Source organism: Vulpes lagopus, chromosome 3 (genome assembly GCF_018345385.1).
Source record: "Vulpes lagopus strain Blue_001 chromosome 3, ASM1834538v1, whole genome shotgun sequence".
Classification (NCBI taxonomy): Eukaryota; Metazoa; Chordata; class Mammalia; order Carnivora; family Canidae; genus Vulpes; species Vulpes lagopus.
Window position 1 is genome coordinate 24044487 of NC_054826.1, and position 288358 is coordinate 24332844.

General features: G+C 36.7%; 1 protein-coding gene across 2 annotated transcripts; it reads left to right on the top strand.

The window, feature by feature from the left end:
- Positions 1-48199: 48199 nt before the first annotated feature.
- PARP8 (poly(ADP-ribose) polymerase family member 8) lies at positions 48200-226267 on the top strand. 2 transcript variants are annotated; one of them, XM_041747011.1, is made up of 27 exons: positions 48200-48217; positions 48799-48900; positions 49841-49895; positions 137825-137862; positions 145245-145334; positions 146167-146237; positions 147738-147815; positions 149285-149379; positions 158997-159057; positions 159491-159581; positions 165141-165207; positions 170819-170944; positions 171419-171983; positions 173655-173705; positions 173803-173898; positions 183647-183739; positions 191373-191498; positions 192765-192830; positions 195328-195395; positions 197112-197160; positions 198265-198377; positions 198585-198657; positions 199871-199940; positions 202210-202283; positions 203415-203484; positions 204370-204454; positions 214675-226267. In XM_041747011.1, exons 2-27 carry the CDS (start codon positions 48810-48812, stop codon positions 214775-214777), a joined length of 2565 nt encoding a protein of 854 aa, XP_041602945.1. In that variant the 5' UTR covers positions 48200-48217; positions 48799-48809; the 3' UTR covers positions 214778-226267. The 2 variants fall into 2 exon arrangements, with proteins under 2 accessions (XP_041602945.1, XP_041602944.1); XM_041747010.1 differs by lacking the exon at positions 48200-48217 and adding an exon at positions 48285-48710.
- The last annotated feature ends 62091 nt before the right edge of the window (positions 226268-288358 follow it).

Consider the following 288358-nt stretch of genomic DNA (forward strand, 5'->3'; position numbering starts at 1 on the left):
CTTTCTTTAATATACATGATAGATTAGGTGTAAAGGTAAGGTACAAAAACTAGGGTGATGACCTCTTATTTTTATAAAAATAATGTATATATATATATATATATATATATATATATATATATAATAGTTTTATACACCAAGGTCCTCATCTAAATACCATTTTGCAAAAAAAATGTAAATGAAAGAGGAACAGAGTAAGTCAAGTGACCCTACAGGGAAGCAATCAACCAAATTCAGAATGTGGGAGATTGTTCAGAAGAATAGATCTAATTTCTTCAACAATAAATGTCATAAAAATTGGTGAAGGGAGAAGCAATTGATTATAAACTTAAAAATTTGGTTTGTGCCAAATTCCTCAGAGGTATCCTCATTTGGAAAAAAACAATAACAATTAAAACACATTTTTGAGAAAATCAAGGAAATCATATTAAGAAATAAATGTTATATTTGTTGTGTGTGATAATGGCATTGTGGTTGTATTTTTGGTGGTTTTTTTTTGAGTATTTTAATTCTAGTATAGTTAACATATAGTGTTACATGAGTTTCAGGTGTACAGTTTAGTGACATTTCCATACATCACCTGTGCTCATCACATCAGTACGTTCCTTCATCCTCATCATGTGTTTCATTCATCCCCCCCACCCACCTCCACTCTGATAACCATCAATTTGTTCTCTTTAATTAGAGTCTATTCCTTGATTTGTCTCTTTCTTGATCTTTCTCTCTTTTTACACTTAGCTCATTTGTTTTGTTTCTTAAATTCCACATGCATGAAATCATATGGTATTTGTCTTTCTCTGACTGACTTATTTCACTTAGCATAATATTCTCTAGCTCCATCCATGTCAATGCAAATGCCAAGATTTCATTCTTTTTATGGCTGAATAATATACCATCAGCTATAAATATCTATATACTATATATAGATTAATATATATATATATATCACATCTTCTTTATCCTTTCATCAATCAATGGACACTTGGGCTCCTTCTGTAACTTGGCTATTGTAAATAATGCTGCCATAAATATAAAGGGTTCGTGTATTCTTTTGAAATATATATTTTTTTGTTCTCTGGGTAAAAATCCCGTAGGGCAATTGCTGGATCATTGGGTTCTTCTAGTTTTAATATTTTGAGGAACCTACGTGCTGTTTTCCAGGGTGGTTGCACCAGTTTGCATTCCCACCAACAGTGCAAGAGGGTTCCTCCTTTCCTTCACATCCTTACCAACACCTGTCATTTCTTGTATTTTTTTATTTTAGCCATTTTGACAGGTATGAGGTAATTTCTTTTTTTTTTTAAGATTTTATTTATTTATTCATGAGAAAAAGAAAGAGAGAGAGAATGAGAGAGAGAGAAGCAGAGATACAGGCAGAGGGAGAAGCAGACTCCATGCAGGAAGCCTGATGCAGCACTCTTGCTGGACTCCAGGATCACGCCCTGGGCCAAAGGCAGGTGCTAAACTGCTGAGCCATCCAGGGATCCCCTGAAGTGATTCTTATTGCATTTTTTAAGGCCTGTCTGTTAGAGATGCATACTGAAATATTTTCTGATAAAATGTTATTATGGGTGGAATTTGATTTAAAATATTCCAATAATGCTTGTCAAAACTGTGTATTGGGATGGGGAAGGGCCATTGATGGCACGACTGACAGAAGGTTGATGACTATTGCACATGGATGATGAGGACAAGGAGATACACTGATGCTCTCTCTGTACTTTTGCAAACGTTGAAAATTTCCATAGTAAGGGTGGTGAGGTTATAAGTGATTTATCGTTCCTTTTCAGTATTTTTCTAATTTTTTAATATGTTAGTCATACAAGAAAATTTTGAAATATTTTAAAAGTATGTCTTATAATTTAAATGTATTCCTATTTCTAATGCAATTTGTTCATGCTTTATGTGCTACTGCCAATTTTTCCAGTTTTGAGAAATGAATTTTGACATTTTGAGGAAAAGTGCCATCTTCCATCACAAGTGCAGTTTTGAAGTTCAATTGAGATCACATTTCTGAAAATACAGTGTAGCTATCATAGTATTATCCAAATGTACTGTAATTTGTTGTTGACTTGCTTTTTCCTTTCCGTTTTTTGTTATTATAATCCAGACTGTTAGCACACATATACAAGTGCATGGACTTTTGTCTTATATTCCAGCATATTATTTACTATTACTTGACTTCAGCAGTTGTTTTATTTACTTCTGGTTCTATTCTCTTTTCCCAAGATTCACCTTAAATCTTATTTATTTATTTATTTATTTATTTATTTATTTATTTATTTTTAAAATTGTATTTATTTATTCATGAGAGATAGGCAGAGACAGGCAGAGGAAGAATCAGGCTCCCTGCTGGGAGCCCCATGTGGGACTTGATCTCACAACCCTAGGATCATGCTCTGACCCAAAGGCAGATGCTCAACCACTGGCCACACAAGCATCCTGATAATTGTCTTTCTCTGATTGACTTATTTCGCTTAGCATAATACTGTCTAGTTAAATCTCTTTTAAATAACTACTATATGCAGAGTGATTATCTTTGGATGACTTTTCATATTCATCTTAAGAGTATGCCCATTAGACTGGTGCCCAGATGGCTCAATCGGTTAGGCTTCTGACTCTTGGTTTCCACTGAGGTCATGATCTTTGAGTCAAGGGATCCAAAGCCCCGGCGTCAGGCTTGAGCTTAGTATGGAGTCTGCTTGGGATTCTCTCTCTCTACCTCTGCCCCTCCCCTCAGTAGCTTGCAGACATTCTCTATCCCTAAATAAAATAAATAAAATCTTAAAAAATAAAAAATAGTATACTCATTAGGAATTCTCACATTCCCCTCTCAAAATAAACTACCACATTCTCAAGAGGTAAATGTAAAATGTCTTGGAGCATGGAAAATATTGAGGTAATGCTAATAATAATGATAGTAGTAATTTCCTCTCCCCTCAATTTCTCTCCTTCTGCTTCTTCTGCCTGTGTCGGACCCTCCTGTTATTGTCCTGTGCCCATGCACCTGCTGCTTCCAGGCCTCATCGTCCATTTCATTGGGACTATTCATCTTATTTCTTAGATCCTTTTCCTCTGTTGATTTATCCATATACTCTTTTCCTGTCTCTACCTTTCTACTATTGGTATTATCCCAAACTCCTCTCTTAAGAAAAGGCTGTCATTTCGACTCTTTGCTTTATGTGTACTGTTTTGTTTGCAGCCGTGCTGTCTTCCTTCACATCAGCTCTATCACCAGAAATCCATTGTCTTTGCTTTCTGTCTCATTTCTAAGCCTTGCTTCATTGCACTACAGCCTCATGTGGCCTTCATTTAAAAATAAAACAAAAAACAAAACAAAAAAACAAAACAAAACAAAACACTCATTGGAGCAGGAGTAGTCAATTTATTTCTTTAGATTCACATTTTATTTATTGGCTTGAGTCTGACCTGGTTGTGTCCCTCTCAATTTTGTTATGACCAGCTGCTCAGAACCCATCGAGCCCACAAAGGGACTCTTGGGGATTGTGAATCCAACTCCTTCATTTAAAATGATGAGAAAGCCACAAGCCCATGCTTCCTGATTGCTAGTCCAGTACTGGAACTCTTTTCCCAACACCTCAATTCTTTAAACACTTTAAAAGCCATATTTTATATTTGCATAATCCTATTGCCCTTGCAAAGGGCTTTCACATCTATCTTCTCATTTGCATGTAGTCTAAAAGCCATCCCTGACCACTAACTCCTAATCACAGCAACCACAACTTTGGGATACTCCTGCCCTGTGACTGTCCTTCCCTGTTCTGGGCACTTGGCTAATAGCACAGAATCCTGCGCTGTGTTTTCTCTAATGCTTTCCCACTCTCTGGAGAACAAATTTTGTCATATGTTCTGTTACCATGGTTAACACTTGCCTTCAGTCCTATCTGGAATCATTAAAAATGTGCATAACATATGTGTGTGTGTGTGTGTGTGTGTATCCTTATAAATATTATGTTAATAAAAATCACTTGTGGTGGAGGGGAAGTAGAAGAGTAAAAGAAGGGTATACTTCTTCTTACACAAACCCACTAAGAACCTCCTGAAAAGAGCTAAGCCGAAGGAGGTTCACTTCAACACCAAAAGCAAAACAGCCAAGCTACCCCTCGAGAGAACCTTTCTGTCCCACTCGCGTCTTAGAAATCTTTTCGCTGCTTTCTCTCTTTTGTTTATCTTTTTTCCTTCTCTGGGATGTCCCATTCTAGCGTGCACATAATTCTTTTTTTCTAGAGTTTAGTTATGTCCTTTTCTTCCAAATATGCTGTACTTTTTGTTTTTGTTTTTTGCCTGACGGCATATGCCAAAAGGGATGGGAAGAAAATCAGCCTCTCCCATTCTGCTCCCCAGCCTGCAAAGACAACATAGGCAGGAACAGTGTTTTTCACCCGGGGTGTCCTTAATACCTTGTAGAGCCCCCTACCATGTGCAGGCCCTTAGCCTGTGCAGATCAATGAAGAAATGGAAGATCTTAATGGGATTTCCGTGGCATGCCCACTTTGCCCAATTTCTCAAGCAGCCTCTCTATCTCTAGAATTTACTCTACCTATTTAAGAACATTGCCAGCTGCTGTTAGACACGTTTACCATTGAGACCATGATACCTTCATCTCACCATGCATTGATCCTCAATACAGCCCCTTGAGGAAAGCAGGGAACTTTACAAAGAAAGTGGTTTAAAAAGAGAGAAATCAAGCCACTTGTTAAAAATCAGTTACCAAGCTGGTGACAAACCCTGAATGAGCTTGAACTCGAGTCTCCGGCCGGCCGAGAGTTCAGTGCTCTTTATATTTAAGCCACATAGTTTCTTCAGAGTAGATGAACTGGAATAAAAAACAATTTGCCTAAGTGCTGGGTGCCCTATAAGAGCGTATGGAAAGTGACTGATACATGGCACTGGCAGCATTTGGCCATGGGTCCTCCTGGTCCCTCTCGTATCTTTTGTTTATGTACCAACTTGACTTGGGCAGCAGGCAGGTAGCACAACAGCTGTCAGGATGAATTGAGGCCACAGTTTTATGTTGCTGAATGTGTTGAGTCATTTCCCTGAGTTCACACTTCTGCCTCACTCTGTCTTCTAAGTTATTTTCACGACTTTAATCTCTCCTTTATTTTGACAGTTGAGATTTTTTTTGAGACATTATCCAAATGAAATATTGATTCTCACTTATGAGCCCCTAATCCTTCCTCAGGAGAAATGGCTATTTCTTTGATACAATAGTTAAAGCAGTAGGATTAAAAGTGCTTTTACGAAGACATTAAAAAGTTGTTTACAAAAAGGATGGTTAATTTAAAGAAAATAGAAACTGAAACTAGAAATGACTGCCATCAGCTTTCTCTAATATCTTTCTCTAATCTTTTCCCCCCTGCGATGTAAATTGAAAGCCTTTTTTAAAAAGACTATTACATTCAGGTGAGGAAAACAAAAACAAAAAAACAACTAGCCAAAACACTGAATTAGTTGGTAGACAGAATTTCTAGCCACCAACTATTTTTATATTCTTTTGTAATATAGTTATTTCTTCAGCCCTCTCTGATACTGTGTTTAACTCATCTCCAGGTAGGGAAACTCTCATTTCTCTATCATTTATCATTCTCTGATTTTAATCTTTTATTTGATAAAAACTCAGCTTCTTTTTATATATAAATATTATTAGTAATCTAAAAGTATCATTTGTCAATGAAGAGGATAAACCAACTTGGGAAATAGAGAATCAGGTAATCACCATGGGAGAAATGAGCAAAGAGAGGAGTCCCCCCAGCCGGGGGAAAGTCAGTCAGGGCTGCAGCATGAAAATATTGGAGAAGCTTGTTGGAAGGGCAAGACCTGATATAGTTTATTTTTACATTTTTAAAAGATTTTACTTCTTGACTCTGCTTGAATGCCCTCTGTCATTTATTATAACTGGATTTATTGTTTCAATAGTGTTGTACCTAGAGTCTTGACCACAGTCAAAACAAACAAATCACTGGATCTAGCTGAAGCCATGGATAAATGACATGGTAGGGATTCATGCACAGATTTGCTCTATCGCCTTCTCACATTCTCTTACCATCAATCCATCTAGCTCATGCTCTCTGAAGGTCATCAAAGGTCAATATAATTTCAATAAGGATTTTTTTTTTTTAATTTCAGTAAGGTTTTAACTGAAGGATGGCCCTAACGCTGAGTGAACATCCTGCATGTTTATAACCAAAAAGCCACTCCCCCTCTGCTGAATGCTCACCTTCTACAGAAGTCCCTAGCTTGTGTCACATTTCCCAACAGTGCTCATACTGTGATGCATTGGCCATTGATTCCCATAAGCCCAGATGCCCCAACATTGATGATCCACATAATCTCAGTTATTTGCCTGGCCTTGTCAAAGCCATTTCATTTCTTGTCTTTTTTGCTCACATTGTTTCTACCTGGAATGTCCATATGCACCTACTTCATTTTCCACTTCATCATTCCACCATCCATATGCTCTAGAGACTATCCATCATCAGAACTGCATTTATCTGACTCTCCATCAAAAAGCTTCCCCTGAACTCATCCTGAAATAACATTTTTCTCTGCTAAATTACCACTTGTCATAGATTAGTGCATGGCTTTTCTAACTATCATGAAATGGAATAGATGAGAGAAGATGGAACTTGAAAGGAAATCTGTTCTTTGAAGGTAGGCCCTAGGGAATAGGCCCTGGCTGGAGGTGATGTACGGTCTAAATAGTATTTTCAGGATCTGAAGATGGTAACAACTAAAAACCGGTGTGAGCCCAGACAAGCTGTCAGTGCTGGTCCTAAAACTAGGTACTTGAATGAATGGACAAATCAACTTGGGGAATTGTATCACCAAATGGAAGAAGGGCAGGAAGGAGTTCAGTACAAAACTATTGAGGAAAAATGGCTAAGAGATAGGAAGACTAATGTGTAGCCTAAATTGCTAAGAACTTAAGACTATTACTAAGGCACTAAATCAATTATAGGGGCATCGGACAACATAAAGACATAGGTTAGGTCAAGATGAGCAGTAAGGTGAAATAATATTGAGTCTGGCAACACCGAGCTAGAAATATTTAAATCCTTCTTGCCAAAGATAAATGTAAAGGACATTTGTTGGTTCAGGGTGAATTTCAGGTCTTTTGTAAAGAAGGCTAGAACAAAAATATTCTCTTCCACTGAAAGGGAACAGTGAAGCATAAAACCCCAAATTTAGCTGCAGGTTCCATCACCTGCTGATTTGTGTGTATGGAGCATGAAAGGAAGGCGCAGAAACAAAAGCATATAGAAAAAAATAGAAGGCAGCATTTACTTGCAAAGAAATGTGAGGAAGTCAGACTTCAGAAGAACTGGCCCAACAAATTAAAAAATAGGACAAGTATTTTTAAACAAACAACATTATGAATTCTTAAGCTCACATCAATCTGTTCATGGTGGAAAGCAGCAATTTTATTGTGGTTACCATACTCACAAAGTTCACAACTATTTTCAGACAACAGCATTGCAAAAGTCAAGGGCAAAGTCATTTCCATTTAGGAGTTTGCAACTTGCAGGGAATACTCCAGGTTTTATTTGGAGGACAGAATGAGACAGAGAAATCCTTTTATTTTTTTATTTATATCACAGCAGCATATGAGGGGTTTTTTCTTTCTTCCCTGGTGAGATATGATGCACATGCTTACAGTGGTGGCAGTGCCAGGTGTCACTTTCTGTTTGTACAGCCCTTTTTATGGTCATGATTCCCTGCCCCCCATAGAACACAGTTGTCTCCCTATATTTGCTTAACAATGTTCTCAAATGAATATTATTGATTTTATATTTTAATTTGACTCATTTTATTTGCATAAGTATAACAAGAAATGTTGATTAATATATCATCACCTCCTCGTAGGTTTTGTTTTAATAAAACAATATGATAATAAGACCCAAGACTTTACTTCTAGTTGTAGGTTTGTAAAGCCTTTATGGCTTTAATTTATTTTCATGTGTTTATTAGTTCAAGTGAGAGCAGACTACACCACCCAGTTCACCTCTATCTGATTTCATCTGTGGTATTTTAATTTTAAGAGTGTCCTTTTCCCAAAAGATATCCAAATCTCTCGGTATCCATACCCTACCAGAAAGTGACATTCTTTCCCACCTACAGGGCAGAGAGTCCCCTGTCCATTAGGGCAAGTACCAGATGAGTTTCTTGAAGGATGCTGTAGGCATCGCTTCTGTATGCAAAACACAGAGCCTGTTTTTATTACTGAATTTGTCTTATCTACTTAAATGTAATTTATAGCCTGCTTATGTTAAAATTTGATTTTTCCCATCACATGGTGGTAGAAAAGAGGACAGATTCTTATTGAAGCAATACGAATAACCACACTCTCATGGAAAGTAAAGGTTTTTATTAACAGTAAATTCATAACCATTATAATGAATTTTATACCTATGGTGTATTAAATCTCAACGTTTTTTAAAAAGTTAATTTCCAAAGCAATTATAAACAGAAATCTAAAAAATAGCCTTTGCTGATGTCTTTCAGAACCCAGGACATAATAGTCTGACATTAAAATTTTTATTTTCTAGTTAATGTTGGAAAATAATCTATCTTATGCCAAGCCAATCTGAAAATTAGTAGTTATTTACATAGCAGATACAGAAAAATTTTGCCATATTTATGTTAAATGCAACACTCTATTCATCTATAAGTAAGGCTTTCTCAACTCCTTTTTAGAATAACCAAAAATGATGTTAGAGGAGAATGCTCATGTTGAAATTCAAAGCTGATTCGCCATTCTGTACCTTACTCCTATATGGAAATTTGACCATTTTACCACAAAAATAAATGTTTAACATTTAGCATTTCTTGAAAGGATTTTTTTTAATTATTTATTTTTGATAGCCATACAGAGAGAGATAGATAGAGGCAGAGACACAGGCAGAGGGAGAAGCAGGCTCCATGCACCGGGAGCCCGACGTGGGATTCAATCCCAGGTCTCCAGGATCGCGCCCTCGGCCAAAGGCAGGCGCCAAACCGCTGCGCCACCCAGGGATCCCTCTTGAAAGGATTTTTGAGGAGAATCCCTATTCCCTCAGAAAGCAATGTTGCTATGGGTATGAAAGGATGGGCTCCAGAAGGACTATTTCTAATCTGGTAGGACACTAAAAAACACTACAAAGCAAAGAGGATACTGAACCCTGATCATTAGATTTAATGAGACAAAATGATTATTAAAAGTGAGAAGGTTTTTTAAAGAATTATTCAAACTTATAGTAAGATTAAAAATGTTGTCTTCACTAAATGAAAATCCTTTGCTATCTGGAAGAGGATAACTTTTTACGGTTTTTACTAAGAGCAGGCCAGTATACAAAGATTGATTTATCAATTTATCAAAAAAGTAAACCCAAATACTATTGCTTCTTTTAGGTCATCTGTATAAGAAATTGCAGCAAAAAACCTCAAAAACCCTTTTATGTTTTATATTTAAACTCATTAATATTGAGTCAACTTAGTGGAAAAATTGTAAATATTTTATTGCTCATTTAAACTCATTTTTGCACTTATTATAAATTATGATAAATAAAATGTATTTCCCTCAGCTATTCTACAATTATTATACAACCTCAAATTTGTATTTTAAAGCCTAATTTCACATTCTGGCACAACTACAGCAATTTTACTTTTAGAGAAAATTACTCCCAACCTGCCTTGATAAACAAAAACACATTAATATCTTGTGTGCACTTTCCCTGCATCCACACTGACTTAAATTCTTAAAGTAACAATGAACATGTGCACTAGTGGGTCCTAAAGGTGTTTGTACATGCTGTTCATTTTCTTATCTGACAGTCATTCTATAATGTATAAAAATAAGGGACATGGTTTTACTTGAGTAGGCAGAGATTATTATCTTAGCATAATATTAGTCCAAGTTCTCAAAGTTAACTAGTATATTAAAATTCCATTTAAGTTGACACGTTACATAGGAACAAAAATTTATACTAAAGTTCTGTCAGATATGAAATTTGAAGTTTTTTCCAAACAAGGTAAGTGTGATTTACCAAGGCAGTATAATGATTTGTAGCCCTATCTCAAGTTACAGGAACAAAACCTCTTAAAAGACAATAGTTACTATAATTCAATTTAATTGAATCATACAGCCAGCATAGGCCATTTTGAGAGCTCTGATTAATTAAGGTATTTTATAAATTAGAAAAAAATATGTGTACATTAATTCCAACATTGTGATAAAGTCAGGAAGAATACTTATAATTCATTTAACCCCAAATTATCAAACATACACATTTACCCAAGGATTTCCCATTATTAGAAGAATTACTGAACTTTATTTAAGTGAAATAGAAAAACTTTTCAACTTTTGTTGTAAAGTAACAAAGTCCTTAGCATTTTGTGCTCTTCTTATGCACCTGCCTTCTTTTGCTTCTATCCTCTCACAAAGCAACCAAGTTCATTAATTCAACTGAGAACTAAACCTCAGAGTTTTTGTTCCTCAGAACTACAGTTCTGCAAATCACCTGTGTTTATGTAAATAAGCAAATGAAAGCAGCTCCATTACATTTAAGACTTGTTTACCCTAATTCATTCATTTTCCTCAGAGATAGTAAAATATAACAGAACTTGTTCAAGATATATTTACATCATACAACAAGAGGTCCTTATTAAATTCTGGGCCAGCCATGATTTTTCTCCCTATTTTATTAGATGCATTTTTGTGCCATTTATTTGTAGTCCTCATCCAGCCAGATTGTTGGTCAAGTTAGGGACATAATTATTGAGGTTAAGTAATTCTTATAGTTGGTATATAGAACATTTCTTGCATCTTCTTGTGACTCATTTTTCTGCATACCTGTGAGATTCTCCTAGTTCTGTTTTTTGTTTTGTTTTGCTTTTGGGGTATTTGTTTGGTTGGTTGGTTGGTTTTGGTTTTTGAGAGAAAAGAGAGAGGAATGAGTTTCCAGAAGACTCAACTGGAGTCTGAGTCAAACGCAGAAATTTCCACTACAAAATGTACTGGGGCTCACTAATGTTTGGTTTCTGCAAGCCATGCAAAACTCTCTTAAAAGTTAGAACTTTCCATTTTACAAACCATGTGAAATTGCCTTCCTTAGCTATTGCTACAGTAGTGACTCAACTTACATGAGCATAAGAATCACTTGGAAGGCTTATTAAAATATATGTTTCTTGGCTTTCACTGGGCAATATGTGCTTCAGCAGGTAAGGTCCAAGAACTTAACAAGTTCCCAGGTAATGCTGGTACACTGGACGACGGACCATTTTTGAGAACTCGTGTCCTAGAATGTTCGATAACTGACCAATTTCTGTACCAAATTAATCTGCCAAAATTTCATGAGAGAGAGAGAAAAAATGAAACAGTAGTTACACTTAAAAACAGACCACTTTATTTTATTTTTTTTTTAATTTTTATTCATTTATGATAGTCACACAGAGAGCGAGAGAGAGGCAGAGACACAGGCTGAGGGAGAAGCAGGCTCCATGCACCGGGAGCCTGACGTGGGATTCGATCCTGCGTCTCCAGTATCGCGCCCTGGGCCAAAGGCAGGCGCCAAACCGCTGCGCCACCCAGGGATCCCAAAAACAGACCACTTTAAAGGCTAAGTAAACTTTCTTCATAAGAATGAAGGGAAAACTTATTTCGCACCCACAGAAAGCTTTAAAATCTAATTCATATGCCAGAAAGAAGCATAGAATGCCAAAATTTACTGACCCAGATCTCAAAGGGAGATGAGAGTCTCAGAAGTTCTCTCCATTCCAATGGGCACAAAAATTTTGAGCTTCTGTTATTTTGCAAAAATTAAAAACACAGAGGATGCTAGAAGTTATCATCAAAGTCTTCAATACAAAAAGACCAAAAAAGAAAAAGGAAAAAAAATATTAAGGACTATCTGCTAGATTCCCCAACACTTTCACCCAAGAGAAGATGTCTCCTTAATATTACCCAACAAAATCAAAGAATAAATTAATATGGTAAAAATTTGTTATTCTTGCTTCCTTGAAATTTTATTAAGAATTTCAGGGTAAAGGGATCCCTGGGTGGCGCAGCGGTTTGGCGCCTGCCTTTGGCCCAGGGCGCGATCCTGGAGACCCGGGATCGAATCCCACGTCGGGCTCCCGGTGCATGGAGCCTGCTTCTCCCTCTGCCTGTGTCTCTGCCTCTCTCTCTCTGTCTTTGACTATCATAAATAAATAAAAAATTAAAAAAAATTAAAAAAAAAAGAATTTCAGGGTAAAATAAACAGAGGGTTGCTGGAGGGGAGGTGGGCAGGGAGATGAGTTAAATGCGAGATGGGTATTAAGAAGGGCACTTGTGATAAGCACTGGGTGTTGCATGGAGATGATGAATCACTAAATTCTACACCTGAAATTATTTATTTATTCATGAGAGACACAGAGAGAGGCAGAGACATAGGCAGAGGAAGAAGTAGGCTCTTCACAGGGAGCCTGAAGTGGGACTCGATCCCCGAATTGGGATCACGCCCTGAGCCAAAGGCAGATAGATGCTCAACCACTGAGCCACCTAGGGTTCCCTCTACACCTGAAATTAATATTACACTGTATGTTAACTAACTGATATTTAAATTAAAACTTGAAGAAAAGAAAAAGAATTCCAGAGTAAAAAAAATCATCATTTTCCAACCTTGTTTTCCTAGGTGCAAAAATAAGGATGAATGGTCATGAGTTCTTCAATTGCCTCAATGGAAGCTGACCCTTTTAGTGATATAATGGAGGATAAATTGGAACCAATGCCCCCAGGGTCACAAAAATAGGCTGTGCAAAGTGGTTCACTAAGCTTTCTTAACAATTTTCAAGGAATTTATACTTAAATGTTTGCCCTTCATAAAAACTATAATAAATTCTATAAATGTAATTTGACTTTGCCACTTCAACTCATATAAACAAATTGCTTTACTTACTTATTATACCATGAGAAAATTCCCTCAAGTCAACAAACAAAAATTAAAACTGTTGCAAAACTGTGTAATTTTTACATATAGATATAAATAATATATATGTGTGTGTATTTTTGTGTAGGTGTGTGAACGTATATATGTGCATATAACTAAATTCTACAAGTCATTTATTTAATTTCTCCTACTGATGGAAATTTACCAAGGTCCCAAATCTTTTCCTACAATAAACAAAGTGGCAATAAATATTCTAATTTTCTGGAATATGTCTACTTTCACACTGGTGTTTTAATCTCCATAGGCTCAAGTCCCCAAAATGAAACTGCTAAGTCAAGGGGTTTTTTGTCTTTAAAAATAATAGCAATAATTATTGCCATATTACTTCACAAGAAGGTTCCAATTCAGATTTCCACCAACAACATATAATATTGGTATCCCTGAATCCTCACCAGCACTGAATTTTTAAAATATAGTCTAATGGAATAGAAAAAATTAGTTTCCTTTTCAATTTCAAATTCCCTGATACTACTGAAATTAAAAATCAACATTACTCCTTTAAAACACAAATACTGAAAATATGTGTAATTATAATAAATGTCAAGGCTCTAGCAGCCAAGAGCCCTGGTAAATTAAATATCAGAATTCCCAAGCGAACACAGCACTAGCTGTGGAGCTGGGAAATTCTTATATAAATCCTAGCTCTTTCACCTACTAGTTTGTAAATGTGGGCAAGTTGCTTAACTTTTCTGTTTTAGTCCCTATGATATTTAGTTGGACTAAATCATCATCCCTATTTTTTGAGGTAGTATGATAATGTCAAGGAACAACCTCTGTTGAAGTGGTTAACACAGATCCTGGCACTCGGAGAGCAATAATAAACATTGGCTAGGATTATGAGGATGCTTACCATCTTCTGATATGCTTTCACTGCTTTTCTCCCTAGGATCTTGAGTGAAACGTGGTTATAGAACAAAGCACAGAATGAAGTCAATCTGATGACCTCAATGCATTCACATTTGAAATACCTTAAAATATTTTGCTGGCAAAACAAAAGATACCTCCTATCCTAAGAGGCACGATCCTTTCTTTAAGCTGTATAGGCAAACAATATTATAAAGTGAAAACAGCAGCACCAAAAACAAAAATAAAAACAACTAAATGAAACTAGACGCAAGAAAACACATCCACATAAGCCTTCCTAGTGAGTTCATGAAATTCCTAATGGTGAGATGGTAATGTTTTAAGGATTACAATTTCTTCACAAGTGACTAGGTGGCCCCTGTGAAACCATGTTATCAGTTCACCCACTCACCTCACTGTTCCTCTTTCCAGTATTTTTACATCTTTATTGTTTCTGTAAATTCACTAATTCTTTCTGACATTATATTCTTATACTTTGAGCCATTTTTGTCAGTTTTCTTTTTTAAGATTTATTAATTTATTTGGAGGGACGATAGAGGGAGGGAGAAACTTTGCAGACTTAGTGCTAAGTGCAGACCTGTTGGGGGGCTCGATCTCACAACCCCGAGTTCAGGACCTGAGCAAAACCAAGAGTTAGAGGCTTAACCGACTGCGCCACCCAGTCACCTCCATTTTTATCAGTTTATTATAAACTTTCTCAAATGGTAGTTTGTCTTTGTTTATTCTTGGCTGATTCAAAGCACTTGGTATAATTTCCTTTAAGTGGTCTCCTCCCATTTCACAACACTGCATTATTTTCAATTAATTCCCAATAAACTCTTAATTGTCCATGCTCTGTTAGAGTTAACAGTTAATCCCTGTTTGAGCTAATGGTTTCAACTTCTTCAACAAACAAATCTTTCATGAAAGCTGCTGACAACCCAGAGTATTAACTGAGTCTAGTTTCATTATTTCTCACGTTCCTTAATCTTTCTCTCTCTTATTCTTTGGGAAATAGTCATAGCGTCTGGTGCTAGTATATGACCTGTTAAAACCTAGAGAACTCACTTCAAGGAGTCAAACTACTCTCCTTAAAACTGATATGATCTGCTTGTATACCAAGCTTCAGATGACAAGACCATAACTTGGGTAGTGGTACTCTCCAACCCATTCTCAACATAAGGCAGAAAACAAATACATCTGACAATATGTGATTTCCCTTGTATCTTTCATGAGCACCAAGAATAAGAAGCCACTGTTGTATCAGATACAATGACATAACCTTTTTCAATTGGGATTAATTTTTCAAAATAGAAAAACTTAATGGTTATTTTTATTATAAAAGTAAATGCACTTAATCATTTGTAAAAAGCACAAAAAAGTCTAAAAGGAAAACAGAAAAAATTACCAGAGGTCCTATATCCCAGAGACAATCACTGTTAACACTTAGAAGTAAAATATCCAAATATTTGGATAAAATTATTTCCCCTCCCAAAATACTAGACATTTTATTTTGAATAACCTGTGTTTCACTAATTATACGTAGCATGAAATAATGCCATCCCTTGGCAATATAAACCAATCCATTCTTTTACCTTGCTAGCAAGATAAATTTCATTGCATTATATACATAATATACCATGAAATATTTACTGAGGCCTCTGGATGGGAATTTAAGTTGCTCATAATATTCTGATTATAGTTATAAACATTATAAATGTAATCTTTGCAAAAATATTTTTTCTGTGTTATTTGTGTAGGAAAATTACTAGAGGGATAATTGCTAGATCAAAGATTTATAACAATTTAAATTTCAAGATATTGGGACTAATTGTCCTTCAAATTATTGTACAGAATTGTATTTGAGTTTTTCTCCCTTTCATTAGAGCCAATCATTTCAATTTTTGCCAATCTCTGAGATAAAAAAGAAAAAAAATCCAAACAATAATATACAAGGAGATTAATAGGTATAAAAAGAAACACACAAATGACCAAGAGATGATCAATATCAGTCCAATCAGATTAGCGAAACTTTAAAGAATGCAATAATATTCAGTGTTAGCAAGTGTATATTAGACATTCTCAAATGATGCTGGTAGGAATATAAACTAGGGCCTTGTTTTGGAGGTTTATTTGGTCACAGCATTAAAGAATATTATATTCCACAGCACTCTCACTGAAGAATTTATCACAGAGATAATCTTGAAAAAATACATAAACCAAAATGTGTTATTGATGTTAGTGGCAGCAGATTATTTAAATAAAGCATAACATATTCATACAATGCAGTTGTAAAGGTAGTAATATCTTGGATATCAATTATTTAAAGAACCACCAAGCTTTCATGATATATATGCCCATCAAATTATTATGTAATGTTATTTGTCAATTATATTTCAATAAAGCTGGGGAAAAATATAAAGCCTAGGTTTTGAACATCCTTTTGTATAATTCTAAAAGATATAGCTATATTTTCTCTAAACTTGTTTAAGATTTAGATTCTGTATAGGGGATATATCTTAAAGTAATTTTTAGAAAGATGTTCAAGAAACCATCAACTGTCAATGAACCAATAATGTGGTTTCATAGGAGATATCTATTCATCTAGAACCTTCGGAGGAAGTTCTAGATGTCTGGTGGTGCAAGACTACAGGAGGAAAATTTTAATTTTATTCTTAATCCATGACTTCTAAAAAGTTCCCTGTTACCTTCCTACATCCTTCCACAAGGACTGTTTATGTTCTACAGTAACTATTTTCTCCAGAAAAACCTTATAAAGTAGATACAAAAAGTGGCGTACAACTTTTGGGTCAAACTAATTTCATGTAATGAACAAAATTGTGTAATATCATTTTTTTCAGACCTTTTTGTGATCTATCAATCCACTGAGTTAAATAGCTGAAATCACTCCCAAAACAAATCCTTTTGCAGTCAGCAAAATGAAGCAATTACATGAATAAGTTTTTCCACTTGGCCTATTTTTCTGCCCATGGTTATTAATCAGTCTCACTGACTACATTTTCCATTTTACATCCACTTTGAGGCACTACTCCAGGTGGCCAAACATTTCACATTACGTAAATAAAATAAAACAAAACCTTTGCCCATTGAGCAAATGGATGTACTTCATATCTAACTCTTCCAGCCTCTCTCAAATCATTCAGAAAACACAATATGGTTTCTATAAAAGGATACTCAATATTTTCATTTTATTTGGCTAACTGGAATTTCTTTAAGTGAAATATTACTCCAGCCAATCTTCCTCAGATAGCTGAATTAATTTAAGTTGATGCCCTGTTTTATCTAATGGCTCCTTGAGATCTTTGTCTTGATTGTTTGTTCTTGCTTTGTCTCTTCTGAATTCAAAGTCTGGAGAATGCCCCTTCTGAAACTGCTGTTTTGCATAATGTGACTTTCAGATGATGATTCTTAACCCTTGCTACACATCATAACCACTATTTCTTTATACTAATACTCTAGACACAATCATGTAGAGATTCAGATTTAACTGGGACAAAGTGGGGCCAGGGTAATTTTTTAAAGCTCCAAGTGTGATTCTGTTGGGCCCATACATGTTGGCCCTCAAGCAGGGCCAAATTTTACTCTATGTTAATGATATTTCTCTTAAATTTAATCCAGGTCCTTACAACTGATAGATTTCTGTAGGTTAATCTGCCCTGAGTGATAACATGGCTATAACAAATCTACTCACAACATCTATGCCCTTCACAGGAATTCCAGTGTTATAAAGATTAATGGTTCTTAGGCCTGAGATCTTTAAATAATAGTAATGTTTGTACTGCTCCCAAAGTCTGACGTGTGAACTGGGCATTGAAATACTTTAAATTTTTCCCAAATGATACCAATGTGCAGCCAAGGTTGAGAACCACCATATAGGGCCAAGATACTTAAGACAATCCAATTCCTGTCCTGTCAAATGCAGTATCCCTCTTTCCCAAAGAGATCCCCAGGGATAACGACCACAGGAAATAATCCACAACTATTATATGTACATACTCTTCTGTTTGTTAAACTTTGGCTTGAAAATATTTGTGTTAGAGTTTATTTCTAGAATTCTGCACAGGGGCAGTCTTAGGAAAAATACTGAGACTAGAAAATATTTTCGATGGCCTTCTCTAAGCTTCTTTTATCAACTTTCCTCATTTCTCTACCTGGGACCCTCTCATATGTCACAATCTCTGAGGGCTTTGCTCTCAGCTAATCAGCTAAGACATTAGATTTCGAAGGCATGAGATGTTTACTCACAAACATGTAGAGTATTTCTATTTAATAGGACAACCTATGGAAAGATTTTAATTCTTTCCAGGAACACTCTATCTTCTCACCCAATTCATTAGAATAATCAGGTTTCTAGACCAAGACTGAAATCCACAGTTAAAAAGTAAATTCCTGTAATGACTTTTCTACAGTCCTAGTGTGCCCAGGATTTGATTTTAGCAACAAAAATTCCTGAGCAAATGGGGATATTGACCACCTTTCCTCCTGTGTCTCCCTTTCATGACTGGCTCATAACCATGGTGGTTATGTTCTGAATGTTTGTATCCCCTGAAATTTATACACTGGAATATTAACTCCCAAAGGTGATGGTATAAGGAGGTAAGGCATTGGGAGGGGATTAGGTCATGAGGACCAAGCCCTCAGGATTGGAATCAGTGGCCTTGTGAAAGAGACCCCAGAGATCCTTCACCTTTTCTGCCATGTAAGGACATGGGGGAAAGACAGTAATCTGTGAACCAGGAAGTAGGCTCTCTCCAGACACTGCATCTACCATCACCTTGGTCTTGGACTTCCCAGCCTCCAGAACTGTGAGAGATAAATTTCTGTTGTTTATAGCTTATACAATTTGTAGTGATTTGTTATAGCAGCCTGAGCAGACTAAGACAATGATGAAGGTCACAGTGTTGTGTTTTCTTTAAATTTTATTTTAGTGCATTACTCATTGCTGTTTCTGCATTTTAAAAATAATATAAACTTATTAGGAAACATTGGATTTAGAAAATAATAAAGAATAATACAAAAACCATTGACAGAGTCACTATTAAAACCTTAACATACTCCCTTTCAATTTTTTTCTCTGATAATTGGAACCTATTAATGTCAAAAGGAAAAATCAGAGATTCACTCTTGTGAGCTGGCTGTCACTTGCATATAGACAATGTAGGACAAACATGAAGCTCAATTCTAGCCAGACTTCCGTTAAGATATTATTTCTTGAGATTGAATAAATATACTTACCAACATACAAGCTTTCTCAGTTAAACTACAATCAGTTATGCTTCCCTAACCTTGACTTCGTAGCATTTGGATTGCGAATGATCCAGAACATTTCTTGAATAATTCTAAAGATGGTTGATTATTCCTTTTGCAACTTACTGCTTTCCTTTCAAAGTCAGTTCTTGGAACATAACTATGATTTGGTGGTACTTTTTTGTTTCATATTCATATTCTCTCCCAAAGTTTATGTATATTTCCATATTTGAATATTGTATGTAAAAATGTGTAGAACAATAATGAGATGAATGTAGTACATGCAAATTTGTATACTGTTGTTTTAAAAAGTAAATACTGAATATATAAAATAATATTTATAAAATATGTATAATACATCCACTGTAGTAATAAAACAACAGTATATCCATCTGTAAGTTTTAAGACTAGAACATTGAAATACCTTTGAAGCCTGCTTTGATGGCCCCTCCATTCCCTGCTCTTCTGTTACTTATTGGATCCCAAACTAGTTTTTCTCAGACCACCTCCAATCTACTCTTCTAGTCTATTCTATATTTCAGGAAAATACATTTGCAAGTATCTTTAACCTCCAATTTTTCATTAGGCTAGCCAGTGGGAGGCCCTGGGAAAAGACAAGCTATTATATCCCCATCGCCTATGATATCTCCAGCAAAACTTGTCCCTTCTCTGAGGATCTAATTCCCAACAGATAGCCTCTCCTTCCATGAAGCCCACTTTCCTAGACAATGTTGATCTTAGTTCTAGCAGCTGCCTGAGAATCCAGTCTCTTGACTCTAATAACACCTCATCCCACTTCCTTCTAGCCCCAGGTGTATGACTGGTTTTCTGCTCTTGAGTAGCTGACTCAAAATGCCTGGTTTGGCTTTCATAATCTGAGTAATCAATAACCTGTCTTAAATCACCTCTGCTTGAAAGACCAAGAAGTTTCTGATGTATAGGTGGGCACTAAAAGCTCTTCTATCTTTAGTTTGCAAATAATAATAATAATTTATTAAACTTAATTATTTAATTTTATTGAATTCACTTTCTGCAGCTCCTGAGATGATAATTTGCTTTTCCTCCTTTAACTTGTTAATGTGATAAATTACATTTATAGATTTTTTTCTATTGTTAAAAATCCTGCCAAAACCTAGTTTTCATTTTATAGATCACTGTATAAAAGATAATTTGCTAACTTCTAATGTAGAATTTTTGCCATTAGGTTCATGAAGGAGATTGGTTATAATTTTTCTTTATTGTACATTTCTTGTATAATGTTTTTATCAAGATTATAGTGACTCCATAAAATGAACTAAAAAGTGTTACTTCTTTTCCCATTGTGGGATAGTTTTTGTATGACAAAAATAATACATTCCTTGAAAACATTTGTAGAACTCATCAGTAAAATTGTCTGGGTCTGATTGTTCTCTTTTTGTGAGGAGAATTTTTAACTTCTAATTAAGTGTCTTTACGAGTAGGAAAAATTTGCAAGTGCTTTATTTCATTTTGAACATTAATAAATTTGAACTATGAAAAGTCTTCAGATATTATTTCCTTGAGTATAACCTTTCCTAATTCTCTTTATTTTTCTTTGGTATGTCTTATCAGATATTGCCTCTGTGTCTTCATCCTACTTCATATATCCATCTTCCTGTCCTCCTTGTGCTGTATTCAGTATAATTTCTTCATATCTAACTTCCAGTTCCTTATTTTATCTTTGACCCTGTCCAATCTAGCACTTAATCTGCCCATTGAGTTTTTAATGTTCATTATATTTTTTATTTCTAGAAGTTCTCTTAAATTCAGTTCGAAATCTGCTTAATACATTATATATATATATACGTATATATATATATATATATATATCAGTGAAGTGTGCCAGTAACATAAGTTAGCAACAGTATATATGTTACAGTAACTTATGTTACTGGCACACTTCACTGATTTCTTTAAGCATATTAAATTTAGTTTTTATTGTTACATAATTCTAATATCTGAAATATTCATGAGTATAGTTCTATTTGTATGTTTCTGCTCATGATGCCTATCTCCTCGTTAGTTTTGTGATTTACATTTAATCTCACGTTTAATGGAATTTTGTCTGTAATTCTCTGAGACCTGGAATACACAGATTTCTCTAAAGATGCTTTGCTTTTGTTTGGGCTAGGTTCTTAGAGATAACACCAAACTGGGAAAATTATAAAATAAATTTCAGCTAGGTTTTCTCTTACTTATAGAGAGTGTGAGAATTTAAACTACAAAATCATGTGAAGATGCACTTATTATTTTTTTCCTCCTCAACCTATCACCAAGTTTGGGGCAGAAAAATGTCCTAATTGCCCCTCTAAGGGGAAGTTATTTTTCCTATGTTATCCTTTCACTGAAATTATAGTCCTTTAGATTTCTGGCTTTAAACAGGTTTCTCTAGAAAATGACTACACTGGGAAGCTCTAGGCTCTGTGTCCCACTCTCCCATAACTTGGATAGTCATAAAAATTGAAAGGGTTCAGGGACAGCATTGTTTTGTGGAAGTATCTGGTTACAGTGCTTTAATAGTTCTCTGTATTCATATATTCTCCACATGGTCTTCTTGTGGGTATACCTTAATTCCTTGGTGAGTCAGCAATACACTTTAATAAATGGCATATATATTTTATCTGGTCTTTGTGGATATTATACAGTGTTATGGTGGTCCAGCAAATTAGTCTACCATATTGTTAGTAGGAAAAAAACCCAGCTTTTTGAGAATACTATGTCAAATCATTTTTATTGCCATTAATATTTTTTTAGAACTCTGCTTTTATTTTATTTTATTTTATTTTATTTTATTTTATTTTATTATTTATTAATGAGAGACACAGAGAGAGAGGCAGAGACATAGGCAGAGGGAAAAGCAGGTTCTCTGTGGGGAGTTTGATGTGGGACCCATCCCAGGACCCCAGTGTCATGATCTGAGCCAAAGGCCAACACTCAACCACTGAGCTACCCAGGTGCCCCTAGAACTTTGCTTTTAAATATCTGCACAGCATTTTGTTACATCTTTTTGTTATATTTAACTAATCTGCCCTCCTTCCCTTTGTTTTTTGGAAGTGAAGGTTGTACTCAGCTCTTCATTTTAAATAACATTGCAATAAATATCACTCTACATATGGATTTATGGTTATTTCCTATGGAATAATTAGTGAATCATGGTAAATGTATAGTCCTGATGCTTGAGATACATATTTTCAAATTGTATCCCAGAAATAATGGTACCAATTTATACTCCAATCAAGCTGCATTTGAAAGTGCCCATTTCACTGCATTCCTACCAAGAAAAACTATCACCATTTTTATACCTATAAATCTGACAAAGACTTTAGAAGGCATCTTATTATTTCAATTTGTACTTGTTAGATTATTAAATTACTCAGCATTTTATCATCTGTTTTTGGACACAATTTAAACATTTTTTTCTTATTGTTTTTTATATTAATGCAAACCGTATATCACTACTTTCTTGGTCCAAAATGGTTTCCCAAGCAAAATTATATACGCCTTATTTGTATGTTTTACACTGGATTATTCTTATATTTACATCTTGCAAAATCTGTTAAAATATATATTAATTATGAATGATTGATCATACATAATATCTTTATTAGTAAATTTTCTCTGTAAACCGGGGATCCCTGGGTGGCTCAGCGGTTTCGCGCCTTTGGCCCAGGGCGCGATCCTGGAGTCCCGGGATCGAGTCCCGGGATCGAGTCCCGCGTCAGGCTCCCGGCATGGAGCCTGCTTTTCCCTCTGCCTGCGTCTCTGCCTCTCTCTCTCTCTCTCTCTATGTCTATCATAAATAAATAAATAAATAAAAATAAATCTTTAAAAAAAAAAGAAAAGGAAATTTTCTCTGTAAACCTAAATTTCATAAATCATCCTTTAAATAGGTCTATGGAATTTCCCCTAGTTTTAATAATTGCAGATAAACCTTTCTTCCATTTCCTATTGCTTCTGGTCTGTTGCTCTCCCCTTTTTCTTCCAGAAGATAAATAAAAATTCTAGTATCAGATTCTATGATATATTATTTCTTACTCACAACCTCCCACAACATTTTAAGGATTCAAATTGACCTTTTCTCCCATTCTTCTTATTTCAAGTTACCAGTATGTCAATACCTGTGAAATCTCATCAAGAATTTAATAGTCCATACCCTACTGACTCATTCTTTATTTCAATTTAATCTTCCTTATTCTCATTCAATTTTTTTTAGTAATATAACTTCTTCAAGCATTTTACCCTCTAACTCATTTCTCCAGATAGCAGCTGTAACCCATACTTGCCCTCATTCAGCAAAAAAATAAATTGCACTAACTTTCTTTAAACGAATAATTATATCAATTTGATGATACCAAATCTGATGTCTTCATAAACAAATGAGGCCTTACAATCATGCTCCTTACAAGTGGAGCAAAGTTGGGAATCAGAGGGGCCCTCCTGTGCTTTATTCTGAACAAGCCAAACGTGTTTGTTTGTTTTTTTCTACTATTAAGGGATGTTTTCCCCCATAGTTTTTACTTTTTGTTTAGATTTTGCCCATGTTTCCACTTTTCCAACTTTTAGATCTCTATACTTCGCTGCTCAAAAGGGGTAGCATCAGTTTCACTTGGGGGCTTGAGAAGACAGAATTTCAGGTTCCCTTCCAGAGCCATTAAATCAGAATCCACAACTCCTCGGGCTCCCAGGGTATTAGTATGTGCAATCCACTTCAGCAGCACTGTTCTGGCAAACTAGAAGACTATTCTATCTCCTTCATATAAGTTGTATGTGACAAAATTAATCAGGCAAAAAAGATCACATTTCTTAATGAGAAGGAGCAGACACTGGCTATTATTTTTAGTGGTGAAATGGGTTTTTCAGTCCCAATTAAAAATAGAGATGGCAGAGACTGAAACCAACATTTTTAATTCAAGACGTGCTTGTGATGCAATTACATTTCCTGAATGACGCTGCTTGAAAAATCAAATGTAGGTTTCTTCTTTCTTCTCCTTGAAGAGAAGGGAAAAAACAGTAGGTTTACAGAACTCAAAAAGTTGCTACCGACTTCCTTCACCCCACCATATTGTTTTCTTGTAACATTGCACAGAGCCAGTTAGCGTTCAAAAAGTGAAGTCTCCCAATTCGAAAACAAGTTAAAAGAACTGCTGTGATTTTATTTCAGAAGTTTTATTGAATACTATTTACAATTCTTTTCTTTTTGCTTCATTAAAATCTGACTGACAATATTTTAAAACTTCCACTTTATTCCCAATCGGTAGCCTCTCTTCTTCTGATCAGCTTTTTTTTTTTTTTTTTCTTTTCTTTTTTTTTTTTCTATTAACTTGAGAAAATGAGATTCTGGAAAGTATACTCAAACTTTGTGATCCTGAGATTTTATATTTTCAAAGTGAAGTTACTCTCCTCTTGCACCACAAAAAGTACTCAAGACAGCTTAGACTACATTTAAATGTTCCTGGATGAAATATGTTTAGTGACTGAAGGTGATTGTTATACAAACCATGTGTTTTTCCATTCCGAATTAAAAGTAATGAAATAAGATGACAGTTTTAACTAGTATTCCTGTTTCAATATTACACAAATTAGGAACATCCATCTTCTATTATATTTACAAGTTCCAAGGCTTCTCTTTAATTAGAAATAAAATAATTGATGAGTAAATAAAAGGTGTGTGTGTGATAATGAAAGAATAGATAGATGTAGAAACCCAAATTGCCTGATAGCTAGCTAAGTACTTCAAATAGCACACTTTTATTTCAATGACTTTGTATTAAGCTTCAGTGATAAATAAGTAGAGTACATGGAACATAATAGATACTTGATGATTCAGGGTTAACACTACACAATAACAGTATGATAAAGAGTTTACATTTAAAAAGTGACTGCTCCTGAGACCTATGAGATATTTGGAGGATGTAAATAGCATATAAAGAGAACAACACACCAGTAGAATTTACTCTGTTACCTCCAGGAATAGTATCTGAATTGTAAGGATTCCTTTAGCTTTTGAATAACCTCCACTTGTGTTTGGATAAACCCTATAATCATGGAGCTTGGTAGGCTCTACCTATCCAGTTCACATTACTGAATGAACATCTGTATTTGGGTCTAGTTTTTCCTAATCTGACCCATTTTGATTTCTTTAACCCTGACTCTTATTTTTATTTTACAGTAAAACATACATTAACAGATATGCCAACAAATAGAGTGGAGAATGCCAAAGAACTGTTTTTTTTTTTTTTATTGTTGTTTTCACAAACCAGACACTGTAACACAGAAAACAAATTTAAGAATGTGTGTATGGGAGGGTGCCTGGGTGGCTCAGTCAGTTAAGCAACTGCTTTTAGCTCAGGTCATGATCCCAGGGTCCTGGGATTGAGCCCGGCGTTAGCCTCCCTGCTTAGTGGGGAGCCTGCTTATCCCTCTCCCTCTGCTGTGCCCCCTGCTTGTGCTCTCGTTCTTTCTGTCAAATAAATAAATGAAATCTTAATTTAGAATCTGTGTATGTTCACTAGCCTTCAGTGCAATTACACAGTTTGTGAGAATCAATTTTTTTTGAAGGTTTACCAGGTCTGTGATGGTTAATTTCATGTGTCAACTTGATGGGATTCCCGGATGCCCAAATATTTGATCAGACATTGCTCTGGGTGTTTCTATAAGGGTTTTTTTTTTTTTTTTAGATGAGATCAGGTTTAAGTTGGTAGACCAAGTAAAGCCAATCATCTTCCCCAATGGTGAATTAGCCTCATCTAATCAGTTAAAGGCCTGAGTGAAACAAAAAAACTGACCCTCCTCCAAATAAGAGAGGATTCGTTTTTATTCTGTCTTCAAACTTGAACTGAAACATCAGCTCTTCTTCATTCTTGAGGTTGCTGGGTTTCTAACTGTAACTACACCATTGAGTCTCCTGAGTTTCTGGTTCGTGGACTCACCCTGCAGACTTTGGGACTTGCCAGCTTTCATAATGATATGAGCCAAGATATATGTGTTTTTTATATATCTTATTGGTTCTATTTCTCTAGAGAATCCTGACTAGTTCAAGGTCACTCACATAATTTTACCATTTTGACTGGGAAATAAGAGTGAAAATGTATGTCTTACAGTGTTCTATAATCTACTATTTCCTCTTCATGCGGTATCCTGGTTTGTGTGTGTGGTTATTGTTATAAGATCAGAGGTGAACAGAGGTGTTTGCTATGACCTTTTAGTTTTTCTTGTATACTCAATTTCCTGATCAGTTCATACTTCCTTCTTGCCCATCTCCACAAGATATGAGGACAAGTAATAGATTACCTCCTGGTACCTATATTAAAGATGAATTTAATCAGTCCCATTTTTTTAAAAAGACACTAGTGAAATTATTTCATATTATAACATCAAAATCGTTAAACAGATTACAGAGCTAGAAAACAGAATTGATCCTCTCCATTCTCAGATGGTTATAAGGAAAGCTATATCCACAAAAAATATAATTAAGTCAAAATCTCTTGCTACATATCCAATCTTTTGCTGCCATTACTCTTTTCTCCTTGATAACAGATCCTATTATTGTTTAGGACCCTGGTCTCAAATGATGAATCATGAAGGATATTGAGTCAGTATGTAGTATCATTTCTCCTTTGCTTGAGATTGTTTTAGAGGCAGGTCTTTGATCCATTTCTGACCTCTGGTATATGAGAAGAAATATTTGGAGGATTCTTGGAAAGATTTCACCCCAATGAAAAAAAAAAAAAGGAAAAAAATCTTTTATCCTCTTTCTCTTCTCTTTACTTTGGAAACTTTCAAATAAATATGGGCTATCTAGAGCTGCAGCCACTATTGACAACTATGAAGTAACAAGCCTCATAATGAAATTCAATACTCTGAAGAAGTCAGAGTTAAAGGATAAAAAAAATTAAAAAATTAAAAAAAAAGCTAGTTTTTTAAGATCCCACTGAGCCACCAAACCAACCCTGGGAACCAGCTACTAAGGTTTTCTGTTGGTTTCAACCAAGCACAACCTAACTGGCATGATCTAACATAATTAGTTACATGTGATAATGTATGGATTTGTCTTTATTTTTCAATAGTTCTTTCTTGTTATGTTAGCTTCATACTGCATAGCCTATCTTTTTTGCATTATTGATTGCATTGTGTTAACTTTTATTATTATATTTTTATTGACATTCCCATTGATTTAATACCCCATGGTTGCCTTTGCTTGCATAGTGTGATCTTCTTAACATACTTTATTAGAAATATATATAAAATATTTTCTGTATGCTAATGGTCTAGAGTACCCCTCAGAAGTTCACAAAAATTTATAGCAAAATGCTTCTCCTTTTTTTGGCAAAATGAGAATTTTTGTTTTTTAAGAGACAACTCTTGATTTGATCCTGGGGCCATTGTGGAGATTGGAGTCCTGTCAGTGGAACAAAACACAACAACATGAACTGTTTATCATGAAATTAGTGCTACCCAATTAACAGGTGTATCCCATCAGCAGGCAAGAATAATATATAGGGACTAGAGCCACAGTAGATCCTGAAGACACAGAAAGCTTCCTGAGCTTACTCTCTGCACTGCTGCCCCTTCTTGATCTTCATCTGTATCTTCATGGGAAATTCCCTATGGCCAGTTGATTAATGAGGGAAAAATTGAGCCTGTTTTTAGAAGTCACTGCACAATATATCAGTGCCAGCTAAAAGTAGATTGCTTAGACATTATAGCCCACTTAAGTATAAACTTAAGAGATACTTCAAACCATTTCTTTGGCTGTTCACTATTCTTGCAAGATGAGATATTATTGAGTTATGCATGGTAGCTAATAATTTAGTTAAATGATTAAGGACTTGGAAGGAACAAGATTGGAGGATTGGTAGTTATGAGTTTTGGGAAAGAAATATGTGGATGAATCACTGAGAATGAACTGGAGTATGAGAACATCTATGCTTAATATGAATGCTTACCAAACTACTGTCAAGATTATCAATCAGATATGTAGGTATGAAACAATCTCTCTCATTAGGCACTACATTGCTCGTTCAGAAGGCTAACGAACAAAGCAACCTTCATGGTAGTGTATAGAACATGCATAGGCTCAACTTCATACCTTGTCCCACACGAAAGCCAATTTATCTGCCAGGACTATTAGTGTCCAACATGCAAGCAACAGTGACGAAGGCTAAGCATTCAAAGATATATATCAGGAGAACAAACTACTTACCTTTTGGCAGGTTCATTGACAATATTTTAATTCCTCTGTCACTGCGGCAACAGAGAGTTTCATAACTGTAATAGATATCTATTCTGAGATTACATTGTCTTTATCTGAACACCATGTTTCTCTGATCACCAGTCTCCGTGGCCATATTGAAAGCCTTATAGGCTGCACAGTATCTGATTTTACACTGCTTGTATGCAAGGAACTCTCATTATAACGAAATAGTATGTATGCATTGAACTTGCCTGTCTCATTATTTACCCTATCACCCAAAAATTACTCTTATCACTGAATGGTGAGAGACAATGGCTTGTGAGGATGGGCTGATGTTAGAGGATGACCGGTGTGTGTTCTGAGCTAGTAATCAAGTATAAGCTTGTGTGGGTCCCCCATAGAGCAAATACAAGAAGTTTTTTATTATAGATATTGGAGTGGTATCTTTGATCTGTGATAGATGTCAGAGTGACACCTTTCACCATTACAGTTACTGATCCTTTTCAAAACCTGAGATTCTAGGCTTTACTGATTTAGTACCCAAGGAAGATCCACAGCAATATCCATTTGAATATGAATATGATAGACTGCTATGTGGCCTTTTAGGGTTCTGACAAACAAATCAAAAATTTAAGAGATGGTTACATTGTTGGCTGGAGAATTGGCTCTAGAGGGGAATTAAAATTGCAATTTCTGAGAAAAATAATAAAGAACACAGGGGATCCCCTTGGATGGCTTATAATTCTGCCAAGTTCTGTGGTAAAAATTAATGAAGACTAATGGCTAAAACTTGGAAGCAACCAAGATATCCCTTAATAAGTGAATGGATAAATAAACAGTGGTTCATCCACACAACAGAATATTATTCAGTGATTTTTATTTTAAAAAAATCAAGCCACAAAAAGTCATGGAGGAAACAAATGAATTTTATTAAGTGAAAGAAGCCGGTCTGAAAAGCCCATATACTGAGATATTCCAAATATATGATATTCTGGAAACTATAGAGACAATAAGAAACATACAGAGCATTAGCAATTGCCAGGAGTTGGGGGAAGGGGGATAGATAAGTGGAACAGAGTAGATTTTAGGACTTTAAAACCATTCTTGAATGATGCTGTAATTGTACATACATGACATTATATATTTGGCAAAACTCAGATTTATACAACACAAAGAGTGAGGCTAATGTAAAGGAGGAACTTTAGTTAATAATAACATCAATATTGGTTCATCAATTTTAACCAATGAACCGTACCAGCACAAGGTGCTAAAAATTAGAGACTAGGGGCTGGAGGGAAATGAACAAAAAGGGCATACATAGAAACTCTATCCTTTCTTTTCAACTTTTCTGTAAACCTAAAACTGCTGTAAAGAATAAAGTCTATTGATTTTGTTAAAATAAAATAAATGGCCACGGCAAGCTCATGCAAGTAGATTATGAAGGACCTTTCTGTCAAGAATGAAGAGTTGGTCACTGTAACAACAGAAAGCTCTGACTAGCAGAGATGTCAGCAGAGGGCACATTGGTCATAGCTGCCAACAATAACCTGCTGATCATTTACAGAAACGAAGTCCTTAACTTCTACCCTCATATATTTTCTTGCACTGCTTGGTATATTTTTTTAAAGATTTATTTATTTATGATAGACATAGAGAGAGAGAGAGAGAGAGAGAGAGAGAGGCAGAGACACAGGCAGAGGGAGAAGCAGGCTCCATGCAGGGAGCCCGACACGGAACTCGATCCCGGGACTCCAGGATCACACCCTGGGCCAAAGGCAGGCGCGAAACCACTGAGCCACCCAGAGATCCCCAGTATATCTATATTTTTATGTCTATCTTATATTTATGTATCTTAACAAATTTCCCCTCTTCTTTCCTCTTTGTTTTCCCCTCTTTTTGTGTAGGATATACTGGGAGTGGTTAGCTTAATTTTAAAACCATACATGACAAAATATCAAAATAGTATAGTGATGGGTTTAGAAGAGGAATGGACCTCACCCAGAATCTTGGACTTGGGGTAGTTACTGTGACTGATGAGATTTTGTGGAAGAGAGTGTAGAAAAGTGTTTGGCCATTGAAAAAATAGGGGCATCTCTTAGGAGGAAGGATGAGTCTTTGTTTTTAAAATAAAGAAGAGTTTATGTTGATAATGAACAAATCAAAGTATGGATTTTGTTTTTACTATTATTGAAGTATAACTGACACACAATGTTATATTAGTTTTAGGTGTACAACATTTTAATGAAACAGTTCTATATATTACTCAATGTTCGTCATGTTAGGTGAACACCATACAATGTTATTGGAATATTATTGACTTTATTCCCTATGTTGTACTTCTTATCTCCATGGCTTATTTATTTTATAACTGGAAGTTTGTACCTCTTAATCCCCTTTACCTATTTCATCCATCCCCCCACATCTACTTCTCTGACAACCCCCAGTTTGGTCTTTGTATTTAAGAGTCTTTTTTTCTGTTTGTCCATTTCTTGTTGTTGTCTTTTAGAGTCCACGTATAAATGAAATTATATAGTATTTGTCTTTGTGTGAATCACTTAGCATAATACCGTGTAGGCCTATCAATATTGTCACAAATGACAGGATCTCATTTTTTTTTTAAGATTTTATTTATTTATTCATGAGAGACACACAGAGAGAGAGGCAGAGACATAGACAGAGGGAGAAGCAGGCTTCCTGCAGGGGAGCCACCTAGGTGCCCCAAGATCTCTATTTTTTAATGACTGAGTAATACTCCATTGAATATACTGCATCTTCTTTATCCATTCATCTAGCAATGGACACTTGGTTGAAAGCATGGATATTTATTATTATTTGAAGTCTGTTGCTTTTGGAGAAACACCTTAGCCTGTCAGTCTTGATGGGAGCAAGAGACCATCTCTTTAGCCTGAGAAGCTAAAATGCCAAATGCTTGCTTTTTCAGCCTCCTTTGCAGCTAGGGTACCAGCGTACGATTTAAATTCTGCCAATCTGTTTGCCTTTGCTGAATTTTGACTCAAGAATTCATAAAAAAGAAACAGCTTTAGTTAAGCTTTCTCTGTTTCTAGTGGAAGCAATGCAGCAGCTGCTAAAGCATCTGCTGTAGAGCGCACAGTGGGAGCGGTAGAGTGGTTAAACAGGTGGCCTGGGATTGAGCAACAGGTACAATTGTGACGTCTGCAAACTGCAGCATTAATTCTTAGAGGTGGTGCCAATAGAACTCTGGACAAGTTCTATAGCATGGTTTGGGGCATATATCATGGCTGTTTAGCTTTGAGTCTGGTTGTCCAGCCTTTCAATAATACCACAAATTCCCCAATATCTCTGATAAACTTATTTACTGTTGAAGTCAGAAATGGTAGGCAACTCTGGTTTATATTTTTAAAAGTCCAGATTATACAAATATAACAGATGCTCAGCAAACATTTTTCTTTTTAAGTTGAAATACACTCTGTCACAGAAGGTAGAATGAACAAAAGTCAACAAGTTGAATTGAGAATGAAAAGATATCTTAAGCCTGGTTGGTCTTGAAAACATAACTGGGTAGAACTTAAGCTTTTAAGTAAGTAGAAAATACTTTAGGTAAAATTCAAATAATAAATTAACATTCTAATTATGGATTTTTATTCTAAAATTTTTACTTTAGACTTTTGTTGCTTGTTAAAATATTTACCGTGTTGCAAATCCTTGAAAGTGTGAAATATAATCCTCAGGATTTTCCAAATGTATTTCAACATGGACTATTTTATGTACTAAGCTAGCAAGCAAGTGCTCTGCTAAACTCTGGCAAATACTAGAATATATTCTAGTATTCTAACATTTTAGTGCTTATGTTATTCTGATAATTTTGGTAACAAAAGCATAATTCAGACTGGCTCATATGTTAAAGAGAATTTGGATAATAGTTTAATGCAGAGGTTTAGTGATGACACAAAACAAATGCTTCTTATCCTCTCTGTATCTCCACTCTCCCTTATCAGGTTTCTGTTTTATTTTAGCGATTGAAATTCCATGTCATCACCAGATAACTACTTAACACTTCCTCTGCTATGCTTAGAGAGAAGCTATTTCCCCCTCAATCACTGAATGAAAAAAAAATTGTGCTCTTTTCTGATTCGATTAACTGAAGGCTCGTGCTCCTTCTTGCACCAAAAGTCCTGTGCCAAGAATTCAACATGGGTATCATCCCACTCAAACTTTGCTGTGGATGGGCAATTACTTTTCTGGCTAGGAGTGTGTGTGGGGGAAAGGGGGCAGATGTTGAATGCACGGAGGCCACTGCATACATTTCCAACAATGCCCACCACATGGATTTCTATTTCAGTAAACTTTGCCATTAAGATATTGCTTCAAGGGGCAGCCCAGGTGGCTCAGCGGTTTAGCGCCGCCTTCAGCCCAGGGCCTGATCCTGGAGACCTGGGATTAAGTCCCAAGTCAGGCTTCCTGCATGGAGCCTGCTTCTCCCTCTGCCTGTATCTCTGTCTCTCTGTCTCTCTGTCTCTCTGTCTCTGTGTCTCTCATGAATGAATAATAAATAAAATCTTTAAAAAAAAGATATTGCTTCGAGAGAAATCAGAGGAGCAGAGCCTGGAGCCCCCAACTTTTGTTGACCTCACAAAATGAGATTGTTTCCAATTGGATCCTTTTGGATCGCACATGTGCCTTTAGGTCTCAGTCAGTCCAAATTTACATTAAATAATTTTCAAACCCTTTTGTTTAGCACATTCCATTTGTTTCTCTATACATGTGTAAATTGTATATTATATATAAGATATATATATTTATTTAACAAATGCATGCACACATATGCACATATACATTCCTACATGTAGTTTGGAGGTCTTCACATTAACTTGTTTTCCTTAAAGAGTGAGGAGAAATGATGGGTATAGGAGTTGAAAAGAAACACTTTTACTTTATTTACACTTGTAGTATATGCATCTAAATATTTTAGATTATGTATTAATATTTTCATAAGTTTATTCATTTTTTCACAATTTTATGCATTTGTTTATTTACTTACCTTACTTACCGATTAAAACAATAGAAATTTATTTTCTCATAGCTCTGGAGGATAGGAGTCTGAAGTCAAGGTGCTGGCAGGGCCATGCTCTCTCTGATACCTCTGGGGGAGAATCCTCATTTCTTCTACCTTCTGGGATTTGCTGCCAATCCTTTAAGTTTCTTAACTTAAAGATACACCCCTCTCATCTCTGTCCCCATCATCACATGGCCTTCTTCTCCCTTTGGGTGTCTGTGTCTTACATGGTCATCTTCCATAATTTTAAACACTACTTTAAAAGAAGCAGACGATTTCCCTTAAATTTGGTCAACTACAAGATATCAGAGTATATTCTACTTGTAATTTGTTTCTCAGGATCCTGTATAGAAATTTGAAAGGCCTCTATGTTTCAGAATGTACCTAACATGGGTAATTCCACACATGCACAATGTTCTCCAACTGTCGACCAAATACTGATAGAGCAACAGGGTGCTACAGAGAGATGATAGCACCTGTGTTTGCATTTGCTTCTCCTCCTTCTTTCCTCTGTATCTGACATGTTTCATGTCATTGCTATTTAGCTGCTGAGTTAATGTACTTGTATCTATAAGGGGTCTCATGTGAACCAGTAAATGATTAAAGACACATTAGCTCCCTGGAGAGCCAACATGACTCCCTGAACAAGCGAGGATACCTAGGGACCTAATCATGCAATTTCCCTAAACCACCTAGCTTTGAGGAAGAAGTCACATCACTCAGCAATGAGTATTATAATTATTCACAGCGGTTTGCCTGGTGCAATATAACATTCAATTTACAGAATTAGAGGTAATGTGATTCAAAAGAAAAAGCTGGTTTGAAGAAATGAATGGCCACATCAACTACTAGAAGTATCTTTGGGTTAGAGCCTCTATATTAAGCTTTCAGAAGGCTTATATTTTTAACTAATATCCTATTCAGCCTGATAAAACTTCCATTGAGCTTCCCAAAGACAAAACAACTCAGAAACTGATCTTTGATTATAAGCCAAATAGCAAAGAGCCAAGAATTGAGACAAATTTTGAAGAAAGAGGTCTATCAGGACTAACCATCTCAAAAGAATAAAGACTAATCAGACAAAAAAGAACCAAGTATTGTATACAAACCCTATGAAATACAGTGAGAAAAAATAATTTAACTTTTTTAAGAGAGAAGGTATAAACTTCCAGAGAAGAGTTAGTAGTTTTGGTAGTAAAAGAGCCAAATAAAATACCAAAGAATTACTGAAGTCTAGAAGATCAAGCTCTAAATGTTCTCAAAAAGAAATGGGATGCTAAAAGATATGGTTTAGTTAACAGGAACAGGCAATAAAAGAATAATATCTTCCACATTGTGAGGGAAAATAACTATCAACCTCGAGTTTTACAACCAAGTAAACTGTCATTGGATAGACAGAGATTAAAGACATTACCAGATGGATATGGAAAGATTTAACTCACCAATGCCACTGTAATTTGATTGTTGAGATGTGCTAAATGGATACCCAATAAACTTATTAGGAATTAGTTACAAGCTCTTCAAAGCTTAGGTCATGTGTCCTCATTGAACACTTTGCACTTGATATATGAAGGACTACTGCTTCATCTCCAAAGAAATCTCTGCAACTTCACCCCCGCAAGTGGAAATGGCAGAGGAAGAAGTGAAAGGCTCTAATCTTGGTTTCTATCCCCTGCTTATGTGTATGCATATTTGTACGCATAGGCTTCTCTTTTAGTTACAAGTCCAGAGACCATCTTTCAAAACTCTTTATATTCTCACCCCCCCATGGAGAGCTGTGCTAAGTTAACTTGGTTAACTATATTGACTGTGTGGCAGTTAGCTGGTTGGTGCATTTCTTTGTAAAATATTGTATGCTTAGATGGAGAGCACTAGATAATTTCCAACTATAGAATATTTTCTTTGGCAGTTCCTGGACAATTAGACACAATGACTGTTAACCCCTCCTTCAGCAAACAAACAAGCCAAAAAAAAAAGTGATCATAAATGTAACTATTTTGATCATGCTTTCAGATGGTATATGAGGTAGTCCACAAAAGGCAAATAATATTCAGGAAAAAAATAATTATCTCTTAAAAATTGGTGCTGAGAAAGAGAAGTGTGCAGCTTTGAGGAATGTGAGAAAAGTTTGAGTGAGTGTAGATAAATCTTACATTTTTGTTGAAGTTTGTCTGCTAAGAATTTCTGATTGCGTAATGAACAGGACAGCATGAGATGCTCTTCTTCCTCAGGGTCTGGCACACAGCAATAACTTCATGCAAAAAGTGAAAGTTACATTATATGAAAAGACAGAACGAGTCGAAGAAACTGGACTTTCTAGAGGAGCGTGGAACCATGTGGATCTGAGAGTGGCAGGGAAAGGGAAAGGATTTGGGTCCCGAGTGTGGGGAAATAGGAGGTGCTGCAGAAGCCTTGTGGTGACTTTCCAGGAAAGCTGGGTTAAAGAAACGGAAAAGGAAGGGATTCTGAATGGAGAAACAAAACAGAGCAGGGTTTCTTTATTTTCTTTCTTTTTTTTTTTTTAAGATTTAATTTATTTATTCATGGGAGACACACAGTGAGAGGCAGAGACACTGGCAGAGGGAGAAGCAGGCTCCTGTGGTAAGCCTGATGCGGTACTCGATCCCAGGACCCCGGGACCATGACCTGCGTTGAAGGCAGACACTCAACCACTGAGCCACCCACGCGTCCTCAGAGCAGGAATTCTTCATCATTGACAGGGAGTAGAAGGGCTGCTGAGACCACTTGCTGGAGAAAGGAGAGCTGCTGTAGGAGGAAGGATGTGGGAAGAAAACCAGTGAGTCAGAAAGAACCGCTAGTACACAGGAGGGTGGAGACTCTGATCAGTTAAGGCTGCTGTGAGAGGCAAGGGTGTGAAGCTTGATGGAATTTGTTGGCTGACGTTTTCCAAAATAGGTAATTCCAACAGTCCCTTCTTTGGCCCTTGGCAGCTGAGGAAATAGCAGACTAGTGGATGGAAGACCTTTCTAGAAGAAAAAAGCAAAATGCTGTCTTTTAAAAACTTGTACAGAAAAATAGTAGTTATATGGTGATGACAGGTCCACTAATTTATTCAGCATATATCTCTATCTACTTCACTATCTCTATCACCATTATTTCCATTTTACTTTTTTTTTTTTCCTCTCGTTCCCACTCAACCCTTCCAAGTACTTTTTAGACCACTATGCACGCATTGCCTCTGGGGAGGGATGTGAAAGGTAAAGCAGAGAAAAATGTTTTTCTGGCTTTGGTTCCTAAAGCTAGGAGCTCTTGGGCTAACTTCCTGATAGAGAAAGATTCTGGATAGAGAGAATTCTAGATTTGACAAGGTAATCAGGAACAGAGCAGAACTTCCTCCAACTTCTCATTAAAACAAAAATAAAATCCAAAATACTTTGGGTTCAAATTGGAAAAAAAGAGAAAGGAAGATAATGCAAGTGGAAAGAAGTGTTATGACCTAAAAAGGAAAAGCCATGCCTAAAAGGTTACCCTGATAGGAAAGAGGAATGCTGCAGCAAAACCCTGCAGCAGGGTGTGGGGGATGTTGGGAGGGGTGCTGGGGACCCAGGAAGCTGAAGCTGAGTGAGCAGGCTCGGACTTCACTTGCATAAGCAGAATCGTTGCCTAACCACAGGGTGATGCTCCCTGAACTTGCCCCTTTGTGACCTGTGGTGCAGCTTCCCCTCGGTAGCATTGTGCCTGACATCACAGGTGTCCCCCATCAGTGCCCGTGGATGAATAATCACATCCCTAAGATGCCACTGGAGGGAAGGATGTGGGAGTTTTATATGGAAGAGAAAGTCCTATTCCTGAACCTGATAAGATACACTTCTATTATACAGACCTTCTACTGAAATCAGACAAACAATATCTAAATGCATCCCTAGAAATTGGGGTTTACTGAAGAAACTTTGTTTTAAGAAGAAATATTTCCTTTAGGGGCACCTGGCTGGCTAAGGCAGTGAAGCACCCAGATGCCCCTCAAACATTTTATTTATGCCCCAATCTTTTAAATTCTCTTTAAATGCTTGAATTTTTGTGGAAGTACATTTCCAGTATTCCATTAATATAATCCAATCTTGGCTCTTTGAGGTCACATCCAAGGCCACTATTTTTGTCAGGCAATATTGATGGTGTAATAGAACTCCAACTCAAACTAGCAAAGGCAAGGCGCCTAGGTGGCTCAGTCGGCTAAGCATCTATCTGCCCTCGGCCCAGGTCATGGTCCCAGGGTCCTGGGATTGAGCTCCACATGGGCTCTGTGCTCAGCGGGGAGTTTGCTTTCCCCTCTCCTCCTCACCCCCCACTCCTGCTTGCTCTCTCTCTCTCTCTGAAATAAATAAATAAAATCTTAAAAAAAAAAAAAAAAACACTAGCAAAGATTTGGTTTGTTGGCTCAAATAACTGGAAAAGGTACTTGGTTGGCTTACCAAACCAAAGCAAGAGTTGGAAGAACTAGGGATTTAGGGAGTCAAACGGGACTCGATTCAACCTAAATTTTCTCTCTCTTTCCATTTCCATTTCTGCCTGGCATTTTCTTACTTTCAAATAACAAGGAAAATGATCTTGTGGTAATCCCAAATCTATAATGTGCCAGCTTAGTAAGCCCAGTGGGAGAAGGATAACTTCCTTCCTCCAGGACCAATATATCAAGCTCATAATAAAAGTAATATAATTATCCTGCCAGCTTGGATCAAGGCTCTACCTTTCATACAGCCACGTTGCCAAGTGGATGAAGTACTGTGACCTGTGAGGCCAGGTCGAGTACCAACTCCATGTTTGGGGGCAGTACTTAGGGACGCATGGAAGCAGTATCCCTACAAGTCTCTTCCACTCTGATAAAAAATCCTTTATTGCATCAGTTCACTGCATTTCTCTGGACTGGATCTATGGTGCTCACTCATCTTTTGGGGGTGAATTAGATCAAGAAATGGATGATTTTACTCCTCACAATTTGGATTTCTTCTCATATTATTCTCACAGTGTAATCATGAGAATCACAGGCTATGCTTTCTAGCACTGCTTACCCCAGTGATAGTACTTAGTGACTTATTGTTTGTCTTCCTTTTTTTAAGAGGCTAAGCAAACACACTCAGAACCTGAGTAAATTGCTATGCTCAAGTATTTATCTTATATCTAAGCTAATGTGTGAAACACAGAAAACACTCAATAAATACTCGTTAAAAGGAAGGACGGTATCCTTCCATGGTGCAAAATAGAAACACAGCAAGAGGGCATCTAACTCAATTGAACTGGGGAAAGCAGTGGGTAGGTGGATGCTGCATATTGAAAATAATAGGAGTAAAGGAAGTGAAGAGGGACAATCTAAGCAGTGGGGAGGCCCCTGGAGTCTGTGATGTGCTGAACTGGATCACATAAGCTTGCAAGGCCGATTGTACACCTCTCTTCCTCACTCCACGGGCATTAATTGTATATTAGTAGCTTGCAACGATCTATAGTGCAGAGTATTTACCCCAGAAACCAGAAATCTTAGACACCGAAAGATTTTGAAAGGGAAAGCGCATGACACGACTTGCTCAATACTCGCTGGCTCGAATTCTTCCACAGTGGCTTTGCATAGCAAACTTGGCAGAGGGTGGCATGAAGAGCCACCCTCTATTAAATATGTGCAGTTCTAGGGAAGTTATTGCCTGTCCTGTCAAGTCAATCATAGCCAGCTGCTTGGACTAGAACTATGCCAGGCCCAACCCAAGTTTGAGTCCATCCAGACCAGGTCTGGCCCTCATAGCTGCATCACTTTAAATCTATCCCAGGTGTTCATTTGTCCCATAGAATACAAGTCTGTTTCCTCCAGCCACCTGGCACAACAGCCTCCTGAAATGTTGACATTAGCAAGCTTCCAACAAAAAAGGTTTCCAACTCTAGCCATATTTTTTTTGTCTAGGTTATTTTAGGTATGGTTCTGTCTAATAGTAGAGACATGAACTAAGTGGGTTTTCACAGTTCTTTGAAATCTAGGAATATATATGTATATTTTAAAGAAACATTTGTTCTTAAACTCATTACAGAGGAATCAAATAAAGTTTTTTTTTAAAAAAGATTTTTATTTATTTATTTGAGAGAGAGAGAAAGAGAGAGAACAAGTGGAGGGAGAAGCAGACTCCCCACGGAGCAGGGAGTCTCACTTGGGACTCAATCCCAGTACCCTGGGATCATGACCTGACCAAAGGCAGCCGTGTAACCAAGTGAGCCACCCAGGAGCCCAAAACCTAGGAATATATATATAGAGAGACAAGTTTATTTAAGAAAGACAGACATACAGAGATTCGAAGGAAAAAGTGTTCTTTTGAGGTGACTGAGATGGACACGTGTAAAAGTGTGACAGCGGCAGTGCATGCCAGTTGGATGAAATGAGCAAGTATACCAGAGCATTCTTTTCAAAGTCACTTGGCTGTTTCTCATTTAAAACTTTGCTTTTATGAAAGCATCTAAGTGTTCTCAGTGGACAGACTCTTACAAACTTCTTTCCTGACATCATGGCAGAAAGCCCTCCTTTACCCCTAGCTTCTGATCCCTGAAGTCAGTTCACAGAGTCTTCGCTCCCTGACTCTGACCCTCTCTTCCCTTGGGGTCTTTGGCCTTTCTGCTGTCCCGTGTAGGAAATGCTGTGTGTTTACGATGATTGTTCTACCTGCTCAAACTTCTTACAGTTTACAGAGAAAATGTATAATAGAACCAGGAGTTAGAATTCATATTGCTATCCCTAGTTACTGCCATGGAAAAGCGGCTACAGAAAAACCTAGTGAGGATAATTTCTAAAAATGTATTTTTCTTCTCGCATCTCATGAAAGTGAGTCATCTGTGAAAAAGTTGTCATAGGGCAAATTTCTGTAAATCAGAATGTAAGTATCATTCACATTAACAGTATGCAACTACTACAAAAATTAACAAAGCAATTTTATAAATTCCAATGTTTATATTGAAGTTTAAGGGAATAGATTCCATTCTTACTCAAAAATCCTTCTGCCCTCCAACTAATGGGAGAAGTCTACTTCTTGCTGTTGCTTGTGTGACTCTCCTTGGCCTCACGCCAAGTGGGGTCTACACTGCTTTCCTTGCCTTTGGGCTTGTCTGTTGACATGTTTGGTCCATAGATTATTCACAGGTATGAAATCAGCAGAAGCCAGAAACATGCTCGTGTGTTTGGACTTGCTCTCTTGCACTTCTGCCATGACCATGAGAAGATAAAAACTAGGTAACTTGTTGGTTCCCAGAAGGATGAGAGACATGTAGGGTAGACCTGGATTCATCTTGCAATTTGGAGCCAAGCCCAGTCTACCAAGCTCAGGCACAGACACATGAATGAGAACACATGACTGTTGCTTTAAACCACAGAGTTTGGAGTGCATTTGTTACTCAGCAGTAGTGTGTTAATTGTTGATTTACACAAACAGTAAAGACAAATAAATCAATAAAATTGAGGCAAAGAGTCTACCAGACTATTGCTAGGATAACCGAGACTGTAGGTTTCTTGAAAAGAAAACCTGTACAATAATCACTGATTTTAAGGGGTGCTTTGGTGGCTCAGTTGGTTAAGTGGCTGCCTTTGGCTCAGGTCATGATCCTAGGGTCCTGGGATCTTGCCCTGGTGTTGAGCTCCCTGCTCAGCAGGAAAATCTGCTTCTCCCTCCCGTACTTCCCTTCAGCCCTGGGTGCTCTCTCACTTGCGCTCCTTCTCGCAAATAAATCAATAAAATCTTAAAAATAAAATGTTTGAGAATAACAAGAAGAGAATGGGGCTTCCCCATGCTGTCCCACCCAATATTAGCAACATGTACCTTTCAATGGAATGAAGAGTAAAACAAATGGAGAAAGTCTGCATGGGACTTACCTCCCAAGTAGGGTTCAAAAGCAACAGAGGGAGCCAGGTGGTTCCTAAAACAGCAATTCAGCAGTGTTCTCTCAGTTGGGAGAGGCTTTGTGGACGGAGACAAGGGCTTCCAGCATTGACTTGAGTGGTTCACTGTCCAAGGAACACATTGGCCTTCCATGAATACCTTCACACAATGTAAGCTCTCTCTTAAATTTCAGTACAACCCCAGGAGAATTGGAGTAGAATTCACAAAAACTAAAGATAAATTTTCTGTCTGCTAGACATGATAGGATTAGAAATAGAAATCTATTTAAGCCATCAAAAGTAAAATATAGCTCCACCTCCTCCTCCTCCTCCTCCTCTTCCCTTCCTCTCTCACTACAGTCTCGGGCTCCGTGGTCACATTGCTTCCTCTTCTGTCTGTGCTTCTCTCGCTTCTCTAATCTCTGCTTCTTGCTTATAAGGACATTTGTGAAGGCCTTTGGAGCCCAATAATCTAGGATAATCTCTTCATCTCAAAATCCTTAACTTAATTACATACATAAAGAGCCTTTTTTCTTTACAGGTTCCAGAGATTAAGACCTGATACCTTGAAGGCCATTAGTTGAATTGCCGACCATACTCACTACTCACTAAAGTATTTGGGGGCTAATGGGGCAGCAGGTCGGCAAAGTCCTCTTAAATATTTCAGACAAAAAAAGTTGTTTGTTCTGTATTTCCAACTTTTTTTATAACTTTGTTTCAAAACAAATAAATACAGATATCTTCAACAGTTGACAGAGAAAGAAAACAAATGTACCTCCAGGGAGGACTTTGTTCTAGAATTCCTCTAGCTCCTTCTTCTACCTCAAATCTGCTTGCATTCCCAGTTGGCATCAAGCAAATGGGACTTACAAATATGAGTAAGAGGAAGGCCCTGCACAGGTAACAAATGCATCCCAACGATATGACAGAAAATTACCAGATAAATTGGGGTTAGAGGGGAGAAATTAATTATATATACAAGTGAGGGAGAAAATTTTTAAAAAGTGGCTCCTTAAGAATAATGATTTCTTACTAAGTAAATTCTTCATTTGTCTTTTCATGTGCTTATTTCATTTAATCATTTTCTTCATCCATACAGAGACAGGGATTGTTCCATTGGGGAGCCGTTGTTCTCCCCATTTTTCAGATGAGAATATTGAGATTTTATGTAATAACACACTGTGATTGTGTACCTTGCTCAAATTTACATCAGGAGGAAATTGGAGAGTCAGAATTTGACCCTGTTTTACTTCAAAACTTCAAAATCACTAGCTTTTCCTGGGATGAGTGTTAAAAATGCTTCACAACTGATAACACAAAGAAGAAAATGAATATATTCACAATTCACTGCCAAAAAAACCCAAAAACCAAAAACCAACTAACCAACAAAAACCCCACGTGTTTAGTCACCTAAAACTTTTTGGAAATTCCATAAATCCCTCCTAGTTAGGCACAGTGCAGCTGCAAATTAATTAGAGAGAAACCTAATCCATTTTCCCCAAATTTACTTGAATCTGGAGCAATTTTGGAAGGAAATATCATTGTATAATATGAAACAGGGATTGTTCCATTGGGGAGCCGTTGTTCTCCCCATTTTTCAGATGAGAATATTGAGATTTTATGTAATAACACACTGTGATTGTGTACCTTGCTCAAATTTACATCAGGAGGAAATTGGAGAGTCAGAATTTGACCCTGTTTTACTTCAAAACTTCAAAATCACTAGCTTTTCCTGGGATGAGTGTTAAAAATGCTTCACAACTGATAACACAAAGAAGAAAATGAATATATTCACAATTCACTGCCAAAAAAACCCAAAAACCAAAAACCAACTAACCAACAAAAACCCCACGTGTTTAGTCACCTAAAACTTTTTGGAAATTCCATAAATCCCTCCTAGTTAGGCACAGTGCAGCTGCAAATTAATTAGAGAGAAACCTAATCCATTTTCCCCAAATTTACTTGAATCTGGAGCAATTTTGGAAGGAAATATCATTGTATAATATGAAATTGATATCCAATGGAACACTCTTGGGGAAATGCTTCTCTCTGTGAAGATAGCATGAACTGTTGAAGATCATAACAAGATGAAATCAACTAATCACTGTGTGTACTGAGTACCACCAGTATACTCAGCACTGTGCCAAAGGTCATTTAGGAGCAGTGGAAACAAAGTATAACAGGAGCAGCATGCAAAATTTCAAGGAATTTAAAACAACAGCAATAAGAAGTAGGAATCAAGATTTCTTGTCAAGCCAACAATTGCTCATCAAACTACTTACTGTGTATCATATTAAAATAGCTTCCGTTGTGTATACTAAGATGAGCAAAACCAGTTCCTATCCTCAAGGAACTTATATAGTCTAGAAATGGGAGATTCAGTGAAGAAGAAATATTAGTAAACTGGAGAAACCAGGAAAGATATATTTTTTAAGATTTTATTTATTTATTCATGAGAGACACAGAGAGAGAGAGGCAGAGACACAGGCAGAGGGAGAGGCGAGCTTCCTGCAGGGATCCCGATGTGGGACTAAATCCCAGGACTCAGGGATCATGCCCTGAGCCAAAGACAGACACTCAACCACTAAGCCCCCCAGGCATCTCTATAGCACCTATTATTGAGAATGATGCAGAGAATTAGGTATTTTCAACAACAGTTAGTAGAATATAAAATAATTTTGAAAGCAATTTTCTTATACCTATTAAATTTTTAAATTGTCAGCTCCTTGTGATCAGGTCAGTCCACTTCTACCAATCTATCCCAGAGTAACTGCTGAAAATTGTGCATAAAGATGTGCATTTATTCAAAATTGTCTTAATCATAAAACATTTGGAAAAACTCATCATGACTGCAGAGGCATGGTTAAAGTATATAGTGCCATGTCCATTCAAAAAAATTCTCTGCGATAGTTAAAAGGAACGAGCTAGATCTCTTTGCACTGATACAGAAAGTTCTCCAAGACAGTGGAAAAAATCAAGTTGCAAAACAACATATATTATATGGTTCCTTTTAAATTAAAATGTGTGTAATTAAAATACGTGTAAATCTATAAAAATACAGATAGATATGGCTATGTAAACGCCAGAATGGAAGGATTCTCTTATAACGATGCTATTTATCTTTGGGATCAGCAGTGGATTTAGGGGTTAAGATGGGTGGGAATTTTCAGATTTTACACTCCTTATTAATATACGCCTTAAATAGTTTGCACTGAGATTGTATTCATGCAGTATTTATGCACTTCCAAAAATAAACAAAAGGAGAGGTATTCCAAATGAAATATAATTAATATGTGTGAGAACAAGCCGAGAAGTATCAGTCTGTTTGCATGGGATGGTGAGCATCTAATAAGGGCCAAGGATGCTTCTCGGTAGAAATGAGAATTAAAAGTCTATTGAGAGACAAATGCGACTATAATTAAAGAGAAGCCTGGAACTAAGAAAAGCAGTTCAGGTTTCATGTTATAGCTCTGGTGTTAGTTAAGTGTCTTAAGGTTGCTAGAAAGGTCCGTAAAACCTCAATATGACCTATGTGCTGCTCTATTTGACTTTAGGTTAGGGGATATGCTACGGACCAAATTGGGACGAATTTCACATCAAACCACCTCAAATTCTCTTCCATTTTGTCAAGTTTATTCAACGGTGACTTTGCTTTGCTCATACTTTGATTGTTAGACCTAACAAATGAAGTCAGGATAACAGGATTAGTTTCTCCCAAAGCAATACTACCAGCAGAAAGAATTGCCCAAATCCACCTTATTGAGGAGGGCCCAGTTGGGCCTACCAGGCATTTTGAACTCTATGGAATTCTTTCCATTACAGAATCACTGAAAGAAGTTCTTATACATCTAATCGTTGAAAAGTGTTTTGAGATCACCTTCCTTCCAGTAGCTTCCCATTTCTCTCAGATAAAATCCCACATCCTCATCCTGGCTAAAAGTCTCTTGGTGATCTCTTCCCATGGTAATCCCTCAGGCTCTCTGTCCTTCTTTCACTCTGATTCTACCTCAAGAGCAAATTGTCACAGTGCTGTTTCCACAGCTGACCAAGGCTGCTGGGTGTTCCCATGGGGATTTGCTACTGATGACACCACCATGCATTTGGCAAAGGGACTGCTTTCTTTGCAAATCCTGCCTCCCATCTTCTTTTCTTAATTCCCAAGAAATAAGAGAGGTCAGGCTTTTCCTAAGACTTTACTGAGGACTGAGATTCATTTGGGAAAAGAAGTTCAATGCAGGGAAGGGAAAGATAGCTGTCACCAGGAGAGGCTATTTTGAGAGCCCATAGACTCCAGGCCTGCTTCAGAATCCATTATAGGGCTTCTTGTTGGCTTAACTCCTGGCCGGCTGCCATCGGTGAGGCCAGTCTACTCAGAAGTGAGACTTCTGAACATTTCTTTTCCTCAAAGTTCAGTTCAACTGCTGGAAGTTTTGGAGAGAGGAAAAAGTTAATTGCAGTCTATGTCCCACTTTAGGTAAGTTAATTAACCCCTTTGTGCCTCAGTTTCCTCTTCTGTGAAATGTGAAGAATTATAGTAACGGCTACCATAGAGGATTATTATGAATATGAAATGAGTTAATATATGTAAAGCATTTAGAGCATTATCAGGCTGCTCTAATAATCTCTGGACACGTGTGAGTTATTAATAACTACAGCACACCCATTGCACTTAATGCCACATTTCCATTGCCTTATAGTTCTGCAGCTGGGTCTTTCAGCATAGGCGAAGAATTTACATTTTTTCCCCTAATAAATTTTATTTTTCTGCCTGGGATCATTTTTCTAAACTGCTGGGACTTTTTGACTAGACCCAGTCATCCAATGTGTTGATTACTCACTATCTTGAATTTCCTGTAGCATACTTAACCAGAGGTCTCTCCCCGTCGTGAATGATTTTTGTTTCTTTAACAAACTGATTAAAGGCCTGTTATGCGCTGTGTTCCTGAATCATGTGAGTATTCGTGTGCACATAGGAGTGGTTAAGGCAGGGATATAACCTCCTCATCTCAAAACATGCATATAGTTTTTAATCACTGCAAAATCATCTATAAATGTTTAAGTGAGAGTCTGAATGAGGTAGGGTAAATGAGATACCGATTGTGGGCCAAGTTGGAAAGAATCATGCCATAAGGATCTAGCATGGAACACTGACGCCTTGGTATAGCTTCTTTGGAGAAACTTATCTTGCAAAAATGCATACTAGATAGAAAGGGATTTTTTAAGATCTTATCCCTTAACATTTAAAAATATTTAAATACATCACACCTTAAGGGCATGAATGAGTGAGGTCAGTTTTGTTTAACAAAAACAGGGCGCCTGTGAAGCTTAAAAAAACAATCAGATATAGGACAAATCACAAGAAGGCCTATTTTCTGAAGGGAGTAGTAAACCAAGAGGTGATCCGGCTGAAACACATCAGGTAGGTTTAAGACTATTTCAAATTCATTTGTAGTAAGGGTTTTACTTTGAGAATCTGGGTTTCCTGGATAAGAGAGACAACCATCGAACAAATTATTGGCAGTTGATAGATTTTAAGCCTTTTAGAGAAGTTAGAGCACAGAATGTGAGGTAAACACACATGATGCTAGGCGTGGAGAGAGGGAAGTGCTTTTGGTTGCCAAGGGGAGACACACCCAAGAGCTACATGAACCTCCCCTCCCACCACCTCAGGCGGGGAGTTTCAGGAAAGATCTGAGCAGAAAATGTAGCCTATGGTGACTCTGACATCAAAGGGGGCAGTGGTCTTCTTAATGCAGAGGAGCGTTTCCTCTTATTATTCACAATGAATGTGCTGTGTCCAAGGCTGGACGACAAATCATTTCATGTTTTTCTTTTCTGCAAGATAGAGCGGTTAGGACATACATGATTTCTCATTGCACTGATCTCTAAGGAATCCTAAGAGCCCTCAGGGATGATGACAGCCATTTCTAATTCTCCTACACACCATGTTGTCCATATCAGAATCCAGGCTGGACTGTTGCAGTGTCTGAGCCAGTCTGCCAGCGCTTGGGAACTTCTGCTGATAAGGAAGTTGGTCAAGACTGTGGTAGGTTAGGCATCCCGAAAGGAGGCTGCAAGGCACCACCCTTCGTGCATTCAGCCAACACTCAGGCCTGCCTGCTATTTTTCAGGCACTGCACCAGGCACTGGGAATGCAGAACCAGATGAGACCCGGACTGCTCAGGGAAGCCTTCTCAGTGGAGGAAGAAACAAAGGAGGAAAGTGCCATTGGAGGCCTGTCCTAGGGCATCTGGCAATACAGAGGCAGGACGGCTACCTCGGCCCTGAGGTGTCCTCAGGCAGAACAGGAAGTGAGGATCAGAGCCCTGTCTCACTTTCAAACAAGACGGCAGGATTGTAGGAGTTTTCCCCTCCACTGCCTGGCAAAGGGGCGGCTTTTTAAAACAAGCCAAACAGATATCCATCTTCCAGGGAGACCCTGGCACGTGCTCATTGATTCTGCCAATTTTTTTTTTTTTTTTTTTTTTTTATGGACGGAAGTACCTAGGAGGGGAGAACTGGTGAGTCCCTGCAAAGCAGAGGAAGTCCCTGGGAAGGGGCTGCATTTCCTAGGGGGGGGGGGGGGTCACAGAGGGACTGAACTACTTGCATCTGCCAGAAGAAGACTCCGCCAGGGAGGGCACGGGAGGGTGTCTGTCTGGAGTCATTTCGAGGCTTTTTTCCATCTTGCCTCCTGTGGCAACAAGGAAAGATCTGTTCGTTTTATTTATTTATTTTCAATTTTTTTCTCCCTCCTCCCCCCCCCCCCCCCCCCCCCCCCCCCGCGCCCCAGCCGCTCCGGGTTGGGTTTTCCATATGACTCATAATCCCTTCCGAAAGTGGAGTCGAATTCATAAAAGTGGTGGAAGGGCGGGGGCGGGCTGGGAGCCCCGGGGAGTCTTCACTACCTGCCTTCCCTCTCGGCCCCCCGCGCGCGAGCGGGGCCGGGGCGGGGACACCCAGCCTGCGCCCGGGAGGGCGGCTACTATGCACACCCCGGCGGCCGGGCCCCGGTGACTGGGCGCGGGAGGGTCTGCGGCGGGCGGCGCTGCAGCAGCCTGGGCACGGCCGCCGCCGCCCGCGGGCGCGAGTGTGCGCGGGTGTGGAAGGCCGGCGAGCGGGCCGCGGGGGGTGTGCGCGCGCGAGGCGGAGCGGGGCTCGCCCCTGGCCGGCGCCCGCCGCCCGCCGCCCGCCGCCCGCCGCCCGCCGCCCGCCGCCCCGCCGGTGGTCGCCCTCCGGCCGGCCGCCTCCAGCACCCCGGGCGCCCACGGCCGTTGGTCCGGGCGGGGGAGGGAGAAAGTGAGACTCGGTGTCATCACCATCCATTGTCAGGAGGGGAGGAAACTGGAATCCAGCCGTGGCGAGCAGCAGCTGGGCGGTCACATCTGGGAATGCAAAGCCGACCTCCCCCTCCTCCCCCTCCTCCCCCTCCTCCTCCTCCTCCTCCTCTCTCACCCGGGATCACTTCCGAAACCACTTCGCCTTCGGCCCCTGCCTCGGCCAGAGGTTTCATTTTTAACTGAATATTTACGAAAGCTGGAAGCGTGCGAGGGGGGTGGGGTGGGGGTGGAAATAGCGGCTGCTTCTTTTCCAGGGATTTATTTAATGGGGATGTGTTCAAGGCAAGAGCGAATTCAGAAGGATATCGACGTCGTGATCCAGAAGTCCAGAGCCGACAAGGACTGCCTGTTTGCAGGTGAGTTCTCGCGTTCCGGAGCCTCGGACCCAGCGCCGGCCTCCCTTGACCGCCCGCCGCCCCCCTTCCCAGTTTTCTGCCCGCGACGTGTGTGGCTCGGGCTGGGGCCGGGCTGCACGTCCCCATTCCGGGGTTCATTTGGCAACAGCTGCTGCAGCGGGAGCGCGAGCCAAAAGGGGGAGGGGGCGCCAGCCTCTTCCCGACTCCCCTCCCCCCGCCCCCTGTCTGGGGCGGCCGCCAGCCCGGGGGGCAGAGCCCCGGGGCCCCGAGCGGGGTCTCGGCAGCGGAGCCGTGCGCGGTGTTCCCAGCCCCCCGAGGATGCCCGGGGCGCCCCAGCCCGCCTCCGGGCTTCAGCGGCCGCGGCCGAGCCGCGCGGGGAGGACCCGCGGGTTTGCGCCATGGGCTGAGCGGCGGCGGCCGGGAATGGAGCCCGCTGCGCTGCGCTGCGCTCCGCTCCGCCGCGCTGGCCGCCTGCGCTGGGCGCCGGGGCCCCCGGGGGGCAGCGCCGCCGGACCTCGGCGCCCCGCGGCTCCCGCTGCTCCCCTCCGCCCGGCGGCGCGTGGCCGCGGAGCGAGCGGGGCTTCCCGGGCTTCCCGCGGCGCCCTGCTCCCCCGCCCGGGGGTCGCCTTTCGTCCATTTTGCTCCCCCGGGAGAGGGATCGGATTTTGCTTTCTCAGCCGCGAGCCCGGCGGGGGCCGCTTCCGGCCGCCCCGACCGGGAAATTCCCGCCGTTGCCATGGCGCCCGGCACTTGTTGCGGGGGGCGGCCTCCCGCGGCGCCCGGCCCGGGGTGCGCAGCATCCCCTGCTCCGCGGCCCCGCTGCCCGCGCCTCCCGCCCCGCCGGGCCTGCCCTCGGCCTCGCTGAGTGGGGGGCCCGGGTCGCGAGCCAGGTTAGAGACCCGCTGGAGGGGTGGCTTTTAACAGGACTTTTCCGTTTCAGATTTCAGATACTCAGACTCCACCTTTACTTTCACCTACGTTGGCGGCCCCAAAAGGTATTTGTGTGTCTAGAGTTGCTTCATTTCCTGTTCACAGGCTTGTGTTTCCTTTGTTCTTAGCATGTTCCGTGTTTGGGTTTATTTATTTATTTATTTATTTATTTTTGTCTCTCTTGTCGCTGTCCTTCAGCCGCATCCCGGGCTCGAGGTCCCTCCGTTTTCAGATAGCAGAGGGGAGGGAAATAAATCTGCGATTCAGGTGTTTCTAAGATCACGCCACAGGCAGCGAGCAAAACTCTTGCACTGTTCATGTTCGAGCTGTTACACCGTAGTAGCTCGCTCTTGACACGTTTGGGGGGTGGACACGTATTCCAGCGGGTGCAGAACCGGAATCCTGGGTATGAAGTGAAATGCATGCATGAAAGATGGAAGATGCCACAAAGTAGTTTGAACACAAGTAATGGTTTTCCTGGTGAGTTGGGGCTGCATGTTTCCGTGTTTTCTGAAGGTTGACATAAATATGCAGTCTGCCAATTCTCCATACTTTTTTTTTTTTTTTTTTTTTTTTAAGCAGTGGCATTTTGGTTTTCACATTCAGTTTTGGAAAGAATTTGGAAGTCCTGTGTAGCTGGAGTGTATAACTTCTCTCTTGAGGGGGAGTTATGACAGATGCATATATTAATACCGAATTGTTAACAGTGCGAAAGAAGTCCAAATCCAATTTTGTATTTAGGAAGCAGAGTTAAAATGAAAGGTAGCTTTTAAAACATGCCTTGCTGTCTTCATTTGTTAAGTTACGATTTTCTCCCTTTTAGCCCTTTGGGGACACTGGTTTAAAAGAGCAGTGGCCACATGACAACTGTCAGAGATTGAGCCCTGCTGTTCCGACTTGACATTCAATATCACTTGATCACATTCCAAAATGTCTCTTAGCTAATGGAAACATTTATGAACATATAAATTGCAAAAGAAGCTTTCCTGTGTAAATGCATTTTTTAAAAAGGTTGTAATTAATGTGAATCTTTAAAATCCTTAGGATCTGTGCTGCAATCTGTATCTCAAAAAAAGCTTTAATTAAAATAGTTAAGGCAGTTATCACGTTTCGCGTATGTAGAGCGTAAACCTCAGGATTGGCGTGTTGATTTGATTTACTAGTTGAAGATATAACATGTACTTTTTGGGAGAGAATGAAATTAGAGTGCTGCTTAATTTCCTTTGGTACTATCGTCTTTGTAATAATGAATAAAAAGAATAACTCTTAGAAGAGATTCAGCTAAATTAATGCTGCTCCTACACTTACTATCCAAAGAAGGTTGGTGTATGACTAATATCCGTTTGGATTATTTTAACAGTTAAAATATGCTCCGCGGCCCATTGAAAACATTCTCCATGCAATCAGGTAGATGGCTGCTCCAGGGGTCAGTTTCACAGTTAACTGTTGTCCACCTAGTGAGAGGTGTGGCCCGAGGAATGCTCCCGCTAGCTTTTTCAACAAACTAGCTTATTTTCAATAAGATACTTGAGTTCTTTTGTGCTCAGTTCACTTACCTGTACAGTGAGGGAGAGAGCTATACACTTAATCTCTAAAATGTGTTAGATGCTGCAGTTAGATTATCAGCAAATGATTGAATTGGTGTTAACACAGCAGGAGGTGGAGAAGGTATAAATTCCTCCAGGAGCAAGGCCAGAGGCGTTGGGATGAATAATTAACTAATTAAGATAACATCAGTTTTCACTGTAGGAACTAGCACCTTGGTTGCTCTTAAAGAGATGTTTCCTTTTCTTTGTAATCCTATTAAGGGATAGTATTTTCTTTTGTCTCTGATTTAAATACCTGGGACTTGTGTATACACTAAAGAAGACTTTAACAGACTGTTCCGTGTGATTGCTTTGTCTCCCCAAAAGCTTGTTCTACAAAACGATATATAAATGTTGTTTTAGTATAATAACGAGGATCATAATCCCTTTAATGATAGTCCCTTTATGGATTTATAGCTAATGGTAGAGAAGACATTTCTTTCCTGAAGATAGAAATGCACTGTTTACATTAACTACATTAGAATTTGTTATTTATTATTCTATTTCTAATTGTGACATGCCAGTTGGGCATTTAAAAATTTTAAAATCCTGCAGTTTTTATTTCAAGTGCTTATCGACTCTAACAGTCTATTAGTACTGTCATTTTAGGTAAACTAGAACTTATTTCACCATTAAAGGAGGTGGGAATCTTAATGGAGACATAGTACGTGATTATCTTGAATTATATTTAACTATCGTTTCATCTAAACCACTGAGAACATATTTAGAGAATAATTTTCAATTCAGGTTGTGGATAAAACTTAATAAACCACTTTCTCTTTCTCACACTTGCTAAGAACACGTTACACTTTATTCTAAAGGCCAAGGTTGACCGTACATACTGCAATTCAAAAAAAGGAATAGTATTGAGAATTTTTTTTTTTTTTACATGTGCATTTTTTATGTTTCTGTGGATAAGAGGAAATGCCAAGAGGCGACTGTGTCCGGGCTGGCCAGGCCTTTCATTTGGTGGTTGAAGTGCTTGTTAGCATTTGCTGTTTTGCTGCCTAGGTGTACTTGAGGTGAGCAACAGGATGTGTTGGGGGAGATGGTCAGCTGGGAGACTGAGTTCAGTTAGTTTTGCCTGAAGAGAAGGCTCAATTATATCCTCACTTTTGGATGTACAAACAGGCTTGAGAGTTTGAGAAACATGCTGAAATTTACTCCCTTCCTCGAAGAAGCTACCATGTACACCCTGTTCTGTTATATTCTTGAGACCTGTGCTCATCCCTCTGCACTAGTGCTTTCAGCCTCTTTAAACATGGAGACACTTTAACGTCAAAGGATTATGCAGATATTTATTCGAGAGTGATAGTTTTAGTGTCTTTTGATGGAGAAATAGTGAGAAAGAGGTGTTAAGTGTTATGAATTTGATTAATACCATTTATATATGCTTGAAAATGTATGGTATACATACAGCTAGATTAATTTATTTTAGCAATGGTCTTTGTAACACCTCCGACTCCTGGACTTCTTGGAATAACCTCACAGCCATCAGTGGTTCAGGGCCTGCCATGGACACCTACCCAGGGTTGCTTCCAATTTCAGGGGTGTGCTGACATCTGACCTCTTCTGTAGATAGACAGTGTGGAAGTCAGTGAAAGTCATTCCTTCCTTGTACTTGTCATGCTTGTGATCTTCTGCCTCTTTCTTTCTCCCTTGTTGATTGATAGTAAAATCCTTAAGACCACAAAGGTTTGGGGTTCTGATCCTTCATCTCACTTGCAGTCAGTCTTGCAGTTAGTGGTAGAAGAAGCAGAAGGGATAAAGTGAGTGGTGACAGCTACTAGGGATGGGAGAGCAGCCTGAGTCTCAGGTGCCAGTGGTCAGCAAAGACAAGCACTGAGCAAGGGGAGCCCGTTGGGCCTGGCCGTAGACCCCTGTGGGACACCTCATTGTGAGCTTCAAGCAAGAAAAGTATTTGTGAGAATACAGCAGAGGTTTAAAAATATACAAATAAGAAGTGTTTATGGTAAAACAAAATTGTGCAAAAGAGATAACCCCCCAAAAATAAGAATTACATGTTTTTTTCATTTTCTATTAATGTGTTAGAGTTTATTCTTTCAGAATTTTTATGTGCTTATATGCATATAAAATATACACATCCAGAGAATGTATTATACTCTTTTGAGACCTTAATGTTTTTTCACCCCAGAACCTAAAAATGTCTTCACTTTAGAAAGGATATGATAATAAAGAAATGTTTATTAAGTTGAGAGGTTTTCAATCAAGGACTGTGACTGCACGATAAAAATCCAAATTTATATTAGAAATTATTAATACATTAGAAGCTTAATATTTGGCAGAATGTTCAGAGTTGCCTACACGTGTATACCTTTTATTGTAAGAATGGACACTCACGTGGTGATGGGTAGAGTGGCATCTTTTATAAGTGTAACATACCACACCCCCCCCGTTTCTAGGATTTTCTGTTCACATAAATGGTTTGGAGCATCACATGTAACACTAACAATAATGTCTGCAATCCCTTGAGTCACGTGTTACCTCTTCTTTTCCCTGGGCCTTTGCACATGCTGCAGAACTCCCACCTACACCCTGTCCTCCCAGCCCTCCCTGCTGTCACCCTGGTAGGCCTTCATTGTTGGATCTTTGCTAAGCCAAATTACCCTCCGAGAAGCCTTTCCTGGCATCCCCTTCTCTGTATTATTCTTCTAGGTGTTTCTAAAACCATGTTGTCACATTGTATTGTTAGCACCTGTTCACTTGATTATCTGTTTGACCTTGAGCTTCTTCAAGGCAGGATCTGTCCTCTTCATTGAAGTTTCTCCAGCCCCTAGCTCACTGCTTGCTATAATATGTTTTCTGAATAAGTAGATGTTGAATCAGTTATTAAGCGAATGCTAAAAGATCTTCTGGCAGCAATTTCCTAACTAAATGACCAGGTATAGAGATAGTCAGATACTTCAAAAAGCCCCAAATCTGGTAATGTCACTTGTAATACAATTTCTTAAGAATCCAGAAGTTGCCTAGCCAAGTTGTAAACCTGGTGGCATGCCCAAATGCTTTTAGAGCACAGAAAGATAATGCAGTTGCTTGACATTATGAGAGAGGTAATGGGGACTAATGACACTCTAGAGAGTTTGGACTTCTAACGTATTAATTCAGTTAAAAAAAATCAATAGCACTCTGGTGATCAAGCAGATTTTCTGGGGGCCCTAATCCACCTGGGCTCCTAGTGGTTAATTCCTTACTCATGGGATGCCATGGAGAGAGGTAATCTACTTGATTGCTAAAGTGCATTTGTTTTTACTTTCTTCGAAAGGAGAAGTGTATGTGTGTGCAGGAATGGGGGCATTGGGACGGTGGTGAAATAGCAGAAGATGATCTCAAAAAGATTAGTCAGTCTTCATTATGAAAGAATTTCACACTCATTTTAGAAATCTTGAAATATGCAAGTATTTTGAAACCATCAAGTGCTTCTTAAGATGTCATAATGAAAAGAATGAACATTTTTAAAAATTGAAATTAGCATGTTCCTCTTGGCGATGGGGACTTGCTTCCCATAATTTTATACTATATCAGTTATTACCCAAAATAATGATTTTTTTTTAAAAAGAGGCTGTTCTTTGGAGCCCTGGGAACCTATGTTGGAAGCTGGGGTCCCTGGTGGAAGGAAGTGTGAAGGAAGGTGTGAGTGAGAGAGATCTGGGCTTTCATATCCCTTTGTAAATTACAGCTGCTCTGGCTCTTTTCTGTACAAAATTTTTTTGAAAAAGATTTCACTGTTAAATGAATTTAAAAACCACTGACCTAAATAACCTCCAATTTGACATAAATATAACTTTATTGAAACTCACATATTAAGATGCTTAAACTCCATTTATTTAATGAATTAAGATAAAACTCTTAATCATATTAATTGGGCATAGTCTCGGCTATGTCTTTTGCCTACTTTACATCCAATGCTTGCAACAAAGATAGGTAGTTTTTTGTCACTCTTTTGCATTTTATAGCTAAAGAAACTGAGAGTTGATGTTTATGGAAGGTTTAAGGGGCATTGGTTGTACTGGCATGACTAGGATAGTTGGGAATGTTTGGGGTTGGGGAGGGATTGCTTAGTGGGATGTCTGCCAGGGGCAGTTCTGAAAATTCCACTGGTTGGCAAGGGAAATGCCTGAGCCCAGTGCTAAGCATTAATAGGGAGAAAATTATGTACATTGGCTGTGGAATTCTTATGCAAATATTGGGCCAGCCCATTTAAATTCCCCATCATTTCTCTCGGCAGCATTTTGAAAAATATATGTAAGTGAACATTTATCAGTCCTAAAAATATTTTGTAATTCTCTGCACAGATTTGCTGTTGGATAGATTGTGCTGTAGTAGATAAATCTTGTTTTAAGACAGCTGCCACTGACTTAGTATGAATTGTTAAGTTATTGGCATGTCATCTTTCTCTTTTTCGTTCTCTAAATTTTTGAAATCCCATTTTCCGTGTACCCCCAGGGAAGACTAATAAGAAATATGCTTTTGTTAATCAGGCTTGTCACTCCTATTTTATTGGGACATAATTTAGGTTTCCTGTCCAGTTGCCTCCCTTAAATGCTGGAAACTTCAACCCAGCATATCAGAACAACCCCATGGCTTCCTCATTAAAAGCTTGTCTTCCCAGCCTTTCCCTCCTTATCACAGTATTTGAGCCACTCAGAGGGAGTCAGTCTCCTTTTGTTTATCCCCATCTCTTCATTTCTTTTGAAGCTTCATTGGCTCTTCTTTGAAATCATTGTGGGCATCTTCATCCCTCTCAATGTCAACATTTGGTCTGAGCCTTGATCCCCCCAGCTCAGGTTGATCACTTTAACCTAATGTTTTAAAATTCTTGATTAACAGCTCCTCAGCCATCCAGGTCCTTGATACCTGAAACTCTTTTAAGTTTGCATTTCACCAAAGCATTGTTTCTGCTCAGAAGCCTTCAAATGTGACCATGGTTTCCTCCATCTAAGATTTAAACCACCATCCTTGGCTTTCTAGAGCCACCTTCCCCATCCAGTCATATGTACTTCTCAGGCTTCCCGCTGTTTGTTTATTGACTTGGCCTCTCCATTCAACAGCAGTTTGTGTTTGGTGCATTAAGCATACACAGCTGTTCATGGTTTATTGATTGATAGTTTCTGTGTCACATAATGTGCTTGGTTTGGATATCGAGATCATGATTTTTATTATCACAAATGCCAGTTCATTTAATCTTTTCTTTGACCACAAGTGGCATCTCTGTGAAAATTTATGATATGTTTATGCTCAAGAAGAGGATTGAGTAAGATCACGAGTAGGACAAACGCAGAAGACAGTGAAATCTGAAGAGGATGGGATGAGAATATAAATAGACTGTTGACAATCCATTACAGAATAACAACAACAACGTTTTGGGTGTAGTTCATTTGCATGTCAGTGACATCTCAGTTTATGGCTGATACCTTCTTGGTATTAACAGAAGATGTCAAAGCATAATGTTAAATTTAAAAGGGGATCATCCACGTAAACCTTTGTGCAGTCAGATCAGTTTTCCTTGTACAGAAATTAGCAGAAGGCTAGCTGCTAACTGACTTTCCCCAAGATGGCTTCTTTCTGAATGTTTTGAAGTAGATTGAAAAGATCTTACTGATGGCCTGCCTGACAGTGTTCTTAGGATGTCTCAACCAACTCAGAAGTATTGTAATTCTTTGGATTTTCACCATTATTTTGTTTAAAAAAAAAACATGAACAGGTTGTTATCCAAGAATCCCTTTTATCATATACTATATACAAAGTATAGAGTGGAGCCAGAGACTAATATAATCACTTTGCATTTGTTAGGCTTTTGCATCTATGAAGAAAAAAATTAAGACAAAATTGGAAAACAAAAATGCTATTAAGGACACAGCTGTGTAAAAGAGAAGATAGAAGTCAAATAAAAAAAAAAGTCACCAAAAAATCAATATTCTGTTTAAAGACTAGAATTCTAGTTTCTTGCAGAGTGACTAGAATATTATAAATATTTTCTACTATTTTTAAAACGAGAGTAATATTTTTCTTACATTATGTGTTAGCATTTCCCAAACTCTTTAATTAGGTGTTAGATATGTGGCCAAATGTGTCTGGGAAATGTTTAGTTAAACAATATTAAACATTTCTAATGTTTGGCTTTTTAGAGCTTTTTATGTATTAGCGTACATTATGCATATCCAAGAGGTGAATGAAGCATTCAGGGTTTCTCAGACTTATTTGACTACGGATTTGGAACATCTTGAGAAAGTTGTTTTGTAGAAAACACTTTGGCAAACTCTGAGTCTTACTCATTAAAAATAGTTTTTGAGTAAACAGCAGTATAGTAGAAGTAGAAATTGCCGATTCACTTTGAGCCCTAAAGAATTTACTTTCAGTAATTTTTATAGAACTTGCTTAATGACCAGGAAAGCTTTGGTTAAAGGTGGTTGGCATTTCATGCCACCAATTTTTCTATGTGAGGACTTCTTTCTTTGGGTCTCTCACTTTGTCATCAGTTGTGTTGAATCCATTTATAATAAGAGCTTTCAACTATTCTTCATCAAAGCCCTGAAGTTAGCAGGGCGCGCTGTGGTACAGGATTAGAAGTCAGCCTCATAAGGAAGTGTTAGAGATAGATAATGATTTTGTGTAGCAGAAGTACTCATTATGTCCTCTAAAATTCTGTTGCTTCACAGTAGAGCTTCTTAGTGGAGCAATCTTTGATGGAGTACATACTTTTGGGAGAAATTCTTGGTAAGGGAAATACGGAATTTATTTAAGTGTTTCATTTTTTTGATAAATTACATCTAGAAATCAATGAGGGTAGATATTTTATTTTCTTCCCAGTGACCAAATGAGAAATTTGCTGGAGGAGTTTTAAGATATTTCTCAGAATTTTTTCAACACAAGTCAGGCAGCAAACTCTGTCTTTCTCTTAGGCAGTGTCAGTCAAGGCAGTGTTAGTCATTAAACTTTAGGAAGCCACATGCTACTTTTGGTAACACACAAATGGAGAATGAAGCTTGTGCTTGAAAGTGCGTCCTTGTGGACACGGGGTTATATATATATATATATATGTGTATATATATATATACATATATCTATATGTATATATATATTTAAAATGATTCATGTTGACAGTAGACCTGTTCCTATATGAACACTCCATAGCTTTTGTGATTCAGGGAAGCCAGTGGAACCTCATACGTACTGAGAATCTAGTAAATCCTAGGCTTTTAACTTTGAAGTCAGTGTGCAAATCTTAACTGAGTGAATTCATGATTGTAGTGATATGTTTGTCAGTCTGTGTGTATCTATGTCAGTGATCTTCGTAAGAACAAAGTCTTAGATACTGGTATGTGGAAGACCTAAGCAGAATGTAAAGATCTGCTTTATGGGTAAAAGCTGATGCAATCATCATTTCTTATTAAAATGCACCACAGCTAGAAATGCACCACACACACACACACACACACACACACACACACACAAAAAGGCCTTCCAGCTGCAAAGTAGTCATTAGTTTATTATCACCACAGAATTTGATATGATTTCTCTAATTAATGGTCAAATTCACTTTTAGTTAACTAAGAAAAAGTTTGAATAATTCACTGTGAGCCAGATTCTTTCCAGTTTCTTTTTGGAGCAGTCCATCCTCACGGGAAAACCAGCCTAGAAATGGTGATTTAAATGAGTTTCAATTAATATGAGAATTGCATATCCTTGGCCGAATTTGATGCCCAACTGATAAAATTTGGAGCGAGAAAGATTTTAAACTTAGTTTTTTAAAACTCATACTAGTTTGGGGTTGGTCAGTTAACTGTCTGACTCTTGATTTCAGCTCAGGTCATGATCTCATGGGTCAATCAAGCCCCACATGGGGCTCCTCTCTCAGCAGAGAGTCTGCTTGAAGGTTCTCTCCTCCTGGCCCACCCCTCAATTGCAGGTGTGGACATGTGTGCACATGCATGCATGTCTCTCTCTTTCTCTCTCTCTTTGTCAAATAAATAAATCTTTAAAAAAATAAAATCACACTAGTTTGATTTTCTTTTTAAAATGAGGTATAATTGACTTATAACATCATGTTAGTTTCAGGTGTACAATATAGTGATTTGATGTTTGTATATATTGTGAAATGATCACCACAATAAGTCTTAATTAAGATCTGTCACCGCACATAGTTACAACATTTTTTTCTTGTGATGAAGACTTTGAAGATCTAGCCTCTTAGCAACTTTCAGATATGCAGTTGAATATTATTAACTATGATCACCATGTATATTATATCACTGTGACTTAATTATAACTGAAAGTTTGTACTTTTTGATCCCTTTCACCCATTCTTTTTCCCCTACCCTCAGTTTGACTTAATGTGAGCTTTCTGTGTTGATTTCCTATGTTATTAAAGTCTCCAGTGCCCCCAGTTCTTGATGCCCAACATCCTTTCCAGCTGTAGGTAATTGGCAGGGAAAAATCTCCTTCGGGCAGTAGTTCACCAAAGGTTTTTTAAAACAGAAATGTGACCTTTCCAATCTTTGGTGTACATTCCGTGAAATGTTGCATTTCAGATGCACTTTTAAATGAAAGTACAGGTGCTTACTTACTACTACATACCTATTAGAATGGCCAAAATCCAGAACATTGAGAACACCAGATGTTGGTGAAGATGTGGAGCAACAGGAGCTCTGATTCATTGCTGGTGGGAGTGCAAAATGGTATAGCCACTGAGAAGACAGTTTGGCAGTTTCTTGCAAAACTAAATGCTCTTGCCGTACCGTATAGCAGTCACACTCCTCTGTATTCACCCAAAGGAGTTGAAAACTTATGTTTACACAAAACCTGCACATGGGTGTTTATAGCAGCTTTACTCAAAACTGCCAAAACCTGGAAGTAACCAAGCTGTCTTTCAGAGGGTGAGTGGATAAATCAACTGTGGTACAGAGAGACAATGGAGTATTATTCAGCACTAAAAAGGATGGCACAGCAGTTTAGCGCCTCCTGCAGCCCAGGGTATGATCCTGGAGATCTGGGATTGAGTCCCACGTCGGGCTCCCTGCATGGAGCCTACTTCTCCCTCTGCCTGTGTCTCTGCCTCTCTATCTCTGTGTATCTCTCATGAAAAAATAAAATAATAAAATAAATAAAATAAAATAAAATAATAAAATAAAATAAAATAAAATAAAATAAAATGAATTAGCTACCAAGGCTTGAAAAGACACGGAGAAAAGAATTTCTGTGACTAAGTGAACAAGACCAATCTCAAAGGCTGTATACTGTATGATTCCAACTATATGATACTCTGGAAAAGGCAAAAGTATGGAGACAGTGAAAAGATCAGTGGTTGCCAGGGGTTACAGGAGAGGAAGGAATGAATAGGTGGAACAGAGGATTTTTAGGGCAGTGAAGCTATTCTGTATGGTACTGTAAGGGTGCATAGGTGTTGTTATACATTTTTACAAATTCCTAGAACGTACAACACCAAGAGTGAGCCCTAGGGTAAACTATGGACTCTTGGTAATAATGATGTGTCACTGTGGATTCAGATGTAACAAATATACCACGCTGATGGGGAATGTTGATAATGTGGCCAGCTCTGCATATGTAGAATAGAGGGAAATAGAATATGGGAGATCTCTGTACATTCTGCTAAATTTTGCTGTGATCTCCAAACTACTCTAAAAATTAAAATCTATTAAACAAATAGCCAAGAAAAAAAGGCATGTGTTTGCCAAGGCTTTTTCAACTTCTAAATAAAGAACCTGATCTATAGAAGTTTAAGAATTTTTTACATTACACAGGCATATAAATTTGAATTAGGAAAATAGAAAATTAGCTTTTCATTTTTATTAAATAAAAGTGGCTTGGCACAAAACTAAGATGAATAGCCTATATTACAGATTTAGTATGTAGCTAATTACATAGAAGCAAATCACCATTTTAAATTAGATTTTCTATCAGTGTTTTCCAAATATAGATTATAAAACTGTACTATTCTAAGAAATACTAAATAATTATTATAAATAGTATTCTAATAGTATTCTAAGAAATACTAATAATTATTATAGAAATCCTATGCCTGTTAATTTTTTTGTCACCATAGAAATACATAATGCCAGTGCATTTCTCAAATAAAATTGAATAGGAGTTGGTGCTCTCAGATATTTCTGTGACTGAATACTGAGCTTAAACACAAAACCTATTTGAAATGTGTATGTTGTCTGTGTTGCACATCATGTGATGCATGCATGCACACACAGGCATTTATATGCACATGGCTGCAGAACACCAAAATTGCAGTGGATTTTAAGTTTTCCTCCTACACCTTCTAAACTACATTTGCAGACATGAAGAAAATACTGATATACCTACTTCTCTCTCCCTAAACACCTCGTCCCTAACACACACACACACACACACACACACAGATACATAGTTCTCAAAGACAGGAAGTATTGGGAATTGAATTACACTGGAAATTTTTTGTGAGCAGAAGGAATAGGCAGACGAGGGACACTTTGTAGGTTAAAAAACATCTGATTATGGCTTTTAGAACCACCACAAACCAAAAATTATAAGTCCAACTTTAAGTTGGATTGTGTTTATAGATTAATTGTAGTCTAAATATTTTTCAGAGTTTATGAATTGTATTTTATATTTTCCAAAGGAAAGTTTTCCAGTGCTGGTTGAGTTCTAAGATTATTTTAAAAATTCTTTGTGACCCTTAACATAGTATTACATAATACTATGGTGTAATATTAACAGAAAGGACAGAGTGATTTGGTTTCGTCTTAAACAACCAAATGACTTTTCCTCTTGGAAAAGTCTTGACTTTATCATCTGAGAAATGGCAGTGATATTGCAAGATTTTTAGGATTGAACTTGATAATGTGCTTGGAGGGGGTCCTGAAGACTGTTCTTAGGCTCAGTGGTTTGCTAGAAGGAATCACAGGACTCAGAAAGCTATTATATTCATTGTTTATTATAGCAAAATAATAAAGAATAGAATCAGCAAAGAGCACAGGCTCATTGGGCAAAGTCCAAGAGAAATCAGGCACGAGTTTGCAAGTGTCTTGTCAGTAGAGTCATAGGGACACACTTAATTTTCCCAGCAGTGATGTGTGACAACAAAGGACAACCAGGGAATCTCATCTGAGCCTCAGTGTCCAGGGTTTTTATTAAGGATCAGTCACAAAGGCATGCTGTACCTTTACAACTGACCTCAGTTATTCAGACTCCAGCCTCCCAGAGCAAAAACATGTGTTCACCATACATCACATTTGTTAGTATAAACTGTCTGAGCAAACTGGTATTGCATGGCCCAAGACTTAGGGCATACAAAAACATTCTTATCGGGGAGTCTATTCCAAGGGCTCAGAGCTCATTTCCTGGGAACTGGCCCAGGGCCAGTCTTGAGGACAGGCCTTTCTTGGGAATGTGCAGGATTTGAGCAACCAAGGCCTGCATTAACCCTTCCCTCTTCATATACTGATGGTGTCCAGCTCAAGACCTGACAGACAAGGCAGCACTTGATGTCATTATTTAAAGCACTAGCCCAGTTCCAATTCCTGGAATCGGGACCTCATAAGAAGGCAAAATTAAAGGGGAAAAAATCGTCCCCCTTTTTGGTAGGACAACTGCTCTATCTGGTTTGGAAATAAAAGAAATTTCTCCATTTCTCCAGTAACAATTTCTAATGAAAACTATATTAAATGTACATAGAAGTAAAAAAAAATGGCAATAGCATGTTTATTCAAGTAATTGTATGCCACCCCCCCCCCCCAATAGCAAAGCATATGTTCACTCATGATTGTATGCTGGTGTTTTTTCCATGTTGTTGTTGTTTTTTTTTTTTCAGTGACACAAAGTTCAAGTTTAAACTTTTATCAGTTTTATTTATTTATTTATTTTTAAATATTTTATTTATTTATTCATGAGTGACAGAGAGAGAGAGAGAGAGAGAGAGAGAGAGAGAGAGGAAGAGACACAGGCAGAGGGAGAAGCAGGCTCCATGCAGGGGGCCCGACGTGGGACTTAATCTGGGTCAGGCCCTGGGCTGAAGGTGGCGCTAAACCGCTGAGCCCTATCAGTTTTAGAATGTAAAGTTTCTCCAGACTCACTTTTGGCCATCATCAGGTCACCACAGCATTCAGTGATAATGCTTTTTCTCTCCATTGGTCTGGATTCCTGATCTTCACCCAGAAGTTTAGAATAATTCGAATTTTTTAATTTAATTTGAAATAGTCTATGTTTTTGTTTCTGTTCCTTATTTGCTTACCCTTGTATTATTTCCCCTTTCTTTAACCGAGTTGTTTAATATTAAATTAAGTAGTTTCTTTGGGAAGGCAGTGAAAGTGTGTTTTAGGGCCACCACAAGATCCTCCGATCCAAAAGAAGTCTGGGTATATTCTGGTACACGTGGCAGTGTCTGCTGACTTTTCTTGCATTGTCTGACACATAATAACCTTCTTTGTAGGGAAAAAAGTTTTTTTTGTTGTTGTTGTTTTTAAGATCCTATTTATTTATTTGAGAGAGACAGAGAACGAGAGCATGAGCAGAGAGAGGGAGAAGCAAGCTGCCCATGGGGCAGGGAGCCTCACCTGGGGCTCAATCCCAGGATCCTGAGATCATGCCCTGAGCCAAAGGCAGATGTTTAGCAGACTGAGCCCCCCAGGTGCCCCTGCTGTTGTTTTTATAGGGAAAAAACTGTAACTTCAGGGCTGCATCAGAACTTCACCCAATAGGCAAATGGTGGCTCCAGGGCAAGTACCATAGGGAACCCATGAAACCCAAGTGAAATGGTCTCTTGATGGCCGAGCTCTCACTTTTGCTGACCCTGGTGGATAAATGTCACAACTTCCTCCTGCATAGCAGTTAGCTAAGATATGCATATGTATGTATATTTAAGTAAGAAACATGAATTTTGTAATAAATAATGAAACAAAGGCTCACCAAACAACTTACTATGAGATAGGCAGGTGCCAGTTCTTGCTTCTAACTTACCCTCACATTTTTGTCCCATTCAGATTTCTCATTTACTCCGTGGAAAGGTTCTAGGAGGAGCTATGGGAAGGAGAGGGTGTCTGGAACAACCTTATGCACACAAATAGCCTGGATTGCCTCAACATTTACATTTGTAATTAAAGTATCTGGTTGATACTTTCATTTTCAGCAGCACTGTGAAGGGAAAACTCTTCAGACTCTGTGGGAGAAGGTATTTTGGGACTGGATACGTACCATAGACTTGCCACTTCTGTCCTCCTTCCTCACCCTGGATCCGTGCCCTTTCCTCCTACTTTTGATAGCTCCCTGCCCTCTACTTCTCACACCCTGCGTGGTCTCTGTAAGCTTCCGGTGTTTTATCTGGTTTCACAGCAACTCTCAGGGCTGTTGGGAGTTGCTACATCAAGCGAAGTGGGAAACACAAGGGTGGATGAGCATAGAGGTCACCTGTAAACCATCTGTGTTCATATTGTTCCTCCCTTCACTATGTCTGCCTGTCTGTGTGCAAGTCTGTTTATGATTTTTGTGGAGCAGCTATTACTACAATTAAAACCTGGGAGTGGGAAATCTATTATTTTTAAGAAAATACCACCTGGCAAATAAATGAATTGACTTCCGCTAAGACCCCCTAAAAATTGCTTAAGTGCGTTGTTGACTCCATACACTGGGTAAAGAAAAACAGCACTGTCTCATAAAGTATGCTTCGCTCAGGACCCTGCGTGGCAAAGTCTGTTAAGGGTCCGACTCTTGGTTCTGGCTCACGTCCTGATCTCAGAGTCCTGAGATCGAGCCCTGCCTCAGCTCCACACTCAGCGGGTAGTCTGCTTGGGATTCTCTTTCCGTCACCCTCTGGGCCTTCCCCCACTGCACAGGCTCTCGAGAGTGTGTGCCCTCTCTGGTTTTCTCTCTCAAATAAATAAATCATTAAAGAAAAAAAAAAAAGTATGCTTTACTTTCACGTGCCTTCCCTATGGCAGAAACTCAGGCTGCTCTGCGTTAAGGGTTAGCCTCCCAATAACGTTGGAAGCCTTGTGGTAAGAGGACAGAATTATAAAATCAGACTTAAATAAAAAAACTAAAGTCTTGGTATATTTGGCAAAGGTCCATTAGCCCTGTATATGTTATGACCTAAGGGCATGCCTGGTTTACATAAACACAGTGTACTGCCATTCAAGCAAACAAGCAAACATTATTTTTGATACCCTAACTTGAAAAGGTGTGTGAATACCTTAAGAGTATTAAAAATTTTGCAGATGGTTGAAATTTTATAAAATGCTGAGTTTTACCTTTTTTCACGAATTCAAAAGATAGGCCTTATTTTCTTAATAATAATCTACATAGATAATTTCCCTAGTAGGACATAAGTGAGTTTTAGTTCCAACTAAAATATCTATTACCATATAGAAGAATCATAAATATTTCTGAACCTTTTAGAAAATATTACTTTAGAAGTAATATTTTTAGAAGATAAGAATTTAATATCTCTTGACTATGTCTTGTTATATTTTTAAAAATTGTTTCAGTAAAAAACAATTGAGCAACTGAAGTTTGTTTTCCCAATAAGTACAGGCTTTTTTTTTTTTTTTTTTTTAATTAAGTGTGTTTGGCTTTGAATCCAGTTTTTCCATTGCTGAAGGTCTGTTGGGTCTGATCTCTAAAACAAAAGTCATTTAATCATCCTACATGTGGATGGTGACTCTTGAGCATCTTTTATTTCTTGTCTACTTAAAATGAGAGGGATTAGCTTTGGGAAGCTAGAAAAAAGTGATGGTGAGCATTCCTCTTTGATAATCTCCAGTAGGAAGTTTACAGGTTCATTTTTCTTGCAGCTTTAAATTGTCTAAGAGCATCGTATAAAATTTAATGCCACTTTCAACTAGTTGTGAAGCACTTCACCCAAAATAAAAGTCTTTGATTTTAAGTTGTAGGGGAGACTCAAGAATGAGAACAGAAGTTTCTTTCAACCTAAAGTTCTTTGGCATCTGTAAGGAGAAGGCCTGAGTAAAAAAGCAAACTATTTAGTTTGGTCATTAAGGGGGAACTAATTAACTAATTCAGCAGTTACAATGCCCTGTTAAGGAACATTCCGGTTTTGAATCCCTCACTCTCTGACCTGTCTCTCCACACCCCATTCTTCTTTCCACTCTACTTATAATATGATGTGATTGGAAACCAGATAACCAAGCCTGTTAGAATCCTGTCTAAAATGGCAGACTTCGTTCATGGACTCCAGAGGGAATGTAGGGACATGGCCTTGTGACATTATTTCGGTGGTTTAAAACCTTTTTGTATGTTTTGTTTTCTTCTCTGCTTAATTTTATGGTTATTATTATTTCTCATAATCTGCTTAGGTGCTTTAGCTACAAAGCAGTATAAATGTTGCTCATAGTACCATTTGTCATATTGGCAAATGGCAGTGTGTTGATGGTGGGATACTGCTGTGTGGTCAAGGCTATGCCTTTAGAAACTCATTCTCCCAAATACCAGTGCCTCCTCCACTTCTGCTTAAGTGGAGAAACCCAGATCTGAGGTGAGCCCACCGGGGTGGGTCTAGCGGTTGGTCGTTGCCACTTCTTTTGCTTCTAAATTGTTCCTTGCCTTTGAATATGAATAAAAAGGGTTACCACCAAGAATATGAAAGTAACATTTGCTAAGCTAAATTTTAATGAAATCATTTCAGCTTATTTATAGTCACTTAACATTTTCAGTTCGTGTGTTAATATTCTACTTACTGGAGAGAAATTACAGAAAATGTTATTCAATGTGATAACCACCTTGTTACTGCAGAAATGTAGAAGTTTGGCATTTTAAATATCACATGTTTTAAGTTAAAAAAAATTACCAGTGCCCCATGCACAGAGAGATAAATCTGTGCTTGCTGGTGTCCCTTTAATTTTCCTTTTATAAAATTAAGCCTGAAGGCTTTATACTATTTTAAATTTTCAAAATTAGGTCACACAAATGTTGTGTCAGACTTCCAATTCATAAATAGTATCTTCATGAATAGGAAGATAGGATATATTTATATCCTAATTGCTTAACTGTGGATCAGAGGTGAACGTAGATGATAATGGTGTTTTCAAATGTTAGTAAACTGTTTTTTTGTGATCTCTACAAGTATGATGGCTTTCCCCCCTCCCTGAGCTAATATTAGAACATATGGTCTGATAAGTGTGAGTACATTTGAGGAAGGCAGGATAGAAATCAGGATTGACCTGGAAAAGACATGGTCATAGTATTTGTGGATTAGTAGAGGGAGGGACTGAGGAGGAACCAGAACAGCAGTGACCAGTGGAAAGGATTAGCAGCAGAATTTGAGGGGTCCTAGGATTTTCCTGAAGAGATTGAGGAGAGTTCTTATGGTCACTGCAGCAGGGGCTCAAACTGAAAGCCAGCCACAGAGGGAATGATTCAGATACCCTGTTCCCAGCTGGAGGGTGAATGCTTTATTTACTTTGAGAAAGATTTTCAACCGGACCCCTCTGTATAGATTCCATCAATTTCAGATGTAATGTAAATACATTTTCCCTTTGGCTATTTTACAAGGATATTGAGGATTAATTATATTTGAAAGAAAATAGCTCTTGAACTCTGCAGTGAACTCTCAGGAGAGGAGGAGGAGCTGTTTATCATTTTCTCATCATTCATTGTTTATTCATTCATTTAACAAATATTTGTTGAATACCGATTATACTGAAGACACTATACCAGGTGTTCTAAATGGAAACACAAGATGAATGATTAGGGTGACTTCTGCTCTCATTATATTATGTATTCATATTTTATATTAAAAATTCCCATTATAATATGAATAATTGTGCAGGGACATAATATTGCCAATCTCAGCAATAGCTGATCTTTGACTAACATCACTGACACATATTTTTACTTTGTAAGTTCATTTTTCCTTTCTAATTTTAGGACTACTCTTTAAATTCTAATGTAAAAGATGTACAACGTAACTTCATTTTCCCCCTAAATTATCATCAGTACTATATGAACTACCTTTTCTTTTTTTAAATTTATTTTTCTTTTACTATTATTTTTTAATTTAAATTCAATTGGCCAACATACAGTACATCATTAGTTTCAGATATAGAGTTCAGTAATTCATCATAAACTACTTTCATATTAAAACAATAAACACAAGTAATAGTAGCAGACCAAAATGAAGTCCCTACACATTCCTTCTTCCATTTAAGATCAGTTGATCTTATTTTGGATGGCACATTGAGAGCCATTTTAACTCCATGTTATTACTTGTGAAGGTATTATTCAGTATAAGTTTTAAAAAAAGAGAGCTACTCATATTTGTATTCTTTAGTTAGCATTAAATAAACCTATATTAATCCATAGTTTGAATTAAAATATGTTCGTTATCAGGGACATGAACTTAAGACTTTTCTAACAAACATTCATAGGATGTTCTAGTTCAAGAATGCTAGCTATTTTCTGAAGAGGCTGATGCAAGTTTCCTAGCTTAGGTGATTTTTTAGCTGGTTGGTTCTTGAAGTTCACTCAATAATGAGTGAACAGTTTTGACTACCAGCCTGAAAATGTTAATCTTTAATTTTAATCAGAGCAAGTGAAAGTAGATAAATTAATAATGTGTGCCTGATTCTCTCCTTTGAGTTTGACAAGAAATCAAGACTACTTCCTAAATTAGGATAGAAAGGAGGAAGGTTTCTCTCCTTGATTATTTCTCAGTTTGGGTTTGTGTTTTTGGAAAAGAAAAAGAATAGTGCTGGTATCAGTAGCCTTTGTCACTGCCAAATAACGTAGTTATGTAGATGTTTTGGACTGGTTATATGAAACAATAGGCATGTAGCCTCAGATGACAATCTATAAAGTAAGAATGCTGAGCATGAAAATGAGGGGTTGAAAAAAATGCCAGACTGAGAATAATAAGTGATAACTAGAGTTACATATATTCATATATTCTATTTCTCTTCAGTTTACAAAATGTCATAAAAAATGATAGAGTGCTTAAGTGGTCTTGAAAGAGAACTAGCATCCAACTTTTGTGTAAATCACAAGAGCCTATCAGAAACCTTATGACAATAGTTTAAGAATGACCTAGTATTATTTGTGAACCAGTGTCAGGAGGTACTTCTAGCACTCATTTTACTTCATCCTTATAGCATGGACTTTAAAAATGATTAGATCAGTATGACTACTTTGAAAACCAGGAGTTTAGTGAGTGTCACCAATGGTAGATATTTCTTTTACTGCGTCCTGTTCCTTCCCCAGAAGCAAGATGTGGGTTGAGGTCTCTTTGTAGGTAATATGCTTGCTGGTCAACAGACTAGTAGTTCTGTTGCACTTCCATCCAGGGAAGATCAAATCTTACCATTACTGTTGCTTTAGCTGTTCCATTTATGGCAGTCACTCTAGACTAGTCACCTGTATGCTCCTTTTTCAGAAATGCGGACTTCATGATACTCCTAATCATTCTCCTTGCATTTAGTTTAAACATGTTTTTAGTCGTTTGGAGACTGGGGAGAAGCAAGCCAGGATTTCTGGAACGCACAGTAGTCTCTCAGAGCGTGGGGAGCCACAAGAGAGCCATGTGTCTTGACATCTGTGCATGTCAGGATCCTTTATTTGCTAATGACAGAATACTCAGATTGGCTTAAATCAAAAAGAATTTTCTTGCTTATCTAGCTCTAGGTTAGGTGGTAAATTGAGTTTCTGAATTGATTGGTTTAGGCCTTAACAATGTCTTCAGCAACCTGGTTTCTTTCCAGAGGTCAGCTCTTGCCTTCCATGTCGGCAAGTATCCTTTCCTCGTGGGACTGCAAGACAGCTGCAGACAACTCCAGTGCTTTTTCCTCTTCCATTTCCAGAGAGGGGAAATGCTTTCAAAAGCTGATTATTTTAGGCCTAAATTCCATTCCCATTGCTAGAGTCAGGGGTAAAATTAGCTGTCCCCAAATTAGCTACCCTGAGGAAGATATGATATAGTGATGAATAATAGGAACATTTCTAAGAAAAAGGAATAGATGTCGGTATGACAACCCCAAAGTCTACAAAAGCGAGAGCTTTCCACTTTCATATCATAGCTTTTTATTCTGTTTGCCCTTGGAAAATGTAGGGAACTTACATGGACTTAACCTTAAGCAAATAACTGTACTGTGCTATGTGAGAATAGGTCAATTTTACACACACAGCATCTGCAGCACAAACGAAATCCTAGATTTGAGTGTACCCAGGGCAGACTTCTGTAACCAACATCAGTAGTTTTGCCATGAACCTCAAAAATTCCTGATGAGCATACATTCTATAGGAAGAGATTTCACAGGAGATAGAGATTTACCAGGATGCAAAGCAGAATATGACATAATGAACCACCCCATTCCCCTGCAGATGGTAGAGATGATGTATAATATTTTATTCTTTTGGATAATCTTCTACAATTCATTTGAACTTATTGGTGTGATTTCAAACCCACATATGTGGCATAAAGTGTGTATTAATACTTTAAACCAATAATGATAGGAATAAAAATCAGATAATTCTCATCTCTGTATAAGATGTAATTATGAAAGTTCTCAATTAATATTTATATAATGCCTAGAAGTTAATTTTAGCTTTACTCTTCAAGTACTTATCAATTAGCATTTAAATTCTTTACTGAAAGAAAACCACTTATATGCGATGAGTGACTAAATATGTTTTATTCTTTTTATTATAGCCCTGTCAATTAAGAAAATTAAGAACATCATTTTACATTATTGGTTGAGCTGTCGTCCAAGGCACTTGAACAAGAAAATGATCATTTTGATGCACTTGATCTTGGACAAATATCATGATTCAGAACTGCTTCCTTGTTTAGGCCAAAGGAAAGGGGTAGGGTTTGGGAAGATGTTTACATATGTATAATTTTTCTTGAGGAGTTCTTTAGGGGATGCTACATTTTTCCTTAGGGCTAAATTGCTGTATGACCCACTGGCCTTCTAGGGAAGAGATTGTTTAGTCCACCTGTTATTGGAGATAAGATTTTCTAGGAGGATGAGTTGCTGGAGACTCTTGGTCAGTATGGAAGTTTTCTATTTTTGGTGAGCATAGCCTTCTTATGTTGCTATAACCAAGTAATTATGAAATATGAGCCACTTCTAAGGTTTATTTCTCGCTTCCTCTCTATATTCATCTTTGGCTGGTGGGTGCTCTATATCATCACTTGGGGAATCAGATTGAAGACCTTATATGTGCGTTATCTGGAAATACACCCTGATTATTCTCCATTTCAGGTAAAGAACTTGGAGAATTCTACATGGGCCTTTCATTGCATCACTTCCTCTCACATATCATGGCTCTCATTAGTCATGTAGACCTGCTCAACTATAAGGGTTACAGTAAAGGGGAGAACAAAAGGAGTATTGGTGAACTTTACTATATCTGCTGTATTTTTCTGTGACCCAGGAAATGTAATTTCTGAAGACTTGGTAAGGTTCCTGGGGACTAACTAATTCATCCCTTCACCCTACGTCACTTGGTAGAAAGGTCTGTTGGAATCCATAGACCTAATTTTTAAATGAGACATATGTCCCACCATGTACCTGGATTGCAGATGTTTTCTCTTGGAAGATTATTTTTGGAAACACCATTCTTCTAGCCATGTGGCTGCTGGTGCGGACCCAGTAAGGCTCATCAATCTCTAGCCTTCAGTGGGGATTAGGCCTTTCCTGAGATCATCTCCTCATAGGCCCACGCCCTTTTTACTTTACAGTTAGAGCCAGGACCTGTGAATTATGTATGATGGCAAGAAGATAAAAGGATTCTCACTCAATGGCTTCTATTCTTTCTTAAAGAAGGTAGAGGAATAGAAATTAAGAAAGTTGGAATAGCCAGTGTGAAGAGGTGTGGAGAAGGGAGAAGAGATGCCCAGTGTTTTCTTTTCTATCCTGTGTGAAATCATGGGCTCTTATTAAGCTGATTGTTTTGCTGTACTACCTTCTTTTCCCTCTTGCCGGTTTGTACCAAAAGCCTAGTCATTCACCCTCCATTCCTGGGGCCTTTGTCACACGGTTTGCAGTTTTCCAGTCAGTCCCAAATTCAGCCAGCACATGAGTGACACTCAAGGATCCACATCTGTTACCTACTTGATATCCACAGGCCTCTTAATTCTTCGACTATTCCAACACTAGTATTTTCACATCCTCACCATGTTTTTTTAAAAAGATTTTATTTATTTACTCATGAGAGACAGAGAGAGAGAGAAGCAGAGACACAGGCAGAGGGAGAAGCAGGCCCCCATGCGGGGAGCCTGATGTGGGACTCGATCCCAGGTCTCCAGGATCAGGCCCTGGGCTGAAGGTCGCGCTAAACCACTGAGCCACCTGGACTGCCCCACATCCTCACTGTGTTAACCTCATAGTCCACAATCTGGATTTGCTGTCTCCTGGAATTGCTTAAACCCTGGTGTATTTAACATGCCCTCCTTCTCAGACACTGTAGGTGTTCTACCTTTCCTGTTCTCATGTTAATACTGATGCTTAATTGAGACCTTAGATCTCATGGTCCATTTAGTTTCTTTCTATTATCTTCCTCCTAATTTTCTCCACTCTCTTTTGAGCCATGTTTCATCATTTCCAAAGACCCATTTGGTAATATCCTCTCAACTACCTTGTCTTTTTCTCTTTTCATGGGACCCATCTAGCTAAACTGCATCTAAAGACCCATCTACCTACTTATTCCACACCTATACCTGGGATGATTAACATTTCTTCAGGTAGAGACTCAGGAGTGACAATGAATGTATGATTTACAACCTCACTGGGCCCTCACATATCAAGTGTTGCATAAATCATTGAAAGAATGTTGAATAGTGAAAAACAAGCATGGTCTGTTTTCCTGGTTAGCTTTCCCGTTTTCCATTGTAGTCTCTCTTTCCTCTTTTCTCTACTCTTCTCAAAGCTTATTCCTCCAACCTCTTCCAGAACACATTCCACTAAACTTCACATTAAGATCCGTAACCAAAAGGTAGTGATTCTTTTTACTTCTTGCCAGGTGTCTATAACCTGACTGTGTTTTAGAGCATTCTTTCCTCCATCATTCATCCTTATCAGAAAAAGCCTGTGGCTAACATGCTAACACCCACCACTGGGCTCTGAATGCATCCGTTTCATGATTTATCCCTCTTTCACTCTACTGGCTCATTTCTGTCTTAAAAAATAGTTTACAAATAAACACTCCCTTACCTCCTATTCTCTTTTTGCTTCTGTCTTCCTCCCATCCAAAGCCAATTTTTTGATGGATATCTTTGTGTTCTTTTCTTTACATCCTCATTCAACTTCTCTCCTCAGCCTAACAGCAGTCTGTATTGATGCAGCTTTTTTTTTTTAATTTTTTAATTTTTTTTTATTTTTATGTAGCTTTACTTGACTTGTGCAACTGTGGCCTTGGAGAGGGTTAACCATACCTTCCACATTGGGACTCGCTCTCCAGTCTGGGCCTCTGTGATGGACTCCTGGTTTTGCCCAGTATCTCTGACTGCTGTATCCTTCCAGGGGCTCCTCTTCCAATTTCAGTTCCTTACATGTCTGTATAACTTAAATGTTTCCTTCCTGTTCTCCCACCTTTACCTGCTTGAGACATTCTGGGAAATCTCCATCAACCCCCTTGTGTTAATATCTATATTTTCATGTCCCAGATCTCCCAAATCCTTGACTCTTCATTTTTTAATGTTCCTACACTGTGATCTGTTTTTCAGCTCAGATCTGCCTTATATCCATATTACCTCCCTGCCTTCTAAATGGTATCACAACTTGGACATTTGAAGAATCTCCAAACTAAGTATAGAAAAAATGAGTCTCATCTCCCACCTCCACCCAAGTTCCTGTGTTTTTGAATGACACCCATATTTTCTCCCATGAAACACTTGGAAGATATCCAAGATGCCTTTGTCTTCCATACACCTTACATATGTGATTAATCACCATGGTCGTATTGATTTTTAACTCCTCAAAACCTGTCAAATGGCTGATATTGAATGGCGGCTACTTTCCATCACAACTTCGTCTACCTTAGTTGTGACCACCACCACCACCACTTCTTACTTTCGTTATTCCAAAAGTCTTTTCCAGATTAGTCTGGCTCATCTAGTCTTGCTCTATTCCATTCCATTACACCCATAGCAAAATAATCTTTCTTAGGTACAAATCTGATCATATGACTCCTTTCTCTTAAAGCCCGTTCTAGTTTCTCCGCTGACCACAGGGTGAAATCTAAACTCCTCATGTTGATGCTATCAAGCATCTCTTGACTTTCCTGAGCATAACTCACTAATCTCCACCACTTATTTTTGATACTTACTTTTATTTTGCATTTAAAAAAAATTTTTTTTCTGCTTTGATTTCAATTTAGATGCCATTTCCTCAAAGAAGTTTTCTCTGAGACACTCAGATTTTATGTCTCTCCTAGATGTTACCATAGCTTCTGATACTCAGCCACATGGGGATAGTGATCATATAATTAAAATTCTCTGTTTATGACTCTGTCTTTATATTCCTTAAGGGCAGGAACAGTTGTTTCTTTTTCACTTAGCAAGCACAGTGTCTGAGTTAAAGTAGATAATCAAAACTTTTCAGTGAAGGAATGAATGCTATTGGGACAAAATTAAACAGGCCTATTGATGGGAAATGCTCTTTGTCCCTATGATTACTTTTTCTTCCTTCCACAGGGTGGTAAAAAATTAATACTCTACTTTCTAATCATTTGACTAAATCTTACTGTCTTTCAAGGTTCGGCTTAGCTTCTCACACCTGGTCAGTCATTACCCTGTCCAAGAGGCACTTACTCCGCAGTCCCAGGCCACCCTATACTTGTTTGTTTTAACACTTAAAGCAGTGATGTATAATTACTGGTTTCCCTGCCTGTATTCCCTTCTTGACTTTAAATTCTTTGAAGTAATGGTTTATATTGTTCTTATTTGTGCCTCTGAATGACTGGCCCAGGAAAAGAACAGCTCTTAAAATTTTTATAGTAAGGGTATTGGAGACTGCTGTTAGGAATTTTGCATTTAAATTAAACCTAAGCATTCTCAAGATGATTACCAAACTAAAATACCATTGGTAGATTTTAAGCCAATTTATCTGTTGATACTAAATGAAGTATTTAATTTTTTTCCCTAGCCTTTAATTATTTATTACAACTGACCATAGATTCCACTACCAATGGCCTATCTCAAATAAAATGTGAATAAGCACAGGAAATAGCTAGTAGCTGTATGTATGGCCCCAGTGTTTTCTCATCTTTTATTAATTCAGCACTACAGTTGAAAGTATCCCCAGGCATAGAATGGATTATATGTAGCCAGCATTTTGAATCTAAGCCTTGTTCTGAAGCCATTAGGAAATTAAGTCTGTCCAGGTGTTCTGATTGTTTTGGCTGTCTCAGGAGGTCAGAGCCGATCTCGGGATAGAACATAACCACATTTATAGAAGAACATGTTCAGAGTCTGAGACAATATTGTAGAATTCTAAGCTTGTTTGGTTTGTTGTGTTCACATCTGTATTGCCCCTGATTTTAGAGTCATGCATATTTACTCTAAAAATCTTGACAATGCAGGAAGATGTGAAAAAGAAAGTAAAATTATGGGACGCCTGGGTAGCTCAGCAGTTTAGTGCTTGCCTTCAGCCAAGGGCATGATCCTGGAGACCCGGGATCGAGTCCCACATCGGGCTCCCTGCATGGAGCCTGCTTTCTCCCTCTGCCCGTGTCTCTGCCTCTGTGTGTGTGTGTGTCTCTCATGAATAAATAAATAAAATCTTAAAAAAAAAGTAAAATTACAGTTTTAGCACTGAAAGATAATGTAACAGTTTGGTATGTCTTGTTTCAACCTTTTTTTTTTTTTTGGTACACACACCATGTACACACACACAGATACATATACATGTGTAAATACTTGCTCCTCACATTCTCGTTTTTTTTATATATTATGTATAAAGAAGAATTATCCTAAATTCCTAAGTGATATTTTACAGGTAGCCTTTTTTCACAATAACCTAAATCATTGCTTATGACCATTTATGAACCATACTTTGTTCGATTCAATATTTTTATTTTTTTTATTGCTCTCAGGGTCCTACAGTGAACAAGGATTCTTGGACGTATATTTTCCAGCGCTTGTCTGCTTACTCATAATATATTCCTACAGCGAAAATTCTGAGTCTTTTGATACATGTTGTGAAATTGACCTCATGAAAGTGACACCAATTTTCACATCTGGCAACACTCCCATGACATAGCTCACACAAGGATATTCAAATTTTTTTTTGTTTTTGCCAATTACACACATGCAAAGTTGAATCTCATAATTTTAATTTGTATTTGTTTAATTGCTAGTGAATATAGTATATGTGTGTATATATATATATATTTTAAGATTTTATTTATTTATTCATGAGAGACAGAGAGAGGCAGAGACACAGGCAGAGGGAGAAGCATGCTTCATGCAGGAAGCCTCACGTGGGAGTCAATCCCGGGTCTCCAGGATCGTGCCCTGGGCTGAAGGCGGCACTAAACCACTGAGCCACCGAGGCTGCCCAATAGTGAATATATTTTTTTATGTTTAGTTTATTCTCCTGGTTTTGATCAAAAACCCCTTGGAGGGTCTTGGAACCACATTTCTTGTGGAGGGGGTTTCAGCTCTGCTTATATGAGTTTGGTGTCCTTGAGGCATTTCCTTACGGTGGTTTCAAGAACCTTGCTTTTAACTATAAGTATGATAGTACAGCTTGAGATCTCCTCCTTTCAGAAACTGGGATCACGTGTAGACTCCTTATATGGACTCTATGTAGTAATTAGCTCCCCAGGATAGAAATTTAGTGTCTTGACAATTGTGAATTGTCCGTGCTTAGATAAGCCTGAGCTTTATGTGTGACCATGCAGCCCCCACAATGCTTAGAAAATGAAAAAAGTAACAACCGAGTCCATGTTCATGCTCAGTCATTCAGACCTCCTGAAATATTGAGTCTAGGTTGTAAATGACTCTTGGAGTCTGACTAGCTAATTGAATATTTATTAGACACACTTCCTAAAAGCAAATGGATAGATTCTATAGTTTATACTAATAATGTGCACTAATTAATAAATGATTATTATTGTCAATAAAAAAGCAAAATATTTCAATAAGCTTTCCTTTTATGGCTCTTTTAAAAAATAAATGTAGTCACTTTTTTTCTTTGGTTAGTGTTCAGTTTTGTTCTTTTTAATATCTGTATCCTTGCCTCAGTAATGGATTATTTCTAAACTCTTTTCCTAATAATAAATTATTTTGACTTAAAAATTACTCAGCAGATATGGGATCATTATTCCCAGAAGCACTGCAAGTTGATTTACTTTTGAATATGCAAATTTCAAGCTTTAGCGTACTTGAGCAATGTTTTTGTGATTTATAGTTGCTGTGAGAAATATAAATTTCAGAAATTTTCATTTGGGTGAATTCTAAATTATTCCCTACCATGGCATTATTTTGATATATTTTAGTTGAATATACTGTTTATTTTTGAACAAAGACACGATTTAGATGAAAGGAATGCATGTTGTTTGTTGTTAGGAATTATGTAAATCTTGGAAATTAAGTCTGTACATCAGTACTTAGAGGACATAATTTGGTACTTATACAGGGGAGATGAAAGATTTTGTTTTAAATGAGGATAGGAAAAACAATTACATTTAATTAATTTCAAATAAATACTGTAGCAAAGGAATGAGTAGAATCAAACTAGACCACAGTTCCTTCTATGAGTTAATCTCATAATACTTTATAGTCACTATTTAAGCTACCTTATAATAGTTTATAGTCACTATTTAAGCTACCTTACCAACAAAAATAATAGAAAAAAATTAAATCAGAATTCCTTCAAACTTTACTGGGGTGAAAGCTTAAAAGTTTTATTTTAAGATTATCTTAAAATTGTCCCAAATTTTAAATTAAATTTGGGTATCCAAGGTACCATATTTTAATGTGTGTGGAAAACATCCATTCTATTTCTTGAATGATTAGCCCATAATCTTCAATTTGAAAGGATGGAAACTGGAAGGCAGCCATGATTACATTATCTGAAAACAAAGCAGCAGTTCTTTCTGCCCATTAGATATTTCCCTTTCTCTTTCCCTTGAAATAATCTTCTATGCTTATTTCTCATTCACTCACTAACCCCTTATTATTTGCCCTCTGCCGTCACTCATCTGCTTCCTCCTCCTTTGTGAATTCTTTTTGTAAAGTCTTTTTCATCATGGTTTTACCAACATTACTCCTAGTTTTTTTCTTTCTTTCTTTTTTTCTTTAGTCACTTCTTTGGTTTCAGCATTTCTACATTTGTACTTCATCTGCTTGCCCCTTTCTTAACTGACTCTGTAGCTGTTGGAATTTCTTTTGCTTTTCACAAACTTAGCTGGCGATCAGCCACTGAGGACACAACCTTCTTATCTGTGCTCGGATTTACTGCTCTAGCCTTGGGTGTTTTAATTCTCACTTAGGACAGAAACACCCAGCTTGCCACCACAACTGTCACTCAGGTAGGACATGAAAAAGAATAGGTCATATCCTTCTGAGTCAAAAATTCAAGGGGTTTTTGGAAAGTTATTAAACCAAAGGCCAAAATTTTATCTGGAAATCCAATCTCTTTTATTTGAAATCCTGGCCAACAGTATTTGAAAGAAGAAAATCAGTACTTAAATTGAGACGTTAGAAACTTAAAAAGGCTTATTCTAGAAAAAATAAAAAAGCAAGATTTTTGTATCATTTTCTTGATAAATGTGTTGGTGGTGATAGGTATTGGTGAATACTTAGAGTTGTATATTTTTATCTTTTTAGTAAGTAATATTCTTATTTGTTTTCCATAATGTAATTTGGCATCTGGCTTTTATTACCTATAATTTTATTAATAATTATAATGATCACTGTGTTGGATCAGTGGTACCGAATTTCTTTTTTTATTATGTGTGTATGCTTCTGGTCACTGTTTTAAGTATCATATAGGAACACGGTCTGTTTCTCTCACTCTTTAGGTTAAATTCTACTAGAGATTTCTCTTTGCATCACAAATGCCATTTTACATATTTGAGCAGTTTCATTTCTTTCTCTGGACCATGAGTTTTGCAAGGGCTTTTGGTGTCATGTCTGTGGCTTACCATTCCTAGGGTCCAGCTCGGTACCTGTACACAACAGGTGCTCAGCAGTTATTTCTCCAAGCGCATGAGTAAATAAATGAAGCAGTTCGTGTTTCATGGCTAAATTAGAGATTTAGATAAGAAAACCTCCAAGAACCAAAATGTATAAAATATTTACTAGTTGATTTCCTCACCCACCACTCCAGCAGACATAGGCATCAGGGAAACAAAAATGAATTCAACATGACTCTTGCACTGTAGGTGTACTAATCTCAGACTTTCCCTATTTTCAGGGCTTTCTGGGAATCTTAGAACATCTGTGTATTATAATTGAAATATAACTGAAATAAATTACCTTCTAGGAGGTTCTTCATATCCCCTTCTTATTCCTTAGCATTTTTTCATTACTTATTACTGTGATAAAATGACCCTTTGCCTTAGATAAAGCCAACAATTATACCTGAAAATTTTATATGCGGCAGAATCTCAATAGAAATGGGATTCTTCTCCGAACAGCACAGTGGAGAGCAGGAAGGAGGCCAAAGACCATTCCTCAAAGAATAATCAGTCTCTAATCCTGATGAGATTTTCACTTTACCCCCTCTCTTTGAATGGAAGGAAAAGCCATTAGAAGAAATAAAAAGGAGACCAAAAAATTTGAAAAGAAGCCAGGGGGTCAGGTATTTTTTAAAAGGATTTACGGAAGGAAAAAGAATAGAAGTCTAGGTGTTATATAAGATGTGCTAGCTCAGATGATCTTTAGCTTCTATCTAGTAAGTTAAAAATGTACCAAGTAAATCTATTCAAAACGTGTCCTCCTGCTAGGAAGACTTAGAACAGGATTTTACTTAGTTTCACAGGGAAAAAAAAGTTTCTTTGAAAAAAATTCTCCCAACTTTGCCTCCTTGGAACTATAGTGTAAAGATTTTTCCACATCCCTGTGTTTGAGAAATGAGGACACTGAGGTGTCTTTGGTTCCTGTGTGTGTTTCTGGAAGAGGGTGATAACCTGTTTTAGAACTGTGGTAATGTCAGTTCCATACAGACAGAGTCAGGTCTGTTTTATTCTCTGCTGACTATATTCTTATCCATAATATGGCAGGACATAGGTAGTGTTGAATAAGCATGTGTTAAATGGCTGACCAAGTAAATGAAAGATTGAGAAAGGCCTGCAATGCTGGAACGTGGGAAGGATTGATTGTTGACCGGTTGGGTTCCTCCCTTGCCAAGCCCATTACCTAAGGGACATGGCTCTTGACAGAATTGGAATCTTTAGAGAAATCACAATACCAGTAGTTTTTTAAGACTTTACCAATTTCAGTGTCTGAATATACATTTTCCATGTAATCATTTCCATAGGTGCTTCCCAGCTTCCTGGTGGACTTGAGAGCATGAGTGTAAAGAGGTACTCAGATCAGAGGAAGCATATGTTTGCCCAGCCATCTTCATTAAGACAACATCACCTGCTTAGGCTTCCTCTTAAACTTGGTTCTAGAGAGACCCTTGTAGATTAGCCAAATTACTTGTAGTTACGTCTCCACTATCAATATGATGAAAATAGCAAATGTGTTTTGCATTAAATCTTAAACTGGAGTGTCATAGGAACTATATGAACATCTGTTGAATGTAGAGTAAGATTCAGTAGATGTGAGGTGGGCCAAGACATGATATTTTTAATAGTCTCCTAGATGAACAGATGCTGCCTGGCCTGTAAATGGGCCAAATTCTGAGAAGTAGTAAGTTGCTAGCGCACTGGAGGTCTTTTAGATGCAGCCAAGGCCCCTCATTGTCTTTCTTTGGCCAATACATGCTTGATAGGTTAACATCACCCATTGGGTAATTAAAAGTTCCATTAACAGACATGAATGGCTTATGGAATCTATTTTCATTGAAAATTAATGAATTAAACCAGACTGAATACATACCGATTTCTAAAAGTCCAGCTGTAGGCATTCTGGGGAGAAAAATGAGGCTTTCAGATGTGGTTACTTGGTTTAAGGTCAAGAAAGGGACTGAGTCTTAAATCATCAACATGTGTCCTCTTTCTGCTACACCAAGGGCCAGATGTGCTGGAATCAGCTTCCAGAAAAAAAGAATTATACTAGTTTGGAGTGAAGAAAGCTGGTATTTTTTTAATCTTTTGCTGCCATGCTGGAAAAATAATTTATCTTGATGTGATTTTTCTCCTTAAAGTTCTCTGAGTAACAGGATAAAGCTTCTTCACAGTGAAAACCAAGTTCCATCTAGCTATTGATTATTCCATAGATTGTTTCATTCACAGTTGGTAGGCGAGATAAGTTTGTGCATAAAAACTTTTTTCCTTGAGAGGCCTGTGGTTTCCAAACATAAATTTTTGTTTTGCTTTTCTGTAATGCAGTAAAATTAGAGAGTTAACTTGATCAACTGCAAGGAAATAATATAACATGACCTAAATTTACTAAACAATGCTTTAAGGCAAGTATTTAAATTAGTAAGAATTAAAATATATGTTTGTTTTTTTCTTATTTTAAGAGTATTTGTAGTCTCTTGACTGTTGCTCGTACTTAGTAACCAAATATTTGTGTCAGGACATCATTTCTCAAAATTATATTTCCCCCCCATGGATATAGTTTTAAATTAATGCAATAATGCTAATTCAGCTACTATTTCATAAAGCTCTGTCTTTTTTTTTTTTTATTTAGTGAAATCCTTCTCTCAGGATAATCATTACACTTAGCAAGCCTACCTCTTGTACTTGAAGTAGTTACTAGACAACACTCCAAGTAGTACTCCAGATTCATCTAAGTATTCATTAAAACACTTTTTGATAATATTGGAGTTTCTGAATTTTTGTGTCTATGAGACAATGGAAACTCCCCAGATGGTGCGATGGAGACGTATTTGTATTATAATTGAAACCTAAGTCTTACATTGTTTGAATACCCTCGTTCTAATTTTAAATGTGATTTATTTTTACTGACCGATATGAATTCAAGCTATAGATTGTAATTCTGGAGTTCAGTTAACTCAACTCTGGCCCTTTTTCTCACTCTTTTTTTTTTTTTTTTCTCAGTAGAATGATAAGATGGAAAGTGTTTTATGTAATTTTAATAACGGATGCTGTTACAGTAGTGGCTACAAAAATGGGGATAAGTGGATGAATTGAAGAAAAACTCAGGGGCAGAATAGTAGGATCAATGTTGATTGGATGTGTTGGGTGGGGTGTGTTGATTAGATGTGAGAATTGTGAACTGAGGGAAGTCATTAAAATAAACTAAGCACGGTGATTTGCTTATTTAGGGATAAAACCTTTAATTTTTCTAATAAAAAGAATATGCTTTTTTTTTTTACCTCAGTCCTTTTTATAAATATTAATTTGCTTTCCTTGGCATAGTTTCCACAAATGGCATATAATATATGACATTGTGATTATGTAATTACATTTACAGTTTGAATAATCAGATTTGAAGTGACTTTGACTAATATGAATGGGTCCTTTGAAATCTGGAAAATTTATAAGGTTGCTAAAGAGACAGAGTTTGCTTGGAAAGACCGTTTAAAGCACGTGTTGATTAGTGATTGCAAAATAAACGATTTGCCGTTCTGCGTAGATAGAGATACACAGCCGCATCTGGAGATCTTGCTTGCTTAAGAAGCTACAGGTAGGGCTTATTGAGCATTTTTGTTTTTGTTTTTGTTCAGTAATAGAGCTATACGTAGCATTTAGAACTTCTTCCTTTCTTGTTTAGAAACTTGGAACCTTTTTATGTCCCACTTTTATTATTAAAAAATTCAAGAACTTGACCTTGTTTTTATAGCTCTGACTCATGAAAATATGGGTATAATTGTGGAGTTGTGATTGTTTCAGCTAGTAAACAGAAACTAATACTTTTTTTCTTGTTTTGACAACTGACCTTTTAAATATAGCAGCAGTTTCCCTGAACTTGGGGTCTGATTCACAGAATAGAATTTGAAACCTGATGAAAATGTATTCATCTTTATTAATTGTTCTTAAATTTGGCCCTTTTAGAAATAAAAGCATCGCCTTTTAATTTTAAATTAAATCTTACTTAATTTCTCTAAGAAAGGTCATTAAAATTTTTGAAAAGTACATATTACACATAATCATACAACTGCCATAATTAGACCTAGTCTTTTGTGACAATAAATAACTTGATCTGTGATCACTGATAAAACATGAAAATAAAATAATCATTTAACTCAGTAAATTCTGACTTTATTGGTGGTGTCTGGAACAATAGTACGTTTAAAATTCACACCTGCTTGTCAAAGTGACAATGGTCGTGATTTCTCATTTTGTTATTTCATTCTCTAACACATTTTTATTTTCGAAAAAGTATTGTAAATTTATTCTCAGTCAGAAAACCCTCTTTCATTCCAAACTAAGAATCCAGTAAATAACACCCTTGTTTCTGACATCTCTTAACTCTCTAAAAAAATTTTTTAAAATATATATGTAAATCCCCAAATATGTATATAAATATATATAAATCCTCTCAAAAAATATATAAATATATTTGTATGTGTACAATATATATAAATACATATGTATGTATACATATATACAAATATATATGTATACATGTGTATATATATATATATACACACATATAAATCCCAAACATCATTGCTATAGTACTGCTCTTTTCCTCACCCCATTTCTCTCTCCACTTTATTTAACAAGAGTTAGTAGGAAATTTTGTTATTGTTAATATAGTATCAGGTGTTTTTAAGCCTCCTGTAGAAGTATTTGAAGCACCAAATAATGTTAAGGGCATTTCAGGCTCTATTCTCAGCCTTGGAGAACAAAACTGTCCAATGCCTTGGTCTGAGGGAATCTGCTGTTTGTTCTCTGTTCCTTTGATATATCCCACCTTGGCGACACCTACCTGGAATTCTGTGTCCATCTCTCAGAAGAAAGCCTCAAGGGGGAGATGCCCTGGGGTATGACGTTAGGGCAGCTGACATTTGTGCACTTCCTTAGGATTGGGAAAGTGAAACAAAGACATGGTCAGAGAGTAAGATTTTAGAATTACTTTCTCACTCCTGGCTTCAGAATTTCAAAATCTGTCTGTCTTGTTCTTTCTCTACCTTTCAGACCTTAGCATGTTATTTCATCTTTCCTTTCCTTAGTCTCATATCTAGACTGTGAAATGATGGCAGTAATGACTTTCCTCACTAGGTTGTAGGGAGGAATAAATGACCATATTGTAGTGAACTTATAAATATGGCAAATGAGTGCTTACTTAATTATTGATAGGAATTACTGTTCCTGTGTTGATCCTAATTGGATTGAAGGGAAAAGAGGAGAGGTTGAAAAACTAGTTATCTGTCACACAATTTATTATGGCATCATAGAGTTTCCCTATCTTAAGAACAGAACCTGTCTTACCTATTTCATTTTTGTGGTGTTTTGCATAGCACCTCACTTGGTGCTCTCCACGGGTGAGATGCTGCTGAATCTTCATGAATGACTACCTGTGTGTTCAGCCCATTGATCTAGCAGTTTCTGTGTTGCAAGCCTTTGAAAGTCTTTGTCTTCGTGCCAGACATTAGTGTTTGAATAATAGGCCTTTTCAATGAATGCAATAATGTCTCGTTAAAAAGATACTCATCTGGAGACCTTACAAAATTTTCTTTTGAAGATTTTATGTCAAATATGGGAGGTCATTAATAAACTTCTGTTTTTACGTGTGTCTAATTAATTAATATTTGCTTTAAGACTTTGTTCTAAAAGAATTTGTTCTTAGTTAAAAATTTATTTTTATTTGTTTGCCTTAAGACTTGGAACTTTTAAAATATTCTTAATATAGGGATTGAAGTTTGATTTTAATTTACTTTTTAAGAAAAATACTGTCATTTGGGGAGAGCTTACTTAAAAAGAATAATGTACTACATCTCTAATTTATTGATTCTGTAAGTTTTTATTAACATCTACTGTGTGGCAGGCACTTGGCGGGCTGCTAGGAATGTAACAGCACAATGAATGTGCTAGATTTCATTATGCAATCAGGCTAAAGATAGTCAATGAAATATTTCTAGTGCTTTTGTGGAAAATGTGATATAATTGTTAACAACAACATCCCTGTTTTCAAGAAAACTGGGACAGAGTTAATAAAACTTAGTTTAATGAAGAAATTTGATGTAAGCAGGTGAGTGTTGTGTGATACTGACTTACATATATCAGCAATGTTTCAAAGAAAGGAGAAACTGCATTGCCTTGAGTGATACCTTTGATTTTTAAAGTTGACTATAATTTAGAGAAGTATCAAGAAAGAGAGCAGTGACATTAAAAATGGTTAACATTTATTAGACGTTTACATGTTGTAGACAGTTACACATACACACACACACACACCTCATACACAAGTCTCACACACTTTGAATTAACATTTTCAGGTTTTGAGCTTTAATTCTCTTAACAATTCTGTTATTGTAAGGGCCCGTGGGTGGCTCATTTGGTTAAGTGTACAACTCTTGATTTCAGCTCAGGTCATGATCTCAGGGTCCTGGTATCAAGCCCTGCGTCAGGCTATGCACTGGGCACAGAGCCTGCTTGGGATTCTCTCTCTCCCTCTCCCTTTACCCCTCCCCTATTTGCTCGTGCATGCTCTCTCTAAAAATAATCTGTTATTGTTTCTGTTTTCAGAAAACTGAAATTTTCTAGGGAGTGTTTTCCTCCTTTATCTTTACCACCTCAATTATACCATAAATGTAATGAAAATGAGAGACTAGGAAACAATATGATATAAACACGACAAAGTCTTATAGGAACTTTTTGTGTAATTAGTGTATTATAAGGAAATCCTAATTTCATAGCATTTAGTGAAGAGAAAATGAATTTAAAAGTATGAGCTTTTAAAAAGTTTTGGTTTAAATACAGAGAACAAACTCGTGGTTGCAGAGGGGAGGGGAGGTATTGGGGGGAAGGTGAGACATATGAAGGGGGATTAAGAGTACACTTAAGATGATGAGTGTTGAGCAATGTATTGAATCACTATATTGTACACCTGAAACTAATATAACACTGAAACTAATATAATACTGGAAGTAAAAGAAAAGAAAAAGGAAAAAAAGCTTTTAGTAGATATTTTAATATTGTTGGCTTAGATAACCCCTAAGTCCCTCATTGTTTCAAGTGCTGCTCCAACTTCATTTCTCTCATTTCTCTTTGAAAGTTTGCAGTGCTGGAATGCCTGGGTGGCTCAGTAGGTTAAGCTTCCAAAGTAGGTTAAGTATCCAACTCTTGGTTTTGGCTTTGGTCATGATATCAGGGTTGTGTGGTCGAGTCTCAGGATTCCCTCTGCAGTCAGCTCAGGGTCTGCTTGGGGTCTTTCTCTTCCTCTGCACACTGCCGCTTCTGTGCACCCACGCACTCTTTCCCGCTTTCTCTCAAATAAAATAAATAATAAATAATCTTTAGTTATTAATCTTTAAAAAAGTTTACAGTGCTCAGGAAATAAATTTGTTGCCTTTTCTATTCCAGTTTGTTCTTAGAGAGAAGCCAGAAATGTCCCAGATTCAGCATCTGAGCTGGAGCAATCTTCTATGTCACATAGGTGGGGAGCTTGAGATTGAGAGAAATAATTTATCCTGGGTCACACAGCCTATGCCCATGCAGGGGCTACACATGGTGTGCAAGACACACTTTCTTACTCACTTCAGGACTTTTTTTTCACAGCACATAATTTTTCTTGGAGGGGAAAACAAATCTAAAACATAAGCTCTTCTCTCTTGCCTTTTAATTTTTAGAAACCAATCTTTTTGCTTATTGTAGAAAACAAGCCCGAATGAATGGACTTAGATTTCTTAATTTTAATCTTGGAAACCATTGAAAGATGAGAGTAAATTAAAATTGTAGTCTGCTTGTTTATATTCATGGATTTGGTGAATGTAAAGCTATGCAAGATACGCAGGGAGCTTAGACTTCCCTCTATTGCCAGGCAACTAGTATGAAAAAACTAGTAGAAGAGTAAAATTAGGAAAAGCTTATTTAGTTTTGCATTTCAACTCGGGAGATTTCTTTCTGGGTAATACTGTACTCATTTAGCTTTCCCAGATTTTATTCTGAAGTGCAAAGCCCACTATCTCTGCCCAAGCCTTGTATTTATGGCACCTCATCCATGACTATCCAAATCAAACACTTTGTTACCTTGGACAGCATCCTTGGAATTCTGTGTTTTTCAGCAGCACTTGACTGTTTAGAGAGTATGACCTTGTTGATGGGATTGTCTTGATTCTGCTTGCACGCAAGCTCTCTAGTTTTTTTTTTTTTTTTTTTTTTAATAATTTGGTTGTTTCATTACAATTCTTACTTTTACTCCACATCTTACTTGGACCTATTAAAATATTGAAATCTGAGAAAACTCATTTGAATGAGTTTGTTTTTTGAACAAAGTGAGAATAATGAAGCAGAGGAAGGAAGCTGGAACCTCCACTGGTACTTAGATAAAAGGGGTCAGATTTGCAAGGATGTTCTCTTGCAATGGCTTTGTTAATGTTTAGGTACTCCGCCTTTTGGTTGTGCAGATATGACTAGGTACATTACAGTGCTTGCTAATTTTATAATATATATATATATATAATATATATAAGCCACATATTTTTATTTGCTTCCTTCATATATATATGATATATATATCTTCATATATATATATATATTCATATATATAATATATATATTGCTTCCTTCATATATATGATATATATATTTTCACATATATATATTCATATATATCATATATATATATATCTTCAAACATTGGCATAGTAAAAATACACAGGGTTTTCAGCCCCTATCATTGATGGAACTCAGTGAGAAACAGCAATGCAGTCATTATAAGAGTAAATTTAAATACACTTGTAATAAATTTTCAATAGGAAATAACAAATTTGCAGTAAAAATATTGATGTCCCTAGATGTTTCAGTATATCTCAACTTCTCCTTTTCTTATATGAAAGGTTATATGTTAGATCACCTCATTTTATAACAGTCTGAACATTCATTCTTTGCTTTTTTTTGTTTTGTTTTGTTTTTAAGTAAACTCTGTACCCAGCTTGGGGCTCAAACTCCACAATCCTGAGATCAAGAGACCCATGCTCTACTGACTGAGCTCACTAGGTGACCCTGAACATTCATTCTTCGAACATTATTTTTCTAATTTAGACAAGATTTCTAGGAGAAAGTACCTACTTCATAAGGCAAGATTTAAGATTTAATTGATAATGTATTGAAATAATTGATTTCGTTGTTGTTATTTTGAGCTTTATTTAACATTTATTTATCTTGCCGTCTTAACTTGCAGTAAATCTTTTCCTGTTACCAGAAGTTGTCTTCTGGGTATACATTCCACAGTTAGAGTGTCAAATCTGCCTTAGGCTGAAGAGCCTGGCCTACTTCAGGTACCTCAAAGTCCTTCTTCTAAATGGGAGAACTGATATTTACTGACTTCTGTGGCTGGCTCTTATGTCTATATACCACAGTGATTCTCCTTGGCATATGTAGATTTGGATCACCAACTGTCGCATAAAGACCATTTTAACTGTCTTCTTTCAGATCATAATCAGAAAATACTGTTTTTCTACCTTCTTTGAAAAGCTACCCTGACCAAGGTATTAATACCTAAGTGAGCACATGGTTATTCACTTTATTTTAATCATTACTCCCTAAATGCTCACTTCTTAAGATAGGGTGGCTACTAGCCAAAAGTGGCTTTTGAGCTCTTGAAATGTAGCTATGCACCATATTTCAAAGATTTAGTATAATAAAAGAAATGTAAAATAACCTATTAATAATATTCATAATGATCACATACTGGAATGATACTATTTTGGATATATGGGGCTAAATAAAATATTTTATTAAAATTGATTTTATCTTTTTATCTTTTTAACTTGGTAATTTAAAATTACATGTGGCTTATAATATATTATTTTGGACAGTGCTGCTTTAAAAGAAACATGAAAAATGGTTTGTTTAGAATGATTTTGTTAGCCTGGGTTTGTTGATCTGTGTGCAGAGTTGCAAGATTACTTTAGAGCAGTGTAATTTTCAGATTTAGAATTACCTAATGATTAATAATTTGCTTCCTTCAAAATCGAGTGAAAACTTTAAAACTGCATATGGGGTGGATATGACATTTACAAATGGACAATTGCAAACTGCCAGCACAGTGCCTTTATTGCCATCCCGATTATCTTCTCAATACATGTTGACACTAATGCACACAGTGGAAAATGTTTTAGTGGACATTTTTTTATTTGTATATTTTTAAAGATTTTATTGATTTATTCATGAGAGACAGAGAGAGAGGCAGAGACATAAGCGGAGGGAAGCAGGCACCCTGCGGAGATGCAGGACTTCATCCAAGGACCCCAGGATCACACCCTGAGCCAAAGGCAGAGGCTCAATCACTGAGCCACCCAGGAGCCCCCAGTGGACGTTTTTGTTTTAAAAATTAAAAAATGTATACTTTAAAATTGTAATTATTGTCATGACTGGTACTGTAGGGGAGCCTTGCTTTGGGTTTGTGTTACGCTTTGATGAATTTTCAGACTCCAGAGTAAATCAAGGGTTTTTTACATGTGAGTGAGACGGAGTTTTTCTGCATCTATGTGCCTTACTTGATTATAGGAAAGCAACCACGGTAGCTAATTAGCTTGCTTCTCTTTTAATTGCCATTTCTTAATGTGTCACACAAGTGAGAAAAGAAAAATACTAATTTGATAAAGATGACTGACTTATTTTTAGTTAACTGGGCTCATTTTCTTTTTAAAATCAGAAAGCTGCAATAAAGCATATAAAAATTGGAAACATAATTATGTAGAGATAAATTATTGAAAATGAAGTTTTAAAGCAAGTACTTTTATTACTCTCAGAAATAGTTTACTGATTAAGACAGTTACTCTGTTTTGTCATGGCTCAGGAGAATGTGTGATCGTAGGAGTGAAAGATGAAAAGGATGTAGGTGATACCTTTTGGCCAAACATCTAGGGACTATTTTCTGTAATATCTAGCTCAGCTGTGAAGGGTAGTGGAGAGTCAGGTTATGGACAAAAATCAGTGGACTAAGAAATGATGATCTAGGTATATTATTTTAAGGCACTAAGGTGCATACCAATTGAAAAATAAATAATAGAGTTTCTGTACATACAGTGTAAACAATGTAGAGGTGATACAAAAAGATCTAAGTGTATGGAGATAACTATCAGAGGAACTAAAAATGCATATGTTTAAAAAATGTCTGTGGGACTGGGCTAGGATTTGATTTTCATAATGAGGGAGCTGCCTGTGTCTTGTAATGTTGCCATTGGTCAGCATTTCCTTCATATATTTTTTTAAGTTGGTCTCAGGCACGGTGTCTTAAAATGTGGTTCAGGGTTTGGTTGCATCAGAATTATTAAAGTGCATGCAAAATGTGGATTTCTGTGTGCCACTTCAGAACAGTTGAATCCCATTTGCTGGGTGTGATGCCTGGAAATCTGTATTTTGACTTGAATCCCAGGGGAATCCTGAGAGGATTAATGTGTGAGAACCTCTGTAAGGTGTCAGAGTATTACACTTGGTGAATATTTTCGTGACACGTAAAGTATTTTGGCAACAACTAAAATGAATATGCACTATAAATTTGTTGGGGTTGGTGTAATACACAACGCTAGCCAGCCCTGAACAGGGTAATATTGGGATTTACAAAGTACTTTTTGGTAGCGGTAATTGGGGATCAAGAGTTTCTGTATCAGTGGTGAGAGGTCAGTATACTATTTCTATACTATTTCCCAATTATTGGAGCTAAGAGTGCCCTGATTTCTCTTCAGATTGTATGAATCTTTCACCTTTTACCAATTCTTGGGGCTAGCAAGTCTTTTATGGATACAGTATTTTATAACACTGTGGGCAGCATATAGAGAATTAACCTTAAACAAAGTTTGTTCTTTACCTGGGTGGTAGTCTGTTGTGATCATGTCAGGGATGGTATCCTTGTCTCAGCCAGGTTACCTGCAACACCATACACACTGCTTCTGCCTCATTTATGATATTTTGACAGAAAATAATAAAACACTAGGACTCAAACTAGCTTAAATATGAAGGACATTTATTATGCAAGATGAGAACTGCAGGAAGGCGCAGTCAGAGGCTAAGTGATGTCATCAAGAAACTGGTTATATAGGCTTCATCGTAAGGTTGCTTTTCCTCCTGCTTTCAGGATGCCTGCCATTAACAACTGGTATTTTGCCATTTTGCCTGCTTACTTGTTCAGATTTAACAGAAAGAGTGAGGGAAAATCCGTCACGTAAGCCAGGAATTCACATCCTTTCTTTCATTCTTATTGGGCCAATTTGGAGCTAAGGATGGAGCCATCTTACTCTTAAGTCTTGGAAGCAAGAGAACTGGATACTCCAAAAAAATTAGGACTTTTTTTTTTTTTCAAGAAGGAAGAAAGGACACTATAAGGCAACTAACATTGCCTGTTGTATAGACATTTTAATTTATTGTTTTAAAAAATACTTATTTTTTCATGAGAGACAGAGAGGCAGAGACATAGGTAGAAGGAGGAGCAGACTCCCTGTGGGGAGCCCAATGTGGAATTCAGTCCCAGGACCCTGGGATCACTACCTGAGCCAAAGGCAGATGCTCAACCACTGAGCCACCCAGGTGCCCCTGTATAGACATTTTAGTATGTTTCATGGCAAGTACTACTGGTAATTTGTAAAATAAGTAATTCAAACTTAACAGGTAAAAGTATAAATGCAATGATACATAATAGTTGATGAACACTGACTATATTTTAGGTACCACTCTAAATAGTCTTTATGTATTAATTCATTTCATACTTAGACCAGTATGTTAAATTAAGTACCACTGTTTTATCTATTTTATGGATTAGGAAACTGGGACATAGAGAGATTAAATGACCTGACCCAGGTAACATGAGTAGGAAGTGGCACATGGGGATTTGAACTTTCAGACTGGCTCCAGAGCTCACTTTCTTACCTGCTGCAATATGACTGTCACAGTAAGTGCTGGACGATGTTGGTAAGCTTGAGTTGAATAAGGGCTTGAGAGGTGAAGAGTCATAGGGTTCATGAATCAAGGTTATTGTCACAACTCTTTAAATTGCTGATGATCAGGAGAGCTTGCTCGTGTTGGTGTCACAAAAATTTCAAGTTGAAATAGAGTAATTATTCAAACCAGAGGTAATAATGGTAACAACAATAATGCTTATGATGATAAATAATAATAAATTAACTTACATTCCAATTATCAACCCCTATGGTTAACTTATACTTATGGTTTCACTATTATCTGGGAAGGTAGCTATTTTAAATTTCCTAAAACCATACATTCATTCTCTGCCTCTTTGCATTCGTTAAGCACGATACTCATTTTGTTCAGCCAACACATGTGTATCTGTTAAGTCTGATTCTCTAACAGTGATTTCAAGGATAAATAGACACAGCATCTTTGCTTTTAAGTAATGGATGGTCCAGTTAAAGAAAACCAACAGGTAAAAATGTAGCCATAAGATAGAGTAATAATTACTGAAATGATTATTACTGGCACTCGGAGAAACTAGCATCGAGACGAGGTCTGCAGTTTGTTGGGAAATGTCAGCAGTTTGGGAAAGTTCTGATGGCAGAAGGTTCTGGAAAATGAAGTGGGTACACCCAATCAGGAAGATTAGATAGAAACATTTTAGAAAAGTAAAGAGCGTATGCAAAGGCACTGGGAACTGAAGAGCTTATACGTTTGAGAAATATAAGTGAAATGCCTCATTAGGTTCTGAAAAGAGGATTGAGGAAGGTGGTAGGAATTTAGATTAGACAGATATTTTTGGAATGTTTAAATTTTTAAGATTCACTGAATTTTAAATCTTCAAGATAAATTATTTGTGGTTTGGGCTGAGAAAAGTGTTTTTAAGCTTTACCTTCTTGATTTTTAGTTTTGATTTACGATCTTTATTCAGAGATCCCTGATATTTGGAAAAATAGATAAATTTGGGATTGTTGGTCACATTGTGGTGTCTCCATGGCATAATTGTTAAAGAATTCTTTAATATTGGGTGTGTTTCAAAGTGCTGAAGAAGTGTGTAATTTGAAGAAAATTATTAAAAAAATAATTTGATGTTCAAAATGAAGACCCTGAATTATTTACTTTCCACACATATTTTTGAGTACAACATGCCAGAAATACATCTTTTCCATAAAATATGATATGTATGCACTTTTAAACCTTTGGATTATCTTATATCAGTTTCATTGTAGTAGAATTATTGTATTCCACTATTATGTGGTTATTTCAAGTTAATATAGGTATTAGTTTTATTGAGCATATTTGTATGTCTCTTTATATACTTAAACTAGATTCTCTAGGGCATATTTTAAAAGTGGAATTGTTGGATTAAGCTAGGCTAATATTCAAAATTGCTTTCTTAAATTGTTTGTGTCATACTTCAGGTAAAATGAAAGCCACCATTTCTTCCATTCTCGCCAGTAGTTTATGTTATATTTTAAAATTCATATCAATATTATAGTGTTAAATCATATCCCATTGTTATTTTAATTTGCATCTACTAATTATTAATGAGTTGGAACATTTTTTAAGTTTACTGAAAGTTTAGAACTTTGTTTCTGTGAAGTTTTATATTTTTTGCATATATGTCTTTTATTGGGTTTTAAATATTTTTTCTTAAATATTTTTAGGAACTGTGTGTTCTGAATAGTTGGTTTATGGGATCCAAAACTTTTCATGTCTGGTGTCAATTTTCATTTCCCTGAAAATCATTTAACTCTCTCCCTATTCCATTGGGTTACACTTGGAACCTTTTGACTGTAAACTTCTTGTGATGGTTAATGTCAGAAACAAGTCTGCTTCATAATTTTAGTGGTTAAGACGAGGGTTTTGAGTCTAAAAGTTTTGGTCTGAGTCTAGGCTCTTCATGATCTTGGGTGGTTACTTAATCTCTCTAATTTCTACTTAGAAATAGTAACTTGTTACAACAAACTCACACAAACACAAATATTTAATTGAGAGCTTGGAACTATATCCACAATAAATGGAAACAATAATAATAATATTACTAATAATAAGAAAAAGAACAGCATCAGTACTTTTTGTTTTGTCAAATACCTTGTGCTTTCAGAGTGCTCTTATTTAAATAAATTTTGGTTAATCTGAACATTTCCTAATTCATATTTTAATAGTTCATTGTTATGTTAGTTGCATACAGTGATTGATTTCTGCAGTTTCCATATACTGGAAGTCATATATCTTGCTTATGAAATCATTACTCAAGAGTTTCATAATTTGCACAAAATCTATATAGCTACTTCTTTATTGGGTAGTCTTGACTAAGTGTTACATTTGCATATATTTATGTAGTTCACTAAATCAATATGTTCTTTGTAAACTGATATATATAAAATCTTTTCATACACAATTTATAAGAGCATTTATTGATTTAATAAATCAGACATTTGTCAGCCATGCATAGTGTAAATTATTGTTTATAATATAAGCATAGTTCTTTAGAGTACGTAATTCATCATTCAATTAACATAAGTATATGATTAATCAGTATTTACCTCCCATGGCCCAGATCCTGCAGGAAAGGAACTTTCTTTGATACATAGAAGTTAAAATTGTTTCTCGTTTGCTGATTCTCTTAGGGTGTTTTTGTATTTTGCAGATGTTTTAAATTTAGATTTTTTTAATACTCCATAGTAACAATTAAATAGACTTAACAGCTAGTTAGAATGCATAATTTCTTCTCAAAGACAATGCAGCAATTTCTGAAGGTTTGATTAAAATTCCTGATTAAAATTCATCAAAAACTAACCTCACAATATCTGAATATAATATTTAAATGATTTTAACACTTGATCTTTGGAATGTATTCCAAAGAAATATTCCGGGGAGAGGGAGAGTGATTGATGAGGGGACATGTTCTGCTGCTTTTCAGGGAAAATAGCCAAGTGTAGAGACCATACTGCTTGCCAAGATTTTCTTTTGAAAATGACCATATTGACTGCTTCTTTTGGATTTGAGTGAATGCTGATTTTATCCTGCTTTTCTTTCTCACATTTTTCTTTTGTTATCAATGAGGAGTTGTTTTTTTTAATTCTTAATTAAGAATTAATTCTTATTTCATAATTACAAAATTAGGCAGTATGGCTTTATAATCTATGTATTTACCATATTTTAAAATAATACACTTTAACTTTTCTTCATTCACTTAACAGTTTTAGACAGTTTCTGTTGAATGCATGCTATATTAGTATTTATCTCTCTGATATCTTCTTATTCCATAATGTCTCAGTATAGCCATTTTACAATTTTTGTTTGCATCAATAATTAATATTTACAGTGATTATATCATTATATCTATATATGTTTTTCCTTCTACAACTGTTTATTGTTCCTAGAGTTAAAAATTGCCTATGAATTTTTTTCCATTAGCTTTTCTTTGACTATATATCAATTATTTAAAACAATTTTTTTTTAGAACACTTTTCATGGCTTTCAGTAATTTTCTCAAGTGGTCAAACATAAAATAAATTATCAGTGACTTATCCGTTCCCACTTCCTGACCCATTCCTGGAGTCTTTTCTTGGGTCCATTTTTTTTTCTTGAGCTTGATCCATATTCTCTGCAGGTTTGATATCTCCTTTTTTTTTTTTTTTTTTTATTTTAAGACATACACTCTTCTGGCAGCCAAAGAAAAGTTGTGTTTAAAGTTTTTTTTTTGAGTCTGGGCATGTCTAAAATAACTTGATTTGATCCTCACTTGAAATAATAGATTGAGAAAATATGGAATTCTGATTTAGAATTCATTATTCCTTATAATTTTGAGGACATTACTCAGTAGTCTTACAGTATCCATTGCTTTTGAATAATCTAGTATCCTGATTATAATTACTCATTATATAACCTGTTTCTGTATCTCTGGAAGCTTTTCAGAACTTTCTTTATCCTTGAGGTTCTGAAATTTTACAATGATGTGGTTAGGAATAAACTTTATAAAATAACTCTTGGACTTGGCATTTGCAGCAAATTTTCTTAGTGTAGAGGCTCCCATCCTAGGAGATTTTCTTGTATTACATCTTTGATAATATTTCTTCAGTTCCTTCAACTCCTTTTTTGGGGTCTGCTCCTCAACTTTCTTTAATGTTCCTCTGTGTTTTTTATCTTTATTTTAATATTTTCCATGTCTTTATCTCTTCTGCTTTTTCAAGGTTTCCTCAATTTTATCTTCCCATTCCTTTGTTGAAATTTTAATTGCCAATATATTTTCTATTTCTAGAGTTCTTTCTTAATTTTTTATTTTTTTCCTTTTAAAAATACTTAAAATACTTGGTTCTAATTTTATGCACAGATCTACTCAGTTTACAGTGGGATTATATCCTGGTAAACCTATTACAGATTGAAAATACTGTTAAGTCAAAAATACATTTAATATACGTAACCTGCTGAATATCAGTAACTTAGCCTAGGCCATATTAAATGTGCTTAGAATACTTACAGTAGCCTACAGTTGGGCAAAATCAATCCAACACAAAGCTCTATTTTATAGTAAAGTTTTAAATATTTTCTGTAATTTATTAGATTCATTTTCAAAATTCTAAGTATAGTTTCTACTGAATGCTTATTGCTTTTGCACCATCATAAAGTAAAACAATATATATGTAGAACCATTATAAGTTGGGGACCATCTGTAGTCAATATCTGCATTTCTCTATTTCTCTGCATCAACTTAGTTTCCTCTACTTCCTTCATTGTTTCTGTTTTCTCCACGTTTCCTTTTCGGTTTGTTTTAGACTCCTACATTTATGTTGGAAGCTTTTCTCAAATGTTTAGTGATCTTTCCTTGCCTGTTGGCATTTAAGAGTAAGGCAGTGGGTAAAGGAAGAATCCTCACTGTCATTAAACCCTATTAGTGTTGGAAAATATAAAGGAAAAAAAGGGAAAAATGAGAAATGAGAAGACCAAAAGAGAGAAATATAGACAGACCAAGAGTCAAAGATGAGTGGATGGATTGATCAGGGTGTGTGTATAAGTATGTATGCAGGAAGAGGGGAAGAAGGAGACAGAAGGAGAATACATGGTAATGATAATATATATTCAGGGATGTTTGTGACATGAACTTAATGACCCTTCAATAGAGACAAGCTGTATGCAGATTTTGGCTAGAAGAAAAATGGCAATGAGGGAAAGGTCATATTAATAATTTCCTGGAGTTCATTATTATGTTTTAATTTCTTTACATTATTATTCCTAAAATATTCCTTTCTCGGTTATTTAAAGGTGATAAAATGAGCACCTTCCATCACCTCATCACTTATATGCACATTTCTGCTACTGTTATCAAAAGGAAATCTATTTGCAGGTTTGGTTCAACCTGAAATATATATTGAAAAATCTTTTTTTGTAATTACATGAATCTTTGCTTAGATTCTCTCTTCTACTGATTTTTACCTCTATTTTGGGATGATTTATGAGGCAGTGGTTGTTGGTGCCTTGGAACATATCAGCAATAGTAATAGAGAAGTACTCACATGATTCTTATTTATATCCTTTTAAAAAGAAAATTGTCCCATTTAGAGGAATCAGAGATTAGATGGGGTTCAACACCCAGTAGTAGCCAGATCTTACAAAGTCCTGCTAATTCTCGTTTCTATAACTGCTCTTTGTTCTGGTAGGACACTTTTTAGAGAAAGATAAGGAACAACTTGTTTGTGTGTGTGTTTGTGTGTGTGTGTGCGCGCACGCACGCATGCATGCTCCTTTATGGTGCACATGTTCTTGGATTTCATCTTTTTCAGAGTGTTAATACGTAAGGGTAGGTAGTAGATTTAGCAGTTTAACTCTGCTCTCGACTTTTGAAACAGTCAATTTTGTTTCCATGTCTGTAGACTGCATATTTGATGAAAAATTATTATATCTGAGAGATTTTGGTTTGAATGACTACCTCGCTTTGGTGTATCCAACTCTATCTCTTATCTCATTCCTATCTATATATTATTATTCACATACACATTCATGGATGTGTTTGTATACACTCAAGTATTTGAATGTTTTCTAGCGTAAACTTGTTAGTATGTTTAGCTACTTTTTAAGAAAATGAATGGTTTCTTGTTATTGATCATCTATAAAATGGAATGTTAATCCCTTCTCTTGTGAACACAGCTGTATATATGTGTATATGAACCTTTGCTCCCTTATCCTACCTCCTCAGTACTTCCTAATTCGACCTATAATAGCGCTGACTCTTCTGATACCATTCGTTTATGTTTTGAACATTACTGTCTATAAGACATGGATCCCCTCTCTCTCTATGCCAAGAGAAAACCAGTTTTGTTCATGAAATGACCCTTTGTAAAAATGAGTGACCTCCTTCCCAGGCCAGGGGAAAAAGCAAGGTAGTTTAATCCAGTCATGTGTCTTGTTGCTCTTGCCTACCTCCCCCTTCTTCCCTGTCCTCATTGATTCAGGACTGGCTGTGGGACACACATCTGGCCTCTAAAATACGAGTTTGCTGCTGCAAGGCTTCAAGAACTGACTCCTATGCTGGGAAGAAGGAAACACACATAGGAAGCTGCTTCTGTTTTAGACGTTTTCCTGTCTGGATGTAATGTTGGAACTGCAACAGCCACCTTGTAGGCCACACAGGAAGCTGACCCACAGGTGAAACTGGGATATCCTAAGAGAGCAAAGATGGGAAAAAAATCTGAGTCATGGATGACACTGTTGAGCTGCTGAGTTAAATGATCGTGGAGTACCTCACTCTTACTCCCCCACCCCAACAGCTATACTCCTGCATATATTTCTGTACTTATAATCAAGGTCTTTTTTTTTTTTTTTAATCAAGGTCTTTTTTTTAAAGTCGTTTCAGTTTGGAGTTTTGACACTTGCAGCCAAAAGCATCGTTGGTAAAACATATTACTGCTTTAACTTTTATTTCCGTTTTCCATAGTGATTATTAATACACTTGTTAGCCTTCTTTTGGCTTTAAAGCCAGTGGGGTAAATGATAACCAAGTTATTTGTCTAGCTTTGTTTCAATAATAATAAATCTTTGGAGAAATAAAAATTTAAAGGGTTTTTCTGCAAAATTGATTTATCTACTTCCCGAAAGATCTCATTATTTCTTCTGTCTCTGATAAATATTTATGGTACAATATGATTTTCTTCTTTATCAATTTAAAGTTGTATTATTCTTCACTTTGTTCAAGATGGTTTGAAGTAGATTACAAAGTAGAATGGCAAGAACTAAATTATGTTATGTCCAAAACAATAAGAACATCAGTATATACTGACCTTTGGCAATACATTGGTTAACATTTTGTAGACTTATCCCTGAGCTATGTATTTAGAAATAGATATTTGCCATTTTATTAAAAGAAAAGAACTTTTGGAAAAGGTTTTCTTTTTCTCCATAGTGAATATATACTGATTTGTGAAGCATCTATAAAACAACAAAATGTTCATGTTTTTCATTCTCTGATTATTGTTGATTGCAGAAACAAAATAAACAGGAACATTTTGGAGTCTATTCAATTTCTCATTGATTTTATGTTAATATATGGAGATATTTTAAGAAGCATACAAAATGGTAGCATTTGTTAAAGATCCTTGGCAAAACAACCTACCAGGTGTTTTAATTACTGCAGTTTATTATTTCTTCACTCATTATTCAATAAGCCCTGAGGATCAAGCTCTACAGGCCATCCTGAATATAGAGAAGTCCCAGTCCTCAAGACACTCCCAGGTTAAGGGACAGATAAAGAGGCAGACATTATAGTCTATTCTAATGTTACAAGTGACTGTACAGACAAGTGCAGGGAGCTATGGGAGCATATGGGATGGGAACCAAAAATGTCACTGGTAGGGAGAAGGAAAGTTTTTATACTGGTATAAGGAATATTTAGGGGCACCTGGATAGCTCAGTTGGTTGAGTGTCTGACTCTTAATCTCAGCTCAGGTCTTGATCTCGAGGTTGTGAGTTCCAGCCCTGTGTTGGGGCCTACTTAAAAAAAAGAAAAAAAAACAGAGTTAAAGTTGTTATAAGGAATATTTAAAACAGGAAAGGAGGAGGCACATAAAATGTTTTTAAAGAATTTCTAATGTTAATTATTGGGCTCGATTTTATTTTGTTTTTATGTTCATGGCATGAGATTTATGTAATAAATTCAGTGCAGTGATATAATAGTAATGCAGCAACTAAAATTTACTTGGTGTTTACCATAGTGGTTAAAGAGCATGAAGATTGGGGGCACTTGGGTGGCTCAGTGGTTAAGTATCTGCCCTTGGCTCTGGTCGAGTCCAGCATTGGGCTCCCTGCAGGGAGCCTGCTTTTCCCTCTGCCTATGTCTCTGCCTCTCTCTATTGTCTCTCATGAATAAATGAATAAAATTTTTAAGAAAGAAAAGATTTTAAATCCAATGTGACTTCAGGCATGGTAATTGTGTTGTATTTTTCTCATCTGTAAAATGGAGGTAATGGTAGTCTTTATGTCACAGGGTTGTTGTGAGGTTGCAATGAGTTGAATCTCTAAGGGATTGAGAGAAGTGCTTGGCATAGCTTGAGTGCTCAATAAATTTAAGCTATCATTGTTATTATTTGGATGTTCTCACTTAATCTTTCCAATAATCTAACAAGGTAATTTGGTAGACAGAATAAAGCCACCACACATCCACATCTCCTAATCCTTGGACCAGTGAATATGTTCCTTTACATGATATGAAGGCATTTGCCAATAGGATTAAATTAAGGTTTTGAGATGGGGAGATTATCCTGGATTACCATAGTGAGCCCAGGATAATTATGCAAGGATCCTTATAAGAAGCAGGAGAGTCAGAGTAGCAGGTGTAACAAAGGCAGCAGAAGGTGGTGTGTTTGTGGTGGGGGCAGGGGTGCGGAGACAGAGTCAGGGATTTGTTTACTGTGAAGATGGAGGAAAATATGAGGAGCCAAGGAATGGAGGCAGCCTCTGGAAGCTGGACATGCAGAGACCTGATTTACTCCCAAGCCTTTGAGGGGAGTGTGGCTCTGCTGACAACTTCAATTTGACTTGGTCACACTCACTTTGGAATTGTGTCATCCAGGACTACAAGATAATAAATTTGTAAAAGTTTAAGCCACTGAATTTATAGTAATTTGTTACAGCTGCAGTGGACAACAAATGGAGATTTTTACAAAGGAGGAAATGGGCTCTGGGTTGTGAAGTTTCGGGCAAGGTTATTGGAGATTGTAGGGTATGAGTGGGGTGCATAGGCTGATAGGAGCTTCCAGGGAAAGACCCAGGCCTTCAATCCTGTGTAGTCTGATGTCAGTCTCCCTCTAGCTTACTGTGCCTCAAGTCCTGAACCTGTCCAGTGTCTTATGGGGGCAAATGGCCTCTCCTTCTTGAGATACATTCTTACAGGGTAGCCCACCACTAAGCTTTTCTACGCTTAAATTGCTTAACAATTTGCTGGCCCCTTCTCTTTTTTTGGAAAGTGTTAGAAATTTTCTTTCCACTGATGGCTCTCCTTTTCTTCCTGTCCTTGTGAATTTATATGCCCCCTCACCTTCCTTTACTCTCATTTTGGTAAGGGTTTATCAGGAACTGAAAATCATTGGTCAGCTAGTCAGGTCCAACCCAAGCAGCCTGTTAATTTTTGACCTATGGCAGGTCCTACTCTTCAGTACCTCAAAAGACTGCAAACAGTAGCATGAATTCAGCCAAGACTAGTGCAGTAGAGCAATGTCTCACGTGGTCTTTATGAAAGCACCCACAGTTTTTGTTGTCTTTAGTAATCTCTCCATATAATCTTTTTTCATTATTATTCAAGTATAATTTGCTCCATATTATCTCAATGGTGGATCAGTTAGGTAGGAGACAAAATGCTCCTACACAGCCTGCCAAAATAGTCATTATGGATAAATTTCATAATTTTGAACACATTCTTATGAATTCTCTTTTAGTTTTATGATTTTTTTTTAGGAATTTACTCATACTTCCATGAACTCCTCTATTTTGGGAGGAGAATGGAAATTGCATTTCATACTTATTTGGGGATCTGTCAGTGTCCTTGTATTCCTAAAGACCTTTCCTAAAAATGAAATATTGCAAATAGAGGTTACCAAAATTGGTCATTTGATAAGGAAAAGATCATATGATTAATTAAAATTTTAAAATGTTTCTTTTTTTAAGATTTTATTCATTTATTAGAGAGAGTGCTTGAGAGAGATAATGGGGTGGGGGAGAGGCAAAGGAAGAGGGATAGAGATTTTATTTATTTATTCATGAGAGACAGAGACATAGGCAGAGGGAGAAGCAGGCTCCATGCAGGGAGCCCAACATGGGACTCGATCCTGGGTCTCCAGGATCAGGCCCTGGGCCGAAGGCAGCGATAAACCTCTTAGTCACCGGGGCTGCCCAAGGGAGAAAGAGTCTTAAGCAAACTCTGCACTGATGGGGAGCTCCATGAGGTTCCATCTCACGACCCTGAGATCATGATCTGAGCTGGAACCAAGAGTCAGACGCTTAGCTGAGTGCACCACCCAGGCGCCCCTAAAATGTTTCGTTTTAAACAAATATTCAGACCACTACGTTATAGTCAAATGTAACAAGGGGAACAAGTAAATGTTAAGAGAATAGTTTTAAAAAGCTAGTATTTAAATAAAAGTACACGTTTAAATAAATTAAGTAAAAATAGCATGTTTACCTTTTGACTTATGTTAGCAAATTCCTGGGCCGGCATGTAACTGGAAATTTTAACTATTAGGTCTTCACAGCACAGATAGGTACAGAGCTGCTTTCTCAGTCTTGTGTAATGCACAAGAGCAATGCAGGCTTTTTTTATCTGTTCTTTAAAAATGAACACTATATTAGATTTTTATTGTGAGTTTTTGGTTCCCAGCTTTCTACTTGTAATTCCATTCCTCTTTAACGCCCACTTGTGAAAGCACATCTGAATGAATGAAACTGACATTGTAGCAAGAATCTCAAATTTATTATGCCTTACTAAAATGAGTAATTCTTTCCTAATCTTTGCTGTGCTTCAAAATGGCTATATGAAACACTTGTGTTTACACATGGAGGTTGAGAATTGTCAAATGGGAGCCTTTTTTGAAGAAAGGAAAAAGCTGTTATTCCTTACATTAGAATTCTGTCAAATTACAAAGGAGGCCAGTTTGATGGTATTGCACAGAGCTTTGTAAGTGAGATAATTATATGATGTAGGATAGTTCTGACTTAATAGTTGTATCACTACAGTGAATATCATGGTTCTTTACTTGCTAATTAGAGAGTTTGATGATTAAGTGAACTAATGCCTCTGCAACACTAAGATTCTCAGATTAAAGGAATTTGGTAAAATGTTTAGTTTCTTGCTACTAATGAATGTAAGGTGTGTTTGAATAACTATATTGTAAGTTTATGATGTGGTTCATCTTAATTACATTTATTAATTTATTTGACAAATAGCAACTGCACAAGGCAAAGTAGGCAGGTAAGATCATGTTGGGCATTGTAAGAAATTTGAATTTTATTCTAACTACAAGGGAAGTCATTGGAGGGCTTTTAAGCAGAAATTTGAATTTTATTCTAACTACAAGGGAGATCACTGGAGAGCTTTAAGCAGGGAAGTTACAGGATTTGTAAATAGTAAATGAGTTATATAATTTGTAAATAGATCACCTTGGCATTTCACACACAATGGGTTATTTGGGAGTAGCAAAGAGGGGTTTGGAAGACAGGATGGAGGCATTACCGAAGTTCAGGGGAAATATGATGCTGGCTTGCCTTGGGGTTAAAGACAAGGATATGCAGAGCAGTGGATAGCTTCCAAAAGTGGTGTCAGATTTGAGGGCAGATGAGGGAAGGAAAGGAGTAATCATGATTGCATAGTTTTTGGCCTGAGCAAGTATATAGATGGTGAAGATAGAGAAGTCTGAGAAGGAGCACGTTTGGGAGTGGTAGGGGAGGGAATCAACAGCTAGGTCAGATGGGAAGTTAGATTTTTACCTGGGGTTCAAGTGTGAAGTCAGGGTAGGAAGGAGGGATTTGGGGTTTGTTGAAGTAGAGGTGACATTTAAAGCCTGGGAACAGATGATGTAACATTTATGCAGATAAGAGAAGAGGTTGCAGGACCAAACCCTGGAACATTCCATAAGTTAGAGGTCAAGCAAGATGATAGATTCAGCATTTAAAACTAAAGGAAAGGGCAGCCCGGGTGGCTCAGTGGTTTAGTGCTGCCTTCAGCTCAGGGCCTGAACCTGGAGACCAGGGATCGAGTGCCACATTGGGCTTCCTGCATAAAGCCTGCTTCTCCCTCTGCCTGTGTCTCTGCCTCTCTCTCTCTCTCTCTCTCTCTGTCTCTCATGAATAAATAAATAAAATCTTAAAAAAATAATAAAACTAAGGAAAGAGCATAGACATAGAAACTAAAAGAGGGTATGGTGTCATGGAAGCTAAGAAAGTGTTTTAAGAAAGGGAACATTATTAACATTATCAGTGCTAATGACAGTTCAGCTGTGATAGAAGTTTTCCTTGGATTTGGGGTTATGAAGGTTGTTGATTATAATAACAAGACAGAACCATGGTGGCTTGGAAGAATTACAGTAGATTATCCTAGAGTATGTTTGGATGCTGATAGAAATGATTGAAGAGGTAAGGAGACTTTGATGATGACAAACAGGCTAATTTCACATGTGAAGTTATTGAGAAATTGAGAGTATAATCATGAAGGAATTGTACAGTTGTGACCAATTGAAATTAAATTTAAAATCTGGGAGTTTGACCATCTGTAAGAATTTTGGTAAAACTTAATGAATATTTGCACAATTTTACAATTTCACAGTTTTACCATCAGGGTCTAACTCAGGCAGTGGTTTGCAGTCATTAAAGATCTAGTACATGTGTCAAGGGAAGTTGTGTGTTTGGGGGCCCTCTTACTCTTCTGTTTTCAGTTCCTCAGACTCCAGGGTCTTCACATTAGCAACTTGGCTGCAGTTCACAAAAAGCCCATAATACCATTGGTGTAAGTGGGAAGTTTTTCCGTCTTGTGTAGGTCTTTCAGGGCTGGTCTGTTCTGAGACCCAGGCCGTTTTCACTCATTCTTTCCTTTTGGGGCAGGATGGTATTCCTGTTCCTGACAAGATGGAAGATTGGAGAAAGACAGTGGCAAAGGTACATTTACCACCTGTCTTTTAGAGGGTGAGCCCAGAACCTGCTACACTATACTTTTGTGTTTATCATATTGACCAGAATATGATGATATCATAATTCCTGGATATGCAGGGGAAACTGGAACATACAGTCTTGATTTGGGGCAGGCATGTTCCAAAAAATATTAGATTTCTATAAGAAAGGGTATGAATAAATATAATCCCTGATACCACAAAGGTCTGTATTTCCTTGAAATAGACCATGCATTTGAGACCATCTTTCCTCTCTTCCTCACCCTCACCCTAGCTATCGGACATGGATCTCTGATATTGAGAAAATGGCATCCCTTCCTCCTAGCTGAGCTGGGCTAGGATGCAAGTCTTACTGGGCAGATAGCGTACAGGCTAGATAATGATTCTCTTGGGAGCCCTTAGCCTGGAGCCCTTTTGCAGTGCACAATTTGCACAGCCATACATGGCAATCCTGTTTCCTTGCTCTAACATCTCTTCTGTGTCCTCTGCTACTTGTGGGAAGAAGAGCAACTTAATGATCTAACAAAGTGATTCACATGAGGTAAAAATAATTGGTTTTTTACTGTCCTCGGGTTATGTATGAAATATGTTCGAGTTGGGATAAAACCCTTAACATCTCTGTGTGCAAAACTTTTCAATAGCTGTTTTCCTGGTTTTAAGCGAAGTCACTTACTAGGTTTTTGTTAGGATATTGCAGCAGTGGGTGCCTCCCATGTTTTAGAAAACATGCTATGTAAACACCAGTGGGTCCAGGAGACTTGGCTTTGGTTGTTTTTGTTTTTGTTTTTTGTTTTTTTTGTTTCTTGTTTTTTTTTTGGCAGAGGTAGTGTTAGTTTTTGTCATGCAGGCATACTTAGATGATTTATCGAAATACGAATATTGGCCAGCTGTTTCAGAAGCATTAAGCTAATTGTGGCTTGTGTTATAGTCCATGCACTCAGTAATTTATCTCAGAATACAGAACTGACTTTTTTTTTTTTTTAAAGTAAGCTTTACGCCCGGTGTAGGGTTTGAACTCCCGACACTCCAGAATCAAGAGTGGCATGTTCTACAGCCATGTGCCCCCAGAACTGTTATGCTTGAGAGACCATTCAGTTCACTGAATCTTCCCTCCTGTTTTTCTGAATTCCTGGAGTCAAGTACCTGTGACTTCTTAACCAGTTGTATTGTTCTGTGCCTTCCTTTGTCTGTGGTTGATTCGTTCAGATGGGTAGAGTATAGTGACAATAGCCTGGCCTAATATGGGAATGAGATTGATAATATTTCGTGGCTGAATCTTTCCTTCTTTGGTAACTTTTTAGGTATTCTTTTTTTCAACACAATAGGGTCTTATTTTCGTGAGAATGAGTGAATTCATAGAAAATGTTTTCTCCCTAGTGAAAAGAAAAGTTCTTACTGGATGATAAGAAATCATGCCTTTGTATGCAACATATAATGATTAAATAAAACTGCTAAAGCTGTGTCCTGTTTTCTGTTTATCTGTATCATGTTCTGAAACTTTTGTAGCTTTGGAATAGTATTAAGGAATGTGACTAAGTAGATGAATCAGCTTTTATTTTTCATGTCCAAGCTGTTCCCTTTTCATTGTGTCCAATTAAAATATGTTAACAGTTTTCATAATGAATGTTTTCAGTGTAATATTTGAAGGAGGAAGGACAGCTGGACTGAACAGGTTTTCATGAAAGTTTTTGGGATTACTGAAATCTTTAAAATTACAGGCATACCTCGTTTTGATTGTGCTTTGCTTTATTGTGCTTTGCAGATATTACATTTTTTACAAATTGAAGGTTTGTAGCGACCCTGTGTTATACCAAGCCCATTGGGATCATTGTCCCTCTATCATTTGCTCATTTTGTGTCTCTCTGTCACGTTTTGGTAATTCTTGCAATGTTTCAAACCTTTTCATTGTTATTATATTTGTTATGGTAATCTGTGGTCAGTGATCTTTGATGCTATTGTTGTAATTATTTTGGGGAGCCGTGAACTGTACCCGTTAGGGAACTTTCTGGATAAATGTGTGTGTTCTGACTGTTCCACTGCCTGTTCCGTATCTCTCTCCCCCTCCTCGGGCCTCCCTTCCCTGAGACACAACAGTATTGAAGTTAGGCCAGTTAATAAGCCTGCAATGGCCTCTGAGAGATTGAGGGGAAGAGTCACATGTCTCTCACTTTAAATCAAAAGCTGGAAATTATTCAGCTCAGTGAGAAAGGCACATCGAAAGCTGAGGTAGGTCATAAGCTAGGCTTGCCTCTTGTACCACCAATTAGCTAGCCTGTAAATGCAGAGGAACAGTTCTTAAAATGTACAAGTGCTACTCCAGTGAACACACAAGTGATAAGAAAAAAATCAGCTTTATTGCTGATTATAGAGAAAGTTTGAGCGGTCTTGATAGAAGAGCCCCAACGTTCCCTTAAGCCAAAGTCTAATCCACAGCAAGGACCTAACTCTCTTCAGTTCTCTGAAGGGTGGGGAAGGTGAGGAAGCTGCAGAAGAAGAGTCTGAAGCTAGCAGAGGTTGGGACAGGAGGTTTAAGGAAAGAAACCATCTTCATAACATCAAAGTGCGAGGTGCAGCAGCAAGTGCTGATGAGGAAGCTGCAGGAGGTTACCCAGAAGATCTAGCCGAGGTCATGAACGTGGCTACACTAAATGGCCGGTTTTCAGTGCCCACGAAACAGCCTCATGTTGGAAGAAGATGCCATTTAGGACTTTCATAGCTAACCAGGAGAAGCCAGTGCCTGGGTTCAAAATTTCAAAGGACAAGCTGACCCTCTTGTTAGGGAATTAATGCAGCTGGTGACTTGAAGTTGAAGCCAGTGCTCTTTTCCCCTTCTGAGTATCCTAGGGCCCTTCAGAGTGATGCTCAATTTACTCTGCATTCTGTAAATGGAACAATACAGGCTGGATGACTGCACATCTGTTTGCAACACGGTTTACTGAGTATTTTAAGCCCATTGTTGAGACCTCAGGAAAAAAAAAAAAAGAGTTCTTTCAAAGTAACACAGCTCATTGACAGGGCACATGGTCACCCAAGAGCTCCCCTGAGGGAGGCGTGCGATGAGGTTAATGTTGTTTTCATGCCTGCTAACTCGGCCTCCATTCTGCAGGAGTAATTTCAACTATAAGTCTTATTATTTAAGAAATACATTTCGTAAAGCTTTAGCTGCCATAAATAGTGATTTCTCTGATGAATCTGGGCAAAGGAAACTGAAAACCTCCTGGAAAGGATTTATCATTTTAGATAGATAGCTTTAAGAACAGCCCTGATCTTTTAAGGGAAGAGGTCAAAATAACAACATGACCAGGAGTTTGGAAGAAGTTGATTCCAGCCCTCATGGATGATTTTGAGAGAGGTTCAAGACTTCAGTGGAGGAAGTAACTGCAGATGTGGTGAAAACAGCAAGAGAACTAGAATTAGAAGTGAAGCCTAAACATGTGACTGAGCCACTGCATCTCATGATAGAACTTTCACAGATGAGGACTTCCTTCTCATGGATGAGTGAAAAAGTAGTTTCCTGAGATGGAATCTGCTCCTGGTGAAGATGCTGTGAAGACTGTTGGAATGACAGCAAAGGATTTAGAATATTACATAAACTAAGTTGATAAATCAGTGACATGGTTTGAAAGGATGGATTCCAATTTTGAAAGTTCTCCTGTTGGTAAAAAGGCTATCAAACAGCATCTCATCTACAGAGAAATCATTCATGAAAGGAAGAATCCGTCGATGTGGCAGGCTTCATTGTTGTCTTATTTTAAGAAATTACCACAGCCACCCTCGCCTTCGGCAGCTACCACCCTGATCAGTCAGCAGCCATATCAAAGCAAGACCCCCCCATCAGCAAAAAGATTATAGATCACTGAAAGCTGAGATGATGATTAGTGTTTTTTTAACAACAAGATATTTTTAAATTAAGGGGTGTACAATGTTCTTTTAAACATAATACTAAAAAAATAAACATAATACTATTGTACAACTAATAGGCTACAGTATAGTGTAAATATAACTTTATATGCACTGGGAAATAAATTTTTTTCCCTTGCTTTATTGCAATATTTGCTTTACTGTAGTAGTCTGGACCTGAACCTGAAATCTTCAAGGCATGCCCATATGAACATTTGTTTTTCTCTGCCATTAATTTCTAATGTAAGGTATTGGAAAACCGAAGTTCTATAGTTAATGGAAGAGTTTCAAAGTAATTGAATTTTACAGTAAGTCAAATGTATTAATAATATTAAAAGATGCTGTGGTATAGACTTCTGTATGTTCATTAAATTCCTGCTTGGGCACATAGCTAGACTACATTTTCCAGCCTCCTTGCACTTAGGTATGATCATACACTTGCGTTCCAGAGAATGGAGTGTGGATGGAAGTGATATATGTCACTTCGAGGCTTCACCAATGAAACTTTTCATGACTTTCATGCACATTTGTTTCTTGCACGTGTGGGTTGAGTGCAGAGGAGGATGAAGCCTTAGAAGATTGTTTACTAAGCCTGGACCCTCACTGACTGGAGCAGGATCTCCTGCTCTTCTCCATATTCTGTGTGATATGTATGAGAAGTCAATGTCTGTTGTATTAAACTACTATTGATGTAGCTTGTAGCCATCTTGGGACCTTGGAATCCAGCTGTGTGTTTGGGAAGAAACAGGATTTAGTGAACACAAGACATTGCCCCTCTCATAGATTATGTGCCCAAATGTTCAGGCATGGATGTCTTGTGTACTTAAAGATTTTACACTTCTCATGTTATCCTAGACCTTTCCTAACCCTGAAGAATGATGTGAGTGGTGTACTCAATAGGAATGTTTGGTACAGTCTAGCAGCAAAGAGGCATTTCAGTTCACTCTAAATCATGAATATTTCTGCAGCAGATAATTAACATTGGTAATTGTATTGTTTTATAGCCAGCTTACTGGAATGATCTGTAATGTGGCTTGGCAACAGTCAACAGCTATCAGATGCCATTTGAAATAATTTACTGATTAGAGATAACTTATTATTTCTTGCCCAGCCTTTTCACTCTATGAATGTTTAAGTATATTTTTGCCTCTTAAATATGGTAATAGATTTTACTTTACATGCAAATATTGGCAGTAAGCTAAAAATCCCTTTCCTTTGTGAGTCAACTTTCAGATGCCTTTAATGGATGATAATTTTTTAATGTTATCATTTAGTTCTCAGATGCTTGTTTTAATAACTTCCTTCAGAGTCCTGAAGTGAAGTCTTGTCTTAGGAAGCTAGATATTAAATTTCTCCTTCTTGCACTCGTGTGCAAGGGTTTTGAGTTCTATATATTCTCTACTAGGAATAGGTTGTTTTCTTTCATCTCTTAGATTAAATAGTTGCCTTCTCAAGACTTTGGGGTGATAATGATAATCATAACGACAGTGATGATGATGAATTGACATTAATATGGCTAAAGTGTTTGGATAGCAAAGGCCAGGGGCCATTCTCTTTGAAAAGAAGTGATGGTTTGTTCCTGGCTGTTTTATATTTAATTTCATTTATGTAGTTTGGGTTTGCATGAATACTAGGTTCTTGTGGCACTTTCTGGCTCTGTGGTATCAAATAAATCTGTTAACCTCTATTTGCTTTCTTATTCAGTCATACTTATAATGTGAGAAGCTATGAAGACCTTTAAAGCTCTATAATAGTGTGATCTATTGAACTTATGATTCACCCATAGCAGGTAGTGAGTACCTTTACACTTGGTGGTGGTAATCCTATAATTAGAGGTAAGACTAAATTCTTGAGGAAGGAAAATAACAGAAAAATGAATGAGAAAAATAAAGGATATATAAGAAAAAACATACATTATTGGAGAGTATTTCCAGATTTCCCCAAACAGGTTTATTTCTATTCCTTATGAAATTTAAAAAAGAAAAAAAAAAACTCTTCTTTTATGAGGGAGGGAAGGAAATTTTTAAAAGTTTTTCTTCTCATTCAGAGTTAGTTTAATCCTGGAGACATTGACATATTTTTAAAAATTTATTTATGGGGAATTTAGTTTCCCTTTTAAATTTTAAGTAGAGGATTTCAGTTTCTCCAGAAGAAATTATTCTCTTTGGGTCAGCTTCCATCTGTGCAATGGCATGCCTATAAATATTCTTCAGAACTAACTGTAAAAATTCTCAAAAATACGATTGTCTGTTCAGATTACATGCCTTTCCTTTCTGTGTTTGGAATGAACAAATAAATATGTAGCTCAGTGAAATTGATTGTATGTGTGAAAATGGATTCTTTACTTTTACCTACCTTAATAAGCATGCAGATTGCTAACTTTTCAGTAGATGCATTTAAAATACATTATAGCTAATCAAATGTTAAAATAAATTATAGCTAATCAAATGTGTTTTTGTGTTTCCTTTTAAATGACACAGTTCATGGGCCAGCACAGCAAAGGAAAAAAAAATCAGTTTAGTTACTCTTTACTGAAAACAAGTTGATTCAGAAAGGAATTTGCAGTTAAATGAATTGATATTGACAACATGATATGTTAGATAGGTGAGAATCACAATCATGCCCATCAGAAGCCACTGTCCATGACATATGGTGAAATGTTAGGTGATTTTTCCCTCTTCCAATCATCTGCCTACAATTTCATTTTTCATTAATGGAAAATATTATAATCATGTTATATGTTTTTACATTTTTTTTGGTAAAAGCAATACATATTATAATTTTGGCTGCATATCACACTCTTTTATTTAATATTTTTATTATGATTGTAGAAGTTTTTTGATTGAAATAGTAGCTTAATATGAGTTAAATGAATGTAGTTGTTCTTTATAAAGAATTTGATTTTATTTTTATTTAAAACTTATTTATTTATTCATGAGAGACACACAGAGAGAGGTGGAGACACGGGTAGAGGGAGAAGTAGGCTCGCCACAGGGAGTCCGATACAGGACTTGATTTCCAGGCCCCAGGGTCACACCCTGATCTGAAGGCAGATGCTCAACCACCGAGCACCGAGCACCCAGGGGTCCCTATAGAGCATTTTACGTAGTATTTATGTATGTGTATATTAGCTAGAGGTGAATGCTGGCTGATGTCTAAAATGGGAAAAACAATCAATGAACTATTTACAAACTATACTTTTAACAAGATACTTACACATAGGCTCAAATAATCTTCCATTCGAGTCATCACTATTAATCTGGGAAATTATTGGCCAACTTTTGCATTCTAACATGAACACATGTTCAGTCAGGAATGTCTCTGGAATTCAAACACAATTTCATGTGTTTACTATTAATAATGGCTATTAAGTAAAACAAAATTAGTGGTCTACATAACACAAATTACAGAGCAATTTATTAATTTACTAATTGTTTTTTCTACAGCAGACCTTTTCAGTTGTTTATACAGTATACAACCCTGGTAATGAAAAAACGGTTTATAGCTAAGTTAACAACAGCCGTGGAAGGTCTTAAGCCAGGCTTTCTAAACTATAATCGGTATGTTCCATTCTGTTGGTGGTTGTGTTTCAGAATGGCACTGCTAATGTTACAGGCCTTACCAGTTTGTAAGCAGTCCTGCTTAGATAGTTTTTCTGATTCAGTGCTTATATGCATTTCTTCGAATCGTGACTGTAGAAGCATCCCTTGGAACCTGAGCTGGGTATGGCTGTGCCACCTACTCCCAGGGTGTTTCCGTGCCTCTTTTTGGAAAGCTGACAGTTCGATTGCTTTATATGTGACAATTTTACAGCTAGGCCGTGTTGCTTCAAGTTGCCCCCTCCCTTTTTTTTTTTTGAATAAAAGTTCCTTTTGTGGTGTGTCAGACAAATCTGGATTTGAAGCTTCACTTTTTCTCTCAGTAAGGCGTGACATTGGGAGTGTTTCAAAGCTTGGGAGTCCCTGTTTCCTCAACTACATAGTAATAGTGAATGTATGGCTTTTTTTTTTTTTTTAAATGATGTAATCAAGTGTGTGTTACATAAAAAGTGTTCAATAAAAATCTGTAGAATGAAGTATGTGGAAACTTTTTCATTAGCTATCTTCCAAGGTTTGTGTCTTTTTCCATTTTATAAATACGTTCTTACCGATAGGAGTACCTTAGATTTGATTTCAAAATCTGAGGGGGGAGGCTGTGTCTTCTCATTCAGCCACATTGATTAGCATCACCAACCGTTGTAAAGCATGTTGTATGTTGCCAATGATGTTTCAATTATAAATTCCCTCGGGAACAAAGCTCCATTTAATAAAGTTGGCTTGGGCACAGAGATGATTCAGAAAGTTCCCTTTCCCCAGTGCGGGAAAACTCACAAGGGAGCTGCTTTATATGCTGGTCTCATGTAGACTTGCTGGTTCCTGAAAATTCTCTCAGAAGGGCGGGACCACCAAGGATTGTGCAGACAAGTCATACCCAAGTGTAAGAGGCACCGCTCAGGACTTGTCACCATGAATCATCTCTGTCCGCTTGCGGTAGACCTTTCTCAAAGGGCAGAAGTCAGGCACCTCTGCCCAAAAGAGGAAGGGTAGAAGTGTACTGGAGAAGGAATTCACATCTTAGAATAATACATCATTCTGCGTTTTCTATTGTTTCTTTTTGTGGAAATAACCAAAACAGTGGTCATTAGAAACTACTCTCCCGCGTGAGGATAAGACAGTCCCATGTTATATATATGGTAAGGATGACATTTATGGTCGTAAGTCAAGATAATCTGAGATCTCTCAGGGCCTTTTAAGTTGATAAGAAAACCACAGGCACTTTCTTTGTACTAGTGTCTTGTGAGTGATAGAGGATTGCCACTATGATAGTTTTGTTAATCATTTTATCCTTATCTCTTTATCAGCAGGACTGTAGTATTTTTATGACCACCCTCCCTTCTTTTAATGAACACCGGAGCTACTTCCTTGTACAAAATGCTGTAGGCACATTTGGACACGTTGTGAGTCAGCCCTGGCTCTTGTGTGCCAAATACTCCCTTCTGCTAGAGTCTGCCCAGTGCCCACGCCTACTGCTCCTGCTTTCTTCAGGGTTTGGCTTCCTCTGGAAAAGATGGACAATGATCCCACCAAGATATCGTGGACCTCTTTTTGTGGTTGTCTTCTGTGTGTAGATACTATGCTTTGATCAAATGGGTGGCAAGTGTTTTGGTCAAACTTGTGGCAAGGGTAGATGTAGACTATATTTTAAAACATTTAAACACCTCACGTAGCCTCCCTTACTTGTAGGCTTGGTTTCCATTCTTTTCAACAATATGTTAAGGCAGATCATGATTTGCACCTTCCAGTGGGACAGGGGCTACACATAGCAGATACCTAGAAGAATAAAACATAATGTCTTCCACATTTAGTTTGGAAGCTATTGGGCTCAAAAATGAAATGAAAATTTTGAAGAACAAGGTGGTGTATTTAAATTCTTCCACTCCTTTTCTTTTACTAATTTACAGATTTCTGCAGAAGACTTTCTATCCCTTCACTAGTGGCAAGTCATGTGCCCTTGTTTTATGCTCCGGTTTATGGTGTCATCTTCCTTTAGAGCATTTGTCACAGCTGCCATTTTCATCTATTGGGGCGATAATTTTACTGTATTTTCCTTGGTCAGCCTTGAAACTCCCTGAGTTCAGGGGCTCTGTCCATTTTAATTCAGCCGTGTTGTCACAGAATAGGTCTTCAGTAATCATTTACTCCATGACTGGTTGAATGAACGTATGAGTATTAGTGATTGGGGGGATCTACTCATTGACTTATTATTACTCATTACTTCTTTTCACTCTGAGTAGGAATGTCATTTGTCTCAAGGGCTTAATATTTGCCGTATTTATAAAAGCTCTCATGTGCTTTTAAAAGTTCTCTTTTGTTTTGTAGTATTCTTAGTTATAGTAGGATAATCACTTTGAATTGCTTCCTCAGAGCCATGTTTGTAAATGTCAGGGTGGGTTAAGATGGTGCGTGTTTGAGAAGGAAGATCTAGGGACTACAGCTGGACAGACGTGACCATTGAATTTTGAATTATCTATGAATCGGCTCATTAAAAATGGTAAAAAATGGTTCTGTTGATCTTAACACTTTGCGTTCTGAGAAACATTTGTTATATCATATTTTCACATAATCCCTACATTCACATCATTCTGATATTCTTGTTTCTCTCTAATATTCTGAGTGCTCTTTAATTGATGGCTGTCTCAGCCTCACTTTTGCTTTTTTTGTCAGACTACCTATTTTTGTGTCAGGTTCTTGTTTTTGTAGAAGTCAAGTTTTCAAAATTAAGGTCCTACAGTTTCCTCAGTTCTTAAAACTATGCAGAGTTTTTTTCTTTTTCTTTTTCTGTCTTTTCTTTCTGTCTTTTGTTTCTCTCTCTTCCTTCCTCCCCCACCCCCTTTTCTTTCCATTTTGGCACCCACATGAAACTTTTGGGTACTCCCCTCCCAGAATTAGTCGCCTTGCCTTTCCCAAGAATGATATAAAAATATTTCTCAAAGAGAAGGTAAAACTAGTTCTTGAATATCAAGGAAGTTTAATATATTTTGAATCGATCACTTCCCCAACAGAATTTAAAATGTTGCCTAACTTACAAAGTATGATTTTGATATCACTCAAAATAGAATTTTATATGAAGTATTTAGAGTTTTTCCATATTCTTTCCTATTGGAGGTATCTATATGTTAACTTTGAAAAATATTTAATAATGTGGTGAGATAAATCAAATATCTTCATTGAGGTAGAAAAAGGAATCTGAGAGCTCATTTTTATTTTTTTATTTTATTTTTTTTAAGATTTTATTTATTTATTCATGAGAGACACACAGAGAGAGAGAGAGAGAGTCAGAGACACAGGCAGAGTGAGAAGCAGGCTCCAAACAGGGAGCCCAATGTGGGACTCAATCCCTGGACTCCAGGATCAAGCCCTAGGCCAAAGGCAGGTGCCAAACCACTGAGCCACCCAGGGATCCCTTGAGAGCTCATTTTTAAATATTGAGTGAAGACTTAAAACATTTTTTCCCATAAATGTACTTAGATATGTAGTAATTTTATGGTCCAGTCTTATGATACATATGTAAATGTGTGGTTATTGAACATAACTCCTCTTCTAAAGTGAAAATCTCATTCATTTAAAAAAACAAAAGTAGATGCATTTTGCTTTTATTGCTCTGGCAACTATGAACTAAGTAAAAGTGGTTTAAATAGTCACCTCATCATTAAAAGAACCTTCCTTTGATAACTAATATCGATCTGCAAAACTGTTGCCAAATAGAGTCGCACATGTCTCTATTCAAAACCAGTGCTTTGCTAAGGAAACAATATATAGAGGAAAAGTGACTTTTTTTCACATCAGGTTGTTAAGGACATTTCATGATTGGTTTAAATTGATTGATTTCTGACTTGGAGCAAGAGCTGGTATTCTGCGTATAAATTTTAATAAATATGCTGTACAAATTCCACTAAATAATCGAGAAAATGGTAAAAACTTAATGAAAGGCATCTAGGTCAAAGGAAACCTAAGTTCTGGACCAAGTGCTCTGTAACCAAAGACAAATTGATAGACTTCTCTGCACCTTAATTTCCTTACCTATAAAATAAGAGGCCCAGATAGATGGTCCATTTTTATGACTATAATTTTATGAGTGTTATGGGAATAAATTTTATTTCTCTTTGCAATTCAGAAAGGTAACTCTTTTTGAAATATTTCTTTTCAGTTAGGTATGAATATCTCCAGCAGGCATCTTCCATCCATCTCTTCCAGATTAGCTGTCTCAAATGTTTTTCCTTCCCTTTCTTACCGATAAATTTGGACTCCTTTTTGACACTGATGACAACTTCAGTATCCTTCTTGTCACCTTGCAGACTTTAACCATAAAAATACTCATTGGTTTTAAAAGGAGAAAAAAGTATATATTAGGATTATGAAGCCTGGCCTTGAAACATTTCCTATCTTTTATTAAATGTCTGTTACCTGAACAGAATTTTTTTTTAGGGTGGAAAGTAGGGGAAGAAGGGAGCTCAATGCATTCGAGAATGCAGGTAACTGTCATACCAACATTTTAAATGCCTTCTTAAAAGGAGCACACATGGGAACGTATTAACTAAGGTATTAAGAAGTGTTATTGCAAGTCTGATACTAATTAGGGCAAGCATCTGGGTATATTTCTTCTTTTGAAGTTGAAAAAATATTTTTAAAAAGCACAAAACTTAGAGTCATCAGTACAGATTGTATAAGAATTTTAACTGGATTCTGTTTGGTCTTAGTTTCATCATTTTTTTTTCTTCGTTGTGATTTTATAAATGTCAGACCTATTTTTATTTCTTAAAAAGCTGATAGGACAGAACTGAGTTTGTGTGCTGATTATTTAACCAGTACTTTAACTGATGGAATATTTATTCAATGCCAAAAATCATCAAGATATTTTTGTTGTATTCTCAGGGTCTTCCTTTGAAAACAAAGCTATACTTTTAGAATGTGAATCAGTTCTTTTGTTAATAATGATCAAAGGTGAAGTAGAACAGATGAAGAAATAACTACATAAACTTAAGCATATTAATTACAAGAGAAGCTTGTATTCTGTGCAAGAAGGGATGCCTGGTGGCTCTGACTTCTTTTGGGACAGTAACTTTTCTCTGTGGCTTCTATCTTCAGAAATATTTTGAGGAAGAAAGATTAGAATCTTGTTACAAAATAATCAGAAATTCCTTGCCATAACAAAGTACACTTTACAAGATCACAAGAGGCAAAATGACTCAGTGGAAAAAGTCAGAAAATCTAGCTCTGCTTCTGGTTCCACATGGAAACAAAGGAATCCCTATAAATTTGTTTCTTCATCTGGACAGTGAGAGTGTGCATCAGGTTCTTCTGTTTCACTCTGCTAGTGAAATCAAGATCATACTATGTATATTTGCTGTACCTTTCCCACCTCTCAAGACTTTTATCCTTTGGCCTTTAGAGAATGAAATTAAAACAAAGTCTTTGCCATTTTGAATTTTTTTTCAATTGATTTCTCTTTTGCTCTTCTGTGCAAAAGAATGAGCATGTTTGTGTGTTGGACTCGAGTCAAATGAAAATGTAAACCAGAAAAATCACAGCATTGTGCCTTTACTTGTACAGGTGTGGCTCATGTAAATCCAGGAAGTCCGGTAGAGTTCTTAAATTTATTTATATGCTGAAGAAGATGTGTTTGTTGAACTCTGAATAAAGGATCACTAGACAGCTTTTTGTTCTTTCCATTGTGAAGATATATTTACCTAATCTTACTGTGATGGGAAATGTTCATTATCTCCTGCAGTTATTTTATTTCTCTCTCTCCCTTTTCTTTTTAGATACAGACATTAGTATAGGACTCAATGCTTAGGTATAGATTTCTTATAATCATTTGTGTATTTGCTTAATTACAGAATGTGGCCTCATGAGTTATCCTTTCAGATATTAAAAGTTAAAATATACACAAGTGTGTGTGTATATATATTTGTCATATATACAACTTATTATCCAGAATTTCTTATTATATACAACTTATTATCCAGAATTTCTAAATCCAAAAAACTCTGAAAATTGAAACAAAGTTATTAAATTTGGCCCATTCACAAACTGATCTGAACTGACATGAGTTTATTTATAGTGGGAACGGTCATGCCTGTCTCTAGATATATTATTGTTTTTGACAAGGTGTAAGATGTGCATTCTATTACCTTTCTAAAATATGGAAAATTCTGAATTTCAGAATATACGTGGCCACTGGGGTCTCAGATAGGAAACTGTGATCCTTAGCATCTTGATTTTCCCCTGAGATTATTAGCATGTGAGCGTAAGAATTTTGGTTTCTCATTGTTACTGGCAGTGGAAATCATGTGATAGACAATAATTTAGCGCTTGTCCCTAAAAAAACTGGAACTAGACTTTGGAGAAATAAACTAGATACAATATGGGAGAGAATCTTAACAAACACAAAACATGCCATACATAGTACTTATCCATAAAAGTTAGTGCATAGTACTTGTAATTTTTAAAACCAGTTTTGTGCTTGCTATAAATACAAATAGGGTTTTATACCATTTTGCTAAACATGTATAAAAAGAAATTCTGAATAGAAATAGTTGATATGCAGACTGATATTTGCATGAAAACTAATTAGAGGATGCTTTGGAAATGTTCAGTATATTGTTGAGTAATTTGGCTTTGGAAGACAAAGTAGTAAAAATTGTTTTTTTAAATGATAAATGCAAGCGACATACAATAGTTTTTACTCAGCAGATAGTATCTTCTTTCTTTTTTGGTAACTATAGGAATGAAACTGAATTAAGTCTCACATAACAGTGCTTTTGTATCCTGTGACTTACGGTCATAGAAGACTGATTTAAAATTGACAGAAAACTTGTCTCTGATATCACAGATGGTGTCTATTAGACTCTTTGGTGGGCAGCTTGATTAAGAAAAAAACTAAAAATTCAAATTGCTAATGTCAATACTTTCTGAAAAAAAAAACATTTTCTTTTGCTTGAAAAGTCTTTCTAATCTTGAAATAGTTTTTTAAAAGCTTTTAAATGATTCCCTGATTGACTTTATCTTAAAAGCTTTTAAAGGATTCCCTGATTGACTTTAATTTAATACTTTATAATAAGTGAATTTTTGAAAGATTATATTAAGCTTTAATAGTATTTATATTTAGATTTTAATTACACTATATTCAAAGATAGACATAATGGTGGTTAAATAATTTAGAAAATGACTTCTCAGTTAGTTACACACAACCTCACAATCTGTTATACCAAAAAAGGTATTTTGTCAATACCTATGGTAGAGTCTAATATCTTTACTATCATTGTCCATCTCTTATCATGTGAGGCTTCATTTTAATATTCAACATGGTTACTTGTCCTACTTGTCACATTCCCTACAGTTCCCTACAGATTTATTTCTCCTACTTGTTCATCTGTAGTACTCCTCAATTTCTAGTGTGTTCTCAAGTATAAATACACATAACCTCCAGAAGTTTTCCTTAAATGACCCTGTCCCATTTGGAGCATTTCCCTACTTTCCTCACACTCTGTATATTAACTATTAGAAGAGTTTCTAATGAAAAAAATAAACTTAAGTGTATCATGTTATGAAAAGTAATTTCGGAAGCGTTCAGAAAGTCTTGAGGGAATGTATGATATGATGGTATTAAATGTAAAAATATAGATAAGAGTGATATAAAGGCTTTTAACATTGAACTTTATCTTTTTTTTAATGGAAGTTTTATTTAAGATCCCATTTGGGTATTTATCTTTTTTTTTTTCAATTGGTATATGCGAAATTCATAATAATTCATAAAGGATTTCTTGAGGGTAGAAATGGGGATTGGGAAATCTCATGACAGAAATTTTATTATTTACCTTCTTACTGGCCCTCTTAAGAAAAAGAAAGAGGAAAAAGAGAAGAAAAGACCTTTTTGTTGGTATAGGAGTATCCAGTTTTTCATTTGCTTTGGGTTGTCACTACATGGTTAAAGTGATGATTCTTACATATTCAGCTTGTATATGATAGCATAGAAGTGAATTCTTGCTGAAGATCACACAATTGTTTAAACAATTTGCAATTTGTCAGTAATGTGTTTACTGTTACATAGAATTATGTAAAATTGATTTTTTTCCTATTTCATGTCTTTAGAAATGTGTAATTCTCAACCAAATTGCACATGTTCCCAGGATGTTAGTATATATTTTCTTTCTCAGATTAACTGAAAAAAAAAAAAAAAACCGTTAATGCTCACTCTCTCTCGTTCTCTGTTTTTCTCTGTAACCTGAAGAATTTCTTCATTGACTTATCTGAAGCTAAGAGATTTGCCTATTTTTAGAAATTAGAGAAGTGACTTTCCATGGGTGCTAGAGTTTTCCCATTTTCTTCAGTGAAATTCATAGTGCCAAAATCAAGGATGCCAAAGACACAGATTGAACCATGCACTGCCTAGAAAAGGAAGCTGAAACAGTGTGATATTTATGCCCACCCTAAATCCAGACTCTAACAAGATTATATATGCAGAACCAAGTGTTAGACAAACCTATATTCTAGAGCCTTATTATCATTAGTATCACCATCATGTATCACTATAATAGAAATTAATCATGAACAGAAGGATTTGAAGTGACTGGAAGAACATTTTTATAAGCCAAATTGATCGTTGCCTCTCTCATGTGGTGGTGCTATAATAGGATTCAGTGTACATTTGTTTGGTTCCTAGGGAGCTATCTCAACAGAATATTTTCTGTAATTTATTTAAACATATTTGCATGGCCTGCAAATATTGAAATTTCAAGACCTTTGAGTACCCTTTACTGTTTGTTCAGATTTTGTAATCAATGTTGCAAATATCAACTGTAATATTTTCATGATTTTGAGCATGTTGAATTAAAGATGAATGTCCCTGAACCCTCTGCAAATAACGTATAAACACAATGTGACTCCTTTGTTCTCACTTCACGACATTATACAGTATAGTAAAATTCCATTACAATGATTTGCTTCATACAGACACATTACAGACCAAATAATATCCCTTAAAATATTACATATGTAAAAAATCTATTCCATGAGGGAAAGGCAAGTGTTATTCATCTCTCCTAAAATCAGACTTACAAAGAGACTTTAGTTAATTGGATTTAGGTTATCTTTGGTAAGACATAAACTACTTCTTACTCTACCACATTTTAAGAGTCACTCAGCGTACATGGCAAGAAAGCTATATATATATTTTGAGCACCCCTTAGGATGCAATATGCATATATATTGAATATCTGAGGCACAGCAGTGAATAAGATATGGAGAGAAATTAGATCTAGTAGGGGAAAAAAGCATTGATTTGATATTGACCTCACTTATAGTTATGAAAAGTTTTAAGAGGGGTTCATAAAGGGCCCTATGACAGTGCTTAGTAAGGGGTCTTAATCTTATCTGCATCAGATTGGACAGTGAGAGGTGAAGCTGAGGGGGAGGGCTCTTGAAAAGTAAAAATTCTGATTCCTGATAGATGTATAGGATTTAGCCAGGAGATATAGAGGTGTTTCCCCCATTTTATTGAATATATGCTTATGTGGATTGTGAAATACAATTTTTAGATTAATTCTAGTAGTTTTTCTCTGGAGGTACATTTAATATTAAAATATTTATTCCAGAAGAATTTGGAAGAAAAGAAAGCAAACACTGTCAGCAATAACAACCACAAGTGATCCAAAAATCTCCCCAGGAGGCATACCCTTATACCCTTCTCCACCCCCAGCAAAAAGCCCTATACAACAGTAAATACATATTTTAATAAAGATATGTAAATCCAAATTTTTAATAAAAACGAAGTCACAGTATTATTAGATTACAGTTTTATATCCCCTTAAGTGGCTGCAGACCTTTGTAATAGGTATACCATCATTTATTTAATCAATCTCTACTTGTGAACCTTTTAGTTACCTCTAACTTTCTTACAACCCAGAAATATTTTAAGTGAAGTCTATTGAATTTATAAACGTAATCATTTATCACCTACATTTCAGAATGGAAAGGCATTCATTTGTCAATTCCAGAGCTTTTTTGCTTATGTTTGCATACTAAAGATGGTTCAAATGAGAATTGGTGGTACAGACATAACTTAACCGAGATATTTATTCTTTACTGAAAAAGAAAATCAGTTGCAATGCCATGAACAGGAATAATTTGCATTATGATCCCTTGTTGTGGTTTGTTTGGGTTTTTTTGTTTTCTTGTTGTTGTTTTCTACAACTTAGCTTTTGACCTTGCAGGGTATAAAAATAGCTGAGCTAATCAGAAGCTCCTTTACGATCAGAGAATCTCTGCAGGGTCCAGTGTTTCAGTGGAAGACATTCAGTATCTTTTTTGCTCATTTTTTGACAGTTTTTCTTAGAATCATAAGTAATTTACAAAGGCAATTCTTCATCAAAAAAAAGCTGCAACAAGAATGCTAATTGGCCATAGAGGCCTCCCTGAGTTTTGGAACTACAAGCTGTTGAGATGATTGATAGAATTAATTTCTCTCCAGAAATTTTTATTAAAAACTTTGGATTGGATTCTTAAAAGCCTATTTTTTACTCCTCTAAGGCTAGGAAAACAAACCAAGAAACTCTCCAACACATTTCATCTTTTAGTACCTGTGTTATTGGGTAAATTTCTGTCTGGTTGAGGCATCTAATATTTGCTAAGATTCCGGTCCTCATTGAAAGAGACCTTTCTCACTGTCTTGTCACTTTGGGAGCCTATCAGCCAGGTTTCAGGCCAGTTTTCTTGGGGGAGATTTGTAAGCATAACTTACAAATGTAAAGTCAATCCTTGTCCCTCAGTAGTTGTCATCCTTGATTAAATGAAAATAATTTTCAAATATGATTCTAGGGGTAGCTTTGGTTACACAATTGATTTGTCCAGTAATACTCTGATAAAAGGAGAGGGCATATTCTTATTGAACCTATGAAAATAACTATATGGTCATGAAAAGTAAGGATACTCCTTAGTTTTTAAATTCAGGAGCGATCAGTGAGAATCAGATGCTCTATTAAAATGTTTTGTTTCAGTTTGAAAAAGCAGTGTCTACCAAATTGAAAGTTAGGTATAGCTTAAAAGTGAAAAAAAAAAAAAAAGGATGAAAGTCTTCCTCATACATCCATTAGAAAAGAGGTACTCATCCATTAATTCAGTCTTCTGTAATTCCTGTTTCATTGGATCTAGGGGTCAGCAGAGTCTACCCTATGAATTCTTCTCCTTCCACAGGAAAAATCAAGTTTAGTGTTTAGTTTACACATATATTCACAATTGGTATTATACTTGTAACTACTTTGTTAAACTGCCACCTTTCCTTTGCTAAAACATATTTGCTTAGCTCTTTTTGTGTTATATATTTGTTACTTTGAGGCTATCTTTTAGTTACATATTCACTGGCTTAAGAATGAATTGCATTTGTTAATTGAATATCTAGTAATCAATTAACTCTGTGGTCAAAATATGTCAGATTTAAGTACAGTTCCCTTGTTTTCAAATAATTATACTTTCCACATTAATCTTGTGAGAACAAATCATTTTTCAAAAGCTTAATGAAGAGTGAAAGGCTAATTGATTGCAGTAAGCACTTAGAAATACTGTTCTAGGCTAAACGTATTCCCACTCTTTTGTTGAGTTGCTGACTTCCCAAAAGGCTGTAGTCCAGTAACAAACATGAAAAGCAGTGGCTAGGACTACAGTTTTCCAAATCCAACTTTATATACATATATACATATTGAAACAAAATAACGAACCAAATGCCTATGAAGGATTAAAAAAATCATTTAACTAGGAGGAAAAAAAATATAACCTAAAGAAGATAACCTTAGCTTTGACCAACAGAAAAATCATAAGACCTGTGAACTTGCAACTTTTGTTGTGTAGTATCTAATTTATTACAATTGTTTTTAGGTCACAAGTTCTATAAATGTATGAATATTACTCAAGATCCTAAGTAAATCAGTCAAGCATACACTTTGTAACAAAAATCATAAAATTAAATGAAGGCTATATATCTATTAGTTTTAATAGCTTGTAGATGTTTACATTAAACATCTCAAGTGGCTTACTAGGTCTGTGTACAAGTTAGGATGATTTTGGTTGTAACAAAAAGATATATTTTAGGCTGGCTTAAAACAGCAAAAAGTGGGGGCGTCTGGGTGGTTCAGTTGGTTGAGTGTTCGACTCTTGATTTTGGCTTAGGATCCTGGGATTGAGCCCCATGTCAGGCTTCTTCACCCATAGCGTGGAGTCTGCCTGTCTCTCTCCTTCTGCTCCTCTTCCTACTCACACACTCTCTAAAATACATAAATAGATAAAATCTTAAAAAAGCACAAACAACAAAAGGAAAGTTATTTGTTCCTTGAAAAGTTCATTGATAAGGAGATTTAGTTTTAATTTGATCAGGGCTCTGCGTCCACCTCTGAAATTTTCTAGGCTCTACCTTTCTCTGTTTACCACAGGTGTTAGAAGTCTACCAGCAGAAACTTACATTTGCTCAGCTCTTTTCTCCCTGGGAGAAGAATTCTCTTCCTGAAAATCCATGGAAAATGGATAGTGAAGAGGTCCACTGCAGAATTATTTTGTATCTTCTCATGGTTGAGCTTTGGGAAAGGGGAGGGAGAGAGAAATATGTTCATCGATTGCCTCCTCTCATTACACAAGCTGCTTTCTTCGGCTTATCATCATCCGTGTAATCCTCTGGACAGTACCAGGAAGTAGATGTTATCTCACTTCACAAATAAGCAGAAGGAGGTTAGCCAATTCTTTTTCTCAGGCTCACATGGCTTGTGGAGACATATTCTGAAGTCTTCTGTGCTCTTCAGGCTATAAGCTAAATCATAGTTGTTAAATAATTTTGTGAGGAAGTTTATTCCAAGTTGGAAGGTCAAAGGATTTATCCACTTATTAATAAATATTCATTCCATAATTAGTTAACAGTATTCCTACTACATACTAGGTATATGGTAGTTTCTGGGAGGTTAAAGTGAAGAAAAGTGAAGTGCCTTCCAATCTTCTAGATTTAGTGGGGGAAGCAGATGTTAGTGTCATGCAAATGAGTGTAAAACTACACGTGGTAAGATTTGTCTGAAGTCTGGAGGGGTGATCACAAAGTTTCTGCCTAGGAGGTACATTTGAGTTGAGAGCTGAAGAATGAGAATGAGTTAACAAAGCAAGGAGTGAGAAGAAGGGAGGGCATTTCAGAGAGTGGGAACCTGTCATGTTGAAGTGAAGAGGTCCTTTTTGTTGGAACCCAGAGAGAACACAGGACAAGTTGGGGTTGAGACAAGTAGATAGACTAGATCCTGCAGGGTCTTCAGGTGGTATTAAGAATTGTGCTTGATATCCATAAGAAATTTTCTTGGAAAGAACTGATCTTATGTATCTTATGTATCTTAAGTATCTGAGAAGGTTGCCGAGATATTATCTCTGAGTATTTATAGTGTTTTCTTAAAACATGTTTTCTTGCCTCAACAAAGCCTCACTTCATTTTTAGAATTATTTTATCATATTTCCAGTCCTGGTGTGTTGTAGCAGCTTTAAACTTTTCATAACCATTTATAACTTGAACTTAGATATAAAACAGTGAAGGTAAAGGCATCTTCATTTTAATGAATATTTATCAAAAATATTTACCAAAAAGAGTGTTGAATTAGTTGCAAATCAAGCAAAGGAGAAAAGTCCAGACATTAAACTTTGGGGAGGAAATATGAAAGTAATATTTATATATAACTAATTTAATGTTGGTGACTTGGCATGTTCTATCCACTATTCAGGTCTTGTTGAAATTGCATTTGTGACCTCCCTTTTGTTTTTTTGGTTATAATGAAAGAATTAGAAACAGAACTTTATTTAAATATGCTGTTGGCTCTTTCCTTTGACTAAGCAATATAAAAGAAAAATTTTGCTCATAACATATGGCATATTAATATCCTAAATAAAGCATGCATCTGGGTTACTAATCAAAGCTGGACTTAGGTCCTTCAAGTTCATCTCTGTTGAGAAGATGGTTTACTTAAAATCCTAAGCATTTGACCTTTAGTATAATATTTAAGCATGAAGTTGCTGACTCAGTCAATTCCCTAAAACTTACACAAATGAACACCATTACTTTAATCATCTTACATCACTTACTGAGCCTATAACTTTAAAAATTATCAAAATAAGCTTTGAAAGTAGAAACATATGTATTGAGTAACTTAATGTTTGGGCAAACATCTTCACCCTTTTACCTTTGTAAAGGGTAATATAAATTCTCCTCTATCAACAGTTTATTTCATTGGCAGGAAAAAACGTGTCTTTTCTTCTACAATGAGAGCCTAGTTCTCATGTCTTGATGTTGAGTTCTGTATAAGAAGGGCAGGGCAAGTGTATATACATGGTTGTCATTAGAGGCCTTGTCTAAAGCCTACATGCTCCTGGCATGGAATACAAGATGTCGAAACAAATCCCTGCTCAAACATTTTCTGTACCACTTCCCTGTTGTGTCTAGTAGGAGAACTGACATTCCTTCCATACTTTCAAGATAGGAGTAAAGATAGATTTCAAGATAGGTTAAGTAAGGACTTTCCTATATAATGCTCTCCTGACAAGTAAACTAGTAAACTAATGATCAGTTTGAAATGCAAACATTTCTACTTGTTTATATTGAAAGTAACTGTGATGCTTCCATTTTTTGGAGCATCTCCGAGATCTTCCCCTACATTGTGTCATTGAATTTCAGCTCACACTGTCAAGACTGGCAATAATGCAAGAATCACCTTCAGTATGTAGATTTGAAAATGAGAAATACAGAGAATACATATGATCTGGGCATTTGGAACCCACTCTGTTCTGTATATCACAAAAAGCCTGCAAAGAGGATGTGATGTAAGAGCCCGACACTTACATGCACAGTGTATGGAGTCACAGGGGGACTTTGGGGTACCAACCAACATTTGCTGATTTTCATCATTTCAGCACTTGCTGAAGTAATATGTATTCCGTCAAGAGCTGTCATGGTATATCATCCAGTAATTTTGGAAAAAGATATGATTTGCTCATTTATTCAGAAACTATTTTTTTAAGTGATAGGTTACTGTGTCAAAGCCCTGGGAATCTGAGGATGAAAAGGTTTTGTCTGTACTTTCAGTCTAGAGATGAAGGGGGACATAGGGAAAGAAGCACCCAAGTCTGCCTGGGTTGTTGGAGAAGTTTCATAAGGAAGTTGTCCTTGAGACTGAGTCTCGAAGGGAGAGGAGAGTGTTCTAGAAAACTAAGTCTATGTGTAGGAGTAATTATAATGATATTTATTAATGAAGCAGCTAATGTTTATTGAAAACTTTGGTGTACTTTGTTTCTTTTTTTTCTTCAAAGTGTTCTACATGTACTAACCTGTTTACTCCTCATAGCAACCTTAAGGGAAAACTGCAGATACAAAACTGAGTTCAAAGAGTGGTAGTTCTTACCTAGTCCATAGTCATGAGGAGCCAGATTTCATATCTAGAGTTTGGGGCCATTTTCCTTTGTGTGAATAAAAAGACCTGTTTTAGAAATGATAGAACTTGAAGTGGTTAGAAGTTCAGGCTCTGGGTATTTGGCAGGGTTTTGGCTGGTCCAATAGTCAGGGGTCAGATCGTGAAGAGCCTTGGAAGACATGCTAAAGAATTAGTATGAATTTTGTTGAATCAGGATCTTTTTTTGGAAACAAAGTCTAGAGCTTATCTTCATCAGAATCACTTGGGGTGCTTTTTAGAAATGCACACTCCAGGTCCCTCACTTCAAATAGACTAAATCAGAATTTCCCTGCTCCAGGGGGTACCTGGATGGCTCAGTGGTTGAGCGTTTGCTTTTGGCTGAGGTTGTGATCCCGGGGTCCTGAGATCGTGCCTACTTTTCCCTCTGCATATGTCTCTGCCTCTCTCTGGGGTGTCCCTTGTGAATGAATGAAAGAAAGAAAGAAAGAAAGAAAGAAAGAAAGAAAGAAAGAAAGAAAGAAAGAATTTCTCTGTTTCAGAAAGTGGCCAAGTGTCTTACACTGATATGGTCAAATAGAAAGTAGATCACAGTTCTTAACAGCAGGTGCCACTATCATTTGCTCCAAATTTCTTGGCATTTAATTTGTTGAGTTGAAAATTAATGTAAAGAAGGCAATGAGTTCTGTTTTGTATGAGTTGGGTTTAAGTTGCTTGCAGAATATCCTACTGAAATGTGGGGAGGAGAAAAAGCTGCCTACTTGGTTTGGAGTTCGGGAATTTTGAGCCTTGTGCTCATGGCTGGTAGGAGACTCATGGATACAATTGAGATTACTCATGTGAAAAAAATAGAGCAGTCAGCATAACTGGAAAGCGTTGAAATATGAAAACAGCATGAAATGTGAAATATCAAAAGTCAAGAGGCTAAGAAGAGCATCTTCAAAAACAAGAGGGGACCCAGGGAGAGATAAAATTCAGGAGCCAAGAAAGGGAGGGTTTCATAATGTCTTTGTTTTTATTAAATGCATCTGAGAATTTGTGTAAGAAAAGGAGTAGGAAAAAAAAACTGTTATTGTGAAGAAGCAGAATTTTGGTGGGCTACTCAACCTGGTGGAAGCCAGGTTGGAATGTGCACATGCATGTGGGCAGGTAGTAAAAAAGGCTTAGATGACTTTTTGCAAAAACTTGATTTTAGGAAGGAAAGTAGAGTGATAAATAGAAAAGGTTACAAGGTAAGGAGAGAGCTTAAACATTATTAGTTTCCCTCTTTTTTATTTCATGCCTTTATAAAGATCGGAAAAAAATAGATACAAAAAATAAAGTTCTCTTTTACCCAATAAACAAGAGATAACAAATGTTGAAATTTGTCATTATTTTTCAAGCCACCCTTCTATTAGTATATATTTGTAGTAAATATTTACATATTTTTAATGAAAATATGTTGCAGCTGTCTGAATTTTCACATGTACCTTAATGTATCAGAAACACTTATCTAATTACAATATTATTTTATATTACTTTTTCACAATTGCTTGGTGTTACATGTGTATATGTAATAGTTTATATAATCCTACTATTGGCATTTTTGCTTTTTTGGCTACTTCTTCATTTTAATAATCCTAACAATATCTTTGTGAGTAAATCTTTTCACACTTCCATAATTAGAAATTTTTTTATTAATTTCAAATTGTAGGACAAGGTCCCAAATGGAGCCTTCATTTATAGCATCTATAAATCAAATAGATGGATTGGTCTTAAATGAAAGAACAGACATTTCCATCTTTTGGGGTACAAGGAGAAAAGTATTAACTTATAGGTGGTTGGAGGGAGGAATAAATGATATAAAAAATCCTTAGAAGGAGTAGCCATATAACAATCTATTTTATCTCAATGTGGTTAGTTGAAACGGCAAGTTAAGTTAGAAAGTTGTGAAGGTTTGAAAAAGGTACCAGGAACAAGACACAGAAAGGAGTGTGAGGGCTTACTGAGCAAAGTTGTGCAGAACTTCCATGGGTTACCACATGAGTGCGGTGGTTCCAAGATGCCTTGGTTCCACTCTCCTCTCCAGCAGCATTCAGAGTCCAGATGTAGGGAGTTGAGAATGCCAGACTTGACTTACCTATGGTTTGGTGGTTCTAGTTCTGGTAGATAGTCTGTGGGCAAAATAGGGGCACAAGATGAAGGAGTTGAAATGGTGAGGAGAGAGCAGTTAGGTCTCTTCAGTCACATAAAGAAGGAAATGAAGCTGAAAGGTAGACTATACAGAGCACAAAGAAAGCATGGAGGATTGGTGGGTGTCAGGGAGTAGGAATAAAGGAGTGAGGGCTGAAAAGTTAAAAATTGTGGTAAAAAGTGGGACGCTGGGTTGAGATTTTAGAAGGAGAGCAATTATGCTTCAAGCCAAGGTCCAAGGTGTAGCCATGAATTTGGTGAGCTAAAATTAAGGGAAGATGAGGTCATGGAACCATATGTAGCTTAGCGTTGTCCATATGGATGTGGGTGATGTGAGGATTTTTAAGTAAAGAGGAAGAGAGTGCCCTAGAAGTTCCTAATCCTGGATAAATGACAAAATAATTGGTAGCTGATAATGGTAAATGAGGGTGCTATTGCTGGTTGACCTGGACATATAGAAAATGTTTATGGAGGATAAAAATGATAAAGTGAAAAAGAATATTTTGGGAAGGAAATGGCATCAAAGGCATCAAAATAGCAATTGTGAGCTTCTAGCATGCCAAGTCACCTTCTAGCTTGAGATGCAAGAGTTGGTTGTGGAGATGGATAGCCAGACAGTGTCTTTTTTCACCTTGTACCACTGAATGTTGAGGAGGAGGTGCCAGAGTGAATTTTCTTCTGGTAAGTTCCCAGGGAGCCTGGGAAGGGGGAAGGAACAGATATCCTCAGGTCTAAGCTGTTTTCTTGCAAGAGAACATACAGAGTTGAGGCCTATATTCGTAAGCACTGTAGCTAAGGTGGAGGACTGCTGGCCAAGATCTGCAATTTTTTGTTGGTTTCTGCATTTTGCTTTTTCTCATATAAATTTTAAAAATGACCTAATTGGGAAAGGAAAGATCCATAAGGATTGGTTTATCAGATAAATTGTTTTAGAGAGTATAAGACACAATGAAATACTGGGTTTTGCTTGCTCTGTCAAACCCGCCAGATGTAGATGAAAAAATATGAGCTCAGAACCCAGCAGTCTTGAGTTTGAGGTAAGAAACATTTTGGGGCTCACTTGTAAAATACAGCTACTGAATCCAGTATCTCCAAGAGGTCTAAATCTAAAACAATTTCATCTTCAGATCTGAGTCCCCTATTATTTCAAAACTGCCTGTTTTCCTCAGCTCCCTACTATTCTTAAAGAATTTTCTTAGATTTGTGAACTCTGGAACTAGATCTAAACTCCTACCTGTTCATAATTCTTCGCAGGCATTTTAGAAGAAATAAGATGGTAATGGAGTGAGTGAGTGGTGAGTGTAGGTATAAGAATGACCTTAGGAATGCCTTTTAATTACAGGAGCAAACAAATATAGAAACAAAGTACAGAATTAGGTAGGTAGTGAACATCTGAGTCCTCCCCCACCCCCGCCCCAGGATCTCCTTCAGAGGCTCTTGGCAGTGGACAGAAATCTTTGATAGGGTCAGTTGTTTTCTGAAGAATAAGAGCTGGAAGCAACCATTTGTATTTAAGAGATGATTGAGGTTATAGAAGTGATTTATAGATTCTGATCTTAAATGTGTGATATTAAGAACCCAGTACTATGCAGTACATGCAGTATATACCAAACACACAGTGACCGACCGAGTTCCTCTGACAAAGCACCTCAGTAGAATTGCCATTTAGCGTAGTCTAAAAGTTTGAAGGCATTGTTTCCTGAATTAGAATTCGGAGCTTGCTCCAGGTTTCTATTCCTTCTCCTGTTCACCTTCTTTCTTGTTCACTTCCTCATGATAATTTTGCCTGCTTCAGTATGTACAGCACATGCTAACCTTTCTCCTATATCTATTGAAGCTTGCTTCTTTGCCTCCCCCACCCCCCCCCCCCCCCCCCGAGCCCTGCCTATTAAGTCCTTTAGCTTAATCATCCATGTCTGCTTGTACTAGATTGTTTCCCTAAGAACTATGTAAGCCACAGAGTGAAACTGATTTGGATTTTACAGCCCTGGTGATTTTCCTTCTGGTGTACTACCAAGAAAATGCTATATAGCACAGGACCTGATGAGTCATTTTTGTAAGGCTTTTGCTTTCTATTTTGTATTTGAAAAATTAGGTATGATCATGAACATGGAAATGTCTCCTAATATCATGAGGATAATACAATCATAAAATAAAATCAGTGTTAGTTTTGGTCTCTGATAAATGTATTATATTGTGATTTTGAGTAAATTGAGTCCCCCAAAAAACATTTATTCCTGTAAAATTTCAATTTTGTAAATTTTCATTGCTTGTATTGGAAGCTGACTAGAATTACTAGGCACCTGCTGCTCTGAGTCTGGCGTTGTTCTGGGGACCTTACACCTGTTAAACCATTAACTCATCACAGCAGGCTATACCGTAGGTCTGGATTCTCCCATTTTACTGAAAAGAGATTGAAGCTGAGTGTGCTGAGGTAACTTTTCTTATGCCACTCAGCTAGTAAGGCTCAAAGCTGGAATTTGATCTCTGTTTGTGTGGCTCTGACTACAACAGGCTCCCTAATTGGAGATAGACATAGGAACGTATTAAGGCTTCCTTTTGTATTTAGACATTCATTTGGGTAAGATATGAAGCCAACTCCTATTGGTTGAGATGGTAGGGTGTTGGGAATCAATTCAGTTTAGTACTGAGTGTAAGCTCTGGCAAGATCCCAGGCTTCTGTCACATAGTACTGCCAGATGAAGGGTTGCCTTGATCATCAATAATTTCATTTCTACACAGTATCGTTCCGTCGTCTAACGGGATGACTTGTGCGAAAATAAATTCATTGAAGTTATAGTGTGTATTTCCCCTGCTTATCTGAAGCATCACTGGCATGCTTATTTTATCTTCTAATTCTTGGCATTTGATTCAGGGCCATGATTTCCAAAGCTGGTCTCTTGGCTGGACTCCAACATCTGCCATTTGTTCCTGCCTTCTCCCTGCACCCCCACCAGTTACATACCTCTCCACTGATAGTTGCTCATATTTTGCTTCTATAGTAGCTTCTGAATCCAATCTCCCTCCTCTTTAGTCTATCCTAAATATTGCCAATCATAGCGATTTTTTTCACATTACTAACTTGCCTCAAAATACTATTGTGCTTCATGTCATACTCTGTGATTCCATTTATGTAATATTCTTGAAATGTCAAAATTACAGAGTTGGAGAATTGATTAGTGGCTGCTTAGGGTTAAGGATATTGGTTTGAGGGTTAAGGATATTGGTTTGAAGGGAGATAGGTTTGATTCTAACAAGCATGGCATGAGGGAAATCCTTGAATGATCAAATAGTTCCGTATCTTGATGTACGGTAGTGAGTATATCTGATAAAATAACACAGAGCTAAAATCAAACTTAACCTAATGTCAATTTCCTGCTTTTGATATTGTACAATAGGTATATAACCTGGATAAAGGCTACATGGGACCTCTCTGCTATCTGTGCACTTAATGGGATTCTATAATTATATAAAAATAAAAAGTAAACAAAAATAGTATTGTGCTTTAAAATGCTAAAGTTGCTATGCCTGTCATATTCATTGCTATATTCTTTGTTTCCCCCTGAATTAATCATACAAAATCATCTCCTGAATTTTTTTCTAAGTTGACATTAACGCAATGTTTGTCTTTTATCAGGTTACCAAGAAATTGTTAATTAAACAATTAAATGTGCTTTATGAAAGAACAGTATATCATTACTTGGTCTCATTACTAGCCATCTTGTTTTCCTACCCACTTCCTTATTCATTCTTGTCTTTGTGTAATCTCTTTCCATGCATTTAAGAAGCATGCAGGGGGTTTGATTGGTGGAGCCCTGGAGACTTGGGCTTGCCTAGAGCTGTTGCATTGCCTGTGGCTACAATCATTTAGCCAAAAGTCCTCTCACAAATTCTAAAAGGCGATGGCTCTTTGAGGACTCAAGACTGAGTGTTATAAGAGTCAGATGAGCCAGGAAACCCAGGATATGAACTATGGTGAATCACAACCATCCATCCATTCACATTTACTAGACTAGTTTTATAACGCAGTATATGATCTTTCTTGGTGAACATTCCGTCCTGGAAAGAAAAAGATATCCTGCAGTTATAGGGGTTTTTTTTTGTTTTAAAGATTTTATTTATTTATTCATGAGAGACACACAGAGGCAGAGACATAGGCAGAGGGAGAAGCAGGCTCCTCTCAGGGAGCCTGCTGTAGGACTTGATCCCTGGACCCTGGGATCTCACCCTGAGTGGAAGGCAGACGCTCAACCGCTGAGCCACCAAGGCATTCCTGAAGTTACAGTTTTTTAAATGAAAATCTGTTTGAGATCTTCTATGTCTTTAATGATTTTAGAGGGGTCTAGATCTATTAATTACTCAAACTGATTGTGCAGCTGTCCAGTTCTGTCAGTCTTTTTTTTTTTTTTGAAGCTCTATTAGGTGCATACACATTTATGACCCTTATGCTTTCATCCTGATGAATTGACCCTTTGTCAGTGATCTCTTTGTATCTTTGCCTTGAAGTCTTTGTTATTTATTTAAACACTTGAATCTTATGCTTATCGTTTGCATGGTATAACTTTTCCTTCCTTTACTTTCAGTCTGCGCCTTTATATTTAATGTGAATCTCTTAAAGACAGCATAGAATTAGATCTTGCCTTTTTTTTTTTTTTAATCGATTCTGGCTATTTTTGCCTTTTATTCAGTACAATTTGTCCATTAGCATTAAATGCAATCCTTGCTACAATTAGATTCAGGCACCATTTAGTATTTGTTTTTTATTTGTCCCTTCTGTGTTTTGTTCCTCTGTTCTTGCCTTCTTTGGGATTAAATGTTCCAAAATGATTTCAGAATTCCACTTGCATTTATCTATTGTTTTTTCTTTATTTTCTGCTTTTCTAGGGATTACAGTATATTCTTAATTTTTCTTAGAGTTATTGTTTGGGGTTAGTATTATAACATTTTATATAAGATATAAGAACCTTGAAACCGTATATTGCCATTTAATCCCTCCCTGACATATGCTATAATTGTCATGTCATGTGTATTACATTTACATATTTTATTTTAAAAATCCCACAGTGAAGGGTTAGAATTTTTACTTTAAACAGTCATATATTTTTAAAACATTAAGAGAAAAATAGTCTTTTATATTAACAATTTCTGGTGCTCTTCATTTCTTCTGGATATTTGATTTTCTGATATCATTTACCTGGAGAAATTTGTTTGGAATTTTTTTTTTTTTTTTTGTATTTTTGGTTTGCTGGGACAAATATCCACAATTGGGTCTTTATTTGTAAGTCTTTAAATTTATTTTTGTAAAGACCTATAGCCCGGATATAGAATTCTGGGTTCACAGTTGTTAGCCCTCCCTCCCCTCCCCAGCTCATTATTCTACTGTCCCCTGTCCTCCATGGTTTCTTATGAAAATATTGGTTCTTATTTATTTCCTGGAATGGAAGTATGGAACGTGTTGAGTTTTTTTCTTCTTTTAAAAATGTTTCCTTATATTTTATTTGGTTTTCAGCAGTTTTGACGGTGTGCACCTATTGGTGTGCACCAATAGCTTTTTTTTTATATATATATTTTATTTATTGCTGAGAAACACAGAGAGAAGCAGAGACATAGAGGGAGAAGCAGGTTCCTCACAGAGAGCCTAATGTGGGACTCAATCCCCAAACCAGGATCATGCCCTGAGCCAAAGGCAGACACACACTCAATCGCTGAGCCACCTAGGTGCCCCTGGATGCAGCTTTCTTTGCACATACCCTCTTTGGGTTTTTCTGGGCTTCTTAAGTCTGAACATTGGTCTTTCATCCAAAGTGGAAAATTTTCATCTCTTTCTTTCCTACATTTTTCTCTCTTTCTTTGCCTCCTGAAGCTTTAATAATACAAACCTGTGCTCTTTTGTTAGTGTCCCACAAGACCCTGCTGATCTGTTTCTTCTTTATATTGGATTTTCCTTTTTACTTCCTTAAACATATTTGTAATAACTGTTTTAACACCATTGTAGGCTAATTGCATCACTTGGGTCAAATTTTCTCTTGAATATAGGTTAGATTTTCCTGCTTGTTCGTATGTCAAGTAATTTGGGTTTTATTGAATTTTCTTTGTGAATGATACTTTGCATAGGCTCTATTCTGTACGTTCTTTCAAAGAGAATTGATTTTTTTTTTTGTCTTAACAAGCAGTTAATTTGGCTGAACTTAAAACTAAATTTTGACTTTTCTTTGGCAAGTGTCAGTTCCACTGATCTATTCGGAAAGCTAATACTGAATATGTGCTGTGTGTCATGCACTAAAATAGGTGACTATGCTAAAAATAAAAGTAGACATGGACTCTAACCTCAAGGGACTTACAGTCTAGCTGACAGAGATAGGAAAGTGAACAAATAAGCATGATAACTTTCTGTACGTCACTGAGATAATACCTGGAGGCAGTAGGGTTACTGAGAAAGGAGTTGTGAAATAGTTAAAATCCAATTTAAAAATTATTTTTAAAGCAACTCAATCCTTCTGAGAACAGGAGATAGTTTATTTATTATATGTCATGATGATGAGAAATTGGCTGATGAATAACTAATTAGTTACACTGTCATCCTTTTGTTAATTCTTTGAAGAAAAGGACATGTTTCAAAAGCACATATTGTGGGGAAGCAGTATTAAAAATAAATGTTTAAATTCTGAACTGCCATAAAAAGTAGGAGGAATACTTTGGTAAAAAAAAAGCATGATTTGATAAAATCATCTAAACAAACAATACACATGATCATAGATTAGGGAATATTAGATATTGCTGAGTTTTTAAAGTTCGATCTATATGAAAAGTACCACTGTTGGGAGAAAGATATTTCAAAGACCATTTTTACTAATGGAAAATATATCTTAAAAACCCCTAAGTTTTGTATGTCAAAAAGCAAAGCAAAGAGGTTGTCTGTTTATACTTATACCTGTACTTATATCTGAAAAAATGAATGGGTAATGTGAGGTTGGTTTTTATTTTATAAAAAACATTTACCTTAGCAGTAATTTGAGCCTTTTTTTTCTCTTTTTTCCCTGTTTTAACAGTGTATCCTATTCAGTACATGTATCTGAAGATTACCCAGGTATGCTTTTCTTCTTTCTATTTTTATTACAAATACTTGTGTCATGATGTCTTTGAATATTTTTTTCTTCTGGAGATAGAAAATGTATATAAATATATCTAGGAGTGAAACGTTGGCAAAAGACTTGAAGATCTAGAAGAATTCTTCATTTGGTTGCCTGTAAAATACATGTCTTACCCTGAGATGCAGTCCAGAATCAAAATAGTTTCCCGATGAAAAGTCATTGACTTGAGCCCATGTGATAGGTTCAGCCTGTATATATTTATCACATTACGTGTAAAACAAATTCTCTGAACTGGTTTAGTTGTTGGATTTGGAACATCATTTAGCTCTTCATGACATAAATACAATAGGTAAGAATAACAGCTAAAATAATAGCTGAAAATAGTAATAGCTAAAAATGAGCCTGTCTTCATTTTTCTAAGTAGTATAATTAAACAATTCTCATAATAATTCCTATGAGATTGTTACCATAACATCATCATTTTACTCATGAACGATGATACATCTAGTAAGAGGAAGAACTGGGACTTGAACCCAGTAGTCCAGAGCTGATGAACTGCACCACTGGACTAGACTAGGTATCTTGTATATGCACAGCTATTCTCACTGTGTCAGTCTCCTGAAATATATTACTAGGCCCACAAACACTTGTCCCTAGAAGACAGAGTGTGAGAACACTGCAGATCCATCTTTCTGTAAATCAAAAATTCTTTCTCTAGGCCATGGTCAGTCCTGTTTTCTAGACACATGTCATCTCACAGAGCCCCGGCTGCAGATGCCAAAATGTTAGTCATGGCAATTTGAAGATACAAACAAGATGTTCCTTTTTAGTATTTTCCTCACAAGTGATATCTACAATTTTATCTTGAATAAGAGCATTAAGTATTGTAGACTTAGTGCAGAAAAAAATATAACTTGTTTAGTTTACATCAGAGATAAGAGTATAATGCAGGAATCTATTGTTTATCATATCTCGTGGCAAAGAACAGCAAGGTTTAACTGCCTATATTTCATATATATTACTCCAGTATTCTTACTTCATAAAATCAGATGGTCACCAAACTATTGTGGTCTGCCAGTGTCATAAATTGAAATAAATTCTTATTTAAATCTAGCCATTTTATTCACATACTCTGCATGATTTGGATCATATTTTTCTATGTAAAATGGATACATTGCTATAAGTAACTTTGATTATTTGTACTTTGAGTATTTTAAAAAAATAATTAGTTCATAAGGTAGTATGAAGGTGTAAAATGTATTTCTTTAGCATTTAGGCTAGTATTTTTTGTGGAAGTTTGTATCATGCATATAATTTCTTTTAAGATTTTATTCATTTATCCATGAGAGACAGAGAGAGAGAGAGAAAGGAACAAAGAGAGAGAGAGAGAGAGAGGCAGAGACACAGGCAGAGGGAGAAGCAGGATCCATGCAGGGAGCCCAACATGGGACTCGATCCCAGGTCTCCAGGCTCAGGCCCTGGGCCGAAGGTGGCGCTAAACTGCTGAGCCACCTGGGCTGCCCCCATATAATTTTTTTATACGATCAAATGTTACATTTCAAAATAATTTTGTAGGGGCACCTGGGTGGCTCAGTCTGGTAAGTCTGCTTTTGGCTCAAGTCATGATCCTGGGGTCTTGGGATAAAGCTCTGTGTAGGGCTCCCTGCTCAGAGGAGAATCTGCTTTTCCCTCTCCCTCTGCCCCTCAACCTGCTCATGCTCTCTCTCTTTCTCACTCTCTCTCTCAAATAAATAAATAAATCTTTTTTAAAAAGTACCATGGGTAACATTTAAAAAAATAAAAATAAAAATGAAAATAATTTTATAAATCAAAAACTTCCTTATAATTATTTTACCATGATTGCCATATGTGTTAAACATAGTGTTCTTTAAGACTATTGTGCAGTTTTACAAGAGGAGTTACTCATTATTAAAGAGATACTCATTTTTTAATAGTGTAAAAAGTGTTCTAGGCAGATTTCATTGGAGAAGCATGACAAAATATTTTTGAAGAAGAATTTTTGTGGATGATTATGCAGTCAGCTCTCTCCATTATGATATACTATGTTTTTGATGCTGAACGTTTGCTAAGTATGTTAGGAAAATAAGTTAACCTCACTAGTTTTTAACTATTATAATTATTGTGCTTCTCATCTTAGGCAGCAAATCAAAACTCACCTCAGAGACAGTTAAGTGAATTGTTCTTGTAGCACAGGAAATAGGGCTGAAAGATGCCTTTAGTAAACCAAGTGAACCAAATGTTTTGCTCCCTCTTGTGGCCAAGAGGTATCATTGACTTTTTCTTGCCTTGCAGGAGGGAGACCCTCTTGGAAATGCAATATACAAAACTTAAAACTTAAAACTAAAACACTGGTTATATCATTTGTGCTTTTTATAAAACAAATTCCCATTATGGATAAAGTCTGTAGCAAATTTGCCATATAATTTCATTTCTAAAAATAAAGGAAGTGTAAATAAAACACAAGTATGGGTGAGAGAGATTAGTGCATTTTGGGGTAGAATTTTGGATTGGTTGCTGGAACCAGTGCACTGTGTACCAAGTATTTTCATATACATAATTGAATTGACTCTAAATACCAGCCTGTGTATAGGCAGAACAGAGGCTTTCATGACATTTTATACTTGAAGAAATATGTCAAGAGAGGTTAAATGGTATTTCCCAAGGACATGTAGTTTGATGGCAAAACTGTAATTTGGTTCTGATTTCTATCACTTCTAGGAGAAAAGTAGTGGTAGTATTTTTATGGAGCTTTCTTCAAAGTGAATATTACCATGGTAATATTTCCCTCTTACTAAATTTTAATCTACATTTAGTTGTACTAACAGTTCAGTTAATACACTTGATTTCTCAGGTAGATAATATAGTATAAAAATTATTTGTTTGCTCTCCCTTTCCAATATTCATCCTTGTGTTTTTTTCTCCCATTACACTGGTAGAGCCTCCAGAATAATTTTTAATAATTGATATGAAAGTTGGCAGCTTTGTCCTTTTTTCCAGAATTAGTGAGCACAGTTCCATCTGCTTTGAGGAAACTGCTTTTCTCATTTACCAAGCTCTTTTAAAATTTCATTGTAAAGAATGAGTATAAAGTCTTTATTAAATTCTTGTTTAACATCTGTTGAGGTATCATATGTGCTTTCCCCTTTGACAACAAGGTGACAAGTTATTTTATTAGTAGGTATGTTAATGTTCATCTGTAAGATACATTTTGTCATATACTTTGTCATTAAAGACTTGACATTATACCTACCTACTTGGCATTCGACAGACATGGAAGCTAATCTCTCTGAGCCTCGTATCTTTTTAGGGATGGTTCTGGGATTAATAATTGTTATTTTTCTGCTCTGTTTATTATCTGTTCTGATTTTCTATCTCTTAGGCATGTTTAAGCATGTGTTCTTCTTGAAATCTTACTATGTTGGTGAAATGTGCAACTTTTTCAGCAAAAAGTTGTGTATAGTATTCATTATATACATCTGAAAACCTACTGCATCTCTGTGGCGATTTCTCCTTTCTCATTTCTGTTGTTTTATATTTGTTCTTGCCTTTTTTCCACCTTTGATTTTTCTTCCCCAGAGTTTTACCCATTGTAAAATCCTTTCAAACAAGTAGTCTTTTTACTTCATTTTTAATTTCTAAATGCAGTAATCGTGATAGTACTTTTGTTAATTACTTCTGCTAATGTTCCTTAGTCTTTTTTTTCTCCTACTTTTCCTGGATTATATGGTTTATATGGTTCATCATCCACATTTGAAAATTTGGAACTTTCTGTGCCCTATGGAAACATATGAGCATAATCCTTCAAATTCGGGATTATGTCACCCTGTTTATCTCCTTAGGAACGGATTTATCATCTTATAATTTTAATCTGTTAAGTAACTTGTGCAATCTATTGAAATTCATCATAGTTTGGTTTTCGTGAACAAAGAGATTCTTAATTGAGCCTTAGGTATTCCTTAAATAACATGTATATAAATGCAATGCTAAATGATATGTTGGCTCTTTAAAATAAAGTGAAGAAATAGAACAGCCTTCTGGTTTACTTGTACTTCCTTATGTCATTTATACTGTAGACAGATTCTTGCTTTTTGAAGGTAAGTATATATTACAAGTCACAGATAATTGGCTCTGCTATAATAGAACAGCAGAGTTTTTTCTCATTAGTTCCCACCTTTAATTAGTAGGCTCACCTACTGGTGGGTGTGAATTCTCTCATAGATTTTATATGTTTTACAACATACTGCAACTGTCGAATGACAATTTTTTAATATTAAAAAAGCATAGCAAACATCGATGTTCGGATTCAGACAGTTCCACCACTTACAGTCATGTTAATTTTAATTATGTAAATAATTTGGGCAAATTGCTTAATTTCTCTCAGCCTTGGTATCCCTATATTTAAAATAGGAATAATAATTGATTGGCTTGAAGGTTGACATGCAGTACATGAATATTAATATTTAACATTCAGGGGAGAAATCCAGATTATATTATAAAACCAATATAATTACTTAAGTTATGTAGTGATGAATAATGGGGTGACTTGGCCTAAATTATGTTGCATACGAAATGGGATGAAAATAATAGTTTAAGAGATAGTTTTTCATAGCTTTCCACCCATCTCTCCCCAGTTGTCCATGGAGGCTCCCGTAATGCTTGCGTAGTCTGGTAGGGCGGAAAAGAGAAAATATTCGTACTGTTAACAGCCTTTAATAAAGATCCTTAGGTCATCTACAAAACTTACACATTAAAAACCTAACTGTCCCCAGAAGTTTCAAAAAAAGAAAAAAATTGGCATCCCTGGAGTCAAGTGGTAGGATTCCAAAGAAGGAATTTGAGTTTGAAAACATTCTATTCTGTCACTGACTCATTCTGTTACCTTAAATGCATTCTTATCCTTTATATGGCCTACTTTCTCATGTCTAAACAAAGATGATGTTATTATTACAGATGTCAAAATAGTTTGAGGGAGGTTTGGAAATGGTTATTTAAACAACAAGAAGAAAAGAAAACATAGAATTCATTCATACAGCTGGGACGATCCTCAAAGCGCATCAGCAAATCTCCCATTTTTAGAACTAAGCTGACCGTGGCTTAGTTAAAAGCATTTATTAGCTAGTTGATAGTTGAGTCTAGATTTTATGTGCTTTGTCCACATTCCTACATTTGTGTTCTTTGCTTGGGTATACCTCTTTGATCTGGCCTATTATGTTGTAATGATGATTTTATAGATGATGTCTTGAAACCTGAAAACATTTTGGGTCTGGTAAATTAAGCCAGAAACAGAAATTGAAAGTGTTCTAATGTCTAAATACAGAACAAACACAAACTGGTAGAAAATCTCTTAGAAAATGATGTTTGACTGCATAATCCTGTCTTCCTGCATTATGCAACATGTATTCACCAAATTATATTCTCTTGAATCAAAGCTGACTGCCTTCCAGTACCAACCCCACATAAACCATTTGACCCTTTAAATTGCATTATTTAGTTTCCTGTTTGCATAAACAGGAAGTCCTAATTTAATACTCACCTTTTGAAGCTGTAGTAAAAAATCCTCCTTGTCCCATGACACTGAAATATGCATGATACTACTGTGTCCACTTGATGGATTTTTCTGGATCTCCCCTTGTAGGTGGTGGTCAGCGATTACTTCTGTTGCTTCAATCCACACTTCTAATACTCCTCTTCTCCGTAAATTTGCTTCATGGAATACATTGTGCACAGGGACAGTCTAATTCAGTTGATTCAGTAGCACAGTACTTGGAATCAGTAAGACTCTGAATGTGGGTTTAAGAAATTTAAAAACTAGCTTTAATAGAGGGATTTTGACCCCCTACCACAGAGTATTTGGTTACTGACAAAAGAGACTCCAGATAAAAAGTCCCAGTCAGTATGAGACAATAATTAAAACAGTAAGACTCTGAATGTGGGTTTAAGAAGTTTAAAAACTAGCTTTAATAGAGGGATTTTGACCCCCCCAGCACAGAGTATTTGGTTACTGACAAAAGAGACTCCAGATAAAAGGTCAAAGTCTCAGTCAGTATGATGAGACAATAATTAAAACAAGTTTATATTAAAAAAAAAAACAAGTTTATATTAAATCTACTTCTTAATCTGTGGTCCCACTTGATAAATAAAATCTCACACCTTCCTTGATGCTATTTGAAAAAATAAGGCAAAATTTGCAATTAAAGTAATGAGGCGAACTTGTTTTGTTTCAAATCTAGTCCACACTATTGTCCTCTTACTTTCCAGAATAACTGTGAAAGCCTTATGTCTGTTGAGCATCTTTTGTGGCTATGCCATGACTACATATCACTCACACTGACTCACTACTGTAGGTCTAAAAACAGTGCAGATGTTTCTTTGGAAATAAAGAAATGACTTTGATATTTATCAATTAAAAATCATGTTCTCAGTGTACTGACACAATATTATGAAAACTTGGCTCAAGATCTTTTATTATGTATTCAGACAGTTGTCAGAATACTCATTTCCTTTTGCCGAAACTGATACAGGTTTCTATTATTTGTTGGGAATATTTTACACTTTTTATTTTTATATTTTATACAACATTGATAAGAGTATTATAGGACCATTATTAATGAACTGGTGAAGTTTTTGTTAAACAGATCTCTCGCGGATGCCCTGTAATCCTCAATGAACAAAGTAGAATAAATGGCTTTGTGTTGTATTACCATATACATGAAGGTCTGTATTTATTAGGGAAAAGTCCTAAATTTATAAAATATGCTTTTCAACGAAAACAAATAATGAATAAAAATATTAAGTAAGCTGTGGAATAAATATTCTATGAATTCAACTTGTATAGTACTATTTAATGAAATTCATGGAAGAAGAGTTGTGAGACTTTATCAATTTAAAAATGTATCTTAAAGTAATATGGAGGCATGACTTTCAACAAAAGCTTTAGTTCAAAATTTTTAATGACTTGATATTGAGTTTGTTGCAGCAAAGGTTCTTGTTTAGCTTTCTCCTTCCAATCACTAACCTGCTTCTATTAGCAGATACTGATAATGGGAAGGACCTGTTCAGTGAGTTGGGGCAACCAGTTGCGTCCAAATGATCTGTTGTCACATGGGATCTTAGAGATATATTTGGGCAATAATTTCTATCCAAAGTGTCTAAGCATCTTTAAAGAGGCCATTTAAAATTAAGTCACACATAAATCTGAAGTATACATAATTTTTTCTGAGATTTAAAGACACAGTAACTTGAAAAAATATACCCTTTATCAAAAAAATGAAGTTATATCCACATCACTTCTACCACTCGTGAAGCACATGCTAGTACTCTGATTACTGTGCCTTTAATTGTCCATATTTCTTTGCAGATAATACATATGTGTCAAGTTCAGAAAATGATGAAGATGTATTAGTTACCACAGAGCCAATTCCAATAATTTTTCATCGAATAGCAACAGGTAATATGAATACACTATTTTTTAAAATTCTGGGTTAATATTTTCTTGACTGTAGGTTACTTTATTTATTTTTTTTTTTTTGTTGCTTTTAGCTCATGTAACAGATATTTATCTTTGGAATCTATAAATCTGGTTCCCCATATAAATTTTCTATTTAATTTGTGTTTGCTTTTTTACAGTTTTTTAAACACAGAAATTTACAGTACTTTTAAAAAAGTCCTGTTTAAATGCATTATGTTGATATTTGCTCTTATGAAAATATTCCATACATAATGGCACTTCTAGACAAACTGAATATTTAAAAAAGTTTACTCAGAGGAGACTAACTATAAAAGGCTATCTTAATCATAGGAAACAAACTGAGGATCGATAGAGGGTGGTTGGGGGGATGAGGTAACTGGTGATGGGACATTAAGGAGGGCATGGGAAGTAATGAGCATTGGGTATTATATAAGACTGATGATGAAAAAAAAAAAAAGACTGATGAATCACTGACCACTACCATGGAAACAAATAATATATATTAATTAATTGAATTAAAAAAATAAAAATAAATAAAAATAAAAAGTTTACTTGGGGCAGTGTAGATCCCATGAAACATGTAATGAGAGCTGAAGGAGTCTGTATAAGTGGCACTTTAGTTTGACCATATTTTTATGGGCAGTGAAAGACTTGTATATCACATAACTTCCCAACATAATATAATTTCAAAATATTCCTTAATTTTCTTGCAAAAGGAGAATCACCTGAGGGGTGTTTTTATACTGAAACTTATGAATGTTTGGTAAATAGTATACTGAAAGTGAAATGATGTTTTGTAAATTTCTTTCAGAATTAAGGAAGACAAATGACATTAACTGTTGCTTATCCATAAAATCCAAATTACAGAAGGAAAATGGAGAGGTATGGAAATTACATTTCATATTTTATATGTATTCAAAACAGCATAGGTATATTTTAAATTTACCTTGTATTCGTAGTTAATATCATTGTTATTGAGGTTAAGATTGCATATGAAACACAAGCTCATGACTGAGAGACTTAATGTGTGGGAAGGGTAGTGACCTAGAATTAACTCTAAGAAGGAATCTCCCTTTAAAATAATAGATAGAATGTCTGGTTTAAACCTAAATCAAATACATATGAAGCTTAACTTATTCTCTGTTTGTCTGTCAAGTAATGTAGTTGACTGAGGAGCACTTATGTAACTTACAGTTCTAACAACTATATGTGGTTATCCATAGTTTTGATGGGACCCTTAACATTTCATTTGTAAAAAGTGATCTCGTTAGTGAAGGTAGCAAAGAGTATGGGTGTGTAGTCTTATCATTATTGGCCAATGTTAAAACAACAACAAACTCATACCCCTTCCTCACCTTTAAAAAGTTTGCTTCAATCAGTCAATAAATACTAAGATGTGAAACAAACAAAATGAGTGCAACAGGACTAACAATTATTTACTGTTAAAACTATGCACCCAGTACAACCCTCCCTTCTAGTGTTGTATCACTGTTCTTCTTTATCCACAACGAGAACCACCGATCTAGCAATACTGCAGCTAAAACCAAAAACTTCTCATTTTATAAAATCGAAATCCCCTTTTGTAGGTTTTTCTTTTTCTGCAAGAACTTGAAATTTGTTCTAGAAATTAAGGGATGCTTCCAAAATGTTGGATTAATAGATTCCTGTGTCAAATGGAATTTGCCTTTCTCCTAATTATTTTAACAGAGCCAGGGAGAGGAATATCATCATTAGTTACTTTAGATGAGTTTTTATTGTTTGCACTTTAGACACATAACAGATGTGGTTCAGTTCATTAGAAACTCAAACTTAGAGTTCAAGCGTATTTAATTAAATATCCTTTTGAAATCTAAAAGCAAATAACTTCTATATGCAAGAAGTTCTCTTCCTAATGTAATTCATATTTATTTTCATAATTTGATTTTTATATTATTGGAGTTGAAGTGCCTTTTATTTCATACCATTGTGTAGAGTTGGCAGTGGAAGTGAGAATAGTCAGGGATAAATGCTGAGGAACTTTTTAATAAAAATGGAATCAGTATGAACTTGTCAGATGTTTTATCAGAACAAAGCCAAAGTTGTAATTGATTATACATAGTTTTATACCTATATCAAATGTTTAATTTTGCAAGATAAAATCAATGAAATATAACTTTTATAAAAGATATCCATAGAGCTTAATACACTGACAAGCCTGTCTCTTACTACCTTTTGTTTTTGGCTTGTAACGGCACCCAAAATGTTTTTTATATAAAATGTTTTTTACATAAAAGTCATTTTATATAAAATGACTTACCTATTATGGCCATTTGCAACTTTATTTTCAAAAGAAGGCAAGATAGTTTGACCATTAAAACTTTCTTCTTATTCTATTATTTTAAGGAGTCAAGACAAAATAGTACAGTGGAAGAAGATTCTGAAGGTGATAATGATTCTGAAGAATTTTATTATGGAGGACAGGTGAGCACATCAGGTCCTCCAGCTATCCACTCTCAGAGTTAGCAATAGCTGCCATGTATGTCCTAGTGGAATCCTGTGCTTGATTGAGAGACCTGTATATTAATTCTGATACTAACTTGGAAATCTGTATAATTTCTGTTTATTTATATATATATTCAGAAATTAAGATTGCTTTTGCAATTCTTTGTCATCACTCACATTGAACTAACTTCATTACAGAGATTTTGAGGACAGCATTTTATTATGTTTTTGACTTTTACATTTTTTAAGCATATTGGGGTCAGCCACTGTTTTGAAAAAATGACACTTCTAACAAAAGCATGGATAGTTAGTTTTAAATAGAACCTGATTAACCTTTATAAAAACTGATAGTCCCTAACTACTGAGCATCTTCAATATTTGTATTCATTGTCTTCTCCTTACATTGAGGTAAAGTGTTTGTTGAAGAATCGTGGTGAAGAAATATCATAATTTTTATATATGAAAATGGCATAGCCATATGTGCATGTATATAAAAGAATTCACTGTTTTTCCATGACAATGTTAGAATTATAAAGTGTGCAGTTGATTTTAGGATATGGCTGTATAAGGCATCTTGTTCTGTTTCTATAAACTTCTTGATCAAATATGTTTTGTGACTTGTATGGTGTAATGGGAAGGTGGTAGGTTAAAGTGGTGCTGTTTTTGGTTGTTGTTGTTAGAAAGAGAGAAGAGAGAGAGTGGGAGGGGGCAAAGAGGGAGAGAGAGGATCTCAAGCACAGAGCCCAACACGTGGCTCCATCTCATGACCCTGAGATCATGACCTGAGTCGAAATCAACAGTTTGACACTTAATCAACTGAGTGAGCCAGGTAACCCTAAAGTGGTGCTTTAAAGCCAAAATTGTCATTATGTGGAAGAATGTAAGTCGGTTTACTTCTTTGGAATGAAAAATCACTAATTAGTCAATCACATATAAGCAAGGCAGTAGAGGTATGGACATACAAATAAAAGTGGGCTACTTCTCTCCAAGAATGCCTTTCTAGCCATGGTGATGCTAATGATTGTCTAACCAGTGTTGCACTTTAACATGAGGCAAAATAATCCTTCCAGTTTTGATTTTTGTTTACACAGCTAATATTTGCAGAGGGGAAGTAAATGCTTTTTTTTTTTCAGTCTAGGTATTCAGTCTAGAAGTTTTCAGATTGTCTGCCAGCCCCTTACTGCAGTCCCTTTAACATTTGCCTTTCCCTCACATCAAAGTGGTCTAATTTTACTTTTCAAACATAATCAATTATATGAGACATTCGTAAATTTACGAACTTGAGTGAATATACTGCTGTATCCTCTAGATTTTTCAATGAAGACGACAGAGAAAATGTCCGTGGCAAAACCTATGAGGGGGGGGGGCCTGTCCAAGAGATGGTTTGCATTTGATTCTTTTGACTCTCTTCACCCCTGAGTCATTTCTAAACCATCCCTTTTCACCAGGTGAACTATGACGGGGAACTACACAAGCACCCCCAGCTTGAAGCTGATTTGTCGGCAGTGAGAGAGATATATGGGCCGCATGCAGTTTCTCTCAGGTAAATAGTACCTCTCATGAATAAAGATTGAAATGACTTGGTACGTCAGTGGGATTTTTTTTCTCTTGAGTTATTTAAGTAGAAATATTCTTGGGCTTAGTTATATTTGAAATTTTGGGAGACATTGTGCCATGTTTTTACTTTTACAAAATGGTATATCTTTGGCAGTGTGGATTTTTTTGTTTTGTTTTGTTTTTGATACATGTGGTATAAGAGTACATTGATGCATTGAAGAAATTAGTTATTTGGAGAGTTAGTTTAATAAAATATCAGTCTTAAGTTGCGTCATAATCAATTCTTGTAATAGACTTGGCCAGCTGGGCCCATGCTGTTAATCATAATCGTGTGAACAATAAAAGTAAATAATGCATAACCATTGGTGTCCAGATCACATTGTGATATGATCTGACCCCCAAAAAAGAAAGGAAAAAAAAAAGGACATAAATTTGCAGTGTTTGAATGATAATGTAGTTTATCTTGTAGTTACTTCATACATAATTTGGTGACAAATTTAAAGACCATTATTTATCACTTTTAATTATTCAGAAGACCCCACTATCCTTCCTAACCATTTTCTCTCCTTTAATTTAAAAAAGAAACTCTTTCCTGCTACTATCCTAGTTTCCCTCCATGAGTCAGATCTGATTATTTTACATCCTTTTTTCTTTGCCTGAAGGGCAGCCTCCCAAGTTGCCAGGGAATTCCAGAACCCTGTCCCAGACTGACCGCCTTATCCTCAGCCGTCTACACCCAAACCCCACCTGACCCTATACTCCAGATGTGCCGTGTTCCTTATTGGTTTTGGGCATTTGCACAAGTTGTTTTCTTACCAAGGAGTGCTTCATTCTCAACCCTGTTGCTGTCTTTCATTCCAGCCACAGTCCAAAGGCCAGCTTCTCCCGGAGCCTTCAGCCTTTGTTGAATCTCCAGTGCAGATTAGTTTTCTGCCCTTCCCACTCCCCTTACATTTGGCTTTAACCTCATTTAAACCTCATTCTTGGGATCCCTGGGTGGTGCAGCGGTTTGGCGCCTGCCTTTGGCCCAGGGCGCAATCCTGGAGACCTGGGATTGAATCCCACATCGGGCTCCCGGTGCATGGAGCCTGCTTCTCCCTCTGCCTGTGTCTCTGCCTCTCTCTCTTTCTGTGTGACTATCATAAATAAATAAAAATTAAAAAAAAAAATAAACCTCATTCTTCTTTTTCTTTTTTTTTTAAGATTTTATTTATTTATTCATGAGAGACAGAGAGAGAGGCAGAGACACAGGCAGAGGGAGAAGCAGGCTCCATGCAGGGAGCCCGACGTGGGATTTGATGCTGGGTCTCCAGGATCACGCCCTGGGCTGAAGGCAGCGCTAAACCGCTGAGCCACCAGGGCTGCCCTACTTCTCAACTTCTTATGTCTTGTCATTATTAGTTTACATCTCACCCTATAGACCCTAAATTCTGTGAATGCTGGGACAGTGTCCTTTGTTTGTTGTTTGCTTTACATTGTTTTGGTTTTTTATCATGCTTATATTTTGGTAATAATATAGCGCAGGAAACATATGAAATGTGGGCTGATGGATTCTTGATTGTTTTCATTGGCATCCATGGAAGATGTTTACATTATCTGGTTATTTCCTCTTCCGTTGACGTATCCAGATTTTGAGAGAGCCAACTTAGAAGTTAGGAAGTACAATATAGCTATAGTTTATAATTGTCAACTGTTTCATTTTAAGTTCAGAAACAAACTCACTCACACCTGCCACCTTAGTAATTGGGGTTGTATACACAGGTCCTGTCTCCCCCATTCTCTGGTAGGGTACAATTGAGTGAGAGTGATTGGGATTATACTTGGAAAAGCGAATATTTGCAATTTTCAAGATTTTGGCAAATTAGCTGCAGGTATTTCTCAGTTGATCTCTGCAGTGGCTCCAGGGTAGAAAATACGGATATTCAATAAGTATTAGAATGAATAAATGAAGAAGGCAGTAGGGACTAAACCATAAGTGGTCCAAAATAATGATTAAGTTTTTAACTTGAGTCAAAATTTGCATGACTGCTTAAAACTTTGATGACAGTGATTTAATCCCCTCCCCCACTAAAAAAATAAGTCTGGGATGCAATTAATCATACAGTACAACATATAATCTTCTTTTCCTTTGAGATACCTGTTTTAGGGGATTACCTTAGCACATGTTGATTGCTTTTATAGTTAAGGATTTTTCTTAAATACGTATTTCCATGCTAAGCTCTAATTACACTGTTTTTTTTTGTTTCTTCAAGAATTTATTACATACCAGTGATCATCTCTACTAGTATTTTCCATTATTAATAAAATTGATAATTTACCAATTCTTAAAATTAGATAAATATTTGAAATTTCATTCAAATGAAATATCTAAAGTCATAAGTGGCTTGGATTTTTTTTCTCCTTCTCTATTTCACTTAGAAGTTTTGATTCAGTTTAAATCTTTATAAGCCATGTTCTTGCCTGCTCTAGAGTTTCTACAGCTACAGAGGATGTCTCTAGAATAAATAACCTCCCAGAGGCCTCATGGTATAAGGTATGAATCACAGCAGGACTAGCCTGATTTACTTGGAAAATATACGAATGAACTTAATACTGAGGCTTGGGCCCGTAGCAACAGGAGTAGTTAGGCATAAGGTCTTGGGATCTTCTTCCTTGCAAAGTTATAAGCCTGTTGAAAACAGACTGTTCTAATTAGCTGTTCTTTTGCTTAATTGAGGTTTATAAGAACTTAATGGAGTTTGAAGAACAAAAGTACCTCAATATGCATAATAGGCTATTTGGTGTCATTTTTTTTATGTGACGTCTAAATGAGAAAGTCAGCTAACCACATCTAAGTTCTCTGTAAGAGATGAAAATAACTGGCAGTGCCTCACTTGTGATAAAACCTCTTAAAGTAGGTTGAAGGAGGATATAGAAACAGGAACTAATGACCAGTTTATTACTGAGGTAGGTAATTTCAGCTCTACATGGCCACATTATTCAAAAGCAGAATCCTGGCTGTATTGAACCATAGTTATAAACATTGATGACAGTTCCGATTCATAGGCTCTTATGTTGGAAGTGAGTTAGGTCTCTGGAGAAACATGATAAACCATCAGTTTGTCAGTCTGAATGAATATGTCTTGTCTTGAATCAAGACATGCAGCAAACTGAGGATATTTTATGTTTTTCATTATAAATTTTCTCCCAGAATCATGTATTTAACGACAACAAAAAAATTTCATCAGTGTCATGTGAAAACAATATGAGGTTCATAGTTTTAGAAAGGTACGGGGAATTAACAAGTCACAGAATATTCATTTGGTCGTGAATGAAATGATTCTGACAATTTGCTTGTGATGTTTCAAACTTCTAGCCTATGTGAAATAACCTTTGCTCTGTGATCATACCATCTTCTGTTTTAAAAGTTGAAGTTGTATGAGTAATATTCTAGCCTTTTTATTGTGACTAATGCTTAATGAGGGTTGGAAGATTACATAATTATGACTCTTCTGTACTTTGATCACCTTTTGTAGATGGACAATTATAATAGGGCCTCTTTGGAGTTGATGTTCTGAAGGACAGGGCATACTGAAGAGTTTTGAAGGTTGAGGAAGTTATGTTACTATTTTCAGGCCCACAAACCTTGAGAGAGAGAGAAAGAGAGAGTGAGTGAGAAAGAGGAAGGAATGGAAGGAGAGAGAGAAAGAGAAAGGACAAGGAAGGGAAGGGAAAGGGGGAAAAGCCACAAAAGTCCGCATGGACCACTTTTCTGGATTTCTGGATTTCTGTTTGTAGTGACAGTAGGACCACTTCCAGATCTTCTGGCTCCTGTCCTCTGGCATATGGCAGCATTTTATTTCCCTGCCCCTTTTAATGTCATGAGTGGACACAGCTAATTTTGGCCAGTGAAATGTAAGTTTACTAGGACATGAGCTCCTGTTGCTGCTGGGCTCCATCAGACTGGGTCCTTAGGGAACACAGTGAGTAGCATCTCCCCTCCCGCTCTTTGAGTCCTTAGTAAATATGTTGTGGTAGTGAGATATAGATCCTTTTATGTGTTAAACCACTGAGATTTGAAGAATTTTGTTAGTCCAACATAACTCAGCATCCATTGAAGTATGTCATTCATCAAAAAATCTGGAGCTAGATATTTGTAGTGCCCTTTCCCGCATATCGATTCTCCCACTCCTACTTCTAGAGCCTACAGGAAAATGGTCTGACTCAAAACCAAGGGAAAGTGATGACAGGAAGCACATAGAAGAAACAAAAGGGAGACAGTTCTCCAAAAACACTGGCCCATAATCTAGATGAAAGCTTCAGAATGTCAGATCCCAGACAGTCACCCCTGTTCCCAATGTCTGTTCTTTCTTCAAGCAAAACCCAGGATTTTTTCAACGGAGGGGAAGTTGTACCGTACCTCTTATACACTGTCATTTGATATGGGCTTCCTTTTTTATCTGGATCTCCTTTTTTAAATTCTTCTCAGTCCTGTTGCCTTTTCGAGAAACTTCAGAGCACTTTGGATACAGTGTTGCCAGTGCTTTAATCTACCAAGATTTCTTTCTGAATACTGAGTTTGCATAATTCTTGGCCCATTCACTAACATCTCTCCCACACTGAGCAAAAAACACACATTGAGTAGGCATGCAGAGATAGACAGGCAAGCTGTTGAGTTTCAGGTGTCATAGAAAGTATCTGTTTCCTCACAAAATAGATTTCTTCTCAAAATATAACTGACCAGTCACTGAATACAAGAAATAACTAAGTAGCAATAATTTTATTTCCCAGTAACCTATGGTAGAGTTTCATGTATATGTCTGTATGTGTAATTTCCTTGACAGCTAATAAGGGAAGGCTAGGTATCTAAAAATATTTTTATAACCAGTACAGTCATTGCTGATTTTCATCAGGTAGTGTTAATAAAACATCACAACAGTATAACAAATAAGCTGTAGTTTTATAGAGAGAGGAGGACCAGCAGAGATGGGTTAACATTTACTATACTGAGAGTATTGACGTTGTGTCTCATTAATGAGGATGTTATCTTGATTAATTCCATTAAAAAATAGGAGAAAAAAATTGCCAAGAATCCTAACACATAGTGCCCTCAAAAATACATGTTCATAGAAAAATACATTTCATACATATGCTGTTAAATGAACTAGGTCACGCATAAATATCCAAAATCAAATGACCAAATTTTAAGATATGTTGTTTCAAACAGTAGCTCACATGTCTGGAAGAAAATTTGTCAGGCCGTCCTTTGTCAGTTCCAGGGTGTAACAACTACATCAGATCATTTCTATGTTGTTCCCCTTATCTTGAAAAAGTACTCAGGTTCAATTTGATGCAGTCTTTTCACAGTGAATAAATATAGTCAGTGCATGAAATTATTTTGAGTTATTATAAGCCCAATACAGCATTCAGGACACAATCAGATATCTGGCTTCACAATTCAAGTTGCATTCATATTTCAGGCTTTTGACTTGATTCTGCATTTGCTATTCATGAGATCCGGGGCAACTGAAAGTTATTCAGATATAGAAGCAATCCTGATGACTGGGTCGCTGCATCTGGACAAACTGTAATCACGCTTTGTAATCTCGCAGTGGGAAATGTGAAATTACTGGCATTATATAAAAAGGGCATCACAACGGAAATTGGTTTGCATATACGCAGCGCTGTTGTGAATTCTTTGAAGTGTGACATAAAAACAAAAAGTGTAACTATTTACAGATCTACACCTGCAGAATCCAGTTTATTACAAACCTTTAATGCCTCCCCTCCTTAAAATTCTGTATTTGTGTTCTTTGTTTGTGCTCTGCTCTGGTGGGTAGAGCACGTAAATCTTTATTTCCTTGTTGTTGTTGTTGTTGTTGTTGAAATAAATTGATAGTATTAGAAATTTGACACAAAAGTGTTGAAGAAATTATAAAGAATACCTTAAAATTCACATATTAAAAGTTTTAAAAGAATACATGTCACTTTCTGATTGTGACTTTATGATAAATTCTGTTGAAGTAATCTGAGAAACTAAACTCTGAACAAAACAGCTGTGGGTAAGGTTCTTACTGATTTTTGTTGTCTCCGATTTCCTTCTCTCTGCCTCTGATTGCACCAAAGTCTTGCCATTTTAACTAAATCCAAACAAAAATTATTCTCCCTTGTGAAACTGGCAATGACCAAGTGGAAACGAGTGCTTAGTAATGATGGGGATATGGGAAGTGGTCACTGTGATAACCTAGCTGGTATGATAAGAAATGGTCATAACCTTTTAAAATGGTAATTAAATAACATATATTAAGACTCCCGAATATAATTATATTATTTATTTCATGCAGTAATTCTAGTAGAAATTATTCTATGAGAAGACAGATGCACATAGATTTTTTATCCAGAGACCTTTTTATCAATATTTACAGTGTAAAAAGAATCAACAGCAACCTAATAATTGTATAATTGTTATATTATTAAATATCAATTGTATTTATACAAGTAAAACCATTTAAATCTATAGTTTTGAAGAATATTTAGTAATATAGAAAAATACTCATTTTAGAAGAAGTGAAAGAGCAGGACAACAAATTTTATATACCATATTTTATATATATATACATATATATACACACACACATATGGAATGAAATATAAGCAAAGATAATTCTCTCTGAGTGATACAAGTTGGTTTTTGTGTGTTTTTCTATTTCTGACATTTTATAAAATAAGCTTATATTACCTTTGTAATCAGAAGAAGTAGATATGTTTTTAGAAAACACATAACATTTTTTTGTAAAAAGAGTTTTACCCACAATCTATAGTCAATAAATAAGTACTTTAGAAAAAGCTTTTTTGGTTTTTCTATTTCTATTTTATTTAAAAAGAGCATTTCAGTTTCCATACATTTTTGGTACTCTGCTTGCTCCAAACAGTGTATTTTGGAACATATCCCTCGGGATAGTAAATATTTTTATATCAACTTCCTTAGTAATGGGTAAAAAAAAAATTATTTTAGAAGTGTACTATAGTTTACTTAAGTATTTCCTTATTATTTAGCATTCATTTCTGTCCCCAATTTCTGCACTCACCAACATCCTTCTACACAGAAGTCTACATGTATTTGTTACAATTTTCACCCCACTTAAATGTCTATTGAACATCATTAGTCATCAATCCTCATCATTACAGTTAGTGGTTCTTTCTTTTAGTTTGCCTAACGCAAAAGATGTTTGACTTTTATATTTATGAATAATTTGCTGATGTTCCAAGATCTAATTTGCTGATGTTCAAGATCAGCAAATTTTGATCACTGGGTCATGGGGACCATTTTTGAACAGCCTCTGAGATACAGATAGTGTTTGCTTTTTAAAAAGGGTTTCAAGAAAAACAAAAACAGAGGAAGATGTGACAGAAACCAGAAAAGGCCTGAAAAGGATAAAATACTATCTTGACCTTTACAGGAAAATCTTGCTGACCCCTGCACCGGAGGCATAAAAGAGATGGTTTATTTGCCTGGTCCTTATTCTTGGCACAGTGTCTGTATAATTTCATAAATAAATTGGCATATTCTTATATCTAAATTTGCATATCATATCATGTCTAAATTTGCATAAGGTTATAAGTGTTCTTATCCTTTATGAATAACACAGATGTTTTGAGACATGCAGTGTTTTTAAAAAATCAGTTCCTATGTGTATAATTTTTATCCCTGTTCTTCTTCATATAATCGAAGAATATTACCATCAAAGAATAAAAAGTACGATTTCATAAATAGTGAAGATTGGTCAGTGTTTTGATGCATGTATTTTTTAAAGTTTTTAAAAAAGATTTGTATCTATTCATTTGAGAGAAGGAAAGAGCACAAGCAGGGGGGGAGGGGCAGAGGCAGAGGAAGAAGCAAGACTCCCTGCTGAGCAGGGAGCCTGATGTAGGGCTCCATCTCAGGACCCTGGGATCATTACGACCTGAGCCGAAGGAAAGCACTTAACCAACTGAGCCACACAGGTGCTCTTTTAAATTTTTAGAAAATTTTAAAAAGATTTTTATCTATTCAAGAGAGAGGAAGAGTGCATTAGAGGGGGGAGGGGCAGAGGGAGAGGGACAAGCAGACTTCCTCCTGAGCAGGGAGCCCTGTTTTTATATATTTTTTAAGGGGGCTGTGGAAAAAAACACAAAAGCTGAGTTCTCTATTCTAACATGCTGCTTTTTGTGTTTCATAGACATTAAAAATCCAAAAACCCCTTCAATTCCTTCATCAAATTACATAAAACAAATTAATCATCAAAGGTGTCTTCTCTGAATCCTTTGCAATTGCCACAGTTTTGTATGATATAGCATTACTTGACTATGTAGCACGCAGAAATTGTCTTTGAGGACTATGTGCCAGATACTGTCCTACACACAAGAAATTGAACAGGAGTTCAATGCCTGACTTCCCTACTGACTTATTCTTTGGCATCCTATTACAATTTCTCTAAACTTTATTTTCCTCTTTTGCGAGTGAGGGTAGTAATAGTGTATCCTTGTCATAAGGCTCTGACGAGAACCTAATGAGACCATCCATTAATGTTTGACCTGGTTTCCTGCAAAATGGTAGTTTATTGTATGTTGAACCGATTAATCGCCTGCATAAATAAATAGGATGTGTGTGTGTGTGTGTGTGTGTGTGTGTGTGTGTGTTTAAATCTTGACTCTGCTACAGAGTGATAATGAGTAAGTTACTTTATTACTCTGGGCTTCAGTGAATGCATATAAAAATTAAAGTGGTAGTGGTACCTATAGTAACTATGATTATGTGTGTGTAAAATTCTTAAAATAACTTCTGGCTCAGACTTAATGAATGTTGGCAGTTAACTTTTATCATTTCAGTTATCTCTATAATTGTATCCCTCACCGTGGATAGCATTTGTCAGTTCATAATTTTATAAAAATATTAAAAATATAGATATGTGTAAATAGAGAATATGGGAAAACTGTTGTTTTTGTGTTCTTTCATTAACTTTTAAAAAGTATGCTGGTTTATGACACCATCTGGGCTGGAGAAAAGTTGGTTTTTAGAATGTCTTCATGTGGCACATACTGTTGTGATTTGTTTTAATTTTGATATAACAGACTTTTAGAGCTGCCTATCAAAACACAATGACATTTAAGTGGCAGAGCACATGGATCCGGTTCAGAACCAGTGATGTTTACCATGGAAGGGGAAGTCATGGGCACATCATTTTGACAGTGAATTATTTCCCCACCCCTTCCTCATGTTGGAAACTCCTTCTCTTGCCCTTTGAAAACAGCTCTTCCTCTTCAGAGAGCACAATGAAAATCAAGTGATCATATGAGAAGATGGTTGAATTTGCCACAGAGAACTGGGGATGTTTGAGACTATGAAGCAAACAATTTTTGAATTTATGTATGCAAATGCATGTATATAAAAATAGATGTCTAGATGATATAAAAAGTCACAGAAGATGAAAATCCACTACATGGGGTTAGTTAATTCAAGTCACCAGTCAGTTCTGAGCTCTGTAGAGGTCAGGGATAAGAGTTAGTAGTTGAATCTTTGACTTAAACTAGCACACATTATCTTTTAAGGAAAATGGATAAATAAGTGTTAATCTTTGCTTTCAGGGAATATGGAGCCATTGATGATGTAGATATTGATCTGCATATTGATGTTAGCTTTCTGGATGTAAGTATCAATTTACACAATGTGATTGGTACATTCAAAGCCATTTATTTTTATTGTTGGAAAAAATTAAATACTTGTTTCTTTTATGTTATTAGTAACATGCTGATTTTGTTACATTGATTAGAAATGGTATGGTTGGAGAAACAAATTTTATATATATATTTTTTACATTGGTTCTTTTAATATATTTTGAAATTTATGGGCTCTTATTATAGTACTTCGTTATTTCTTAAAATTTCACTTTAATTTTCCTATGTAGAAGGCAAAAACTGAGAATGCTTTGACATTCTTTTCCAAACCAATAGATCTTGAGGTAATTTTTGTGAGCCTTATTGATTTATATATTTCTTTAAAATAAATTTACAATTCTTTTCATTTTGGAAAAAAGTCAAGAATGCTAAAAGGTGGCTCATCTTTTAATATATTTGCACAGGAGGAGATTGCTGTGGCTTGGGAAGTGATTCGAACAGAACCTATAATTGTCCGACTACACTGCTCACTAACACAGTATTTAAATGGCCCAGGTTAGTTTTATTTCTGTTTGTTATTTTGAATATGAATTAATTGTGCATTGTGCATTAAACAAAATGTTCATTTGGTAATTCTGAGCATAATTGCAGCTATCTTGATAATGGTATTTAAATATTCTGGCATCCTTACAAAGATGGTTTATTGTCAATATAACTTAGGGAAACAGAAATATACAGGATTAGATTGTATAGATTTCAGAAGTTGACAAGTTGATGTGAAACAAGCAGAATAAAACCTACAAGAGAACTTCGCATATAGTAGAAGCTCAGCAAGCATCTTTTGGGTTACCCTTAGATTTAATTATTTATGTCTCTGATTCTGAGATTTAATTTTAATGTTTACTTCTCCCTCCTTTGATTACTGATGAATTTAGCCTAACTATAAATATAACATAGTTATATTTTTGAAAATGGAGATCTTCGTAATATTTTCGTTTTCCACCATCTTAAGGGATGATTTTACTATATCTCAAGTGATAACTATTTACAACAAAGGACGCTATTATTTAATCTTCCCAAGGCTTACTGGATTAAGATATTTTCCCCTACCAAATACACATGTACGTACTTGTGCACATGCGCACACATACACCCCCACCCCCCCACACACAAACTGTATCTACTCATGTTGCTCTAGCTATATACTTCTAAATAACAAACCACCCCAAAACTTAGTGGCTTAAAACAACCTACCATCTCTCACTATTCTTTGAGCTCAACTGAGTTCTTGCTTGGAGTTCTTGCCATGCCTTTGAAGTCAGATGGTAGGTGGAGCTTATGTTTTTTAAAGCCGCTACTAGGCTGGATGCTCACGATGCTGGACTTTGAGATATCTCACAGTTGATGTATATGCCATCTTGGAGCTCAGCTGCAGCCTCTTGACTTGAGTGTTGACTTTACACATGGCTTCTTCATGTGGTTCAGGCTTCTTGTAGCATGGTGACTGAGGGCTGAAGGCAAGCGTTCCAAGAGACAGGCTGTGGATGCCATCTGGAAAACGGCCCAGTGAATCTTCCATAGTATTGTATTGTTCAAAGTGGTTGAAAAACCCACCCAGAATCAAGAGATGTAGACATAGATAACACCTCTTGAAGTCATAGCTATCTTCACACATTCTTTGTGCTCTACAGAGTTCTCTGTACTCTGATTTTAGTATGTTTTTCTTTATAGGCATATTAAGGAAGTTACGTCGACTATTAGTTTTTACACAAGAAATATTCCTGTCCTTCCAAGTTTATGAAATACATAGGAAAATCTCTCATTTTGAAAAAGTTTCCGTTGAGTCACCTCTTTTCTATTTTTGTAGAATGATTTCTACTCTATCAACTCTTAACATAAACAACATGATATGACTTAATGCCAGGCAAAGACAACTAAATTTTTATTGTGATTATTTCAAATGGATAGAAATGTAATGGAGAAGAAAAAGAATTACTCATAATCCCTCTATAGTGAGAAACCTATAATAGTTTAGTGTTTCTCTTTTCTGTGCACACATGGCTCATTTTCATAAAGTTGACATTGAATTGTATAGTTATGCACCTTAATATTATGTCATGAGACTGTCGTTAAGTCATTAAATATTCTAGAATGGAATAATTTGTAATATCTGCACAATATTTCAGGTTTTAGGTATATGTTTTTGCTCCTTCCCCAGATACTCTGCTGTATGGCTAATTTTTTTTTTCTTTCCTTAGAGATTTGATACGTGATCATTCAATTTTATTCTGTTAGTGGTTAAAAGAAAAAGCAGCTCTTATGTCTGGACTTTTTTTTTTTAATTATCAGGGTTAGGGGCAAAATTGGGTCAATTCATCTCTACTGACTCCACTCCATCTGTGTGAGATGAGAATGTGGCATGCTTTTACGTAATCTTACGACTGTTACTCATTTTTTAAATATAATTTCGAATTTTAGGCAGAAATTTTCCTTCTCAGTGTCTCTTTAAAGATTTGTTATATTTGCATGGTTTTATAAATGTTCTAACAACTGTATTCTAATTCATGTTTATATGATTTTATTGTTCACCTTCTTTGATGTTAAAACTTACCCATAATTTAGTTCTTCTGTTTTCATTTCTATTAGTTCATTTGCCTATTTAATAGTTTATAACCCAAAGAAACATGAGGATTATGCTTCTTTTTCTCCATACATAAGAGTGACTATTTTGTGAATGAGATAAATTTGACCAATAAGTAAGTTTATGGAATCATAATAGTTCCCCCACAAAAGGGTAAAAATACTTTAGAGACTTCTGCTAGTTTGTGTCTGAAGTGTTTTAATTTTGTTCATTTGTAAGACATCTATTTTGGTGTTGCTTATGTTTTGTTATGTATATTTATTGGGTTGGTTTTTCCTCCTTTTCCTTGATATTATCTTCCACGTATTTATTTTCGATTGGTACACTTCAGTCTTCATTTGCTTCAAGCAAGTTTTATGACTAATCCAAGGTTTAGACTGACCTAGTTAACAATTATTTTTGAAAAGGTTTTGAAATACATGCTAGGTTTTTGAAATACATGATTAATACTTATTTGAGCTGTAATATTTGGCCGGGGCTAATCTGACAAAATATCTATAAGTGAACAGGAATGATAAGAATTAAAGAAATGTACCTCCTTATCCACTTTAATATTGAAGATAGGGATTATTTTCATTGTACATGAAGAAATACACTTTAAATAAAAAGACATGATTATTCTTATGTATTTTTTTTCAGAATTGCTGGTGTATAAGTCTAGTTTCTGATCTGAAGGGCAAGGCTGCTTTTAGTTTAAAGTGACAACCAACCAACATTATTAAACATATTTTTATGTGCACAACATCTCATCATTGGTACCTCTGCATGTACATGGTCAGTGTTAGAATCATTTCCACATATCTTAAACAGCCCTCACTGACTGCCTTCCCAACTTACATTATATGAAAGACAAGGAAAAATTGAATAACTTTCACCTTTTTTAAAATATGAAAATATTTCTCTAGTGCATTCTGTCAAGTTCTTCCTTGTTCTCTTGTCCCTAAAAATGAAAACTTGTAGGGAGTTATGTAGTTATTTTAAGGTAACTTTTAAATAAATTTAGGAAGAACAGACATTTTTATATTCATTTTTCCTTTAAAGGAAAATTTGTTTATTGCTTTTAGTTATATTGATCAGTACAGTTCTATGTTTTTTTCTGCCTTAGGTCAGTAATTTTAGCTAAATTTATTCATGAGTACATGTTTGCTATTTGTTTGTTAATGGGACTTTTGTATTTCAGTTTAGGATTTTTGTATTCCAGTTTATTTTCTAACTGATTATTATTTATCAGAAAGCTATTACTTTAAAAAAATTATAAGAATTGGAGTGACTGAGTGGCTCAGTTGGTTAAGCATTCAACTCTTGATTTCAGCTCAGGTCATGATCTCTGGGTGGTGAGATTAAGCCACACGTTGGGCTCCTCACTGAGTATGGAGTCTGCTTGAGATTCTCTCTCTCCTCTCCCCCCCCAAAAAATTATAAAAATTAATCTAAAACATTTCTAGATTTATGGAAAAATTGCTGTACACTCTGCTTCCAGGTTCATTGATTATTAACATTTTCTGTATACATTTAATGCAGCTAATAGTAATAATTGCATTAATTTAATAGCAATATATGTTCTTTCACTTGAATCTTGGAACAGTTTTGGAAGTAACATCTTGTTACCTCTTTCAGTATATTCTGAAATTTGGGTCATCCAGATTTTATACTACTAGTTGAGTCAGTGTTTGTAACTTAAGTTTACCTAGGAGATTTATTATTTTAGTAAAATATTGACATTTATTTTCTAGTCATTCATAGTATAAATAAGTTTTATCTTTGCATCATTAATTTGTAGGAATGATTTGTATATTCTGGGTAAACATGCATCATTAATTTGTAGGAATACTATATATATATATCCTGGGTAAACATTTGTGTCTATTATCTCTTTGTGCATTTATACAATTTTTTCCAGTGACAGTTTCAGTTTTTCTAGTGCATTTTGGAATTTTCTGCATTTTTTTTTATACGAGATCCTTTTTGTTTCTCTGCCTCCATCTCCCCTGTCACTTTTTCCATCTGCCTGAGAAGAGATTGTGTCTTCTTCAGTCTTTTAAGAGAGAGCACAGCATGTTCCAATGTTGTCATCTTTTTCTTAAAAAAATTATTCTGCTGAATTTTCAAGATGTTAGGATTCTTTATTCGTTTTTTAATTTCTGTAGCCTGGGTTTGGGACAAGTAGGATTTGAGCAGTGTCCACTCTGTTCCTCAGTCTGTATATAAGGATTAGAATGTTTTTGGAAAAGGAACCGATTGATGATACTAACCAATTTTCTTTGATCAGTGGAGTGTTTGTGTCCCAGAGTAATGGCCAACACAGGAGGTGAGGAATTTGGGGATACCAATTTGGTTTCCATTGTGGAGCATGTATGGTCTGAGAATGTCCTATTAGCAAGACAGTTCACCATCTCCACAGATCCAGACGACAGTATCTCTTTCCAATTTCTTTATGAAGTTCCTGAGTGATTTTCCTACTTCTACCCTTGTTTTTCACAGAGATCCCAAGGTCCTTCTCAGATTTCGTCTCCTAAAATGATAATTTGCTCACTCCTCTGTAGTTCCACCGATCTCCTTACTGTTCGTAGAATACTGAAGCACTTTTTTTTCCTCAGCGGCTGTGCCCTCCTGGTTTCCTCTGATAGGACACTTTTCTTCCTGCCATACTATCTAGTGCTGGAACCTACTATGCCCATGTACCCTTTACTCCAAGACCTTTTCCCTTTATTTTTCTCCAGAACCTTTACCACCATGTGGCATTTTGTATCTGTCTAGTTTTTGTTTGTCTTTTTCCACTGGACCAAGGCTTTACAATAACAAGAATATTTGTGTGTGTGTGTGTGTGTGTGTGTGTGTATTTGCCATTCTAGCTGGCACGGTTGACACTCAGAAGGATATTCTTTAATAAATCTGTGAATAATGAATGATGAGTGACCTTTTTTGAGAGATTATTAAATTCATAAACATCATAGTTATTAGCTTACAGAAATGCATCTATCTGGTAAAACTACATGACATCAGGCTACCCAGTGAAAGGTAAGTCTCTTATACCTCATCATCCATTGTTAAATCGCAAAAGAAGAAAAAGGTGCATGTTTATATAAACATTTCTTTCTTTCACTTGAAGAATCCTGTACAAACTGTCCTATACAGTGCTATTTACACTTACATATTTTTTGGCAATTCTTCATTTTACATACTATATATTTATGTACACATATATTATACATTAGTGTATGATATACAATGACCAAGAATGATCTCCAAATCTGTATATATTAAGCATAAATAGCAATGTACAGGACTGTGTGTATACTGTTTTTAAATATGAATGTGTGTATAAATATAATATTATGTATTATATAGCATAAATGTATAATTATGTATATGTACATATTAGAGTGTATCATTTATAATACTTTTCATTCTTTTTCCTGGCTGGTGGTTAAGTTTCAGCTCAACATTTTAACTCATTATATTTTCCTTTGCAGTGCCCACTGTTGATGTCTTTCAGATTTCTACAAAAGAGCGATTTGGATTGGGACATCAGCTAAAAAAGTAAGTTTCCCAAGAATAAAAAATAAATTTCTATTAAAGAGAATGGATTTATTGCTTTGCTCACTTCCCTCCCCCATTCTTGTTCAATAAGAGCTTTTTAAAGTGAGTGCCTCAGGAGAGGAACTCATGTGATGCCAAGAGCTGCATCAGTAATTTAGCTGGCAGAGTTCACATCTAGACCAGGCTGCATTCTTTTTATTTGCCTGCCCGGATCCACTTTCCTCCTTCCAAAACTCTGCCCTTACCTGTGGAGCTGATATGGTGGGTATAGCTTCTAACGTGTCGCTGTGTCTCGTGTGACCAACAGAGGAGGAAGCAGTGTTAAGAAGAGAGTATTTATTGTCTTTGGCTTCCACCCTAAGAGGTCACCTTGAGTTAACTAGTTCTTCAGCTGAAGCTCTCTTTTCTGCTCTAAGCCACAGCATTTGCAGGACTCTCTCTCTTACTGGGTTCCATTACGGTTTCCCTAGGTTTGTCCCTTGGAGCCTAGACGTGGTAACAGTCAGCAGCCATTGGCCCTGGGCAACTGCACTGTGCTTAGCTTCTATACCTACACTCTTCAAACAATCAGTTCTCTTTTGAAAATAAACCTTTTATTTCCTTGTTAGATCTTGACTAATTCAATGGAGGAGTTTATATTTTATAAACATAAAATTACCGTGGTCAAATGACTTTTAAAACATAGTAGCAGGGCGCCTGGGTGGCTCTGCCAGTTAAGTATCTGCTTTCAGATCAGTTCATGATCTTGGGGTCCTGGGATTGAGCCCCACGTCAGGCTCCCCTGCTTAGCGGTGAATCTACTTCTCCCTATCCCTTTGCCCCTTCCTCCTGCTTGTGCACTTTCTCTCTTTCTTGCTCGTTCTCTCTCAAATAAAGAAAATCTTTAAAAACAAACAAACAAAAAATAAAAACAAACAAAACATAGTGTATAGTCAAAATATAAATTTAATAAATCCCATGCTATATATCAGCTGTAAGAATTTGTATTACTGGAGAATACCTGAAGGGTTATTTATTCTTCTGATTATGCAAATTTTATTTCAACTTAAATTTTTCTTTTTTCGATTTTTTTAAAATTTATTTATTCGAGAGAGAGAGAGAGAGAGAGAGAGGCAGAGACACAGGCAGAGGGAGAAGCAGGCTTCATGCAGGGAGCCCGACATGGGACTCCATCCTGGGTCCCCAGGATCAGGCCCTGGGCTGAAGGTGGCGCTAAACCACTGAGCCACTCGGGCTGCCCTCAACTTAAATTTTTCAAGACAGATCATTAGATTATTGTATATTTAAACACATGATTTGCACCCACCATGATGATGGAGTTCATGTGTTCACCTGTATTTTAATGAATTTTAATTAGGTATCAGACATTAGCCTTTATTGAGCAATGTTCTAAGAGAAAGTACTTTGAAACTTTTTTATTTCATTTACTAAATAGGGGATTTATTGTGATCATTTTACCTGAGATTATGGATACAGGTGGAAGCTTATGTGTGTTATTAAGGGTTACATATTATGGAGCTCTAGAATTGTCTTAAAGTTTTTATGATTTGACATTGCTCAACTGTGAGTTATGTGTGGATCACATTTGAAAGGAAATTAAGATAAGGGAGTATTCTTGCAAATTCTCAGTGTTGGGTTTAAATGTGAACATAAAAAATTAGATAATAAGCCCTTAATGTTTCAAATTGCACATCTGTAAAACTAAATTCAATTTATAACATAAATTTAGTACATTATAGAATGCAGTGTTATTTCCTGAAAAGGACTCAAAAGAGAAATTTTCTCAGTTTTCTGTACTAGGATTAGGTGTGCTTTTCCAGTGGAATTGGTTTTGTTTTTTAAAATTGCATTTTTTTTTCTGTGTCAAGCTAGTATCTTGCACATCTTGGAGCTAAGTATAGAGCCTGCCTCTGTTATGCCATCCAAGTTGGTTACCACCATTCATTGGCACATTCCCCCCCATGTAGTTTTTTCCCCCTCACCCAATTTTCTTGTTTTTAATGTTTTTAATTTAATGATTTTATTTTTTTATAGAAGTTTTAGGTTCACAGCAAAACTGATACAAGATTTAGAGATTTTCCATATATCTCCTCGCCTTGTTATTATCAATATCTCTTACTAGAATGGTACATTTGTTGGAGTTGATGAATATATATTGACACTAAACTATCATCCACAGTCCATAGTTTTACTTTATGTACTTCTGTTAGCCACTTAACAAAATTATTTCATGAAAGTTAAATGAGGTTGATTCCAGCAAGACAAGAATTACAAAACAGAAATCTTGAAATATATAACTTTCTGCCCTTTAATGTTGTCTGAGCCTATTGTTTGGGCTTTGGAAAAAAAATGATGTGTATAATTCCAACTCTGAGAAATTAAGGAAAGCTGTGTTTATATTCATTGTTTAATCACTTTGGATATGTAACATTTTGTTAATATTTCCATCTAAATGTTTAACATTTTAAAAAGGTTAATTACTTCTATGGATAAATTTTAGTTCTATGGCCAGTTTAGTATATGTGCTAAAACTTTTTCTTAATGATTCCTGATAAATTTTAATCTAATTTACTTTTCCTTAATTATAAATAACTGGGCTTGCCTGTGATCCCTGCTAGTCTAAAATTACATGATTTCCAAAAATCTGATCTCATCTTCATAGTAAGTCATAAGAAGAAACTTGAAATATAAAGAGATTATTTTCCAGAAACATATGGCAAGTTAGGAAGTCCGACTCAAAATCTAGGCTCTTTGTTATTATTGCTCTCGTCTGTTTTCAGCAATAAGAAACACTCATTAAACTTTTTCCATGATTCTTTATCTGGTGTGTTTCCGGCAAGTAGACGGGTTTAATGACGATTACAGTAGCCTTTTTTTCCTCTTCTTTTATTATCAGCCAGTGGCAAATGTAGTAGCTCTTCGGAGTGCCAGCATAATAGAAACACTAGTGTGAACACTAAAATCTCTTGGTGGCCCTCTGTTATTAAGAGGTGGTCATTACACCGCATGTATATTTCACATACTATGGACATTAAACACAACATTAACTTTCTTACAGGACAGTTAACTCCTGCTTTTTGAATTCAAGGACATCTAGGGATCTGAGTGTCCCAAGTTTAAGAATTACTGGTTTTAGCTGCTGAGATTACATTGTGGAACACTAATGCAATATGGAAGTTAGAACAGCTTTAGTTATTGACTCGTTATTGTTTTGTCCCAATTAGTCTATCAAGAGTTAGAAAAGCACTTGTTAGGTTTCTTAGGGAATGGTGCACAGGAATGGCAGTTTATCATAGGAGGAAAAGAATCTGAATGTACGTAGTAGAAAGGGTTAGTGGTGTTACACGGTGTTTAGTGGGATTTCAGGTTACATACAGGGAAAAACAAAGTAATATTACTATTACATTTAAATTTTGCTGAGATCTTGGGTGAAAAAAAATCTTCAAAAATAAAGCATTAAATAAAAAATAAAAAATTTCCATTGGCCTGAGCTTCAAGGCGAATTTACTGCAAATTTGGAATGCTGCATCATTGGCTTCAGTTTTATCTCCTTCTTCCTCTCAGTTTGTAGCTAAAAAATATTCCATGAATGACTGTTTCTTCTGAACTTATCTAAGCTTGATGACTAAAGGTCAGAATAGTAAGGCTGAAGTTGTACTTTTTGGTGATTTGAGTTAATTTGATAGAACCTGAATGGTCTTGAGAATAGTGCTTAGTGCTAAGAGTCCCACCTTTCCCTTTTGAGCAGCATAGGTTAACATAGGTCAGTCTAGACTGGACAGCATAGGTGTTGCAGTTTTTCCACCAGGCTAAATTGGGAAGATTTCAATCTTTAACCTTATTTGTGTGAAATAATAGCTCCTGCTCTCTGGGGGTATTGAGAGTTAAAAGAGAAAAAAAGATTGTTCTATAAATTACTCCTTGATATATTATAAATGGTAAATATTGATACCATTTTTTTTTCCTCCCAAAGCAATCTGTGTTAGAAATAACTGAGAAGGGCAGCCCCGGTGGGTTAGCAGGTTAGCGCCACCTTCAGCCCAGGGTGTGATCCTGGAGACCCAGGATCAAGTCCCATGTCGGCTCCCTGCATGGAGCCTGCTTCTCCCTCTGCCTGGGTGTGTGCCTCTCTCTCTCTCTCTCTCTCTCTCTCATGAATAAATAAATAAAATCTTAAAAAAAAAAAAAAGGAATAACTGAGAAGAACATAAAAAGCAGGGAAAGCTGAACTGACTTTTGAAAGAAAATCAGAATGTTTAATTTATTGTATACATAATGTTTAATTGTAAAAGTTCACATCTACTTTAATATCAGCTTTAACAGACCCTCTGCCATTGTCACTTGAAAGATGAGATACCTAGAAGTTGTCGCAATCTGGGACCTTTCTCAGAAAACAATGCCATATATTCAAGTCCACAGCTGATGTTCCAGAATTCTTTGCCATAAAATAGTGATGTGCAGTGGTCTTAACTTAGAAAATACTGAGATCAGGATTTACCAAATTCCTGCTTTATGATAGTAAACTAAAAGTTTTTAGAGACATACACATTTGTTTTTGTTTTTTTTTGAGATTTATTTATTATTTTATAGAGAAACAGGGTGTGCGTGTGCGTGTGTGCACAAAAGGTTGGGGAGGGGCCGAGGGAGAAGGAAAGGGGGAGAGAGAGAGAATCTCAAGCCGACTCTGCACTGCCACAACCAGCTGGATCTCATGACCCTGAGATCATGACCTGAGGCTGAAACCAAGAGTTGGTCACTTTACTAACTGAGCCACCCAGCCGCCAACATAGCCGACACAGATATTTTTAAGAAACCATTTAAAAGTGAATGGGCTGTGCTGAGAAAGAAAATTTGCTGGTTTCGTATTTCTCCATAGAGTCAGTTTTACATGGTTTGTTTTTACTTAACGATTTCACTTTCATTTTATTTCCCTTTTCATGAAGAAAACTGCATATGCAAATCAAGTGAAAAGAAATTGACTTTACTTGTATCTTAATAGATAAAATCATAATTACTATCAAACATTTTATTCAAAACTGTTTCTGGCACCAACAAAATAATTCACAATGTCCTTTCAGCTAAAGAGCTTTGGCTAAAGTTGTTGATCCTAAAGGCTGCCCTTCTAAATCTCCTTATATCCTATAATATATAATTTTTTTGAGATTTTTATTTTTTTATTTGTTTGAGAGAGAGTAAGCACAAGCATGAGTGGGAGGAAGGGGCAGAGGGAGAGGGAGAAGCAGACAACTCACTGAGCAGGGAGCCCAACATGGGGCCAGATCCCAGACCCCAGGACCACGACCTGAGCCGAAAGCAAATGCTTAACCATCTGAGCCACCCAGGTGCCCCCATTTTTTCAATTCTTTTATCACTTGTGTTATTAATCGTATCACAGAAATTAATGAGTTATTAACCAAAATGCAGTAAAGTCCTAGAAATTTTCTGCATGGTGCTTTCCTACATGTGGAAACATCTCGTATGACTCTCAATTAGAATCTCTCCAATTACTGTGCATTTCTTTTCCTTTGATAAATACATTCCCCCTATAGTAGAGAAATCTCATATTACATTATCTTGGAACTGTGATGACAGACTTACTTTGGATTGACAGGATCATGCAGACATTTGTTACCCAGCAGTGGAAACAGAGCAAAGAAAAATCCAATTGCCTGCACAATAAGAAGCTGTCAGAGAAGAAGGTGAAATCTCCCCTGCATTTATTTTCTACCTTGCGCAGGTGGGTAGTAGATGACTTCATTGTCTTTTCTCGATTCTTTGGTACTTCGGAGCATTCTTCCTATAGTCTTGGCATCCATTTATTTTCTGTATGACTTCAAAGAACAGACAAAGTTCTATCCATTCCATCGAAAACATAGAAAGATACCCATTTCTACACTGAGTTTCTGTTTTCTTACCGTGAGTCAAATGTGTTAAAATGACATTCTTGGTTTTCTGATCACACGGAGTCGTCTCTATGTGATTAGTTGTGCATAGACTTCTGGGGTAGGAGGGGCCAAAAACCTGATAATCCTTTTTTTTGCTTTGCAGGAAACACATAATTCAGGTCAGTCCGTGTGATCACGGCGCACATACCTTTGGGTTTCTATGTGAGCCGCGTGGGCTGTAGTAAAACGAGGGGGCATCTAGCAGAGCTGAGTTGGCCAGAGCCGCCCAGGTCTGCCCCGTTGTTAATTGTTGTTCCCTTTTGAAGGTCGCCAAGTTATCCTCCCCCTGGTTGCGGTAAGAGCAAATCCAAACTGAAATCCGAGCAAGACGGAATCTCCAAAACGCATAAGCTGCTGCGGAGGACTTGTTCCAGTACCGTCAAGGCTGACGACGTGTGTGCCACCAAGTCGCACAGGACCTTTGGCCGCTCCCTGTCCAGCGACCCCAGGGCGGAGCAGGCCGTGACGACCATTAAGTCGCACAAACTCTTGACCCGGCCCTGCCCCGCGGCTGTCAAGCCCGAGGACTGCCTCACCCTGAAGTCGCACAAACTGTTGACACGGTCCTGCTCGGGGGATCCGCGGTGCGAGCACAGCTCCAGCTTGAAGCCCCACAAACTGCTAAGCAGATCCTACTCCAGTAACCTCCGGATGGAAGAGCTGTACGGGCTGAAAAGCCACAAGCTGCTCAGCAAGTCTTACTGCAGCGCTCCCAAGGCCTCCAAGACCGAGCTTTTCAAGGAGCCTAACGCAGAGGGCAGGAGGCTCTCTCTTACCTCAGGGCTTATTGGTATCTTAACACCATCTTCGTCGTCCTCTTCCCAGCCTGCTGTGCGTAAACCCTTTTCATCCCCAGTTCCTATATGATCACGAAGGGGCAGGAGAGGGGTGTGTGCGCGTGTGTGTTGTCAGGTCTGGTAGAGGAAAGAAGCAAGATCTGTTCCTGGTTGGTTTATTTTTATTTTTTTGGTTTGCTTTGTCTTTTTGTTTTGTTTTGTTTTGTTTTGTTTATGTACCCTTTTTTTTCTTTGGGGATAGGATTTAGCAGACCAGACCTGTGCAACTGGTACTGGAATGTTCTTTTCGGTTCTGAAAAAAATAAATAGAGCTATTGATTTAAGGTCTAGTCCAAATTCTGGTCATGGTCATGAATGCTGCTAAAAATGGATGTCGGTTGGATCCCTAAAGCCTAGATCCCTAAAGCCTATCCTACTAAGCGAGCATGGCATTTCAATGTTTTATCAAGTAGGTTTATCTGTTTGCTAGTTTCCATACATAGGTAGTGGAGGACAGAGTTAGTCTAATAATTAAATATATATATATGTATATTACTCTAATATTACAAAGGAACACTTTGCCTATGAACATCGTAACTTGTAGAGAGAAGCAGCATTTCCTTCTGTATCCCAGAGCTTCACTTAAAGCTGCTCTCAGTGTCTACTTTATAAAACTGAAATCACTTTATCCTGAAGTTTTTTGGTGGAGATGGGGCTGGAAGGTGACTGTGATAAAACTTGAGTCCTTTGGGTGGTATTTATTGGGAGTCAGTCTTACACAAAATTTACCTTTGGAGTGATCACTTAGAGCCAATTTCAGATAAAGAAAACAGACCTACCTTCTGTATATTAATTACATAAAAGAGTTGATAAAAAATGTTGCTTCTTTTTTGGGGGGGAATGTGTGTATGTGTGTGTGTGTGTGTGTTAGGGTAAGCATGTATGTAACTCTTAACCATACATATGGATACACTTAGCAATCGATGAAATTGAAAAAAAATGAGATATATTTTCAGAAAGTTGTTCTGCTCTTGTATAGCTTTATTTCTAAAATTACATTGTAAGTGATATCATAAAATTATATTTGTGTTAAGAGAATATATTTAAATATGTTGATAACTTTAGTTGGAGATCCCTAAAAGTCCATTTCCTAGCAAAAGTAAGCATTAAGGACACACACACAGGAAATAATGTCAAAGTGTTAATAACAAAGAGAGTTTCCCATGATAGTTATACCTACGAAAGATAATTTCACATATTCTGTAAAGGAAAATGCCTTACTATCTTCCTGTATGATTAACCCTCATACAGTACAATAGTTTAGTGTTGTGCCTCCTCAGTAGCTGTCTCATATATCCTTGGAGGAATAATTCTCATTGTAAAATAAGATCAAAAATAGTCTAAGTGAGGAGGTGGGAGCATTTGACAGTAAGCAGTAGAGGAAATGAGCTTTTGTGATCATTTAAAAATGCCAATCATTTTTACTAGAAGATCAAAAATTAAGAATACTATTCATTTAGCTTAGACAAGGCTTGAAATAGTAATGGCAGAAAGTATATTATAATAAAGAAATTCTAAAATCTTGATGTCATAATCGGTGATCTAATTCATATTACAGACCATCTTAGATCACACTTGTATTCACTGTTGCAGAAAGTCAAAGTCTGTAATTTATATATTCTTTGAGTTAAAAAATTATTTTCTTCTTTTACTTTGCTTTTTATAGCCAAATGGTGCCAAATGCATTCCAATACGAGACCGCGGCTTCCTCGTGCAGGTATGAGCCAAGCCATCCACTGAAGAAGGATTTTAGCTTTTAATGGGTGTTCAGATAATTTCTGAGCTTAATTATTTCTCTTTATTGTTTTATTCAGACAATTGAGTTTGCTGAACAGCGGATCCCTGTATTGAATGAATACTGTGTGGTTTGTGATGAGCCACATGTGTTTCAAAATGGCCCCATGCTTAGGGTAAGTTCTCACTGATAGAACTATCAATGCTAATATAGGCTATAAATGACAAGGGTTAAGATATAAATAAGTAAATGACTTGACTTAGCAGTAAATGCTCTCCAATGAGCAAATTATGTAATGCACATAGTGGTGTAATTTTGACAAATGAATCACTGTTTCTGAAGGAGTCTGTGAAAGAGCAAGTTGTTTCATATTAGGAAAATATTTCTTAAATGTGCCTATCCATCATCTCTCTTTCCATCCATCTATTTGCGTGTATCTCTCTATCCATTTACATCTATGTTAATATCAATTGATGTAGACGTAGGTGGATATAGAGATAAATATAGCTATAGGTGTATATACATAAGCTTGTGAACAGTGTTTCTTCAAAACCACACAATTTTAAGATGCTTACTCTAGAGAGGAAAGGGTTGAAGTTAGAAGAGATATAGAGTAGCATTCAGAGAATTAGAATAAAGATTTTTTAAAAATGCCAGCTCACTGACACGTTTGAGGCATTATTGAGGGAGTATAGAAATAAGAATCAGTGTATATATGTGCAGTTTGGGGGGATTCACCCAATTTCAAGTTTTCCTGCAATTTTTAATTGAGATAAAATTCACCACCATGCAATTCACTATTTTAATTTATACAATCCAGTAGTTTTTAGTATATTCATAAATGTGCAACCAGTACCACTGTCTGATTCCAGAACATTTCTGTTACCCTCCAAAACAACCCCTCACACGAGTGCCTGGGTGGCTCAGTTGTTCAAGTGTCTGCCTTCTGCTCAGGTCCTGATCTCAGGGTCCTGGGATCCAGCCCCATGTCAGGCTCCCTGCTCGGTGGGGAGCATTCTCTCTCTCTCTCTCTCTCTCTCTCTCTCTCAAATAAATAAAGTCCTTAAAAAAAGAAAAAAAAACCCTTAACTGTTAGCAGTCATTCCCAATTTTGTCTTCCCCTCATTCTCTGGAAACCATCAATTTATTTTTTTTATTTCTATGAATTTGCTTATTCTGGACATTTCATACAAATGGAATCATATGTTATTCAGCCTTTTGTTTTTGGCTTCTTTCACTTAATATAATATCTTCAATGGGGTGCCTGAGTAGCTCAGTGGTTAAGCATCTGCCTTCAGCTCAGGGCGTGATCCTGGGGTTCGGGGATCAAGTCCCATATCGGGCTCCCTGCATGGAGCCTGCTTCTCCCTCTGCCTGTGTCTCTCTGCCTCTCTCTGTGTGTCTCTCATGGATAAATAAATAAAATCTTTAAAAAATATATGTTTTCAAGATTCATCCATATAGTGTCTATCATTCCTGTATTCATCTTTTTTTGTAATAGTATTATATGGATATATGACATTCATTTATCCATTCATCATTTAAAGGAATTACTGGGACATGTGTTAACTCTGTTTAAGAAACTACCAAACTCTTTTTGACAATGGCTGTATCGTTTTATATTCCCATTGACAGTGCATGATGGTTCCAATCTCTCCAGTATTCTCCAGCACTTGTGATTCTCCCTTTTTTCCCATCCCAATTACAGCCATCTGAATGTACGTAAAGTGGTATTTCCTTATGGCTCAGATTTGCACTTCCCTAATGATTAGTGATTTTAAGCATTTTTTCATGTGCTTATTGGCCACTTGTGCATCTTCTTTGGAGAAATATTTGTATTCATTGCCCATTTTTAATTGGACTATCTCTGTTTTGTTGATGAGTTATTAGAGTTCTTTATATATTCGGAATACTAGATTATTATTAGATATGTGATTTGCAGATATTCTCTCCTGTTTTATGGGTTTTCTTTTCACTTTCTTGATAGTGTCCTGTGACACTCAAAAATTTTTAATTTTATGAAGTCCATATTTATCAATTGAACTATTGCTAATCCAAAGTTACAAAGATTTATACCTATATTTCCTTTTAAGTATTTTATAATTTCTGTCTTACAATTAACTCACTGATCCTTTTTGAGTTAATTTTTGTGTATGGGGTTAGGTTTTAAATTTATTCTTTTGTATATAGATACCCAATTGCCTCAGCACCATTTATTGAAAAGACCCACCTTTCTCCATTGATCTTGGCACACTTATTGAAAATCATTTGACTCTAGGTGTATTGGTTTATTATTGGACTCTTAATTTTATTCCACTAACCTGTATGTGTATCCTTGCACCTGTGCTACACTGTCTTGATTACTGTAGCTCTGCGGTAAGTTTGTAAGAAAGAAGTGGGAGTCCTCCAACTTCGTTTCCTTTTATAATATTGTTTTCACTATTTAGGGTCCCTTGCACTTCTATTGGGATTCTAAGGTCAGTTTGTTCATTTCTGAAAAAAAATAAAAGAGGGGGGAGTTGGAATTTTATAGGTTTGCATTGAATCTCTAGGCCAATTTGAGAAGTATTGCTGCCTTAACAATTTAAACCCTTCCAATCCATGAACACAGGAAAAATTTCCATTTATTTGGATCTTAAAAAAATTTTTTTCTACACTATTTTGTAGTCTTCATTGTTCAGGTCTTATACATCCTTGGATAAACTTATTTTTAAGTTAGTTTATTCTTTGTAATGCTCTTGTCACTTCTAACCAACATTGCACTGGAGGCTTTAGCTGATTAGATAAGAAAAAATATTAGAAGGTATCTAGATCAGAAAGGAAAAACTGAAATGATCTCTATTTGCAGATGACATGAGTGCTGTGTGCTAGACACTGCAGTAGATAGTTTGCATATTGCTTCCTTATTTGATTTTCACAAAACTCTTGTGATTTATGTATTTTTGTGCCCATGGTGCACAAATTAGGGGATTAAGATTGAAAGAGGTTAAGCAATTTGTTCAACATCACTCAGCTAATATGGGTAAAAGCTGGACTTTGAGCCTGATGCTACCTGGTTTTAAAACTGTATCATAACTGCTTACTGAAGGCTTCTTAACTATAAGGCATCATGCTAGATTCTGTTGTACTGTTTAAGAGAAATTTGTCTTGGTCTTGGGAATGTATATTTGAAAAGTTAAAAAAAAAAGTTAAAAAGCCTAGAAAGAGACAATTCTGTCAGTACTTGTTTGCATTTCAAGATTTATACTCTTAAAAACCTATAATAATCATTTCTAATCATGATCTTTTGTCAAGTTGTCTGATATGTTGGTTTTATTTTATTTGCTTATAGGAAACAGATATACAAAAAGTTTTTCTTGCCCCCCATACACTATTTTTTATCTTCCTTCAAAGAGATACAGTATTACTCTGAAACCCAAATTAACTAAATCATCATTTATTTATTAAATATTTGTGCAAGTGTGTGTGTGTATTAAATATTTGTGCAAGTGTGTTACATGATACTTGGAAATGTGTAGTTATGATGAGAATAAGGAGAATCCTTTGGTCATCTCAGTTTACCCATCAGAGGTCCATCTTTATATCTGTGTATCTTGATCTATTGCTTGATCTATGGCAATGCAATCTTCACTCCAGAAATTAATAGTAATGTTATTAATGGCACATGCTTTTTTAGTGCTTTTTATGCGATCATGTGTTCAAGGTGTTTTACATGGATTGATTTAATCCTCATGATAACCCTATGAGATGGCTATTATTATTACCCCTGCTTTACAGATGAGGAAAACAATATATTTTTTTTTAATATCAACACTGCTAGTAAGTGTTGAAATTCAGATCCTGTCAGAATGGCACAAGGCCACGGTTCTTAGTCATGATGCTACTTTTGTACTTGAACTGACTACTTTTATATCCTGGAAATTTACTACACATGTTGTGGTTCTTATGGTTTAGTTACTGGCAGTTCATTTTTGTAATAAGTGGTAGAAATGTCCTGATTGCCATTGGTATTCTCTGTGCCTTGTTCCAATTTTTGTTTACTTTACCTGTTTTATTCTGAACCAGTGAAGCTACTGGTTTCTTTCTAGAAGTGGAAGTGCTTTTGTAAATAATGATGCTTTCTAAAGAAATAGAGCTAGTTATCAGCTGGTTTTATATTGCTACAATTCAGACTGATATCTAAGGAAATCAGAAAACCTACTTAGGTTTCTTAAAGAGTAAGATAAGTGACAACTGAGATCAGAACAGAAAATGAAAGACAAAGAAACGTCTGATTGTCAAAGGAAAAGAAGTAAACAGAAAGCACTGCTTCTTGATTGTTTTAAATAGATATTTAACCTAAATCCAGCATACTCGTTTTTTATATATCTCTCTTTACACTGCAGTATGTTATATTGTAGTCTTAATAGAAATGTATAAAATTATAAAATTTCTTATGAGGTATTAATCACTAAACTGACCCATTGACCATTTATTCAGCTCAGGTGACATATTACAAACTGTAATACTACTAGAGATGTAGAGAGAAGAAGTTATATACCCCAGTGGGTGGTTAAATAGATCAGAGAAAACTCGGGGTTCCATAGAATTCTATGCCTGATGTTCATTATGTTTGTTAGATCTCTCTTTCAAAATTCAAACTGTGTCTTACATTTTTTCTCTTTTTTCTAAGCATGATTATTAATTGAATGACTAAGTCGCCCTTTACTACTATTCCCCAGAAGTCCTAACATTTTGGTCACTAGTACTGCTCTGTCACTTTCCTCAGAGATCTGGGTAAGCATATCGAACTTTCTGCAACATGGGTAGCCACACTGCTTACTTATTTAGAATACATAATGATCCACTTATCTCTTTGTTCATTGAGGTCATAAATGTCACTCCCAGGTGTGAGGCCTGACATGAAATACTTTGAAAATGCATAAAACTCACATTAACATCACAAGTTTATAAAGTCCTGCGGTTTTTTTTTGTGTGTGTGTGTGTGTGTGTTTAGTTTGGATTATGATCAGAAAACCAAACCAAAACCGCATCAGTGGTTCTTTACATTTTGAAATCAACTGAAGTATTAATGGAACAAACTGTTGATGCTTTAAAATGTTGATTTTGTCTTCATCTGGTGTTTTTGGAAAACATGAAAATAAGGTTTTATCACCAGACTCACCACTGTTTTCTCAGTCTCTAACTTCCTAGTGCTCTTTTTATTAGACTCACCCTGAGCACCAGGATCAATGTAATTGTTTGTCTTCTTTGAACCCTACACAAGGGCAGCTGAACTAGTTTGGAGAAAACCACACACTTGGTTGTAGGGATTAGTGTCCCTACAGTTAGAGGTTTATCACTGGTACTTGGCAATCATTCTGTATGTCCCTGGCTAATAGACTTTCCCATTCCCAGATCAACATAGGATACAAAAATTATGACCTCGTTTTCTTCTCCTATCATGTGAAAATGTTCCAGATTGCTTGGTATGAATGGATTGATCAGGCCTGAGATTTTGCTATCATTGTTTGGGAATAATGCCCCATAAACTGAACCAAAATCAGCTGAGAATCTGTAATTTTGTGTATCCAGCCTTGTTTTGGACCTTAGGCAAATGTTTGTAACTAAGTTCTTATTTTCAGAGGGAAATTAACAGCACCCAGTTATAACTTCATCATTAGTTTAAAGCATTCCCATGAAAATTGTTGAGAAACTGAGAATATAGTTAAACCTGGATATGTCCTATTTTACTTCCTAAGAATAAAACAGCAGGTAGGTCTTCTTGTAGTTAGGTCTGACTTTAATATTTAAAGAATGGATGGAAAAGCACATCCTGGTCCCTCCTTACCCCATCCTCCCATCCCACAGAAGTAAGATTTCAACATTTGAAATACAGGCTAAGCTAAATAATAATTATACCAAAACATTTTAGTTCAGAAATAGGATTTTTTTTCATATCTAAATTGAGTAGAAAGAAATTGGCTCAAATAACAACTTTAGTTGTATGAGACAATAGGAAACACTGTTGAAGCTTAAACAGGCATGAGCCTATCTTTACTATATATCTGTCTTGATCTCTGTGGGATTCCTGTCTTTCTTTATGGGTAGTAAACTTTCCCCCCACCTTGAATGTGTTTCTCTTCCAAACTATGAAAAGAACGTGAAGCACTGAATATAAAATCAGAAATACAAAGAGCTAAAGGCTTGTAGGTTTTGAGTTTCTAGCAGATACTCTTAATTATTCTCATATGTTTTCAATACTAGTTTTTTAATTATGAATTGTATTTACACTGCTCCTTTATTTTTTAGCAAGAACAATTTTAACAATAAATTAAGGATTTGGATAAACTATGGATATGAAAATAAAAATATAAACCATTTCCTAATAAGCTTCAATGAATATTTTTATTAAACATTTATTTTTGTATACAAATTGGGCTAAAAGGAGTAGAAGATATGACTTATCCAGGTTACTTAGTTAATATTTAAACAGCTCTGTACACCTCAGGGAGATTTTATAAACCTTATCTTACTTGGTTCTCTTTCTCAGTCTTCTTATCAACCTAGTGCTCTAGCTGTGATTTTTTTTATCCCTGTTTTACAGATAGGAAAACTGAACTGTGCACATGAGCCCCAGCTAGAGCAGTAACCACTTTTTATCTGTTCTATATGTAAGGCTTACATGACAAATTTTGTTTAAATGGGAAGAGGATGACAAAAAAAGGTTTGAAAACCACTCACCTACACCATACTATATATAAATACATAGCTAGATTCTCTTGAATTTTATCATTTCTATTTTTAGTAGGAAGTAATTTAAATTCATTGAAGACACAAAGTTTCTAAAATGCATTTTAGGTTCTAAAATATTCTTTAGGGCTTAACCATTTTTGAAATATTTTTCATTGCTCACATTTAAATTGTTTTGATTCAAATAAAATTTAAAATGCATTTCTCTTAGCTTTAAAACTTCTAAAGTAAATCTTTGGGACATATAAAGTTCTCCATGTGTTTAAATGGTACATAATGAATATTATATTGCAAAAAAATTATGTATGTGAAATGGCAAGAGGGACTTGTCGTGGTTTTACAGTTTAAATTATAGGAACTAATTGCTTGAGGAAAATATAATAACATTAAGAATTGGTAATACTTTACAAATTGCAACTTACCAATTGAAAACTCAAAAATGAATTCATAAATGATGTACAAATTTAGTTATATTTAGGCATGCACACTTTGTATTAAATTACATGTAGTAAGACATATCATTGAACTTATCCTGTAAAGCAATTAAATTACTGTCTTATTTTTTTAATATATTTTTAATTGGGGTATATTTTTTATTAATTTATTAATTTATTTTTTAAGTAATCTCCACACTCAATGTGGAATTTGAACTCACAACCTCAAGATCAAGAGTTGCGTGCTGTACCAACTAAACCAGCCTGGTGCCCCAACTATGTTCCACTTTTTAATTGATGCTAGAACTTTCTGTATAAATAGCTTAGTAATAGCAGAATTTGTTGGGGGCGGGAGATTAGCTGAGAGTCTGCTAACATGGGAGAACACTAACCCACAATATAATTACTTATGTTTCTTTAGGGAAGAATAATTTGGTTTCCCTTTCTTGAATAAGATATCCAGTCTGTGAGCAATGAGATATCTAATCTTGATTACTTAATATGATTTGAGAAGTTTGTTTTAGTGTGCTATCTTGTGTTGACATTTTGAACTTCTCAAATAAGATGTGAATAAACATGGGGGAAGAGAGGGTGAAAGGTTTACAAAAACTGGTTTGTAAATGTTTATCTCAAAGTTAAACTGATTTACATCTCAAGTACTGTCTTATACTTTCTAGTAAAAATGAGCAATAAATATAGAATTGTTATTTTAAAAATTCACTAGTATTTACTTAATTTGGTGTTAATACAGCATATAAATTAATCACCTATCACTACCTCTATGTTTGCTATTTTTTAAAAAAGGGGAAGATTATAAGAATTTAAAGTGTACTTCAAATTTTTTAGTGTGGTAGTGAAATTGCCTTTCCTCCTTCTCAAAGTTTTCTAGTTTTCTAGGGTACCTGATTTCCTTCTTCATATAGTTGCAGTAACTGTATATTCCTGTGAATCAGCATCATTTCAACCAAAAATATCCAGGAAATCTTAAAACTTTATCCATCCAATCTCATATAGTGTGAGGTATTTTATTTCATTTCCATTTCTGTTGTTTAAAGCAACAATTTGGTACTGAGAAACATAGTTTATATTATTTTAAACAGTTCCTAGAATCTGTGTGAATATACATGTAGATAGGTACATATATACATACATATATACATATTAGGATGATCACAAAGTATAATTGATTGCCAAAGTTCAAATGAAAAAATAAAACCAATTATTACTTGTATACACTTAGTAAGCTTTATCTTATTATTCCTTTGGGATTGATGGATTTTATTCATTAAAAAAAGTATGGTTATTTGACAAGAATAGTATTAAAAATAAAAAACCTTCTGTATCACTGTTTACTTCCTCAGTGGACTTTGTGGGGTAGCTGTACAGGAATAAATTCCTAGGGCCCTTTATGATTTCCATGGTTTATCTTTTCCTTGGATTCTTTTTGTATACAGGTCCACTAAAATACCAATATAGAAAAAAATAAAATAAAATAAAATACCAATATAGTGTTTGGCAGGATAAGAAATATACAATAAATGACTGCTGTTATTATTTCAGACCGTATCATGCTTCCAGAAAGTGAACAAAAGAAACAACCAATGTCCCTGGAGAAAATGGAGGCTGAGATATATGTGCACAGAAACACACACAAAAAAATAGAAGATTAAAAATAGGTTAAACTTAAGAATAAGTAGCAGAAATTGAACAATCTGATGTAGCAGGTATATATAGGTTGAGTCTGGAAAAAGAGCTTTCTCCAATTTATTTCCTCTGAGGTAGATTTTCCTGTTGTTTCGGAAATGTAATCAAACTGTACTTTTAAGGTGTACAAAAGAAATGTATCAATTGGTTGTTTTCCTGGAATTCTCTTAGGGGAATGTCAGCCAGAAATGTTTGTGATTGGTTATGCTTATGTCTACAAAGCAACCATATGGGCCCATTCCGAACATAAAGGATGGACCCTAAAGGACCATACTTCCCACTGGTTAAGCACTAGACCAAGCGGTCTTCTGAAATGAGTGAGCACAGGGCCAGTGGCACTAACAAATGACTTTTGTCTGCTAGGCAGTGGCACCATGGATTGTATCGTGTTAGGCTTCATCAGCTACCTAATGCAATGTATCTCGAGAGATAAGATAGATCAAACAGATGACACCATATTAGATTTGAAAGATGAGAAGTTTTCCAAAGCAATTGCAGAGTGTATATTTCAGTGCTGTTGACTTCAGGAGGTTATTGAAGTCAAAAGTCTTTGCAACAAAACCAATCTTTCAAGAGCTGGGTAGCAAGTAAGCAGTCATGCTTATTTCTTCCAAAGAAAATTACCTAGAAAAAAGTAGGATTCTTCTTTGTATGTTTGTTTTACACAGCTGTAGAGTCTAATCTCATTTTTTAGTATATCACTAGCTTAGGTGTCTGCTTTTTATATATATATATATCTCAGGTACAAATGTGTATTAAGTAGGAGAGATGGATTTTCCATCTATTGCTAAAAAATTCTAAATGCTGATGCTAACAGCTATTTGAAATGGATTTCTTATATTTCTGAATCCGTATCACTAGATGATTATTTACCAATTGTTACCCAAATTTAGAAATTTAACTTTTGTTAAATAAAGTCCTATGATTGATTTCTTTCTTTTTAACATTCTGAAATCTGCATTTTCTTTATATTTAATGGAATGTCATAAATTTAATTTAGGAATTGGAAAATGGAAAAAACAGCATTGTAACTGATTGCCCTTTCTTTTACAGCCCACTGTGTGTGAGCGAGAGCTATGCGTGTTTGCTTTTCAAACCCTGGGAGTAATGAATGAAGCTGCTGATGAGATAGCAACCGGAGCTCAGGTAGGAACACATGGTGCTAATTATCCTGATTTTGATTTGAAAAATTTATTCTGATACACTAGTTACCTTCAGTCTGTTCTTCTTTTGGACACATTTTTTGATAGTTTGACGGTAAACCAAAAAGCAAGCTGGCGTTTGACTTTTTTATTTTATTTTATGTTTTTAGCTAGAAACTCAATTTTGCTATCTGTATCTAGTGAGTGTTTTGTCATTTGGCAGTTGCCAAGGGAAGAAATTAAGCCAAATTTCTTGTGTTTGAAAAATAACTGTGACTCTGTCATGGTGAAGTTGAAATATCGAAACCCTTGCACATGCATTATGTAAAATTTATTTGTAAAGTTATAGTGCCATAAAATGGAAGCCAATTTATTTTTAAAACTTGGGTGAAACAATAAAGGGCAGAATATATAAAAAAAATCCAATTTTACAATAACAGTGTTTATGACATGGAAGAAAAATATAAAAACAAATGAAGCAGCTTGGAAGTAGAGAAGCTTTCCATGCTTCTGGAAGGAAAAAATAAATTCTAAAGATGCCAGAATTTACTTCGCGAATTCCATCAAAATTTCAATTTATTTTTAAAATTTCTTTATGGAGTCTAACTTTCTAATAAATTTATAAGAAAAGAAATCAGAGAAAACAAAAAAATGAATGTTAATTAAGGGAGGCTAGACCAAGCATATACAAAAGCATATTCTGCAATCCTGGGGTGCCTGGGTGGCTCAATTGGTTAAGCATCTGCCTTCAGCTCAGGTCATGATCTCAGGGTGCTGGGATTGAGCTCCGTGTCACACTCTCTGCTTAGCTGGGAGCCTGCTTCTCCCTCTCCGTCTGCCTGCCACTCTGCCTACTTGTGCTCTCTCTCTCTGTCAAATAAAGAAATAAATTCTTAAAAAAAAAACATTATGCAACCCTGTATTTTTTTTTAAATGCAGCCGTGGCAAAGAATAGAAAGAGATCTAGTTATAAATGTATTTAATATACTTTAAAGGCGGTATCACGTCAAGTTGTAAAATGAAAATTGATTTAGTATGTGAGGCAGGAACAAATGACCTCCAACATGGGGGCGGGAGTCAATTTAGCCCTGTACACTGTGTATAAAAACAAATTCCCAAAAAGACTTAAAGAAGAGTTTCATTTAAAAATACTATATACAAACTAGGGGAGAGTAAAACCAAGCATGCACAATGCAGATAGTGTATCAGGTTTGTGCATTTATGCAGTTTCAAGAAATGGTGAAGGAAAATACCAACAGATTTGAGTCCTCACATACTTTCCATTTTTTACTGGAAAGAATAGTGAACATTAAGGGCTAACCATGAGAAAATTTGTTTTGCCTCAAACATAGTTGTATAAAAGCACATAAAAATTAAAAAGAAAGACATGAAGACCATTAACAGATTAATTGTGGAAATGAACACATGATTTACAAATATGGACCTATAGTTCATAAAGAAACATAAGAAAATTTTCAGCTTTACTGAAACCAACGGGAAGCTAAATGTGAAAAGAATTACCAATCTGTCACTAATAAAATTTACAAAGATGGTTAGGAAAAAATGAACATATAACAGACATTCGTTCAACAAGTATCAAACACCTACCATGTAACAGGCATTACACCAGATGGAACTACAACAGTTAATATAGAATGACACAGGCCTCATGGATTTACATACATCCTCTTAACGTAATCATTTCACTGATTAACTAAACTGAGATATGTCCACTTGAAGAAATATTAAGGAAAACAGTTGTAATATAATGAGTTCTCAATGACCAATAATACAAACAGTATAGAATTGATCAGATGTAATGTGGAAAAAAAGATCAAATGATTAAATTTCAAAAATATAGCTTGATACTGCTCCTATAAACAACATGCACATATTTGCATATTAAAGGCTCTCAGAATCCCTGAAATTAAGAAAATGAGTAAGTAGCCAGTATTTAGAAGATTTCTCAAGTGTGTGTCTGACCATGGTAAGTCTTTTTCTTTTCTTTTCTTTTTTTCTTTTCTTTTCTTTTCTTTTCTTTTCTTTTCTTTTCTTTTCTTTTCTTTTCTTTTCTTTCCTTTCCTTTCTTTCCTTTCCTTCCTTTCCTTTCCTTTCCTTTCCTTTCCTTTCCTTTCCTTTCCTTTCCTTTCCTTTCTTTCCTTTCTTTTCTTTCTTTTTCTTTTTTTTCTTTTCTTTTCTTCTTTCCTTTTCTTTTCTTTCTTTTTTCTTTCCTTTCCTTTCCTTTCCTTTCCGTTCCTTTCCTTTCCTTTTTTTTTTTTTTTTTTGGTGAAAGTTTTTCTCATCAATTGGAACTAATATTGCTAAAAAAAGATACTTTAATATATGCTGTTTATAGTTATGTAAATGCTTGCTTCGGCAACACATATATTAAAATATAGCTATGTAAAAATGATTAAACTTCACAGGTATGCGTATGTTTGTGAATATATATATATGTATACATTCATAGATAAGTATGTGAGTATATATAAAATATATAAATTTAATATAAATGAATTATAAACAATATATATAAATAAAAATTATTCAAGTGGTAAAGTTTACATTTGTGCATTTGAGTGGATGTAAATTGCCCTTAGACGATGTGAAAAGGGAAGGTATCAGAGCCTGGAAATAAGAAATAATTAATTAGAAGGAAAATTCTTTTTTTGAAGATTTTATTTATTTATTCATGAGAGACACAGAGAGAGAGAGAGAGAGAGGCAGAGACACAGGCAGAGGGAGAAGCAGGCTCCATGGAGGGAACCTGATGTGGGACTCGATCCTGGATCTCCAGGATCACACCCTGGGCTGCAGGCGGCGCTAAACCACTGAGCCACCGGGGCTGCCCCTAGAAGGAAAATTAACATCATGCTAGCAGTAGGGTAGGTTGATAGATTATTAGGTGCTTTTTGCCCCCTCTTATTATAGATTCTCAAAAAATAATGGTTGTTAAAGAGAAGTTAAATTTGGATTTTATAATGATCATTACAAAACACAATTACTCAATCATATCAGTTTAGTGACTCAATTCTAAAGATCAGTATCCAAAAATCAGAGCATTTAGTGATTCTACTCTGAAGTGGAAAATTCCGTTCACTACTTTAAAGCAAGTACCCAATATTTTGGTTGTAATTCTAAAGATTACATGGAAACTGATTCTCTTTCTAGACAGAAAGAAACTGTATGTCAGTAGTCCTAATGTGTCAGTTGACTCCTGCATTTTAAGTGGTTCTCTGAGGTTGCAAGAATGTTCCTTAGAGGGATGCAGTAGGAGGTTGGAGTGGGACAAGAGTGTCTCAGCAGCAAGGAGTCCAAGCCCCTATATACTGTTTCAACCAAAAAAGTTCCGTTTTATTTCTTTTGTGTTGAGCTCTCATATTTTTTAAAAAAGAATCAATATTGAAATGTTTGAAAGCCATTGATCTTCAGTTTTAAAGTCCTCTGTTTTTCAGAATACATTATATATCTGTAGGCCATTCCTGTATGTGCCTTGCTTACTCTCCTGGACTTGAATTTTCACATTTGCAAGTGCTCCAAGGTCTTCCTTACCTGCAGAGGAGGGTGGAGAGAGTCTTGCTCTACCAGTTGGGTTGTATATAATAATGACCTTTGGAAGCTTGTGATTCTGTAAACCCACAGACTTTTTCTCCCTCATCAAATGGCCCAGTTCCCTTGCTTGAATTCTGTATTTCCCTATCCTAATATCTTAGCCTACAGATTGCTTCTTCAATTAGAGTATTCAATCTAGGAACAAAGATGTCTTGCTGGCTGTAGCACTCGCTATTATGTGCTAAGATCCCACTAAGAATCTTTCATTTCAGGGCATCGGTGTGACTCAGTCAGTTAAGCATCCAACTCTTGTTCTTAATTTAGGTCTTGATCTCAGGGTCATGAGTTCAAGCCCCATGTTGGCTCCACTCTAGGCATGGAGCCTACTTAAAAAAAAAAGGATCTTTCATTTTTAATGCTGGGAGTGGGGAAATACATATTTTGGGGTAAAAGAAATCATAGTCGTTGTTACCTTTTATTTTTTAAAGTAGACCTTTTACTCTATGGAAAAATTAACATGTGCAAATGAATACAAATCCAGACAGTGTTATACAGACTTTTGTTCAAAAATTCTAACTGCTAACTTCTGTAACAGATAAATCATAAAATTACAGGGGCTTAAGGTGATAGACTTTTTCATTTCTTGCTCACACTACTGTCCAGTTAGAATGTTTGTTGGGCAGCTTCCTGTGTGATGATTGAGGGAACTGGACCCTTTCCATTGTGTGGCTGTGCTGTCCTTAGTACATGGCGTAAGTAGAGGCAGAGATAATGGAGAAGGTGCACCTTTCTCCAACAGCGCACCCCTTTCCACTGCTGATCCATTGGTTAAAACTAGCCACCTAGTTTTAGCCTTACCCGGACAAAAGGGGTAGTAATGTACACAGAGCAGCTGCCTCCAGTCAAGAGCTCTATACAGGGGGAAACAAGGAGTAGGAAGCTTGGGTGGACAGCTTGTCATTTTGCTGTGGTAGTTATGTTACTTCTCTGAAGTTGCCTTTGAACATTATTAGCAGAAATATTCTAATTAAATTCTCTACCCCTATGTCTATTATTTCACTATAGTTTACTTGACTCCACTGGTGAAATTATTGGCAAAAGAATGCATATAATTTTTGGTAGTTTTGATTGTTTTGATGCTTCTGGCACAAGGTATTTAATAAATATTTGATTGAAAGGGACACACTGTTTAGGTTATATTACTGTATATATTTGTATCTTTATTCTTGTGGAAGAAAACACAACGCAAAATTTACTATCTTAACCGTTTTTTAAGTATACAGTTCAGTAGTGCCATTTGACTTGTCGTGAAATAGATTTCCATAATTTTTTCATCTTGCAGAACTGAAGCTCTATGTCCATTAAACAATTCCCCTTATGTAATCATCATTCTACTTTGTGTTTCTATGAATTTGACTACTTTAAATACCTTATAAGTGGAATCTTACAGTATTTGTCTTTTGGTGGTTTATTTTATACTGGTTTATTTTATACTGGTTTATTTCACTTAGCATAATGTTCAACAATGTTGTAGCATATGACAGAATTTTCCATTTGTAGGCTGAATAATATTTCCTGTATGTATATACCACATATTGTTTATCCATTCAACTGTCAATGGACATTTTGGTTGCTTCCATCTTTTGCCTATTGCAAATAATGCTGCTATGAATATGGGTGTGCAAATAATATCTTTAAGATCTTCTTTGAATTATTTTGGATATATATCCAGAAGTGGGATTGTCCCTTCTTGTCAAGATTATATGGAAGTTCTATTATTAACTTCTTGAGGGGCTTCCATAGTGTTTTCTGTAATGGCTGCACCATTTTATAATCCCACAACAGTGTACAAAGGCTCCAATTTCCTCATGTGCTCAACACTTGTTATTTTCTGAGTTTTTGGTTTTGTTTTTTGATAGACACCATCCTGCTGGTTGTGAGGTGACACCTCATTGTGGTTTTCATTTGCATCTCTCTGATGATTAGTGATGTTGATCATCTTTTTGTGGACTTGTTGGCCAGATGTATGCCTTCTTTAATGAATTGTCTATCTGGGATTTTTGACCATTTTTAAATCAAATTATTTAATTTCTTCTTGTTAGTTGTAAGAACTCTTATATATTCTGGATATTAACCTTGTTTCAAATATCTGATTTGCAAATATTTTCTCCCATCCCATGCCTTTTCATTCTATTGATTGTGTCCTCTGATGCACCAGAGTTTTTAAGTTTGATATAGTCCCATTTGTCTATTTTTGTTTTATTGTTTGTGCTGTGGTCTCAATCCAAGAAATCATTGCCAGGTCCAGTGTCATGTTTTTCCCACACTGTAGGAATTTTATAGCTTAAGGTCTTATGTTTAGATCTTTATGCCATTTTGAGTTAATTTTTGTGTGTGGTATAAGATAGGCATTCAACTTCATTTCTTCTTGCATATGGATATCCAGTTTTTCCACCATCATTTATAGAAAAAGCCATTCTTTTTCCATTGAGTGGTTTTAGTACTCTTGTAGAAGACCGTTTGACCCTATACATAAAGGGCATATACCTTTTTAAAGCTTCAATTTCATACTGTGACATGTGAATTTTTTAATTAAATTTTTTTTATAAGATAACACCAATTCCCTCCCCACCACCAGAGTTTCAGAAAAGCCTATTTTATTTTACTGATTATTCTTTTTCAGGAGTTTTTATTTGGATTTTTCTTTTATTGGGAGACCAGATAATGCCCAAAACAATTTGTATCTAGGTTAAAGCGCATCTCTCTGGATGGAAGGAATGTGAGTGTGGGTACAGAAGACAAAAAAGGATTTTATTATATCTTTATTCTATCTATTGCTTTGAAATCATACACACATACACACACACACACACACACACACACATACACACATAAGTGAAATAGTGTGTTGGAAACGTATAAGCTGTTTCAGTTCTACTGTTTCCTGAGTGAGTCTGTATATCTATGTACTTTGGGAAGTGTTATTTATAGATCACATATCCAATGGCTTGAGTGTTGCTGATTATTTTAGGTCACTGGAAATTCTGGATGCTGTGATTGGGGTGGATGTGTTTTGTGAGTATATATACAACATAGTGAGCCCTACTGTCATTAGGTCACTGTGCCCCTCTCATTAACCACAGAATCAAGAATTGTTTTACTCTTACTGTACATTTTATAAATGCCTGTCTAAAAACTTCCTAGAAATATTTTTTTCTGTAAAAGATTAAGTCCACTGCTTTCCTTATGATGTCCCTTATCTTCACACTATAGGGATGTCTGTTCTGGTGCCTTCTCTCCATTTAGACAGTGTCGGTTTTCTTGATTCATTTGCCAGAAGCATATTGTTTTGGGAATTGGAGAGAGGGGTTTTGCTCTAACCATTAAATAACACTGCTTCTTAATTGTAGTAAGAGGTCCCAGAAGGATATAGGAATAAAACCATCATATTTAGCATATCCAAGTTCATTTATTAATGGCCATAGGCAGAGAGTAAGAAGTAAGATGATGTCAGGAGCTTTACTGTTCTTGGAGCACATCAGACTCACTTCCTGAATTTGCAGTTTCCATCACCTGGAATGGTTTCTCCCAGAGCTGTATCTCCCTCTCTTACCTTCACTCTGGTCTCTGTTTAAGTATTACGACCTTCCTAGCCATTTTGAAGTCTCTAACACCTGCTTAATATTTACTACAGCATTCAACACAACCAGAAATATATTTGAGCATATAGTGAACTGATTATTTTGTTGTGCATCTTCTCCATTAGAATGTAAATTCTGTGAGAGAGGAGCTGTCTCTCTTGTGCATGTCTGCCATAGAGCCTAGAGCAATGTTGGAGCATAATACGAGTTCATAACAAAGACATACCAGGACATAATTGGAAGCAACGCATGTCAGCTATTTCAAGCTAATAGTCAAGTTTGGTCAAATGTGGTCTGAAGCCATAAATTACAGATTTGAGAAGTTGATAGCAATTCTGAGGCTTTCCTACTTAACTTCCATGACCACGAGAGGGAGGAGTAATGAATGACAAAGTGTGTGCTAAGACACCAGGGACACTAACTGTTTTATGTATGTGTTTCAAGGTGGTAGATCTACTAGTCTCCATGTGTAGGTCTGCGTTGGAATCTCCTAGAAAAGTTGTCATTTTCGAGCCATATCCTTCTGTGGTGGATCCTAATGATCCTCAGATGCTGGCCTTCAACCCCAGGGTGAGTACTTGTCCTTGCATGCCCTAACCATCCCCTGTAGCAGCAGCTGTGATTTTAGTCCTTCTCGCTTTCTTCCTCCTGTCCTACTCATACATCAGGCCCATCCCTGACCTGTTGTGGACCACATATCCATCTAGTAGATACGGTTCTTTCCCCAAAACTCGATTTACAGCCTCCTTTTATTTTTCCCATATCCTCTCACTTCCCCATCCTTTCATTTATTAAAATCACTTTCAGAACTTCGTCTTTATGAAACTAGACCCACTTCATCCTCTCGAATTGTGATCTTTATACATCCTGTCTGCCTGAAGGGCATAGCAGTAGTAAATTGCATGGTGATGGTTGATATGATGAATTTAATTTCACTATTTTTTGAGATTCTAGCTTTAGTATCACCTCATTGTCATTTTAAGTGTTGTGGATAAAAGAACCAATTTTCGCTTTTCTTTTGTATTTTTACCTAATCGTTCCTCGCCTTCTTCCTTCCTCCTCCCCAGTTATCTGAAGGTCAGTGAAAGTAATAATAATAATAAGTAATGCCATATTGTTGACCAACTGGCATTTCTTGAGAAAACAATTTTATAGATATTTGTGGAGATGAGGCAGGATCCTTCTGAAAGAGCAAAATTTTCAAAATTTGAGCCAAAATTGCCTTAGTTTCTAATACTATCCATCTTGAAATCATTTTGTAGGCTATATAAAATGCCCTTGGAAAAGCTTCCTTCCTTCATAAGTGGCAACAGTACACATAGCTACAGTATCCCTAAAGATGAATTATAAGTTAAGTGTGTGGTGTCATTTATACACTAACTAGTCAACTAGTCTACTCTTTTGGTAATAGTCTTTCAATCAAAAGAAAATAGAAGCAAAATGATATTGCAAGATTTAAAGTGGATTTTTGTATTTTAGAAAGATTCTATTCTTATTTTATTCATCACGGCTTAGTTTTTTTTTTAGTGAAACTAAGAATCAGGAGCCCAATATCTTTTTTTTTTTTTTGTATTTATACTTTTCCCCCTGTAAGCTAAACATGATTTTATGTACTTATATTAGGATTGGTATTGCTTTCTTTTTTCTTCCCTCTCAGTTATACATCGTACATCCTAGAATCATCTTATTTAAAGCCTTCCATTTTATGTACACAACACAGTCAGTGCTTTCAAATCAAGTCTGATGGAAAATCCATGTACAGAAATATGTTCCTCTAGTAATATGTAGGCCTGCAAAGGCTTATAGTGAATACTGTTTTTCTTTCCATTCAAACAGAAGAAGAACTATGATCGAGTAATGAAAGCACTGGATAGCATAACTTCTATTAGAGAAATGACACAAGTAAGTATATCATCTTGTGATCTTGTATGGTTCAGTTTTGCTTGAGTAAAATCGTATTTTAAAAATGTCTGAGAGTATTGGCTGTGTAGTGAAATGTAGATTTTTCTGTTAGATGGGAGTATAATTAAAGTACTTTAAAAATTAAGATTGTGGCGTACTAGGACGTTTTAATTAAATTACATCAGTGTACTAGTGGGCTACCGCTGGGACTTTTGGAAGGTAATTGCATAATTGTGATCCTAATGTTCTCTGCAACAATTGGAGTATGTGGAGATGTGTTGAATACCTTAAAGCAAGGGTTAAATTTGGTACCATCTTCCTAGACTGTCCGTTTTAACTAACAGTAGTGATTTTAGCACATTATTTTAATGTTAAAATAAAAACAAATATTCTATCATGTAAATTGAACGTAAATATTTTAGAACATAGAATCTCAAAACAACTTTGGAGGACACAAGACTCCTCGAGAGTATTGAGTTTATTATATTTGTAGACATTACGGAGGTTTGGTGATGTTTGATGAGCAAGAATTGAGGTTTATTATGAAAGTCTTAACATACCACTGGGCTATCGTCTAGCTCTTCGGAAAGCACATGCTACTGAATTATTGAGGCCTATCCATTGCCAAAGATTTGGAGAAAGGCTTAAAACTCATCGTGATAAGTAGAAATTAATAATCTATAATTGACAACAATAAACACTTTGGGTTTGGTTTGCATATGGTGGTTTCAAGGCTTGCACTGCCTTATAGACCCTGGGGGCTTGTAAGTGTTACCCTACGTCATTTCTGTCTTTTGGAAAAAGTATTGGATTCCTTGAGGCCTGCAAAGCTTCTGTGCCATTCCTCCCTTCTTCCCTATCACGTCCACTGTACTTGAAAATGTGCTCCCAAGTACATTTTTGCATTCCCAGATTTGAGTTTTGAGTCTTTGGATAGATATTTATTCATGTAATCAAATATTCATCCATTTGTTCAACAAATAGTGTGTGTCGGATGATGGTAAACAAAGAGATCTTTAATTCACAAGTTATATTATTTGCTTAAAAACCATCATCCTTGCTAGTTGTTTTTCTATGCCATACTTTTCTGTATCACCTGAATTCCTTTTCAAACAAATATTTATTATTTGTATAAGGAAAGGAAAACAGTGAAGCATTTCCGCTTGGGGGAAAACATGAACCTACTCCAGTGGCTTATACAAAGTTAAGTAAACATTTTTTAGTCACCAAAGGCTTTGGTGGCAATAGGATATTTATTATACTATACCCCAGACCCAGATCATTCTTGGACGAAAATAGCTACAAAATGTTGACTCTGGGATCAGCTCTCTGCCAAAATTTGCTCCCTTTATTCTGGGTCATGTGTAAGCTATTTTAATAGAAGGCAGTGGAGATGATTGGGTGTCAGCCTAGTAAGTCAGAGGCCTGTGTTGTATAATTTGCTCATCAATGATGCGGCCTGTGACCTTGGGCAAGTTGCTTAATTGCTTGATGCTTAGCTTCTTCACTGTCAAGATGGTAAATAGTAATGCTGCACCCCCTTCCAGTGTGCATTCCTTAGGGATGCTGTCAGATTTTATTGCATCAAAACCTTTACTCCTCTCCAAGTAAATTTAACATTATATTGTCCTATTTTCTAGAAGGTACTTACTGCTCTCTAGATAGACTTAAATTGTCACAGATGGATTGCCTTTTGTTCTCTGAAAAAGGTTAATTGTCTGGGTAAATTCCATTAAATACTTTGAAAAGAAGGGTTCTTCTTATGTAAATATTGTCCAGTTGTCTCTTGTAAAGCTCTGCACCTAAGTCAGTACCTTCAGATATGAGTGTGAGGGGTAACTATTACAAGTTTTGCTTTTAATGTTAGTTAAAAGGTAAAAACAGTCATGCTCAAAGAGAAACAGCGCCTGACACTTGTTAAAGGGATAAATTTAACTTGAGGGCTACGGTGGGGGAGAGTGACTTGCAGTGTGAGGGAGGTCACCTCCAAGTAAGACAAAAGTGACTGGGTTTTTTTAAGTGAGAGCAGAGAGAGAAGAGAGTGAGCCATGGAGAAGTAGGGGTCTGTGGGGAACAGGAAATAACAGGAGAGATGAGTAGAAAATTACTAGAAGGCTAGCAGTGTGGGTGGGTACAAGGTAGGTACCTTGTGTATTTGGGCAGCATTGAGTTTTTCTCCATCAGCGACTCAGCAGGGGGCCTAGGATCACCTTTAGACATGGCCTAGTGCATGGGAGCCAGGCTAAAGCTTGAGGAAGCCTCTGGAGCAAAATGTTAGGGCAAGTCCATTGTGCCCCATGAAGTTGAAAGTTCACATCACTTGATGGTGTAGGGGGACAGGTAGGGTAATTGTTGCTGTTACCTTGTCACAGCCACAAGCTTCCGGGTTTAACTAGATTAGACATACCTGTTCAACCTCATTTTCCTTTTGCATAAAGGAAAAAATTAAAAGGAAAAAAAGGAATGTTTACAAGAAGTATGATGACTTTTTTTCCAGGCACCATATCTGGAAATCAAGAAGCAGATGGATAAACAAGACCCCCTTGCTCATCCCCTACTGCAATGGTATAAAATTTTAGTTTTCCTCTTAATGAAAACAGCATCATTTTCTACTGCCTGCTTTAAGGGGGAAGAAAAAAAAAAAGGCCTATTTTACAAGACCTGCAATGCTACAGTTCTACAAGCCTCTGAGGCCTGGTGATTTTACAATCAGAGTCCTTAATGACTCTCACTTTAATTAAAACTTGTATATCACAAGGGGAAGAAAATGCTGTCCTATGCACTACACAGATATACAATGTATTTGACAGCAGTTTGTCTATAGTTTTAAAAAATGTGATTAGCTGGATTATATGGTGAAGCTGTTGTGGTTCATTTAATTTTCTAGTTAACTGGGGACTAAGTGACAAAACTCACTGTTTCAAACACTTACTGAAAATCTTTCTAAAATGTCTGTCTTGTATGACTCACTCCCTTAACAAGAACAGTATAAATTTGATGAACTCTGTTTGATGGCTGCAGATGATTGCTCTGTTCAGAGCGAGCCTGGTGAGGGGTATAACCTGCATGGAAACTAGGAGGGCTCACCTGATAATAGGAGAGCCAGTTGAGAACACCCTTCTTACCACACCTGCTTCATTCAGAGCCTTTGCCCTCTGGTTTCTTATTTGCAAAATGAAGACAATAGTATCTACTCCCCATATCTATAAGGGTTTTATGTACAAATCTCTTTGAAATCACTGAAAACTTAAGGGCAATGGAATTCACCATGATTATAAATGCAGTAATACAAATATAAAGATTACAAGAGATTGATCTGAATAAGACCTATTTTATGCTGCAACCAGGAAGTTTTTAAAAATTATGGAAAGATAGGCAAAGGAGAAGGAATGATTCTGGTTACTTTCATTTAGAATTTTACAATAATCATTTAGTGTAATAAAACTTTAAAAATTAGATTTGGAGGTCTTCCTTCTTTGTATCTGTTATGACCTATTATTGAAATTTTGATTGAGTAGAATAACATATTTTTCACTGTAATTTTTTACATTCTCACATTGTCATATTCAAAATGAAGGTAAAAATCTCAAATATCTAATCCCCCCCTCACCCAGTAGTCAGGCTGATTATTAACTTTTAATTATTTGTGATCATTTTCTTCAGCTTGTTTGTTAGTCACTCTTCTTTCAAGGAGAAAAAAATCCACCAAAATATTTTTTAGAGTTTTCCCTAGTTATTAATTTCTGTACTGAAAAACACAAAATAACTAGTTATTTCAGATACCTGAATGTAATGTTTTTCAACCTCAGCGTCTAAATATGGTGAATAAGCTTTTGTGTACAAACCACTGTATATATCAGCACAATGATCCTCAAATATTTAAAGAAAGAAAAAGGTCTTCGCCAAAACTGATTATTAATTAGACAATGTAGGGAAGAGCCAAGGAAGCAGATGTGTGAATCAGCTTTGCATCTAGATGATCATCCTTTGAAAGTATGTTTAGAAATGTTCATTTTGCTGATATCTGAGGTTGTAATAATTAAAAATCATTATCTCTTAGGCTCTAAGGAACTACTTCTCGGATTAAAACGTTCTTTTTTGTTACATAAGCTCTCTTTAAATTGTTTCAGGAAGCAAAGTGATGTAATAAGTAAAATGATTACTTAATTTAGTTAATGTCACAGTAAACAGAAGTTTCAATCACTTGCCAACTAAGGAAAAAAATCATTAAATATATTTGGCATATATTTGTGACTGATGGATTATTTTAATTAATTTCAGGGTTATTTCAAGTAATAGGTCACATATTGTGAAACTGCCAGTTAACAGGGTAAGTTGGTTTTTCACTTATATATACACAAAGGGAAGAGTCCTGACTAGTTGGGAGAAGTGATTCTTGTGATTTTTAGGCAGCTTCTTCAGAAAATTGAAGTAATCTCAGGTTAGCCCTAATTCCTCAGTTTGAAATTACCATATGTACACCAGCTCCAGGTTTTCCCAAGAAATCAAATTCAAATTCAGGCTGCTGCCCTGAACTTTTCAGTAAGTAAAAGGGTCAGTATGAAATCATTTAGTTATTCCACAAGTGATAGGAAGAATCGAGATTGACCAGAAACAGGTAATGTGCTTTTTATCATTGTCAGTTTCTTGTTGGCACAGCTCCACTTTTCCACAGCAGAGAAGATATTGCCTTATCGGCTTAATATACTTACAAAATAAAGGAAAAGCTAATGGACTCTGATTTCAGTTCTGATCAAAAACCTAAAAAGAACAGTATCCAGAATCTTAGCTTTCCTGTCTATGAAACTCTAAAACTGTGAGATTTCCTTTATATTGTCATCCTATATAAATATATCCCTAAGTGAAAGGGCAGCAATTAAAAAAATTTTGTCAAGTGACTAATTCAAAAGATTCTGTTTTAATTTCTTTTCATGAACAAAGGAGAAACTATATTTGAATGTAGGCAATTTACAATTTTATAAATGTATGCAAATAAAGCATGATGATAATTTTTGCAATTTTAAAAGAAAATCTAACTTTTCTTTTCTGCTTAGCAAACTCAGATATTTCCCCAGTTGAATAGCTACTGTATACTTAGGGAATTTAATAATAAATGTCTTAAAAAGAAACATAATTAGGAAGGCAGATCTGCTCGGACATGATTACGGAGTGTATTCCAAAGCTAAATATAAATGACTTTGAATTGTCTGTCTCCTATTACTTTTCCATTAGCCTAAAGAATTACCCTTCATATCAGCAACTCCATATGATTTATCATTTATGCGGGTCTTTCTTTTTAATGAATGGTTTTGTTAATGTAAGTTAGTGTGGCTTGAATCTAGATAATTCTTAAACCAGTAAAATTTGAAATTGTCATCAGTCTGATACGTGTTAGTTTTGACATATTTTCATTTGTCATTATTTTAAATGGCAGCAACTGAAGTTTATGCATACACCACATCAGTTCCTTCTTCTCAGCAGTCCACCAGCCAAAGAATCTAATTTTAGAGCTGCTAAAAAACTCTTTGGAAGCACCTTTGCATTTCAGTGAGTATGGCTTGGTCTCCCAGAAACGTGTGGGGAGGAAAACATTCTTTTAGTAGTTGGCTATTAACCCTGAATAGTCCCCTGCCTGAGACTTGTCTTGGACATTCAAGACTTTCAGATGGTACATGACTTATTGTATTATGGCCACTTTTTAGAAGATTATTAATGTTTGGTTTTACTTTGTCCTTCCCCTCCTCTGTGCTTTAGTGGCTCACACATTGAAAACTGGCACTCTATCCTGAGGAATGGTCTGGTTGTTGCTTCTAATACTAGACTGCAGGTAAATGTTCTGAATGCTTTCACAAGACCATATATGCTTTAGTGTAAGAGTTCAGTAAGCAATCCTGGTGCTTTTTTATTATGAAAAAGGGGAAGCAAGTGGGCTTCAAAAATTATATAGAATTTCTAACAGGTATAAGTAATATTCATAAAATAACTGAATCAGAATGGACCTATACACCATACAAAGATGAAAAGAAAAATAAATTGAATTCCCTATGAGAAAACTGTAAAATCACTTTGAATTTAAGTAGAAAAAAAGTTATTCAGAAAGTAAAACCACATAAGCATTATGTCTGCTAATTCAACACAGATTTCTTGAGCACTGCCTCTGTGTAAATACTTTACAAGAAGAAAAGGTAGCGCTAAGAATCAGCAAGAGAGAGATTGAACACCAAAGAACCATCTGCTGCCTGATTCATGGTCGCTGGGGCAGCACTGGGAGTTATTGTGGCTATAGTGTTTCTCTTTATTTCTGCCTTTCACCTCCAACACCCCCACTTCGCTCTCATTCAGCTGATTTTTATCTGACTATGGAAAGAGGTCAGAAAATGACATGCTCAATCCCGTCAGCTCTGCTGGATCTCATGCTCCAATGACAGTTAAGATGATACAGTTAAATGCAAATGTCCATAAACACACACTTACTGAATTAGCTAGTAACGACTAGGGTACAGGGGCCCTAAAATGTAGAAATCATGAGAGAGAATTTTTATTGTCCTGAGTAGTTTCTTAGACCGGTCAAAAAGTTTCAGTTAATGAAACTTGTAACCTACAAGTTTAGAGGAGATAAGAATAGGTTGACAGCATTGCATAATGAAAGCCTGAGTAGGCTACTTTGTTGATATACTACCATGTGAGTCCTAATCCCAACTCTGTGGTGTATAATTCAGACTGTTTTGTTTTCAGTATTTTGGAGTCATTAACATAAAAACCTATTATAGTACTTTATAAGTGACTGTCTTTGTCATAGGTCAAGTGGAAAACCTTTATCAAGGATTTTTTTCTTTGGCTATGTCTTTCCATATATCAACTCACTGAATTTTGAAGACAAGGGTATCAGTAGTATTATTTTCACGTTAGACCTTAGGAAAGCGCTTTATCGTTTTCTAAGAGTTAATCCTCCCAACATAAGACTGATTCCTTTCTTTTGTAAAATATTGACCTTTGAAACCATTGACTGTCCACTTTCTCTCCACCTCTCCCCCCTTTAGCTCCATGGTGCAATGTATGGAAGTGGAATCTATCTTAGTCCAATGTCAAGCATATCTTTTGGTTACTCAGGTAAGCTTGTGTTTCATTTCTAACCTCAAGTTTGTGAGGTTTTTGTTATATCAAGTGACTGAAACTTACTTGATATATTTGCATTTAATTCATTTCATACATGTCAGAAGCGAAAACAAAGCTCACATGTCAGTATGAATTTAAAATATCCTAGTATATAAAGTAGAATATGTGGTTTTTCAATTTCAAAATTAATTTCAGTCTTGTTGAGTAGTTTCTACATTTATTCCATCCACAAGGAAATATTGAGAATGCAGTATGTGTAAAACATTTTGTAGAGCACTGAAAAGTATTTGTATATGGTAGTTCACGGCCATGGATTGTAACTGTATCATGCCAACATCTTATCTTTGAATTATTATATATCATATAAAGAAATTTTGAACAGTATGGAAAACTTAAGATTAGAAAAACACCCCCACAATCACCCTACTTATTGACATCTTGTTTAGTGAAACTTACGAAAAAATTATTTTGGAAAAAATTGAAAGCATGTGCTAGAGAGGAGCCTGGTAAATTCAAAATATGAAAAGAATGATCATGACATTGTTAGCATTCCTTATCCTCAGGTGGTGGAATTTGGGGTGATTTCCTTGCACTTTTAAATTTGGGGGAATACTTTGCGATGATTGGTATGATTTTTTTTGAGGGGGCAACAACTTACTAACTTACTGTGTTTAAAAGTAAAGTAATTGTGTTCACTATAAAGAAATTGAAAAAAAAAAAAGAGATTGGAATTACGTAGAACTGTATAAAATAACAAGTGAAATTTTTTTTCTCCTCCCCAACCTCAGTGTTCTCCGTATTCCCCTTCAGACTTTCAAATGTTTTTATATTCATATACCTGCATGTATAGTTGGTTTTGCTTGTGTACTCCTGTGTATGTACAATTATGTGATTATATTGCACAACTTCAGGAGATGTCATTTATGTGGTACCTGGTTAGTAAGCCTTAAGATGCTTTATTATAGAAAAGGATATCCTGAGAGGTCTCATAACCAGGTAAATGTTAACCATCTAATTCCTTTGCCTAAGTTCATGCTCTTTCAACCACAGCAAGTTGTTTCTCAGGGTTCCACCCCAACCTTTTCCAGAACACATGTCCTGAGAGCACCAGGTGGACTTTGTAGGCCTTTTTTGACTCAGCCTCACAAGTCACATGGTGACACTTCCCACATATGCTATAGGTCAAAACAGTTATAAGCCCCTCCATCTTTGAGGGTTGGGGTATTAGACTCCATCCCTGAATGAAAGAGTGGCCAAGTCACATTGTAGAAAAGCCCATGGCTTGAGAAATATTGTTGCAACAACCTTTGAAGATATTGACTGAATATTGTCGGTCAGTATGTCAAAATATGTCAGTATGTCAAAATAACACTAAAAAAATAAATACCAGGAGGAATAAGGTAATAGAGAAAATAGAATAATATAATTAAAAGGACAAAACAAATTAAAATCAGCATAAATCAGATGATAAATCTCATTAAAACATAACACAATGAAAAACTAAAATGAAACCAGTTTAATAAAAGACATCCTCAGCATTGGTAAGACTTCAAATACTGTGAAGTAACTTTGTAGTTGGCTTTCAGGCTATGAGTTTCAGGAGTAGAGAACAGGACATTCCCTCTGAGGGATTTTTCTCACAGAAGTGCATGTCTGAAACCCTACGCCTTGTTCCTCAGCTTGGCCTCCTCCACCTCTGCACCTTTAGGGGTATGTCTAACTTGGAAAGAATTATATTTACACCAGTGGCAACTTACTCATTCTCATCAAGACTTTACTAAAATAGCAACAATAACAAAAAAACACAACATACTTCTCAATTTTGGACAGTTTTCCAAATAAAATATAGAAAAATATCTATCTATTCTAAAACAGATATGAATTTTAGTTCTATCTAAAATCTTTCACAAAGTAAAAAGTCCAGGCATTAACAGAGTAAGCTAAAACTTGTGAGTATTAAAGACAAAAGAACTTGCATAATTTTCCTTTATTAGAAAATACAGTAAATTCCACGCCGAATTAAATATAGATCAACAATCTCTGTTTTCAGTACAAAGAAAACCAAACTGAATCATCTAATTTTTAACACTGTCAGAACTTCCACCCCAGGTCACAGCAGCTTCTCCTGGCGCCCATCATGGTCCTCTATGACCAGATGCCACAAAGTCTTTGCCTAAAGTGGAACTTTCCAGTGTCACTGGATTGTATTTGAGGGATATTGCGTAGCTTTGTTCCTAAATTATTATTTTGTTGGTGTTTTCAGGGATGAACAAGAAGCAGAAGGTGACAGCCAAAGATGAGCCGGCGTCAAGCAGTAAAAGCAGCAGTGCATCACAGGTGTTGTAGTGACTCGAGTGGCTGCATGTGATGAGTGAGCTCTAGCTTCATTAGCCAGCAGGATTTCCATAAGCACGCAGGCTTTATAAGTCTGCAGAGTTATTTCAAATGGCCATTACTCAAAAGACATAAAATCTACCCTAAAAGTGATAATCAAAATGCCTTTATTGAAAAATACTCAGCAAGTATTTATTAAGCTCCTACTATAATGTTAGAGATTCCTAGGCATTGAGCTATCATGACAGTCAAAAATAGAACAAAAAAGCATTAGAGAATTCCTCTGGGACCCTACATTCTGTTGAGTGGCTATTAATAAATTAAATATATGTTTAGATAGAAAGAATGCTAGATGGTAGAGAAAAATGGAGAAAAATCAGGGCAAATACCATGGAGTGGAAGGGGGAAACAAGAATGAGTATTGGTTGGGGTAGTCAGAAATGGATGTTCCATCTGAGGTTACTATGTGGAGACTCGAGGCAGTGGGTACATGAGCCGTATAGGAGAAAGAGAATTCAAGGCAGAGAAAAGAACAAGCATGAATCCCTTGTTGTTTCAATAGAAACAACCATTCTGGACAAATTAGAAATCTACTTAAGGAATAATGTGATTTTAAATTGGGGAAAATAAGTATGGCTTAACCTAATATCAAAAACAAAAAACTACAGATTTTCTGCATGAGATTTTCCTGAAACCTCTGCAGCTTAGTTAATGGTGCTGTAAAAATAGGTTGGTTTTGGGTGAGTTAGATGATCTGGAATAACTGATCATAATGTTTGAAAAGATCATGCAATTTTTATTTTGTTTCCCTTGAAATGAGGATGCGAGGCTTCCAGTGAATATAAATTTGAGTTCTAATTCTATGATGTGAGGCTGTTAAACTTTAATTGAGCATCTTTAGTTCACTTATCTTGAGAGTGATTTAATAATGATTATGTATAGAAATTAAGTGTTATAACAAATACAGCTTGACATTAAGAAAGAATTCAAGGATATCCCTGCTAGTCTAGATAGATTTTTTTTTTAATCTGGAGCTATCTTAGTGGCTATTATTTCTTAATGATGATGAGTTCTTTTTTCACTTGAGCAACTGCCCTATTTTCACTCTGATTTTCAAATTCTTTTGGAATTTAGTCACAGAAAAAAGGACAGCAATCCCAATTTCTGCAAAGCCGTAATTTAAAATGCATAGCCTTATGTGAAGGTAGGTTGAAAGTTTTACAAACTTCACAGAGTTAATTCTCTATGTTATCTGTATTTAAGAATTTGACTGTATTTCCAGAATGCTCATAATGGGTTAGTGAAAGCATTATTCCTTGCGACCTTCGCTAAGAGCACAGATGGAAAACAGGTACAATTGATATCTTAAAGGTGAAAAACAGAGCAGAATTGGCAAGAATTCAAACTGCTGTATTTTATTCTTGGCAGATATCTCAGAATAGTAATTATATTTTTCTGATCAAGTATTGCTAATCTCTTTTGTGAATATTCCGCCTTCCTCTTTAAGTTGGTTTTGGAATCTATCATACCATGAGAAATGTGAAAGATGAACCAAGCACTAAGAACAGAACCTGATAGGTCTTTCTGTTTCTACACTGAAATCATTCTTCTATTCTGAACTTGGGGTAGACAAATTGATAGGCGATTTGCAAGATCATATACTTCTCTTTGTTCTTGCTATAAAATCTAACCTTGACTAAAAAAAAGCATTTTTCTTCTTCTGCTGGGAATTTCAGTAACCACTGTTAACTGCCTTTTAAGTTTTCAACCCTTGATAGTTATTGGAGGACACAAAGTTGCTTTCTACATCATCCCCGAGTCAGGATTATTTGCTTTTGATAATAATAAACAAAAACAAGTGACTTAAAAAAAACAAACAAGTGATTCCCTTCCTGTTGTTAAACTGATGGTATTTAAAAAAAAAAATCATTACATTACATTTCATTGTTTTCACTTAGAATTTTGGCAGCTAATAAGGCTAAACATTTTTCATGTGTTTGTGCATGTGCTTTTTGCTTTTAAATTTCTAAGATGAGGGAAACAGTAACTTAGAATAAAATGAGTTTTTAATTTTATCTTCCATTTACAGTGATCACCTCACCTGACCTGCACAAACATGGAGAGATATGGGTCGTCCCAAATACTGATCACGTCTGCACACGATTCTTTTTCGTGTAAGTGTAAAGGTTCAAATGTTCATGTTATTGTCTTCTCCATGAATGAGATAGTAGTGAGTACGTTATTATTTCGTCACTTTAGCTGCCAGTATGTAACAAACAGGTAGTTTCTCCTCTGAATGCTTCTGTTTTATTTTAATGAGCTGTAAAAAACATAGTGATATTTAAATACCATTAACTTAGAAGAACTGAAGAAAAAACCCTCCATTGGTTTAGTGAGCTGTAGATGTACATTTGTTTACACCTACATGTACATTCACATGCAGATAGATAAAATATATATATATACATATACATACACATATATCTTTATTTGTTTATGGAGTTAAAAACATTATAACTGGAAATGAAAAAAACAATAATGAGAATGTCCTGTCCTTATAAAAAGTTGATCATCTTGGGCTCCTGGGATCCAGCCCTGCATTGGACTCCCTGCTTAGCAGGAAGTTTTCTTCTCCTTCTTCCTTTGCCCCTCTCCCGCCTCGTGCACTTGCTCGCTCTCTCTCTCTCTCAAATAAATAAAATTATTAAAAGAAAAAGTTGATTATCTGCTTTCCATATAACAGGCTGGCAATGCAGGGCATATTGGTGTGGATTTTTTTGACACAGCTATATCATAAGAGCTACATGAAAATATAATAGCATTATTTTTCATCCCTGAATAATGAGTGCAATAGACCTGTCTGGTCTTCACCCACTCTTGCTTGACCCTCAACCCTTTCCTTGCCTGTTTGTTCTTCATCCACGGTCCTATCACAGGAAGGACCTCAGGGTAGAATTGAGTATGTCTGTTTTGTACTTTCACATAGTCTAAAGAGAAGATGGAAAAATGCCCACTGGCTTGTTTTATAAGCCATGTCAAAATGACTGCCTCAAGATTGCTTCAGTATACATGCTGCTATCTACAGCATGCTATGCCTGCATCGACAGGCTTATTGACAGGCTGTTCACAATGACAGTTTTATGAACTGTCTGGTTTTCTTTTGGATGGTATGGAAACTGTGACTTTCTTATGATACTGATTTATGTATTATGCAATTATGTATCTTTTGTATTCGATACATCTTAATACATACATTACATATTGTGAGATATATAATATCTATAGATTTATTTTCTTCATGACCAGGCAGCCTCGAGAATGGTGGGCAGAGCCTGCTTTGGTTAGACAGCCCTTTGTTCTTTCCAGGCTCACCAGTTAGGTGACATTAGCCACATTGCATGACCTCTCTGAGCTTCATCAGTGCATTCAATCAAGGATCATCGGTAGATGTTGTAGCACCATATGTCTACCTTATCAGGTAGACTCCCAACAAGAAACCTGTGGCCCATGAGAAATACAATTTCTGTCACCCACAAGCAGATTACTTTAAAAGTGTGGTTTGTAGGGAACCATGGTCTAGTGTAGCAGCCTGAATCTAGTAGCACTAGAGCTGTTCTACATCCCCAGGACCAAAAAGGACAAGGACATGAAACAGTTCTCAGAACCTGGCAGGAGATCCCTTTCTAGTTCAGCAGCTTTGAAAGGAGCCAGAACCTTCAGCTGAGGGACTTACGTAGTGCAAGGAGCCCTTATGATCCTGGAACCAGGGGAAACCTAAACTTTGCCCTCCTGCCAGTGTCCTGCTAGGACTCCTCATTGGCCAAACCCTGCCAGAAAGTAGAGGGCAAGTGAGCATATTGATGGAATCCATACAAGTCAGCCTCCTGGGTCAGATTGCAAGTTAGAGAAGGATGATGCCATGTGGGTCTGGAGGTTCTTAGGGAAGCTATCTGCATGCTATTTTAAGGTTATTATGAAAACAAACTTAGCACAGTGCAGGTCTTCATTGAAAGGCACTCATTAGGGGCACCTGAGTGGCTCAGTCAGTTGAGCATCTGCCTTTGGCTCAGGTCATGATCTCAGGCGCTAGGATGGAGCCCTGCCTCAGGCTCTCCTGCTTAGCAGGGAGTGTGCTTCTCCCTCTCCCTCTGTGCTCTTGCACTCTCACTCGAATAAATAAAAATCTTTAAAAAAAAAAAAAAAAAGGAAAGTCACTCTTTAAATTTTCTTCTTAAAAAGACTGGCCTTCCAAAAGACACATCCAATCACAAAGTTGTTTGATTGACTTGCCTTATGATTTAGATGGAAAGGTAAACCCAAAGTCCTTTCCTTAGCCTGATGTTAATCGTTTAATTTACTCCTTTTAGTATCTTACTAAAATTCAAATTTGTTAAGCCAAATAAACAACTTTAGGCAGTAGGCATTTTAGTGTTATTTCTTTGAAATTTTACATAAATTATATGTAAAATAAATCTGTAGGGGTATATATTTATGTGTCTGGAGGGGAGGATTTCTGTATTTATTAGAAGAAAAAATTGGGGAAAGACCAACTGAAGAAAAGAATAAAATTCTTCCCTTATACTTAGATACTTCCCAAATAGTATAAAAAAAATAAGATAAAGATTTTCATTTCTTTATAAATACAGATGAGATTTCATCCTTTTTCTCTGCACCCTCAGGAGAGAAGGGACTAATTAAGAAAAATTGATAAGATTCAAACATATCAAAAGGAGAATCCATTCACTAATTAATGTACATTCTAATTACAACCATCAGCTTCTTTATAAAAGATGTAATCACAGAGTACTATGAGTATTGTGTTTCCCCAGTGAGTGGTAACATCCAGGAAAAGATAAATTGATGAGGAAGAAATGAGTTATCACAAATACACTGTTATCAGACAGAAAATCTCATTTTCTTATTCTCATTTTATCCTGATTTCTTTTAATTAACATTATCTGATTCCGTATGTTAGAAGTTTGGCCTGATGACCAGGATATAAATTAATGTGCTTTCCTTTTTTATCTATTTTGAAGTGAAACTACAAAAAATCAAAATAATTTCCATACTAATCTGATTTCTGGAACGGAGATAATAAAACAGTTGTTTAATATCCTAATCATACTCTTTCCAACAAGTAAACAACAGCACAAAATGAGAGAAGAATTGGGGGGGAGGGATATTTTAGGAAACAGGCTACTATATCAAGAAAAATTGGAAAGTAAAATTAAATCAATTCTTTTAAAATTTAAAGGAAGATATCACATAGAAAAAAAATAAGTTTGGAAAATGTTGGATAATTTCAGAAAGAATAAACTTAATCAAATTTTAATGCTTCAAGCAAAATGTAATAATTCAGATGTTATGAGTAGATTCCAGCCAATTATTTCATTATTGGCCCTGAGACACATGTACAAAGGCATTAAGGCCAATGGGTAGAGATAAGGCAGCAATTTTTTAAAAGGGCTAGAAGCTGAACTTGAGCGGAAGATGCAGAAACCAAATGGACATATTGTGCTCTAGTCATAGACAATAAAAATGTTTATTTCACAGCAAATGGGGGATTTTAGAGCAAGAGAGGAAGACTTACTATTGGATACATTCCATAAATAAGATTAAATAATAAAAATCAGAGAGAAGGTGGTTGCTACTTTGGCAAGGTAACAGAACAGGTGTGTCTAGTGCTATGGGCTCCCCCACACTACCTACCCACCCCCACCCCGGCACCGTAGTGAAAACTATTAGAGGTAAGAGTGTATGTCTTCCCCCTCATCTGTCTCAGACCAAGGAGAGGTTAAGAATTGCTAGGTTTGCATATCTTGCTTATTTGATGTTACAGTCTACCTGCTTAATGCTTTTGTGTTTCTTTGATTTAGAGTAGGCAGGCATGCAAAATCAGTTGTTTCCATGTTTTGCCTATTAGATAAATTTAAGGCATACACTCCTTCATGTTTTTCAAGGCATGCCAATAAGTCCAGAAACTTAAGAACGGGATGGACCAAATCAGACAAGTCTGCAGAAGAGAGATGGTGTATGTTCAGGTTCTTGAGTTGGGCAGATCTCAGCACTAAATTAATTTCAGGAATTCTTATCCAAAGTCTGTCTTTTAAGGTCTAACTCAAATACCACCTCTTCTAGGAAGCTCCTATTCAAAATTAATCTCTCTTCCTGGTGTCCTGCAGCTCACACTGTAGAATTTCCATTTAAAATTCAGTTTTTTTCATTGTATTTGACTTTTCCATGAGGCCATCCAGTCCTAAAGGGCAGACTCCTACTGTTGCTTTTCTTTTACTGTCCTAATACCCTGCAGCACCTCCCCTGGCACCTGATGCACAACTGTTTGTCAGTGCATTTTTAATGAATGAACAAAGCCAAAGCTAAAAAGGAAAATATTTTGGACTATGTGCGGTTTTTATTTTTGGTCAAAGTTTGGAATATATATAAAGAGGCATCTACAAGAAAAATTTGTAAAATAAGAATTGTATAATGGCCATTCAGTGAAAAGAAAGATAACTTTCATTGTGATTTTGTGTGGGGGGGAACACCTTAGCGTTTGAATGGGAACATAGTGAGGAGACAGACAAGTTATTTATAACTTTGGAAGACAAACCTTCAGTCATGGCTCAGTGAAGCTCTGTGACATAAGCTATATGACATCAAGCTGATACGATCGGGAACTTTGCTTTATCCCTAGCCTATAATAAATCCAATTTCTCTGTCTGCAACCTAGATCCCTTTCCAAGATTTAAACTGCCACATCACTCTCCTACTTAAAACTCTTTGGAGCTGCTTGTTCCTTATAAGATGAAGCCCAGTCTCCTTTGCAAAGAGAACCAACTCACCCTCCAAGCCCTTTGTTCTTCCTTCAGCATCACCTCATTGGAAGGTCAAGGGAATTTAGTCCTCAGCCTCACGGCCCCCAGTTTTTATCACCCACAATTTCTCACCTCCAGATGTTATGCTTCACAACCTAACTTGTACGCTATGATTCCCACATTTTCTCTTTCCTTTCTCCAGTAAGCTTGGATTCGGTCTTCCTCTCTGCCTTCATGCTAATTTACCTAATTCCCACTCCTCTTTTAAATTTTAGTGTATGTCTTTCCTCCTCCCAGAAACTTCTCTTGACTCCTTTGTGCTACTTATTTATGTTACTGCGTGATGTCCGTAAGCATGTTTTTTATCATTGGATTATTCTTTCTTATGTATGGTCTTCTCCATTGTTCTGTATACATCTTGAGGTCAGGGACTGTAGGGCTTTTTTTGTCTTTGTGTGCCTAGCACAGTGCTTGGTAGAGAAGTAGGAATGAATGCAATGCCCACACTTAACTGCTCGCTAGGTATTTCCCCTCGAAAAGTCTGCTCATACCTTAAAATCAGTTTGTACAAAGTGGAACCCCTTCTTGCTAAAATACCCAAGTCAAGTTCTTGGCTTCCCCAATCTATGCAGTAATTTTACTCAAAGACACTTGAATCCTGAGCTGTAGTTTTTAATTTCTTTTTCCTTAAATGCCCAACATATATCTTTATACAGTTTTCTCCTTTTGATACCTTTGTTTCCACAGATGTATCATTCTCTGCCCCAGAGTCCATCAAAGGATTACTGGTTATTCTCCATGCTTCTGATTTTGTCATTGCCCCTAACCTATCTTGTACAATGTCAAATTTATTGCACATTAACATTATTACACTAATGGCACCCGTTCATTGTATAGAAACTGAAATTAAAGGTCAGCAAAAAAGAAGAAAGTCACCCATAATATCTCCACTTGAAGTTAACTACAGTTAATCTTTTGGTATGTAGCCTACATTTCCATGCATATATTTTTTTTTAGGATCATGCTGTTTATATCACATTAATAGTCCTAAAGCAGAGCTTCGATTATACCCTGTTCATACACACTGGTAGTTTTTAGCAAATAAAAACATGACATTCTGCAACATAGAGCCCTTTTTACCTTATTTCAACGACCCGTACAAACTACTGATCGAATAAGAGTATTTCTTGAAAACAATGTGGAATTATTTTTCCCACTACCATGCCTTTGTTCAGTCAGTTCAAACGATGAACCTTCTTGCCAGCTCAGCCTTAGCTGACCTTCCATGACTTAACTACGTGGTCTTTTCCATGGGGTCTTTCCTGACATCCCAGACATGATGTCTGTCTACTGTAAATTTTACTCGTCCTTGCTTATCCTTGCTGCCTGTCTTACAGTTATTTGCATAACTCTATTATCTCCCCTAGTAAGATGCAAATTCTATTTGTAGAAACACTTCACACATAGAGAATGAAAGCAATGACAAAGACTGAACGTTCCAAAGTAATGACGAGATATGGTACATGAGCAGTGATGTAGACAATGCCTCAGATACCTTAAGGAACTTTGGAGAAGTGCTGGATATCATTCAGTTCACAGTGAATTTCTCCTCTCTCTTGCTAATAAAAAAACAATGCTATCATTTCTGGGTTCCAGATTCAGGCAGTCTGAAAACAAATTTACGTGTGCCATTCTTTAAAGCTGTCACAAAGTTGCTCCATCAGTTTGGGAATAGAACTTGTCAGTACATTCAGAAGTTTTTATCCACAAAATTTTCTAACATACCCAGAGAGTTCCAGACAGCTAAATTCCCTCTGTTCTTTTATTTTATTTCTCATAGCTTTTTAAGCACATTGGTTTATTTTTTATTAAAGTTTTAGTAATCTTTTTATGCTCCTGGGAACTTAAGTAATTCTTGTCTCCTTTTAGATGGTTTCATTTTTTTTCCTTCTTGAGAAAACCCCAGTCAAGTGTATCATTTCCTGGGCAGCCCCGGTGGTGCAGCGGTTTAGCACTGCCTGCAGCCCGGGGCGTGATCCTGGAGACCTGGGATTGAGTCCCACGTCAGGCTCCCTGCATGGAGCCTGCTTCTCCCTCTGCCTCTCTCTCTCTCTCTCCGTGTGTGTCTATGAATAAATAAATAAATAATCTTTAAAAAAAAGTGTATCATTTCCCTATTGATATCATTCTTGCTCCATTTCTTTCTTTTTTTTTTTTAATATTGGTGCTTTCTGGACATAAATGAACTTCACTGTTTAATTAGCAATTGAGGGTTTGTCTGTAATACTAATAAATAGCGGCAAAGTATTCTGTATGCCATATTGTAGTAAATGCCCTAATGCCACCAGTAATGCATATATCTAAATGCTGCCAGTTGGCCAAGTCAAATGGTAGTTTGTCTTTCCTTTTATTATTATATATGCTTCATTATTTAAGACACCTGAATGCTTGTGGCCAGTTTTATCCTTCCAATTTACAAATGCTTCCTCTGGGCATCCTAGGCAATGGAGAAATGTGCATTTTTCTTAATATTTTTAATTTCAATCGATTGCTCTTGCTCTCTACTCCCTCTACCCCAGGCTCTTTCTGTCTTATATTATTACTGTTTATTTAGAGAATATAAGTCTCATCTTCTCTCCATTAACTACAAATGCTTTTCAAGTATCAGTGAACAGGTAGTATTTGGGGATATCAAACCCTTCCATCTGATGGAGATAGAGTATTGGAGGAGAGGGATGTGGCTGGAGAGGAAATTTAGGATTAGGTTATGAAGGACCCCAGTGTGTCATGCCAGTGCCATTGGTTTTGTGCTGCAAGTGAAGTGGAGGCCATTTGTATCACTCAAGCAGAGCAGGAAATCATCTTATAGGAGGGACGATGGGGCTAAGTGTGGAGACAGAGAGATCAGTTATAATGTTCTTATAATCATCTAGGTCAGTATTTCTCATTCCAAAAGAAAATGCGTTTGACATTGTGACCTGAGAAAAAACAATGCTTACTTTGTGTGGTGACTTTACTATTCCATGTCCTATTCTAATTTCATTGAAAAATGCTAGCCTGGACAATCTAAGTTAATTTCAGAACCTGCTAATTGTACGTAACCTGCGACTTGAAAATCACTTGTTTAGACAAATGATAATGAAGCCCTAAACGAAGGTTTTAGCATTAAATGAAGAGAAGATGCAACTGGGAATAATTAGGAAAACAGAAGCAAGATAACTTGGTGATTTATTGGATTTTGGCACACGGAAGAGCCGAGAATGGCTGAAGTTTTCTTGTTGAGAGACTGGGTAAATGATGGTACTCCAAATTGAGATTTTGATAGAGTAAAAAAGGAGTCTTGGGTAAAAAAATTAAGCTCGAATATACTAGATTTGTGATTTCTGTGGGAAAATTATAGTTAGGGAAATATGTAAGGATTAGAGATATAGTTTAGGAATCAGCATGTGGGTGATAATTAAAGCAGCGGGAGAGACCAAAATAATTGAGAGTTTGCATATCATGAAAAGAGAAAACACTGAGAGTGAATTGTGGCTAAAACCAGCCTTGAAATGGGAGGCCAGGGAAGAAGACGAGATGAAAGAAACTGAGAATTAATAATCGAAGGGCCAACTAGGGAGTGAAGAGATAATATAGCTTCAGGAAAAAAGAGCAGTCGACTGTATCACATATTGCAGACGTAGCAGGTAAAATCTGAATCTCTCATCTATGAGGCCATGGGTAACCATTGTCCATACTTTCAGTAGAGTGGTAGGGTCAGAAGAATGATTGCAGTGGGTTGAGGAAAGCAGGAGCAGTTAAAATGTACTGTAGACAAATCTCAAAGGTCAATTTTAAATTGAAAGGAATAGAGATGGTAATATGTAGGCTGAGTATCAGTTAAGCCAAGAGTATCTTACTCAACTTTGTGTCCAGTGGACAGAGGACACAGATGCCATAGAGAACGAACATAAATGTGTATTAGGAAAATGAGGAGAGAGCCATGTGGACTGGTATGTGTAAGCACTATGGTTTCTTTGTCTCTCCAGTTGTCTTTTTGGTAGTGTTTTTTGCTTTCCAAAATCCAGATCCTTGAGGAACTAGCTGGATCAGCTTGGTAAACACCATTCTCTCTCTTGGGATGAGCCTGCAAGCCAGGTTGCCTCCCCAGCCTTGACTCAGCATTATGGATGGCTTAGTTTACCCTTTGTCCCATGGGTAGCCAGGATTTGCACAAAAACAAGTATAACATATTTTACTTGCCCAGTAAAATGTATCTTTTACACAGTTTGCCACAAAGCACCAAATTGGATTCAGACAGTGCTTAAAACATTTCGCTTTAGCATTCTCCACTTAATTAACACAGCACTTTTACAGTTTGGTCTCCTGGGAAAATAATTCTAAGTGAGCCATGTGCCACATATCCCTTTCTTTTCTTCACAGTGAGTGTCGGACACGTACATATGCGTACGCTCGTGTGTGTGTGTGTGTGTGTGTGTGTACATACTATATGGATCAAATTAATCAAGTTGATAGGCAACAGGGGGTGAGTTCTTAAGAGTTTAAACTTGATACAAATGCAGTGATCACTAGGTATTTAAGCAGTGGATTACATAAGGACCGGAGTTCTCATTGCTGTGTGTCATCTATTCCATTTTCCTGTATTGTGCTATTTCAGAATTTTAATGTGGTGAGGAAAAGACAGTGGTGCGCATAAATCTTTGAGACTGCTTACACCCCTGGTTATCTACTTTGAAGTAATTACCACTTCTCGAAAGCTTCTGTCTTGAAGTCATTTTTATGAAGTAAAATTAATTCATCACCTATTCTCCTTCTGAATATTACCATGGAAGTTTAAAAACCCATTCTTGGAAAATTCTTATTGCCCAAGTAAGTTTATTTGAGGAAATGAATAATCATCTAAAATGCAATTATTTCTTTCTAAAGGACTTAGTAATCGCTGTCCTTTAATGCTATATCTCCACTTCTGTAGCTTAGCTAAACTTAGCACACTTGCATTCCTCTGTGAAGTACCAGCATAAATAAGAATATCTTCTATAGTCAGTCTACATAGAGCAACCAGTGATAAGGGGAAAAAAGGTGGCACCGATCACAACAGAATAATAATTAGAAGGCAGAGCAGTGGCAGAAAGTGAAGTAATTTCTAAAGTGTCACAGATCAGAAAATAAACAAATGATTGAAGTACGAGTGGGGCTAACAAGTTTTGAACCTAAGGAATGGAAAGCTAAGGCTGGTATGTTCCTTCAGGGTAGGCTTCATAAAACAACTGCTGAGGGAAAAGTCTGCCAGGCCAAAGACCCAAGGTGCTTCCTGCAGCACAGGCGATGCTTTAGGGATGAAAAAGGAAGGAAGGGGCAAACAGGGCATGATGTAGGATGATCATGTGTTTAGCAGGTTTTTCTGTGTTTATTAATGCACACACATTATTAAATACACCTGAGAAATAACTTCTTCACTGCTCATTCCCTTTGGCTATTAAAGGTTTTAGGTACCAAATAGCATTTCTAAGGCGGCTTAAGTGCTTTTTGGATATTTTATCCCTTTAAAAATGTCCTCTGTTTCTTTTCTTGGGTTTTAGCTATGAAGATGGCCAAGTTGGAGATGCGAATATTAACACACAAGAAGGAGGCATTCACAAAGAGATCCTTCGAGTAATTGGTAATCAAACTGCTACTGGTTAAAGGACCACCATTTAATTAACATGATTTGAAAGCCTTCCTCGGGTTCAAAGCTGGATTTTGAACTGAAGAAGATGATAAAATAATTTATTGTTATTATAAACAAAAGTAACCCTTTGAATACTGATTTTTTTCTTAGTATTTCTAAGTATCTCATTAAATACCTAAAATGGTATAAAATTTATCAATTGTAGGGTTATGGAATCTAGTAATAAAATTACAACAGCACTTAAACTAAAGTTTGGGTTGCTCACACAATAAACAGATTGAAAAAACAGTTTTGTGCTGATATTTTTATATTAAACTCTTTAATTGGAAATTTGGTATTATATACCGACATTTTAGGTTAACAAAATAGAACTGAGAACATTTTATAATGACGTCTAAATCTATATGATACTTTGCAATAAGTACGTTTGCACATTCTGATGTGCTGTTTAATTAGTGGTATGAGCATTCAAATGTTTTGGGGAGGGATGTTTCCTATTCTCCTGTTATTTTTTTCTTATACAAAAATAATTAGGTCTTAGATGCAGTGCTTTGCCCAAGAGTATGTAATGTACATATCTATAGATTGATACATCAAAGTGTGTGACTGTGCATATATGTGTGTATGTATACACATATATGTGTTTCAACAACAGATGGCACAGCTCCACAATTCTGTCTATGCTCATTTAATGAAAAGAATAATAGTAAGCAGTAAATCTGGACATAAACCAAGATATGAGTCAAATTTACCACCATTCAGTCATTGAAAATATTTACAATTTTTCTATTTGTTTAAATAATTTTCCCTTCAGTTAAAATTCAGCTCTTTCGTGATGTTATCTAACAGTTATAATTTGGGGAACATAGATGCCCCAGGTGGACTAAATCTATATTTAAATGATTATATGTTTAAGAGAAGGGCCTCAAAATTTAAACAAACTATATTTTTTATTTCCTACAATGGAGCATTTTTAAAATTTATTTATACCACACCAGCATTTTTTATATTTTTTCATCTAATACCTCGGCTTAGTTTTTTTCGTATTGAGAAAGAAGATAAACTTTGAAGTTTCTTTTATATTAAAAGAACACAAATAAGTTTATAAGAATAATAACACCAGCTCTCAGTATTTTCCTTTCAAGAGTCATGTGCTCATCCAAATCATTTCTATTTCTTTGAGTCCTAAAGTTATTCATATTCATCATAAGTTTTAATTGATGGTGTTTATTTTCCTACATGATGTCTTTGGAATAAGGCCATTTATGAGAGCAATTTAATTAGCAAGTCTGCCACACTATTCAAATCCTGAATCAAGACTCATATCTGCTGCTCAGTTATTTAGAAAGAAAATAAATAAATAAAAATGTTTAGTCATTTGCAAGTATAATGTTATAACTTCTATGTTTATTTCCTTTGGCATAAAAGGTGAGCGAAAAGGTCATACACGTTGTTAAGGGTTGCTATTCAAGAAGTATTTATTAATTGTTTGTTTTCTAATACTGTAAATAATCGCTATGCCACTTAATTTCTGCAAAAATAGACTTGAAGTGGTTGGGATATTAATCATTGTTATAGGATACACTTAAAACATTGATCTATTCTGATTTGTGCCTCTGAACCCAAAGCCAGACTGAGGGACAGTATTGGCATGGTAGGGCCAAAATAGAGCATTTTACCTAGTGTTCTGTGACCAGATACTTGAAGACTTTACACAGGACAAAAGGACCACTTGCTTTTTTCCTGTCAAGATTCCCCAAGTCTTCCAAATCCCTTTGTGTTTTAAAAACATTTTTAAGCAACAAGATAATTTTCCAAATTAATTTTGTGGCACATTCTATAAATACCATAACTACGAAGATGTACTAGCAGGATTTAGAAATTGAGGTCTTAGAGCCCCACCTATGTGGCCACTGGCATCATTGAGGCACCTCCCAAAACAATGTTCAGTGCCTCCAAGCACAGTTTTAAAACCATGGACCCAATCCATTAAGGTCTGACTTAACAGTTGAGTGATCGGTAAGGAGTGTAGTATTAAAATCTGAACTGGAAGGGTAACTTGGAGGACTCAGGGGAGAGCATTTCAGGGAGCAAACACTGGCTTAATGCAAACTCCTATTGCCAGTTCAAGAATAAAAGTAAATTCACCTCTTAGAACAAGGAAAATAGTTGATAGTTTTAATGCCTCCTAAATATTACAGATAAAAGACATCATTTATGATAATAAAATAAGATGTCTCCTAATGGTAATTAATTGAATGCTATTACAATGCAAAATGACAGATTTTAAGTTTATTTTGGAAAATTAAGTTCAGATCCTCTGTAAACAAATATTCTAAGTATTAGAGCAATTAAAGTTCTTTTAATTGAACTTTTGATATTGGGATAGCTATAGTATGCTGATACTTACTTTATTTTTAAAGAATTTAATTTCAATATATACTAGTAGTAAATGAATATCATGCTTACAAGATCCAAGGAGGTCTTTAAAATTTAGAAGCTTAAACATTATCATGCCTTGATTCAGTCAACCCATAAAGATATTATCTATTGACATATTTGATGATGCCAAATGTGATATTGTATTGTATTTATAAAATATTTGAAGTCTGTTCACTGATGCTTTGTAATAGTTATATTAATTGTGTGACATTACTACTTAGTATTAACCCACCGAACAAAGGTAATCTTTTATTTTCATTCTTGAAGTAGGAGAAGAAGAACCTTAATTTATTTCTACTTTTTCCTGCGTTACTGACTTTGTGAACATTTCCCTATAAGTAATTTGTCCTCTTTCACTGTCCACTGTATTGAAAAAGAGAAGAAAATGACTGGACATTCGAGAAGAGAAAAAATAATATACTTATAACCTAGTGCTATAGAATACATTATAGTAAGGCACCAAAGGTGCCTTAGACTACATTATGTTGAAATTATTTTTATTTCTTTTTGCTCAGCAAATCTCAGTCAAATGTTGGACATGGAGGAGTTTTCAATTTAAAATTTAAAGATGTGCCACATCCTTAAGCTTAGTATTAAATATGTGATGTAAGAAACCAACCCCAAAACTATTTATTGTTAATGTTCTGAATATCTCTCATTGAAAAATTTAAGAGTTTAGAAAAGACCTCTCTCAGTTATTGTCTGCTTTGCTAAAAGAAAGAAAACTTTTAATATGCAAGTATATGAATTTTTAATACCATTGAAAGAATTTTAGCAGTACTTTATACCATAATATCATACCTTGCCAGAGGGCATGGCATTTGAGAAAGTTTTAAGGAAAAATTCATCATCTTTGTTAATGTCTGGATGCCTTCATCAAATAGTAATTTCATATGTCATGAAGGGCCACTCAACCTTGAACTATCTACCACTTAAATATGTGGATTTCATAGTAGCACTTGAAGCACATTTAAAAAATATTAGGATGTTATTCGATTGTTTCGCTGAATTCTTCATTATAACACTACCTCAAGACAAATGATAGACTGTTTGTGAAGGTAAATTGGGTTTCCAGTAGAAGGAACAAATAAAATTTTGCAAATGAAAGTTATCAAATAATTCAATGGTCAAGACTGTGTTGGACATAGATATTGTCAGTTACCTCTTGACAGTGCAGTAATATGGATATTTCAGTCACTGGTGATGAATGATAGTAGGTACGACCCAGTGAGTTATATGAAGGGGTTTCAAGTTGCAAAATTTGAATATAATTAGTTCCCTTTCAGATTGGTTTCTCCATGGGCCAATTTGACTTCAATTCACCTAAGCCACAAACAATTGCTCACTTAACAGTTAAAGGATTAAAATACTCAACTGTTTTGCCAGAATGGCAGACTGAATATTCAATTATTTTGGCATTGAATGCCTGCTAAATTTTTGTCAGATTATATATAAATTTGATGTATATTATTGTCCAGTCAATTTTTCCTGGAGCTTTTGTATACAGTATGATATATTAGGATAAGTTTTTGTAGGTTAAAAGAATTTCAAGTAGTTTTTAGACAAAACATATCCATGAGTGTGAAAAAGCTGTGTTGAAGAATAGATTACATTACACATTTACCAGCAAGTCAGTAAAAAAAAAATAGTGCTTATTTACATAGTCAACATAATTTAATGTTCTAAAAATATTTTCTTCAATCTGCCCAATATTTAATGTATCATTTGAGATTTAAAAAAATGCAGCCACTCCTTTATGTAAACATTAAGATATGCCTATGTTTCTTTAACTATCCAGCCTTCTTTACAATAAATTTCTTGACTTTTGTGCACAAAATAGTATATTGCAACCTGCTATTTAGCCTTTGGTGCCTTAGAGTTATTATAAATATTTAACAATATGTACATAATGTAAATACTGCCAAGAGATCACTAAGGCCAAATATTTTCTCTATTCACTTTTTATTGCACTTGCTTTCTATTGCTACTTAAGCCTCTTTTATCCAGCTTTGTAATAGTTCTAACATTGTAGCCAATGTAAATGTTTACTTTCAATAAATCTGAATTTGTTCAACAAGTACGGTATATGTGGGCACTATTTTGAAAACTTGGCTAGGTCTTAGATACTATCCTGATGATGAATCTTGCTTCTGGGGACTAGATTTTTGAAGTTCTCAACAAACTCTAAAAACGATTTTGCCTTTTTTCACTTATAAAATACTTTTAAAATAAGGGGGTATTTAAAAAAAGCCCTTCTTACCAACATTCCCCCCAAATAGTCACAATATATTTAATTGGTCATGTTGAGTACCATTTTAATTTCAAATTCTGTCAAGAACTACAGGATTGAAACAAAAAAAAATTTTATATGTTTTGTAGATATGCTCTATAAACACTTAGGCATAGTATCAAAAGGAGCATTTCAAATGAATCATCTTGAATTTTCTAAGCATTTCTGGCTTGATTAGTAATTGGAAAATGATTTTTAAACCACTACATTTTATAACATCTCATTAACTGAATAAGACATTAGTCCATAAACAAATTTGGTTTTCTAAATACATTAATAGTAAATATGAGGAACTAAGTTTATATTCTCATAAGAAGTAACAGTTTTTACTCATGTTACATTTACAGCTGAGAAACCATAGAGAGTTAACTTCTGTTTATTAGAGTTGATTTCAGTTACTCTAGAAATACCTGTTAAGAGTCTATGTGCATACTTAGAGTTTACAATATTCTTATAAGGAATAGAGAGTTTTATATTTTGTGTTGGCCTTAAGGAACCTTCTATTTGGGAAAAGCAAAACCATGTTTGGAAATAATTCATGAATCTCACAAAAACAACAATGTTGAATGGAAAAGGCCAAAAATGCAAGCAATGTTTAGGAAACAAACAGATAATCTACATCATAGGTAAGGGGGAAATACCATGGTGTTAGCCCAACCCTCAACATCCCATAGACCTTCCCCAACTTGAGGAAAAGGCCTTTAAAACCAAAATGAAAGGAAGATTGGCATATGAAGGAAAGTAGGCTTACCAATGCAAGGGTCTTGAGTGAACCTGCAAAAATTCATAAATAATTTTGAAATCATTGAATTAAAAACTGCAATCCAAAGGACATTTTGAAACCTTACATTAGTGCCAATGAGTACTATATTGCTAATTTCCATTTGCTTATTCACCAGATACTTTTTGTAATCTTTTTGCAACAAAGTTATAATGATTTACTCATCTGCTTCTGCTTTTTTGCAGATAACACATATATTAGAAAGCACTTAATTTTTTGAGTTTTTAGCTTTTCCTCATCCAAATTTTGTATATCTTTATGACTTCATGGCTCAGTCTTACTTTTGGAACTGCCATTCCTTCTTACAATTATCTGCATTCCTCATCATAAGAATATAGTTGGCAAGAATGTACCTCTACATCCTAGGGTTTCTACTTGAAACCCTTTGAAGCCCACTCTTTTGGAAAACCAATGTTGAGAATCCCCAAGAATTTGTTGAGTATTTATTTTGTCTCTATTTCTGTTCCCAACCTCTGGGTCCTTCTTTTTAATTATTTCATATAGTAGTGACTTCTGACTTGTATCTAAGAACACTGAAAATTTCAAAGCTATCAAACATATACATTCTTTAAAAATCGTGTATTCCTGAATTTCAGATAAGAGAAATTTTGATTACATAGGGTTTGCTTTATCTAGTACTTTATAATTTAGAAAGCACGTTCACATAGATGATCTCATTTACCCTTCAGAATAACCCTATGAAAGGTGTTAGCAGATTTCTTTATCTCTCAGAGATAAGAAATTAAATAGCTTGTCAAAAGAGTCACTAGGCTTCAAACTTAGGGCCAGAGTTTCTGAGTCTTATCTCTGCTCTTTCTAATAAACCATGTTTCTTACTGCTGAGACCCCAGCTCAGCAAAACAGAAAACAAGTGTGTGAATTATGCAGACTAGGGGGGTGAGTCAATGAAGATTTAGGTCTGATTGCCTTGAGGAGCTCTATCAGGGAATCATCAAAACCATTCATAGGCTAGGTGTGATTTTATTCTAGAGAGTGGGCGGGGGTAGGGGGTTCGGTATGCAGTTGGTATAATTGACAGTGGAAAAGTCATTGCCAGCTCTTGGTGAGTGACATCATGGAAGTGGAGTTTGGGAAGTATGCTGGCAGCCATATTCAGAAGGAGTTCTGAGAGAGACAGAAAGCAAGAAGCTATGAATTGGTTTTAATAGTTCTTACAGGCGCAGAGGCCTGGAGAAGAACTAAGAAAAAGAATAGGTAGACAATACGTAGAATTTAGGAAAAAGCAGTAAATTAGTAAACAGAAGACCCAATTTATATGTTAGGATAACTTAAGATAAACTGAAAATAATTTTTCTCCAAATTTTTTATTGGAGATCAATTAAGATTCTCCTATTCCTTTTAGTATTCAGGAAAGAGAGTAGGGCTAACTGAAAACAGTGTTTCTGCACCATCTATAAAAGCACATATTTTTCCATGTGAAGAAGAGTAGGGGAGGAATATCCTATCCACAAAGGGACATCTTTGGGAATGCACTTCACTAAGAAGCCTATAAATACTGAGATATGTAAGAGAGTGGTTAGTAAATCTCATATGGGTTTTGATATGATGTCCAATTGTGTGTGTGTACAAGGCACTATTGCCTAGGGAACACCTAAGACTCACTGTCCAAGATGGTGGCACCTCACTCGATATGATCTACTTGGAAGACATCGTCCACCGTGAATGGCTTCAACTCCCACCTGTAATGATGACTCCTAAACCTGCGGCTCTTGTTCCTCTCTCTCCTGAGCTTCAAATTTATAGGATCATATAATGCTAAACAAACATCTCTTCCTCAGTGTTCAAGAGATACGGCAAATAAAAAACTCACTGGTTTTCCTATCCCTGACTATTCTACTCCCTTTTCACACTTCTCAATGACCCAATGAATGGCCACTCCATCCACCTGTTTACTCAAGCCAGGAGACAAGTCATCCCCTATTCCCCACCCTTTTACTCCATCACCACCAATTAATAGCCAAGTCATTTAATTTCTCTTTCTGAGTGTCTTGAGTGCATTCAAGTGTTTTGATCTCTCCTGTGACATACTTTGTTAACTTCTACATGGGTTATATCAGTGATCTCCAATGGCTCTCAACCGAATCCAGTGCCTTCTACCCAGAACAGATATTCAGCTAGGACATATGAGTGCAGCCTTATGATTGCTAAGATACTGAATACCTCTATATGTTAGTGAATAGACATCTGCACCGGCCTGGAGGCAGCAACTGAAGTGTTAACTCGGCTCACATAAGACCCTGCTGCCCTTTGGTCCCAGCTAAATAAGCTACTGGAATTTTTAATATCACCAGTGGCTTGACCCCCTTTCATAATGCTGATCTTTCTGAAATGTAAACCTGGTTTTATAGGCCCCTTACTTAAAATCTTTCAGTGTCTCCTAACATATTCCTCAAGATAAAACTTCTGGCTCCTTTTCCCTCTCCAGCCTCATTTTGCACCGCCACCACAGCGATCCTTACACTCAGCACTGGAGTCACACTGAGTTATTCGCAGTCCAGAGAACAGCCCATTACTACCCACTTCTCTCAGGCTTTTTCTCTCTGCCTAAGACAGCCCTACTTCCCGTCTCCACATTTTACTCCCCTTCACTTTCATTCTGTTTTCACTTCCTCCACCACCTTCCCTCTTTCTCCCAGACTGGACCAAGTGATTGTTCTAAGTCTTCTCTGAGTATCTGACCAGAGCTCATCCATCTCACTTAGCACATGGTGAAAAGGTTTATTGATTGTCTGCTTCTTGCCCCCTGGTCACCCCTCTTCCTTCCTACCAGGCACACGTTATTTTCGGTACCTAGTAAATGTTTTGACACTTATTACATACATAAAAAGTAACTCATAAATATCTGTCTGATGGAGATGGTTTTCAAATAAAGCAACATTAAAGCCAAAAATCTTTAGAATGTGTCTTAAGATTGGCACATAATATTTTCATAAATCTAAACAACTACTCAGCAGGAGGAACATAAGCCACAGCTATCATCATCATCATCATCATCATCATCATCATCATCTCCAGCTCCCAACTCCATCAGCTGAAGGAAACGTTGCTAACATCTACTCTCTCGTCAGCCTTGAGGTATATGCTTTCATCGTCCTGTTACTCATCCTAACTTTGGATCAAGCAATACCTGCTTTGGAAGGTCATTTTGAGGGCCTGGAATGAAACATAAAACTGGGTACTCACAGATTTATAATTTAATGTCAGTAATTTGCATAATCAAAGGATCATTGCTTTGCTAAATAATTACCTTAAATAATGAGCTTCTTTAGCATATTTAAGAGTTCATTTACAGGTCATTAACTACTTGACATACATGGAAGCGAGATACTTTAAGCTAAAGTACTAATCCTCATTACCAATAAAAATAAATCAGTGATGGAATTAAGTACATCTATAATTATAAGTCAGTGGTGAAATAAGGTTCCTTCCAAAGGAATTGCTTTCTTCTAACATGGTATAAATTGTAACAAACCTGAATTTTATTATACATACTTACTACTCTGACATCTAACTAAATTTTTGCAGCTGTGTAATTGGGAACATTTCTATTCTTTATGTGTTTCTGGGTTAACTTCTGGGATACGTATTTCTTAATACTTGTAGGCTTGCAGCATAATCAATATTCTAGTGCCGAGATGCAGCAGCCGTGGAGCAGTGTAGCCTCCTGCAATTTATTATTTGGAATATTTTTCCTTGAGTTTCTGCGTATTGCACATCTATCCATAATTCAAGGCCAAACTCATGTGCCCTCAAGTACATGAATACTTTCTGGATCACCCAGCCATAAATGATGTCTCTCTGTTCCAAATTTCTGCAATACTTTGTAGTTCTCTTGGAGCACTGGCATAGTTAATGCAATTGGGGGGTGGGGGGGCGTCTTTGGGTAAAAAATGGCATTCCTGAACATTATTCTCTACCTATCAACACCAGCAGTCTCTCTTTGCTAATGTTATGCTTAATTTCATAACTTTAAGATGTTAAACATGCAGTGTTTAATTTTTATAACCTTATAATTAAAAAGCATTTTAAATTTCTATTAGCATTACTGAAGAAAGCGGACAGAGAATGCCCCCCTACACACACACTTTGGACTAAAGGGGACCACTGTCTCTCTCCATCGCTTTCATACCTTGTCCACATCTGCTAATCAATCAGGATGATTTAGGAGAAGTACAGGGCAACATTATACCATTTAGCTACATAGTATAATGAAGAATAATAGATCCATCATTTTCTTTCCATTCTCCTTAATGGGAGTTTTCTTATTTCGTAGAGGGCAAAAAGGACTGGTCATACGTTGGACATGAGGCAAGATACTAAGCTACATATAGACATTCAAAAGGCATCTGACAAACACATAGATTTGCTTTTTAGTGTACAGAAGGGTTTTTTAAAAATAAGCAAATAGTAAACTTCATAAACATTGATTTTGTTTTATAATATTGTCTGAGTGACATCTGTTTCCAGGGATCAGGAATGGTATTTTGGCTTGCATAATTCCAACAATGAGGGTTTGGAAGCTTGCACTAGCACATTTTTCTATCGAAATAGCAGTGCTCAAGACTTACGTTATTTTTGTTCCATTCCCAAAGTCATCACGTTGAAAACTATTTCTCTTGCCCGCTACATCTACTCAGTCTCCAAGAGCTGTCAAGCCTCCATCCAAAATATCTCTGCTCCCTTAAAATGCTATAATATTTGTCAGCTCTACTATTTTCATTTATCTATTCAAATCATATATATTTTTAGCCCATTGTGTGTACCAGTTTCTGTGATCCATGTTCTCCATATGCTCATTTTCACCTTCCAAGACGTAGTTCTTGCCTTAACAGGAGTCCACACTAAGAAAGTACAGACAAAGGCAACTACAGTCCGGGATGCTGCATGATGTGATAGGTGGGGACATGGAAGGAAATCTCTCACCCAGCCTTGAAGATCTCCTCATCAGGGTTCTATCCTGCTCAGAAGATTTTGTGGTTTCTCATTCATACATGAACCACAGATTCTAACACAGTATTGAAGCCCTATATGAAGAAACCAAATAGTTTTCTATCTATCTACTCACTTCACATGACTTATTTCCAGTCAAACCAGGATCCCCCATTAATACCTGGATGCACCAAACCTTGGACTTCCCTACGAGTCAGTTCATTCTACCCATTACCACTGTCAGATCCGTTGCTTTGATCTTTCTTTAAAAATCTCAAAGGGAATCTTACCTCCTCTCTGAGGCCTGTTACCAGATGCAGTCTTACAGCCATTAGGGTGAACATTTCTCGTGGGTTCCAACACATTGTGCTGGTAAGAGCGACAGCCTTTCTTCATTTCCTCCACTAGACTGGGAGCTCCTCCAGATAAAAGTCTTTATCTTTTGGTATGCTCCAAGACCTGAATAAGTTAGCAGCAAATATTTTTTAATAAAGACATATATAATTTGAAGAATTTGTGGCCAAAGCAGTACTATTGTATGCTACCGGCACTTCCTTAAGTGGTTTCTGCTCTTCCACCCCAATGGTACCAAACTATAAACTGAGGATAAATTAATATGTCTAAATCTTGTTTTGCAAATTCACTACAACAAAATGCTACTCGTTCCAATAGCAACTAGAAATCCCCTGTGGGGAAAAAAAGAAAATAGCTGAACCTCAACTTGGGATCCTGGTTCTCTCTGTTTCCTAATCTGTCTTGAAAATACTGTTTGATATCTTCCTCACAACCCGTTTCTCACGTCAGACTGGGCAGGCCTGGTCAGGATTTGTATGGTTGTTAGCTAGAGAAAAAGGAGAGGGTAAACCCTTAAGACTCTTTCCCTCAGAACTGTAGCCTCCAGTCGCTGCTGGTTTCTCCTCATCCTCAGGAAGGATAAACTTCTGTTTCAGCTTCATTTATGAAACTCCCAGGAGATGCACAAAGAGAGAAGCTTCTCCATATTAGATGAGGCTATGTTGTTCCATTGAGTATCCTTGTGACTACGTTTTTCCTGTGGGCAAAAAAGAAAGAAGAGGGTTGGGAAGGGATCCCAATAAGCTCAGGTCTTCTTTCCTGACTGGAAAAGCCCTTGGAAAACCTAGAAAAATTAGCCACGCGTGTTTTCCTTCACTGGCATGGGCTGAAGAGGTGGGCCCTAGGAGAGAAGTTAAGGAAGTTGCCTTTCATTCCTTCCACAGCCAATAGAGCCAGGTCAGAAGCAGCAGAGAGAAAAGGCCAATAATCTCAGAGCCCTCTGACACCAGGAAGAGTAGCAAGAGAAATTTCAGAGTAGAGCCTCTTGTGGATCCTGGCTGTCTCACACTGATTTCCCATGCTACCTTTTAGAAACAATATTCAACTTGTTTAAATGCTTAGTAACTTAGTTGGTTTTTCTTTATAGGACTGCCACCTTTAATGCTTTTGAGTTGTCTAGCTCTTTGGGGCTCTCTCCATATATATGTTTATTTGTCTGTTTTTCTTTTTTTAATTTTTTATATTTTATTTATTTATTAGAGACAGAGAGAGAGAGAGAGAGAGGCAGAGACACAGGCAGAGGGAGAAGCAAAATCCCTGCAGGGGGCCCGACGTGGGACTCGATCCCAGGTCTCCAGGATCACACCCTGAGCCGAAGGCAGCGCTAAACCGCTGACCCACCAGGGCTGCCCTCTGTTTTTCATTTTATTTGTCTACATTAGTGCTTTCCTCAGCACGACTGCAGCTGTTCTTTTACCCACACCCCCTGCACTCCAAACTCCATTCCAAACCAAGTATGTTGACATATTTCCAGAAACGTCATTCTGGAAGGTGAGAAGGTGAAAGGTTAGCCCATACTAGGTTGTGACGTTATTAACAAGCTGTCATCATCTTAGGACTTGCAGACAAAAGTGAGCAACATGAGCACAATTTAGGAATCTAGGTAACCACAATTTAGGAATCTAGGTAACCACCATAACCATCAACAGACCTCACAACAACGGAGAGATCAAAGTGAAAAGGTTTCAAGGAAGAGACAGGGAGTGATATACATAATAAAGATGGCAAAGGTGAGGAGTTAAATATTAAGTACAGGCTGTAAGATACCAGTGTCTCTTCACAACAGAACTATCCAATGTGTTCAATTGGCCAAAGAAAGACTGTAATTCATTCATTCATTCATTCATTGTTTTCCCAGAAAGTACAGAATGGACTCCTGAGTACAGAGTGCATAGTGGTTACTCTAATTAATTAGACTTTTTTCCCCTGAGATCTAGGCTTTGCATAATTTGACTATTCCCATCAATCTAACCTTATCTCCACTGTATCTCCATCCCAACACTCTGAATTCAGCCATTCTTTTTCTTACGTCCTTTTAGCCCTCCATGTCTGTCTATTCTCATGCTCCAAGTTTCTCTCCTTGCCTAGAAGGTCATTTTCTTCTGTCTTCCGATACTTATCCCCAATCTATACTTGCAAGCCCAAGTTAACCTCTGTCTCCTTCATGACCTTCCACACTGTAATCTCTGTTGTTTGAAGGTGTGCCATGAGGGTTTTTTTTTTTTCTTTCTGATCTCTCTAATATTTTGTGAAGACCCAGGAGGAAAAAATATCATTTTTTAAAGATTTTATTTATTTTAGAGAGAGCAAGAGAGCAAACATGAGTGGGGCAGGGGAGCAGTGTAGAGGAAGAGAATCTCAAGCAGATTCCCAGCTGAAAGCAGAGCCTGACTTGGGACTCAATCCCATGACCCTGGGATCATGACCTGAGCTGAAATCAAGAGTCAGGCACTCAACTGACTGAACCACCCAGATGCCCCAATAAAGTATCACTTATACTTTAAATATTTGCAAAGGTCAGCATATAGCAAGTACTTGATAAATAATTATTGAATAGACCAATTGAACTAAGATAATTGAATGTTGAGAGAAGAAAATGAGAAGTTTTGAAAAAGACTGGATATGTAGCCAAGAAAAATTCCATATTTTACTTAGTCATTCCTAGTTCTTTGTCCATACAGCACTCATATGTACTTCTCTCTAAAGTAATCTCACTAATATAACTATTCATTAGCATTGATGTCTCTTTATGACTTCTGAGGCTGAGGCCCAGGATGTATTCATCTGTCCCATTTGCCTTAGTCCCATGCCTGCTACAGAGGAGGCACTTAGTAAACCTTAGTAAATGAGCCAATTGCCCAGTGCAGATATGAATTAATGAACAAAAAAAGCGAGATCACATTTGGGCCTCTAGGCGGTACCTACACGGGCCTATCAGGGAAGTATGTCTTATGTTGAAAATACCCCTGTGGGCCCAGTAGAAACACATCATTGGACCAACGATTTTGGTGCTTTGGGGGAAGGAGGAGGCAGGCCTTCTACGTGAAGGCAATTGCACAAGGGTCCACATGAGAGTGGAAACAGAATGTGCGGTGGAAGAGAATCATTTTTCATTAATTGTATTCCCTTCCAGTGCTGGGAGCCATGTCTTATTTTGGCCCCCTCTCTCTGTTTACTCTGACTCTGCCTTTCTCATCTCTGCTTTCCTTATTATTTCCTTGTTCTCTACTCTCCCTCTTAAGCTCCATTGGTCCCAAAATGCAAACTGAGGGCAGACGGAGAAAAAGCCAAGAGACACTGTAGAGGCTGGGGTGCTGTATACAGTATGGATTTTCCCCAACTGAATGAATCAGGACTGAAAGTAGGGCATTTTCTAATAGGACAGACATAGTAAGCAACGTGATACATTTCAGTATTGAGTTCTATTTGAGTAGAACTCAAAAAAAAAAAAAAAGTAATTAAGTGTTCTCTAGGTTCTCTGCCAGCCACGGGGTGCCTCCAAGTCACCTTAATCCCCGCCCATCAGGAGTGTACAGTCTGTGCCCCGTGTCCTTATTAATCTGGATGATGATGATGATGATGATGATGATGATGAATACTCTGCACAATACATTGTTCTCACTTAATACAATGATCTTTGAGGTCGATGCTGTTATTACCCCCATTCTACATATTAGAATATTGAGGTAGAAGAACACGGGATTCGGTCATGGTCACAAATTCATTGAATGGTGGAATCATCCAACTTGACTTCACATTCTTAACTGCCCTGTGATTTTGGATCCCTCCCTCTGATCAGCACAAGGCCAACCACAGAATCAACATGCCAAAATATTTGCTGAACAGAATCACTTTTATGCAGTGTTTATGAAGAGTTTTTACCTGGGCCTTTAGAACTAATTTTGGCATTTATGATGGCCCAGGAAAAGACCTTGGCCAGTGAGAGGACCTTAGAGGAATGAGAAGAACAGCTGCTCATAGAAATGCTACTCACAACACTTAGAGAGTTTTGCCAACAAGTTCAGCAGAATTCTGGAAATGTCTGCTCCAGAAGGGCTTGAGATCAATTCCGGTGCCCTATGCTGTGCCCAGGCTTCAGAAGGCAAATTGAATGCTCCACTCACAGAATGTTGAATACAGCAGCTGTAAAAGGGGCTGTAGGGACAGGCAACGCTCTGTGAAATACAGCAGAATGAAACCCAGAAATTGTCACAGCAGCTCACATTGCCCGGGGTACAGTGACCTTGATAATCTTCTGGACTATGAAACCTTGGAAGAGTATCAGATTTATGAGGCCCAAAGCAAAACACCACAGAAAACATAACCTGCATATAGGACCCATAAGCTACCCATGCGGGAAGTGGAAGCTACGCTCTTTATTTGGTATCAAGAGATGAAGCCTTCCAAAGTATTTTCTTGCGGAGCAGTTTGTCAGAGATGTAAAGGGAACCATGAGATCATAAAGATTATATATCTTTATGATTTTTTATTCTTCAGTGAAGGCATCCAAGATGCATGTTGGCCACGTAGTAGGTGCAATCCCTATGCCAGGAGTTAAAGATACAGAAGTGACATAGAATGAAATGCCCACGTACTCATGAGGGTAGGAGAAAATTTAAAAGATTTATTAACTGCTGTGCTAATCCTGGGCATTTTTGCCCTCAGATCCATCCTGCACCCTTCCACTGCTCTGCTCTGTGTCACAGTGGGAGCCAAACCTACTGTATTTCTCATGCTCCTGCTCTAGATGGCTTCCAGATGGACTTGTCAATGGGAAGCACTAGCAGGAGACTGAGGAACAGAAGGGAGAAGACAGGAATTTCTCCCTCCATTTGTTCCTCTGTTGGCCTCTCTAGCAGAAGCTGCTGTTCCTCTCTGCCTCCCGCCAGCTCCTGCGGGGCATGGTTCTGGGTTCTGAAAGATGATCTCCACCCCTGGGCTCTTGTAGGTTCTCTTCCTCTGTTAGCTTGTCCAGTCCCAGAATGCCCCCTTCCCGGTGCTGTTAACTTAGGGACTGCTTCCCCTTACCCTGTTTGATTTTCATCTTCTCTTACCAATACCTTGAATTAAACCTCCTCTGTTGTAAATTCCTCAATAGTGCTTTCATTTGGAGACCCTGACTTCTACAACTGCTATCTTCCCTGTGCTCAGAGCAGGGCCTCATACATATTTATTGCTGAGTCTCTGTTAAATGAACAAATTTGTGGGGGGCAGCAGGTGTCCAGACAATTATACTACGTACTTTATATGATTAAATGGACACGCATGGGAATGCAAAAAGAAGTGCTTGGTGAGTTTTTTGAGAGTTTAGGGAAACTGAGTTTTGAAGGAGGCATTTTCAGGTGGACAGTAGGGAACATGCTTTCCAAGAGTCAGAAGCCGTGTGAATAGAGACAAAGACACAGGAAGGAGAAGGAAATAAGCGCTCAGGGACCTACCGAGGATTTCTTCTCAGGTGAGAGATAAATCTACTGTTTGTGAGTTGTGCAGATCAAATTACAAGATGACCAGATCTAGACTACAAAAGGCCTCATGCCCAAACTAAAGAGTTTGGAGTTACCCTGCAAAGTCATTGAACAGTCACAAGCAACTATAAGAACACCCCTGGCATTTTGATATCTCTGAATTTTGATATCCCATTTCTGAAACAAAGCAAGCATTTAAGATTACTTCATTTTTACCTTTTTTCTGTTTGTCCGTTGTTTATTTTTCTCACAAAGAGCAACAGTTGCCGAAATATTTTGTCTAGTTAAAAAGGATTTTCAACAGCAGTGGCTGCTTCGGTGTGAAGAGGCGTCCGTGAATACTGATGAGCGAAGAACCGCAGGTGTACGCTGCTCCCTGGGAATAAACAGCAACCACCTTTCGTTGTTTTTAACCACTGGCGGGTCACCTTACAGTGTCAGAGGTGTCCTCCTTCGCTGGCTGCCAGATGGCCGCGATGTGCCAATTGCCTAAAACGCCACAAAAAATGTCATTCATCTAGGATTACTCAGAAATGAGAAAAGAAGGCTGTGGAGTATCAGAACTGTGTTTTTACAACCATGCTGATCTGGAGCCTTTGCTAAGTATGCTCACATGTAGGCATAATCCCAAAGGCCGAAAGCAGCATCCGAGCCCAGTCCTGTGAAGGAAGAGAAAGGCCAATCTTCTTCTTCTTCTTCTTCTTTTTTTTTAAAGATTTTATTTATTTTTTTGTGAGAGATCCAGAGAGAGAAAGAGACACAAGCAGAGGGAGAAGCAGGCTCCCTGCGGGGATCCCCATGCAGGACTCGATCCCAGGACCCCGGGTTCACGACCTGAGTCAAAAGCAGACTGTCAACCACTGGGCACCCCCAGGCGCCCCGAGGAAAGGCCAGTCTTGACCACTCCAATCTCCGAAGCACATAGATTCTGACTGCCTCCAGCTTCGAAAGGATTTTTACAATGATTTATGGTCTCCTTACTCCTTGGATTTTAGGTATCATTGGAGTCACTGCTGAGGTGGAGACCTTATGGAAATCCAAAGCCTGACTGAAGATCTGTGTAGATGGCTCCCACGGACAGGTCACCCTCACCTCCCGGGTGCTGACTTGTGCTGTTTCTGTGTCATAGGTGTTGACAGAGACAGAGCTCGGCTGCTCCCTCACTTTGCACACACACTGGGCAGGACTGCATCGCATCACGAGTGAGTTCTCGCTCCGCATTAACAAGTCGGTTCAGCTCTCTCAGCCCTCTTGCCTCCGAGTTTCCCACTGGTTCTTCCCCAGCCCACTCCCCACTCGCCCCCCCCCCATCCCCAGCCACTACACCTCAGCTTCCTCACCAGGATCCTAAACAAGGAATTTATATGATAAATGTTCCAACTCCATAAAGGATCACCCTTTTATTTTAGCTTACCCACCAACACTCAACACTAATGAGGAAGAAACTTCTTGAAGTTAAGCCAGCATAAGGGATCAGTGAAGGTGATCTTATCATTGAGGCTATTGCTATGGTTTAAAGGCCATAAGGTCCTGGCTCCCTCAAGAAGCTGATAAAAATGCTGGACTTGCACTATCGCAAGATGTGGTGGAAGTCTGGGTTCACCACTCAGCCTCTGTAGGCCTCTGGGCGAGTGGACCCCTACTTACTATTTATTGGATGCAAGTGGAAGTTGTGACTCCCCACCAGGCCCTGCCAATGTCTGGTTAGCAGGAGTCGAGTGCCCTGTAACTGTTCCCTACCTGACCTCCACTAAAACCACAGAAGGAGGTCATCCTCATTCCCCCTGGACAATGATGAAACCACTAGGCCTTTGCGGGTGTAGATAGAGGGGAGCCAATCATGTTTTCTTATCGGTTGGTTGGTTTTGTGTGAGTGTTGTCTTTTTTTGTGGTGCTTGGGTATAATAGAGTGATTATTTCTAAAACTTCTCTTTGCTAGGCTGCCCCTTGCCTTGTCCTTTGGTTAGAGACTTTAGTCTGATTAGAGGTTAGAGTTTAGTTTCCTTTGGTTAGAGGCTTTTGCTGAGGCGTTGTTTGTTTGTGTCTTTTGGATACCTGGGTTGGTGGCTTCTTCCGGTCCAAGTCTAAGATACATGAGGAAAACAGCCCCGGAGAACTCACCACTGTTTGCCCCTTGAATCCCCAGGTCTTCAGCCAGGCTTGTCGCCTTCTCTTATGTTTGTTTTATACAGAATGCCAATGTTTGTAGTAGTACTTAGTGGAGGAAATAGGGAAAATGTGTCTACTCCATCTCCTGGGAAGTAAAGTCCACTTCCCCAGTTTTTGTGAGGTTTTTGTATTTCTTCTTTCGTGAATTTCCTGTTTATGACTTTTACATATTCAACTATTGAATCATCGTTGCTATTTTTATTTCATTGCCTGTTGTCAGTTTAAAATTAACACTGTTGTGGCGCTGGGTGGCTCAGTTGGTTAAGCGTCTGTCTTCAGCTCAGGTCATGATCTCAGGGTCCTGGGATTGAGCCCCACGTTGGGCTCCCTGCTCAGTGGGGAGTCCGCTTCTCCCTCTGCCTCTGCCCCTTCCCCTGCTCATGCTCTGTCTCCTCTCAAGTAAATTTAAAAAAAAAAAAAAAACCTTCAAAAATAAATAAATAAAATTAACAATGTCATGCTGGTTGCAAATATTTTACCAGGTCTTTAAGGGACTTGATTTTGTTCCTAATGTTGATGTATAGAAATTTTAATATTTAGATAATAAAATTCCTACAGTACTTTTCCATATGAAGTTTTTACAAAGTCTTTCTCTATCCAAATATTAACCATTTGTAGATATTTGTGGATAAATATTCATAGATTTGTTTTTAATTTGCAAAACTTTTAGTTTTGCACTCTTTCATCCACCTTAAATTAATATTGTTTTATAGTGTGAGCAGAGAGATTCTTTGAACTATGGTTTCAGGAGAGGAATTCGTGACTATGTTGGAGACTTGAAAATGTTCTCTAATATCCTGAATTCCAGTACAAAATTTTGCTGCAATAACTACAGACAGTATCATTTATTTACTGAATGGATTAACAGTATCAGTCCTTCTATTTTTTTGTAAATTTGTAAGATTTTATTTATTTATTCATGAAGACACACACACACACACAGAGGCAGTGATACAGACAGAGGGAGAAGCAGGCTCCATGCAGGGAGCCCAATGTGGAACTAGATCCCGGACTCCAGGATCATGCCCTGGGCCGAAGGCAGGCGTTCAACTGCTGAGCCATCCAGGGATCCCCAGGTATCAGTCCTTCTAGACAATGTATTTGCATACACCTCAGTTCATGCTAAGGATGATGGGAAGAGAACTGTATCAGAGCTGTCACTGCCCGAGAAGTGGTCATGCTGAAACTCTGTGTGGATGAGGATGGATGCCTTGAGCTGGACTGTCAGAGGATACTGGTTGTGCCATCTTGTTGAGTCTCCTGATATCCCACACACCATTCCAAGCTCAGCAATAAGAAATGACCTCTACTGAAGTATTAACCAAGTGATTTACTTCAAGCATCTTGATTCAAGACTCAGGACATTTTGAAAGATGAACAAGTGTGCACTGTGTCTCCTTCATTTTCCTTCCCAGGTGTTAAGTCTTTGTTAAGAACTCTAGGGCTAAACCAAGGTCATTTCTTGCTACTCTTTTGGAGGCTGGAGGTGTTTGTAATCATCTCTCAGAATACAGATGGGCCAGTGGAGTGTTGCCATCTTGAGACATGAGGAAAGGATTCTGCAGTAGTGGACCCACCACTGAAAACACATCCCTCAATGCTGCCTTTGTCTTTTTTTTTTTTTTTGTCTTTGCTTCTAAGTCTTCGCCAAAACCATACACTGGGTAAAACAGTAACTTTTCTCTGCTTAATGCATCAAATTAAGGATAAAGAACTCATAATTCCTTATTAACATGGGTAACTCAGAGTCAGAAAAAGGAATCTCATTGCTGAAGTGAGAAAAAATTGGTGCTACTATTAAACATGGCAACTATAAAGGCTTCATAGAAGCATGGGTGGCATTTCTGGGTTACATTAAGAGAAAAAAAAAAGTAAAATGAGAAATATATAATCTGCTTGCCATATTAGGAAATAAATACAAATTATGGTGGTAATAACTTTCAGGTGGTTTTTCTCTTGTTTTTCTTCACCATCTGTAATGTTGCATATTTATGAGAGAGCCTAAATTATATCATAATTTTTATTAATAAAGGAAGGGTAATTATATAGAGAATATATAGAAGCAAGAGTTACCTTGGTATACTTTGTTGCTCGTTCCCTGGAGTTACGGACAGAATGACTTTGGATGAAGGTTTGCGTAGGCTCCTTCTACAGAAATAAAATATTGGTTTATTGAACATTGCCTCATCACTGTCTATTTTTATTGCTACACAACCCAAGGGTGGATTAAAAATAACTCAAATGCTATAGTACTTTCTAAATTTCTGTGCTATTTTATAAGCAATGCCCCATTAGAAGAGAGTGCAAGATAAAGAGTGCTACTTCCCAAGGTAGCCCTTTTGATATTCTCCGAGCTTTGTGAGGGATGCTTAAAACCAATGAAACCAGTAAATAGCAGCAGAATAGGTTTGTTTCCTTGGAGTTTCCTTGGAGTGTGTTTTGCAAAGAGGCCCTTTGCCAGGAAGCCCAGGCCACAGTATTTTTTAAAGCCAACTAGAGCCTTCTGCCATGCCAAGAATTACTTGGGAAAAAAAACCCGCCAGCAGCATTCCATTCTCCAGAAGGCAGATCTTGGTGCAGACTTGAGGCAAAAGTGTGTGTGTCAATCAAGGCCAAGTGGGTTCCATGCTTCACAATAAAAACAGCAAAGTCCAGGAATTATTGCAAGCTGGGAACAGAAACATAAATAGTGACAAGACAAAAAAATCAATACTTCATAAGTAATGCATGAAAAATAAAAGAGAATACAGGTATGGATCCAAACACACATGCACACACACACACACACACACACACACACTCAAGGGAAGGGTGCTGTTAAATGCATTTGGCAAAAAGAAGAGATAAGCTCTCTGGAGCCAGAGGAGGGACAAATAATGTATAAAAAGAAAACAGAATGGGAAATAGAGAGAAATTAGGTCCAAAGCAGCTCCTCATTATGACCAATGTTTCTGGATAGAGAACATTAATCAATTGTCTCTGAAAAACAACTAATGTTCTCAAATTTTTCAAAGAGTCCCACGGAGAATATGTGCTGGAGAGAATCTCAGTTGAGAGAGCTATATATTTGTTTTATATTTCTCAAGCAAATGTCTTTATTTGTTCTCAGTCTTGATTAAGGATGCTAATCAAGTTCTGTAAAAACTTGTGACTCTCAGTGTGCAAACAAACCTGTCACTAAACCAACACCCAGAGAATACCAGATGACTCGAGAAGAAAGGGAAGTCAGATCTCAGAAGGAAACTCTTTACAGCCTGTGCTTATTCTCCATGCTCCCGGGTTATCATCATCACAGGTCACAGTTGAAGTAAGAAGGCTCAGAGACTTGCCTGGTCCCCAGTTAGAACAAGTCAGCTTGGAATTAGAGGCCAAATTCTCTGCTCGCTGTTCTCCACGTTTTAATATATTTATACTCAGTTGCTTAACCCCCCCCCCCCCGCGCCCCCCCCCCCCAGAAAAACCACTCCGGTGCCACTGCTCTGGGCACTGCTCGGGAGGGAGACAGTCCTCTGGTGGTGATCAGTGGGCACCACTGACAGAACACAGCAAATTCTCACCTCTGTGTTGTGTCAGCTTCCACTGAGGTCATTCTTGCTCTGTAGCTAGTCCTTTCATCTATGTTCCCTGATGGGTCATTTACATGGCAAACCCAGTGCCTCCTGTTAAAAATATGCACACAAATTTTTCCAGTAAAACTACGCTATGTATTTGAGCTTAGAAAAATGAAAAGGGTAATGTAAATTTTCCAGACTAGTATTTCTCTAGGACACATTTACCTAACTTGTTTTCTTTTTTTTTTTTTTCCTGCTTGCCTCACTGTTTTCCATTTACACTAATCCCTAAATGCCAGCAGCATTCTGGTGTATGTCACTGTTCACCTGACACGTTCCTCTGGTGGGGACATTCTGTTGGCATGCACTTGCAATATTCCACTGTTAGTGTCTCCATCAGATTCTGCAAATGTTAGTGTTGTATCTGTTACAATAACATTCAAATTATAAAAATAAATATTGGAGACTTGAAGCTTCAAAAGTAATCATAGAGATACTTCTCCTATAACCTTTCAACTTTAAAAGTATTCACATTTTTGTTGACTGAAGTGGGTTTTACAAAGAAGGTAGAAGCAAGAGAAACAATTGTATTTAAAGTTTTTATTTATATGCAGTGTTTTCCACTCCTACTTTTTTCTTCCTTTATTTTTATTTCCCTTAAGATATTATTTGTAGTATATTGAAAATGTATTATTTGCAGTGCATTGAAAAGTTGAAAAGTATGTATGATTTCACAAGATTGATTTTTCTTCTTATCTAGGATTCTACAAGTTGAATTTCTAATACAGTGTCATTCCTTATATTTATCATTTCTAGTCATTAGCTCAGAAAAAAATACGGCTACCTTTCTGATTTAAAGATGCATTAGGGGGGCACCTGGGTGGCTCAGTCAGTTGAGCATCCAACTCTTGGTTTCAGCACAGGTCATGATCTCAGGGTCGTGGGATCCAGCTCTGAGTCAGGCTCTGCATTCAGTGTGGAGTCTGCTTGTCTCTCTTCCTCTGCTCCTCTCCTGCTTATGCTCTCTCTCGCTCAAATAAATAAGTACAATCTTTTTTTAAAAAATGCTTTATGGTTGTTTTCTTGAGCAGAGTGGGACTTTGGAAAGTAGTCTTTTCACAAAACATAAAAACATCCTGAGGCTAACTCCACCGTGAGTGTGTGTGTGTGTGTGTGTGTGTGTGTGTGTAGGTGGGTGTAGAGATGAGTTCAGCATTCCTGGGCTGAGTTGTTCACAGCCTGTGCCCCTGCACAGGCATTTCTAGATTATTGTGTGGGCACATGTCTTAACATAGCTTTGAGAGTGTGGATGTGGCGAGCGCACAAAGGAAACATTAAGAGAATGGTGACAAGTGGATGGGCTCAGCATACGTCTCATTTTTGAAAGAAAAGAGAATGATAGAAAGTATTGTGTTCGGTCTATAGGGTCCTCAGGGACAGACTCCTAGGTCGCTCTAAATTCAATTTTAATTTTATTGAATTTTTGAATTTTATGGAATTTTACATGCCTGACACAGAACACATGAAAACGATTACACATTATTACAAAAACCTTTAAAAATTTATTTGCTCCATGGATAAAATAGACTTCTTACAATATTATATCTGCTTACAGTAATTCCACATTGGAATATAGAAATAGAGCTTATTCTAGTGAATACGGGACAGGCAAGGCTAGGCAGAGAGAGAGGTAGGGGCTGCATGACTAAGCTCATGTAGGGGGTTATGTAACCAGACTTACAGAAATCTCAGATATGAAGAAATGTTATAGAGGAGATATTAACCAGAGAGAAGGAACATAACAAATGGACTGTGTTGCTCCAACTATAGACAGGATATTCTCATGATATTTACAAATCCACCATGTTGGTTCTAAATATTTACAGATCCACCAATTTTGTCTACATGTAATTGATAAGATATTTACCAAGTTCCCTGGTCAATTTTCTATAAAAAGCTCTCAGTGGCAACTCACTTGGGACCCCTCTCACACTAGAGAGCTCCTTTTCTTTCCTTTCAGTTCTCACCTTCACCTGATAAAGTTTCACTTCACTTCACCCTCTTAGTCTGGGAGATTTATTCTTCTACTCTGTGAGACAAGAACTCTGCAACCCTGCAACACTAGGAAACCAAGAAGTTCAAAGAATATGAAATCTTTCAGTAAGATGTACTGCTAGTTTTACTTTCTTGTGGTAACGACCTTATCTTGAACCTTGCAAGTAGGGTGGCAGGGGCAAACTCTATCGCTTTGCCCTAGTTTGCACTTATTCAGTTGAAATGATATTAATCTACTATATCTACTCCTTGCTCTCTTTACACAGCCTGAATAAATGGACCAAACATATATCCCCCCCTTCTTAGTAAAGATCACTTGGGCCACCTGCAGTTTCAAACACCATTTTGGTTTTTGTTGTTGTAGGCTTTGATTCATGCTTCACCTCAGTTTCCAGGTAGAGGTTTCACTGCATGAAATATCAACAGAGAAGACCCTTTAGGTCCCAGAGATCCTTTTGTGGGCTCTGTTCGGTTAAAACTATTCTCATAATAATACCAAGACATCATTTCTCTTTAATACTTTCATGCCCTTATATGTCTACCATGGCATTACTCAGTGCCTACACCACGTGTGATGTCATAACAGCTTTAAAGCAGGAGCAAGTATGGCAATCCAACCATCTTCTATAGAGCCAAACATTCAAGAGGTTTGAAAATAAATAAAGCAATGCCATTTTCACTAATTATTTTTTTACTTGGAAAACATAGTTATTTTTCTTAAAAATATGTTAGCCATGTTTTATGTAATGGTTAACAAGATTTTAAGTAAATGACTGAATTGATATTTTAACATTTCTCAGTTTTATTCATTTTTACAAGACATAAAGCCCACGTGAATTAAAGGTTTTTGGGGTCTTCAGTCATGTTGAATGTGTTGAAGTGAAACCAAGTGTTTGAGAACTGCTGTTCTAAGTTTCTTCTACACCCCTTTAATCTCTGTAAATAACCTTCGGGTGGCTGAAACTTGTTTACCAAGTACACATCACATTTTTCTTTCCTATTTCACCCACAGACCTTGTCTTTCTCCCTGCACCCAGCCCAGGCTCCCCAGGTATGTGAAACATACCCACAGAAGTAACCAACTCAATTGTGTCACCAGGAAATAAGAAACCAGAAGAAAATGAAGAAAAAGGGATAGTGTAATTAAAAAAAAAAAAAAAAGCACAGGGTATAGTCAATAGGTAAGAGTTCTAGTCCTCCTACCAGGAGAGGATGTTAACATTCTTTGTCTGTAAAATGAAAGAGGAGATTAGTTCTTTTCAAAATGCATTCCACAGACCTTATGGTTCTGAAGATGTGACAATGTTTCCAAGTGGGGAGACTCATGGGGAGACTTCCTCCTCCTCTGTTTCCTCCACGGTAGAGCCATTTCTAGAATGTCTTACATAGCAGGATTTGGGATAAGACTTCATCTGCTAAGAGATATTTTGCACTAAAAAAGTTTGGAAACCACTGGCTTAGATGATTTCTGTGAGCCCTTGCAACCCTAACTTGAGAGAAAAGCAGTGGGCTTCCCATAGAATATGTGTCTACCTTGACTAGGATGATGCAGTTTTATTATTTATTCTAAACTTATGAGTTGAGATTAGAGTGAACTTGAGATGACAACTATGCATGGGTCCTAAGTGAAGAAGTTGTGGAGAGAATTTTCCTGTGCTCTACTGGTGATCTGTGTTGCTTTGACACATGAACACAATCCTCCAACTGGATTCTTGCTCCAACACTTGACTAGCTCCTCCTGAGTGGTGCCACTAACTTCACAGAAGCAATTTTACTTTGAGTTGATAGAACATGATTGAGTAGAAAATCTGAGAACTTGTGAGGAGTTTCTTTACATCTGGAGTTCATGGAACATTTGCTTTGCTGTTGAGGTGAGGAGAGGAGGAAAAAAAAAGAAGAAGAAGAAGAACTGTACGACCTAATAACTGTTGAAATGAAGTAAATTTTAGAGCAATAAAAAATTAGGCCAATAAAATAGTTCAATGAAATAGCCTTTTTTAATATTTGGAAGGCTTTCTCATATGCTATCTCAGTTTTCATTTCCTCAATAAAATCTTTAGACAAGATACCATCTGCATTGCCAATATAAATATTGAGGCATAGAGCTGTGGGAGAACTTGTGTGAGGTCACTAACAAGAGGCACGATAAAGAAGACAGAGCTACACTATAAGGATTTTGGCCCATCCCCTGACTTGTTTGTTTTATGTTCAGGAGAATGGGTTTCCTCTGTATTACCAGCCTTACCAATGCTAGGAAGTGGCTGAGGACTATATTTTTACAACATGAAGTATTTCCTGAAGGAGTTATTTTCTTGGGCAGACAGAGCACTTGTTTTCATCTCTGCTCACTCTCCACCCCCAAAATCCAGCTCTCTCTTTTTTTGTCAATAAGCATATTATAATTTTAAGTGAAATAATTTCAAATCATCTATAATTGCCATTTACACAAAACAAAGGATGTGCTTTTTCATGTCCATAATTTTATAATACAATTTTTAATTTTTAAAAAAGATTTTATTTATTTATTTATTTATTTATTTATTTATTTATTTATGAGAGAGAGAGAGTGCATGAGCAGGGGGAAGCTGCAGAGGGAGAAGCCCATGTGGGGCTCAATCCCAGGACCCTGGTACCATGACCTGAGCCAAGGGCAGAGGCTTAACCTACTGAGCCACCCAGGCGCCCCTTGTTTTATGATTTTAAAGTACTTTAAAAAGCTCTTGCACTGCAAATGCTTACAGTTTAAAAAGGAAAGAAATGCATGATCCTACTGTCTTGGTTTTCCCATGAGACATTCCATGCTGATTGCGAGTCCAGATAAAATAGGGTTTGAATTCAATTTCTCTAGAATTTGAAGAGTTGCTGTTTAAACTCCTGTTCTCTGAGATCTTTCAAAAAATGGTAACACCCTTGCTAAAAACAAAATCACAAGATTTAAAAATCTTTAATGGAAAACAGTTTTCAAGTGAATTTGAGATTTTTCTCATCAATCATAGCTATGTCACTTTCCAAATGTGTTTTTTCAATATAGCTCTCTATAAATGTATGCCATTCTCTAGTTTGATTTTCCTCTCACGTAATGAGGGCTTGATGTTTCACCTGGATCAAGGAAAAAAAAACTTGAAAGAGAAATGACATAAAATTCAGATTCTACACCATTTGCTGTTCCACAGAATCTATGAAGGTTAGTAATTTCCTGCAATTATTAATGACCTTAATGTGATCACTTGATGAAAGACATGCTATCTTAGTCAGTGATTTTTTTGGTTCTTCTGGAAGATTTTTTGTTGTTGTTGTTTCTTTGGACCAGTTCTCTGGTGAACTAAATTAGTTAATTTATGTCTGCTATTTCAGTCATAAGTTACATATAATTCATTTTTGTGTGCTTATCTGGGAACAATCCATTATTGACTTAGTTTGGAGTAGACATAATGTACCAATCTTAGTCATCAGAAATATGTCCTACTTAGAGAAATTTTCCACTCACTTTATTTCTCAAAAGCACAGACCACTTTGAAAAGTCCTTATCTACAAACAACAGAGAGGAGTGGTTTCACACTCTAAGAATTCATCATAAGTCACTGGAGAATTTGACATATCCTTATGCTTCTAACTTATTTGCCTGAAGTAAATTTCAGCACAAACCCTTAAATGATTAAATGAAATTCATCCAACCATTTTCTTACATAGTTTGAAGATTTGTAACACGACGGATGGTTATATTTTGGGAAGAAGAAATATGGCCTCAATGGCTGATTTGACACCAAACAAAACAACCAAGTCTTAAGTTTTTCAAATGCTTGAAGTCTTTTGGATTTAGAATGGATATGAGTTTTTGCTTTCCTGCTCCAGTTTTATCTTAATGTCTTATTTTTATTTTCTCTTTTCATCCCTCCTCCCCTACCACATAATCTCTATCTTCCTTTGGTCAGTTTGCTTCTGTATGTCATGTACAACATTTCTGTAGGAGACCTCAGACTTTTTGGAACAGGGCATTATGCCTTCTTTCCACATTGCTCTTCTTCCTCATTATTCTAAGAAAATATAAGCTAAAAACGAAAAGTTGAAATTTATCTAACAAAATATTTGGAAAGACTGTCTGTACTCTATCAAAAGGACATTGTAACTCTTTGTGGGAAAAAGAAATGCAAGAGAAGTATCTCTTTCTTTATAGAAGTAGAGTTTTAAATAAGACTTTTGATTTCTTGTTCCCTTAGTTTGCTAGGGCTACCATAACAAAATACCACAGATTGGCTGGTTTAAACAATAGAAATTTATTTTCTTACTGTTCTAGAGAATAGACATCTGAGTCTAAGATGTAAGGAGGTTTGATTTCTTCTGAGAATTTCTTGGTTGGCTTGCAGATGGTCTTCTCACCATGTTCTTACATGGTCTCTCCTCTGGCTGTGTGTACCCCTATTGTTTCTCTCTGTGTCCAAATTTCAACTTCTTACAAGCCATGTTGGATTAAGGCTCACCCTAACAGCTTCGTTTTAACCTGATCACTTAATTATAAGACCTATCTCTAAATAAGTCATATTTTGAGGTACTAGGGGTAGGGTTTCAACCTATAGATTGGGGGGAACATATTCAGCCTCTAATACCTGTGTTTTGGTAAAACCTTCAAGTAGCCACAATAGATTTGTTGTAGCAGGATCTGATTTTCTCTTCATATAAACATTAAAATGCCATTAGCTTTTTCATTATATCTGTGATTAAAAGTCACATTATCATCAGAAATTAGAAGAGCTTTTATCTTTGTCCTAGGAAGGGTTAATATCCTTAAGTATTCTGGAGGGCCCTGCAGGTGTAGTGTTACTGTTCTGATTTATTTTGTTTTACTTTAAGTAATACACTATAATTTTGGAATGAAGTGACCCAGATGAGAGGATTGCTAAATATCAGATATTGAAGACTTGGTCTTCTAGCTGTTTGCAACATACCATTTTATAGACTTCTATATTTGTAAGGGTTGATCTACACTTAACCAGAAGGAGAAGCCAGATTGGAAGCAACTGTCCCCTAGGTTTGGTTATGCATTGGTCTGTATCAGTCAGGCCTTCTAGAGAAATAGTACCAATAGAGAATCTAGGTATCTATTATCTATCTGTCATCTATCTTTTTTTTTTTTTAAGGAATTGGCTCACATGATCATCAGGCTGCTAAGTCTAAAATCTGCAGGGCATGCTAGCAGGCTGGAGAGCCAGAGAAAAGTTGACATTGCAGTCTTGAATCCAAAGGCAGCCTAAGACAGAATTCTTTGCTTTTCTGCGGACCTCAGTCTTTTCTCTTAAAACCTTCAACTGTTTGGAATAGGCCTACGCACATTATGGAGGATAATCTGCCTTACTCAAAGTCTACTGAATTAAATGCTAATTGCATCTAAAAAAATTCCTTCACAGCAACACCTAGACTGGTGTTTGAACAAACAACTGTGTACCATAGTCTTGCCAAGTTGACACATAAAATTAAACATCACAGGTGGCTTTTAAAGTACATTGATGACAACTTCTGTGGACACTATGTCCAAGAACATGGCTTATGTTTTTGCTATAAGTTAACTGTTCTTATGCATCTAAGAAGGTGGTGATGTCAACTCATCCATAACACAGCCATCTTAATGTGGAAATGATCAGTGCTGTAATCATCTCTTCCACATGCACAGCTACCTAATGCATGCAAGAAGGCCACCCAAAGAATGTATATGCATTGTGAATGTTCAACTTTCTGACACACAGAACCACACTACATGTCTCTTACTATAGTTTGGCTTTTTAAATCCTCTGTACATCACCAAAGACATGATTTCCACCCCACAATTTTACACCAATCATTCATATTTTGGAGGTAGAGGGCTTCTGAACCCTTTCTTCAAATGAAATTTGGAAACATAAACAAAGGAAAAATGAAATGGAGCAATAAGAGGGCAAGTGGGTTTATTCACTACTGGCCCCAACCTCACTGTTTTAACACCATACTGTGAATGTAAGGAATTACATCGTTCACATCCTGGAGATATCAAATCTTCAGAAACCAGGAAAAAAAAGAAGCGAAAAATTTCCATGGTAACTTGAAAGAGCTATTGCAAACCCCCTGCTCTCTAACCAGCACTTTATTGTTTCAGCCATCATACGTGACCTCATTGTCTCAACTTAATTTTCTGTTCTAAGTCCAATTACAAGCTTTCTCAGGCCATCACGTACAGTACTGTGTTGGTGAACAAAATTCTTACTGGGAAGATGAGTCTATCCAGTGGATAGCTTCTAAGATCTTCTCCCTCTGACTTAGGGAGAGAATTAGTTCCAGGAAGATGAAATGAGAAGAAAAATGACAGACAAGACAGATGTGCAGAGGTCACAGAACAGAATTACTGCAAGATAAGGGACATCTATATTAGTAACAATGAGTCAAATGAGTTTGATTTATATTTGGTAGCCTCTCTCCTTAAGAGAGCGGAGGAATGTTTTAGCAACTATTTTAGAGAAGTATTTGGAAAGTATTTCAGACATACTTCAGAGGACTATTTTAGAAAGCTTCCAAATAGATTGATTATCATTGTTTTGTCAAAGTTTTGGCACACATATGGGAAAAGTCAGTTTGGAGAACTTCATTTACATAAAAAAAATCTAGGAATCCTGATTATATAATCACATGTTTACATGACTATTTTACAATAATCCATGAAAGTGTGCTGTTTTTCTCAAGTAAGCTCAGAATTTGAAGCACGGTGCGTGGCACTTGCCCTTGAGGAGGCTTTTTCACTGTAGTTACAGAAAAGCCAACATAGTTAAACGGGATAACCTGTCATTAAAATAATGGAAACACCAACAACAATAACCAGAGCTTCAGTCACTAAACGCCTCTGTGTCAAACACTGATCTAAGCAGTTTGCAGTAAGAAATTATTTATCCTCCTCCGAGGCAGGGCCATTCTGCCCGTTTGCAGCTAAGGAGGCAAGGGCATGGGAAGTTCAGGGATTTAGGAACTGAGCTGCTGGTACCTGGAGAGACAACAGGACCCACAAGCAGTCTGGCAACCCCCTCCACGCTCCGGGGCCCTGGGATTTGGAGTGATCGGCTTCCAGAGTTTACTGGGAAAAGCTGCATGGACAAAGTGGGTCTTCCTCGTTGAAGAGCCAGGAGGGTGGACGGGTGGTAGGACCACAGGAAGCATCGCATGATCTGAAACATCCCACAGCCCCAGAGGTGGAGTCTAGGGCCCACAGGGACGGCCGGGGCCTGGGTGAGGGTGTCCCAGAGACAGCTGCAGCAACAAGAGGGAGAGACGTGCAAGCCACGGTCAGTCCATGGAGGATCTCAGGTCGAGGCCAAATTTGGCTTCTGCTCCAAAGGACGACCTGAAACCCACTGGAGGCTTGTGAGTGTGCAAAGCGTGTATCCGTCACTCTGAAGACATTCCAGACCCCTGCAATAAAGCAAATACTGCAATAAAGGGAGTCAAATGGAGTTTTTGGGTTCCCGGTGCATATAAAAGTTACATTTACACTCTTCAGTGGTCTGTTAAGTGTACAATAGTATTACGTCTAAAAAATAAAAATAAAAACCAATGTATATACTTTGAGAAACACTTCATTGATAAAACCCGGTAACCAACATTTGAGCTTTCGGTGAGCTGTAATCACTGATCACAGATCACTGTAAGAAATATAATAATAATGAAAAAATTTGAAGTATTGTGAAAATTGCCAACATATGGCCCAGAGACACGATGTGCACGAACGCTGTTGGAAAAATGGAGCGGAGACCTGCTTGATGCAGGGTTGCCTTCAATTTGTAAAAAGTTCAGTGTCTGGGAAGCACAATAAGATGAGGCACAAACAACATATGCCTAAGATGGAAATGACTTTTGTAACCTGGTGCCGCAGAGAGAGGGAGAAGCTGATTCCAGAAAAGATCTGGACTGCCAGTGCCTACCCTGAATGCTGTTTGCCCTGAGAACACAGGTTAAGGTTTACATAAAATTCCTTATAGCCCATGAAGGTCACATTTCCTACACTATTTGCCAGGGGGCCCCCAGAGAACTTCAGGGAACTATAGGGGAACAGCAGGATATTTTAAATCCTTGAGGGAAGCAGCAATACATAATGTCTTTTGGACAGGGGCAAATTATTAGCTTAGGGACATTCACAGTTTCAATATTAGGTTGTGTTACATTCCATTTACTGATGCTATATTTTTGAGAAGCTGGGTTTTCCAAAGTCGCTGTGATAAAAAGCAAGTGGCAATGCAGAAATCAATGGGGAGGGAAATAAAAGGTGGCAGTGTCCAATCTGACTGCAGGGTCTCAGAAGCTGTGCAGTGCCCCAGAGGCACATACGTTCAATCCATTAGTACATTTAGTTATGGTTATTTAAAGTTGAAATGAAATAGATTTTTTCCAGTGTGTTTGGATTAAACTAGTTAAAAAAAAAAACATTAGGTAATTCATTTGCTGTTGCTGATGCCGTGAAAAAATTACACCAAAGTCATCATGAACTGAGAAAGTTTGCAAACCCCCATGCTAGGGATTATGCCTGTGTTTGGTATCCTAACAGGTAAAGAATGGCCTTCAAAGTGTTCTAAATATGTAGTTTTTCACAAGTAATTTTGTACAAAGGAAAGAGAGAGAGTGAGAGAGAGCACTTCGTATTTATTTTGGCTGCATTATACTATTTTGTTTTTTAAAAAAAGACTATTTAATTGTAAAAGGCATAGGGCTGTTTAATCTCATCTCAGAATCTCCTGCTGATTCCTTTCTCATTTGTTCCACATTGGTAAAATGGGAACACCATCCACTCAGAAACCTAAACCTAAATCTTTCCTCTCTACTACCCTTCACAGTGAATGAAGCGCTTCCTGGGTCTTGTTGCCTCTGTCTTCAACACAGAGTTCCAGTCTGTCCATCTCTCTCTGGCCTCACTGCCACCCCCTTCCCCAAACCACCTTCTTTCCCCCCCCCCCCCAGACCGAGATGTTTGCAACAGCCTTCCCCAGGTCTTTCTGCTTCCATCCTTCCTTCCCCTTTTTCTGTTCTCAGCAAAACATCCTCAATAGTCTTGAAAATATAAGGGGAATCAACATATTCCCTTACTTAAAACCTTCAGTAACTTTTCATTTCACTTTATTTTTAAAAAAATCAAAGTTACTCACCATGATTTAAGCCAATCCTGTAACATTTGTCTACTCTCTGCCTCCCTGACCTCATCTACATGTCGTGCCCTCTGACTCCATCCTCCAGCACCCTGGTTTCTTTCAGTTTTGCTGAGACTATGAGCTCTTCTCCCACTCAAGGTTTTAATGCCTCTGTCTAACAACATATGCCTAAGATGGAAATGACTTTTTCCATCTCTCAACCATCGCTATGACCAATCGTTTCATCCTTTGGGCAACAACTTCACTGTGACTTCTTCAGGAAAACCTTCTCTGACCACAATGCCTTCTGCAAAATCCCTCCGCACGATCAAAAGTAGAATCTTTTGTGTGGCCTGAACTGATCACAGTCTTTACTTATAGTTGCCCGTTTACTTTTTTATTGCCTGACTGGCCCCCCCTAAACTAACTGTAGGCTCTGCTAGAGTAGACAATGGGTCTGTGTACTCCTCAGTATATACCTGACACCTAGCAGTGACTCTGGTATTCAGTAGGTATTCCATAATTGTGAAATAAAGGGAAGGATAAATGAATGAGTGAATGGGAAGATCGATATATGAATGAGTCAGTGGGGGTGGTCTGTTTGATCTGTTCCACTCTGTCGGCCATTACAGCCAGCCTGGTCTCCTGCCATCATCTGCCAAAAGAAAAGTGACTCCATAGGTTCAAACTTGAAGGCAAATTTGGGACACAAACAAGGTAGCAGAGTCCCCTTTCCCCTGAATAACTCGTTAAATCCCCTAACTTTGTGAGTACAAATAAAAATTTCAGATTATTTTCTTTGGAACATTTTTTCCTGCCCTAAGAACATGGTTACTTTAATATTTCTTAAATGGTTTGAACATTTACCATTTATAGGAGCTTTCTTGAGCAACTATTTCCTTTGTGCTAAAAGTCTGTCCTATTTTTTTCTTAATTGGTTTGTAGAAGGAAGCCCCAGAAGTGATGTTCATAGGAACAATGTAGGAGCAAGAGTTCTTGTGATGTCTGCTATATACAGCATGGAGAATGTTGCAAAACAATTATTTTGGTTTTCTGAAAATGAATCTCATCTCCAATTTTTTTACTGTATTAAAAATGTCATTACAGTTCTGGAAAAAAACTTTATTTGGTGCCTGAAGATGGGAAATTTGGGCAAAGCTATGCAGTAACTGGGAGAAAGAGATTTTGAAAGAACATGCATTTGCATTATGTGCATTTAGGGTGTTTTAATAGTTTTAATATTTTAGTCTTAGTAGAACATGCGTGTATATCATCACTAATCTAACATTTTATAAATATATAAATATTTGCTCCCTAAATACCAGGGATAAGGCTCTAGAGTAAACATCAAAGAGAAAAAAACTGTCTCTACTATTTGGTTTCACCCACTGCGGGTTTATATTCCAACTGAGAAGCATAGAAATGTATACACAGAACTGTACTAGAATGTCATGTGTAGTAAAACTTATACTTACAGATAATAAGTACTGCAAAAGTGTGGAGAAAGAAGGAATTTCCTTAAATTCTTTTTCCCATCAGTTTTATTGAAGTATAATTAACAAATAAAAATTGTATTTAAAGTTTACAATATAGTGTTTTGATATACATATACATTGTGAAATGATGGCTACTATCGAGACAATTAACACCTCCATCCCCTCACATAATTGTCTTCTCTTATGAGAACACTTGAGATCTACTCTGTTAGCAAACTTCAAGTGTATAATACAGTGTTATTAGCAGTAACCATGCTGTACATTAGATCTCTAGAACTTACTCATCTTATAACTGAAAGTTTGTACCTTTTGACCAATACCTTCCCATTTCCCTACCTCCCACTCTCTCACAACCACCATTCCACTCTCTGCTTCTATAAGTTTGTCATTTTTAGAGTCCATATATAAGTGAGAGCATACAGAATTTATCTCTCTAAGCATGCTTATTTCCCTCAGCATGATGCAATCCAGGCTCATCCATGTTGTCACAAATGGAGAATTTCTTTCTTTTTTATAGCTGAATGGTATTCTATTGTATGTAACTACCACATTTTCTTTATCCATTCATCCATCAATGAACATAGGTTGTCTCTATATTTTTTTGAATTCTTTTAATTCCTGAAAATGCTATGGAAAAGAGATGTGTTTGCTGGTGCTGAAAGGGGAGATTTCTTTTTTTTTTTTTTAAGAATTTTTTTAATTCATTTTTTATGGAGTTCAATTTGCCAACATATAGCATAACACCCAGTGCTCATCCCATCAAGTGCCCCCCTCAGTGCCCGTCACCCAATCACCCTCATCCCCTGAGATTTCTTTATAAGTAGAATTTTTAAAAGAAGAAATGGACAAGGAAATAGCTATCTTAGGAAAGTATTAGCAATGGATGAAGAGAGACAACAAATGTCAGAGATGTCTGTGACCTAAGGTAAAGGATGGTCCAAATAACGATCAATGATCTGCAATGGACATCAACCTCAAGTATTGGGGCCTGTTCATTTAGTACAAATTATATTCTGGTAGCCATGGCCCTCTCATCTTTCCCACGCCTGCTTAGCTGAAGAACACTGGGCCCTTCCCTAACACTCCTTTTTCTGCTTAGACAAAAAAAAAAAAAAAAAAAAAGAAAGAAAGAAAGAAAGAAAGAAAGAAAGAAAGAAAGAAAAAAGAAAAAAAAAAGGAAGAGGTTGAGTAGATAGATTTATCATTAATCCCTTCCTAGAATGTAAACGATGTTGTAGGGAAGACACTGGTGTACTTCCTTCTGACTTTTGCATCAGACTGTGGCCTGGTCCAGATCCCTCTGTGGTGATTAAAACCCTGAGAAAAGAATGACCTCAGGCAGATAAGAGAGTTTCAGTGACACAGTATCTACCAAGTGTTTACCTTAATGGCATTTACCAGAAGAATCCTGGATCAGTATCTCTCAGTGGGAGCTTCCACTTATCCTCTTAGAAGATTGTTCCGATTAGGGAAAGTTGTTTCAAAGGGAGGGATAAACTCAGGTGAAGCTGGTGGCAGAACTTAAGACTGCTGACTGCAACTCTTACTTGAGGCATGGTGTCATTTCGTCTTCTATTTTACTGAAAATATTTCAGATTTAGTAGAAAGCAGGGGGGTGAGCCTTTTATAGAGATCATTCAAAATTCAAAATAGACTCCACAAAATAAAGAATGGTAAACAGCATTGTGCTTGTGCCTTCAGTGTTCATTTGGAGAATTCAATTTAATCTAAAAAATCCAATTAAAACGTGAGTGTTTGCACCCAGCTTAAGTCAATAGGCAATAGATGTTACGATGTATAAGGTACCATAAAAATGGCTGTGGAAGAGTTGGAAAGTTTAGTGCCTGGTCTCTTCCATCACTGGGAAGAGGAGACATAATCACAGGAAATACAAAATATATAAAGCGATATGTAAGCACCAAGTTAAGTGATTCAGCAATTTAAATTTAAAGACTGAAAGCCTCATTTTAATTGCAAATTGCATAATTGCATTTTCTTGTTTTACAATAAATGAGATGAATTTCTCTCCAAATTGTTCTTTTCTTGGAGAGACAACTTGGCCTGCAGCATCCTTGCTGAAAGCCAAGCCCAGCACCCCTGCAAAAGCACTAGTGTTCCGAAGCCACACTGCCCCACTTGCACTGTCTAGGTTGGGTAGATGGAAGAGGTTTACCTCAAAGGAAAAGGTGAAACATGCTGTTATTAGGGATGTCCCAATTCTGAGATGAAGGAAAGATTTCCTTTTCTCTGGCACTATGAAAACAAGTTATGATATTTCCCCAGTAAACAAACGAGAGAATTAGTTTGAAGACAATTACACACTGGAGTTTAAAATCACACTTGTATGTTTCAAAGACTAAGAATCTCAAGGTAGATTTTGTGGAGTGGAGAAGATATGGCTAATTTTCCTTACCTAACACACAATCAGGATTGGCTTTGGGCATTTTCTCTGATAAGAAAGCTAGGCTGAGCAAGTTAGTCCTATGCTCAAGTTATTATACTAGATAAAATTTTCTGGGTGAACCTATAGCTATTATTTTAAATATTGGGAGGCTAATTTATGTAAGCTGGAGCCCAAGTTCAGCTCACTACTGGGATTCAGAAATGTTCAGGGATGATAACTGATAAGTTGATCATATGAGCAGCACACATATACACATTCACACTCTTTGATTCACACAGGAAAGAATTTGCCTCAAAACAGGAAGATGAGAAGTGGGATGGACACTATGGTGTCTGCCCAAAGACCCCATAGTGGACCTATTGGATATCTGCTCAGTCCATGGGCCATTTCCTCTTTTTTGAGATTTACTCCCATTTCCTAGAGGCCAATGCATTGCAAACATGTTTGTATTCTATAATCCTAGCCATGGCTGATCGGACCTGGAATAGACATTCTATTCAAGATAGGTCATTCTGATTTTCTTTCCTGAGATCCTGGAATTGAAATTCCAGGTGTCCAGGAAGTCTCTCCATAGCACTGAATCATATAAGCCACTGAATTATAGTCACGGCAATACAGTCTGCCATGTGAAGGAAAAGCAACAAAAGCTAGTTGGCAGACAGAGAAAGAAGAGTGAAGTAGACACACCAGAAACTCGAAGTTACAAGTGGTTACACCTATGCTTCTCAGTGACAAAGGATGATCTAGAGAGAAGAAAGGCATTTTTACACTGAATATAGAACTGTCCCTGGCATAGACACCAGTAGTCTCATGGAGGGCACAGCGAGCAATAGCAGTATGGGGACACTTGGAAGGATCAGGTCAATAGTTGAGGAAAGGAAAATAGTGCTGGTAGATTGACTTATGAGTAGCACCTGGAGACCTCAAGACATAGGAGTGTAAGATACGCCTCCATGAGATGAGGAGAGTAGTGAGCCATTGAACATTGGGTAAATAGAATGAAAGTGACCCCTTTAGTACCCAGGATTGGTTAGGTCTAAGGAAACTTGCAACCATATAAGAGCAAGGGCAATATTTTCAGAGCAGTTGTTTTGCAAATAGGAAGCAGAGAATAAAGCACAATGGTTTACTTGTTTGTTTGGTTGGTTGTTTTTTACTCCCAGATGGACTTGAATCCTTCAGTAAGAAGTGGCACTCTGTGAATAGGTAGCTTTGGCCAAATCAGTCACCTTCTCAGGATCTCATATGCTCATTTGTAAAATGAGACATTTGAACACAATGATGCAGGTGGTGTTTGGGGGTCTCAAACTTGTATTTATGTGAAATTATGAATATCTTACAGTTGTTCTTCTCCTTCAAAAGGAACCATGAAACATATTTTGTGGTAGCTAGTTCATTTATTTTGGTTTTTCCCATGTGTAGAATTTATTATCTATATTATTTTATTATAAATCAGCATTTGTTGTAGTCTTTCTTATATGCAGAAGGGCAAATGGCAATTTTCTTAAGACAGGATTGCAAAGCAATAGGTTTTTCACCCTAGATTTTAAAAAAGAAATACTGTGCCGAAATGAATCCTTTCCTCTATGAGGTATGGGACCCAGAAGCTGTTATAAACTTGCCTCTGGTACATGTCAGTGACTGAGAATTGGAAAAACTAGTATAGCTGTTGTTAAAAGTCTGATTTGTGTTTGCTGAAATATTTCAGCAGTATTTCAGGAACCCTCTGAGAGGAGACCTTTCTGAAGCTCTTACCAGGGATGGAAATACCTCCATAGAGGCCTAAGAAATGAAAGGCTGTTGAAGTAGTAGAAGAGAGATGATGATCGATATGCCTAAATCTTTGATAGACTATGCAAGGTTTTGCCCATTATAAATCCTAACTTGGCAGAAGAGCCAAAGGGGTAAAAAGAGTAAAGACCCAAGGATGCAGGACAAGATTTCCACTGGAGAGACAAAGTGAATCAGAAATAGTGTAAGGACTCTCCTACATGGAATTCATAGAATAATTTAAGACTAGCCTTAGGCAAACCTTAAAGGTGGCAAAGTGTGTTTGGAAATAACTCCACTGGGCTCTAAAAACTACAGAACTTCTTTTCCAAGATATAATTTTTTATGTGTTAAATAAAGCACCATCCTGTATGCATGGATGTGGCTAGAAAATGATTCGCAAAGTCACAATCCCTACTGGAGGATGAGAGTTCCTCAGTGTTTCTGGTTGACTCTCTTTGCTGAAGAGGCAAAAGGTGTTTTTTGTTTGTTTGTTTTTTGTTTCCATGTTTTCTAGAGAAAAATATAGATGTAAGAATGAGGTGCATTAATGTGGCAAATGAAAGAAGGGAGGGAGACAGAGAAAGAAAAGAGGAGAGGAGGGACGGAAAGTTTAGATTGCCAAAAAGGTATCAGACACTGCTGGAATATTCATAAATGTGATTTAATTTTCACCATGAAAGAGACTGAAAATCATGTAGAATAAACATGGGAGGAAAATGGAGATTTTAAACAATGTATTGAGTGTCGAGATAATATTACTCTATCCTCAAAGGGTTTCAGTGACAATGATAACTATGTAAGGTTTTGTATCCTGCTGGTCCCAGAGTAAGCCTTTTTTACCATCTGAGGTAGGTATTGATATGCTCATTTTACAAATCAGGCACCTGATAGGCAGAAAGGTTAGGTCTTTTGTCAAAAGTTACAGTTGGCCAGCGGTGGTATACCTAGGTTTATGACTCCAAGTCCAGAGCACTTTGACTTACCTGGGACTTTGATCAGAGAGGCCAAAGCAGAAGCAGGCAGAGCGAAAATGGCATGCCATTTTGTACCTCTCTTCTCCTCACCACACCTTGTATGGTCCACTGGTCCCCATGGAGCTGGGAGTATGCTAACAGGACTGTGCCCTTGGTAATGGCCCTTGAGTGACCCCTTCCCCTCTTCCAGTTCCCTTCACACTAGTCCCTGAGTGAATGCTCTCTCACCTTGAGAAGGCGCTTTATGTTATGACATTATCCTATGATAATGATTGGAGGGGCCACCACCCCAATCTCATCCCAGTTATTATGATATATTAAAATAAATTTGCAAACTCCCAAGTCTCTCATTCTCATGATATACCCTCATTCTCCACACACAGAGTTATTCACCAGATCACACAATCACCAGGAGAGATGGTTGGCTCACTTACAGCTCACAGCCTTGGGGAGCTGACCTTTGGGCCAGGCTGGACTCCTGTATGTAACTATGTTGTCCAGCACTGGGTTCAGGGTGGTTTTCTTCACCTTAATCAATTAAGTTACTATTTACGGAGCATCTCCTAGAAACTCAAAATTAGATCATAAAAATAGATAAACACCATGGTTAGCCTCAAGGGCTTTCTATATAGAGTATCCAAAGGGAGGTCAGGGAAAGTTTCTAACCATCTCTGATTGCTTGTTGCTCCCTTTCAACTAACGCTTCATCGATAAGACTGTTAAAAAATGATAAAGATTTTTGTTTATATTAAATGTTGCAGCCACACCAAACACTGTTACACCAAGGAAGATCTAAGGGATCAATAAAGACTGATTCTGGATTCCTTTTCTGGCCTTTCAAGCCTCCTAGCAGAATAAACAGAATTTTAAAAGGTCCGTCATTGAAATTACACCTTAAAACAGAAGACTTAGATCCTGGGTGAGATCCACCAGTGAGTAACGGGTGATCTTGGATAAGTTACTTAACTGCTCTACATCATGGGATGCTTTTCTGTAAAATGAAAGGGCTTCATGTGTGAGAGATTACATGCCTATAAGGTCTTTCTTTCAGCTATAACTATGAGCTGGGGCCACTCTCCACAAAATTATATATATATATATATATACACACACACACACATACACACACATATATACAATGTGTACATATATACAATATATATGTATATATAGTATATATACACACACATATATATATATACAATACAATATATATATTATTGAAGTTTGATTTGCCAACATAAAAAATAACAGCCAGTGCTCATCCCATCAAGTGTCCTCCTCAGTGCCCATTACTCAGTCACCCCATCCCCTCGCCCCCCTCCCCTTCCACTTCTCCTTGTTCGTTTCCCAGAGTTAGGAGTCTCTCATGTTTTGTCACCCTCTCTAATTTTTCCCACTCATTTCCCTCCTTTCCCCTATAATCCCTTTCACTATTTCTTATATTCCCCGTATGAGTAAAATCATGTAATGATTGTCCTTCTCCAATTGACTTACTTCACTCAGCAAAATACCCTTCAGTTCCATCCATGTTGAAGCAAATGGTGAGTATTCGTTGTTTCTAATGGCTGAGTAATATTTCATTGTTTACATAGACCACAGCTTCTTTATCCATTCATCTTTCGATGGACACCGAGGCTCCTTCCACAGTTTGGCTATTGTGGACATTGCTGCTATAAACATTGGGGTGCAGGTGTCCTGCCGTTTCACTGCATCTGTATCTTTGGGGTAAATTCCCAGCAGTGCAACTGCTGGGTCATAAGGCAGTCCTATTTTTAACTCTTTGAGGAACCTCCACACAGTTTTCCAGAGTGGCTGTACCGGTTCACATTCCCACCAACAGTGCAAGAGGGTTCCCCTTTCTCCACATCCTTTCCAACATTTGCTGTTTCCTGTCTTGTTAATTTTTACCATTTTCACTGGTGTGAGGTGGTATCTCAACAGGAAGACCTAACAATCATGAATATTTATGCCTCTAATGTGGGAACTGCCAAGTATATCAATCAATTAATAACCAAAGTAAAGAAATACTTAGATAATAATACACTAATAGTAGGAGACTTCGACACGGCACTTCCTGCAAATGACAGATCTTCTAAGCACAACATCATCAAAGAAACAAGGGCCTTAAATGATACACTGGACCAGATGGATTTCACAGATATATACAGAACTTTCCCTCTGAACGCAACTGAATACACATTCTTCTCAAGTGCACATGGAACTTTCTCCAGAATAGACCACATACTGGGTCACAAATCAGGTCTAAACTGATACCAAAAGGTTGAGATTATCCTCTGCATATATTTTTAACTTTAATTATCATTATGACAGGTGGGTGGACTTGGCTTCAAGGGCAACCTCCAGTCTTTACTGAAGTTTCAAGCTTCTGCAACCACAGAGGGCAACGGTAAGCTTTGCAACATGTAGGGACTGGAAGGAAGTTCCCTTGGGCACCTCCAGTGGCCAGTAAGACAGCCCTTAAACTTACAGCCCCAGCCTACACCTAACAGTGATCACAGCTTAATGCAAATAAATTGAGAACTACAGAGAGTATCACTCCCTGATCTGATGCTAATTTGAACTGTTACTTTAGACAAGTATTTACACTGTTAATTTTACATTGTCCCTCTTGATCAAAAGGGAAGAATTATATTGGTTCTAATCATTTCATTGAATCATGTGAGGATCACCCCATACTCTCTGCACAGTACTCAGATATAAAGTGTCTTCAACATCTTTGGTGGATGCTGGTAGCAGTGTGGTTTGTGATGCAGATCTTTGTTTATAATATATATGTCACTCACTGGCCTCTCTGCATGATCGATCTTAAGGGACCACTCTTAGTTTGCCACTTCTGTGTTCAGAAACCTGTAGCTGCCACTGCTTGACAAAGGTAATCACAAAGACCTGGGGCCTCAGCCTGGTTACTGTGAAAGTCATAGAGACTGTTAGACTCCATATTGCCAGCTCAGCACTTTGCAACTGTGTCCATAAAGCCCTCTGCACTTCCTTTTCTCGACTTTGTTTCTTTAGAGACCTCCATGAGGCTGTCTGAGGACGTAGTAACTCATTAGTCTGGGGTTCTGATCCCTTCCTATTGCAATTCTGCATCTGTCCTCCACTGAAGAGCTGCTCACCTGATGCTGGCACAGCCTCTGCCCCCAACTGTCATTCGATCTCCTCCCCAGCCTCCATTCCCATTGCTCCTGCCTCTGCAGCTCAGGCCTGGGTGACTGACCGCCGGGCTTCTGCTGCCTGTCAGAACTGTGCTCAAAATGCTGAAATCCTGGGCAACGTCTTCGGCAGTCTGACCCCAATCTACTCCAGCCTTGTTGCCTGCCTCTCCCCATGGTAGCTTACTGCTAGGGGTGAAATTTAGAATAACTGCTTAAAATAAATTCTGCCTTCCCTTCCCTTTTGCACCCATCTACATCTTTGCCATCTTGCAAGGTTTCATCAAAATCTCACCAGCTCTAAGAAACCTTCCCTTGCTACCCTACTCAGACTTAGCAGCCTTGTTCTCTTTCACCAGCAATAATTCTTATTCCTTGCACTCTGCTTCTGACACTGAAATGCTATCACAGCTGACTTCAAAGGCAAGACTTTGGTCCTGCTATGGACTTTGTAAATCTTACCATTTAAATAAGTTTTCTGAGTTTTTCCCTAAAGCCCAACTAAAAAGCATATTACTTGCAACAAAAAGTTGAACAGAGTAAAAATACAGAATAGTCTTGTTTAGAAGATTTTTTTTTTATCAGACCTGGAAGTGATGAAGTGATGGACTAAATATAGTCAGGATCTATTTCCAAATTATTGACAATATTCTTTCCCCGACTACCTCAAAGGATTCTTTCAAATCCTAAGCAAAGTGAGCGGGATACAAGGCCAAAGCAATGCCAACAGAAAGTGGTGGCTACGCTTTTACTGCCTCCTTAAATGCCTTGGAGAGCAACACATGTGTGATTATTCAACTGCTTCTTTCCAGGGACAAGGACAGGGTTGTATAAAATTATTTGATACAGCCTTCCCTTTGAATCTAGGGGATACTGTGACTGCCAGATGTCTTAGTTCATTTTGGCTCCAATATAGCAAAATACTATAGGCTGGGTGGCTTAAACAAAAGAAATTTATTTTTCACAGTTCTGGAGGCTGGGAAGTCCAAGAACAAGAGGTAGACAGATTAGGTGTCTGGTGGAGTTCATGGACTGCCATCTTTTTGTTGCGCACTTGTACGGGGCAGGAGTGAGGGAGCTCTCTGGAGTCCCTTTTATAGGGCACAAATCCCATTCAGGAGGGATCCACCCTTATGACCTAATTACTTCCAAAGGCCCACCTCCACATATCATCACACTGGGGATTTGGTTTCAACATATAGATTTTGGGAGACACAAACGTTCAGTCTGTAGCACTTGACCAATTGAATACAGCAGAAGTAATGCTGTGCCACTTTCTGGGCCAACGCTTCCAGAGACTAGCAGCTTCTACTAACTCTTACACTCACATCTGAGATTGACCTATCTCATGAGAGGAAGCCCAAGCAGTCCATGGAGAAGCCCAAAGCAAAAGAAAGAAAAGCCATCAGGGGAGTTTCCAGCTGACAACCAGTACAAACTCCATGCAGATGAGTCATCACAGAAATGGAAACTTCATCCCTGGTCAAGCCATTCTAGTGGATGCTTCAAGGAACAAAGAAAGATGAGCAGTCCACAGAGAGCCCTGTCCAAATTACATATCGTTTAGCAAAATGAATAATTGTTGTTTTAAACCACAAAACCTTGGGTTGTTTGGTAGGTAGGTGTAGACAATCAGAATACAGAACGAATTCCTGTCTTGCTGATTGAAATCAGAGTTGGTTGAACTGACCTGATAAACTTCATGATTGCACGTTGCTCAAAAAATTCTACCAAAAATGTGGTTTTGCTCACATTGGGAATTTTTGAAAAAAAAAATAATTAAACAACACTAAAAGCACCAGCTCAACTTTTTCAGTGAAATGACTACAGAATAACACAGCTTTTAATTTCTCATATGTATTCTATAAATTGGAAGGAGAGCATAAAGACCATTAAATGATGTCTGGCCTAGATTTCCCCTCTCCTGTCATGACAGGGCATAGCCAGTTAGCCATTAGAAGCCATTAGAAATGGGCTCTAGGGAACTCAGGTCTTAGGTTGGGGGGAATGTTTAGGTATTAACAATATTTCTACCCTTTCAGGACCTGGTGGAGAAGGGTGGCATCCTTCATTCACCAAATACTTAGTGAGCTTTGATTACATGATTACGGGTGAGGCACCCTGCCAAGCTCTGCAGGGAGAGTGGTAACAGAGAAGATGCTGTCCCTGTTCTCATGGAGCTTACATTAGGTGGGAGACTTGAACAGTCAACAAGTAACCAAATACCAGATAACCACGGACCAGTGAGCGAGCCGCTCCTGTGAGGTGGGAAGGAGCACGAGGATTGGAGTGACAGAGAAGCTGACTGACCAGGGCAGGGAGTGACGGGGGGGAGGCCACCTGGGGGCTTTCGTGCAGGGCTTTTAGGTCACGATAATAATTTTGAGGTTTGATCTGAAAAGTGAGGTGACATCCATGAAAAGCTCTAAGCTGTGAAATGATATATTGACTTTTTCAAAAAGATGAACCCCCGAAGGAATGCTTTTGGGGTGGCATCAAAAGCAAACTAGCTATTTCCTTGAACAAAGGAGCCACTGTTGACACCTGACTTCATCTACCTCATGCATCTGCCCAGAACCGGCCTTCACTGTAGCTGACCCCAGGTCCCTTCCATCTACAAAATATCACCTGACTCTGCATCTGAGGTAAATAAAGTCTCCCCTGGGGGCAACAGACAACAGCTAAACTAGACCCCTCTCTGGGTCTCTTGGGGCAGGGAGGAGAGTGTGGCACGAGGCAAGTAGAGAGAGCAGATGGTGAGGTGCTCCCTTCACACAGCTGGACCAGGAGCAGATACCCTTTTGCTCGCCACTGAGAAAATTGAACTGATTATTCTGTGGGTGGCATTTTCTTTCCTACAATCAAACTAATCAGTTTCCTGCTGTGGTGGCCAGAGACACTAAATTGCTGTGACAGCTGCCGTTCAGAGGATGGGAAACTTTGAGCACCTCCAGCCGGGTCCAGAAATAACTGGCAGTTTTGCCCCGGGGACAGAGTTGCTGGCCCCAGTGTTCCCACCAGATGCTACCTTAGCGATCACACCACGGCTGTCTAAATTACCCGCAAAATTTCAGGGAAAAAGCTATGCTTTTTTGCTTCGGACAAAGCAAAAAAAACATATTTTAAGAAGCACAGGTTTATACCTGACCTGAGACTTTTGGCTGAACATCTCCAAATGCACCACACCCAAGAGAAAGAATCTTCCTATAGTTGCTCATCTTTGTGTTGTACTTGAATGTGCCTATTCTCAAATCTGTTTTGTTGTGAAACCAGTATGGGTCTGTAGTTATTATATTTATATATGTTATATTTCTGTCATAATCTTATCAAATTTCAGTCGTAATTAAATAAGCAGTATTGAATAATAGCCATACGTCTAAAACTCTCCTAGCAATCAATCCTCTTATACTTGATGGCATCTTAAGAATTAACTTTGTTTACGCAAAACCTTCTTTTCTAATGAGATTATTTCAGCATCACTTTTGTGCCGGGTACTAGGGATATATTTGGGAATTCTTTCTGCATGTGAAAGGATGACCTTTAGGTTATAAAACTTTCTTTGCTAAAGTCCAGAGGTGGGACGCTTGGGTGGCTCAGTCAGCTAAGCACCTGCCTTCAATTCAGGTCATGATCCTGGGGTCCTGAGATTCAGCCCCATATGCAGGTCCCCACTCCGAGGGGAATCTGCTTCTCTCCCTCTCCCTCTGCCTGCTCTTCCCCCTGCTTGTGCTCTCTTTCTCTCTGTCAAATGAATGAAAAAAATATTTTAAAAAGTAAAAAAGTCTTGAGGTATTCTTTATTCTGGTGGCATTTAACATAAATATTTACAAACCTGCTATTATTGTGTGTGATTTTGCGTCCATCCTTCCACAGAAATATTGGAACAATCGAATAACAGTTTACTTTTCATGCAGACATTCATAAAGACGCAGCTTAGATGCTTTAATATTACTCTTCATTTTACTTTTTTTATCTTTTTAAAATATTTTATTTATTTATTCATGAGAGACAGAGAGACACAGAGAGAGGCAGAGACACAGGCAGAGGGAGAAGCAGGCTCCCTGCGAGGAGCCTCATGAGGGACTTGATCCCAGGACCCAGGGATCACACCCTAAGCCAAAGGCAGACACTCAACCACTGAGCCTAGCAGGGTCCCCAACATTAGGCTCCATTTTAAAGGGACCTTATGATAATAGTGGGATCTCTAGCACGTAGCCCTTAGAATCTGAGATTTCTGAGAACTTCTCCCAGTATTGTTCTTTCATCTTTCATATCTAGTTCACTGGAGATTTTCCAGTGCTGCTGTGGCTCTCACCACCCGCATCTATCTGGCTTATGGAAAAGACACTGCAGGATGCTCCTGCCTCCCTATCTGATCTCATGGAACCTTCCCCACAAATCTGCTATTAATGGCTCCCCCCCTGCCTTTTGTAACTATTTCCATTTCTGCAGCTCAGACTTCAAGTCCTCAACTGACTGGCTCCCACAGAACCTTCCACTGCTGTTCTTCAAAGGGACTTTTTTTTTCCTTTGGTTTTCCCATTGCCTCTGCCCCCCACAGGCCCCATACAAACATGTAATCCACGTTCATTGCAGCTGCACAGACTCTGTTTGTGATACTTCTCTCCGTGCACAGCTCTCTTTCCTTTATTCCATTTTTTTTTTAAGTTTTGAACTTAGGTATCTCTCTTGCTAAAGACCCACACTGTAGGGATGCCTGGGTGGCTCAGTGGTTGAGTGTCTGCCTTAGGCTCAGGTCCTGATCCTGGGGTCCTGGGATTGAATCCTGCTCCCTGCAGGGAGCCTCCTTCTCCCTCTGCCTCCGTCTCTGCCTTTCTCTCTGTGCTTCTCATGAATAAATAAATAAATAATCTTTAAAGAAAAGACCCACGTTGCATATGAAGCCTTATGAGATGTGTTAAAGCCACCTAAGCAGTGAAGGGAAACATACCATTAAGGGGATCACGAGAAGCCAGCCGGTTGGGATCACAGACCCAGGAGAAGGCTCACCCACATGTCGCCTCCCTTCCTGCTCAAGTCTGGGAGAGGCAGGAGGCAGAGGACCCAGACATTGTTTGGACATTTGCCTGGACCTCAGGGCAGGTCCCATGCTGGGTAGCCAGGCAATTCCTCCCCTGCCCCAGTGGATCCTGGGGGTTCTGCAGAAAAATCGAATGAGGGGCTCAGGACCAGGGGACACCTGACACGTTGAAGGGAAGAACGAGGTAGTATTTTGAAAAGAGGAGGATGAATTGAAATTCTACCCATTGAAATGAAGTTTTGGCAACCTTGTAGATTCCTTGGTTTCAAAGAATGCTGTGACCCAGGCACATATCCCAGCCAGAGGACTGCAAGTTTCTTCTTTGGAGAAGCCAAATAACCTCAAAGGAAAAAAAAATCAATTGCTACTAGTATTTGGAAATATCCCCTGATGAATGACCAGATCTCTACCATTTCCTCTGTGGTGAAGCTCACCAGTTGCAAAGTCCTATCCAAGCACAAAGGGTTTTGAATTCTGGTTTTATTAATTTTCAGAAAGTCCCTTCTTGAAAGACAGAGATGAAAACAACTGTAGAGAGGAAAAGGTATCTGAAGGAGACTGAGCTAATGCTGGAAATATAAGGGAATATCAGAATTATGGTCAGTTTCTTAGGAGACAAAAGAAGGTATTATATTTGTTGAAAAATGGAAAGTTATTAAAAAAAAAGCAAACAACAATAATAAACTTTTGAAGGATAGAAAATGTGATACCTGTTAAAGCAAACTGAATAAAATTTTGAAATATAATGTTGAAGATATTTTTTGAAAAGTGAAACCAAAAACAGAGATCGAAAGTAAAGAGTCCAAATAAATGAAAACTTGATCATTCCATGATGGATCAATATGAAATATCCAACATTCAAATAATAGGAGTTCCAGGAGAAAAGAGGATAAAAGAAATTTAATAAGGATAATCATAAAAATCATAATAAATGCTTCTTATTTGGAAGGCATGAGTTTCCAGCTCAAATGAACCCTCTGAGAGCCCAGTTTCATAAGTGAGAAAGACTACACCAACTCATGTTGTGGTGACATTTCAGATAATGAGAGTTAAAAAAAATTCTAAAACGCATCCAAAGAGAACAAAAATATGTCCCGTAGAAAGGATAAAGAATTGAAGTGACAGTAGACTTAGCAGTCATGCTAGAAGCTAGAATATAATGGGGCAAAAGATAGGAAATTTTGAAAGGAATTCCAACCTAAAATTCTGTAATAAGGCAAGTTGGCAGGCAAGTATAAAGTTAAAGAAATAAATTTTAGGACATAAATGGTCTGAAAAAAAAAAACACCCCATGTATCTTTTCTTATGGGTAGCTATTAGAAGATTTCCTTTAATAAAATAAGAAAATAAACCAAAATGAGATAAAAACAGAGGCAAGAAACCTGGAATAATGTCTCAGATGACAGCTGCAGTCCAGCAGGCCTTCAGGGCAAACAGGCCAAATTAATAAGGAAGTTACCTAGGAAAATCTTAAATTTAGAGACCAGTATGTATCTGGTTATGTATTTTTAAAGGCAAAATGCATACAGCTAGTACCAGTTTCTATTTCTATTGCTTGGTAAACTAAACTAGATTTACACATTCACTATGTAGACCTCTATAGATGATGTGTGACAAATGACAAATTCAAAACACACACACACACACACACACACACACACACACACACACACACACACAAATAGTTAGTTTGGTGATACTATAGCCCAAATCAAGCTCCAGTTATACAAATCCAAGTTGTTTTTCTTAATTCAACATGAACTTTTAGTTTGTTCATGTCCACAAACAGGTTCCCCTATGTATCCTTTCCACATTTGTAAAACCATAGTTGATGCTGTGACATGATCCCTATGTGCCTTGGGCACCTACTTATAATATCCCTCGACTGAGATAATTTCTCTGATTCTCACCTGCTCCTCTTAGCAGTGTCCACTGACTTCTCCCTCTGTTAATATCTGCCCTCTGTAATTCCTCTAACAACACTGGGAAAGGTTCTGGAAAGCCAACAACATATCCATCCTAGGAGCATATCTTTGACAAGAACCAGGCTATTCTTTCCTGAGCCCCCTCCCCTTCCCAAAGAAGACAAAGACCTCACAATACTGGTATCACTACTTAATTTTTTTGGGGGGTGGGTAAAGGAATAGAAGTTTATTAAGTAAAGATACAGAGAAAGCTCTCGGAAGTGAGAGGGGTCCCGACGGGGCTGCCCAGTACTTAATTTTTCATCATTTCAGGAGTTTTTCTAGCTATTGTTCTCAAAACCCTTGGGAAAAACAGAGATGTAAGAGTGATTAGAAATCTTGTCAATAGAAATTACATCAGTTTCTTTTTAATCTCTTGATCAGTGGAAAAAAAAAACAAATAATGCAAGGCATTGTGGGTTTGGCTGTCTCCAAGATGAGTTAATGTGGACAGATCTGATTATCTTAAAAACCATCCCTTTTTCTTACTTTATCTTTTAGTGAGTTTGTCATGTCGATCAATCAGATGAATTTAGCCAAGGGCTGCAGAATCAACTTAATTTCATTTTGTTACCCTGTCAGTTTAGGAGTGTCTTTACTTTTTAAATAAATTAAGGTTAGTATAGTTTAATTTTAAATTTCAATTGGATAAGATAATTTATACCTGCTTATGTGCTCCAAAGGTAGGTGTTTATAAGTTTTTGTTGTATGGGGACACTTTAAATAGTATCAGGTGGTAGTGCTATAATTAATTTCCAATTGGCAAGTTTAATGACATCTTCTTTGGTAGAAGATTAAGTAAAAAAGTTTGGAAGTTCAACACTGTATGGCTCAATATAATACGTGTTAGTATTATTTTGAAGAGTTATAACCTTCAATGATCACTGGCCTGGGATTTAAAAAGCCTTGGTTGGTTATGACCTAAATATTTAACATTAAGAAAACCATTTACACTTTCTGGATATCAATTTTCTGTCAGTAAAGTGAAAAATTTGGACAAAATTATCTCTAAGACCAATTTCTAGCAATATGATTTTGTAAATACTATCTTGTGATGGAAAATTACCAATAAAAATGAGGAAATACAAGTTAATAATTTTTACTTGAAAATTAATGCAAATGACTGTGTTAAAATTGATAATAGAGGTTAAAGTGATTTACGTATTGCTTCAACAAATTATTGTGGTTAAGAAAGAAATGTGAAACAAAAGGGATTTAGTTCCAAATTGTTTTCGAGTATCATCACAAGTTTTGAATCTTACTGTTCTTATTAATATCATAGTATTGGGCTCAAACTTACATAGTGATTTCATCTTCCAATTCTCATTCTTCATTTAATAATGAGAGCTATCACAGACAGAGGCTTATTATGAGCCAGGCATTTATTATGAGCATTTTATGGACATTTTTAAATTTAATTGTCATAGAATGCATAGGAGGTTAGTTACTACTATCATAAATGAATTTGAGCCAGAAACTGAGGCATAGTGAGGTTGGCTAATTGTTCAAGGTCATACAATTAGCAAATGACAGATTTTCAACTTGGATCCATCAGACTCCAAAGTTACTCTCTTAACCACCATACTACTCTGTTTATAATTCTTCATAAATATTTTAGCAAATAAATGTGCTACAGCTTTCTCCAATTTCTAGTCACTCTGTAAAATGTTGGAAAGTGGTTTTTTTTTTTTTTTTTGCCCAGTAAGATTCTGACCATTACAAGAAAATAAAAAAAAAAAGCTCTGCCATTGATACATAAATAAAAGTATTAACAATAGAAGAAAGATACCTCCTACCCATAAATCCAAGATCTTGTGAAACAAGCAGAAAACTAAAAACAAGACTCTCTCAAATTGTCTATTTGAAGATTGATTTTTCACGGACCACATATAGCTACTTCCTTATGTACAGACATAAAGTCAATGGCAAGTTAGAGATGAGCAAGTTTTCAAGAGGCACAACTTCCCTCCTTAAACCATTAATACAATGTAATAACTAGTTCCAAAAATAAAGATGTTATCTTATAGCCCCTTGACACTTTCATTTGTACTTTTCAAGTAAAAAAAGTAAAAATGAAACTTTTCTTTTTATGTAACCCTTGTGTTTGTTACGGGTTGAATCATGTCTCCCACCACAACACCCATGATGTGTTGTAGTCTAAACCCTAAATATCTCAGAATGTGGCCTTTGGACACGTAATAGTGTCATTGCCAATGTGATTAAGCTAAAATGAATTATTAGTGTAGGCTTAATGCAATATGACTGATGACCTTATAAAAAGGGCAAATTTGGTCACAGAGACAAACACATGTAGAAAGAAGACAATGCCTAGAGACATAGGGAGAAGATGGCCATCTACAAGCCAAAGAGAGAGGCCGGGAACAGAAGGAACAAGCATTCTGAGTTCCGGCTTCCAGCTTCCAAATTGTGAGATGATAAATTTCTGTTGTGTGAATCACTCCACTTATAGTACTTTGCTACAGCAGTCCTAGCAAACTGATCATGTTTTCCAGGCCATATCACCAGTGTGCTAAGAATTTTAAGATACAATATCTACATTTTTCTGGCTCCACCCCCTTTTAGAAAAACCAGATTTGTCAATTTACTAATACATGTTTATTAATCCTATGTGCTCCAAAGCCTTTCCATTTTTTGTCCTTATATTTTCCTTGTCCATCTAACATGCTCTCCTTGATGTCTTTGCTTTGTGAATTCCGATTTCGGCTTCTCTCATTTTCCTGGTGGAGATCAAGACGAGGACAGGGAATAGAGAGCAAGGACTTGGACATGGTCCAGCACACATCACAGGGAGACTGCATATCTTCAAGGCATATTTCCCTAGGTGACCATAGAGGTAGTAGGTAGCTGCTCTCCGACGAAACTCTTAATCTTACCATACTGGTTACAAATTGTGTTATGAAATCAATAATTAAATGGTATTATGTATTTAAAATTTTTAATATTTAATATTCAGACTGCCATTATCACATTCTATATGGTTATGCATAACTAAATGTCTAATAAATAGGTTTTGAAAAGGCTGAAGCACTTGTTAATATATTCATTCAGCAAATACTTATTGAGGGTTTCCTGTGATACAGGCATTTGCATCATTTGAAGAAAGTCATGATTGTAAAGATTTTCTGATATGTGCTTTTCAGCCAGGGACATGATCTCCCAAGGCTTGTTTTTTTTCTATTTGTGTGAAAAGGGAGTTGTACTCTATCACCTGTAAAGGTCTTCACAGCTCTCAACTTCTATGACTTTTATGATTCTGCTCATTTAATATTTTAATAATTCTTTGTTTCTACTGTTTGATATCTTTAACTTGATCAGAATCCATTATCCTGATTAAAAAGTCCAAATGTGGGACTGATTCTTCAATCTGCCTAAGGCTTTGAGCTGTTAAAATTTTCTAGGTCATAGACTAAATTTGGGAAAATGGCAAGATTTTAAGCAGCTACTACTTTAAGATTTAGTACCATGCTTTCTATTATCCCAAAATAGTCCTTCTTAACATTTACCTTCTACTTCTCTATATGCTATAAACAGTCCACTTACCTTTTCAAAATTAACAGCTATCATGAGCACATTAAAAGGGCACCATTGTGAAGTTTGTTTTATGTTTCTTTCCATTAAAATGTATTATTTTCAACATCTCGCTGTTTTACTTCTTTTCCCTGGTGTTGAGTACAATTACCACAATATTCTTATGACTCTGCTTTAAAGCTCTCCTCCTAGCTGAAAGCCACACTATATCGTTAACTCCACAAGGTCCAATAACATTTTCCCAAACATGTTGTGACTGTCACCACTGGAGACCAATGCTTTTAGGGGAAAATGTGGAGTTGGTATGTGGCACATTCCTTTCTTTCTTTTCTGCTTTCCTAATTTCAGGTAATTATCGAGTTGAAATTTATTAGCTAATTGTATACATGCTGTGGTATATAAGTACTTTCATTTATGTAGTTGACAGTAACTAGACTTTTCTTCGATCTAGGTATTTTACTTCAAATTTGGGAGGTGAAAACACACTCCACTAATTGTGGTGCTTGGAAGCCCAGAATGGCTCTAACTGGAATTTAATCAGTTGTAGTCATTAGGAAATATTCCATGTACCTTATGGAATTATATTAATTTTTCTCTGCCAAGATATCATCCGAGAGCTCCACTGAGGTGTCCACAACTGTGTCATTGTTTTACCTGCAACATGGGGAACAAGGTTATGGCTAGGGACTTGAACCATTTGAATCAAGCAAATTCAGATTCAAGTTCAGTACAGGGTAACATATTACCATGTCTAGTTCTGCTCTTCTTAATGATTTCAGAAAATGTATAACTTTGATTTCAATTACAGTTAATTTATTTGTTATATTCTTGGAAAACCCTTAGCTTGGTTTGAACTGATTTATTGGTCATGGTAAAATAAATTTTACAAATTGAATTTGATCTTGCAGCTACCCTTAGCAAAGTTTTGTAACATACTTTATTTTTGGCTCAGGGCACCATTTGATTTACAGGCCTATAACAAAAAGGTCTCTTTGGTAGAGATGAAAGTTTATCCACCATGTTTAAAACATGTGCATCAATTCTCCAAATTATCTTCACACACCATACACACTTGCCAGTGCTCTAATTGGTATTTAATATAAAGATCGGTCATCTGGCAGCCTTGGGTACCCCAAAAACATGTCTCTGGAGCCGAGAAACACCAGACACTCAAAGAAGTCCTAGGCTCTGGCCAAAGTCAGGTAAGAGAAAGCAAAGTGATTTAAAGCAAAAAAGATACCAGAAAATGGTGGCAGTGCTGATTCTTTTCTTTATAACTCTTTTTTTGGGAATAACTGAATATAATAAATTACACATATTTAAAGTTTACAGATAATAATGAACCCTCCATTACTCCCCAAAAGTTTTCTCATGCCCGGCTGTACTTCTCCTTCGCACTTTCATTTGCTCTATTCCTAGGCAACCACCAATTTGCTTTCTAGACAGACTGCATTTTCTAGATGTTTATGTAAGTAGATTCATACAGTGTTTATTATTTTTCTGGTTTGGCTTTTTCACTCAGAAGAGTTATTTTGAATTTTACTCATATTACTGTGTATACTAATCAGTTATTACTATTATTGCTAAATTGTATTCAACTATATGAATATACCATGATTTGTGTATTCATTCACTTATACATGATAACCAGCAAGAAAATGAGCACCTCAGCCTTACGATCACAAGGAAATTAATTCTGCCAACAATGTGATTGAGCTTGGAATAGGATCTTGAAACTTCAATGAGGTTGAACATATCAACATTATGATTTCAGTCCGGTGAAACCCTAAGCAGAGGACTCAGCTAACTTGCTGCCAGACTCTTGACTCATGGGATCTGTGGGATAATAAATCTGTGTTGTTTTAAGCCTCTATATTTATGATAATTAGTTACCCAGTGAAGGTCAAGAAATACCCTCTTGAGGAAGTGATATAAAAAAGAGTCAGAGTCTACCAAAGAGATAATAGGAGAGGAGAACGTTGTTGATAGAGGAAGTAGCCTGCTCAAATGCCTGGTAGTGGAAGGGAATGTGGAACATTCAAGAACTGAAAGAATGCCATTTGCTGGGGCATAGCTATTCAGATGGAAAATGAATTGAGATGAGCCTGGAGAGAGAACCAGGCCTCATAAGAGTTTTGTCTTTTTGGTAAGAGCATTGAGACCTCAGAAAGAGTTTTTAATGTGTGTTGTAGGGTAGAGAAGAAGGAAAGATGACTACATGATCAGATTTGCTTTTTTGGAAGAATGATTCAATCTGAAGTTTGGATGCTGGGTTTAGAGAGGGTAATGGTGAATGTGGAAACCAGTTAGGAATGTAATATTGTAGTCCTGGAGAAAGTGGTGGGCAGTACACAGTTAAGTATAAGTAGTAGAGGCCAGAAGTGAAAAACACTGAAAAATATTTAGGAAAAGCCTTGGAGACAACCACATGGAGATATCAGGTAGAGTGTTACATGTACTGATTTGAAACTAAAAAGATAGGTCTATAGGGAGAAGTACCCATTGTCCCATAGAAGGCAATTGAAGCCAAGGGCATGTCTGAAACCAGTAAAGGTACCAGATTTTTCAACATTTTGTTTCTGCAAGATAACATTGCAAAGAACACTGCAAAGAACACTTTTAGTAGCCAAAGATACAAGAAGTAAGAAAGTGTGTCAAGGAACCCAAGACAATATTTTGAAAAAAAGAATTTTGAAAAGGAGGGAATGGTCTATGGGATCAAAAAATACTGAAAAGTCAAAAAAAAATACTGAAAAGTCAAATGACATGAGGTCCGTTGTACTCTAAACCTTTACAAAGAAATACTTGGGTGAGATAATTAGAACTATGAAGAAATGGTAATGGTGTAATATGAATAGCATTTTGGAAAATTCCTGAAAAGGAGGATGGAGAGAGAAGAAAGGAGGTCAAAGAGACTGTCTGTTTGTTGCTTGTTTGCTTAAAAATAGGAAAGATTTAAATACAAGGGAAAGATTCAGCAAAGGGGTAGACTATTTAGTCACTCATTACTGCTGTGCTTTTATTACCTAATGTGACTATGTGTCCAATGGAAAATGACAACGTTTCTATTTAACAGCAAAAGCTTCTAAGACTTTAGAGCTATTCTTTTCCTTTTATTATTTTTCTTTAGTATTCTCGCTTAAATTTGAATTATAAATAATTCCAAAGAAGTTTTTGCAATAAGTATACAAATACAAGAGCTCATTCAGAGTTTAGTGTTTGTTGTTATAGTTGGTTTATGACCTGGGTTAATCAATTAACAAGGCAGTACCTTTAATAGCACCCCTGTCTTCTGAATACTGTCTAAACATCTGTGATAATTATTTAGGCTCTGAAAGGCAGGATTGCTACTCACCAGGAGCTCAAACTCTAATGGATGAGCAGATGAATAAAGTACTGGAAGGTATATGGAATAGCAATGGGAAGAGAAATTGAAGGGGAATTTCTATTTCCTGCAGTGTCATTAAATCCCACTTTTAAAATTAATTCTTGTCCTTAGGAGTCTATGCAATGTTTTTTTCTTTCCTTCTGATAACATATAAGTGCTAGAGCCAAGAGTCTGTCATCACCACCCATTAGGCTCTACCCATGCTACATGACATGATTTTAAGAAAGTCATGGAAGTCATTTGTACACTGATTAGCAAACTTTATATGTTAAGTGAATCTTAGCAGTCATACTTTTTCACTTCAATAGGATAAATTCAATATTTACTCTCCTATGCTTCTATTTTCCCCCGAACTTTGGATTTTTCTATATGCTTTGCCCTCAGGATATGGTTGATATAGCAAAACTGCTGCGTAATTGCTCAGCATGAGTGTCAAAATAAAAAAGTTCTGACAAGTACAACAGAATCTATAGCTTTGAAATAAATGAACCTGAATATTTTGAGTACCAAAAGTCTGAAGTTTATATCATAGGAGAATAATAAATGAACAGAACCAAAGTTCCCCCATCAGCTCTAGGAGGCTGCTTAACTGCTATCACAGCAAGTACCATCTTTGCCAATATTAGGAAGCCCACTAGGAGTCAAATCAGCTTGTAGATCATTCAGTGGTTATTCAAGGATACACTGAACATTGTGCAAGGAATACCTTCTCGTAGCTACTCTGACAAGTCATCTCATCTTTAGCTTCCAGCATATGGTTGGTTGATTGTCTTATAAGAGTGACAACAACATATACAACTCAAAATATAAAACTCAAAGTTATGGCAATTAATATACTTGCAGAGTTATGAAACCATCACCATAATCAGCTATCAGGACATTTTTATGTACTCCAAAGGAAACTTTATACACATTAGCGATCCTTCCTCCCAGACCTAGGCAACTACCAATCTACTGTCAGTCTCTATAGATTTGTCTATTCTGGACATTTCATAGAAATGATGTCATATAGTACGTGATCTTTTCTGACTTGCTTCTTTCACAAGAGAGAAAGTCAGTACTCTAGCATTTATCAGTACTTCATTTCCTTTTATGACAGAATGATATCCCATAGCATGAAAATCCATTTAGTTCATCAGTTGATGGATTCTTGGGTTGTTTCCACTTTTTGGCTCTTATAAATATTGATGCTATGAACATTTTGTACTTGTTTTTGTGTGAACATGTTTTCTTTCTTTCTTTCTTCCTTTCTTCCTTTCTTTCTTTCTTCCTTTCTTCCTTTCTTCCTTTCTTCCTTTTCTTTCTTTTCTTTCTTTTCTTTCTTTTCTCTTTCTTTCTTTCTTTCTTTCGAGATATCCATACAGCTAATACATGACAGTTTTTTAGCAGCTACCATTGAGAGCTTTAGATCTCTATAGACCTGGTAGTTTGGAAAATCTCATTCTCCTAACTCCTGCCTCCACATATAATCTATACTTGAGTAAGACTAATCAGAAATAGGGTGAGATCTACACTAAGCACACAGTATGTGAACTCATTTCTCTCTTTGTAAGATCATTTATATATTCTTGGAAATTTTTAAACTGGTTCTATATTGATATATGGAGTCAAAACATAGGAAGCATCAACAAAGTTATTGAAATTAACTGTTTGAAGATATTTAGGAAAGTTGGACTTTTAATTTTTTTAATTTTTAATTTTTTAAAAATATTTTATTTATTTATTTATTCATTAGAGACACACAGAGAGAGAGGCAGACACAGGCAGAGAGAGAAGCAGGCTGCATGCAGGGAGGCCGATGTAGGACTTGATCCCAGGACTCCAGGATCACACCCTGAGCCAAAGGCAGACACTTATCCACTGAGCCACCCAGGCATCCCAAGTTGGACTTTTTAAGAAAAGGTTTTATTTATGGGCACCTGGGTAGCTCAGTGACTGAAGGATACTCTAGTAAAAGAATGGACTTCAGAAGGAGAAAGACCTGGCTTTGAGTCTCAGCTTTTCCACTTATGTGTTGTTTTGCTTTGAGTAAGCTATTCAACTTCTTAGTTTCAATTTCATCATTTTTAAAGCAGGGTTAATAACAATTTTTATCTTTTGAGATTGTTAAAATTAAATCAGAAGGCCTGGTTCACAGTAAAAGCTCAAGAAATAGAAGTTGTACTTATCTTGGAATACTAAACTCTGATGAAGGTGATCAGATAATCGTCCAAGGAAAGTAGGCTTTATTTGCAAGTAGTCTCTGATGTTAGATCATAACTAATGAGAAAAACTTCTACATGTAAACTTGAAATGGGAAGAAGAGCTCATCCCTACCAAAATGTACAATTTCTTCTTTTTAAATTAAAAGAGAATCTCAGGCATGGGCCAGTGCAGATATATTAAAGGAGACAAAGGAATGGGGTTATCATTGCTGGATAAAATTAACAATTGGGGATGATCACATCTTTCTTTCTTATTAAGTCAAATTATCAACCAATTTGTAAGACCGATCTGATTTTGGAAATCCATACCAATTACCTTTAAATACTTTTTGTATATTCTATCGTATGTGTATCTTATAACACTATGTGGATAGTTCACTTGACAAGTGACAAAAGTAGGTCTTTTTTGACTCATGATGTCCCCAAACTGTCAGGGCAGTGAGAGTTCCTGATGTGTTCTAAACGTGCATTGCTGAGGCATGCCCTCTGTTAGTGGAGTAATGAGCCCTTGGAATGGATTCTTGTGGTGCTAACTTGCTCTATGCAATTCTTCAACATGTAGAGTTTGAACATTTTTGTTTATGTAATAGTAAAAAACTGAATGTTATTTTTGACAATTTAATGCCATCAGGTAACATTGCTCATATTTTACTGCTGCCTTCTTTTGAAAAGTGATGGGTATGATGCATAAGTTGTTTAATTATTTGGCTGACTTGGCTCCTAAGGTCTGCCAAAATATTTTCTTTTTTGGCTTAGGAATTGTTTGGGAATAGCTTTCATGTGAAATAGCAATGAAGTCATTTGTGAAAAAACTTATAAATATATACATAGAGAAAATTCTAGAAAGGTATAGAATAAAATATATACAATAGCTCTGGAGAAGAAAGGTAAAAGGTAGAAACAGGAATGCCTGCAGAGGTTGAGAAGGAGAATATTAATTTTTTTAATGTATAATTCTATAGTGCTCTTTTTGGTTTTTAAACTATGACCTGATATTAACTTTGTGATTGAAAAAAATGTCTCTGTGCCTTGAGAAACTCACCAGGCTCTGATTTCACATTCTTCACTTTGCATTTTAGAATTCATTTTCTCCTTTTCTAGGTCATCCCTTTTCCCTGCTTTGCATATAAAACACAACAAAAGAGATAATTCTGTGACTAGACTATAAAATGTTTTGTTTTTTTCTTCTTTTTTCTACAGCAAAGGTTTGTAAAATGAGATCACTAGAAGAACACTGAGGTTAAATAAAAATCAGCAATGGCACTAAATTCTCCAGATAGATGTTCAGGGGCATGTATTAATCACAGATTGTGTATCTTGTCTATGTACCATCTTCAAATAAACTTATTTTAGTAGAGTGAGTGGATTTGATTTGGTAAATGTTTAGAGCAATATATTTCCAGAATAGGCATTTCAGGAGTGGGATAGATTGAGCATTCATGTTTTGTATAGGGAATGACAAATCCAATCAATGCTTATTTCACTTTTTATTATTCTCATAATAAAAAATACAATAAAATAGAGTATGAATGTTCTGGGCACTCATTACTCTGTATAAATAGGATTTTTAATTAAGGGAGAAAACATGTGATTTCTTATTTCATTAATTTAATCTTCGTTTTTGTCATGGCATGCCTTTAAATCAGTGGCTATAAATTTATGTCTGAAATACCATCATGCCAAATGAAAGTCTAAAAGTGAATGCTGCTAAAGAAATGGAGATATTATATCAGGGACATTCTTCAGGTTAGAAAACTCATTTATTTTGTTTTAGATGACAGCCTTAAAACCTCTGATTTTTTTTTCAGCTAAAGTAGCTTTTTTTTTTCTTTTAATGTCATAACAACATTGCTATTACCAAGTGATTTTAGCAGAACAGTTTTTAGCTTTTATAATAATTTTCTTTGGTAGTTAAATGTATTGATTGATTATAAAAAAGAAATATCATCATTCTAATTTTGGAGGCGAATCAGAATAATACGAGGAAAACCATCTGACATAGTTTTCAAAAAACATCCAGACAACTTTTAAAGGAAATGATTATTATTTAATTTTACAAAATCATAAATTATTTTGAAAATCTTAAAAATATTCACTTAATTCAACAAACATCTATCAAGCTAATATTAAGTATAAGGCAATGTAATAGGCATTTTAGTATTCATTTATTCAAACATATTTACTGGGCATCTACTATGTATCTGGCTCTATTCTACATTCTGAGGATATGTTGGTGAATAAACTAAACTACTCAAAACAATTTTTGAGCACCCTGATGTTCCAGACATTATGAATTAAATAGGAAACATTCACATTCCTTGTCCTCATGGGGCTTATATCCTAGCTGATAAAGACAGAAATATGAAAGATAAATAAGTAAAGTATATATTATGTTTGACAGTGATACTTGCTAAGAGGAAATCTATATAAAGTGAAACTGGCGGTATGATACATCAGGGAGTATGTGTGAACTCTTAGATAGAATACTAGGGTAAAATTAACTGAGATCATGAAGTTTTAGTAAACACCTGAAGGAAGCAGGCAGAGCTGTCTCTGGGGGATACCTGATAGTTAGGCAATGTGAATCCTAGGTGAGGGCAATAGAAATGCAAAGGCCCTGAAATAGGATTGTGTCTGTAGTGTTCCAGGAATAGCAAGGAGGTCAATGTGGTCAAGTAGAAAACAAGGGGGAGTGAATAGGAGATGAGGTCAAGGGGCAATGAGGAATCAATTACTTTTGTAATGGATTGTAAATGGCCTTATAGACTTTTACACTCAGAGGAATGAAGTCTTCAGAGTTTTTTGAGCAGCAAAATGCTACAACTTGACTTCTATTTCAACAAGATCACTTTGCTGAAACACTTTGTTGTCTTTAAAATATCTTGCAGAATGGCAAGAAAAAAAGCAAGGAGGCTAGTTGAGAGGCCATCTCAACAACTGAGTTCAGATATGATGTGGCTTTGATCATGGTAAAGAGGTGATGAACACCTGAGTGTATCTTGAAGTTGGAGCCAAGGTCTTTCTATGGCGTGTGAAAGTTGGGAGTCAAAATGTGATGCCAAAATCTTGGCTAATTTTGTTAAAGTAGGAGTTTGCCATTTAATTGAAATGAAAATGACAGCAGTGAAGGTTTCCCTTCCCAAACCTAACCCAGGAGTGGCATAAATTTAGCAATTCGGTTTTGTGTGTATTAAATTTGAGATGCCTTTGGACATTTAAATGCAGACAGAATATATGGTGAGAGATTCAGGTTCATAAAATAGTTGAGCATCATTATCATATAAAGGATAATTAATGCCATGAGATGGAATAAGGCCACTTGATGGGGATAAAAGCTAGCAAAGAGTGGTTTAAAAGAGTGGAGGGAAAGAGAAATTGTAGACATTTAGTGTAAACAATTCTCCAAGGAGTTTTGTCAGAAAGGGAAGGAGAGAGAGAATGGTAGCAGGAGATGGAAATGAAGCAAAGATATAAAATATAACTATAAAAATAAATAAATATAAATAATATTAATATTTGAAAAGTATGTTTTTGAACCACTTATATCATTTTCATTACAGCATCTCATACAATTCATAGTATTACTGTTAATTAAAAAAATAAAAAATAAGAACTCAAATAGTTTGATGAGGATATAGAAAATGGGAGACAATTACTGAAGAGATTTCACACCTAAGAGGCTCACCTGACCAGTGAGCATGATTTTTACAGTTGTGTTATGAACTCTGAGAAGGGGTGCTTGGGTAGTTCAGTTAGTTAAGCGTCTGCTTTCTGTTCAGGTCCTGGGATCCAGCCCCATGTCAGGTTCCCTGCTTAGCTGGAGCCTGCTTCTCCCTCTCCCTCTGCTGTTCCCCTGGCTTGTGCTCTGTCTCTCTCTGTCAAATAAATTTAAAAATATATTTTTTTTAAAAAAAGGGTTAAAAACAAAACAAAAAAAAGGTCAAGTGATTTTCTACACACTTTATAAGAAAGTCAACTAGCCATGGGTCATTGTATAAGGGAGGTGGCAACAGATTGCAAAGTCATAATGTGATTTTGACTTAAATTGGAATTAGGACTTTAGAGGGAAAAGACCCCTTTATGGGAGGCAAGTTTTTCCGGCAGAAATTGGACAAAGGGCATGTGTATTATGAATCCTTATTCTTTGTGAAGAAGCATTTTTGAAGTAAGAGATGGCTGTCATAAAACTTAAATATTTTATATGATGGGTTTATTACTATCTATTAGGGATTGAATTATATATTCCAAAAAGATAACGTTGAAGTCTTAACTCCTTGTATTCCAGAACGTGATCTTATTTGGAAATAAGATTGTTGCAGATGTAATTAAGATGAAATCATATGGGAGTGGGTGGGCCTTAACCCAAAATAACTGATGTGCTTCTAAGAGGCTAGGAGACACACAAGGGGAGAATGCCCTGTGACAACCGAGGCAGGGATAGAGGTACTGCAGCTATAAGCTGAAGAACACCAGGGATTGTTGGCAACCAGTAGACCCTAGAAAGAGGTGAGGAAGGAGTCTTGCTACAGAGTCCAGAGGGAACATGGCTCTGCTGACTCCTTAATTTTGGACTCCTAACTTCTGGTACTATGAGACAATACATTTCTGTTGCTTTCAGCCACCCATCCACCCACCCACCCAGTTTGTGGTGCTTTGTTATAGTAGCCTTAAACAAATACACTGTTTATTCCCAAATACAGGAAAATAACATTTTAAGTCTTGCATAGAGTTTGGGTTCCATCTTGAAATCAAAAACGGAAACAAAAATGTAGCAATTGGGGTGAATGACTATATTAATGAAGAGTCCTATAGTATTACCATATTATTAGATGCAATTATTAAGCATCAACTATGTGACACTTCACATTATCCCAGCTCTTCAAAGTAGCCTATCTGCAACAGAGGGATTATAGCCCCCATTTTCCAGAGGAGGAGTCAGAAGCTTACCAGAGTTAACAATAGTCAATGAGACAGAATTCTGTTGGGCCTCAGCCCTTTCTTACTCCTTTTTATTTTTTAAGACTTTATTTATTTATTTTAGAAAGTGAGAGTGTGCCTGCGTGCACTAATGAGTGGGGGAGGGGCATAGGGAGAGAGAGAATCTGAGGCAGACTCTGTGCTGAGTGCTGAGCCAATGCAGGGCTCCATCCCAAGAGCCTGAGATCATGACCTGAGCAGAAATCAAGTCCACCACTCAAGCAACTGCGCCACCCACACGCCCCCTGTTTCTCACTCTTATATGCCTGCCTTCCATTAAACTACAAGAGAAAATAACATGGGGAAAAGTTATGAAACATGAAAAGAATATGTGGCTTTCTGTGTGTTCATGATTTCCTAGCACTTCATTTTTTAACACACAAGATCTTCTGCTTCCCATTTTATATATTCCAAGATAAAGAGATTCAACTGATAAAGCCATTAAGCAAGTGGCTCATTGTGCATGGCTTGTGTGAACAGATACTAATGTGAAAAAAGTTACTTATGTGCCTCTAAAGGTATGAATTAAAGAAACATACCAGATACTGTAATTTTGGGAAAGGTGCCCAAATGAATAAAAATAATTTGCCCATATCCCAAAGAAAGAAAGAATGTAATGAAAATGAAAACTTGACAGAGTTCTTTACTATAATGTAAAATGTGTCAAATGTAAAATGTGTCAAAATCAGAATGAATGAACAAAAACTATGAAAAATGGGTAGGCTGAGAGCATGTTTTTTAACACACTTATCAAATAGAAAACTTAGAAATGATTACACCACAAAACATGAAGGAGAGATAATATGCACTATGACTTTTGGTTATTCAGAGGCTTGTGTTTTGAAGAAAATGGAAAAAAAAATAATTACATGAGAAAATATTCTGTTAAATCATAAGTGGAAAAATCAGGGGAAGTATTTTTGGCTACATATCAGTACCATATATCTGTATCTATGCTTTAGTACCTAGATTATTGATATTTTACAGTCTCTTATGTATCTTACCTGTATCAATGCTTAATGAAAGAACGTATTTTTGAAAAATAACCCTCGGTTGGATAAGTCTCCAGCTTTTATGAATAAATTTCCCTATTATCCATTTTTCAAAATGTCCTGTTTATACTGGCCTCATATGGCTGAGCTCTTGACCATAATCTAGTTGAATTTCGTTCTGTGTTGTCCAAGGAAGGGATCTTTATCTTTTTGGCAGACTGGGGGAAGGACAAAGGTCAGGCAGCTGGAAAGAGTAGTGGTTAATTTTTCTCACCTCCAGTCCCCTTCATTTCTATCCAATTCCTTCCTTTGCTGTCTTATCCCACAGCACACTGCTTACTGCGGCACCTGACTTTTTAGGGAACATACTGCAGTGGTATCTGCAAAGCTTATTCATGTTGAGAAATAGAAAGACTGGGCTCCCTCCATTGGCTCCGTAACATATTCCTCTGTGAACCCAAGAATGAAACTGCTATTTCCTGTTCTTGTATTATCAACATCGTCTGCAATGGTTTCACACACTCTTGTGAAATGGCATAGTAATTAGGAGGATAAACTGAGGTGCCAGACGGAGCTGGTTTCTGGATTCAGTCTTCGCTCTGCAAGGTGATGCGGGCAAACAACTGACTCTCTCTAAGCCCCAGCTTCCTCCAGCGCTTGCTGATTGCGTTCATGAAAATAAAGGACATAATGCTTCGAAAGTACTGCCATTAGTTCCTGTAGCAAGTGGATAGTATTAGCAAAAATTTTCCAATATTATCCGTACCGTCTTAGACAAGTTACTTAACTACCCCATACCTCAGTTTCCTTACTTATAAAAAGGCGATAATGATATGATCTGATTCATGGAGCTGTTGTAAGGCTAAAAGAAGAATATTTCAAAAGTGCTGAGAATAGTGTTTTTCTTTTTAGATAGAGACTGAGCACCTGACTACCCCGAGTGAGGTAGGGGGCAGAGGGAGAGGAGAAAGTAGGCTCCATGTTGAGCGTGGAGCCTGACCTGAAACTCAATCTCACAACCCTGAGATGATGACCTGAGCTGAAATCAAGAGTCAAATGCTCAACTGACTGAGCCATCCAGGTGTCCCATACACATACTAAGTGGGCAATAAATGCAAGTTGTCATTATAATGATGATGATCATCTTCAGTAGTATTAATGTAATCAGCAGCATTATTTATTAATATGATAGTAGTAGTACAGTGAGATTCTAGCTGCATTCATTTATAATTGGTATACATTAAGTGTGGTTAGCTTTCTTTGTATAGTAGTAGTAGTGTAATTTTAGTGAGTAGTCTGTTATATTTTAATTTAACTCACCATGAGACTGAGTTTAGAAGTCCCTTCTCCAGTGGATCTCCCTTAAAAAGGGAGCTTAAAATAAGTATATATCTTTATTTGAGGACTAATAATGCCCAAGGTAAATTATAACATAGGTCAATTTATCAGGTTGTTTATGTTCTTGGTAGCAAGACCATGGTAAAATTGAGGAGCAGTGGGATTCCCAGAGTGGTAGAGTAGGATCTGTAGGCAGTAAAAGTTAAAGTTTGAGTAGTTCATTATCCCAGGGACTGAAAATATTGAAACTTCTGTTCTAATTCCTAATTTCTGGAGCAAACATGGTTCCGGAAAGGTTTGGGTAGGAAATCAGTAGCTAAATGTGATTTATAAAAAATTTCCTCAGAATGCCGTAGGAGGAAAACTGATAGTAGGATGTCTCCCTCAGAAAGAATGAAACAAATGGATGCATTCAATTGAAACTTCCATAATGGGAAAAGAGGTTGTTGATAAGAAATGACTGCCTGATTAGTCTTTGAGTAATAAAAATGCAATAGAAAATGTGCATGAAAAGAAAAAATTGGAAAAGTTTAGGCTTATGAAAAAAATGTTATCAGCATAAAAGTTACTACATTATAAAATCATTTGTGAACTGAAATGAAAGATGGAATTGGAAATTTAGCAAAGGGATATTAAATATTAAAATATCACAATTTGCATTGACTGTTGATTTTAGTGACTGTTAATTAGCACCAAATATATGTAGGGTCATTAGCAATGTGGTGAATCAAGATTATATAGACAATAGACGTGAGCATTTTAGAAAAAGTACTGTCTTTTGAGGCTGACTAACCTTGGAAATTCCTTTTTTTGGCACAGGTACAAAATTATCCAGATTGACTTTGTATGTATTCACATTCACCGCATAATAAGCAATCAGGAGATAATTAACTGTCCCTGAATTCACTTTAAACTTTACAGACTCAGCTGAAGTAATAGCTATTTCATTTTGGAGGCCTGTGGCTTTTTGGAAAGTGACTGTAAATTATGTAATATGTAATCAAACTAGTATCATTCTGATCAAATTAGGAATAAGTACCTTTGATGGTGAATGTACAGGCAAAGTAGAGGTGATTCTATTATATTAGAACACCAGGACCAGTCTGAAGCAAAGTCAAATAATGGATATTTCCCCAAAAAAAAGAGAGTGTTAAAGACTATAACAGAGCTGGCTGATCCCAAACTTACTTTCTCATCAATGTATACAGTGTCTGGAATTCCTACCATTAAATTCATATTTTTGAGTTGACATCACGTCCAGAAGATAGATTTGTTGAACTTGAGATAAATTAACTAACTGGAGTAATAAACATCAACACAGTTGCTTCTGTTAGTTATCAGATACATTTGTTGTCAACTACTACACAGGGGAGCCAGGGAGAGATAGGGACACGCTGTATGAAATATCTGGAATAAGAACCTCTCTATGGAGAACTGAGCCATGGACTATCACACAGGGTAAGAGTGTTCTGGTACATTTTTTCAAGACAGATGCTAAAGGTTGGGAATGGAAAGGCAAATTGGGGGCTGGGGGCGAGGGTAATTGTACAGGTTCCATGGAAATCATCACTGACTTGACAATTTTTCTTAAACATGGATATTTTATAACATTTTTGAGAAGAGATTTTGCTAATAAACTATTAAACTTGCTTTAAAAATTGTTGAAATCTTTTAACATTACCTTAGGGACTCTGAAGACAGTAATTTTTCTTGCTGTATCAAAACACAAAAGATCCAAGCTTCTAAGTCCAGCATTAAGTCTTTATCATCCTTATTTGTGTGGAAAAAATAAAACTTGATCTCTATTTCACTCCACATCTAAAAGTTAATTGACGATGGATCATAGATACAAATATAAAATCCAGAACCATAATGCATTTAGAAGAAAACTTTGGGTAGAGATTTCTTGGACAGAACACTAAACGCAACAACTAGAAAAGAAAAAATATATATAAGTTGGATTTCATCAGAATGAAATGTGCTCCTCAGAAGTCACTACAAAGAAAATAGACAAGGCACATATTGGGGAAAATATTTGCAGTATATACATGACAAAGGACTCGTGTTGAAAATATATAAAGTCAACAACAAAAGTATGATACAAAGATAACAAAATACATACTTTGAAAATAGACTGTACAAAAGGCCACTAAGCACACAGGAAGGTGCTTAACATCATCAGTTATCAAGGCAATGCAAAATAAAAACTACAATGAGATTCCATTTCAGACCCATTAGAATGGCTACAATCGAAAAGATTGATACCTCTAAATATTGGCAAGGCTATAGGGCAGCTAATGCTCTCATACATTGCTGGTTCAACCATTTTAGAGAGCCATTTGGTACTGTACTATAAACAAATATCCATCTACCCTTTGGTCCAGCAATTCTCCTTCTAGGTATTCACTCAGGATAAATGAAAACATAAGACTGCAACAAAACTTGTGCAAGAATACTCACAGCAACTTTATTCATAATAACCAAAAATTGACAATTCAGATATCTATTAACATGTGAGAAGATACAAAAAATTGAGTATAGTCACATAGTGGAATATTATACAGCAATGAAAAAGCACTATGGCATACATCATGAATAAATTTCAAAAGATATTGTGTTAGGAAAACAATGCCAGGCATAGAAGAGTCCATAGTCTATGATTCAATTCATATGAAGTCCAAAATCAGACAAGTGTATGATGACAGAAATTAGGAAGTGGTTTGTCTAAATGGAGGGAGGGAGTGGAGAGGGTGAGATTACTAGAAAGAGGTTTGAAGAGAACTTTGCAAGGTACAAAATGCTCTGCATTTTTTTGGGTGGTGGTTTCATGGATGTATAGAATTATCAAAATCTGAAAATCTGTGCATTTTTTGCACATTAATTATATATACAAATCAATAAAAGTAATTCCAAATGGATTCTTGTATGTTGAATTGTTATCACATAGAGGACAATGTGCTGGTGGCTTCATAAGTAGAATCTATAAATAAATCTACCAATCCTTTTTGAATAGGCTTTCCCCCCCCCCCTTCTTTTAACATGTAAGAAAATTAAAACTTTTTAGATTGAACTTCATGAAACTTACATGGCCAATACACAACAGAAATGATAGTTAAGCCGAAGTCTGATGCCCAAATCCATGCTTTTCCCATACTGTCACACTTCCACAGTCAATGCTTCTTATGGCTCCTAATGACAAAATAAACAGACTTGGGAATTTGTGGATGCAAAGGAAATAAATGGAGCTACAGAGAAATGGCTCAGAAACTGTGACCTGATGTCTGAAACTTTGTGAGAACTTATATCATGGAGAGAAGCACAAAAGGACTCTGAATAAATACTGAACTCACACAATGCACAATGCCTATTATCTAAATGATTTCAATATGAACTATTTTTAAGAAGCTAAGATATTTAGTGTATGTACCTATTAGAATAAATCACTTTATAATCCTTTCTTTCAATAGGATTCAACTGTCAAAAATGTTCAACAAAACAAAATACTCTTTTTTCTTCTATTGCTCCTTACTAAAATAGCATTTTACTGAATAGGTGAAAGAAACTAGAGAAACATGGAGAACAAACATGACTTTTAAAAGGTCAGCCTAGGGATCCCTGGGTGGCGCAGCGGTTTGGCGCCTGCCTTTGGCCCAAGGCGCGATCCTGGAGACCGGGATCGAATCCCACATCGGGCTCCCGGTGCATGGAGCCTGCTTCTCCCTCTGCCTGTGTCTCTGCCTCTCTCTCTCTCTCTGTGTGACTATCATAAATGAATAAAAAATAATAAATAAATAAATAAAAGGTCAGCCTACATAATGTTGGAGCAAATGATATAGACAGAGAAATTTCAGAAATTATCTCCTCACATATGAGTTTCCCCCCAGGTGCCTGGGTGGCTCAGTTGGTTAAGTGTCTGCCTTTTGGCTCAGATCATGGGTCCTGGGGATGAGGCCCTATATCTGGCTCCCTGCTCAGCAGAGAGCCAGTTTTTCCCCTCTCCCTCTGCCCCTACCCACCTCCCCTGCCCCTGCCATTTCTGCTCTCTCTCAAATAAATAAACAAAATCTTTAAAAAAGAAAGAGTTTCCCTAGCTCTTTTCCGTAGATTTACAATTCTTTGAAATGCACCACTGAGAAGTTGAGATGGAAAATGAAATTTTGTTTTTGTTTGAAAATCATCTTTATACCTATCAGCTTATCACTAAGGAGAAAAAAATTAGCAAATATTTCTACTTAGCTCTGGATTTTATCAATATAAGGAGATAGAAAAGTACATTCTTTATAGACACTTATTTCAAAAGAAATTCTTTTGAATTCTTTTATGGAAAATACTGTTTCACATCTTCTTATGTAATAAAAATCGATTGCACCAGCTCAGTTCAGTACAACGTTTGAGTAATTACTCCTGACACTGTCACAAATGTTAACATGTTTAACAAATATTTCATAAATGTAATGAAGATGATTATAATAAGTGATTTCTCATTATATTCCTTTGCAATTTGATATGTGTAGCAAAATGTCAGATGATTCCCGTTACTGGAGAAATCAATTGGCAGGTGATAAATAATTTTTACAAAATGATTGAATCAATGTCAGCCTCCAAGTAGAAAACTGTGTTGGACATATTATGAGTAAAGTGACACTGATTGTTTCTGAAGTCATTGCTCTGAGTATAAAGTTTAAGTAAATAATGGATTTATTGAGGATAGGAGAAATAGCTTCACCATAAAAAAAGGCAAAGTCGGGAAACATTATGAAAGGAAACCAAGGCAAACAACAAAAATCACCAGCACACAGTAACATCCGACTTCTGATTTGTTATCATCGTATGCATTTGATTGCCGAGTATTTGGTAAAAATTGTCTTTTTCATCATGTCAATTAAATGAAAAATTCTGAACACGTTGAATATTTCTTTCAGGACACATTATTTTGATGATTTGGTCCTCTTTCTCTTTCTTTTTGTCTTGGTGGCCATGAGGCAATAATCTGTAAGAATAGGGAGATGATGAGGCAGACTGGAGCAGCTGTGTGATTGACCATGGCAGTGGTCAGAATCCAGAGGACCGAATCAGCTAACTGGGGTGAGGAGTAGCCCACGGGAAAGTGCTGATTGATGAGCACGCCTCTCCTCAGCTCCAACACAACATGACACGTCCTCCAACCAGGGCATCTGCAATATGAGATTGTGGAATGAACCTGGCTTGTAGCGAAGGTGCTTTTCTGAAGGAAAGAGAAAATTAGAGAGGGGAAAAGAGACTTGATTATAAGCACTACGATTAGGACCATGATAACTATAGTTCAAACTGAAGCATTAAAGACTTTGGGTCTTTTTTTTTAAAAAAAAAAACAGACATCAGTGAACATGGCAGATGCAGCTTTGACTATCCTTAGAAGTAGTAATCTTTGCTCAGTCGAAATCTAGCCTCCCTAGAGACCCAGCAATTTAAAGGTGTTGAATAATATTTTTTATTTTTCTAAGATTATTTATTTATTCATGAGAGACAGAGAGAGAGAGAGAGAGAGAGGCAGAGACCACAGGCAGAGGGAGAAGCAGGCTCCCCATAGGGAGCCTGGTGTGGGACTCGATCCTGGATCCTGGGTTCACACCCTGAGCAGAAGGCAGATGCTCAACTGCTGAGCCTCCCAGGTGTCCCTGAATATTTTTTAAGAGGATATATAGTACATGAGAATATTAATGCATATATTTTCTAAAGGTTATAGATGATGATAAAATATATTGGGGGAAATTATATGCCAAAATAGTATAAACTTAAAAGTTAAGATAAATAAAGTGTATCTTCTTAAGAAGTTGATGCTTAATGTACCATTAGAAGTTATTTCAGGTAGGCACACCGCCCAGAAGTCTTTCTTTCAACCCGTTCTCTATTCATGAATACCATAATTTCATAAATGGAGAATGCTCTTAACTCCAGTTTAAACCAAAACAGGAAACATACAAAAATAGCATTTTTTCCCCTAATACTTGTTTCTACTAATTCTTTTCTGGTCCAAGGTCTCTTGTGAGGGGAGCAAGGTAAAGAAGGGGCTTCAACTTGAAAGTCAGTTAAGAGAGAGATTGGAGTCAGTAAAACTAAATTTTCCTTCTATAATTTTCTTTACAAGTATATGATCTGGGGGTATTATTTTAGAAATGCAAATGAGTGATCCTGTAAAAGCCCATTTAAATGTTTTAATCCTAAATATGTAATTTCTGGATCTGGTCAAATTCTACTTTATGTTGGGAGTAAATTTATAATGTAAAGGGGTAAACTCCTCTAGAGGTTAGGATAAGTTTTGGTGCAAAGAAGGAGTTTTTCAGGTAGAGTTTTATAAATCTTCAGTGCCACTTTTTTTTTTTTAACTTGAGAAATGGAATTCTCTGGAATTGATAATGGAGGAGTACCTTGTAAATAAACTGTATGAGTCATTACTAATATGACTATTTCTCAATTATTTTCTAAATATTATTTATTAATGAAACTCATAAATGAGAAGATGGTCCTCTCATCTTCTCAGGTCAATTCATCAAATATACCAAATTTCCCTGTGATAAGAAGCCATTTCATCTATAAATTGTGCATCTCTCCCTGGAACAGATATTTATCAAGCATTGATATGCTGATTTCTAGGAGACAGCAGACCAGGCTATATGGCAGTGGATGAAAACCATACATTTTTAAAATAGAAAATATGTATAAACCAAAACAAACACACTGAATTTTTTCAAAACAAATAATTTTGTCAATAATGCTCATTTCATTGCTAGAGCCTAAAAAGTGGAAGAGTTCATTTAAATAGATGTTGACATGGTCAGTTGACAGAACTTTTTCAGAGGTACATTTTGATCTATATATCTAAGTTTTCTGAATTCAAATAGAAAATATCCACGTTAAAATGACAATTAGCTTCAAAATTATCTTTGAGTCTACGAAACACTCTTGATACTGACAGGGTTTAGAAAGCCAGGGAGCGAAGGTGATTTTCTGAAGGAAAGAGAAAATTAGAGAGGGGAAAAGAGACTTGATTATAAGCACTATGATCAGGACCATGATAACTATAATAATTATTATAATTATTATTACAATTCTACCTCTGAATATTGAAATAAGCAGTCCACATAAAAATGA

Coding starts and splice junctions, on each gene's coding strand:
- PARP8 (XM_041747010.1), top strand. CDS start 48,596: ATGCAAAGCCGACCTCCCCCTCCTCCCCCTCCTCCCCCTCCTCCTCCT. Junction 145,335..146,166: donor TTTTCATCGAATAGCAACAG/GTAATATGAATA, acceptor AATTTCTTTCAG/AATTAAGGAAGACAAATGAC. Junction 203,485..204,369: donor ATGCATAGCCTTATGTGAAG/GTAGGTTGAAAG, acceptor TTCCATTTACAG/TGATCACCTCACCTGACCTG.